The sequence below is a fragment of the Hypanus sabinus genome, chromosome 18, assembly GCF_030144855.1.
Source record: "Hypanus sabinus isolate sHypSab1 chromosome 18, sHypSab1.hap1, whole genome shotgun sequence".
NCBI classification, from domain to species: Eukaryota; Metazoa; Chordata; class Chondrichthyes; order Myliobatiformes; family Dasyatidae; genus Hypanus; species Hypanus sabinus.
The window spans coordinates 58,581,053-58,825,078 of record NC_082723.1 but is presented as its reverse complement, the minus strand read 5'-3'; the positions used below and the strand labels follow the sequence as shown (position 1 = coordinate 58,825,078).

General features: G+C 41.3%; 1 protein-coding gene and 2 long non-coding RNA genes across 8 annotated transcripts; 2 read left to right on the top strand and 1 right to left on the bottom strand.

The window, feature by feature from the left end:
• Positions 1-24,825: 24,825 nt before the first annotated feature.
• On the bottom strand, positions 24,826-194,932 carry exd3 (exonuclease 3'-5' domain containing 3). 5 transcript variants are annotated; one of them, XM_059994439.1, is made up of 21 exons: positions 193,570-194,932; positions 190,175-190,242; positions 175,036-175,100; positions 167,136-167,306; positions 154,922-155,089; positions 141,827-141,880; positions 140,195-140,334; positions 130,542-130,642; positions 122,990-123,063; positions 117,098-117,136; positions 104,997-105,163; positions 98,672-98,825; positions 97,983-98,196; positions 95,954-96,063; positions 92,704-92,914; positions 89,316-89,482; positions 85,959-86,126; positions 81,942-81,995; positions 81,336-81,467; positions 26,269-26,362; positions 24,826-25,579 (listed from the first exon to the last, which is right to left on the bottom strand). In XM_059994439.1, the coding sequence occupies exons 2-21, from the start codon at positions 190,206-190,208 to the stop codon at positions 25,245-25,247; spliced, it is 2,652 nt and encodes an 883-aa protein (XP_059850422.1). In that variant the 5' UTR covers positions 190,209-190,242; positions 193,570-194,932; the 3' UTR covers positions 24,826-25,244. The 5 variants fall into 5 exon arrangements, with proteins under 5 accessions (XP_059850422.1, XP_059850423.1, XP_059850424.1 ...); XM_059994440.1 differs by having other exon boundaries at positions 193,539-193,603; XM_059994441.1 differs by lacking the exon at positions 81,336-81,467.
• Positions 54,601-122,146, top strand: LOC132407647 (uncharacterized). Of its 2 annotated transcripts, none has more exons than XR_009516545.1 (3): positions 54,601-54,883; positions 89,893-90,012; positions 121,882-122,146. It is a non-coding gene; the product is annotated as an uncharacterized LOC132407647 (long non-coding RNA). The 2 variants fall into 2 exon arrangements; XR_009516546.1 differs by lacking the exon at positions 121,882-122,146 and adding an exon at positions 99,449-104,083.
• LOC132407648 (uncharacterized) lies at positions 135,099-154,616 on the top strand. The gene is made up of 3 exons (XR_009516548.1): positions 135,099-135,239; positions 141,130-141,194; positions 154,461-154,616. It is a non-coding gene; the product is annotated as an uncharacterized LOC132407648 (long non-coding RNA).
• Positions 194,933-244,026: the final 49,094 nt, after the last annotated feature.

Sequence of the window (244,026 nt, the reverse complement as noted above, 5' to 3'; positions counted from 1 at the left end):
GTGTCCCAAAGATAGGTGGATTGGTTAGCCTCCAATTCTGCACAGTGACAAATGATAATGTCTATCACACCATTTAGAAATCTTGTTACTATTATGAAGACATTGTTTTATCATACAGCACAAAAGCAGCCCAATTTTTCCATGCTGACCAAATTTCCATCCAGTATAGTCCCATCTGTCCACATTGGACCATACCCACTTAAACTTTCCTATCCATATACCTGCCCAAGTACCATTTAAATGTAATTAATGTATCTGCCTTGACCACCTCCTCTGGTAGCTCATTCCATGTAGTGATTGCTCCCTGGGTGAAAAAGTTGTCCTTTAGGTTCTTACTAAATCTCTCTCTTAAATCTGTGTCCTCTAGTTCTTGATTCCCCAACTCACAGCAAGATGGTGTGCTTTCACCCTTCATAATTTTATTCATCTCTGAAAGATCATCCATCAAACCTACACTTCAATGAAAAGAAAATCCCAATTTAGAGTCATAGTCATAGAACATTACAGCACTGAAATAGGCCCGATCATTTGTGCCTAGTCCTATCAACCTGCACCTGGACCAAAACCCCCCACACCCCCTCCCATCCATGTACCCATCCAAATTTATCTTAAATGTTGAAATTGACCCCACATCCACCACTTGAGCTGGCAGCTCGTTCCATACTCACCACCCTCTGAGTAAAGAAGTTTCCCCTTCATGTTCCCCTTAACTCATGACCTCTAGTTCTAGTCTTGCTCAACCTCAATGGAAAAAGCTTGCTTGCATTTACCCTATCGAACTTTGTATACCTCTATTAAATCCTCCCTCAATCTTCTACATTCCAGGGAATAAAGTCCCAACCTATTCAACCTTTCCCTATAACTCAGGTCCTTAAGTCCCAGCAACATTCTTAAATGTTTTCTTTGTACTCTTTCAACCTTACTTACATTTTTCCTGTAGGTAGGTGACCAAAACTGGACACGATATTCCAAATTAGGCCTCATTAAAGTCTTATACAATTTCAACATATCATATCCTGTACTCAATACATTGATTTATGAAGGCCAATGAGCCAAAAGCTTATTTTACAAAAGCTATCTACCTGTCACACCACTTTCAGGGGATTATGGATCTGTATTCCCAGATCCCTCTGTTCTACAACATTACTCAGTGCCTTACCATTCATTGTGTAAAACCCACCTGGTTGGTCCTCTCAAAGTCACGCTTATCTGCATTCAGTTTTATCTGCCATTTTTAAGACCATTTCATTGGCTGGTCCAGATACAGCTATAAGCTTTGATTGTGTACCTCACAATCCGCTACACCCCCAATCTTGGTGTCATTTGCTGATCTGGTTTACCACATTATCATCCAGATCGTTGATATAGATGACAAACAACAACTGACCCAGCACTGATCCCTGCCATTAGTCACAGGCCTCCAGTCAGAGAGGCAACATCCTACAACCACTCTCTAGCCTCCTCCACAAAGCCAATGTCTAATCCAAGTTACTACCTCATCTTGAATGCCAAGCGACTAAACTTTCTTTATCAACTTCCCATGCAGGACCTTGACAAAGGCTTTAGCTAAAGTCCATTCAGACAACATCCATTGTCTTGCTTTCATCAACATTCTTGGAAATTTACTAGAAAAACTCTATAAGATTGGTTAGATACGACCTAGATGCAAAGAGCCATGCATGATAGCCATTTGGATAGTCCCTGTCTATCCAAATTCTTACATATCTGGTCCCTGAGAAAACCCTCCAATAACTCTCCCACTACTGATGTCAGGCTTATTGGCCTATAATTTCCTGCTTAGTATTAGAGCCTTTCTTAAACAATGGAACAACATTAGCTATTCTCCAATCTTCTGGCACCTTACCCATGGCAAAGGATGTTACAAGTCTCCGCGAGGGCATCTGCAATTTCTGCATGAGTTCCCCCCAGGATCCTTGGAAACACATTGTCAGTTGTTAGGGATCTATGAACCCTAATTTGCCTCAAGACGGCAGCAGACTCCTCCTCTGTAATCTGTATAGGGTCCATGACCTCACTGTTGCCTTGCCTGACGTTTATAGATTCTATGTCTATCCCCTGAGTAAATACAGATGCAAAAAACCTATTTAAGATCTCTTCCATCTCTTTCAGCTCCACACGTAACTAGTGCTCTGATCTTCCTTAGGACCAATTTTGTCCCTTGCTATGCTTTTGCTCTTAATCTACAGAAACCCTTAGATCCTCCTTCACCTTGTCTGCTAGAGCAACTTCATTTCTTCTTTTAACCCTCCTGAATCCTTCTTAAATGTTCTCTTGCATTTCAACTCAAGTTTATTGTCATTTAACTATATACATGTATATAACCATACAGTATATATAGAAATGACACAACATTTCTCCAAACCAGTGTGTAAAGCACAGTAGTACACATGACACACATAACACATGATAACTTATGAAGATAAGGATAACATCCACAGATGAACCACACATAAATAACAAACTAAAGTGCATTAATATTAAACATTGTAAGATCCGGAACAGACCCATCAGTGACACTTCAAATATGATGCAGCGGGGAGTTCAGAAGCCTAATGGCTTGGGAGAAGAAACTGTTTCTCATTCTAACCACTCTTGTTTTTATGCATCGTAGTCTCCTGCCTGAAGGTGGGAAGTCAAAGAGGATGTTGGATTGGTGCACGGGATCCTTAATTGTACTAAGGGCCTGTGTATGCAGTGCTCCTGATAAGTGCTCTGTTTAGATGGTAGGGAAACTCCTACGATCCTCTCAGCTGTTCTCATAGTCCTTTGTAGGGACTTCAGGTCCGATGCTTGGCTGCTCCCATCCCAGATGGAGTTGCAACTTGTCAGGATGCTCTCAAAGGTGCTCATGTAAAACACAGTTAAGATGGTTGGGAGGAGCTTGCTTGCCTCAATCCTCTTAGGATGAGGAGACACTGCTGTGTCTTCTTGTTCAGGCAGGTGATATTAAGGGATCAGATGAGGTCATCCATGACGTGAACTCCCAGGAACTTGATGCACTTCACTCTCTCTATGGAGAGAGACTCAAGTACCTCATTTGTTCATGCCTGCCTACACCTCCTTCATTTTCTTAACCAGGGTCTTAATATCTCTGAAAATCCAAGGTTCCCTAAACCTGTTCTCCTTGCCTTTTATTCTGACAGGAAATATAAACTCTGTACTCTCAAAATTTCACTTTAGAAGGCTTCCCACTTACGAAGTACACATTTGCCAGAAAAAATACTGCCTCTGTCCACACTTGCCAGATACTTCCTGTTACCATCAAAACTGGCCTTTCTCCAATTTAGAATATCAACCCACAGACCAAACCTATCCTTTCCCGCAAGTACTTTGAAACTAATGGCATTTTGATCACTAGACGCAAAGTGTTCCCCATACACAAACTTCTGTCATCTGCCCTGTCTCATTCCTGAATAGGAAATCTAGCATCACACTCCGTCTAGTTGAGACTTCTATATAGGTACTGATTAAGGAAACTTTCCTGAACACATTTGACAAAACCTTTCCCGTCAAGCCCTTTTACAGTATGGGAGTCCCAGTCAATATGCGGAAAGTTAAAATCACCGACTAACATAACCTCAAACAAGAGAAAATCTGCAGATGCTGGAAATCCAAGCTGAAGGATCTCGGCCCGAAATGTTGATTGTACTCTTCCATAGATGCTGCCTGTCCTGTTGAGTTCCTCCAGCACTTTGTGTACCATCACAACCTTATGTTTCTTGCAATAATCTGTGATTTCTCTACATATTTACTCCTCTAAATCCTGCGGACTATTGGGTAATCTGTAATATATATCCTACTAGTGTGGTCATACCCTTCTTATTCCTCAGTTCTACCCATAATGCATCACTAGACAAGCTCTCCTGTCGGTCCTGACTGAGCACTGCTGTAACATTTTCCCTGAATAGTAATGCCAGTGCTGCCCCTTTAATCCTTCCCCCTCTATCATGTCTAAAACAACAGAACCCCAGAACTCTGAGCTGCCAGTCCAATCCCTCCTCCAACCAAGTCTCTCTAATGGCTACAACGTCATAATTCCATGTGCTGATCCATGCCCTAAGCTCATCTGCCTTTCCTACAATAGTCCTTGCATTGAAACATAAGCAGCTCAAAACATTAGTCCCATTGTGCTCGACCTTTCAACTCCTGACTTGTACGTAGGCTTAACAACAACTTCCTCCACAACTACTCCACTATCTGTATTGGCAGTCTGGTTCCCAGCTCCTTGCAGCTAGTTTAAACCTCCTGTGCAGCACTTGAAAACCTTCCCGCTAGGATATTAGTTGCTCTCCAGTTTAGGCGCAAACCTTCCCTTCTGTACAGGTCCCACCTTACATGGAAAACAGCCCAATGATCCAAAAAGCTGAAGCCCTACCTTCTGGACCAGCTCCTTAGCCACACGTTAAACTGTATGGTTTTCCCAATTTCTGGTCTCCCTAGCACATAGCAATCCTAAGATCACAACCCTGGAGGTCCTATCCTTAAACTTAGCACCTAACACACTGAACTTACTTTGCAGGACTTTGTCAACTTTCCCACCCACATCATGGACCATGACATCTGGCTGCTCACCGTCCTAAGAATGCTATGGACTCAATCGGAGCTGTCCCTGACCCGAGCACCCAGGAGGCAAAACAACATCTGGGAATCTCATTCTTTTCCACAGAACCTCCTTTCTGTTCCCCTGACCATCAGATCACCCATCACTATAGCTTGTCTCTTCTCCTCCCTTCCCTCTGACTCGCAGAGCCAGACAGTGCCAGAGACCTGACCACAGTGGCTTTCCTCTGCTAGGTCATTTCCCCCAGCCCCCAATAGCATCCAAAGTGGTATACTGGTTATTGAGGGGAACGACAACAGGGGTACACTGCACAGTCTGCCTATCCCCTTTCCCCCTCCTGACAGTCACCTAGTTACATGTATCTTGCACCATGGGTGTAACTACCAATCTGTATGTCCTGTGTATCAAACCCTCAGCCTCCTGAATGATTCAGAGTTCATCCAATTCCAGCTCCAACTCCTAAATGCAATCTGTTTAGAAGCTACAGCTAGATGCACTTCTTGCAGGTATAGTCATCGGGGACTCCCAGCCTTCCCACATCCCGCAAGAAGTGCATTCCAATATCCTGTCTGGCATCCCCGCTGATCTAAATGTGCTATAAGAAAGAAATAAAGAATAAATAATAAAAAAATCTACCTACCACCTATGCATCTCCTCATCAAAGCCTCTATGAGCTAAATACTCTAACACTACCTCCCTCACAAAATGGCCGCTCTACTTAAACCTATCTTTTTTTAAATTATTGGTCCTTGCCAAATGTCTGACTATGCATGATCCAATGTCTTCTCAGGACTGTGGCACACAAGCAGTGCCAATTGTTCCTACTCATTTCTTATAAACTCCTTCAAGCAGTCTGGTGTCTCCTTGGGACTGTGATGTGCAAAATGAGCTGACTGACCCCACTGATTTCTTATGAACTCTCCCTTCCTCCGAGCAATCAGGTGTCTTGTCCGGACTGTGGTGTGAAAAAATTTCTCCACCCCTTCCCATAACTCAGTTCCAACAGTATCTTGATAAATATCCTCTGTTGTCTTCCCAGTTGAATGGCATCATTCCAAGAACAATCTGGCCAAAACTGAACATTATATACTAAATACGGCCTCACCATTGCCTTGTACAACTCAAGATTTGAACTTTCATACTGAATGTCCTGAACGATACAGGCCAGCATGATTAAAGTCTTCTTCACAACCCTGCTTACCTATGATTCCCTTTTAGGAAACTATGTACTTGTTGTCCTACATAGGTCGCTCTGTTCTACAATACTGCCAAGGCCCTGTCATTCAATGTGGAAGACCCACTCTCATTTGACCTCGTACTTATCCAAATTACACTTCAGTGCCATTCCTCAGCCCACTTATCCAAAATTCTAGAGACAAGTTCTAGGGCTTCAATGTCTCTTTAATATTAGTAATTTTACATGAGACTGTATCACTTGAGAAATGAATATAAATTTTCTTGGCAACTTATCCTCCAAGACTGAATGACAGCCCACTGCCATTGAAGACATATTTGAAGACCTCCCTTATTGTGAATGCAGATTTGCATTTGGCAATGAAATGGACCAAGAGGTACCACACTACTGGCATACCTTCATCTGTTGCTGTTTATGCAGCAGCTTTTATAGTGGCATCACTCCATTGACCTGTCTTTAAAGTTTCTGGACAAATCTTTTTGTAAGGTTTCATAACATTGCTGTGAAGAATCACACCACACATTATTCAGTGAGCTTCAGGGCATTCCATTTCTCTGTTTATAATAAAACTATACTTAACACACATATTCTGTTGGAGACCCAACAGCAGATGCCATGTCACTTAGCCCTGGAACACCTGGACAATGAAGGATGTTCTTCATTGACTATGGTTTGGCATTCAACGCTATCATCCCCTCAGAACTCATCACTCAGCTCCAAGACCTGGGCCTCAGTACCTCCTTGAGAAACTGCATCCTTGATTTCCTTACTGGCAGAGTACAGTTTGGTAACAACATCTAGACGGTCACCATCAACACAGGTGCACCACAGGGCTGTGTGCTTAGCCCTCTGCTTTACTCACTTTATACTTATGATTCTGTGGTTAAGCCCAAATGATACAGTTAAGTTTGCTAATGACACCACTGTTGTTGGCTGAATAAAAGGTGCTGACGAATCAGCATACAGGAGGCAGACTGAAAATTTGGTTGAGTGTTGCCTCTCACTCAATGTCAGCAAAACCAGAGAGATGACTATTGCTTACAGGAGGAAGAAGCTGGAGGTGCATGACTAGTCCTCAAAAGGGGATCAGAGGTGGAGAGGATCAGTAACTTTAAATTCAGTGTCAATATATCAGAGGATCTGTTCTGGGACAAGCATCATCTCAGAAAAGGCACTACAGCACCTCTACTTTCTCAGGAGTTTACGCTGATTTGGCATTTCACAAAAAATTGTGACAAACTTCTATAGATGTACAATGGAGAGTGTCTAACTGGTTGTATCATGGCCTGGTGTGGAACACCATTGCCCAGGAAAGGCTCCAGAAAGTCATGGATACAGCCCTCCCCAACAATGAGTATATTTACTTTGTGTGCTGCATCTATCATAAAAGACCCCCAACTTCCAGGTTCTGTCCTCTTCTCACTAGTACCATTAGGAAGGGGGTATAGAAGCCTTGGGTCCCACACCACCAGGTTCAGGAATAATTATTCCCCTCAACCATCTGAACTGGCATGGATAACTTCACTCATCACTGCTCTGTACTAATTCTCTGACCTCCAGGCTCACTTTCAAGGATCTTTAAACTCATGTTCTCAATATCATTTCTACTTTCGCAGTTTGTCTTCTTTTGCACATTTTTTTGTCTGCCTTTGTCTGTTTATACAATTTTTTTGTAACATTCTATTGTATTTTCTTTTTCCATAAATGTCTGCACAAAAATGAATCTCAAGGTAGTCTATTGTAATGTACACACACTTCGATAATAAATTTACTTTGACCTTTGAACTTGTATTGAACTTTTCTTTCATTATATTGAATACCACCTCTTTCATGAAGTGATCCAGTTTTACCTGCCCTGACTTAATTCCCCATGAAAACTGTGAACAAAATAATTGTCAGTGAAATAACTGCAGCTGAATGTGCATTCTTTGGATTTTGAAAAATCCACTCTCATAAGAAACTGAAGAATTCTGTCTCATTCTTTCTTTCACTAGAATGTAATATATGTTCACTGATTTTGCTGTCTAATCTCTCATGGACAAGTAAGGACCCTCCTGTTGAGAAATCCTGGATTATACCTCTTTATCTTAATACAAATCATGGCTTTTTGTAGTAAATTGCAATTCTTATATAACATAGAAAACCTATGGCACAGTGCAGGCCTTTTGGCCCACAAAGCTGAACATGTCCTTACCTTGGAAATTACCTAGGGTTATCTATAGCCCTCTATTTTTCTAAGCTTCTATTTTCCTATCCAGGAGTCTCTTAAAAGACCCTGTCATATCCACCTCCACCACTGTCACCGGCAGCCCGTTCCACGCACTCACCACTCTCTGCATAAAAAACTTACCCCTGACATCTCCTCTGTACCTACTTCCAGGCACCTTAAAACTGTGCCCTCTCATCCTAGCCATTTCAGCCCTAGAAAAAAGCCTCTGACTATCCACACGATCAATGCCTCTCATCATCTTGTACACCTCTATCTGGTCACCTCTCATCCTCTGTCGCTCCAAGGAAAAAAGGCCAATTTCACTCAACCTATTCTCATAAGGCATGCTCCCCAATCCAGGCAAAATCCTGTAAATCTCCTCTGCACCCTTTCTATGGTTTCCACATCCTTCCTGTAGTGAGGTGACCAGAACTGAGAGTACTCCAAGTAGGGTCTGACTAGGGTCCCATATAGCTGCAACATTACCTCTCAGCTCTTAAACTCAATCACACGACTGATGAAGGCCAATACACCATACGTCATTATATGACGAGGTCTAAAGGAGGCTAAACCAAGAGCAAAGTCCATTCTGAACAAGCAAAGAAGTTTCCACCAAAGTAAAAGATTCGTTGAAAGAAAAATTTAAACAAGCTTCTCATCAAGTGAAGAGCAACACAGCTTTACTTAGGACAACTTATTTCAAATTAAACTTAGCACTGTGAAGACACAAGAGACTGCAATTCTGGAATCTGGACTAACATGCAATCAGTTGGAAAAACATAGCAAGTGGAGCAGAATCTGTGACCGGAAAGGAATTGCCGATGTTTGGTCAAAACCCTGCAAGAGTTCATTCAGCAGTTTGTTTAAGGCTAAACTAACTTTAGTTCCTTACAAATTTACTATGAAGCACACTATGAGGTCATGGGAGAACATGCCATCTTCAGCAAAACTATTCTCAATGTATGAATTAATTCTCCTCAAGTAAATTGGTTTACTATTAGAAGATATCTATTTCTCCTCGCATGAAGAGCAGAACAATAATGATTAGCAGACTTTACTATTATATAAAACAGTACATTGCAAATTGAGTGTGAAACATTTTATTTGATTTAGTTGGGACTAAGGGAGACCATGCTACAGACATCATGGATTACAGGGAATGTAGACAGGCTTGCCCCAGGCAACATTAATGGGACTGCAGTTGTGAAGATGAGTAGTTTCAAGTTCCTCGGTATTCACAACACGAAAAATCTCACCTAGACTGTACACACCGGCTGTGTGGCAAAAAAGCACAGCAGCATCTCTTCCACCTCAGGTGACTGAAGAAGTTCAACATGAGACCCCAAATCCTCAGTCCTGCTACAGGGGCACCATAGAGAGCATCCTGACTGGCTGTATCACCACGTGATACAGGAACCGCACCAACCTTGATTGCTGGGCACTGCAGCAAGTGATACGGACAGCCCAGAACATCTGTGAATGTTATCTTCCCTCCATTGAGAACATTTACAGCAGCTGATGCAGAAAGAAGGCCTGGAAGATCATCGGGGACACCAGTCACCCCAACCATAAACTGGTTCAGCTACTTCCGTCTGGCAGATGGTACCTCAGCAATAAAGCCAGGACCAACAGGCTACTGGACAGCTTCTTTCTACAAGCCATTAGATTTATAAATTCACATGTCTGTAATTTGTGACTGAGCCATAATGCAAAGATTTTTACTCCCTTGCATTGTAGGACGGATGTAAGATTTAAATAAATAAATTCAAAATAAATTCAATAAAATCAGGGAAGTTTCAATGGAATTTTACAGAGATTAGATCTGGATTACAGCAACACACAAAGGAGCTGGAAGTACTCAACAGAGGGGTCTCAACCAGAAGAATGATCATCTTTCCCACTCCATAGATCCTGTCAGTACTTCCAGCTACTTCATGTGTTGCTTCATATTTTTAGCATCTGGAGTCTTGTGTCTGGAGTGCTACGTATAGCTTTGCTTTCCATATGTTTAGGAGATGGTGACTATATCATTAGGCTAGCTTTCGGAAAGGAGGAAAAACCATCCAGAGTGAAAATAGTTAACAGCAGTAAGGCCAATTTCATTAGAATGAGAGTGGAACTAAAAGCTTGCAGGCATAACTATTGCAAAATGGTGGGCTGTCTGTAGTTAATGAGGGGGTAAAGGAAAATTCAGAGCTCCCTGGATGATGAAAGAGATGTGGAGGAAGATGAGGCAATGAAAGACTCTGTGTGACAAGTGTTGGTTTGTTAACAACAGTGAGGACCAGGCTTGATTACAAAAGAATAAGAGGGTGTGTGAAAACTAAAAGAAAGACAGTGAGAGTGTATGATGAAAGATTACTTACCAACAAAAATAGACATTCAAAAGTGTTCTAAAGGCATATAAGAAAGAAAATGATAGCACATAGAGACATCACTCCCTTGTTCAGAAATGGGAGTGTGGTTAAGGCCAGTAAACTCTTCAAAGGCATTAATCTAGCACGGGAATAATAATCCCTATCTAGGAAAATGGCTTAATTAAGGTAAACTAGCACAATTTATTTAAAAGACAAGTTGTGTTTAAGCAACAAGAATCTTTTGTGAAATAAATACTGAGCTGATGAGGGTATTGAGCTTCCAGAAAGCTTTTGATAAGGTGCCACACAACAGCCTTATGCAAGAAGGTCTGAAGGTTATGGCATAAAAGGCATGAAGGCCTTTTATTTCTTGAAACTATATAAATAACCTGCATTTAGAGGTGCAAACTATCATGACAGAAAACTATACATTATAGTGAACTGTGAAGAAGATAGTGATTGACTGTGGCAAGATATAAACAGACTGGCAGAATGGGCAAACACGTGGCAGGTGGAGTTTAACACAGAGAAACATACAGTGATTAATTTTGAAAAGAAGAATGAAAGGGAAAAGAGAATAAAGAATTATTTGAAAATAGAGACACAAGAGAGACTGCAGATGCTGCAAATCTGGGGAAACACACAAATTGCTAGAGAAACTCAGTAGGTCAGGCAGCATCTATGGGTGGAAATGAGCAGTCAATGTTTTGGACTGAAAATGGATGCAGGAGCAGAAAAGCCTAGGGGGAAGTGTGCACAAGTCATTGAAGCAACGGGGCAGATTGAGAAAGTAGAGAGGATCTAGGGAAAATACTGCTGCTTGATATTGGGCAGCAGAACATGTCAGAAACATCCATTAGGTCAGGCGGCATTTATGCAAGGAGAAACAGTAAATATTTGAGGTCCCAAAGTTCTGACAAAGGGTGTGAAGAAGGGTATAGGACCTCAAACATTAACTCTGTTTCTCTTCTAGATGATTCTTGGCTTGGAATAGAAACACAGAGTAGGGAAGTCATGTGAAAGATATATAAAACACTAGTCCTGCCACAGCTCGAGTATCACGTTCAATTCTGGTCACCTCATTACAGAAAAGATGTGAAAGCACTGCAGAGGGTCCAGACAAGATTTCTGAGGATGGTTCCTGGAATGAGGAACTAATATTACGATGACAGATTGGAGAGGCTGGAACTGTTTACTTTAGAGAAGGCTGAGGGTAAATTTGATAATAGAATATATAAAATGATGAATAGTCTAGACTGAGTGGATAGTGGGAGACTGTTCTCGGTGGAGAGGTCAAAGTTAGAGGTCACAGATGTAAGATAAAGGGCATGAGAATTAACAGCAGCATTCTATGGACGTGTGGTTGGAATGTGGAATGCACTGCCTGCACATGTGCTGGAGGCAGGTTCTACTGTGGCCTTCAGGAGAAAATGAATACATACACATGGTGAGGAATGCTTCAAGGAAGAGGCAGAGAGGTAGAACAAGAGAGTTGCTCTGGTCAAGGGCAGGCATGGATACAATTAGCTGTGGCCTTCCTCTGTAGTCCAACCACTCTGTAATAGTTAAGAAAGGATATATAGTGGATTCTGGTTAATTGGACCATTGGTTAATCAGGGCAGCCATTTGTTTGGGCCAACTCTTAAAAACAAAAACTAAATCGAGAAAATAGCCAAGATTCCCTTTGTTTATTTGGGATACTGTGGCACTTAACTAAGGCAGGACACTGTTGACAAACAGTTTCTAACAAACATCAATTGTATGTACTTGCATGGCCTTTAGACACTTAGAGCAATCAGTTTTAAAATAACATGTGTTTGTTTTCAGAAAGCAGTGATTTTTGTCACTGATAGTTAGTGAGAAATTAGCAGTAAGACAATTCAGAATTGTTTTGCTCACTGTAGTTTCAAGCATTCAGGCTTGGAGATGCCAGAAAAGGCTGGGAGTGAAAATGATATGATTTCACAATTTCAACAAATTAGGAATTATGAAGGTATTGACAATCATCTTGAATGTTATTATTGTAACCCTCAGGTTCGGCCAGTATCCGTTTGTCTAGGGAAGACAGCATCTGGCCCAGCCAAACTGAGAAATCTTGTTTGTGTGGATGCTGCGTGATGTGTTGCCTGGTTACAAATCTGAACCATAAAATATCAGACAGTACATCATATGAAATTAAACAACTGAACTTTATAATTCTTAATCTGACTATAGGGTTAATAAAGAAAATAAAAAGAAAAAAGGCCCATTTTAATGAAACAGTTAATGTGCACAACAGAGCTCACAGCTGTCCGTCTATTCACTCCACATCGATCTCCTCCAAGTGCTGTCGACGTATGGACCCTCGCTCCAAGTCTACTCCGTCCTATGGTCAACCGACTCCCTCCACTCGTGTCTTCTCTCTTCATCTCTCGCTGACTTTAGACTGCAAATACCTCTCTCAGACACACAAGAAAGAAACAACACTCCTGTCATTGGATGGCGCACATTCCAAAGACCCCGTTATCTCTAATCATAACCCAAACATTGGTGCTACAGAGAGACCATTACATTAGCAGTGAAACCTTATAGAATGTTACACAATGAAAATGAAAATTTGGAGGATGCAATTGTCTGAAGCATTTTATGAAGGAAGTCCATTATCCTCACAATATGTCTGCGCAGATTTTGTTCATTTACAGTCAATGAAAAGAACACAGCAGACAAATTCCTCCATCAATAACTATTAGGAATTAATAGTTTTGTTGTACTGTAGAGGTATTAGTAGTCTTCTAATTTTTTCTATTTCATTTAAATACATAATTTGCTACTCAATTAAGCAGTAGTTTGTCATTTTTTAAATACCTTTCAACAATTTCCATAAAACTTCAGCTAATAGGGGCAGCCATTAACTGGGCCAAAATATATTGGTCTCAGTGTGTCCCAGTCCACTGTACTTGCATTGCAGTCAGATAATTGGTTAATTCCTGGGGCGAAAGAGTTAATGAATGAACAGTGGCTGAGTAGGTTGGGTCTATAAATGGAGTTCAGAGAAATGGGATCTGCTCTTACTGGAACACTCTGAGGGGATTGACAGAGTAGAGAGTGAAAGGGTCCATTCCCAGTGGGGGTATCTAGAACTCGGGGCATAGATTCAGAACCAGAGATCACCCATTTAAAGTGGCAATGAGGAGATATTTCTTTTCTCAGAGGGTCATGAGTCTTTGGAATTCTCTACCCCAGAGAGCTGTGGAGGCCGAGCCACTGAATACATTCAGAGGTATTTGATCTACTGGGGCATCCAGGGGTATGAGGAGAGCGTGAGAGAGTTGTGTAGAGGTCAAGAATGCATCAGTCGTGACCTTTGGGAAAGGCAAAGCAGGTTCAGGTTCCGAATGGCCTCCGCCTGCTATTGTTTGTGTACATTGGTTTGAACACTTTACCTCAGCGTAGGACACGCCAAATCTAGTAAGAAGCAGAATATCCAATTTACTTGGGAAAAAATGTAAACCACCATCTAAAAAATTCTATCTCAACTATGAATACATTTTCAAGTTAATCATAAGGGACAAAATCTGTATATGGAGCATTCTGCACTTGCCAAAACAGTTGCTCTAATTAATACACTGCTCTGTTTATATTACATTAAATTTAGATTTTCTTGCTGCTGGAGACTATTCCACTGTCAGCAAAGCTCATTCTCAGAATATGAAATAACTTCAATTAAGTGATCTAGTCTACTGTTCTTCAAGTAAAATTCAATTCAATTTGATTTGAATGCTTAATCTCAATGGAAAGCCTGGCTCTGCGTAGTTCACTGCTATGCCAATATGAATGACTCCATCTAATTACCTGGGTTGTACAGTATACTATCACCAGAAAAGCTCAGTTGAAATGTATAAAATAGATTCCTTCAAGTAAATTCACTTGCCATAAACAGCTTTCTTCTATTTGGAGCAATTCTATGTATGGCAAAACAGTTCAGAAGTACAATCAGAATCAGGTTTAATATCACCGGCAGATGGCGTGAAATTCGTTAACTTTACGGCAGCAACAAAATGAAATACATGACAAATAAATATAAAGAAAAAAAACCCTGAATTACACTAAATATATATGTGTCTATAAAATAGTTAAAATAACAAAAAAAAAGTAATGAGGTAGGTTCAAGTCCATTCAGAAATTGGATGGCAGAGGGGAAGAAGCTGTTCCTGAATCGCTGAGTATGTCTTCAGGCTTCTGTACCACCTTCCCGAAGGGTTATCCGAATGTCATGTTCACCTCTCTTCAATGTGTTACAAATCTAGTATGAGGTGTTCTGCTTACGGGCAATAGACTACAACATACCGGACAGATTACTGGCCATGTATTAAGTAATTTCAACAACTGATTCACAATAACACTTATATTCTAATTGTTACTAACAAAAGAGCAATACTGTACTGATTAGAAAAGTTCATAAAAAACGTAAAATGTGACCCTGTTCAGTTTATTGCAAACCTTATGGTTAGCAACCTATCTGATTTGGCTGGTTTTTAAGTGGAATACACCAACATCAGCAACGGCCTTTCTCTATATGTGAAGTCATTTCTATCAGGTTTAGTGATTTGTGATAAGAAGGCCTGGCAGAGATGGAGTATAATGTGGGAAAATTTGAAGTGGTCCATACTGCCATGAAAAATAACAAAAGATGTCAAAGATTTCAGAGCTCTGAGATACTGAAGGATCTGGGCATCATTGTTTTGATTCGCAAGAGGCTAATATGCAGGTATTGCAAGCTGTTAGGAAAGCTATCAGAATGTTATTGTTTATTGCTAGGGGAACCGAAACACAAAAATAGGAAGTTCAACACGATGCTTATTTAGGGTACTGGTTACATCATGTCTGGTGTACTATGTACAGTATTGGTCTCTTTGTCTGGGGAAGTAGATTACTGCTTTGAGGGAGGGTGTGTGTGTGCATGTGTGTGCGTTGTTCAGAGGAAAACTTGTGCAGGATGGATATAGAGAGGATGCTTCCTCTTGCGGGAGAATCTGGAACAAGGGGTCACTTTCTAAAATGAGCCTCCATTTAAAACAGCGATGAGCTAAAAGTTGGGAACATACAAAACTAAAGTGCTTTATCCTCAATTATTTTGAAGCGTGTACAACACATTGCCAAAGTGTATAGTTAAAATTATTCCATACACTGTGATGTAGCCAGTACAGACATCTGGTTGAACGAGGGACAGGAATGGGTGCTTAATGTCCCAGGGCTTTTATTATCAAAATACATACATGTCAGCATACACAACCCTGAGATTCATTTTCTTGCTGGCATACTCAATAAATCCAATACCCGTAATAGAATCAATGAAAGACTACACCAATGGGTTGGACAACCAGTGTGCAAAAGACAACAAACTGTGCGAATACAAAGAGAAACAAAAGTAGCAATAAAAAAAATAAATAAGCAATAACTATCAAGAACATGAGATGAAGAGTCCTTGAAAGTGAGTCCATTGGCTGTGGGAATAGCTCATTGATGGGCCGAGTGAAGTTATCCCCAGTGGTTCAAGAGCTTGATTTGTGAAATAACTGTTCCTGAACCTAGTGGTGTGAGTCCTGAGGCTCCTGTACTTTCTTCCTGATACGAACATCAAGAAAGGTGCATGATATGGGTGGTGGGGGGTCCTGATGATGAATGCTGCTTTCCTATAACAACGCTCCATCTAGATGTGCTCACTGGCGGAGAGGGTTTTACCCATGATGGACTGGGCCATCATTACTTTTTGTAGGATTTTCTGTTCAAAGGCATTGGTGTTACCATACCATGCAGTGATATGTCTGTTTTAGATTTTATTCTGAAGCTTTGTAGAGAGACATAATGGAAGGCTTGTCCACTGATTCTGTATGGGCAGAACTCAAAAATATGAAAGGTACAATCCCTCTGATAGGATTGTACTCCAGACCCCCCAATAGCAACTGGGACATTGAGGAACAGATATGCTTGCAGATTAAGAAAAGGTGTTAAAACAAGGGTGGTGAGGTAGAGATATGCTTCTACCAAAGAAGTTGTAAGATGCTCCTGCCCTCCACTAGACTGCAGGTCACCCTTGGGCAATGTGTAGCACCTACTTAGCCCCTGATCAGGGTCACATGAAGCCATGGGAGCAGCTAGTGCATATCACAAATCTGGTTATGCTACTGTTGACACCAGGCAGACAATCTTTGAAGAGTATTGATAGTGGCTGGGGTCACTCATCTTGCAAAGACACTGCCCAGAAGAAGATAATGGCAAACCACTTCTGTAGAAAAAATTGCCAAGAATAATCCTGGTCATTGAAAGATCATGATCACCTACATCATATAACATAACACATAGTGAACAAACGAATGTAACAATAGGGTTGTTCTCATATGGGCTGCAACTTCCCTAATGTAAATGGGTATCTTAGTGCCAGAGGTTTGCCTTTTAGGTGGATCCAGAAGGGTTTCTTAAATCAATATGTAGATAGTCCAACAAGAGGGGCTGTACTGGATATGGTGTTGGGCAATGAGCCTTGCCTGGTGACTGACCTTTCAGTGGGTGGGCAATTAGGGAACAGTGGCCACAAGTTTTAAGATAACTATGGATAAGTATGGACCTAGGGAGTTAATGAATGAATGAATGAATGAATGAATGAATGAATGAATGAATGAATGAATGAATGAATGATCTTTATTGTCATTATATATAGATACAATGAAACTCTGTTTGGCTTCCTCTCAGGCAATTAAATAAAGTGGTAGATAAAAACAAGACAGTAATAGAAAAACAGTATTAAATAGATAAGTAGCAGAAAATAAGTTGCAGCAGCACCAGAATATCACAGTAATGCACAAAGTGCCGTTAGTCAAGTATTTAAGTCCTTGTATGTGCATATGTGTGCTCACAATTTCAGTCATTGTTCTGTGGGAGTGGTGTGATGGAGGCCACAGCTCTGGGATAGAAGCTGTTCCTCAGTCTATTTGTTCTGGCTTTTAGTGTCCTGAACCTTTTGCTGGATGGCAGTGGGTCAAACAGGGAGTGGCCGGGGTGTGTTGTGTCTCTGGTGGAGGCTGTTTAAAGTCCAACTGCACAGAGTATGTTCCAGTTAGAAGGACAAGGACAGCAAAGTAAAAGAACCTTGGGTGTCAAGAGGTAATGAATTCAGTCAAGAATTAATGGAATAGTTTGAAAAGTTTAGAAAGCTAGAATAAATAACTCTTGAGGATTATAAAGAAGCCAAACTCAAGAAAGGAATTAGGGAAGCCAGGAGGGGTCATGAAAAATGCTTGGTAGGTTGGCTTAAAAAGAATCCCGAGGCATTGTATACATACATCAGGAGCAAGAGGATAACTAGGGAGAGGGTAGGACCATTCAAGGATAAAGGGTGGAACATTTGCTTGGGTGCGAAGTCCTTAATAAGTACTTTACATCAGATTTATCAAGAAGGACATGGATGATAAGGAGACCAGTGCTCGAAGTAGTAATATGCTAGGGGATTTTGAAGTAAAGAGGGAGATAGTGTTGGGTCTCTTAAACAGCATTAAGGTAGATAATACTCCAGTACCTGATGCACCCCAGGTTATTGAGAAAGGCAAGTGAAGAGATTGCTGGGGTCTTCACCAATATCTTTGTGTCCTCTCTGGCCACAGAGAAGGTCCTAGATGACTGGTGAGAAGCTAATGTTCCATTAACAAGAAAGCAACCAGGGATACCCTGAAACTATAGACTAGCAAGTCGCACATCAGTGATAGGGAGGTTACTGGAGAGAATTCTTAAGGATAGGATTTATCAGCATTTGGTAAACTATAGCCTAATTAGGGTAAGCCAGCATAGCTTCATGCTGGGCAAGTTGTGTCTTACTAACTTGATTTTTTTTTGACAAGCTGTTAAGGGTAACTGATGAAGGTAGAGCTGTGGATGTTTGGTAAGATGCTTAACAAGGGAGGGTCATCCAGAAGATTACAATACATGAGATCAGTGGTGAATTGGCTGTTTGATTTCAGAACTGGCTTGCCTAAAGAAGGCAGAGGGTGGTGGTCAAAGGAACTTATTCTAGCTGTAGGTCTGTGATTAATAGTTTTCCGCAGGGATCAGTACTGGGATCTCTATTTGTGATGTATATAAATGACCTGGATGAAAATGTAGTAGATGGGTGGGTTAGTAAGTTTGCAGATGATACGAAGACTGCTGGTGCTGTGGATAATTGGTAAGTAATAGAGCTGGATATAGATCAGTTGCAGATAAGGGATGAGAAATGGCGGATGAAGTTCAACTTAGCCAAATGTGAGGTATTGCACCTTGGTAGGTCAAATGTAAAGAAATAGTACATTGTTAAGGGAAAGACCCTAAACAGTGTTAATGAGCAGAGGTAACTTAGGGCCCAAGTTCATAGATCCTTGAAAGTAGCTACACAGGTTGATAAGATGTTTAAGAAGGCATATAGAGTACCTGCCTTTATTAGTCGAGGCATTGAGTTCAAAAGTCAGAAAGTTATGTTGCACCTTTATAAAACTCTAGTTGGACTGCATCTGGAGTATTGCATATAGCACTGGTTGCTCCATTATATGAAGGATGCTGAGGCTCTGGAGAGGGTGCAGAAGAGGTTTACCAGGTTGCTGCCTGGATTAGAAGGCATGTGCTATAATGAGAGGTTGGACAATCTTCAGATGTTTTCTCTGGAATTGCAGAGGATGAAGGGAGATCTGAGAGAAGTTTATAAGATTATGAGGGGCTTAGATAAGTAGATAGACAGTATCTTTTTCTACAGGGTTGAAATATCTATACCAGAGGGCATGCATTTAAAGTGAGAGGGGGTAATTTTAAGGGAGATGCGAGGGGCAAGTTTTTTTACACAGAGTGGTGCGTGCCTGAAATGCACTGCCTGGTGTAGTGGTAGAGGCAGATAAATTAGAGACTTAGATAAGCACATGAATGTGAGGAAATTGGACAGATATGCATATTGTGTAGGCGTAAGGGATCGTTTTAGTTGGCTATTTGATTACCAAGTTACTGGTTCAGCACAGCTTTGTGTACCATAGTGCCTGTTTCTGTGCTGTACTGTTCTATGTTCAATTTTGAATGAAACCAGAGCTAGCTTTGGTTGGTAGAAGGGAGACCAGACCAGCACTTGCAATGCTCATTCTCAATGTAAAAAGTAATTCCCACAAGTGAATAATTTTGTGATAAGAAGGCCCCTAATCTGATTACGCACAGAGCAACATTGCACTTCTGAAAATTTACCTCAATCCAAAATGCAGTTCTGTTCAGGATGATAACTCGACAGAGACAAATGAACCATGAACATTTTGGATGGCCAGAATGTCACAACCCAATGGCACAGGAGGTCTGAGAGGCTGAGGGGCCAACTCCCACACCACGAGCTGATGTGGCACCTGAATGTGGTAACCCGCCTCAGTGACTATCGTCCAGAAGCACTTACATCCACTATGAAGAAGTGGTTTGAGAGGTTGGTCATGAAACAAATCAATTCTTGCCTAGAAGCAACTTGGATCTGTCCCAATTTGCCTACTGCCACAACACGTCCACAGCAGATGACATTTCATTGGCTCTTTATTCAACTCTGGAAGATCTGCACGCTTGACATTCAATACTATAATCCCCTCAAAACTTATCAATAAGCTTCAAGACCTTGGCCTCAATACCTCTTTGTGCAACTGGATCCTCTACTTCCTCATTTGCAGACCCCAGTCAATTTGGATTGGCAAAAGTATCTTCTCCACAATCCCCATCACACAGGTGCACCACAAGGTTGCTTGCTTCACCTCCTGTTCTCCTCATTTTACACTTATGACTGTGAGGCCAAGCACAGCTCCAATGCCATATTTAAGTTTGCAGATGACACCACTGTCATTAGCCCAATCAGCATGTAAGTGCCTTTATGAAGAAAGCACAACAGCACCTCTACTTCCTTTGAAGTTTGTTAATATTCAGCATGACATCTAAAGCTTTGACAAACTTCTATAGATATGTGGTGGAGAGTATATTGACTGATTGCAACTCAGTTTGGTATGGAAACACCAATGCCCTTCAATGAAAAATCCTTCAATAGTATAGAATACAGCCCGGTCCATCACGGGTAAGGTCCTCCCCAGGAACCACACCACCTGATTCAGGAACAGTTATTACCCCACAACCATCAGGCTTTGGAATAGGAGGGGGTAACTTCACTCACCCTATCATTGAATTGTTCCCACAACCGATGGACTCACTTTCAAGGACTCTTCATCACATGTTCTCAATATTTATTGCTTATTTATTATTATTATTATTTCTTCTTTTCTTTTGTATTTGCACAGTCAATGTTGTCTATTGCACAATGATTGTCCGTCCATCCTGTTGGGTGCAATCTCTCATTGTTTGCATTGTTTCTTGGATTTTTTGTGCACAACACAAGAAAACAAACCTCAGGGTTGTAAATGGTGACATATATGTACTTTGATAATAAATTTACTTTGAACTTTTGACCTTTATCAAATGCCTTCTAGATGTCAAAGGCTATCCACTGATTCCCCTTTATGCATGCATACATTATTCGTATTTTTTATAGGTTCTTTATGAGATAGGAGGGCATTTGGCCCACTGAGCCTTTGCTGGCTGTCAGAGCATTCCCATCGAGCTCATCCCCCACAACACATTTTAATTCCACGTCCCGTTCCCATTCTGATATGTCTATCCATGGCCTCATTTACTGTCAAAATGAATCCAAACTCAGGTTGGAGGAACAACACCTTATATACCGGCTGGGTTGTCTCCAACCTGATGGCATGAACATTGACTTCTCTAACTTCCGTTAATGCCCCTCCCCTTCTTACCTCATCCCTGACATACTTAGTTGTTTGCCTGTTCTCCATCTCCCTCTGGTGCTTCTCCCCCCCCTTTCTTTCTCCTGAGGCCTCCCGTCCCATGATCCTTTCCCATCTCCAGCTCTGTATCACTTTCACCGATCACCTTTCCAGCTCTTAGCTTCATCCCACCCCCTCCGGTCTTCTCCTATCATTTCACATTTCCCCCTCCCCCCACTACTTTCAAATCTCTTACTACTTTTCCTTTCAGTTAGTCCTGACGAAGGGTCTCGGCCCGAAACGTCTACAGTGCTTTTCCTTATAGATGCTGCCTGGCCTGCTGTGTTCCAGCAGCATTTTGTGTGTGTTGTTTGAACTTCCAGCATCTGCAGATTTCCTCGTTTTTGCTCTTATAGTACACTGTATTTGCATTTGACCTTTATTTTAGGTTTTACAGTGCCTATAAAAATATTCACCCTCCCTGGAATTTTTCATGTTTTATTGTTTTACAGCATTGAATCACTGTGGATTTAATTTGGCTTTTCTGACACTGATCAACAGAAACAGATTCTTTAGTCTCAAAGTGAAAACAGCTCTCTACGGAGTGATCTAAATTAATTACAAATATAAAAACTTTCAAGGGGGGTGAATACTTTTTATAGGCACTGTATGTAACGTATAAAAACAATCAGCATTGTAGACTTGTTCTGGTGCTAGATTTTCGTGATCAACAGACACTTTAAAATTTAATGCCGTGTTTTTTCTTAAAATTCTGCAACCAGTTTACTAAATATTCACAATTGTCATCATGAATGACCTTGGCTTGTTTCATGATCAGCATACCATTAAGTGGCATATGTTCACTCCGATGCTGACGAACATATTCTTTCAATACACGATTAATATCTTCAGTTTTTTGCTTTATGTAATGTTTTTCTATTTTTCCACTGACGTCTGTTCATTATATATGTGAAGTTACTTCTCAGAATTGTCTGTGGTGTACAGAGACCTGCGCATCACCTGGGAACCTTCTCAGAGCCTTGTGAAATTTTCCATTTGTGACGTCATGTCAAAGATCAATTCGGATTTTGGATAAGGGGTACTCAACCTGTGTACGCAGGCTCACAATCAATGAGACCCACATGTACAGTTAGATGCTCCAAGACATTAAGATGCAGTTAGGTAACCTGATACTCATGCATATTCAAATACCTTAAAGTAATCAGAAATAGACTGATAAAGATAGGAAAATCAGACACTGTCAGGCATTCAGATACACACTGATATACTCACAGATAATCAGATACACGTGGCTGTTCAGATGCTTCCTAAGTGTGTTCTCATGGTTATAAATATATATTCAGAAATGTGAAAATAAACAATGCATTACATGAATGTATCCAGATATGTGCATCCCCACAGATATTCAGACATTGCAAAAAGGCAATACACACAAAATGCTGGAGGAACTCAGCAGGTCAGGCAGCTTCTATGGAAATGAATAGAGAGTCGATATTTTGAGCCGAGACCCTTTTTCATGATTGCAAAAATCTGATATTTATATAGTTATTCACTTGTCTACAATGACCAGAAATAGGCTGATTGTCACAACCTTACAGGAAAGATCTTGAATGGCATTGCAGTCTTGAGGGACCAAGTGATCTGCTCTTCTTCCTACCTTCTATTCATGATATTCAGATCACACAATAAAATACACAGAGGTTTTCACACTATCAAAGATAATAAATACACAGATAAAGAAATGCCCTACATTAATCAGAAAAATCTAATAATTATGTATGCATTATCAGCTTCAAATATTCAGAAAAACACTGCCATTCAGAAAATCAGGTGCCCACAAATAATCTGATTGGCACAATACCCAGACATTTATTCACATGTCCAGGTACAACACAATAATCAAAAATAGGCTGATAATCAAATACTCAAGCAATACAAAGTCATCTCATATATTCAGAAACAGAGGCTTTCAGATAATGTTACAGACACAGCTGGATACCCCTGACCAATGAGACGTACACGGTATTCAAAGCTGATAAACATGTTCAAATATCCTAAAGTAATCAAAAACAGACTGAGGAGTCATCAACAAAATCTTTCAAAATTTATTTATTCATTTTTGGGTGTCATTGGGAAGATAAAACCATGTATGGCTCACTTCTAATTACCTTCGAACTAGGAGTGCCAGTCACCCATTTCCTCAGTCACTGTAGTCCTTCTATTAAGGCATGCTCACAGTGCAGCTGGACAGGAGGGTTAGACCCAGTGACAATGAAGACCAATAACGTATTTCCAAATGAGTGTGGTGTGGAGGGGCACCTGCAGGTGGAGGTGTTCAAGGGTTTGTGAAGGCTGTTGGTGTAGCCTGGGTGATTAACTGCAGTACATTTATAGATAGCAAACATTGCAGCCATTGGGTCTGGGTGCAAATAAACATTTAGGATTATTGATGGCGATGTCAATGAAGTGGGCTGCTTTGCCTTGGATGTACCTGAAGATCTTCACAGTTGAATCTTCAATCATTCAATGGAGAGTATTCTGACTCATTCCATATAGATAGTGCAAAACTTATGAGGTGTCAGGAGGTGAATTATTCATGGCTGATACCAAGTCTCTAACCTTTTATTATGACCAGTTGATTGATGTGGGTAATTTAGCCGAATTTCTGGTTAATGGTGACTCAGAGGATAGCAATGAATAGAGACTTGGTAATATCATTGCACAGTGGTTCAACTCTTGTTGGAGATGTTCATTGCCTGGGACACATGGGGTGCAAACATTATTTGGTACTTGTCAGTCCACCCCTGAATGTCATCTTGGTATTACTGCATACAGAATTCATTTGTTGAGGAGATGTAAGATGAAATCAATATTGTGTATTCATTGGTGACCATCACCATTTATTTTTTCTATAAACAGAAGAGGTTCTGCAGAATTTTCCAGTGTCCAACTACTTTAATTTTAATCCCCATTCCTATTCCGACACGTGGGTTCATGACCTCCTCTTCTGCCACCATGAGGCCACTCTCAGGTTGGAGGAACAACACCTCACATTCTGCCTGGGTAGCCTCCAACCTGATGGCATGAATATCGATTTCTCCAGCTTCCAGCAATTTTTCCCATTCCCCCTTCCCTCTTCTTCAATTCCCAACTCTGACCCCCCTCTTACCTCTTTTCTCCATACCCACCTATCATCTCCCCTGGTGCCTCTCCTCATTTCCTTTCTCCCATGGTCCACTCTCCTCTCCTATCAGATTCCTTCTTCTCTAGCTCTTTACCTTTTCCACCGATCACCTCCCTGCTTCTTACTTCACTCCCCTCCTCCACCCACCTGGTTTCACCTATCACCATCTAAATTGTACTCCTTCCCCTCCCACCCACTTTCTTATTCTGGTTTCTTCCCCCTTCTGTCCAGCCCAGATGAAGGGTCTTGCTCTGAAACATCCATAGATGCTGAAATTCTGCAGATGCAGGAAATCCACAGCAAAATTCTGGAGGAACTCAGTAGATCAGACAGCATTGATGCGGAGTCAATGTTTCAGGCTCAGATCCTGCTGCAGGACTGGAAAGGAAGGGGGAAGAAGCCAGAATAAGGTGGAGGGGGAGAAGAAGGGGTAAAAGCTGGAAGGTGATAAAGGTAAAAGGCTAAAAGAAGAAGGAACCTGATAGGAGGAGGAAAGTGGACCATGGAAGAAAGGGAAGGAGGGGGGCACCAGGGGGAGGTGATAGGCAGGTGAGGAGAACAGGAGGGATAAGAGGGAATTCAGAATAGAGAATTGAAAATGAGAGAAGAAGAGCGGTGGAAAAATTACCAGAAGTTAGAGAAGTTAGTGGGACAGTTGGAAGGCAGAGCAAGATCGGAGACCTATAGGAAGGTGTGAAGCATGGAAGCTCTGAATGGATGCACCAAGGGAATGAGAAGGAATGTGGATGGTTCTGGAGCTATGATTCTAACCAGAATAATGTAGAAGATGCATCTTTTGTGAGAGTGGCAAGCCCAGGTGGGTACAGAAACACCAAAATTGAGCTCTGACAAGGTCCATTTTAAAGATGAGCTGAAAATAAACATTTAGAACAACACGAAGAAAGATTAAACTTGTAAATGGGTTGATTCGTTTGTGATGTGCAGCACCTCCTGGAATTGAGATAGCACGCGGTGAAAGTGGGAACCTTCCCAGAACACTTTGCCACAGGTAGTGCAGCAGTAGAACCAGGGGACCTTGTCCAATATACCAGGTGGAATGGCCCTCACCTGCAAAATGGCACCACCTGCAAACATCAGTGTCTTCATGTTTAACCTTGACTTCTCTGCCCAATGACAATTGGGAGAATAAGAAGAGATGCCAAGACAACCAGGATCTGTCCGTGGACGCACCCTGTGTTTACTCCGACTGGGCGATTTAATACTCTCAGTGGATGGAATATCTGGAAAATAAAGAAAAGGAAATGAGAAGTATTTGGGAGCTGATAAACTTAAGTCTTTCAATCACTCAACATGAGAGTTCTGGGACTCTCAGTCAACTATTTCTGCACCAATAAAGGGACATCAGCATCTGCACTATTTTAACAAAAGAGCTAACAGGACTGCACCTTTCAAAGCAAATGTATCACCATGCCTCAGTTTAGTTCATATGCTATAACATGCTTCAGGTCACCTAGAAGACCTTGCTTCCCTGAGAAAATTTATCTTGTCTCTGTACACATCACCTTGTCTTACTGCCTGTAAGAAGCAGCATTTCCAAGGGGACTACATGGTGCAGCTGCCGCCTTCCTCCAGGTAACAGCATGCAACTGGACTGGCAGTGATGAGGCCCTCTCTTCCCTGCAAAGTTTCTCAATCCTTGCAAAGTCCTAAAGTACATCTTTCCACAAGGATCCTCTTTCTCTGAGATTCCTCTTCTGCAAGGCCCATTCCAGGGATGTGGTCCCACTCTCTATGGATCTCACTCTCCTGGAATCTTACCTACTTCCTCATCATTTGGAAACCAATGGCTTCTTCTTCGAGAACTCAACCCCAAACAGATCTTCAACTACTCTAAGACACCCAAGCTCCCTCTAAACCGACCCCAAATTATTCTCAAGAATCCACATCAAACCAATTCCACTCTGGTTACCTGAACACTCTGCCTTTTCTGAGGCAGTGCTTATCTTCATGGCTTGGATCATATCTTCAGCCGGCAGCTTCAGGTATTCGGACCCATTGCAGATCTGCAGAGAGAGGAAGGACTACTTAGTTCCATGGCCTGGTGAAGGTCCACCTGATTACTGGACAATCAGCCACTGAAGTGAGTGACAGGGAGGCTAGAAGTGAAACATCATTGCAACTCCACCAATAAAACTAGAAACACAGCAACGGCATTAACAAGGAAATGCAGGCTGGTGGAGCTCCACAAGCTTCAGTCAGGCCATAATCTGTGACGGCATGGGTGGTGAATTGGGGTGTGTCCTGTAGGTAAATGGATCAGTTATGGCGAATAACACTGGTGAGCTGCATGCAGAAATAGCCAGCTGGGATTATGGTATTGCAAAAATTACTTTTAAAAATACAGGACTAATTAATAATGAAGCACTCCAGCAAGGATTGGGGAAGACCAAAATGGAAGTGAGGCATAAATGTTAAGGAAGACATTATATAGAGCGAGAGAGAGAGAGAGAGAAGAGTGAGACAGCGAGAGAGAGAGAGAGAGAGAGAATGGCCCTGAAAGATCAAATGCTAGCTTGCAGCATTAAGACAGATACTATGCTACTGTGGGTAAATCTGCAGGCCCACAAATAGTGAAGTGATGGAGGAGCAACTCTCTGGAGAAACTACAGAAATGTGCAAGAACTATCAGGAGATTTCAATTACCCCTCTATATTAGAATTAGAGACACAGCTGGGAAGGACCTTGGGAACCTCCTTGATCACTGTTTTCCAGCCCAAATGAAGCATTGCTGATTAAGTTCTGGGAAATTTTGTACAGAACCTGGGCAAAGTGCCAATGGGTGAACTATTGTGAAGCAAGAATCATGTTCAGGTTAATTGAGAAGGACAAGGAGAAATCAAAATTGGAGTTGGACCAGATTCAATAAGATGAGAAGGGAATTGGGCAGTAAAGTGGAATCAAATAGGTAAAACTATAGAGAAACAATGAGTGAACTTAGAGGGTGTTTCCCGGAGGGTTGAGCATAGGTGCATTCTCACAAGGGAAAGGAAAGGGAGGCAAAGCCAGGGCTTCCTGAATGACAGGAGTAAATAATAAAAAAGTAAATCAGGTAAATAACTCCAGTGAGCACTTAACTGAATCTCATAAACTGACTGCAAAAAATTAAAATAAAGAGTATGAGAAGAGCTGTTAATGAAAAGGCAACTCAAAAATCTTCTAAACTTTAAATCTAAAGGGATGTCAGTAGTAAATGGGTTATGAAAGGAGGGGTAGAGACAAATAAAGATAAAGAGTGTGATCTGTGCACAGAAGCAGGAGACTGAACTGGAATTTTAAATGTGTGTTTTGCTAAGGATGAAGTTGTCTTCTCAGGAGAAACCTAAGTTACGTACTGGAGAAAGTGGATCAAGAGGGGTTATGAACATGCTTGGCAATATCAAAACAAATGGCTTAATCTTGACGAAGGAGAAGATTCCAGAAACAATAAAAAGGAAAAAGTGAAAACCAACTTGGAAAAGTTTGAGTAGATTTTAAGCCAACACAGATATGTTTAAGGCATATCTCATCTACTCACCTGACCAAATGCTATTGTTGAAATAACCTAAAAAGATGGAACTACTAGTTCATTCAGTGCCCCCCCCCCCCCCCCCACACTACCTCTGCCAGTCGATCAAGATCTTGGTAGATCTTTTACTTTAGTACCACTTCGCCAGTCTTGTCCTCTTGTATCCTCCATGGATTCCACTCACAGCTTAGATTTCAGCCAGTTTTGTATGAGCATCAGATTTCTTGCTCTCACTGATACAGGTATGAACATGTGAGGCCCCAGCACTCAGCCTAGTCACACCCACTAATTTTAATTGTTTCTTTATTTTTGGCGAGTATTCATTGCCCCTCAGATTTTTGCCCCATAGCATGTTTAACCAATCATCAATCTGCACATCCTCCAATCTCAAGTGCTGTAATTATTATTTAATAACTTCTTGTTTGGCATTAGATCAAATACAATCTGAAACTTCACATTCACTGATGGTCTGTTCTGCTACCTATAACCTCAAATGACACCAACAAATTTGTCAAATAGGACTCCCCTTTCATATATCCCTGTTGAGTCTGCCCAAGCCTATTATTTCCTAAGTGGCCTGTTAGCACTTGCTTAATAATTAATTTTAGCAGGTTCTTGACAATTGAGGTCAAGCTAATTCCTTGTTTTCTCTCACTCTCCTTTAAAATAATGGGGCTACATTAATTATCTTTTGGTCTCTGGGAATCATTCTAGCACAGGGGTGGGCAAACTTTTTGACTTGTGGGCCACAAAGGGTTCGAAAATTTGAGAGGGGGGCCGGACCAGGAGCAGATGGACGGAGTGTTTTGGTAATACACCTCATAAGAGAAAATAAAATATCATGGGATATGTAGAAAACATGTGCTTTAATTTCAATTGAAAATGAACAAATGCATTACAACAAAATATCTGTCTTTGAAGTCCCATGGTATTTAGCTATTTATTGAAATGACTTTTAAAACACTGAAAATTAAATGAATAAAATACAGCTTTTTTTAATAGTAACAGTTATTATTTTAAAGCACTGAAAATTCTGTTATCCTTCAAGATATTATCATTATCACTCTCCTCCTGACTGTCTTTATTTCAAAAACGGTAGGAGATGCAGGTCTACTTGTCCTGCTCCTTCTTATTCAATTGTCCCCTGTGCCAAAACTCAACAACGACCAGCACAAAGACAGAACACTGACAGCACGCCAGTATTCGGAGCGCGTTATTTGATCTGGAGCGCATTTTTTATTTTGAGAACGTACATGCACCTGTGTACTACTCATGTCCATCACTTAACAGAAATGACATGTAACATGCAAGGCTTATTGAAAAAAATATTTTCAAATGCATTTTTTACATAACACAACGAAGAAACTTATTTTTAATTTCAGTGGGAACAGTGTTGTTGGTCTCCCTTTTTAGCCAGCGCATCAAAGTCTGGATTTAGTTTTGTTGTGGCGAATCTCAGGATGGATCTGAGGTGTTGGTCAGTTAACTTGGATCTGTGGCTGGCTTTGTTGATGTTCATGACGCTGAACACCTGTTCACACAAATAGGTCGAGCCGAACAAAGAGTAAAGCGCAAATGTGGAGTAATACGCTGCACCTCAACAAAGGTCAATGTGTAGCGGTGTGCTATATGCAGCACTAAAATTACGACACGGAGTCGGTAACAGCAGTCGAAGAAAATAACTTTATTCGAAATCCCCAGCCTCACTTTTAAGCCTCCCTCAACCTGCCCCCCGTGGCGCAGAGGCTCCAAAGCTCTGTGCTCGCAAGCCCCTGCAGGCTATCTCCCTTAGCCGGAACGCTGGCTAATTGTGAGCTGGTTCGGATGTGCCAGGAAATGGGTCACCACAAATGTATATAGAGTGCGTCATCTATTGGGAAAATGCCAGAATTGTGGGGAAAAAACGTTAACAAGGTTTATTAATATAATTTCATCAAGTTCTGCGGGCCGGATTAAAAAGCTTAACGGGCCGCATATGGCCCGCGGGCCGTAGTTTGCTCATGCCTGTTCTAGCAGTTAATGGAATTATGGACGATGACAACCAGCAAATCAACTCAATAACCATCTCCATAGAAACTTTGAGATACAGGTTATCAGTTTTACTGACTTTTAGTTTAATTCATTTCTACACTTTTAACTAATGCTAATTACTTTCAGATCCTCCCTTTATCTAGAGCTATTGTTTTCCACTGTTTCATAGAACATAGAACATTTCCAGAGGGTTTTTTTTTTGTTTCCAGAAAAGACAACCAAACAATATTCATTTAATCTCTCTATTTTCTTGCTTACCAATATAATTTATTCTACATCAGCCTATATGAGAACTGGCAAAGGGTGCACTAGATCCTTAAATATTAGCTATGCTTGTTTACTGACACACCTTTTCAAATGTACTTTCCCAATTAACCACAGCCAATTCATGCCAGTATCTTTGTTGTTTAGATTTTGGACTCTGGTTTTGGGTTGATTGATCTATATTACTTCCAATTGTAACTCCAAGGCCCCTTTATAAGGTTAATAATTAACAGTGCTATATTAGTACAGTTAATGTAACCTGGGTTTGTAATAGACTTTGGTTGCTAAAAGGATCTAGTTTTTTCCCAGCATATATGACAAATAAACTCTACTCGGGCTTCCAGCCAGGTACAAATATCAATGATAACCAATGTTTCTCAAACTCTGCTATCTTCTTAAGAAGATGGCATAGTTTGAAACAAAACGTCGGTAATCATCGATACCTGTTCCCGGCTGTCTCCCTGAGAAGAGCTTATTTGACTTTGGGTGCTGTTTCTGACGTGCTTGCATGTTCCCCTTGTGACCATGTGGATTTCCCCCAGGTGTTCAAGTTGTTCCCTGTCCTAAACCAAATGCATTTTTGCACATCCACTGCCAATACTTCTCTTTCACTCCAGGGACAGCATGTTGATAGGAAAAAAGGGGTAAGAGTGGACCCATGAATGGTTCACAGTTTGATTCTTATGCTACATCTGAACGCTGAAGGGTGAAACCAGGTGAATGTATACTCACCCACCAGAACAATGGTGGAGAGCAATTAAAATAGAAAGGAATGGTCACTGTGCTGAAAAGAATGATGAAAGTTTATCATAATCTCTTCAACATCTTTATGCTCAGACAGAAAATAAATCGTGGATCAGAAACAAGAACCTTAATGATTTTCTGATTGCTTCTTGCTAACATTATTACCACTCCCCTACCAGTTGCAGTAAAGAGCCCAGTTTGACATTTGGCTCTCAAAGTCAAAGCGGTTTAGCCTTCTATGCTTTAGTGATTCAAATGCACAGCAAGATTCAGTAAAATGCTGAGAAAACACCAGGACTATTGCAGTACCAGACTGGCAGATACTTTTCCCCTATAAAAATCCCAATACAATTCACAGGATCCCAGTGAGTTTTAAGGGAATGTGGGGAACATTGAACCATTGCTATTTCCAAATGATTGGACTGAGAATTATTGGAACTTCATTGTACTTCTCCATTGTTTTGAGAAACCTGCCTCAACCAGCCATAGAGGCAATGTGTTGCACATTCCAAACACAATCTGGGTGAAAAAAGTCTTCCTCACAACTCCTATAAACCTCTTAGCCCTTAATCTAAACATACACCTCTGGGGAAAGTTTCCAATTTATAATCATTATCTATGCCTCTTGAACTCTGTATACTTTCATCAGGCTCCCCCCTTGGCCTTCTCTACTCCAAGGAAACAAATCCAGCCTTAATCAAATCCAGGATTAATCTATCTCTCCTATAACTGAAACAATTCCATCACCGGCAAAATCCCAATAAAACTCTTTTCCACCACCTCCAGTGCAATCACATCCTTCCTTTCATGTGGTGACAAGAACTGTACATAGCTATGGCCTAATTAACATTTTAAAATCTTGAAACATAACCTCAATGCTCTTATATTCCATGTCCTAGGGCAAACACTTTGTATGCCTTCTTCAACACCTTATCTACCTGTGTTGCGACTTTCAGGATTCTTGGACGTTGAAATCCCTCTATTCCTCAGCATTCCTTTGGGCTCTGCTTTTCACTGTATATGCCTTATTAGTCTTCCCAAAGTGAATCACTTTATACTTATCAGGATTAAATTCTACCTGCCAATGCCTTGCCCATTTTACCAATTGATCAACTTGTACCCTTGAGTATCTTCAATATCAACAACACTGGCATTTTTACGTCATCTTCCATCTTACCAAACACACCCATATTACTGAAGTATACAACAAACAGTTAGTGACCTAGCACCAATGACTGTAGTACACTATGAATTATAGGCTTCCCATCACAAAAAATATCATCTTCATCCAGCTGCCTCCTATCATCAAGCAAATTTTGGATCCAGTTCGCCAACATTATCAGGATCCTATGTGCTTTAACCTTTTGGACCAGTCTCACATGTGGGTCTTGTCAAAAGCCTAATTGAAGTGCACGTAGCCCATGTCAACTACACTGACTTCATCAACAAATTTTGATACCTCTTCAAAAAATTCAATCAAATTGGTCAGACAGGCCCTCCCCCTAACAAAGCCAGGCTGACAACCTCTGATTAATGCTTGTGTTTCCAAGTGTGGATTAATCCTGTCTCCCGATATCTTTTTCCAGCAACTTCCCTATCACTGATAATGAATTGGCTTATCCTTGCTGCTCTTCATGAATAATGATACTGTGTTTGGTTTTCTCTGATCATCTGGCTCATCACCAATACTCAAGAGATTTAAAAATCTCTGTCAGGACACCTGCAGTCTCTTGCCTGGAATTCACCTCATCAGACCATGGGGATTGTCTACCTTTATGCTCACTATGACATCTAATAATTCTTCCTTTTTAATATTAATACATTCCAAAATTTCACTATCCTCCATCCTGAATTCTCCAATTATGATATCCTTCAACTTAAAGTCGACCTCTGGCTCCACATAAAGACTGCTACTTTGGTCCCTAAATAGGCCCCACATTTTCTATGTTTATCCCTTTGCCCATAATATATCTAAGCAGTGTTTGGGGTTTCAGTTAATTTTGTCTGCCAGTGATATTTTGTGCTCTCTCTCTGTCTTCCTTCCTAATTCCTTTTTGAAATACCTTTCTATACTTGTAAAAGGCCTCCCGTTATCAGTTCTCTGTACCTGCCATATTTTATTATTTATTTACAGATACAGCACAGAACAGGCTTTTCTGACCCAACGAGCCACACCACCCAGCAACCTGCCTATTTAGCCCGAACCTAATCACAGGACCAATTTACAATGACCAATTAACCTACTAACTGGTACACCATGGCATGTGGGGGGGGAGTCCAGACCTCTCAGAGGAAACCCATGTACTCACAGCAAGGCTTCTTTATTTTGCTTTACCCAGTTCTCAATACCCCTTCATATACAGAGGTTGGCTGATTTTCCCTTTTTTGGGAATTACTTTGTGTAATAAAGATATTTTTACATTCCTCTAATATATTAATGCCATTACTATAATACTGTGAGACCTAGTTCTTGACCAATTTGCTTATGGGACCATCTTTTTGTCCATATACATTACCTATATTCTAGGTGGCTAACACCCTAACATATTACATATTTGCTCTTTTTTTTTTGCAAGAGCACCCATAACGTTTCCAGGTGAAATTTCTTCTGCGCAAATGTCTTCTGTATCCACAATAGGATATGTTCTTCCTGAAGTTCACTGGCTGCAATACTCCAGTTGCAGTCACACCATAAGAAATAGGAGCTGGAGTAGATCATCTGGCCTGTTGAGCCTGCTCAGCCATTCAATAAGATCATGGCCGATCTGGCCATGAACTCATCTCTACTTACCTGCCTTTCCCCCATAACCCTTAATTCCTCTAATATGCAAAAATCTATCCAAACTTGTCTTAAATATATTTACTGTGGTAACGTCCACTGCTTCATTGGGCAGAGAATTCCACAGACCACCACCTACTGGGAAAAGCAGTTCCACCTCATCTCCATCCTAAATCTACTCCCCTGAAACTTGAGGCTTTGTCCAGGGTTGGTAAAGTACAACATGACTTCCCTGTTTTTGTCAAATATGTTTCAAGATATGCTCTACAAACTGGTCAATTTACACATATGTATGCTTGGGTTTTCTTTTGCATTCATTTGTCCTGTATGAATCTGGGCATTGGTGATAAGGCTAGCATTAATTGCTAACTGTCCCTGAGAAGATCATGGAGAGGAGTCTGTTTCATCTGTTAATGACCTTCTGGTGAAGATAACCCCACACAGTGTTGTTGGGGATGGAATTCAAGGATTTATATCCAGTAACAATGAAAATAATGAAGGTCAAGGTGCTGTGTAACTTGCACCTCCTGTAGATGGTGGTATTCCAATGAGCCTGAAGCCTTTAGTGGTAGTGGCGATGGATCTGGGAGGTAGCATTAGCAAGTAATTGAAGTGCATTTTGTAGACTGTACACAGTGCAGCCATTGTGCACTGGTGTGGAGGAAATGGATGTTCAGGGTGATGGATGGAGCACAATCAAATGGGATTCTTTGTCCTGGATGGTGCAAAGCTCCTTAAATGCTGTTGTAGCTGTACTCGTAAGGACAAAGGTACTAACAGCAGGGGTGAGTCATTTGGCCCTTTGAGCTTGCGCCACCATTGATCAAGATCACGACCGACCTACCAGAGTGTAATTCTCCAGCACCGTTCGCATATCTCATGAATGCTTTAATGACAGGAAATCTCCATCTCTGTTTTGAATGAACTCAGTGACTAAATCTGTGAGGTTGAAAATTCCAAAGGTTCATTCCTCTAGGTGAAGAAATTTCTTCACATCACCCTCCTAAATGCCTTACTCATTTTTCTGAAGCTCTGGCCTTCAGTTCTAAACTCTTCCTTCAAGGGAAACATCCTCTCAGCATCAGTCCGCTGAACTGTGTAAGTAATAAGTCTGTTCATCTCGATGAGATCTTCAGTCATTCATAACTCTAGGGAACTCTGCTGAAAACTTTTGAAGTAAGATCGGCAATAAGAGGAGAGATAAGTAGATCAAGTGGTCTGTTTATGCTCTCCTCTGAATGTAAACATACCATCCCTGGAACCACACCTTAACTCAAATGACTCCTGAAAATCCATATGGACGACATCATCCTCATTCACTTTAATCAGCCTTTAATACTGCTTGCTTCAATCACTAGTATCGCTTTATCATTTTTTCGCTCTGATTACAATTTTGAAAGGCTTCTTCATCAGCAAAGTTTAAACTGTTGTTGCATGGCATGCACTTGGACCCATTTTTGAACAGATATACCACATTTGAAATACTAGCGCCCAATTCAAGAGAACTATAATATGTCTTATGATCATATTTAGCATATTCCAGAGAGCATATCCTCACCTAGAGAGGATTAGAAGATTGTGGCAAACTCTTCTGCAAATCCCACCTTCCCAGGCAATCAAGAATACACCCCTATCACAGCAAGTGACCAGCTTATTTTAGGAACCTCTCTATTAACGTTCAACCCTGCCACCTCTAGTAGCTCTACTTCAGCAGTCCACGAACCAATAAACACTGCTTGTTATTCTTTTTTTTGCACATTATTGATGAATTTTTTTGAAATGTATAGATTTTTATGTTTCGCTGTGTTGCTGTTGCAATACAAAAAAAGAAGCACATCACGTGTCAGTGATAATAAATCTGATTAAAATTCTGATTCTGCTTAGATTTTGGCAGCACCCTGTCCCTTGGTAAAGACCAACACAAAGTGGTCATTTGTGGGAATGTACCTCGCCCTGGATTTTCAAAGATCTCTTTAAAGGACCCATCACCCTGTTACAATCTGACAATCTAAAGTTTGGTTCAACTTTACCCAGCCTGATCCTCGCTCATCCATGTGAAGTCAGCCTTTCTTCAACTAAGATTTCCTCTGATTGCTTCTTACTCTTCTACATTATTAATTCCAATGTTGCGACCAGTGATCACTGTTCCCCAGTTGTGTTCTTGTTGGGCCGATTCAGCCCTCTCATTACAAACAGACTCGGGAGAAGTATTGTTTAGGAGATCCTTATGAACATGGCTCAGAAATTCCTCCCTTTCCACCATCACTGTCATCACCTCCACAATCACCATCAGCATAGACGCATCACAAGGCTGCATGCTTAGCCCTTGCTCTACTTGCTTCATACCTATGACTGTGTGGCTAAGTACAATTCTAATGCCATGTTTAAGTTTGCTGACAACACTACTGTTGTTGCGTGAATCAAAGGTGGTGACAAATCGGCATACAGCAGGGCAATCTGGTTGAATGATGCCACAACAACCTCTCATTCAACATCAGCAAAACTAAAGAACTGATTATAGAAGAGAGGTAGAAGCCTGAGCACCATGAAACACACACAAAATGCTGGTGGAACTCAGCAGGCCAGGCAACAGCTATGTAAGGAAGTACAGTTCACGTTTTGTACCAAGACCTTTTGGCAGGACTGGAGAAAAAAAGATGGGGAGTAGATTTCAAAGGTGGGGGGAGGGGAAAGAGAAACAGAAGGTGATAGGTGAAACTAGAAAGGGGAGGGATGAAGTGAAGGGCTGGGATGTTGATTGATGAAAGAGATACATGGCTGGAGAAGGGGGAATCTGATAGGAGAGGACAGAAGGCCATTCCACATTCCCTTTTCCCTTGCTCACATCTCCTACCCATTACCAGCCACAGGTGCTCCTTCCCCTTTTCTTTCTTCCACAGCCTTCTGTCCTCTTCTATCAGATTTTCCCTTGTTGATGATTCCTCTACTTTCTTATAAGTTTGCGCAGATTTTGCATGTTATCTAAAACTCTGACATACTTCTATAGATGCATAGTGGAGAGTATTCTGACTGGTTGCATCATGGCCCGGTATGGATACACCAATGCCCAAGAATGGAAAAGTCTACAGATGGTGGTGGAGACAGCTCAGTCCATCGCAGGAAAAGCCCTCCCCACAACTGAGCACAAGAAGCACTGTCACATGGAAGCAGCGACATTATCAAGGCCACCCACCATCAAACCATATCTCTTCTCAGTGATGCTATCGGAGAGGAATTAAAGGACCTCTGGCCTCACACCACCACTATTGAGGCCATGCTCTTTTCTTGGTACTACCATTGGACAGGAGGTACAGAAGCCTTAGGTTCCACACCACCAGGTAGAGGAACTGTTATAATCCTACAACCATTAGGCTCCTGAACCAGCATGGATAACTCCACTGAGCTCAGTTCTGAACTGATTCCACAAACGAAGGACTCACTGGTAAGGACTCTTCAATTCATGTTCTCAGCATTATTTATTTATTTTTATCTTCAAGGTTTGTCTTCTTTTGCACATTGCTTGTTTGTTAATCTGTTTTTTAGTTTTTAATTGATTGCATTACATTTGTTTTCTTGTGAATGCCTGCAAGAAGATAAGAACATAAGAAATAGGAACAGGAGTAGGCCATCCAGCCCATTGAGCTTGTCCCACCATTCAATAAGATCACAGTTGATCTGTCAATAAACTCAACTCCATCTACCTGCCTCTTCCCCATAATACTTAATTCCCCTTCTCTAACTGTATCTTAAATATACTTAGTGAAGAAGCCCCAACTGTTTCCCTGGGCAGAGAATTCCACAGATTCACCATTCTCTGGGAAAAACAGTTTCTCCTCATCTCTGTCCTAAATCTTCTCCCCTGAATCTTGAGGCAATGTCCCCTTGTTCTAGACTCACCTACCAATGCAAACAACTTTCCTACTTCTATTTTATCTATCCTTTTCAAAATTTTGTATGTTTCTATAAGATCCCCTCTCATTCTTCTGAATTCCAGAGAGTATAGTCCCAGGTGACTCAATCTCTCCTCATAGGTTAACCCCTGGAATTAACCTGGTGAACCTCCTCTGCACTGCCTCCAAAGCCAGTATATCCTTTCTCAAGTATGGAGACCAGAACTGCACACAGTTCTCCAGGTGCAGCCTCACCAGTACCCTGTATAGTTGCAGCATGACCTCCCTGCTCTTGAATTCCAAGGGACCTATATTGACTTTAGCCATCCTCTTCTGCTTTATATATTTATAAAAAACTTCTGCTATGCATCTGTTTTTATATTTTGTGCTAATTTACTTTCATACTCTATCTTCCCTTTCCTTATTTCTTGTTCAGCTGTTCTTTGTTGCTTTTTAAATTTTTCCCAATCCTCCAACCATCCAGTACTCTTTGCGACTTTGTACAGAAGAGCTTTTAATTTGATACTATCTTTTATTTCCTTAGTTATCCAAGGCTGGTTCTCCCCACATTTACTGTCCTTCCTTTTGACTGGAATATACTTTTGTTGAGAAAATTAATCTCGAGGTAGTATATAGTAACATATACCTACTTTGATAATACATTTACTCTGAACTCTAAATTTTCCTTTGCCTCTTATTCTCACATCATCCCAATAGAGGAATAATTGGGCCTCTCCAGTGATACCCTTCTACACCTCTGTAATATACTTGCACAAATACTCCTTCAAATTTTTCTCAAAGATTTGTTGATCTATAGAACAGCCACACTACTGTAACAATGCTCTTCCTGCACAGGTCCTTCCCCAGGACCCTTGCACCTTAGATTCTTCCAGAATGCAGCAATTTGAAGAATTGGTCTCATCTGTTCAAGTAGGATGTAATCTACTTATACTTCTTCTCTACTCTCTTTTCAAATATGCTTACTATAAAACCTGTTACCCCCTTGTTCCAGTTTTACATTTCCCCATATCTTCCCAGTATAAGCTATAGGTTTGAGTATTGGAGTGTCCCTTTTAATGCAGTTCTTTATACTTAACTCTGACCTGATTCAGAAATACATACATCAGTTACACCTGACCAGCAAAATTTCACATCAATGCTGGTGATAATAAACCTGATTCTGACTATTTCTGAACCTCAAAGAGCTTTCTCCTGTTCTTTGAAAAAGACCTTCTGCTTTTAATAGGGTCACCTGGTGACAGCCTCTCCCTCTTCTACTGCAGTGTAAATGTGACCATTTAAAAATTAAGCATTTTCTGGTTTCATTTATATACAGAGTTTCATTGCTTTTCTAGACTGCTACTTTAGGTGCCAAGGAATAAAACCCAGCACCAAAATTTGAACAAATAAAGGGATTTTAATCTGCTTAAATAAATTCCTTTGGCCCATACTTTTAAAATGTACCAAGATTTACCTCATGTTATCATCTTCATCTTATTTGTAAAAGACTTTTTTGTAACTGTAGGGCTCATGAGAGTCACACATATTCCCAGCTCATCTCAGACCATACACTTAAGAACAGAGACAAAAAAATCTGTCAACTTAATTACTATTTATTTTCACTTTGAAACATGTTATGGAATTTGATATCGTATAAGACGACAAGGTCTCTGTTTTCACTCGTACCTTGGTCTTACAAAGAGACATAAAATCCACAGCCACCAACCATTATTGGAATACAGTTTGACTCTCACTAGATACCATCTCACACTAACCCTCACTGGGTACAGTCTCACACACACTAATCCTCACTAGGTACAGTATCTCACACACACTAATCCTCATTAGATACAGTCTCACACACACTCATTTTCACTAGGTAGTCTCACACACACTAACCCTCACTGGGTACAGTCTCACACACACTAACTCTCACTGGGTACAGTCCCACACACACACAAATCCTCACTAGGGTACAGTCCCACACACACTAACCCTCACTGGGTACAATCTCACACATTAATCCTCACTGGGTACAATCTCACAGACACTAACCCTCACTGGGTACAGTCTCACACACACTAATTAATCCTCACTAGGTACAGTCTCACAGACACTAACCCTCACTGGGTACAGTCTCACACACACTTTCACTGGGGTACAAATCTCTCTCTCTTTCTCTCTCTAACACACATACGCGCACACAAACTAACCATCACTGTGATACAGTTCCAAACACACACTGACCATCATTGGGGTACAGTTCTCCCATACACGGACTTTAACTGGGGTACAGAAATAAAAGGTTTGTTTCTGCCTTGGAAACCAGTGACCAATGGGATTCTGCAGTGAATGATGCTGGGACTCCATTGTTATTTATAATCTAATTCAGTGAGTTGGAGGAGTGGATAATATATATTATATCCAAGCTCATCTAAAGCTCTTTGAAAGCACAGAGAACAGCGAAGTTTTAGGATATAGACAGTGTTAATGGAAGGGTAAGGTCATGAAAGATGGAATTTGATGCATATTTAAGCCACTGTGTGTTGGTGGTAAAGACAGCCAATATTTAGAGTGGTTGATGCGATGCTAATCAAATACTCTGTCCGTTTCTCAGAACTGTGGTTTTGAACTCATTCAGGGAAATGGAGAGCATTTCATCTTTCTCCTGATTTGTGCCTTGCACTTGGTTCATAGGCCCTGGGGTATCAGGAGGTGAGTCACCTTTGGAAGACTGGTTTTTGTATCCACAGAATTAGTATGACTGGTCCAGTAAAATTTCTAGTCAATGGCACTCCTCAGGATGTGAATGGTTCAAAATTTAGTAATGATAGGACACACTGAATGTCAAGAGTAGGTAGTTGGAATATTTCTTGTTGGAGATGGTCATTGACTGGCACCTCTGTAGTGTAAGTATTACTTAGAACTTAGCTACCAATGCCCAGAAGTGTTTTGGTCTTTCCAGCATGAACAGTTTCATTTGCTGAAATGCTGCAAAATGAATTGAATGCCATGTAATCGTCAGCAAACATCTCCACTTCTGACCATATGATGGAAATAAGATCCTCGATGCTTAAGGTGGTTGAGCCAAGAACACTGCCCTGAGCAACGTCTACAGTGATATCTGAGTTGGAATGATTGACCTCCCACAACTTCTTCTTGAGTGCCAGATATAACTCTAATCATTGGAGTGTTTTCCTCTGATGCCCAATGATTCCAGTTTTACCAGGATATTTAATACTGTGTTTAGTCAGATGCTGCATTGATTGCAAATGCAGTCAATCTGACCTCACTTTCAGAAGTCAGGTCTTTAGTCCATGTTCACACACTAAGGCTATGATGAGGCCTGAGGCTGAGTCATCCTGGCAAAAAACAATCTGCGCATCATTGAGTAGGTTATTGGTAAGGAAGTGCTCCACTGAATCGTACAGTACCTCCATCACTGCTAATGATTTAGAGACAAACTGATCAGCTCACTTGTATTTGTCCTGGTTTTTCATGAACATTACCATATAAAGAATAGTTGTTACTCTGTGATTTACACAGGCAATACAGTTCTCTATAAAGAGAAAAATGTTAACATTTAGAAATATGGTGAGGAGTCTTATCTCAATTCTACACACTGGGACTGTAATCTCTGTGGCACACAGAAAATGCTTTTTATTGCAATTGCTACAAGATCTGCTTTTTCAATGTTAATACCTAATTCTGATAGTTGTTATAATATTTGGAAGCCTGATTATCTCTAATTAAAATTGGGAATGCTATTTTTTCCTATGGTATATCAATTCTTTGATTCTTCAACATACATTGAGGTGCTAACTACAATACACACATGGAATGCTATCTTCTTAACAGTTACAGGTATTGCTGTTCTCACAGGGCTGCAATTCTATAACAAATATATAATAAATACACACACACATACATATATATATTTATGTATTTAGATATAGATATGTTTATTATTATATATCTGGCCCTTCAAGCAGACTCGATGGGCAAGATGGCCTAATTCTGTTCCTGTGTGTTATGATTTAAATGCATAATAAATCTTCTTAATTTGCAAATTAGGTGCTATTGTCATAAGTATACAAGGAAGCTGCTATAATCTATAATAAACAAAAGATCTGCTGGCCTCTATAATACAAGAACAGCTTTTCTTTATAATTTCAACTGGGTTTACAAATTTGTTGTTCTCTACATTATACATGGACCACCGAGCTTCATAAAATACATAAAGCTGCTATTTTGGAATAAAATGACAACAGTTGGTAAGATACATATTATGCACAGAAACATAAACTGCTTCTACACAACTGCTAATGCTAATAGTACACACAGAGGTTGCTATTCAATCTAATACACATTGTGGGCCCCCAACTCTTATTAAAGAGTAACTAACATTCTTTTCAAAAAACACAAGAGGTGCTAATTTCAAAATGCAATGGAACTTGTGAAGTAAAATTAACTTAACTGATCTTCTGAAACATGCAGATGCTAAACTAAATACATATAGGCTGTGATATTCACAAGAGTCGGGGGTAATAATTTAGTCTGTTGTCTTTTATAATCCAGACAACTGGCATCGTTTTCCAGAAAATTCAGAGAGTTGGTCCTCCTCTGAAACATACTCAAGACATAAATATTTCTCTGATAAATAGATGGACTGTTGTTCTTTATCAGACAGAAAGGGGCTGCTGGTCACCATACTACATACTGTATTACTCAGGGTGTCTGCTGATCTCTTTGGCATTCAAAGCTGTTACTGTTTACAAAACTGCTTTGCAACCTTTGCCGACCCAAAGCACACATATATGAATAATTTTTCCGTGCAGCACAGAATTGCTACAACTACCATTTCATTTGTTTATCTCTCTGATCTAAATGTATATTTTTCCAGAATCCTTCACCACACCATTTCCCTGTCGCTGTTATCAATGCAACCCTCACCTGCATCTCCTCTATTTCCCATGTCTGCCCTCAACCCATTCTCTCACTGGCAATGGGGTAGAGCTCCCTGATATCACCCAACAAATCTGCATATCCAACACATCATTACCTGCAACTTCCACCATCTATCCCTTGCCAGCTCTTGCTCCAACCTCTTCCCCAACCCTTAAGTACTGCTTTCTCTCCTTTTTTTCCAGTCCTGATGAAGCGTCTCAACACAAACTGTCATCTGTTCTTTTCCCTCCATAGATGCTGCATGATTGCTGAGTTCCTCCAGCATTTTGTGTGCTTTGCTTCAGATTTCCAGTCTCTCAGGGCACCTATTCATTTCTGCAAGCACACTCGTGTTCAGGCACACCAATTAACAAAACAATTTCTAAAACAAGGAACTCATTCAAATCCAACAGCAGGCTCCCATGGATGTCACCACTCTCAGCAGATTTGATAGACGTATTTAGAGCCAGTTCAAGCTTAGTGAGGGCGAATAATAACACAACAATAAAGAGCAAGAATTGGCCACGTGACCACGAGTCTTCTCCATTACTTGAGATCATGGCTGATAGTCTACTTCAATGACACTTACCAGTACTTCCCTAATTCCTCAATAGCTCTAAAATCCTGAATCCTGCCCATCTCTGTTCTGAATGAACTCAATGATAAGAGTTCCCTCAAGCCTCCAGGAATTCCAAAGTTTCAGCAACCTCAGAGAGAAGAAGTTTCTCATCTCAGTCCTAAAAGGCCTAACTGAAAGCTATGACCCTTGTCTAGACTCCTCATCCTGGACAGATATCCCCCCTGTATCCAGGATGTCAAGCTTTGTAAGAATTTTGCAAATTTCAATGAAATCATTCCTCATTTTCCTAAAATCTAGTGAACATACAGTAGGTGTATCTGCTTAATCTCTTGTCACAGAGCAAGCCTGCCACCTTAGGAACTGGTGAATCTTTGAGACACACAGACTGCAAATGCTTCATTTCCACCTAAAATGTCACCTGTCCTTTCCTTCCATAGATGCTGCCTGACCCTCCAGTTACTTTTTTTTTCTAGTGGGGAATCTTTGTTTTGGGTGGCGGAGTGGAGATACGTCTCTACCAAAGGAGGTGCAAATGTTCCTTTCCTAAATGAGCCTGCAAGTCACCCTTGGACAATGTAGCACTTGCATAACCTCCAATCAGGGTCACGAGAAGCCATGGGAGCAGACAGTGGTTGACTCGTATGAGCAGCTAGTGCATATCACAAGTCCCGGTTATGCGACCACTGACGCCAGGTAGATGATCTTTGAAGTGTATTGATAATGAGTGGGGTCACCCATCTGCCCAGAAGAAGGCAAAAGCAAACCACTTCTGTAGAAAATTTTGCCAAAAATAATCATGGTCATCACCAACATTATCACCAACACAACACATATTGATGAAGATGAATCTTCGTTGCACTCCCTCTACAGCCAGAGCATTCCTCTTTTAGGATCAGAGATCAAAGCCAAAAACAACATGCCAGGTGCAGACTCCAATGTTCAGAAACATACAGCTGTACAGCTGCAGCAAGACATTTATGTTATGAACTCAAATCCCCCTGTTATAAAGGCCAATATACCATTTACCTCCTACACTTTTGTAGCACTACACGTTAGCTTTCAGTGGCCTGAGTACAAGGCCACCCAGGTCCCTTTGAATATCAACACTTCAATTCTTAACGATTTAAAAGATACCCTGCCTTTTTGTTTGGTGCACCAAAGTTAACAAACTCATACTTTCTCACATTATTTTTTGTCTGCTCTCCCCCATCTTAGGATATGGCAGAACACAGGGGTGGGGGGGGGGGGCAGGGGAGGTGGTGGTGGACAATTCATAATGCCACAGGGAGAATGACTGGCATTTCTACTCAGGGAAAAAAAACACTGACAGCCCATTTATGCCTCTCAAAATCTTATAAACATCCATCAGGTCTCTCTTCAGCTTCTGACACTCAAGAGAAAACAACTGAAGTGCTTTCTCTTCTCTTCATTGCTCATACTCTCTATCCATGAAGCATACTGGTAAACTTCTTTTGCACCATTTTTGAAGCCTCAACATCCTTCCTGTGATGGGATGATCAGAACTATTCCCAATAATCCAAATACATCAAACCAAAGTTTTACACAGCCGTAACATGACCTTCACACTCATATACTCAATGTCTGACCAGCGAAGGCAAGTATACCTTCTTACCACTGTATCTACATATGCCACTTAGGAACACAGAAAACCTACAGCACAATACAGGCCCTTCGGCACACAAAGTTGTGCCGAACATGTCCCTAGCTTAGAAATTATTAGGCTTACCTATACCTCTTAATCTTATCAAGTTCCATGTACCTATCTAAAAGTCTCTTAGAAGACCCTATCATATCCACCTCCATCACCATTGCCGGCAGCCCATTCCACACGCTCACCACTCTCTGAGTAAAAAAACTTACCCCTGACATCTCCTCTGTACCTACTCCCCAGCACCTTAAACCTGTGTTCTCTTGTGGCAACCATTTCAGCCCTGGGAAAAAGCCTCTGACTATCTACACGATCAATGCCTCTCATCACCTTATACACCTCTATCAGGTCACCTCTCATCCTCCATCTCTCCAAGGAGAAAAGGCCGAGTTCACCCAACCTATTCTCATAAGGCATGCTCCCCAATCCAGGCAACATCCTTGTAAATCTCTTCTGCACCCTTTCTATGGCTTCCACATCCTTCCTGTAGTGAGGCGATCAGAAATGAGCACAATACTCCAGGTGGGGTCTTATATAGCTGCAACATTACCTCTCGGCTCCTAAATTCAATTCCACAATTGATGAAGACCAATATACTATACACCTTCTTAACCAGAGTCGACCTGAACAGGGGCTTTGAGTGTCCTATCGACTCAGACCCCAAGATCCTTCTGATCCTCCGCACTGCCAAGAGTCCTACCATTAACACCATATTCTGCCATCATATTTGACCTACCAAACTGAATCACTTCACACTTATCTGGGTTGAAATCCATCTGCCACTTCTCAACCCAATTTTGCATCCTATCAATGTCCCGCTGTAACCTCTGACAGCCCTCCACACTATCCACAACACCTCCAGCCTTTGTATCATCATTAAACTTACTAACCCATCCCTCCACTTCCTCATCCAGGTCATTTATAAAAATCACAAAGAGTAAGGGTCCCAGAACAAATCCCTGAGGCACCCCACTGATGACCGACCTCCATGCAGAATATGATCCATCTACAACCATTCTTTGCCTTCTGTGGGCAAACCAGTTCTGGATCCACAAAGCAATATCCCCTTGGAACCCATGCCTCTTTACTTTCTCAATAAGCCTTGCATGGGGTACCTTATCAAATGCCTTGCTGAAATCCATATACACTACATCTACTGCTCTTCCTTCATCAACGTGTTTAGTCACATCCTCAAAAAATTCAATTAGGCTCATAAGGCACAACAAAGTCATGCTGACTACTCCTAATCATAATATGGTAGGGTTCTTTCAGTGAACTATGGACCTGGACCCCAGGATCCTTCCATATATCAAGAACCCTACCATTCACTGTATAGTTTCCCTTTACATTAGACCTCACACTTACTTAGTTTAAACTCCAACATCAAATATGGGAATGTCTAATTTACTAATGTATGAAGTGATGTGTCCCTTTAAGTTCAGTTATTCATAAGTGCAATGCAAAATTATGATAAATTATGGTTTGTTCAAAGAATTAACTGAAGAAAATGAGGTCACAGGCCAGTGACACCAGGCCATGAGGTCTGAATGACCCTGGCACTGAAGAAGTTGGTGACTCTAGACATTGAGGATACAATTTGGAGACCCCGGGCACTGAAGTCACAGAGAAGTGACCGTGGGTTTTTGGGAACAAGCTAGTGAGACCACATAGTAAGGGTATATCAGTACCAGGCAAGAATGCTGGCGGTGTGATACCAGACACAGAAGTTAAGAACACGTTCCAACTTGCAAACAAATTATTTCATGAACAGAATTTGAGAAAATTATTTGTTTGTTTCTCAGGAAGGGAAAGCTGCAATTGGCAGTCTTCCCATTTGCCTGCTGCCCTTGTCCTTTTTTGGGGCTGATGTTGTGCATTTTGGAGGCCCTGTCAAAGTAGCCCGATTAAGTGTGTGTATATCTTGTAGATGCTGTACCCTGCAGCTGCTGTGTGCTAGTGGTGGAGGGAAGGAATGTTTAGGGAGGTTGACAGATTACAGAGCAAGTGGGATGCTTTCTCCTAGATAGTGTCGAACTTGTTGACAGTTGTTTTTGCTGCAATCATCGAGGCAAGTGGCAAACAGTCCAACTCCCCCAGTTGGTGAGTTGTAGGTAGTGGAACTCGGGGTGTAGGAAGATGAGATGGGTATCTAATCTCTGGCTAATCCCATTGTTTCAAGTTGATTCCAAAGATATTGACAATTAGAGACTTTGCATTGAATGCCGACAATGAATGGAGAGATTCTCACTGATATGTCTCTTTGTTTTCCCTATCTGTCTCATTAATTTATTAACTAGATGTAACCACTGGGATAACTTCAGCATACTTCCTTCACCCATGCAAAGGTATTTTCTTTGTCTCCTCCATACCTTCCCTGTCATCTCCAAAAATGTAAACCAATTTACTCTGTTGCATTCCCAGTTCAGAAAGCTTCCCTTTCCATAGGAGCTACCTGAGCTTCCAGCATTTTTCTTTTTATCAGAATCAGAATCAGGTTTATTATCACTGGCATGTGTTGTGAAATTTGTTAACAACAGTAGCAGTACAGTGCAATACATGGAAACTTAAAAAGAGAAAAAAATAAATCAATTACAGTAAGTATATAGTGTATATTAAATAGTTAGATTAAAATAGTGCAAAACAGGAATAGTATATTTTAAAAAAAGTGAGGTAGTCAACATAGGTTCAATGTCCATTTAGGAATTGGATGGCAGACGGGAAGAAGCTGTTCCTGAAATGCTGAGTATGTGCCTTCAGGTTTCTGTACCGCCTTCATGAGGGTAACAATGAGAAGAGTCCTGAGTGATGTGGGTCCTTAATGATGGACGCCGCCTGTCTCAGATACGTACTATGGTAGCTAGTACCCAAGATGGAGCTGACTAATTTTACAACTTACTGTAGCTTCTTTTGGTCCAGTCCTGAAGCCCTCCACCCAACCCATACCAGACAGTTATGCAGCCTAACAGAACACTCTCCACAGTACATCATAGAAGTTTGAGTGGTTTAGGTGAGAAACCAAATCTTTTCAAACTTCTAATTAAGTATAGCCATTATCTTGCCTTCATTATAGCTGCATCAATATGTTGGAAACAGGTTTGATACTCAGAGATCTTGACACCCACAAACTTGAAATTGCTCACTCTCTCCAGTTCTGATCCCTCTATGAGAATTGGTCATGTTCCCTTGTTTTACCTTTCCTGAAGTCACCAATCAGCTCTTTGAGTGCAAGGTTGTTGCTGTGACGCCACTCAAATAGCTGGTATATCTTGCTCCTGTATGCCCTTTCATCACCATCTGAGATCCTACCAACAATGGTTCTATCATCAGCAAGTTTATAGATGGCATTTGGAGTGTTGCATCTCCCTGAAACTAACATTTACATCACAGTAAGGATGCAGAAATTTCAAAGGAGAAATGAAGGAGCCAAATGTTGTGCTTCATGTTGGAACCACCAATATCACAGGAAATAGGGTTGTGGTCCAACTGAGTCAGAAGGCAGGGAGAAAGTTGAGAGATGATGTTTTGAATGTTGAGTCACTCCTAGGCCCACATTCTAGGCAGCTTTATTCATGTCAGAGGACATGATAAAGGAGAATGACTTCAAGGTCTTGGACCTCTTAGATCAGTTCTGGGGCAGAAGGACTCATTGAAAATGGACGTTGTACTTTAATAAAACAAGGGTCAACACACCTGGCTCACTGATATGACTAGGGAGTGATTAAACTAAATTAGCAAGCAAATGGTCAAGATCAAACAGAAGTTAAAAAGAAATTGGGTGCATAAAGTGTTAAACAGCAATAGAGAAGGAAGCAATGCAATAATTAAATGGAAGCAGATTAAGAGAGATTGCTGGGATTACAACAACAGGTTTAGAATGCACGTATTTAAACAAAAAGTTTCATAATGAAGCCAGTGATTTGCAAACACAAATAGCAGTGTGGGATTATAATGCATGGTGTTCACTGAAACATGACTCACAGAAAAGTGCACGATTAGTCACTTAATATTCCTGGATCCAAAGTGATGAGAAAACAACAGATCTCCTAAGTTTACAGATGAGGTGAAAATCAGTGTTCTGATTGATGGTGGGGAGAGTGGTCTTCAGATGCTAAGTGATATTGATGAGTTGGCAAAATGGGCACAGAAATAGCAGTTGGAATTTAATTCTGCAAATGTAAAGTGATCATTTTGGGAAGGCTGATAAAGTTAGGACAAGTACAGTTCAAAGTAAGTTTATTATCAAAGTGCCTACATATCACCATATACACCTTGAAATTCACTTTCTTGCGGGCATACTCATCAAATCCATGATAGAATAATAACCGTGACAGAATCAATGAAACACTGCACCAACTTGGGCATACAACCAATGTGCAGAAGACAACAAACTGCAAATAAAAAGATAAAGAAATAAAAATAATAAATAAATAAGCAACAAATATTGAGAACATGAGATGAAGCGTCCTTGAAAGTGAGTCTATTTCAATGATGGGGCAAAGTGAAGTTGAGTCAATGATAAGGTCCTGAAGATACTGGACGGAGGAAACAGTGTATTTATACAAAGGTCCCTTAAAGAAACAAGACAGAGAAACTTGATAGTGAAGAAGGCAAATGCAATACTTTGTTTCATCAGCTGAGGCACCAAATACAAGTGTGGGAAGGCTCTGTAGGACACTATAGGAAGGATCAGCTTGCACTGGAGAGAGAGCAGAGGATATTCACCACGAAGTTGCATGGGACAGAATACTTCATTTCTAAGGAGAGATTAGATAGGCTGGGTTTGTTTGCTTTGCAGTGAAAGAAACTGAGGTGGGGAAGAGATTAAAAGAGATCTAAGAAAGAACATTGTCACTTTAATTCTTTTATTGAAGTGTACAGCAAAGAAATAGCCCCTTCAGCCCATCATGTTCCATGCCAACCTTTGTGCCCGTCTACACTAATCCCATCTACCCATATTAGGACTGTATCCTTCTATGCTTTATGTCTGTCCAAATGTCTCTTAAATCTGGTCATTGTATCAGATTCCCCCTCTGGCAATGTGTCAAACACTCTATGTGTGAAAAAAAAATACCTGCTCCTCATATTCTCTTTAGAACTCCCTAACTCTCAACTTAAAACTATGGCCTCTTGTTTTTTTTTGATAACTTAACCATGCAAAAAGGGTTTTTATGATCCATTCTCTCTGAATCTTATATATTTCCGTCAGGTCACCTCTCAGCATCCTTTGCTCCAGGCAAAAAATTGCCTATACTATCCAATTTCTCTCATAACTAGAATCCTCCGATCCATGCAACATCCTGGTGAATCTCCTCTGCTCTTTCTCCAGAACAATACCATGGCATAAAGAACTACACACAAACTCCACGTGCAGCCTACCTGAAGTGGTTGGAATCTGCAACATACTGTTTGAGTGGATGGTCTCATAACTGAAATGAATTGAACTCATAATTGAAATGAGTATTTCAATTGCCAAGGCACAGAAGACCATGGATGAAGTCCTGGTAAATAGGATTAGTGCAGCTGGGGCAATTGATGGTAGGCATGGACATGGTAGGTCAAAGGATCTGTATCCATACTGTATAATTCACTTCCATTTTGGTTTAGAGGGAAATGATGCCAATGCTGGAATTGCTGAGACAGGATGGGGGCGATTGGTGGTAGACTGTGAGCTGATGTTGACTTTCAGCTAGTTAAACAGGGCTGCTGCGTGCTCCCAATGCATAGAGTTGAGATATCTTAATGTTCTTTCTGCATTCTGAGTAGCCCTGGGCTGGTAGCTTTCAGGAATCAGAGGAGATATTGCATTTTCTCAAGGAGGTTTTGAGAACATCCTTGAATCTTTCCGTCGATCCACCTGGTAATATCTTTCCATGACAGATTATAGAAGTCAATTTAATTTGATATTCTGGCATTGCATATATGGGCTATCTAACAGAGCCAAGTGAGTGTAACTTGAGCATCATAGCTAGGGATATTGACCAGGGTAGTACACTGACACTGGTTCATTTATTGTTCCAATGAATTTGAAGGATTTTGTTTACCAGCATTGATAAAATCTTTCAAATGTCTTCAGCTCTGCTCAAGATAGTTCATGTCTTTGATGTATTCAGGAGCACGGGATCACTGCCACATTGAAGTCCATGGGGTTCTGCAACATCTGAATTCCTAATCTTCAGATTCATTAATAGACTAGTAGTGGGTCAGTGCACTGAAGAAAAGATAATTTCATCACTGCCTTTGCTGAGAGACGATCCTTGGATTCACGAAGTTGTCCAGTCTGTCCAGGTCTAACCATGAAGTTTTATTGTTGCAGGGCAGTGTGGTGCGACAGGAGGTTGATCTTTTGCAAATGTAGTGTAAGGCCCATTCTCTGAAACACTTTCATTATGAGTAGATAATAGTTTAGTAATTTGGCTTCTGAGTGTGCACAAACCACAAGCATCACCTACAAGCTGCAGCTCGGCTGCTGAAACTGGCGTGACCTCAGTTTCAAATACAGTCAGTACAGGTTGAACATTTTTTTTTCATTTGTTCAGAAGGTTAGCTTCTCTCCTGAGAGAAATCTTTTGATGATGAATTGCAAAATTGCAGTGAGAAACATTAAAAAATGCACCAAGGGAATAAAGCAGCCTTTTTTGACACCTAATGTAACTGACATTCACTCTGTTGCAGACCTCCATTGGTTAGCATCATGGTTCATATGTTGATCTGGAAGCTAAAATGGACTGGTGACAATCTCTGTGGACAGCCAAATCTGAGAGCAGTATTGCAGTGTTCCTTCCCAGTTATTCCCTTCACTGTTGTTGCAAACAATATGGGGGGTGGGGGGGTGCAAATAAGGTTAATATTCAGATTAGAAGACAGCTCTGAAATTCTAAATGTGTACTTTGTATGGGTCTTTACCAAGGAACAGGATGCTGCCAAAACTTAAATAGAAGGGGAGGCAGTAGAAACAATGGATGGGGTGGAAATTGATAAGGAGGTACTAGAAAGGCAAACTATACTTCAATTAAGCAAAGCAGTTGGTATGTACTTTAGGTTGCTTAAGAGATATCAGAATGTTTTGTAACAATTTTTCAATCATCCTGAGATACAGGGGAGGTGTCACTACATTGAACAATGGCAAATGTCACACTTCAGATCAAAGAGTAGAGAAACATGATAAACAAGTACAGACCGATTAGTCAATTTAGCTTCAGAGGGATGGAAGGCTTAAGAAACATTAATGGCATTGCAAGGTAATTTTGCTTACAAAAAAGTGCCAGTTAAAGGCACATCACACTTGACAGATCGCAGTTTTTAATGAGGTAACAGAGAATAGTTAAGGAAATACAGTACATCTTGTCCAAGTGCACTTTCAGATGGTGTTTAGGAAGCACCACAAAAGATGTCTGAATGCAAAACTCAGTAAGATGGAACAAAAGTTCCTGTAGTAGCAGAGGTAAGAAGTTGTCTGAAAGGCAGAAGGCAGAGTAGTGGGAAATGAAATTAAAACAAAAACTGTTGGAAATAGTCTTCTCACTTATCCAGCTTTGATGACTGGCCCTTGACTTGACAGGTTTAACACAGCTGCTATCTCTGTACACACTAAGCAATCTGCTGACTGTCCCACCACTTGTTTCATTCAGGCGCATAGAGGTGTTATTATGTGATGCGGTACTGACACACTAACAATTAATTAAAACTTGCTTTACACTTCAAAAATCTTGGAATAAGGTACCAAGAGACTAACTTTCAACTAGTATTCAGGAAAGGAACAAAGTACACTCAGTACCCCACCAATCACCAGAGTGCTGGCCTCCAGTTATAAGAATGAAATCAGCAGCATTCTGATGACCTTAGAGCAGAACCAGACAGTCTAGCACACAAAGATTATCTGACATAAAACGATGACCTCAAACAGTTGAATTCGGTATTGAAACCTGAGAGCTATATCTTGCCTGGACAGAAGATGAAGTACGGTTTCTGGAACGGAGAGGTAAAATGGCAGTCAACTGGAAACTGAGTCTGGAGAACACTGAATGCAGTATACCAGAATGGGAGAAATGCAAGTGAAGCTCTGCTTCAACTGGGATTACTTAGGGTGACGGGAAAGGAAGGTGTCAAAGTGCAGCAATTATACCTCCTCCCTAATATTGGAGGAAACAAATCAAATGCTTCTCTCTCCACGGATGCTGTCCAACCCGCCAACTGTTTCTGGCACTTTCTGTTTTATTTGAGATATCCAGCATCTGCAACCTTTTTGTAATTCAAAAGTCGTCATTCTGCGGATAGGGTGAACACAGAGCTACCCTTGCCATTAGCAGCACCACGGGAAACATTCTGGAGAACAGCTTACAGGAGGTTGGTGAGGAAAATCATTGACACACAAACAGGTTAATTATGATCTGGAACTCATTGTCTACAGTAGTGGAGACACAATCAAGGTCTTCAAATGTGAATTGGATCAGATTAGATTTGATTGTCACTTGACAGAAAAGAATTTCCATTGCCACAGTGAAAGAGCAGGCATATGGAACTGATGAGGTGCTCAGTATGGACTTGATTTGCCGAACATCTCCCTTCTCTGATTAAAAGTAATGATTGTTCTCCATATACATAGCTTTTATATGCACAGGGAATATGCAAAACTACTTGATAGATCACATCTGGCACTCTATAATTTATAATTGCTCCTCTGACTGTTGTGAACTGAGGAGCTGCCTTTAGCCATTACAGAGAAAAACACTTCCTAGTACACTGGGCCTGCCAATTGCTGTTATTTACACAGGTATACATATCTTCATTGTAAACACTGACACTACATATCTTTTATATATACACAGGTGCTTCCTGTCTCTATGATATTCCCAGTGTCTGCCTATAAACACTAGTTCTGATGTAAACACAGGTGCAACTTCTCTCTCTTTATATACACAGGCTACTTATCACTATTATGCACTGCCTTTCTCCATATGTGACTGCTCAGAGTGAGCTTTGCTCACCAGCAAGGAGCCTTAATGACTGCCCTGGTAGGAACAGTGAACACCTTCTGACCCCTTGGCTCAATCTTATACAAAACCAACATGCCACAGACACCAGGGCATAACCCCAAACCTGGAAACCTTAAATGATGCCAGCGAAAACTGCTAATCACTCCCACCAAAACGCTGGCTCACATCCCAGTTGGAGACGGACTGGTACTTCTGAACAACTCAGCCCCAGGGTGGGGAGAGATAGAAGGCATGACCAGCAAAGATGTAGAAGACCAACTCCAAGGGGTCCTTCTCTTGAAGAACAAAGCTTGGAGCTCAGCCTTGTCAAAGCCCACACTCTCTCATTTGTCATGTACCTCATGGCAACATCCCAAATCCAAGCAGAGGCACTAAACCACTATACTGGCACATCCCATCTTCAGGGGCTGTCAAAAAAAATGTGGACACATGGGCTGCCTGTCAACTTATACATTGGGCCAGTCTGTCACAGAGAATGGTTTGCCAGTTCCAATTATTTCTCTCATCACAGTGAATGCAATTTCTCCCACTTTTTTTTATCACACAGAAGGAGGCCTGTTATCATTGACGTGGGTGGACGGGACAAAGTCAGACGGAGGTGGGAGGTCACTTGTTCCGATCAGGTAGCATCAGGTGGGAGCTGTCTCTGAGCGGCAGAGTTCACCCACAGCAGTGTGTGGCTATTGCGACGCCATCTCTTCACTGGATTTCTCCCGATGGAGATTCAGAGTCGGAGACAGCAGTTCTTGTGGTCTATGTGCCACAGCTCTTTGCAACACTCTTAAAAGCACTCCTGACTGTGAGCGTTGTTTGCGTGCCTCTGAATTTCCCGTGTTTGAAAGGACACGAACAGAGCAATGTGCTGGAGAGTGAAAGTAAAAACATGAAAGAGCAAAGACAGGCAGTTCACAGGCACAGAGAGAAACAGAGAGAGCACCGTGTCCTCTCTTTGGCCCCAGGGGAGGTGTGTGAGAAAGCCTGCTGACTTCTAACCACTGTGGGAAAGTGGGGGGATGGGGCCGAGCGGAGTCAGGTTTCACTCAGCTTTACACAGCAGTAAAGTCTGCATTCCGGAGAGAGGCCGCTGCTGGGGAGAAACAGGAAGATCACCTGAAACAAAAGGTAATTTCAGACCAGCGCCCACAACACTGATATGAACACCACTTTATGACTTTGAAAACTGACAAATTTAGCACGTCCAACGGGGAAGAGGACAAAATCTTCTCGCATTGAGCCGCCTTGAAAGTCCCAAACAAACGTGTGGAGGAAGTGCGAGGTGTGAAAGGACAGTGGGCTAGGTGGGGGGTGTGAAGTGTAAGAGAGAGAGAGTGAGAGAAGAGTGTGAGAGAGTGCGAGAGAGCGTGAGTAAGTGCGAGAGTGTGTGTGAGAGAGAGGGTGTGAGAGTGAGAAAGAGAGGAGGTTTGCATTAGTGGTGGTGGGGGAGACTGTGCATAGTGAGTATGGGGGGGGGGGGAAAGAGTGTGTTTGTTAGCTGTCACACACCACCCCCTCCTTGCAGCCTCATGTCCACAGACACACACTCACCAAACGCCCTGCACTGTCTTCCCCAGGTACACCTTCCTGACAATCCAGGCACAGCCACACACACACACAACAAACCTCCTACGCCATCTCCCCCCCCACACCTTTGCCTGGCATACCATCTGCACCCTCACACACAACAAACCTCTTACATCATCTGCCCAACACACCCTACCCTGACATGCCATCTACACCCTCACACACACTGAACCCCTGACCCAGTCTTTCCCCATGCACACCATCTTCCCTCCTCATACACAACTCCAGGGACATCCCACCCTCCTACATGTGCACTGTCCTTCCCACTCACCACCCCCCACCAAATGTCAGAGTGGGATGATATCAGGAAGTTTTACAACAGAGAAATAGGCTTTTCAGCTCACCATGACTATGTCAACCATTATAGTACAATCTATACTCAGCCCTTTCACTGGCACTTGGTGTGTAGCCATCTGTACCTTGCCAGTTCTAATGCTTGTCTGGGTATATCTTCCAACACTTACTCAGGCTGTTTTCAAACAATCACCCTCTGGGTGAACAACTTCTCCTTCAGGTCCCTGCTAAGCCTCTCATGCCCCGCTCTAAACCTCTGCCCTCTAGTTTTAGATGCTTCTGATAGGGCAACAAGTTTCTAACTATCTACCCTATGCATGCCTCTCATAACTTTGCGTACCTCCCTCCTGTCTGCCCATGCTCGAAGAAAAACGGAAGCCCTGACGACCTAGTTTCTCCTCATAATTAAACACTCCATCCCAGGCAAGATCAAGGTGAATTTCCCCTGCAAATACTCTTATTTCCTATGACCAGACCTGCAAACAGCACAAAATGTGGCCTGAACAATATTTTATAGAGTTTTACCATAATCTCCCTAATCTTGTATTCTATCCCCTAGCGAAGACAATCTTTTTCATCACCCTGGCCTGCTGTGCTGCAGTTAGAACTTCTCTGTTCCACTGTATTCCTTGGGGCTTTTCAATTGCAGATATTCCACCTTTATTAGTCCTTCCAAAATGCATTACCCCGGACATCAGCATCAAACTTAATCTTCTACTACCAACTAATCAATATCATCCAGTAGCCTATGATTATCCTACTCACTGTCAATAACACCATTGAATTTCAGGTCATTTGCAATTTTATTAATTGTACTGCCCAAATTCATTTCCAAATAGTAATGGTTGCAATCCCTCTCAATTCTAATCATGAAACCAACGCGCCACCATTGCCTTGTCTAAGGTTTGTAGGAGTGTCAGCAAAAATAGACACAAGTGTAATTACTTGTAACGTACACTTTATACCAATCACAAACAAATGGTGATGTTATATATGAAAAAACGCTACCCCCAAAATGTAATAACATACATTCCATGTAACATACATGGCAAACTTAACCCTTAACAGTCTGGGTGAATTTTACCTAATGAAATTTTGGAGTCCCTACAGGTTTTATTTAAGTCTATCACCCATAATGCCCCTTTCAAAAATTAACCCAAGCTGATGGACATATGATGAGAACTGTGGTGGAGGAATTCGTGAAAGAAATATTCCTTAATGACAGCAGGATATAGCAATGAAGTAACCTTAAAAAGGCATACTGGATCCTTTCCTTCATTCGTTAAAACAGAATATTATAACTGAGAGGTTTGTTTAAAATATAGACAACACCATTTAGACCACAGGCTGAGTATTGTGCACATTTTAGGTCAGGAAGAATGTGGTTCCTTTTTATGATTGCAAGACCCTGATGGACATTGAGAACTTAAAGTCTACCCCATCAGCGAGTTGCTCACTGGCAGAGTAATTGAAGGACCTGGACGGTGTGGATCATGCTGAAGCCTGCATCAGAGAGGTATCGGTGCACAAAGTTCACAAGGCGCATAGCTGAGTGGCAGGGAATGCCAGAGGTGGTTACAGAGCACGACCAAACAAGGATGCTTTAAAGAAAAATTGAACAGGAACTGAAGAATATGGTTAAGTAGCATTAACATCTGGTTCTAATGTGCTTATCAAGACTTAAGACATTTCTATGTAAAGCTCAAGAGTAAAGCTAGACAGTCTGAGCAATTGTGGCTATGCTCCAAATGACACTGATCTCTGAAACAGCAGTCCCTATCCCATGGCTTTCCAGCATCACATCAGATTGCAACCTTCAGAGTCAGAGACTGGATATTTCCCAGAGCTGGACCCACTTTATTATAATAAGTAAACTAACTCCTTCATTCATAAACTAACAACATCTGCAGTTTTTCCTCACTGCACGTTTCCAGGTCATGCCCAACCAACAAGTAGGTAAAAGGTTGTCACTAAAATTAAAGAGCTGTCTTTGAGAAACTTGGAGAATTTGGTGAGTTTTTCTTTCCTCTCTCAAACATATTCAGCTTGTAATAAGAAATTGTTATTGAGGCACAATCTGTGCAAACCAATGTCTTCAAAGGGTGATGAAATCCACACATTGACTTTCAAGTGAAACATGCTCAAGAGTTTTCACTGTTAGTTTGCACCACTCAGCCAAGGATGTTGAAATTAGAGCTTGGAAAAAAAATCCATACAACTTTTCTTTCTGTTCCTATGGAAATTTCCATCTTGCTTTGAGCTCCCATTCAACTCCTACCAGTTAAATCATACACGTTCCTCCTTTTCATCATAAAGTTGAGAATCCCATTGTTCTTCTTTTGGCCTGCTTTAGATAAAGGGCAGCACTCCTACATGTTCAGGAATCCAGTCCCAGATTTATGAAAGGACTGCCACATGCCTATAGGTGTTTGTCTGGTGAGATATTTATGAAAGCTCCCTCTGTCCATTTTGGGGGATGGGGTTAAAAAGTTGTCAACCTTTATGTTCCTTTAGCTGCTATCTCTCTCTCTCTTTGTAGGCTTCCCGCTTGTTTGATGTTAATACACTGGCTACACTTAGCTATAAAGCAACACTGTGTCTATCATGTCAAGACTAGGAAACTGCACAATTAGGTGTTTGTAGCACAAGGACTTACATATGGTTCAGAGCCCCTGCTTATTAAGGACAGTTGGACTTGGGAACAAACTGAATTCATCTTTGGGACTATACTCTGGAATCTTCCTCAGATTGGCACATATTCCATGTGATGAAAGGACCTATAGGCTCTAACCCTTGCACTAGCCTTCCACTTGTCAAGAGTTTCACTGAAGTTCAAGTAAACCACATCAATTGCAATGTCCTCAAAAACAAATTCTGTTAACTCTGAAAAATTAATCTATCAAACAGGATCTCCCATTAACATATCCGTGCTGACTATCCTGCATCTGACTTTCCTACTATTTTCTCTCTCACTGATGTGAGAACAGCACTGCTATCCCTATGGCACTTCTTAAATAGAGGTATCATGTGTATTGTATTCCAGTCATCTGGCACCTGTGGTCAGCAAAAAATTAAATACTTCCACCAGGGACTCAGCAATTTCCTCCCTTGCCTTCCATAGCAGCCTGGGATACAACTAATCAGGCCCTGGGGATTATTCTACCTTTATGCCCACTTAGATATCTAATACTTCCTCTTTTTTATCCTTAATGTGCTCTAGAATTTCACTGTCCGAACTGAAATCTTCAACTACAGTGTCTTTTTCCTAAGTGAATACAGATGAAAGGTTTCTCATTTAAGACCATGCCCAGGTTCTCTGGCTCCTCACAGATTGCCTTTTGGGCCATAATGGACACTGCTCTTTTTGTGGTTACCCTCTTGCACTTAATATACATATAAAAAGCCCAGAAATTCTCCTTGATCTTATGTGTCAGAGGTAATTCATGGCCCTCTTTGCTCACATAACTTCATTTTTAAGCACTAGGCTACTTTCTCTATACTCCTGAATGCTCTGTGCTATTTTTAATGCTCTAAATCTACCATATGCTTTCTTTATTTTCTTCATCAAACCCTCAATATTTCTTCACATCCAGGATTCCCTGAATTTGCTACCTTTAGCCTTCACTCTCGTAGGAACATGTTGGCCCTAAAACCTCTCTATTTCAAAAACACTCCCACTCCCAAATATCAAAACATTGAATAGTATATGAACCCAGGAACACTACCTATTTAACTTTTAGAAAGATTTCCACCAGAAATAGAGAAATGTCTCATGACCTTGTTATTCCTGTTCTGCAGTATTTTTTATTCTTTGTATGCTCTCAATTGTGCTCCTGTAGAAAGTCCATAGGATTTGGGGGCCCTCATCAAACTTCAATCGTCTGAGGTGAAAGAGGTGCTATTGTGCCTTTTTCACCACATAGCCAGTGTGTTCAGACCATGAGATTCTCGGTGATGTTTATGCCAAGGAACTTAAAGCTGTTCACCCTCTCAACCCCAGATCCATTGATGTCAATAGGGGTTAGCCTGTCTCCATTCCTCCTGAGTGATTCTGTTATGCTGAATGTATTGAATGATTTCAACTTGCTATGCATTTCACCTCTCTTGGGAAATCATGGCTGTAATGCTGAATGTGAGATAGTTAATTATGAGTGAAGGGCTAATGGATGATGCTTGGTGACCATCATTCAAGATGTGATACAACCTATCAAAAGGTTTGTGATTCAATACTCATACTCAATCCTTACCGTTTGCTTGAAATACGTTACACTGCACTGTAAGCCACTGTGACACAAGTGTGGAAGAGTATTTCATTAAACAGGTCTAACACTGCCACACTTCCCATCATTAGCATTTGCCCACATCTGCGGAAGTCACAGACCAGCAATAGCATTTGACAACTGATGCCTGAGGCTAATTGGTTGACTAGGTCATTTCAAAGTAAAGCTAGCCACTAACAGGTGGAAAAGCTCTGTGCTGCGCAGAGTCTCAAAGCGCAATATAAAATTGAGCCTGGTAAGAAACAGTGTGGTGTGAAGCCAAGCAACTTCTGAATTCGGGTGGTTTGCTGTTCATTGAAAGATCTTCCCCATCTATTATACTCAGTAAAATTCCAAAGATTCACAGATAAATTCCTCTCAACTGCTTCATATCTTATTCTGATACAATACAATCTTGGGGGGCTGGGTAATATTCACTGTTTCCACCCGGCAAACACTTTATGAGATCACCTCTTATCCTAAGCTCCAGACCACAGGCTGAGTCTGTCCTCATGTTAATCACCTGTCCCCAGACCCAGCTGAGTGAACCTCTACAGCAAGCGTGTCCTTCCTGTCCACAGTCTTTTACTCCTTACACAATCCTTTGGGATTAAGGATGACAGCAAAGAACTACAGACTCTTCTACAGATGGCTTATAGGGGTCTGATGGGCAGATACATTATGTGGTAATGTGCTCCCTCTGTTCTTTACATAGGGCTACTGTCTACTCCCAATGCATGGTCCCAAGATTCTCAACAACATCTTGAATGCTCCTTACTCCAGGAGTCAGTGGGAATGTTGTGATCTTTTTCCAAGGAAGTTTTGAATGCTTCCTTGAATATTTTCCTCTGTTGAGCTCTTCCTGAAACAGAGCTCAGAATAGTATTCTGGGAATCTGGTATCAGGCATGCAAACAAATATGGTCTGTTTAACAGAGCCAGTTGATCGTAACTAGGGTCTCTGCACTGGGGATGTTGGCTTGGGTGAGGCATATCCTTCTAGTGAATGACAGGATTCTGCAGAGGCAGCACAGGTGAAATCTCTCCGGTACCTTGAGATGTCTGTGTCGACAGTCCAGATCTCAGAAGCATGCTGGAGGGCAGGGATTACTGCTGTTCAATAGACCATGAGATTTTGCCAGATTTGAGGCCATATGCTCTTCTTCAATCAACCAAAAGCTATTCTAGTGCACCGAAGGTGGGAATTCTGCCCATAATGAGTGTTGGCCCACGGATGGGATCCACAATTTTCAGTGTCTCAGCAGGCTCGAAGGGGCCAAATGACCTAATTCTGCTCCGATATCTTATGGTCTTATATTGACCCTTTGTAATCAGAGCACAGTGTTGTGCAACAAAGGCAATTTGGCCTTTGTCTTGCAGATATGAAATGAGAGGTGCATCCTCTTGTATGTTTCAGTGAATGAGTCAACAGTAACTTAGAGCTCAGTCTTACAAACACAAGTTCTGCCTCAGTACTCCAGGTAGTCTCACCAAAGCTTGGTATGGAACTATGCTCCTGAAAAACTATATTCACTTAAAAGCTAGTGACATTCATATAATTATAGGCCACATAACTTAGGACACATACATCATGGCATATAATTGTGTGTGTGTGTGTGTGTGTGTGTGTGTGTGTGTGTGTGTGTGTGTGTGTGTGTGTGTGTGTGTGTGTGTGTGTGTGTGTGTAAATAAATAAAAAACAATAGGGTCACCATACTACAGATAGAGTATAATTGCACTTGACAGAATGTACATTCTGAGGATGTTGCCTTGATTGGAGCCAATGAGGTGAGATTGATTTAGTTTTCTATGGAGCAGAGGATGAGGATTTAATATAAAATTATCAAGGCACGAACAGTGCAGCTAGTATGAAACTTTTTTCCTCCCCCTATAACAGTGATGGCCAAAAACCAGAGGGGTAAGGTTTATCATAAGATGCACACAGAGGAAGATATTTTTTTAAACAGAGGCTGGTTGGAATCTGGAATGACCTGCCTGGGTACTATCAGAATATTTAGCAAGTGTGAGTGCTTGAATCAAAAGGCACAGAGAACTACAGACCAGGTATCAGTAAATGGGAGCAGTGTAGAAGAATACTTGCTGGTCAGTATGGAGCTAGTGGGCCAAAAGGCCTGATTTTTGCTGTATGACCACAAGACCCTAAATTTCCATGTACATTGTGAGAGGTACTGTGTGGTAATCCTGAATATAGGAAATACTATTCCATAAAATTGATTATTACAAAGTAGTACATTATAGGATACACTATCCTACCCATGTAATTTATCAGATAGTCAGCTTTGTGCACTTACAAAGCTCAGAAGATGTATCACTGTACATTACAGATCATACAGGCAGCAGAGTGGCACTACAAGTAGAACTGCTGTCCCATAGTGCTGGAGACCTGAGTTCAATCTGTACTCAAGGTACTGTTTTATGGGGTGGCACGGGACATAGCAGTTCGATCATTGTTTTACAGTGCTATCGACCTAGGTTCAATTCCCACCACTGACTGTAAGGTATTTGTATGTTCTTCCCGTGACTGCATGGATTTCCTCCAGATACTCTGGTTTCTTCCCAAGTTCCAAAGAGGTTAATTGGTCACATGGGTGTAATGGGGTGACATGGATATAGTACCTGAACAGCATAAAATATCATATATTATATGATTACATGAGATATATATATCATGTTACACACATGCCTATTAAATGTTGCACAGCCTAAAATATTTCAGGTTGTACACACTACATATTTTGTAAGATCAAGTGATCTATACATCAGTACATTAAAGGAAACACCAGCATGTACAACTGAGCATTCCAGTATATACTGCTGTACATGACAGGAAGAACTGCTTGTCACCGAGCAATGGATGTGTGCTATCAATTGTCCTGATACTGAGAAAAACTCTCCCAGGGGTACCTGACACTTAAAAGTATTAAAGCCTCTTGCAGAAATTGCATGTTTGTTGACAAAGTTTGTAAGCTCTTTCTGCCTCATCATCAGATACAACATCTCATTTGCCTTCCGTCTGCAGAAGATTTAGTTGCATTCTTAGATAGCTGCATTCTATCTAAGAATGCACTGAAGCACTATCACACTTACCCCACCAAAGCATTCCTTTCTTGGCCAAGTAGCAATACTGCTTACCAAACACATATGGAGTCTAACAAATGCACCTAGAAAGATATATTTCATCTTGGCAGACTGAGAGCAGAGTATTGAGACCGTTATGTCTAATTGACCCTCTTCTATGGGCTGTAGATGAAGATAAGTGGCATTCACGTTTTAGAATACGTACACAACGCTGGAAGAACTCAGCAGGTCAGGCAGCATCCGTGAGAAAAGAGTAGCCAATGTTTCAGTAGATAAGCTGTCTCCAGAGATGGAAACAGAGATCGAGAAAGGGAAGCGTGATGTTGGAAATGGATATCCAGCTCAATTTGGGTAAAAATGAATCACACTTGTAACTCTATGTCACACTTCAACAGTGCTTTTCAACCTTTTTAGTTGCCTAAACAAGTACAAATGGAAAAGTGGATTTCTCTAGAAATGCGAATAGTTCAATTTGCTTGGTTCCAAAAATAGGTACTGCTGGAAGTCAGCAATTTTGGCCAGTTTTCAGGCTGTTTAGCAGCCACTGGGATATTGAACTCCTCACTCTTCAGTGGGATTTCTAATTGCATCAGCATCTCCTTGATAAGAAAATGTGAACTGAGAATTGACAGAGCTACTTGGCCAATCCAGCTTGCTCCAGCATTTCATAAGATCATTGTAACTCAGCTCAGCATTTCCGTCCAGATAAAGAATCCTCTTGCTTATCAAATCTCTAGAGAATTTGATGCGGAAAAGCTGAGGTTATCCATTTTAAAATGAGAAAAATTGGAAAAGAACAAGTTCATACTTAAATAGAACTAGACTATTAAATGTTATGGTTCCTAGGATCTGCAATGTTAGTACACAAGAAGCACAAAGGGCTGCCATGCAGGTGAAGAAAATAATTAGGAAGGTTAATGGAATGTTAACTTTTATAGAAATAGTATGAACTTAAAAGCAGATAAGCTCTGATCAAACGTCACAGGGCACTGCTAACATTACACTTGGAGTACTGGGTAAAAAATTGGACTCCATATTTATGATAATACTTTTTTTTATATTCACTTTGAGGATTGGGACATCATTGGCAAGCCCAGTACCGATTGCCCATCTGTAATGGCTCTCAACAAGGTGGTGATGAGCCACATTCTTCAAATAGTGCAGATGCTCTGATAACGCTATTGGGCAGAGTTCCAGGGTTCAATTCCAGCAACAATGTAGACTGGTGATAGATTTCCAAACAGGATGCCCACAACGTGGAGGGAATCTCAAAGGTGCTGGTGTTCCCATTTGCCAGCTGCCTTTATCCTTGGTGAGAGATCACGTGTTTGAGAAGCACTATCAGAGCAATATGGGGCGAGTATCTGCTGTACACTTTGAGCTGGTATACACAGCAACTACTATGTGCCAGTGGCAGAGGTGCCAGATATAGGGTAGTAGATTGGATGCCAATCAATCGGGCTGCTTTGCCCTGAACGGTATGAAGCCTCTTCAGAGTTGCTGGGGTCAGCACTCACCAAGTATTACCCCACTCTCTTGACTTGGGCTTTGAGATAGTGGACATTTGGGAGAAAGGAGGCAAGTTATTGCTGCAAAATCCCCAGCTTCTGACCACAAAATTTCTGTAGCCACAAAATTTGTGTGGCTGGTCAAGTCAATAATGACCACACGGAGACTCGAGAAAGATGATGATAATAACTATCATTGGTAAATGGTCAGACATTCCCCCCACCCCCATTCGAGACAGTCTTTGCCTGGTGCTTTGATGTTTGCAAATGTTGTATGTCCCTCATCAGCTTGTACCTGCTTGAGTCTTGCTGCATGCATATGATTAGAATTGAGCAAAAGAAATAACAGCAGGAGCAGGTCATCTGGCCCAATGAGCCTGCTCCTCCTTTCAATAAGATGATGGCTGATATGGCCGTGGTCTCAGTCCACCTACTTGCCCATAAGCAAACATTCTCTTTAGCCAAGTGCTACACTATGCATTTGCTGAGTACTCGTTTGCAGACTAAATGCCACTGAAGTTCATTGAAGATGTCGTCTTAAACAAAAAGTAGGCTGATTGGGCAGTATTTCACCAGATTTGAGATGTGCTGCTTATTCTGAAAAAGGACTGTGCAATGGTTACTGCAACAAAGTTTGCAGTTACTGCAACAAAGGCTGAGGCACACATTGACAGCAGTGGGCACCACCATGTGAGTGATGGCAGTGTGTGTGGACCACGAGTGCGATGGCAGTGAACATGGACCACAACTGCGATGGCAGTGAGTGTGGACAATGGGTACGAAGGCAGTGAGCATGGACCACAACTGTAACAGTAGTGATCTTGGACCACGAGCACCACGGCAGTGAGCGTGGACAAAGGGTGCGATGGCAGTGTGCATGGATCACAAGTGCGATGGCTGTGAGCGCGGACCACGAGCGCGACGGCAGTGAATTAGTAGGTATATGTACTCCTTGTCCATTGGAGTTGGGTTCCCTCGAATGCTTGCAGCCAACTAAACTGAAAGAGTTATCAGAAGGTAGTCCAAGTACTGAGCTGAAGGAGTCAATATGAGGAAATGCCAACAACAGGAAAGAATTAATAAGATTATGGTTAGAATTAAGTGCTGAAGGATATAGAAGGCAATCCTTATCTGGAGCTCCAACTCCAAGGGCTGGATCTCGAATCGTCTATTTGCAAATGGATCCTTGATATCCTCACTTGCAGACCTCATTCAGTAGATTAGCACCAATATCTCCTCCACAATCATCATCAGCTGTGGTGCACTACAAGGCTGTGTGCTTAATCTCCTGCTCAACTTGCTTTACACCTGTGATTGTGTGGTTAAGTTTGTTGTCATTGGCCAAGTCAAAGGTGGTGACAAATCGGCATATAGGAGAGAGATTGAAAATCCGATTTAATTGTGCCACAACAACAACCTCTCACTCAATGTCAGCAAAATCAAACAGCTGATTATCAACTACAGGAGGACGAACCCTAACGTCCATGAGCCAGTCTTCTTTGGGGGATTAAAGGGGGAGAGGATCAGTAACTTTAAATTCCTTGGCATTATCACATCAGAAGACCTGTCCTGGGAGCAGCATTTAAGTGCCATTACAAAGAAGGCGTGATAGTGTCTGCGTAGATTCAGTATGTGACCTAAAATTTTGACAAGCTTCGATAGATGCACAGTGGAGTGTATCCTAACTGGTCGCATGACGGCCTGGTACGGAAACACCAATGTCCAGAAATGGAAAAGTCAACAGGAAGTGATGGATACAGTCCAGTCCATCACAGGCAAATACTTCTTCAACATTAGTATTAATAGTAAGACTCTTGGCAGTGTAGAGGATCTGAGAGACTTTGGGATCCGTGTCAATAGGACACTGAAGGCTCCTGCGCAGGTTGACAGTGTTGTTAAGGCCAAGAAGGGTCTCAGCCCAAAACACTGGCTACTCTTTTCTCACAGATGCTGCCTGGCCTGCTAAGTTCTTCCAGCGTTGTGTACGTATTCTTTGATCCACAGCATCTGCAGTTGTATTTTTGTGTTTTGATAATAAATTTATTTTGACTTTGAGATGTTGTGATGTCTTGGGGAATAGGACCATGATGTTAAATACTTGCAATTTATATCATTATATAGCAAAAGGCTGGGTATTCAAAACCTGGTACGAAACTTATTGCACACAGGACACAGAGTTTGCAAAGCAATATAAACAGCTATGTCAATGGGGTAAAGGCAATGCAGATGGATATTGTGTGGGGAAGTGTGAGGCTTCTGCTTTGGTACAATGGGTAGAAAAGCAAATAATGTAGAACTAGTGATGCAGCTATTTTGAGACATTTTGGTGTTCGGTCTGAAAAGGTGGTTGAGAGAGGTATATTCATCGTGTTTGAATGAGTACTGGAAAGACCGGTGAACTGCAGTGTTGTGGAGCAAACACTGACAACTGGTACAGGACTGAGAAAAGTCTCAGGCACATATATATAGGTAGGCTGCCTGAGAACTTTGCACAGTACTGTAGTACTTCTATGTACTGCTGCAAAAAAAAACATGACGTGTGAGTGACAACAAATCTGATTCTGATATGGGTCTCTATTGTGGACTGAGAGTGGGAAGAGGGTAGGGAGAGGGCAATCATGGCTGGGAAGAGGGGAAAGGAGAGGGAAGCACCAGAGAGACATTCTGTAATGATCAACAAACCAATTGTTTGGAATTAAATAACCTTGCCTGGTGTCTCAGGGCTGGGTATGTCTGCAGCCGTACCATCCCCTGCCTCTGGCGTTCCTTCTTTGCCACGTGTCCCACACCCCTCTTATGACACTCCACTCCTGCCATTCCCAACATCTTTTGCTCCTGCCAGCTTTACAAACTCACTCTCTGCTCCACATTGACAGTACTGTGAAAAAAAAATCAATCTTAGGCACCTTGGGCAACATCTTCCAGAAAGTCAATTATTTCAGTTTTTCTACAGCTTCTACTATTCTTTTTATCTTAATTTTGTTTTTGAAACTGTTGGTGACTGTAACTTACAGTCTGTAGTATGATTAAGTGCACTAGCGCTCTGCTGTCCCCAAGAAAACTCCAGAAGTGCGAGCACAAGCTACCTCGAGGAGGAGAAGATCAGAGATGAGGCATGGGGCCATGATCAACGACATTTCTCGCTGATTAAGGCATTGAGGAATGTTGAAACATTGAGGCAAGTGCAGAGGAGAGCAAGCAGTCGAGTGATTGCTCTCCTCAGAAGGACTGCCGGGTTCCAGTTGCTCCCCTCGGAGAGGCCACTGGGTTTGAGCGGTTGCTCTCCTCAATGTTCTTGGAGATGTTATTGAAATTCTTAGATTTATGGTTTGAACTGTAGTTCAAACCAACTGCAATTCATATTGGCCTCTTTCAGTTCTATGCTTAGTTTGTGTTCTCGCCCCTTCTTTCTTGTTGCTGAATGGTGGGCTTGGCGTTTGGGGTTTGATGTTCTTGTTGCAGTTTCTCCATGTGAGTGATATATTAAGATTTTTGTGTAAGGGAGGGGGTTGAGGATTTTGGGTCTGATCTTCTAGCTGCCATTTTTCAACTGGGCGATCTGTTAGTTATTGTGTGAGGGAGCGGTTGGGGGATTTGGGGTTTGTGAGTTTTTGGTTTTTTTTCTTTTAGTATAGGATGTCTTTTCTTTCACCCACCTCTATGGTTTTTCTGTATCTCATACTTCATCAAGTATATCTGATGAATCTCAGAGTTGTTTTCTGCAGACATACTTGATAATAAAATGAATGTTTGAACATTTGTAATATTCTATAAAGAAACAGTGGAAGTTAACATGGTGATACAATTAGGAAGAAAACTGAAACGTTGACAAAGAGCATGAAGGACAAAAACAGAGAAGATTTTTTTGAACTGTTGTACAGAGTTTTGAGACCACATGTGGAACAGTTTTGGTCTCTATATTTGAAGATGTACTTGTCTTGGAGATAGTGCAAAGGAGGTACAATACATAAATTAACTGCACAAGGATAAATAAGGAGGAGAAGCATCTTCTCTGGAGCCTTACTGAAGCATTTAAGATCTTGAATGTAGATACTCTGAGGTGTCTCCTCTCACAGGAATCTAGAACTAGGAGGCCTGAATTCCTGATAACAAGTTCACATTTAAGACAGAAATAAAGACAACAATCATCTGTCAGAGCATCTTGAGTCCTGAAGGTACTACAGGTAGGGTCAGTAAATATATCCAATACTATGATTGATGGCCTTTTGGTCTTTATGGGAGTCAAGGGGAATAGGAGGGGCTGGAGCAGAAGATCAACTGCTGACGTCCTGAATACAAAGCCAACCTTGGGACCTACTTACAGCCATTGTGTTCCTGAGCTAAAATAGTTAACAAGGTGACCTAAGACCTGAAACTATTGACTTAAATATAAGACACACAAAATTGAACTGAACTGGTTTGTGGGACCTAAGGTGAAGACAGTACAAGAAGGTATCCCACATCCTGACCTGAAAATATTACCGCGAAGAAACTCTGCCTCGATTGAAAATGTTAATATCTGTGCAGTCCATTTTATGCCAAAAGAGTAAGCAGGAACACAATATGATTTTCTGATCTAAGAGAGTTAAGAGGAAGCCATGTGTTACCTTGTAGTTTTAAAAGCAGGGCTGTCTGAATCCTGAGTTAAAGGATTGAAGGCATAATCTGATACCTGATCTGAAAGAGAATAGCCAAAGTGCTTAGTTGAAAGGCTAAAAGAGTAATCACGTGCCTGGATGAAAGCAGTTCATAGAGTCCTGAGCACAAGCAGTTAAAACAATGACTGTCCAAACCCTCTGCAGAAAGAATAAACAACCCAAATCTAGATCTGAAGACAAACTAAGTCTCTATACAATTCTGGAAGTGTTAAGGGAAAGATAGTTCAAGTCTGGAACTGAATATTAAACAGGTGTTCAAAGTTGAAAGAATGAAAAAGACAACCTGAATCCTTAAGTTAACAGGGTGATGATTTGACCTCTAAATTGAAGGATTATAAAGAAAGATAGTCTGTATCCTGAACCGAAAGAGTTAACATGATGATATTCAGATCCCAGAAAGTTGAAAGACATTGGAGCTGAAAAGCTGAAAAGCAACTAAAAGAGCTGACAACTAAAAGAGTTAATGGAGAGAAATCTCAGAATTGAGCTCATGCAGTCCAACTCAACAGAAAGGTTGATGAAAAGTCAAAGTATTTTAAAGTATGAAAAGGTGGCATGCTTCAGGTGAGAGATGTATGTTTTGTTTTGAGTCAAAAGCTAAATGGATTAAATAACTGAAGGAGCTAGGGGATGGACAGTTCAAGTCTGGAGCTGAAGAATCTGACAAGCAACATGAAAGACTTAATTAGAGTATGTGTCCTGAGCCAAATTCATTAATGTTTGGACAGGGTGATGCACGGTACTAAAGACTTAACAATCTAACCCCCAAAACGAAGTTAATGAAATGGTCCTAATCCAAGATGAAGGGTTCTCAGCTGAATAAATTACAGGGAGAATAGTTCAAGTTCTGAGCTGAATGATAACAGGAGGAATTCAAATTGAGAGATGTAACAGCAAGATAATCCAAGTTCAAAGCTGGAAGAATTGACCAAAGGAATTAACAGTATCATTTACTTGTTGAGGAATTAATAGAGGGATTGTCCAAATCCTGAGTGTGGACTAAAACTGGATGGCCTGTCCTAATTGTGCAATGTTATTTGTGATACACATTGTAATACAAAGTTGTGTATATACTTATCACCCAAACTATATATACTATAACTACTATAGCCACAGTAACTCATGGAAGTTAGAAGAAGCACAATGAGGACACACTTAAAGGAAACATTAAAAAGGGTGGCATAGGAACGAAAAACTGGAAGAAATTGGCCCAGAACAAGACCTTAGTAAAGATCAAGTTCTCTGAATTGGAGACAGAGAATTGGCAAACACAGGAGGAAAGGAAACAAGACCTAGACACTCTCCGTTGATCACTATCAGTGGTGTCTACTACACAGGATGTGGTTCAAAGACTGGTCTTTGCAGTTATCAAAAACTCACCTTCAAACCTCAACTCTGAAATTTACAAGGATAATCCAAGTGCTGAGCAGAAAGCATTACAGAATAATTCAGGCCTTGACCAACAGTTAATGGGTATATTAGCTTGTAGATGGACCAGGGTTTCATTTCCAGAGGGATAAAATTAATCTGTAGAACATTGTTAACGACGCAAGAGGATTAAGGATGACGCCAATGTGGTGTTCACGGAGCTGCAGGCTATAATGCAGGGAGGGATTGTGCTCACAGGGCTGAGGACTGTAACAAAAAAATTAGGCAATACTTCCAAAAGATATACTAAATAGCAACATGATACATGATCCCTAAGGTTGCTATAGCTGGGGTGGTACAGGAGATAAGCTCCCACTACCTATTAAGTACTCCCAATGGCGTGTGTCTCAAATAGTCTCTAACAACCAAGTCCAGCTCCTGGCTTTTATATGTGGTTTAGCTACTAAGCCTGGCAGAACTGTTTCTCCTTACAGGAGAAAGGGAAAAGGCACGTTACTGGCACTTTAAAACCAGTTGCTTCAGGCAGATGGGGTTCATCAGCTGTGGTTGGCAGCTCATCTAGAAGGAAAACTCTGATCTCAAATGTTCACTGCCTTGCGGCTATAGCCACTCATGGGAAGGCTTCAGGAGTAAAACCCGAGGAAAAATCCAGAGCTGGAGTCCCTAAAGCAGTCCGACATTGAATTCAACACTGACTGGCAACTCCTGTGATGCTGCTGGTGCCAAACTGTATCAGCTTCTGCTGTTCTTTTGGATTCATCAGCTGCATGGAGCCTGCTACATGGCTAACAGCCTGTTTTCATGTTGTACTTCTCTTGCTTACGTACTGGCTTCCATATCACTTAGACAGCTAGGACGCAACATCCATGATCTACCCCGACCAAAGTTCAGTCTGAGTCAAAACAGGATACGTGACCTAATCTTCCGTAACTCAAATGGGATGAAGCGAATCTCAGCAAATTATTTTAATGCAATGCTGTAATGTAAATTTGCTACACATTCTGGAGAGGGTGGGGGGAAGGGAAGGGAACTGTAGTTTATCACAGTCTTAACACTTAAATTAGCATTAATGCTTAATGCTAAATTCACAGTCCTAAATCCGGTCAGAGTTAAATAATCGCTTGTTAACACAATCATGGGCTGGATGAGCAGAGTGCATTAAAGGACAAGAAGCAAGAGAAGAGTGACAAAAAGTGATGAGGCTGAGGATGCAGTGAAGAGCATAGGTGAGGTAAGGTTGCTGTTCATTGACTTCAGCTCAGCGTTTCACATGAACATCCCTCAGAAACTGGCAGGTAAACTGTCCTAGTGGGACTCAACACCCACAACCCTCTCTGTAACTGGATCTTGGACTTCTTTGACAGAAAGACCCCAGTTAGTCCGAGTTCAAAGCAACATCTCAAGTTCCATCGCACTGAGCGCTGGTACTCCCCAGGTACCCCTCTGGGCTGTGCTCAGCCTGCTGCTGACTGACAAATGCACTGCCAGATCCAGCTCAAATCCCACCATCAAGTTCACTGATAATACAACAGTGGTTGGCCTGATCAGCAAAAATGATAATTCAGCATACAGTGAGGAGGTAGAGAGGCTTGCCAAATGGTGTAGGAAGAACAGCTCGAGTCTCAATATGGACAAGACAAAAGAGGTGATTATGGACTTCAGGAAGGCATAGGTCAAACACTCTACACTGCACATCAATGATTCTGCCATGGAGTGAATGAAGTGCTCAAAGTTTCTTGGTGTGCACATAACGGACTATCTAACCTGGACCTACAACACTTTGTCATTAGTCAAGAAGGCACAACTATACTTTCTGAGGCAATTGAGGCATGCAAGGCTCTCTGCCCTCTTTCTAACAACCATCAAATGTGTCCTGACTGGTGGCATCGTGGGGTACGGAAGATGCAAGGCACCAGACTTAAAGACCCTACAGAGGGTAGTAAAAACTGCTGAGAGGATCACCAGGGTCTCCCTCCCCCCTATTTGTGACATTTACTGTGAGTGTTGTACACAAAGGGCCCTAAACATTTTTGAGGAACCGTATCACCCAGCCCACATTCTCTTTGACTCATTACTGCCAAGGAGGTGGTACAGGAATATCAGGACTAGGACTGTCAGACTGGGTAACAGCTTCTTCCCTCAGGCAGTGAGACTAAAATTAATACCCCACCACCACTGAGGTCTTCTTGTACAGTTTATCTGTGCTGCACACTAAATGCATTTTGAATGATATTTTATTAACTTATTTGTTTATGCACTGTATGTGATATATGTGTTGTGGGTGCAGTGCACTGTGGTCCAGTGATTCTAGGCTCATTTCCTAAATTCTGGTTACCACTTCATGGTAAACAGTCACAGTTCCGAAAGCAGGAGAGCAAATTAGCAGCAGTAAGATATTACCCCGCACAATTTCTAACCATAAGCAATGACTGCAGATGCAATTGAAAATTTTTTTTTAAAACATGCAGACGCTGTAAACCTGAAGTAAAACTGATACAGCTGGAAACATTCAGCATGTCGGGCAGCATCTGTGGAAAGAGAAACAGAATTAATGTTTCAGGTTGGAGACTTTTCATCTGACCTGAAACATTAACTCTTGTTTCTCTTTCCACTGATGCTACCTGACCAGAGTGATTCCATTATTTTCTGATTTTATCATAGAGACAATTGCTGCAGCTAGTTTAGCCTGAACTCCGAACACTCTCACTCCAACACTGAACATGAATTCTAAACAAAAACATTTGCCCAGTTCTATTTGTTAATATCTTTCTTGAATGGGTTTGTGCTAAGAGCTGGATTTCAGCTCATATGTCATATTTCCAAGATACCAAGAGAGGCTATATGTAGTTGAAAGAAAAATCATCTTTAAAATCAAGGACAGGATTGTATACAAGGATCATGTCTTAGAATAAACAATTCAATACAGTGATTAATTTAAAAATAATATTTTTTAAATAAACATTTTTTGACTTCTGCTATTTTTTTCCCTCCCCCCTTCCTCTATTCTCAATTAGTTTATCTCTTCTCTTCATCTGCCTATCACCTTCCCCAGTACCCCTCCTCCTTCACTTTCTCCCATAGCCCACTCTCCTCTCCTATCAGATACCTTTTTTCCAGCCCTTTGCCATTTTCAACTATCAGCTCCCAGCTTCTTACTTCATCCACTCTTCACCACCACACACCAGGCATCACCTATCACCTAGTACAGGGGTCGGCAACCCGCGGCTCCGGAGCCGCATGCGGCTCTTTGATCTCTGTGCCGCAGCTCCCCGTGTTTTGTTAATTTTTGAAATGTAATTTGAAATTTGAAGATTATGGTGATCTTGTACAATCTAAAAACTTTGTGGAGACCCCATTTCCTGGCACATCCGAACCGGCTCACAATTAGCCACCGTTCCGGCTAAGGGAGATAGCCTACGGGGGTTTGTGAGTACGTGTCTTTTGGAGCATCCGCGCCCACGGGTTGAGGGAGGCTCTATATCAAGGCTGTTTAGTTCGAATAAAGTTACCTTTGACTGTAGTGTCTTTATTTTAGTGCTGCGTGTAGCGCTACACCGCTACAACGTGTTTTTTATCGCTATTAATATACATCACCACTGCCAATGCCTGACACCCGCCAGTGCGCGCTTTCTCTTAATTCTTCGATCCAAGGTAGGCTAACTATGGAGTAACCTTCAACCCAACATCTTTTTTTCGGAGTTCAAAATGTTTTTGTTGCATGCAGAAATGTAATTTCGTTTTCTCTGCAGGAGTTCATCAATTTCATAAATGTAAAACATTATAGTTTGTTTATACATAGCATAAAAGCAAAAAAAAACCGTTGTATGCAGTGTTATTTCATTTTAAATGTCAAACGGGTTTTGTGGCTCCCAGTGTTTTCTTTTCTGTGGGAAATGGGTCCATATTGGCTCTTTCAGTGGTAAACGTTGCCAACCCCTGACATAGTAGCTTGACTACCTTCCCCTCCCCCCACCTTCTTTATCTGACATCTTCCCCAATCCTTTTCAGTCCTGATGAAGGACCTTGGCACAAAATGTTGACTACTTATCATTTCCACAGATGCTGCCTGACCTGCTGAGCTCCTCCAGCAGTCTGTGTGTGTTGTTCTGGATTTCCAGCATCTGCAGACTTTACTGTATTTACAATTTGCTGCTCCACTGCAAAATTTATTCAAAGTATGCCTTCCCTGAAGTTGAAATCTTTTCCTCATCAGGACTACAGCAAGACTCCCCCTCATTGCTCCCCTCTGACTCTTCAGTCATGAGCTCACCCAGTGTCACTACAAAAGCCACATATCCTTCCTAGGAACATGTCTTCGCTGCCATATTGTTCCACATGGCTTCCAGCTCCGCTTCAGGCCTCCCATCTTAGACCCTCCCAAATACCTGTGTTCGATTGACTTTTTCTCCTGACACTCTCCCTCTGAATTCTATGCGTCAACCTCTTTGCTATATGGAGATACCTGCTCTGTCTCAGTCTCTGCCACAGCTCCAGGCCTCACTCTCCTCCGCCTGCCATGAACACTTCTGACATTTCATTTTCTGTCAGATCCACATCTTCAACTGCCAATTCTTCTCTTTCCTCATGTCCAGGAAGGAGCAGAAGATTGCTCATCTCCAGACTATGGCCCCAGTTGTCTCCCACTTGGGACAGTGGCTCAATTGGACGACTCGAGATCACGGATCTTGCCATCCCCAACTCTGGTTCTGATGGCCCTGAATGCCTCCAGACTGGTTCCGCCTGCTCAAACCTCAATTTGATCAGCGCTTCTAAACTATGGATTCTGCTGTCTGCAACTTCAGTTCCAACAGCTCTGGACGCATTCACACAGCCAATTATGTGGCCTCCAGTTCCAGCTCCAGCCCTGACCCCAGCCACCTCCACCTCCAAGCTGAGATGTTTCTCACTGCTGCTAGGTCCCTGAACTCCCCTTCCCCACCCTAGCTCCCTCATCACCTCTTGGGACCTCAGAGCCTCCATCTTCCTACATTCCCTAATCACCCCAATTCTCCATTCTCCTCTGATACCATATCAGATCCCAGCCCTAATACCTGCCACGTCTTCATCAGCCCCCTCCAACCCTTACCTCTATGAGGTGGAACGTTCTGTCCTCGGCAAGGACACTCGCTTTGTTCCTCTTCAGCAAGTTCTGCGCCCATCACGACACTGAGCTCTCCTTCCATCACCTCTGCCTCTGAGCCCACTTCTTTGGCAAGGATTCACCAGCCCACACTGCTGACCCATTCTCCCGTCTCCAACCCTCCTCCTCTTCTTGGAAACCCCACTCTGGTTCTCTGCTTGCTCAATATTTTTTCAACTCTAATTGCCGATGAGACTTCAACCAGCTCAACTTCAGCAGCCCTTCTGCCTCCTTGAACCTTACCCCCTCACAATGCATTGCCCTCCACTCTCACCGCACCAATCCCAGCCTTAGCATCAAACCCACAGATAAAGGAGGTGCTGTTATATTGTGGCAAACTGACCTCTACCTTGCTGAGGTCACCTGGCAACTCTCAGATACCTCACCTTACTCTACTTCTGACCATCGGGAAAAGGACCTGACTCTGGATCATCAAGTCATTGTCTCCCACACCATACCAATCTCATCTACTCTGGAGATCTTCCATCCACTGCCACCAACCTCACAGTTCCCTTACCCAGTGCTGCTTGTTTCTACCTCATAACCAAGATCCAACAAACCTGACTGTCCCGGTAGGTCCATTCTTTGCAAGCTCCTGCCACAATATATGCTGTTGATCTCCTAAATAACTTTTAACTCCCGGGCCCTGACCACCTTATTTTCACTATGGACATCCAGTTCCTAGTCCCCCATCAAGAAGACTATGAAGCTCTCTGCTTCTTTGACAGTCCCAACTAGTTCCCCTTCACCATCACCCTCCTATGTCTGGCCAAATTAATCTTCACCCTCGACAATTTCTCCTTTGGCTCCTTCCACTTTCTCCAACCTCAAGATGTAGCCATGAATACCCACATGGGCCCTATCTATGTCTGTCTTTTCGTTGGCTATGTGGAACCATCCATGTTGCAAGCCTTCCCTAGTAACATCGCTTTCTGTGCTATATTGATGACTACATTGGTGCTGCTTCATGCTGTGTCTCCAACTTCCATCCTGTCCTTAAATTCATTTGGTCCATTTCTGACACCTCTCTCCACTTTCTCAATCTGTCTCCATCTGTGGAGACAATCTGTCTACTGATGTCTTTGCTGATTTCCATTGCTATCTTGACTATACCTTCCTCCCCGCCACCCCCCTCTCCTGTAAAAATGCTACTCCCTTTTCTCAGTTTATTTGCCTTTGCCCATCTGTTCCCAGGTTGAGGCTTTCCATTTCAGAACATTTCCTTCAAAGAATGGTGTTTTCCTTCCTCCACCATTGACACTGTCCTCACCCACATCTCTTCCATTTTACAGACATCCTCATCTTTCCAACACATTAACAGGGATGGAGTTCCTCTTGTCCTCACATAGCACCCCATGTGCCTCTGCATCCAACACATCATTCTCTACAACTTCTGCCATCTTCAACAGGACCCAACCATCAGACACATCTTTACATACCCCTAACTCTCCGTTATCGACAGGTATCATTTCCTCTGTGATTCCCTTGTCCATTCGTCCCTTCCCACTAATCTTCCTCCTGGTACGTATCCCTACGAGCAACAGAAATGTCACCCCTGCTGATTCACCTCCTTCCTCCATTCAGGGCCCCAAACAGCCCTTACAGGTGAGGCAACACTTTGCCTGTGAAGCTGCTGGCATCATCTATTGTGTTTGGTGCTCCTGATGAGCCTCCACTGCACTGATGCAGGCCGATGTAGATTGGGGGACCGCTCTGTCAAGCACGTTGGTTCCATCCACAGAAAGCAGGATTTCAGGGTGCCAGCCATTTTAATTCTCATTCCCATTACCTTTCCAAAGTGACAGTCCATGGCCTTATCTTCTACCACGATGAGACCACTCTCAGGTTGCAGGAGGAACACCTTATATTTTGTCTGGGCAGCTTTCAACCTGATGGAATGAACATTGATTTTTCCAACTTCCGGTATTTTTCCCCTCACTTTTCCCTCTTCTTCTATTCCTCACTCTGGCTTCTTACCTCTTCTCCTCACCTGCTTTTCACCTCCCCTTAGTGCCTCTCCTCCTTCCCTTTCCTCCATGGTTCACTCTCCTCTCCTATCAGATTCCTTCTTCTTTAGCCCTTTGCCTTTTCCACCTAACACCTCCCAGCTCCTTACTTCATTCTCCCCCTCCCCATCACCTTCTAACTTGTCCTCCTTCCCCTCCCCCCACCTTCTTATTCTGGCATCCACTCCTGATGAAGCGCCTTGCCTGAAATGTTGCCTGTTATTTCGCTTCCATAGATGCTGCCTGATCTGCTGAATTCCTCCAGCAATTTTTTTTGTGTGTTCCTCTGAACCTCCAGCATCTGCATTATATCTTGTGTTTAAGTTTTAAGAAATGCCTTCTCTGCCCGTGAGACATGCCTTTCCTAACCATTGCTTCAGCAGAAATGCATACATTGTTCAGCGGTTGTGGCAAGCACTTAGGGCACGGCTTGATTTGAGCAAATTTAATCCTGAGCAAGGATAAAAGATCATGGAAAACATGAAGGCTACTGATTATTGCTTAACCCCCAGGGTAAAATTCTCTGATCTTTTGCATTGCCCCTGCCAACTTTACCCTGATTGCACTGATATGCATGTTGTAATCAAACACTACCCCTTTGTCTCAATGCTTGGGCTGGTCAGTAGGTCACTCAGAAAACTGGATAAACATCCTGGCATTTAGGGAAGGTTGTGCTATCCAGAAGGAATTCTACTGGAGAAAGATCATGAGAAGAGGGAGCACAGTAATGAAAAGTTTCCAACAACCAGCTGAAATGCTTAACTGAGATTCAATCGTGTCCCCTGACCCTGTGTCCACACGTTACACAATCTGGCACATTGTCATGCCTCCATCCAAGCCCTCACAGTACGACACCAGAGTTCCTTATAGAAATCAACACAGCCTGATATTTTTTCACTCAGTGACCTTCATGCACCAGTGGCTTTCTTAAGATACTAAATTCTTGGCAGGAAACTTGAAGAACTGTGGGAACTAGGTTGTGGTGCTTGGGTTCGCATGAAAACCATGGTAAGACTAGATGGGTTGCAGCCAAAGTGTGGAGTTCTGTTTTGTTCAAGCTATCAGAAGCCATTGCTTTGACTTTACCATTACACAACTCCCACAGACACTGTTATCCAGCATTATCTGATATCATTAATTTGGTTTCCATCTCTGTATAAATTACGTCCAAACCCTTGCTTTATTTGTATTTCAAAGAAACTTCAAACTGAACTTTTGAACATTGCACAGCTAGATAAAAATAACAATATAATTAATAATGAACAGAAGTAACATTTTGTTCATTTATTTAAAACATTTTGTGATCAGTTTCTGCTTCAACATTCAGCAAGAGCTTACTTAGGAGTTTGCTCCTTATTGTACCCAGGAGTTCACTCCTGACTTAATCAGGACAGAACAATTTATCCTCTCTATTGTGTGAATGTGTAGACTTATAAGATCACTACAATAGTCATCAATCCTGAGACTCACATCAGAACCAGAATCTTTACTTTTTTCCCCATTCGTTTATAAGGTGTAATCCCCATCTCCTACATTGTGCGCACAAAAATCTTCTTCTATCGTCTATAAATGCTGTGGTTTGTGGTTATAGCACCACTTACACTTGGTGAGAAAATTTCTTTTTAGTTACTCCACCTACACTCATTTATAATTTTGAAAACTTCTGTTAAATCATTTTCCCTTTCTGCTTAGGGAGACCAATCACAACTTTGGTCCATCATCCATTGTACATTCTGCAGTGAATTGGCTGTACTGTGTTGACACCAGCATCAGTCACTTTTCATTACCTGAAGTAAACAACTGTGATCCATGCAGTTTGAACTATTTAAGTAGTGAGAATACAAGCAGGAACAGATAGAACAACTGATAATAGACTGGAAAAAGTCCACAGTCTGTGCAAGGTCTCTTTCATTCTGAATCAGACATGAGAAAAATTCACACAATAAATACTTCAATTTAGGATCATTTAACGCTGGAAGGCTCTTACAGAAACCACCTACCAGAATAGGTGGTTGTCAGAAATGTTACTCCCTCAAGTAGGTACATATTCCAATCAAGAGGAAAAAATGTTTGCCATTTTAAATAAGCTGCAAAGAACAACTTCCACTGACCCTTGCCAAAGCTTTCCACAATAAAGAGCAAACTCCTAGGTATCCTCTTGCTGAGACAGATTACAAAAGATTTTAAATAAATGAGCAAAATGTCATGAACACGAGAAAATTTGCAGATGCTGGAAATCCAAAGCTACACACACAAAATGCTAAAGGAACTCCACAAGCCAGGCGGCATCTGTGGAAGGAGTAAACAATCGACGTTTTGGGCTGAGACGCTTCATCAGGACTGGAAAGGATGGGGAGAAATCAAAGTAAGAAGGTGGGGGGAGGTGAGAAAGAAGTACAAGGTGGCAGGTGTGAGGTGAAACTGGGAGAGGGGGAGGGGTGAAGCAAAGAGCTGGGAAGTTGATTGGTGAAAGAGATAAGGACTGGAGAAGGGGGAATCTGATAGGAAAGTTCAGAAGAACATGGAAGAAAGGGAAGAGGGAGGAACACCAGAGGGAGGTGATGGGCATGTAAAGAGATAAGGTGAGAGAAGGGAATGGGAATGGAGAATGTGGGGGGGGGGGGGGGTGCGGGACAATTACCAGAAGTTTGAGAAATCGATGTTTGCTCCATCAGGTTGAGGGCTACCCAGACGGAATATAAGGTGTTGCTCCTCCCACCTGAGTGTGGCCTCATCGTGGCAGTAGAGGAGGCCAAGGACTGACATGTCAAAATGGGAATGGGAAGTAGAATTGAAATGGGTGGCCACCAGGAGATCCCACTTTTTGTGGCAGAGGGAGCGAAGGTGGTTGATGAAATGGTTTCCCAATCTATGTCAGTTCTCACTGATATACAGGAGACGACACCAGGAGCACCGATACAGTAGATGAACCCAACAGACTCAGAAGTGTTGCCTCATCTAGGACTGTTTGGGGTCCTGAATGGTAGTGAGAATGGAGATGAAGGGGTAGGTGTGGAACTTGCTCTATTGCAAGGATAAGTACCAGGAAGGAAGGAGATCAGTGGGCATGGAGGAGTGGACAAGGGTGTTGTGAATGGAACAATATCTGAGGAAAGAGGGAAGTGGAGGGTGGGTTGGGAAAGATGTGCTTGCTGGTGGGATCATGTTGGAGATGGCAGCAGTAATCACTGTTCATTGTTAATTACATTGTTTTTTTTAAATCTTGCTATGTACCTTTCTAAAGTTCAGTTTGTTGTTCATTTGAAATAAGAACATCAAAAGAAGGCAAATTAAAGTTGCCTTCCACTGTGTTGGGACAGGTAGAGTCTCTTCTTGTAAATTATCAGCTCTGCTTGAATCAAAGGGAGCATCTATCAGTCATGTCTAATACCAACAGAACCAGCAAACTCATGTACAATCTTGTGGTTCTCTGATCATGGTAAAATCAATCTTTGCTGCTATTGTAACTAATGCAACACAACAGGGCTTTTCCCTTTCCTCACTCCCTCTCGCACACTTCAAGCCTCTATTAAAGAGAAGTCAGAGGCAACCAAAAAACATTGAAGAGTATAGGCTGATAGAAACATTCCAGTTCACCATTGGATCAGCCCTCAGCTATTCACCGAGGATGTCTCTCCTACCTGACAACGGCTGAAAATGTCACTGGGGGTAACTTGCACATTGAAGTGTCTCAGCACATTAATGGCCTGGTTCCTGGCTTTCTCTGAGCAATTCACGGACAGGCACCGGCCTTCCCCCACTTGGGATCGCAGCTGAAGAGAAAATGAGAATACTAATGATCAGTCCAGGTCAAGGAAGATTCAGTCCCATAGCTTCACTCACTTTCCTGCTTGCTTGGCAAACCACGCCTTGACAAAGCTGCTGAGATTCCTGACGAGGTGTAGAGAGCAGAAAATCATTCTCTTATCTGTTCAGAATTCTACATGAATGTGTACAGACAATAAAAAAATTCAAACTCAGCACAACTGAGCCAAGGTTCTACACCTGCTAGCATGATTTCCCTAAAAAAATCTTTTTCTTCAGCATTTGGGGAAGGCCTGACTTGTTACTGAAGGACAAAGTCCCATCCTGCCTTCATTCAAAGTGCTATTTCCCAACCCCACCTATAAGATGTTGGCACTCTAGATCGACATGTTATCTGCTGGTCACACAGAGAACTTTAAGCACAATGAACAATTCTGCACAACACTCTCTGGCTGTAGCTAGGTAATAAAATGGACACTCACCGTTTGATAAGGTAAACCACAGGTCAGGATAACTCTGTTTTCTTCACGAGCAATCTAAAATAAAGAATCACTCATTAATATTTCAGAATGTGGCAAGGTTATTGATTAAAGTGAAACAAAATCTTGTACTCACAATTCATATGTCACATTATCTTATTATAGAATGTGAACTGATTGGATTATATGTACGTAATAACTCCTATCACGCATCAGAATTGAATAAAAGTAAACATGTTTCAATATTGTGCACCCATTCCTCTCCTCGTGCACTTTAGTCTTTCCTTCTGTGCATTGACTTCTAAATAGTGCATCATCTATCAATCCCTCTCTGCAGTCTCAAATGGTCGATAAGAAAGAGGAGGCATTGGTTGAATAGCCGCTCAAGCTAACAAATAAGATCACAGCTCATCAGATAGTTTGTCTGAACTCCACCTTCCTACTTGATCCCCATATTCCAAAAATCTATGTCAGCATCTGTAATTCACAGTGGTAGAGAATTGCTAAAGTTCAGAATTAACTGAGGGAAGAAATTCCTCCTCAACTACATGAGCAACCCTTTATTTTGAGTCTATTATCTCAAATGTCTATCCTTTTATCTGGCACATACTCTGCTTTTCTCATCCCCAAGAAATGTTACCTGGTGCAATACCTATCTCTTCCCCACACTCCTGAAGTTCTCAGTGCAATACATTATCTGAGTCCCCCCTTTCTACGGCTCTCCATATGGTATATTCTCTACTCTTGCTCTCAGATTGTCTAGAGTGCAATGTCTTAGAGTGACTGAAAAATACAGAACTGAAACAGGCCTACTGAGTCCACACTGATCATCAACAATCTGTTTAATCTCATTTTTAATTCTCTTTGCATTTTTAACTCCACCACTTACCTATACTTCACCTACACAGTTGGATTAGAAAAAGTCAATGTAAATTTAGCAAAGGGAGCTTATTTTGGAAATGTGACTTGTGGACCAGATAAGGGAAAACCAGTGGATATGGTATATTTGGATTTTCAGAAGGCCTTTGATAAAGTTCCATGTAAGTATAACCCTCAGGTTCGGCCAGCACATGCTTGTCTAGGCAAAAACAGCCTCTGGCCCAGCCAAAATGAGAAATCTTGTTTGTGTGGATGCTGTGTGATGTGTTGCCTGGTTACAAATCTGAACCACAAAGTATCAGACATTACACCATATACAATTCAACAACTGAACTTTATATAAAAAAAAGAGGCCCATTTTAATGAAACAGTCTAATGTGCACATTGGAGATCATGAGTTCGTCCATTCATTCCCCATTGACCTCCTCCAAGCATCACTGACAGCCAGGTTGTAAACACTTTCACGTCTCTCACCTGGTCTGCAGCAGCAGGCAAGCCCGAGGCTTGAGGCCTAGTCCTCACTACAACCAAGGCTATACAGCTCACATGTCATGTGTCCCTCCACCAGACAAGGGTAACAGGTCTGCAGCAACTTACATTGTCATTGTCCAACAGAGTCTTGCAATCACAAGTGAAATGTCCGAGACAATCTCCCACAGTTATACTGCACCACTTCTGATGCTTCCGAGCAATGGGCAGCAACACAATCTGCAGCCAGGTCAACTCCTCTGAACCCGATCTGGCTCATCCGTCATCCCGTCAGGCTCCTCTGATACCTCAAGCGGCTCCTCCGATACCCCAAGCAGCTCCTCTGATACCTCAAGCGGCTCCTCCGATACCCCAAGCAGCTCCTCTGACACCTCAAGCGGCTCCTCCGATATCCCAAGCGGCTCCTCTGATATCCCAAGTGGCTACTCCGATACCCCAAGCGGCTCCTCTGATATCCCAAGTGGCTCCTCCGATACCCCAAGCGGCTCCTCTGATACCCCAACGGCTCTGCTGTCGACACTAGTCCAGCTACTCTGATCAACGGACAGCTCACAGATGGAGTCGCCCTGCAGTACTCGATGTTCGTGGAGTAGAATTGTCTTTGGATTGTAAAAAATGAATTTTCCAAAGAACAGATTTTTTGTAAATTGGTTGACAGAAAATAAGAGTGTTGGGAAAAAATACGTAGGTGATTTTCTGGATGGCAACTGATGACTAGTGGGGTACTGCAGCAATCAGTGCTTGGACTTCAGGTATTCACAATAAGTATCAAGGAATGGAATGAAAGAATCAACTGTAATAACTCTTAAGTTTAATAAAAGATGTAGAGTGAATGATTAAATGCATGGCATATACAATCTAACATGGATCAATGTGAAGTTATCCACTTTGGTAGGAAAAACAGAGAAGTATGGTATTAAGTGAGAGAGAGAGGGCTACAGAACTGGGTTATGAATACATGGTGAAAAACCTATCCCCTTATCAGAGGTATCTACAAGGGGGAACAGATTTAACATAAGGGATAGGTGATTCAGGTAAGTTCTGAACGTAGAAAAACAAGAGGAGACTACTTGGCTGATGAGGTGACCGTCTTGGACAGTGTTGGGCTTCTTGAGAAATAGTGGAGCTGCACTCATCCAGGCCAATGAGGAGCATTCACACATTTCCATATTCATATTTCCATTTATCTTTACAAAACAGAGGCCATTTTGGGCAATCAAGACCATGGAATCGCACTCAGCAATTCTATTCCCCATTAATTCTCCCTGTATCCCATTTCCCCCACATTTCCAGCCATCATCCACTAGGGGCATTTGACAGTGGCCAATTGATCTACCAACCCACATGACATTGGGATGTGGGAGGAAATCAGAGCACTCAGGGAAGACACAGATGGTAACAGCAGGAATATGAAAACTTCATAAATAATGTAACAGAGGTCAGAACTGAGCCCATAATGTGGAGCTTTAAGCAGTGACTCTACTAGGTATACCACCGGACTGCCCATTTCTGTTTTAAAAAAGATGGAAAGACTCTGGGGTATCAGAAGGCGAGTCATATACTACAGGATGTTGGCCTCTGATCTGTTATAGTAGTCATGGTATTTATATTGCTGATTCAGTTGACTCTCTGATCAGTGGTGATACAAATACAGTAGTGGGGTCTTGATAACGACAATCAACAGAATGTCAAGATAGGTGGGGAGACTTTCTCTTGTTGGAAATGGTCATTATCTGGCATTCTTGTATGCTCATCTTGTTTCATAAACCACCCATCTTACATGCACTGAGCCCCCCTCGAGGAGCACAGGAGCACCCTTGAATTTTTCACATTTCCTGGTTTTCCCAACTTGTCATACATTCTCTCACCCGCTTGCCTCCCCTCAGATGCTCATAGGCTTTCCTTCTCTTTCCACTTGCATGCTTTCCATTCCCTCCTTTTGCACGAAACCTGCTTTTCCCATTGGCATAGTCTTCCCACCGTAGCCTGCAAATTCTCCAATTCTCACCTCAACTCCTCTCCCTAATATCTTTCCATCTCTATTTCTTACATCCACTCACATAGTCTTTCCCTCTTGGATCTCTCCATCTACAGCTGAGAATTCCAAATGCTCCCCACCCTTACATTCACTCCCCATTTCCCTTGCACTATATATTCCTCTTGTATGCTCTTTCCCTCACCCCTTCACGTCAACTCATTCCTACCCCTTCTCTCTCTTTGCTCTCCTTTACCCTCTTGCAAGCTTTACCTCTCATTCTCTTCTACACACTTTGCCCCTTATTGCCTTTCACTTGTATTCTGTCCACAGCTGCACCTTCTCTCACACTTGGCCAATCTCTTATAAACCATACCTTCCCTGCACATGTTCCACAATCTCCAATGTTCTTTTCTCTCTCCATCATCCACTTTCTTCTTCTCCCCTTACATGTTCTCCTCTTCTCTTTTACCCCATGTGTGCTCCACTCAGCTCCTCTCGTCATTCAATTTTTCTCCCCCTTTTACTCCCCAACACTCCCCCCTATTCCACCTCACGGGTTTCCTGTTTTTCTCCTGCATTTCACCCCCTCCACATTGCTCTTTCCCTTGCTTTTTCTCTTCCCCTCTGTTCTCTCGCTTTCCCTTTCAATCCAGCTGCTGTTATCCCTGCATCACCTCAGCAGCCTTCCTGTGATCATCTTCATTTCCTAGAATCTTCACATCAACTCCCACACAACGAAGGTATCGTCCAAGGCCCTGCAACATGTTGTCACAGATGACTCTGAAATCGGCAGGTGACACTGGGGAGGACGGTGATGTCTCATCCTGGGCCAATTGAGTATCCTACGTAGATAACAGCATCAGAATTAGTAATCAGAATCTGGAGTACAGAAAAGCTTGCATTATCACTGAATCATATCAATAGCAGGTAATTGATGACTTTTGTGGGACCAGTCTCTCCAGCCTTCACACTGAACATACAGCAAACAGCATTCCAGTGTGCGCCAAAGCTAAACATCACACCCAGACATTTATTACAGCAATGAAGGCTCAGTGAGGACCTGAATGATGTAGTCACACTTTTGAAAAGCTTAGCTTGGGTAAAGAATCAGATGCTATTAATCCAAAATAAAAACAGAAAATGCTGGAAGTACTCAGAGGTCAGGCTGCTTTAGTTGGAAGTGAAACAGATTTAAAATTTCTTTAATGATAAACTCTTCCCCTTGGTACAGATACCGTCAACCCTCCTTATCCGTGGATTCCGCATGCGTGGATTCAACCAACCGTGGATCGGGAAAACCGGGAAGTTCCCTCTCCAGTGCTCGTTGCTTGAGCACGCACAGACTATTTTTTCTTGTCATTATTCCCTAAACAATACAGTATAACAACTATTTACATAGCATTTACATTGTATTAGGTATTATAAATAATCTAGAAATTACTTAAAAGTACAGGTAGTCCCCGGGTTACGAGTGAGTTCCATTCCTGACACTGTCTTTAAGTCAGATTTGAAGTTGGAAAAGGTACATCCGGTATTATTTAGCGTTAGTCAAACATTTTTCTTAGTATATAGTACATATTTTACCTTTCTATGCATATAAAACACTTAAGAAACATACATATTTCAATAATTTAACCACTTTGTTGCTTAGTAATAATTGTAGCTTTCATTGGGGCAGGACCTTTCACAATCTCCATTAAAATTGTTCCGATCGTTGACCGACTGTAGCCTAACGCTTTTCCAATGACCGATGGCGTTTCACCTCTTTCCGACCACTTTATTACTTCCACCTTATTTTCAATCATTATCGTGATTATTTTCATGAACAGAAACACTGCAGATTCAGAGCTGCACTAGGTCCTAATGTCCACCTCACGGAAACATTTTGAATAAAGTCTAGGGTTCCGCTGGGTCCTAAAGACCACCGCACTGAGCCATGTTAAATAAGGGACTTGAGCATCCGCTAATTTTGGTATCCACGGGGGGTCCTGGAACCAATCCTCCGCAGATAAGGAGAGCCTGGTTATCATGTCCTGTAATTGGACATAAAGTTATCAGGGAGGAGAGTTAGAGGGCACTTTTTTGACCAAGGCGATGTTTGGAATCTGGAAGGATGGTGGAAGTAGATGCTCTCACAGTGTTGAAGAACTCTTGGTGAGTTCTTGCAGTACATTCTGCAGATGGTATAAAATGTCACTACAATGAGTCAATAGTGAAGTGAGTGGTACATGAGTTATTTATTTATTTAATGATACTGTCCTGAGTAGGCCCACCAGCCATTCGAGCCATGCCACCCCAGCAACCCCTCAGCCCTGATTAATCCCAACCTAATCACAGCACAACTCACAATGACCAATTAACCACGCCAGTAAATTTTTGGACCGTGGAAGGAAACCAGAGCATCTGGGGAAAAAAACTTTTATTCGATGGGGAGGATGAACAGAATGGTGCCGGAGTTGAGCTCCAAACTCTGGAAATCCCCCTTACCCAAGCTGTAACAGTATCATGCTGACCACTATGTTCCCATCACACCTCTTGTGTGGACTGCTACATCCTAAATGGTGTTGAGTCTTTTTGAGGGTTATTGAAACTGCACTCATCCAGGCAAGTATTCCATCTTGAGCCTTACAGGTGGTGGACATGCTTTGGGGAGTTGGGAGGTGAGTTACTCACTGCAGGTTTCCTCTACCTTCTGACCTACTCCTTTAGCTACATCATATATATGGCCACTCCAGTTCAGTTTTTGATCAGTGATAAGCCCCTGGGAAATTGTTAAGTCCCAGGATATTGATAGTGGGAGATTCAGTAATGGAAATACTATCACATTACGTGCCACCTATTAGCCTCGGCCTTGATAGTTCAGATCTTGCAGCATTTAGATGCAGACTACTGTATTATCTGAGGAATCACGAATGGTGTAATCATCAGTGAACATCCCTACTTCTGACGTCACAGCTAAAGATTGTTGAGGGAGCAGCTGGAGAAGGTTGGGGCTGGGACACAATGAAGAGGAACTCCTGCAGTGATGTCTTATGGCTGAGATGATTACTCTCCAACTATTTTTTTTATGCTAGATATGATTTGACCAGTCAGGACCCGCCCCCCACCACCCAGATTCCTATTGATTCCAATTCAATCAGAACTCACATCAGATGCTGTCCTGACATCAGAGGCATTTACACTAACATCGCCTCTGGAATTCAGGTCTTTTGTCCATATATGGGCCAAGTCTGTCATGAGGTAGTGCTAAGAGACACTGATGGAACCCAAACTGAGTTCTGTGAACAGCTCACTGATAAACAAGTGCTGCTTGATAGCACAGTCGACTATCCTTTCTATCACTCTGCTGATAATCAGGAGTAGACTAATGGGTGTTAAGATGCTTCCTGTGGACAAATATATCGTGGTGCTAGAAAGTTTGTGAACCCTGTAGAATTTTCTCTGTTTCTGCATAAATATGACTTAAAATGTGATCAGATCTTCACGCAAGTCCCAAAACTATATAAAGAGAACCCAATTAAATAAACATAAAACATTATACTTATTCATTTATTTATTGAAAAATGATCTCCCCACCCCTGCACTGTTCTCCATTGCTGCCCTCCCCTCCCCACTGCTGCCCTCCTTTCCCTTCCCCCACTGCTCCTTATTGCTGCACTCCCTGCCCCCACTGCTCTCCAATGCAGTCCTCCTCAACCCACCCCCAGTTCCATTTCCTCCTCCCTGTCCTTTCCATTCCTGCCTCCCTCCTTCCCTGATCCTGCCTCTCCTCCTGTCCATACTCCCCACTCCTGTCCGTCAGTACCTTCTCCACCGTCTCCCCATCCCTTGACATACAATGCATTTAGCAAAAAGGAACAGCAGTGTCAAGGGGAAAAACAAAAATATACAGAATTACTGTAGTACCTTTATACTTTCTGAAGGCAGCTGCATCAACCTGAAGTGTTCACTGTTTGTCTCCCCAGTGGCTTGCTGAGTATTTCTTGCAAGTTGTGTTTTAGGTAATGATTTAGGAAAAACTGCACTCCTACCTGGACGAGAGTGGCAGCGGAGCTCTTGTCTTTCATTGGTTTATTTTCCTTTCTACTCTTCTCCACTTTCAACTTCAAGCAGTTTCTGAGGCTGTAGTTCAATCTGAAATGCTCCAAGTCCTGATACAAGGCATCATAAAGATCCAGCAGGCAGTATGCATCAGTTGCTGCAGACACAAAAATCACCTCTTTATTTACACTCCCTTTCAATTACATCTTCCTTCTGCAGCTCCAGAAGATGTTGCACCTCACTAGGCTGAGTTTCAAAAACTCTACAGTGTTTCATTGGTGTAGAATTCTATGAATATTGACTCCCATAGGGACACAGTCTACTAGCACCAACACCAAATGGATTCAGTTAAACCAACATCGTCTCTTTAGTAACTAAGCCACGTATATACTTTCTATGCATCAGTTTTCTGCATGGACAACCGTAGCCCAAACCCAGTCACCACAGATGAAAAGCTATGGGCTTTAGGACTGAATACAAAAAAATCAGATAATCAGCTTTTCCAGTTTGTGACAAAAACGCCTGCTGTTGCTGCAAGGTCATTAATCTGTTTTCCTCTCTCTGCAGATGTTGCCTGACCATCCAGCATTTCCTCTTTTAGTTTCTGATCTCTGAAGATGCAATTGTAGCAATGCCTTGACTCACACATGATGGTGAGAAACAGGAACACCATGATAGCTCAACTTGGTGAGTAATGAAACCTATAAGCTCAGAATCAGAATCAGGTTTAATAGCACAAGCATTTGTTGTGAAATGTGATGTTCTGTGGCAGTAATACATTACAATACATAACTTAAAAAACTAAAATTTACAGTTAAAATATGTGTTAAATTAGTAGTACAAAAAGAGAGCAAAAAAGAAAAATATGAGGTAGTCTACATGGGTTCATTGTTCATTCAGAAATCTTCTGATCAGAATAGCTCAGCAAAGTACTGATGCATTCGACAGATCAATGCCTGCATACTACTGACAAATCAATCTACTGTTGACTGAAATCAGGCCAATATGTATTACCTAAGGAAACACATAACTGCAAAGAACAGAGAACTGAAACATGGTGTCTAAACAAAGTCTGCACCTGATACTGATCCTAAAACAAATACTAAAAATAACCTGTATAGAGTGGTTAGCACTCAAACATGAGAAAATCCAAACAACACACACAAAATGCTGGAGGAACGCAATAGGCCAGGCAGCATCAATAGAAAAGAGTAAAAGGTCAGCTTTTCGAGCCAAGATCCTTCAGCAAGACCGGGACAAAAGATAAGAATCCAGAGTAAGAAGGTGGGGGGGAGGGAAGGAAGACGTCAAGGTGGTAGGTGAACCTGGAAGGGGGGATGTGAAGTAAAGAGCTGGGAAGTTGATGGGTAAAAGAGATAAAAGGCTGGATAAAGAGCAATCTGATAGGAGAGGGGAAGAAGACCATGGACAAAAGGGAAGGGGAGGAGCACCAGAGGGAGGTAATGGGCAAGTAAGGAGATATGGTGAGGGAGGGAAATGGGAATGGGGGAATGGTGAAGAGGGGGGTTGCAATTACCAGATGTTCAAGAAGTTGATGTTCATGCTATCAGGTTGGAGGCTACCCAGATGGAATTTCAGATGTTGCTCCTCCAACCTGAGTGTGACCTCATCGTGGCAGTAGAGGAGGCTATGAACTGACATGTCAGAATGGGAATGAGAAGCAGAATTGAAATGGGTGGCCACTGGGAAATCCTCCTTTTTGTGGTGGATGGAGGGAAGGTGGCGGTCTCCCAATCTTTGTCGCATCTCACCTATGCAGGAGGACAAACCAGGAGCACTGGATACAGTAGATGATCAAAACAGACTCATAGGTAAAGTGTCGCCTCACCTGAAAGGACAGTTTGGGGCCTGAATGGAGGAGGTGTAAGGACAGATGTGGCACTTGTTCCACTTGTAAAGATAAGTACCGGGGGGAGATCAGTGGGGAAGGACGAATGGAGAAGGGAGTCGTGTAAGGAGTGATCCCTGCAGTGAGGGGTGGGGGAAGAGGAAAAGATTTATTTGGTAGTGGGACCCCTTAGAGATGATGCAAGTTGCGGAGATTTATGTGCTGGATGCGGAGGCTGGTGGGGTGATAGGCGAGGGCAAGAGGAACCCTATCCCTAGTGGGAGGATGGGGGTGAAGGCAGATGTGCACGAAATGGAAGAGGTGCAGGCAGGGCAGTGTTGGTGGGTGGAAGGAAAGCCTATTTCTTTGAAGAAGGGGGACATCTGGAATAAAAGCCTCATTCTGAGAGTACATGCGGTAGATAAGGAGGAACTGAGAGAAGGGGATGTCATTTGTACAAGTGATATGGTGGGAAGAAGTGATATGGTCACTGTGAGAATCAGTGGGTTTTTAAAAGATATCAGTAAATAAGCTGTCTCCAGAGAGATCGAGAAAGGGGAGGAGGTGTCTCAAATTGTTACTTGTTTGTCCAACCAAACTGTGGTGGGGTGGGTAGTCATAAAATGTTTAATATCTTGTCTGAAAAGATTGCATCTCTGATGGTTCAGTAATCAGTCACTGTAGAAGTGGCGTGTGAGGATAGGTTTGTGCTGGAGTCTAGCATGTGGGACTCGAATTCATGAAAGTTCGGCTCTGACACAACATATGACAACTGTGCCAAAACTGACACCACAGTGGCTGTTTATCACAACTTCAGACACAGTACTCCACTCAACTACTCAATAGCTTTCACATTCAAAATGCAACCAGATAAACGAAAGCCCAGAAAATGAAACTTGCAGTCCAGTGGTGGGGGGGAGGGGGTGGGAGCTAGCAGATCTGCAGTAGCACAGCTTCAGCAATCCCATTCTAATCCTGTATGGTGCTTGAACAATCTCCCTGTGAATATGTGGGTTTCCTTCCACATCCTAAAGACATGCAGGTTAATCAGCCACTGTAATTTGGGTAGGTATTTTGTAGGTGAGTGATATAATGTAGGGGGGGTGATGATAAGAATTGTGGAAAATGAGATACTGTTTTGTGTAAATCATTGACGATTTACATGGACACAAGCGTTTCTGCAGATGCTGGAAATCTTGAGCATCAAGACCGATGAAGGGTCTTGGCCCAAAACATTAACTGTTTGTTCTCCTCCATAGGTGCTGCCTGACTTGCTAAGTTCTTCCATTATTTTGTATGTGATGGCTTATGTGGACAGTGGGCTTAAGAAACCAATTCCATGCTGTATGGCTCTGATTCTAGAACTACATCTGCTTTGAACCATTAAAGATTGCAGTTCACTTATGCTTCTTTTACCAGATTAAAGCAGCTCAGTCAATGAAGAGAAGCAGGGACTTTCGGGCACTCAGACCTCTCAGTGTGTTCTGTCACATAACACTGTGCCACCGAAGCTAGCACTAGCTACTCACCTGCGTAAATAATCTGCTGGCGCGAGAGAGGCCGTTTCTCCCAGTTGGATAACTGCTGCGTTTTATCTAGTGGTTTTCCCAAAACGTACTGCACAAGTAGACTGAGACCCTTCTGTTGCTGTCCACAGTCAGAGTCCAATCTGTTCTTGACTGATGCAAGCATGTTCTCTGCTCCCTTGCAATCCTTTCTGTGAAATGGAACTCTCTGCAGCTGAACACAAAATATTTCAATCAATCAGTGAGACTGTTCTTTGTGAATACTTTGTCTCCCAGAAGAAAGGATGATAATATTGTCATGAGAGAGTGAGAGTGCATAAAGTAATATTATGGAGTCCCCATGATCTGGCCATTGGCATCAATTTTATCTTGATCACCAAATGCAAAGTGCTGAACACTGTAACATGTCTGTGATCTCAGTTTATGGCACCCATAGTCAGAAAAGTACAAAAGATCCTATGAAGCTGCCCAAGAGTCGATGAATAGTTAATATATACAGCACGTCAGAAGGAAATTAGGGTGTAGGTGCTGATTGGTTCACATTCTGCACATTTGGAGAGGAGAATTCTACCAATTAGGTTAATGTTTCTTTCTCCTTATCAACGATTTTATTCCAGAAATTGATATTCTTTCCAGCTCTGACACAAAGTTGCCAAACAGAATACATTTCCCATCCTCTTTGAAATACCAGAAAAGAATTAACCAAGAGTGAATGAAATTTCTTCTTGATATTATCGTCTGTTTGACGAGTTGGAGTCTACACTGGCAAATGGATGACAGCTCCTACCAAGTTGAAGTGGAGAGTCTTCAGGGTTTTAATGATTCCAGTGAGGTGGGCTTGAATTTATTCTCGGTGGCAAACCAACTCTTTGAAGTTGATACTCTTTTTCCTGGTTCCCTTTCCAAAAGATACAGTCGGTCCTCCTTATCCGCGGATTCCGTTTGCGCGAATTCAACCAACCGCGGATCAGGAAAACCCAGAAGTTCCCTCTCCAGCACTCGTTGCTTGAGCATGTACAGACTATTTTTTCTTGTCATTATTCCCTAAACAATACAGTATAACAACTATTTACATAGCATTTACATTGTATTAGGTATTATAAGTAATCTAGAAATGACTTAAAAGTACAGGCAGTCCACAGGTTATGTATGAATGAGTTCCATTCCCGAGTCCATCTTTAAGTCGGATTTGAAGTCGGAACAGGTACATCCAGTGTTATTTAGCGTCAGTTAGTCAAACAGTTTTCTTTGTTTATAGTACATATTTTATCTTTCTATGCACATAAAACACTTAGGAAACATATGTATTTCAATAACTTAACCACCAAATTGCTTGGTAATAATTGTAGCTTTCATTGGGGCAGGGCCTTTCACATTCTCCATTAAGATTGTTCCGATTGTTGGCCGACTGCAGCCTAACGCTTTTCCAATGACTGATGGCGTTTCACTGCTTTCCAATTGCTTTGTTACTTCCACCTTATTTTCAATCGTTATCATGATTATTTTCGTGACAGAAACACTGCGGATTCAGAGCTGTACCGCCAGGTCCTAATGTCCACCGCTCTGAGACATGTTAAATAAAGTCCGGGGTTCTGCTGGATCCTAAAGACCACTGCACTGATTCATGTTAAATAAGAGACTTGAGCATCCGCGAGTTTTGGTATCCGCGCTGGAACCAATCCCCTGTGGATAAGGAGGGCCGAATGTATAATCTTGTCTTCCTTGAGCTGCCTTTTTGCTGCTTGCAGGATCTTGCTTGGAACAGGGCATAAAATACTGCATTTTCTGAATTCTTGGGTCACAATTGCATCAGTCTCCTAACGAGCACTATAAGGGCCATAAAAACAGAAAATGCTGGAAACATTCAGGGAACGCAGCATTTGCTGAAGAGTGTACCTTGACTTCTTTGGAATGAAAGGCCAAGTCTTGTTTCAGCAGTTTTAAAATTTCAGAACCCCAGCATCTGCTCTATTAAGTTTGTTCATAGAGGTCCTAATGTTCCTAATTCCAAAGATGCATTTCTAACTTTGCTGATTTCAACCAGAGTAAAGGGATCCAAATGGACACGGTCATCTTATCAGGAAAATGTAAACAGGATATGGTCAGGTCACCTCTTCTAATTTCCTTTCCAACGAAGGGCCACTGCAGCAGATTTTACAGAGGGCTGCCCAGTTGCATTAACAGCTGTCAAGAAGTATTAAAAAACACAAAATGCTGGCAGAACTCAGCAGGCCAGACAGCATCTATGGGAGGAGGTAATAACGACGTTTCGGCTCGAAATGTCGATATTACCTCCTCCCATAGATGCTGTCTGGCCTGCTGAGTTCTGCCAGCATTTTGTGTTTCTTATTTATTTCCAGCATCTGCAGATTCACTCGTGTTGTCAAGAAGTATTACTGTCTGAACTAAAGTGCTATCTTTGTGGCAGTTCATGAACCAGACAGTTAGGAGCTCACAATTTTGGGAGAATCACAAACCAGGAAGCATAGTTCCAGAATAAATTTGAAAGGAATTTCTTCCCTTACCATGCAATCGATCTTCAGTATTCTCTGCCTGACAGTTGTAGATATCAGATCACTGAATATATTTAGCCCTAACTCAGGCCAAACTGTGGTGTATGCCGGTTATGGGAAACAGATGGGAAGTGTAGCTGGGCACAGGATATGCCCTTTTCTTGTTGACTGATGAATCAGATTTGTAGGGACTAAGAGGTGCACTCCTACAATTTATGCTTTTTGAAGAATTGACAAATTTATCAGCTTTCTTAGGAGTTTCCTCAGTCATTTCTTGAGCAGAACTTGGGCCACCCCTATGACTTGATCATGACTTATTAAACCCCAGTGCCACACAGCCCCTCAGTTGAATGCTCTCTGTTAGCAAGTGACTAAGGTAACTGCTGACAACTGTATACATTAGTGGCAAGTTCAAGTGTTCTATTGTTGCACACCAGCATCCAATTGATTCTTAAAGGAAAGACCGAAGCCAAGATCAAGGACTGGGCTGCAATAAATTAACTGTACATTCATGAAATATCTGCACACTGTGTATTTATTCAATGAGTTGTGGAACTCAGCAACATGACTTCATGCCTCAGCACTCTCGCTGTGGTAGGCAATGGCTTTTGAATGACATTTTGTGGCAAGGAGCAGACGGCAAGATTCCTGGTCATGGACCACGTGAGCTGAAAGGAAAGAGATGACCAATGCTCATACTAGTTTAAAAAAAAGATTTAAGCTGAAGACTATTAACAAACCTCTTTATGCACATTTAGGAGGTCTAGAATGCCAACTGTAGTCTGTACCACATCCTTCAAAATAGGGTAAGATGTACACAAACCATGTAGATCTCCTGACAAAGCATAACCTGTAAAGACAAAATGACAAAGCCTCTTATATCGACTAGGAGGATCCAGCTATTGAGCAGGATGCCTTCTTTAAGTAGCATGGGCCATGTATGTAGCATGGGGCGTGACTATGGAAAACTTGTGTGCGTCTCTGGTATAAATTCAGTTCACCATCAAGACTGATACTGATACAATGCTTGAAAGTAAGTAAGTTAATGTAAACAAGATGGCTCAAATGCAATATTCTGGTACAGTACTCATGGATGCAGGTTGCTGCATCCAACGGCCCAAAACCAAACTGGGAACTGGGAACCCTGCTTAGAGTGCAAACAAAAGTTCTAGAGATGTGAGAACACACCGAGAACTGGAACTCCAGATGGGAGAATATTGGGAACTAAGACTCTAACCAGGTATATCCTGCAAGAAAGACCCCAGTCAGAAGTAAACTAGGATATGGTCCTGCAAAGTGAGAGCACAGATGACTGTTCATTAAGAGCAAGAACACCAGTTTGGAGTTTACTGAGACCATACTACCATCATTTTCTGTGCAACAGTCCTAAGGAATCACTGGATTGTACAGAGGGGGGGAGAGGGGGGGGGGAGAGAGAGGGGGGAGAGAGAGGGGGAGAGAGAGGGGGAGAGAGAGGGGGAGAGAGAGGGGGAGAGAGGGGGGAGAGAGGGGGGAGAGAGGGGGGAGAGAGGGGGAGAGAGAGAGGGGGAGAGAGAGAGGGGGAGAGAGAGAGAGAGGGGGAGAGAGAAGGGAGAGAGGGGAGAGAGGGGGGAGAGAGGGGGGAGAGAGGGGGGAGAGAGAGGGGGGAGAGAGAGGGGAGGGAGAGTTTAAAAGAAGCAAGCGAGGCAGTTGGCACATTTTGTGCACCACTATCACAAGGGGACAGATTAGACACTTGGCAAGGACCTGTAAAAAAAATAGTTAGGTTTAAGCGGACTGGACATTCTGTGAGTGGACCAGTGTATCTTCCAATAACTTTCCCACTATTGATGTCAGGCTCACCAGCCTATAATTTCCTGGTTTATTTTCAGAGCCTTTCTTCAATAACGGTACAACATTTGCTATCCTCAAATCCTCCAGCTCCTCACCCATGGCTAAGTACCTTTTAAATATCTGTGCTAGGGCCCCTGCAATTTCTGAACCAGCCTTCCACAGGGTCCAAGGGTCCTGAGTTTTTATCCACCTTGATTTGCCTCAAGAAAGCAAACACCTCCTCCTCTGTAATGGTACATGATCTATGACCTTGTTGCTGCATTGCCTTGCATCTACAGACTCTGTGGCTGTCTCCCAAGTAAATACAGATGCAAAAAATCAATTTAAGATCTCCCCCGTCTCTTTTAGCTCCAAGCATACATTACCACTCTGATCTTCCAAAGGACCAATTTTGTCCCTTACTATCCTTTTGCTCTTAATATATAGATTGAAATACTTAGGATTCTCCTTCACTTTATCTGCTACAGCAATCTCATGTCTTCTTTTAGCTGTCCTGTTTTCTTGCATTTCTTATACTCCCTGCTAGGAGCACAGTGATAACTGGATCACCAGCTGAGAGTGCACAGGAGGCAGGAAAGTAGCTGGACTACAGTGTAATCTTGGATTGCAGCTTAAAATGCATGGGATAATTATAACCCAGCAACATGAACATAGGAAACTGATTTTCCAGCAAAGAGTTTGTTGGGAGCCAGGGAACCTGTATGACACCACCACCACTTGGGACGCCAAAGGGAACTGGTGCACTGCTTTCTGGGTTCCCTGCTGGAAAAGGACCAGAACATGGGAACACAACTGCAAGGTGACTGGGAAGGCCAATGGGAAGTAGGTCAAGGCATAGAGAACAGCAAGAATAGAAATAGTAGGAGTAAAGGGAAAGCTTGAAAAATGAAACAAATACTGCACAAATTCTTGAAAAGCCATTCTTGTTCAAAATACCTAGCTTAGTTATAGTTCTACTACTGAATAAGGAATGTATGAACTGCTCTAATTCATGTTCCCGGCCCAGGGATTCTGACTCCTTCGCCAGCTGAGGCAGGTCCAGAAGGTAAACACAATTCTTCAAAGCAATCTGCAGGATCGACACCCGGGCTTTGGACCATGCTAGGAATGTGGGCCTCCACTCCATGTCAATGCCCACGACACCACCAGCCTGCAACAGAAACACAGATGTCGTTATCAAGGCAGATAGATTCAATAATAGTCAGGAAGCAACATTAACCCATGGAAAGGGGTAACTGGGAGGCAACATTCACAAAAGTATATGTAAAGCATCAGATGGATGTGGTAGAGAGCATCAGTAAAAGAAGTAGACAGAGTGCAGCAGAAAATGCTGAAGAAGTCAGGGGGTGGTGGTTGAAGAGAGTACAAGTTGGAAGAAGGCAGTGAGAGAGGAAGGCAGGAGTGGTGGCAGAAAGGGGGAAGAAAGAATAGGAGCAAAAGGGAGAGGGAAGAGGGCAGGGTGACAAAGGGGATGGGAGTGTGGGAGCAGGAATGGGAATAAAGCACGCAAGGGAAATGCGTAAGGGAGAAAAGAGAAACGGCTGGCATGAGGAAGAGAAGAATTGGATAGAGTAAAAGGAGACTGTCTAGTCACACTTGCTTTATAAGCATTCTGTGGCTCTGACCTGCAGTACCCGAGTTGTACAGCTCTGTAACTGATCCAAGTGCTCCACGATGTAAATACTCTCTGTGGGAACTGGTAGCTGGTAGAAGTTCTTCTTTTTTTCTTTCTCCAGGCTACTTTCCTCTTTGGAACTGTTCTTTACACCATCTCTAAAACTGTAAATTTAAAATTGAGGCACAGACAGAGGCTGGATGGGGGTGAGGGTAAGGGTAGGGTGGCCAGGTATGAGGGTCTTGGGGGCAGCCAAGGAGGGGAAGGGCCAAGGGATAGTGAGTGAGTTGGGAGGGGCGAGCAGGGTTGATGCAGAGGTTGGGAGGGAGCGATGGGTAGAGTGCAAGCCAGGGTGGGGGGGAGCAAGGGGGAAGGGTGAGGGGACACGGGGAGGTGAACAAATCAGAGATATGAAGCAGAGAAACAGATGCTGCAGTCTACTGTATCCATACAAACCATCAAGTTCCTAACTATACTAATCCCTTATACAAGCACTCCTTGCCACAGCTTTTCAAGAAGTCATCTAAAGACTGGAGGATTGGTATGGACATGATGGACTGCAGCATCTGTTTCTCAGCTTCATAACTCTGATTCTGTTCTCCACCCCCTTCACCTCCCTCTACTCCCCCCACCACTTCAGACAATACAAATATAGATTCCCTCTGGATGCAAAAGATGTCCTCTGAATCTCCTACACTGTGCTATAAGCCTATGCCCTCTGGTTAAAGATACCTCTGCTAAAAGGAAATGGTTACCTCAATACACTCTCTATTCTCTTCAATTCTAGATATGCCTATCAGGACCTGACTCATCCTTTTGAGCTTAAAGGAAAACAAACCCAGCCTATCAAGAAATTCTCCATCCCAGGGACATGCCTAAAACTAGAGTCCAATGAAATGCTGTAAAAGCTTGGAATATCAGTGAGTGATTGTGGAGAGGTTATAACTGAGTTAATATTAGAGGATAATCTCAGATAAGAACTGGGTAGATCAGATACAACTGATAAAGCAAGTTACCCCAATATTGAGTCTCAAAGGCTACAATGCACTGAGACAGAAGGTAAGGTGTCATTCCTCAAGCTTATGTTGGGCTTGTTGAAAGTGGTTTGAGTGGGAGTGGTAGGTGGGAGATGGAAACATGGACAGGGAGACACCAAAGGAATTGGTCTCTTCAGAGTACTGAAAAAGTGATGAAGGTTAAGAGAATCTGAATCTTGTTGAAGGTAACAGAAAATACCAAGGAGGTTGACCATTAAACTCAGATGGTGCTGGGGTGGAAGGTGGGAACCAGGGGAACTCAATCCTTGCTCTAGCCTGGAGGAGGGAAGTGAGTAGAAATGCAGGGAATAGATGAAAATTGGCTGAAGGCTGTCAACTATGGTAAATACCGAAAGACCCAAGTGGAAAGTGTCATCAGAACTATGTTACTGCGATGGAGGAACCAGAGTCCTTACAGAAAGCAGTGTGGGAAGATCTTTAGTAAAGGTACTATAGGTGACACAGTCTCTGACTCAATTCCTGAGCTTTTCCTTTCACTTTTGAATTTTCTTGTTTCCAACACAGTGGACATACGAGTAACCCTTAAGGGTAGCTATTTGGTAGAATCTGGAAGATGATAATACAAGAGAAAACCATGTTGTATTTAGAAAGCTGAAGAAATAAGAAAGGAACCAGTGAAAATGTATGAGAAAAGACAAGATATGTCCTGAGAAGAAAAACTGAAGTCTCTAGGTATAAAAATTGCAAACAAGCGGTAAGAGAATGGACGACATTTATGCACAATTCTCTGAAAGTGGTGCAACAGGTTGGGAAAAGCATATGGGATCTTGAGCTTTATAAATCTCTTTTCAAATGGCAATGAAAAACCTTCTGAGATGCCGAGTGGAGAAATGATTTGCTCTGCTGCAGTGGGTTAATGTGAAGTGCTCCATGCTTTGAAACTCATTGAAATTTTGGATCATGCAGTGTTTTCCAACCATGCAACGGAATTCTATTCAGGGTTCCCAACTTTCTGGAGGCCAAAACTGGAAACTTCTCCTACAAGATTACTGATGAGGCATTTTTTGCTTGCACTGGATGCATCCTGTCACTCATTCCCCCAGGATAATCAATTTGTTCCTGTGACACAGATGCCTGGTTTTCCCTGGAATTGCCAGAATATTTTAAAATTCTGTTGTGGTGATTTTTGCCATGACTTTCTGAACAGCGGGCTGGTGTTCATGTGTATTTTCCATCTTTGAAGTTCAAAGTAAATTTATTATCAAAGTACACATATGAAACCATATATAACCCTAAGATTCATTCTCTTGCGGGCATACTCAATAGACCCACAGAATAATAGCCATTACAGAATCAATGAAAGACTACACCAACTTGGGTGTTCTACCAGTGTGCAAAAGATAACAAACTGCAAATAATAAATAAGCAATATATATCAAGAACATGAGATGAAGAGTCCTTAAAAGTGAGTCCACAGGTTGTGGGAACATTTCTCTGTTGGCGAAAGTAAAGTCGAGTGAAATCATCTGCTTTGGTACAAGAGCCTGATGGTTGAGGGGCAATAACTGTTCCTGAACCTGGTAGTGTGAGTTCCGAGGCTCCTGTCCCTTCTTCCTAATGGCAGTAGTGTGAAGACAGCATGGCCTGGGTGGTGGGGGTCCCTGACAATGGATCTGCTTTCCTGTGACAGTGTTTCATGTAGAATTGCTCAATGGTGGGGGCTTTACCCACAATGGACTGGGCTGCCTCCACTTTTTGTAGGATTTTCTGCTCAAAGGTATAGTATTGGCATTCCCATACCAAGTTGTGATGCAGCCACTCAATATACTCTCCACAACACATCTATAGAAGTTTGTCAAAGTTTTAGATGTCATGTGGAATCTTTGTGAAGGAATCAGAAATGCTGTTCTGCTTTCTTCATAATTGCACTTATAAAGGAGGCCCAAGACAGGTTCTCCAAAATAATAACACTGAGGAACTTAAAGTTGCTGACGGTCTCCACTTCCGATGAGGACTGGCTTATGGACCTCTGGTTTCCTTCTCTTTAAGTAAATAATCACTTCCTTGGGCTTGCTGACATTGAATAAAAGGTTGTTGTTAGAGCCACCAGGCCAGATTTTCAATCTCCTTTTAGCGTGCTGATTCATCACGACCTTCTATTCTGCCTATGACAGTGGTGTCGTAGCAAACTTGAATATGACATTGGAGCTATACTTAGCCACACAGACACAAGTGTCAAATAAGTAGAGTAGGGGGTGGTGCCTTGTAGTGCACTTGTGCTGATGGAGACTGTACCAATCCAAGCTGACTGGGAATTGCAAGTGAGGAAATTGAGGAAACTGTACAATGAGGTCTTCAGGCCAATGGCTTGGAGCTTATTGATTAGTTTTGAGAGGATGGTGGAATTGAATGCTGAGCAGTAGTCAATAAAGAGCATCCTAATATATGCAGCTTTGCTGTCCAGATGTTCCAGGGTTGAATGATGAACCAATGAGATGGCATCTACTATGGACCTATTGCTCCATTAGGTAAATTGGAGCAGATCTAAGGTGATTCTCAGGCAGGAGATGACACGATTTATCACCAACCTCTCAAAGCATTTCATCACTGTGGATATATGCAAGTGCCACTGGACCGAAATCACAGTATCATAGGAAACTGTGAGAATTTGTGATGGTTCCTCCATGTTTTTATAGTCAAAGCAAGCACAGAAGCCATTAAGCTTGTCTGGAAGCAAAGCCCTGCTGTTGCCTATGTCACTTGATTTAACTTTATAAGAGATGATAGTATTCAAGCCTGCCACAATTGTTAAGTATCGTTCATTGCTTCAAGTTTAGCCCAGAACTGCCACTTCACATGTGAGATGCGTTCTGGAGATCATACCTGGATCTCTTGTAACTTTCTTGGTCACCAGACTTGAATGCTTCTTATCAGACGCTCAGCAGATGACAGATCTCATGGTTCATACATGGTTTCTGATTTGGACAGACAGAATAACTTGTCTACAACTATTTTAATAAGGTCCATAATGACCATGATGTTTTCATCTTGAGAAGGCATTGGCAGTAAGGTGATGTCACCTGCACTGCCAGCCACGCTTGGCTGGAATCGAATTAAGGATCCATGTCACCATCTTCAGGGTAGCACTCAACTGTGCATTTTGCACATTTCAAAGTTCAAAGTAAATTTTATTATCAAAGTACAAATATGTCACCATATACAACCCTGAGATTCATTTCTGACTTTACAAAAAGGAACAAAGAAGAACAGTTTGAAATTCTGCAAAACACCAAAGAACAAACCGGGTGCAACATCACAGAAAAGATATGAAGGCAAGGACGGTGCAGAAAAGATGCCCTGGAATAGATACAAGTACTTTGCAATCTTGATTCTGTTGAATGATAGTGTTATTTTTATTAGGGCAGAAAAGGCTGAGAAATTATTGGAAAATGTACAGCATTTAAAAATTTTAAGGGTCTAGATAAAATGAATACACAGATGCTCCTCCCATTAATGGAGGGGACAAGAAGTCATGTAAGGTGACTGGCAATAGATCAAAGGATGGATGTGGAAAATCTTTTCTATGATCTGTAATGTGCCACTTGAAATGTTGGTAGAAATAAATTCAACACAGAATTTCAAAAAAAAAGGACACTCAATGGTTTCCACAGTGGTATTGCTGGTGCAGTTATTGCCTCACAGCACCAACCAACCTGCTTTGATCCTGATCTCCAAGGCTGACCGTATGAGTCTGCACATTATAACCTAGGACCATCTGGGCTTCCTTCCATATTCCAAAGACATGCCGCCTGGTAGGTTAGTTGGTCAATCTAATTTGCATGTAAGTAGATGGTAGAATCTGAGGAGTTGATGGGAATAGGCTGGAAAAATTAATGAAGTATTGTTGAATACTTTTGAGTGCCAATGCACAAAATGGCCTCAATCTTTTGTCATAAAATATATGGAAAGAAAGCAGAGCGATAGGGGAAAAGCCAGGGACTGGACAGTTCTTACAAAAACTGAGATGGACTCTATAAGCCTCATGGTCCCCTTCTGTGCTGTAAGAATACTAAAATTCTATGATTAAATGAGTAATGAATCCAAGCAAGAAAAAGTTTGTGAAATACCTGGTTAATTACTCATAAAATGTGGTCTGATCTTCTAAATCACTGTATATTTCACAATATATTACCATGAGTCTCATCTCCTATCCTACCAATTGTTACCTCGAAATAATTGCCATCATGACTTTGAATACATTGTATTATAGATACTGGATTATTATTTTCTTATATAGTGAACTGTCCATATAACATTCTTATCAATTACCCCAGTGGTCATAATTACACTTTGAACTTGGAACATAGCTAGTTATCATGAACTCAACTACAAGAAACTCTCATAGATTGCAACTTAAAACTCTCTTTCCTTATGTCCACTGTACCATTAGTTCCTGGAATAAATACTTCAGGGATGATAAATGAATTTTGTGGTGAAGAGTTCCGTGAATGAAGAGACTTAAAAAGTCAAATGAATTCATAAATGGCTGAATTTACTCTCCATTTTAATAAAAATAATTCACCAATTATAAAATTTCATGCATCTATGCCAATTAATTGATAATAAGGATGATCTCTTTTATGGAATGCATAATGCATTATTTTATGCAAGTGTAGACTACCTTTAAGATCCAATTTGTATTGTTCTTACATATTGCTATATCCAAATCCTGCTGCTTACTTGACAGTAACAATCATCCTTTATTGAGAGCAGTAAAAGTTTTATTTATTTTAATTTAGTGATACAGTGCGGAACGCCTGACAGATTAGACAGACTAATCCCCAATTTAAATCACGGGAGAATTTACAATGACCAGCTACCCTATGTGGTATGTCTTTGGACTGTGGGAGGAAACCAGAGCACCCAGGGAAAACCCACACAATCCACAGGGAGGACGTATAGAGAGTCCTTAAAGACGGCACCAGAATTGAATTCCGAATTCTGACGCGCTGAGCTATAATAGCGTTGCACTAACTGCTACGTTACAGGAGTTCTCCCTTTGCAAGCAGCGACCAAAGAAACACAGGGGCTATAAATTGGTATTATTATTATTTGTGGAAATAAGAAACAAATGTGCAACTGTTAATTTCTGATCAGCCTTTATTTCTTCATAAAATGCCAGTAAATGGTGTAATCAATAATGGGACTGAGGGTAAGATAAAATACACTGTGGCAATGGTGAGTTCAGTGAAGAGTAACATCATAAGGATGACTGAAGGTATTACTTCAGGTAATGACGAATTACGGCGAAAACGTGAAAAATATTGAAAAACTTACTCTTTGTCTTTTTCCAGCCGCCTGAGCCATTCGGCAACGTGCTGTGGTAGTTTTTCTTGTGGTACATTTAGCCTCAGGGCCCAGTGAGCCACTGTATCAATGCCTGTGTACTTTGCCAGCAAGTTCAAAAACTGGCCCTGCAGCCAGGAATTCTGTCCAACTATATCCTGCAAGACAAATATTTACTTTGGATGGAATGCAGAACAGGTGGCAAAATCCAGAGTCTGGTCAGGGTGAAGCCCCAAGGGACAAAATGGAGTTGGAACAAAATCAGGCCAATAGCAGTTAACGGAATAGGTGAATTATGAGGAAAGGGACAAGAATTAGGCAGGAACATGGTGAAAGCTACAGTGGGTCAATGCCATGGAAAAATAGTGAAGCCTGGAGAAAGAAATGGAGCCGGAAGCAGAGAAGGACATATTGGAACTGACCGTGTAGATACCAACGTCTCAACCTATAACATGTTGTGTACTGTTGGGGGATGCCCTTTGAAGGAAAAATAGCAGCAATAATCTAATTCATTGCATGACAGAGGGCTTTGATGTACAAAAGAAGAGGAATAAGATTGGGAGAGTAATGTTGTTAGGGGTTCTACTGTAACAGGGACAGAGAGGCATTTCTGTGACCACAGGTCTCCAGGATGGTCTTCTGGTGGTAGAGTCAAGGATAGCTTGGTATGACTGCAGGACATTCTAATGAACAGCTAATGGTAGTGGTACATATTGGTACCAACAACATGGGTAGAAGAAGGGATGAGTCCTGCAACAGGAGTTAATTGGCCATTTTACAAGCAGAATCAGAATCAGGTTTATTATCGCTGGCATGTGAGGTGAAATTTGTTAACTTAGCAGCAGCTCAATGCAATACATAATCTAGTAGAGAAAGAAAAATGTTAATAATAAATAAAATAAAACATAATACTAAACAATCAAGTAAATCAATTACATATATTGAATAGATTTTTAAAAAGTGCAAAAGCAGAAATACTGTATATTAAAAAAAGTGAAGTAATGTCCATAGCTTCAATGTCCATTTAGGAATCGGATGGCAAAAGGGAAGAAGCTGTTCCTGTATCGCTGAGTGTGTGCCTTCAGGCCTCTGTATCCTGCCTGATGGTAACAGTGAGAAAAGATCATGCCCTGTGTTCTGGAGGTCCTTAATAATGGACGCTGCCTTTCTGAGACACCACTCCCTCAACATGTCCTGGGTACTTTGTAGGCTAGTGCCCGAGATGGAGCTGACCAGACTTACAACCTTCTGCAGCTTATTTCGGCCCTGTGCAGTAGCTGCGCCCCCCAACCCCCCAAACCAGGCAGTGATACAGCCTGTCAGAATGCTCTTTATAGAAGCTTCTGAATGCATTTGTTGACATGCCAAACCTCTTCAAACTCCTAATGAAGTATAGCCACTGTCTTGCCTTCTTTATAACTACATCAATATGTTGGGACCAGGTTAGATCCTCAGAGATCTTGACACTGAGGAACTTGAAGCTGCTCACTCTCTCCACTTCTGATCTTTCTATGAGGATTGGTATATGTTCTTTCGTCTTACCCTTCCTGAAGTCCACAATCAGCTCTTTCGTCTTACTGACGTTGAGTGCCAAGTTGTTGATGTGACACCACTCCACTAGTGGGCATATCTCACTCCTGTACGCCATCTCATCACCACCTGAGATTCTACCAATAATGGTTGTATCATTGGCAAATTTATAGATGGTATTTGAGCTATGGCTAGCCACACAGTCATGGGTGTAGAGAGTAAAGCAGTGGCTAAGCACACACCCCTGAGGTGTGCCAGTGTTGATCATCAGCAAGGAGGAATGTTATCACCAATCGGCACAGACTGTGGTCTTCCAGATAGGAAGTCGAGGATTCAATTGCAGAGGGAGGTACAGAGGCCCAGGTTCTGTAACTTCTCAACCAGGATTGTGGAAATGATTGTATTAATTGCTGAGCTGTAGTCGATGAACAGCATACTAACGTAGGTGTTTGTGTTGTCTAGGAGGAGGTCTAAAGCTGTGTGGAGAGCCATTGAGATTGTGTCTGCCGTTGACCTATTGTGGTGGTAGGCAAATTGCAACGTCCAGGTCCTTGCTAAGGCAGGAGTTCTGTCTAGTCATGACCAACCTCTCAAAGCATTTCATTGCTGACGATGTGAGTGCTACCAGGCGATAGTCATTAAGGCAGACCACATTATTCTTCTTAGGCAATTGTATAAATGTTGTCTTTTTGAAGCAAGGGGAACTTTTGCCTGTAGCAGTGAGAGGTTGAAAATGTCCTTGAATACGCCTGCTAGTTGATTGGCACAGGTTTTCAGAGCCTTACCAGGTACTCCATTGGGACCTTCTGCCATGTGAGGGTTCACTCTCTTTAAAGACAGTCTAACATCGGCCTCTGAGACAAAGATCACAGGGTCCTCAGGTGCAGCAGGGATCCTCACAGCTGTAGTTGTGTTCTCCCTTTCAAAGCGTGCATAGAACATTGAGTTCATCTGGTAGTGAAACATTGCTGCATTTATTATATTGGGTTTTGCTTTGTAGGAGGTAATGTCTTGCAAACCCTGCCAGTGTTGGCGCGCATCTGATATTGCCTCCAAGGTCATTTGAAATTCTCTCTTCACCCTTAAAATAGCCCTCTGCAAATCATACTTGGTTTTCTGATACAGACTTGGGTTGCCAGACTTGAATGCCACAGACCTAGCCTTCAGCAGGCGATATACCTCCTGGTTCATCCACGGCTTTTGGTTTGGGAATGTACAGTAAGTCTTTGTAGGCACACACTCATCCACACAGATTTTAATGAAGTCGGTAACAGCTGCAGCATACTCATCCAGATTCAAAGATGCATCCCTGAATACAGTCCAGTCCATCGATTCAAAGCAGTCCTGTAGGCGCTCCAGTGCTTCCCTTGTCCAAACCTTCTTGGTCCTCACTACTGGTGCTGCAGACTTCAGTCTCTACCTATACTCAGGGAGTAGAAGTACAGCCAGGTGATCAGACTTCACAAAGTGAGGGCATGGAATTCTTGATATGGTAGGCATTCTTGATGATGGTGTAGCAATGGTCCAGTGTGTTGCTTCCTCTGGTATGGCAAGTGATCTGTTGATGGTAATTGCTCAGTGATTTTTTTCAGACTGGCCTTGTTAAAATCTCCCAAAACGATAGTGAAGGCGTTAAGGTGTGCTGTTTTTTGCATGTTGATCCCATTGCTCAGATCATCTAAAGCCTGCTTGACATTGGCCTGAGGTGGAATGTAAAATGCTACCAGAATGACCCCAGAGAACTCCCATCGTAGGTAAAAAGGATGGCACTTTACTGCTAGATATTCCAGAATTGGGACAGCACTGATAAATTTGTGCACCAAGAAGAGTTGATCATGAGGCATACTCCTCTATGTATAGAAAGCCCGTTGATCTGAATTGCTGCATCCGGTATGAAAGGGGTTAACCAGGATTCCGTGAAACACATGCGGTCCTACTGTCCCTCTGATTCAGCACCCTGGCTCTGAGAACATCGATTTTATTCACCAGAGACTGCACTTTCTCCAGCAAAATAGTTGGTATACGGAATTTAAAACCCCGTTTGCTTAAGCATGCTTGTAATCCTGATTTATGTCCGCACTTCCTCCGAGGTGTCCTCTGTGGGCGCTTCCGACCACAGATGGTGTTGGTTCCAAAGGTTTTAAGCAGCGATAGTTTGTTTAAAAACATCAATACATCTTTGTTGACTTATTGACCTTGGCAGCAGTTGTGCTTTTTAGTTGTAACAGGCTGAAATGGGAATATAACAGGAACAGGCAGCTAGCATCTCAAAGGTTATGATCTCTGGACTGCTTCTGAGACATGAGCTTGTGAGTGGCAGAACAGAAGGATAGGTCAGAGGAATGCTTGTCTGAAGTGATGGTGCAGGGGGATAGGCTTTAGGCTCCTGTTTCTGGGGGAAGGTGGGACCTATTCAAGATAGATGGGTTGCACTAAACTAGAAAAGGAGCAATACCCTTATGGGACATTTGTGAGTACTATTGGGTTAAGTTTAAGTTGAGTTTGGTGGGACAATGGGACTCAGAATAGGTGTTCAGATTGGGAGGTACAAGACACCTAGAGAAGTAAAAAAGTATATCCGGTAGACAGAGCAGGCAAATAAATGCACATCAGAAGAAACAAAGCTAAAGTGGATTGATTATAATGCAAGCAGCTGAACAACTGTTAATTAACTAAATCTTTAATTAACTTAATTTATAGGGAAAGGTTAAATAGGTTTCAGCATTTATTCCCTGGAGTGTAGGAGATCGAAGGAGGCTTGATAGGGGTATACAAAATTATGTGGGACATACATAAGATAAATGCGAGAAGGCTTTTTTCCCACTGAAATCAGGTGAGACTAGAACTACAGGTCACAGGTTAAGGGTGAAAGGTGAAAAGGTAAAAGGAGAACCCGAGGGGGAGCAATTTCACTCAGAGGATGGTGAGAGTGTGGAACAAGCTGCCAGCTAAAATGGTGGATGCAGGATCGATTTCAAAATGTAATAGAAATTTGGATAAGTATATGGATGGGGGGGGGGGGAATATGGAGAGTTACTTTCTAAGTGTGGATTGATGGAACTGGGAGAATAATAGCTTGGCACCAGCTAGCTAGGCCAAAAGGCATGTTTCTGTGCTGTAGTACTCAATGATTATGGTATTGCTGCCAACACAGAGACATGGTTGAATGATAGGCAGGATTTGCTATTCAATATCCCAAGGTACAGAATTTTCAGCTGCAGCAAGGGTAGTTGTAAAAGAAGAGGTGGTATTGCACTGTTAGTCAAGGAACACATTTCCTTAGTGTCAAAACAGAATATCCTATAGAGCTCCTCAAACAAAGCCATGTGGGTTACAAAGAACCAGGGTATTATCTCTTTGTTGGGGGTATATTACAGATTTTCTGACAGTAAACAGGAGATAGGAGAACACATAAGTAGGCAAATAGGAGAAAGATGTAATAAACATCTTTTAAGTAAAAGGGGATTTCAATTTATCTGGGATTGCCTTAATGTAACAGGCTCAGAATGGGGGAATTTTTCTGGAGTGTCCTGGACTGCTTCATAACACAATACATAGTATGAATAAACTAACAAAGGAAGGAGTATACTTATCTTATGAAATGTAGTCAGTCAATTGGAGGGAGTGTCACTGGGGATCATTCTGGAGTTAGTGACCATGAATGTATTTTGAAGTGGTTATGGAAAAAGATAGGGATGGGCCACATATAAATGTTTTAGACTGGAGGAAGACAAATTTATTTAAAATGAGACAGGACATGGCAAAAGCAGACTGGGGCATAACCACGTACTCAATTCTACAGGTCTACATTTACACAGTGGGAGGCGTTCAAAGGAAATATAGTGCAAGTTCAGAGCCAATATGCTGCTGTAAGGATGAAAACCAGGTATAACAAGTACACAAAACCTGGACAGCAAAATATATTGAGGGTCAGATAAAGAAAATAAAGGAAGCAAAGGGCAAGTACAAAGAACTAAAGACTGGGGAGGTTGGTCAAGTATAATTGGCAAAAGTATAGGGAGGCACTTAGGAGAAGGTGAAGAAGAATCACAAAGTACCACTAGCAGTCAAGACTAGCACATTAAGCTAAATTTGAAGTTGGTTTGTTAATAGACTAAAGATAAAAGAAGGGACAATGAGGCAGTCTATTCATTGAGCCTGAAGATGTAGGTGAAGTCTGAAATAATTATTTTTCATAGAGCCATAGTGATAAACAGCATGGAAATTCAGACCAACCCTTACATGCCTACCTTGTCAATCCCATTCATCTGCATTTTACTTACATCCCTACAAACCATTTGTGCCCAAATATTTTAATTGTTGTAACTGTACCTGCCTTCACCACTTCCTCTGGTAGTTTGTTTCATATACTCACCACGGTCTAATGTGTGAAAACTTTGCCCCTCTTTTCCTTTTCATTTTAAACCTAAACCCAAATCCTCTACTGATTAACCACCCTATTTCTCGTGATTTTATAAATCTTTTAGATCACACCTCAGCTTCCTTCACTCCAGGGAAAACTGTCTTAGCCTGGCAAAGTATCTTCTTATAACTCAAGCCATCCTGTCTTAATTTTTTCTGTACCCTTCCGAACTTAATCACATTCTTCTTATAGCTTGTCAATCAGAACTGAACAATACTCCAAGTGCAGTCTCATCAATATCTTGCAAAGTGGAGACTATAAAATGACACACTCAAATCGTTGACCAATGAAGGCATATGCTGTCTTCAGTACCCTGTCTATCCATGTCAGTAACCTAAGGGAACTCTGTACTTGTACTCCAATGTCCATGTTCTAACACTCCTGAACCACATTCACTATGCACGCCCTGGATCTGACAGCCCAATTCCAATGATGCTAAGTGAAATTACTGCATTGGTTGTGGCCTTCCAAAATTTCCCAAATTTGTAAAGGTCCTAGCTGAAGGAAGATACCTTTACAAGAAAGAGAAAATACTGAGATTCATTAAGGATGCAGTGGCAGAATGTTTAGAAAGGCATAACACAATCAAGTAAATGCAACATGATTTTATGAAAGGGAAATCGTGTTTGACAAATTTACTAGATGTAATGAGTAGAAAAGCCTACTCATGGTGTATTTGGATTTCCAAAGGCATTCGATCAAGTACCTAATAAAGTGCTCATGAATGACATCAGGGCAAAATGTTGACTCAGATAAATGACTGGCTAGCTAACAGGAAACATAATCAGGAAAAATGTATCACTGACATGTTGGATAGCAATAATTAGCAGGGATCAATGCTGGGCCCCTCAACTGGAAACTAAGCCGAAGGAACTGACTGCATTCTTGCTAAACTTACTAACGATAAAAAGAGAAGTGGGCACATAAGTTATGAGAATGATGCAAAGATTCTGCAAACATATAATGTAAAAGAGTGGGCAATGGAATCTATAGTTTGGTATGAATAAAAGGATAAAACAGAGTAATCCAATGATTCGAACATCCAAGAGATTCAGCATAATTCATAAGGTAGTGTTCACCTTGATTCTTTCCCATCACACTGAGCCCAATTCCTGTACAGTTTACATTCAACAGGGTCCCGGTTTCATCCTCTTTCCACATTCACTGGAGCTCCAGTATGCATTGCTTTATTATTGCATTACACTAAGTGGGGCCTGAGTTCCCACACTCCATTAAGATCTACCGGACTCACAGATAAATGTATTGCCCTGCAAGGTAACGAAAACCCAACTTATGTACAGCCTGTACATACAAACAGGCAGTTGGGACACCAGTGGGGTGGATTTGCTGACTGCAGTGGAGCTACAGGCATCTTCTGCCACCAGGGAACTATATAGTGAACATTGCTCCGACTTGCAAACTGCTAAGGTAATGAAGAGTTCACAAGAACAACGCTCTTCTGAACCAGGGAAGAATCTGCCTAACTCTGTAACATCTTAAACAAAACATTAATAGGACCATAGGATATAGGAGTAGAATTAAGCCATTTCAACATGGCTGATCCATTTTCCCTCTCAGCCTAAATCTCCTGCCTTCTCCCCGTATCCATGCCCTGACTAATCAAGAATCCAGAAACTTCTGCCTGAAATATACCCAATGACTTGGCCTCCTCAGCCACCTATGCCAACAAATTCCACAGATTCATCACTCTCTGGCTAAAGAAATTACTTTTCGCCTCTGTTCTGAAAGAATGCCTCTCTATTCGGAGTCTGTGTCCTCTGGTCTTAAGACTCCTCCATTACAGGAAATATCCTCTCCACAATCACTCTATCGAGACCTTTTAACATGTACAAAATGCTGGTGGAACGCAGCAGGCCAGGCAGCATCTACAGGAAGAAGTACAGTCGACATTTCGGGCCGAGACCCTTCGTCAGGACTAACTGAAAGAAAAGATAGTAAGAGATTTGAAAGTGGGAGGGGGAGGGGAGATCCAAAATGATAGAAGACAGGAGGAGGAGGGATGAAGCTAAGAGCTCTAAAGGTGATTGGCAAAAGGGATACACAGCTGGAGAAGGGAAAGGATCATGGGATGGGAGACCTAGGGAGAAAGAAAGGGGGAGGGGAGCACCAGAGGGAGATGGAGAGCAGGCAAGGAATGATTGTGAGAGGGGCAGAGAGAGAAAAAAGGGGGGAAAATAGATAAATAAGGAATGGGGTTAGAAGAGGAGGAGAGGCATTAACAGAAGTTAGAAAAATCAATGTTCATGCCATCAGGTTGGAGGCTATCCAGACGGAATATAAGGTGTTGCTCCAACCTGAGTGTGGCTTCACCTTCACAGTAGAGGAGGCCATGGATAGACATACCAGAATGGGAATGGGACGAGGAATTAAAATGTGTGGCCACTGGGAGATCCTGCTTTCTTTGGCGGACAGAGCGTAGGTGTTCAGCGAAACAGTCTTCCAGTCTGTGTCGGGTCTCACCAATATATAAAAGGCCACACTGGGAACACTGGATGCAGTATATCAGTCGGAAGGGATGGGGGAGGACAAATGGACAAGGGAGTTGCATAGGGAGCGATCCCTGCGGAAAGCAGAAAGATGGAGGGAGGGAAAGATGTGCTTGGTAATGGGATCCCATTGGAGTTGGCGGAAGTTACGGAGAATTATATGTTGGACCTGGAGGCTGGTGGGGTGATAGGTGAGGACAAGGGGAACCCTATCCCAAATGTGGTGGCGGGCGGACTGGGTGAGAGCAGATGTTCTTTTAACATGGGATAGGTTTCAATGGGGTCACCCCTTATTCTTCTGAATTCCAGAGAGTAGAGGCCCAGAGCCATCAAATGTTCCTCATATGACAAGCCTTTCAGTCCTGGAATCATTTTCATGAACCTTCCTTGAACCCTCTCTAATGTCAGTACATCCTTTTGAAGAGAAGGGGCCCAAAACTGCTTGCAATATTCCAAGTGTGTCCTCACCAGTGCTTTATAAAGTCTCAACGTTATATTCTTGCTTTTATATTCTGGTCCTCTCGAAATAAAAGCTAACTACATTAGCCTTTCTCACCACTAATTCAACCTACAAATTAACTGTTAGGGAATTCTGCACAAGGGCTCCCAAGCCCCCTTACACCTCAGAGTTTTGAATTTTCTCTTCACTTGGAAAATAGTCTACACTTTTATTTCTTCTACCAAAGTGTATACCATACACTTCCTGACATTGTACTCCATCTGCCATTTCTTTGCCCATTCTCCTAAACTGTTTCAGCCCTCTGCAGCCTCTTTATTTCCTCAAAAGTACCTGCCCCTCCATCCTAAGTTTGCATCATCTGCAAACTTGGCCACAAAGTCATCAATTCCTTCATCCAAATCATTGACATATAACATAAAAAGAAGTTGTCCTAACACAGACTCCTATGGAACACCACTAGTACCGACACCCAACCAGAAAAAGCTCCCTTTAATACCACTCTTTGCCTCCTGCTAATCAGCCAATGCTTTATCCATGCTAGTATCTTTCCTATAATACAATGGGCTGTTTAGTTGTTAAGCAGCCTCATGTGTGTCACCTTGTCAAAGGCCTTCTGAAAATCCAAATACACATCAACCGATTCTCCTTTGTTTATCCAGCTTGTTATTTCTTCAAAGAATTCCAACTGATTTGTCAAGCAAAATTGAACAGGTTAGGACTTTAGTCCTTGGAGCATAGAAAAATGAAGGGAGATTTGATAGAGGTTTACAAAATTATGAGGTGTATAGACAAAGTAAATGCGAGTAGGCTCTTTCCACTTAGATTAGGAGAGATTTCTAAGAGAGGACATGGCTTTAGGATGAAAGGGGAAAAATATAGGGGGATCTTCTTCACTCAAAGAGTGGTGGGAGTGTGGAACGAGCTGCCAGCTGACGTGGTAAATGCAGGCTCACTCTTTAAGAATAAATTGGTTAGATACATCGATGGGAGAGGTCTGGAGGGTTATGGACAGGGTGCAGGTCAATGGGACTAGCGGAATAAAGTTTTGGCACAGACTAGAAGGGACGAATGGCCTATTTTCTGTGCTGTAGTGTTCTATGGTTTCTAAGATTTTCCTTTGAGGAAACCATGCTGACTACAGCCTATTTTATCATGTGTCTCCAAGTACCTCAAAACCACATCCTTAACAATCAACTCCAATATCTTCCCAACCACTAAGTCACTTATAATTTCCTTTCTTTTGCCTCTCTTCTTTCTTGAAGAGTGGAGTGCCATTTGAAATTTTTTATTCCTCCGGAAACATGCCCGAATCAATTGATTCTTGAAAGATTATTAATGCCCCCACAATCTCTGCAGCCACTTCTTTTGGAACTCTGGGGTGTACACCATCTGGTCCAAGCAACTTATCTACCTTCAGACCTTTCAGTTTCCCTAGAACCTTCACCCTAGAAGTGGGAACTTCACACACATCTGCTGCCTGACACTCTCAAACTTCTGACACACTGCTAGTGTCTTCCACAGTGAAGACTGATGCAAAATACTTATTCATTTTTTCTCCATGTCTTTGTTCCCCCATTACTACCTCTCCAGCATCATTTTTCAGTGGTTCAATATCTACTCTTGCCTCTCTTACATTTTATGCATCAGAAGAAATTTTTGGTATCCTCTTTAATGTTATTGGCTAGGTTATTTTTTAATGGCCTTTTATTGTTTTGTTAAAAAGTTTCCCAATTCTCCAACTCCTCACTATTTTTGCTTCATTATATGACCCCTCTTTGGCTTATATGATGGCTTTGACTTCTCCTGTCAGCCACAGTTGTGTCATCCTGTCTTTAGAATACTTCTTCCTCTTTGGGATGCGCATATCCTGCACTTTCCAAACTGCTGCCAGAAATTCCAGCCATTGCTGTTCTGCCTTCATTCCTGCCAGTATCTTCCAATCAATTTTATCAAGCTCTTCTCTCATGCCTCTGTAGTTCACTTTACTCTACTGTAATAGTAATACATCTGACTTCAGCTCTCCTTCTCAAATTGCATGGCACATTCTATCACATTATGAACACTGGCCCCAATGGGTTCCTTTACCTTAAGCTCTTTAATTAATTCTAATTCATTGCACAACACCCAATTCAGAATAGCTGATCCCCTAGAGGACTCAACCACGAGTTGCTCTAAAAAGCTATCTTGTAGAAAATCCCCCTCTTGAGATCCAGGCTGATTTTCCCAATCTACCTGCATACTAAAATCCCCCAGATTATTGTAATATTGCCCTTTGGCATGCATTTTCTACCTCCTTTGTACTTTGTAGACCATATCTTTACCACTATTTGGGGGTCTGCATTTAACTCCCATCAGGGTGTTTTACCCGTGCAGCTCCTTACCTCTATCCACAACAATTCAACACCTTCCAGTCCTCTTTCTAATGATTTGACTTGATTTTTTACCAAAAGAATCCGACATCCCTCTCCCCCAAACTGCCCATCCTTTTAATACAATGTGTATCCTTGGACATTAAGCTCCCAGCTAAAATCTTTCAGTCATGATTTAGTAACGCCCACAACATCATATATGTCAATCTGTAACTGTGCTGTAAATTTATCCACCTTATTCCATGTACTGCGCACATTCAAATATAACACCTTCAGTCCTTTTTAACATTGTCTGCCTTTTACATTGCAGCTCAACTAGTTGACCCTGTCATCAGCTCCTCCTTGCTAGCCCTCTTACTACATACTGCATCAGCTGTTTGTAAACCAACTACCTCATCCTCAGCACTATCAAATGTGTTGAAGTAGTAATAATTATATTCAATAGTCCAAAAAATCTGCTTGTCTGGCATTGCCAAAGTTCTGAAAGCATGCTGGATCATCAGAGTTCTAGATGGATAAAGACATAAGAATGCTGATGTAAACCCTTGCAAATGACCACTAAGTAAACCTGTAGGAAAAGCAAATAATTAGAAAGTCAAATAAAACATTGTCTTTTATTGCAAAAGGAAGTAGTTTAAGGTGAAGAATCCACTATATTACCACATGAAAGACATTCTTTAAATACGTGTCATTGTTGTTGCATCAATAAACTCCATCAAATCCTGTATCAACACTAAAAGATTGAAAGGTTCTACAACACCTTTTTGGAAAGTGTGAAATTCATTGAAGCCATGAAAACTCACCTCAATGTGTTCAGACCAAATCTCTTCAGCCATACCCTTCTGTAAGGAGAAAAAGCATTGTGTTAAAAAGGCAAAAACTAAGTGACTTGCTACCTCCAGCAACACCAACAATCCACAACTGATAACACTCACTGTAACTCATTGTCAAAACTGTCAGTGAACAGGGGACAATAGAATGTTATCTAGCAGTCCGGTTGTAAATGAATCACCACAAAGGTTAATGTTCACCTGATGTGTGTCTGAGTTAAAACTGATAGAAAGCTCAAAATGCTGTAGTCAACTCAGAGCGGGGACTAAGCGAAGGGATACCAGACTTTAAGGGCATAGAAGGGAGAGAAGCACTCGTGGAAATGAAGAGTCAGAGAGACTTAAAAGGAAACACATTCTGCTGGAGAAATTTAGTGGGCCAAGCAGTATCCCCGGGAAGAAAGAAAATGTCTATATTTTGGTATGAAACCCTTTATTAGTGTCCTGATGGTGTGCTGAGTTCCTCCAGCAGATCGCCCATTGCTTTATATTCCAGCACCTGCAGTCTCTTGTGTTTCCAGATGAAAAGTAACAGGGGAGAAGGAGATACAGGAGACAGGAGAAAGCCTACGACCAAAGAGAGAGGTAGGAAAAAGAAGGCATCAGTAAAAGAGGGCAGACAACAAGAGTAAGAAGTGAGTTCAAGTTCAATTGTTATTCAACCATACACAAATACCAATGATGAGGACATATAGGAGCGAGATATACCAGCTAGTTGAGTGGTATCTCAGCAACAACCTTGCTCTCAACACCATTAAGACCAAAGAACGGATTGTGGACTTCAGGAAGGGTAAGATCACAGAACATAAACCAATCCTCATAGAGGGATCAGAAGTGGAGAGAGTGAACAATTTCAAGTTCCTGAATGTCAAGATCTCTGACAATCTAACCTGGTTATTGATCCAGCTATAAAGAAGGCAAGACAGTGGCTATACTTTATTAGGAGTTTGAGGAGATCTGGTTTTGACCTAAAATGCTCGAAAACTGTGTACCTGATTCTGATTTTAATTCTGAATACAGTCAAACAAAACACCGTTACTCTGGGGCCAAGGTACAAAACAGTATTTACAGTCATACATAGAAAAAGACACATACAGCACATAAGACAGCAGTACAATACAGTCACACACAAAAAATATATATGTAGTCCAAATCCCTGAGTCCATGAATGTTGCAGCAGTCTGCAGCTGAACACAATAAAGCTTGTCTTCTGCCGAGCAAACACTGGAGGCAGCATCAATTCCAACTTGGACACTGTGCTATAGTGCCTCCGACACTCCAGTGGAGTGCCCAACCTCAACGCCTCCCCCAGAGCCCCTGTAAACAGCCAACAACATGGCTTGAGTCCAAGTCCTCTCTACGAACAACAGTACACCTCCCGCCCCCACTGTTCAACAACAAACTGTTTACTTCCAGCATTCCACACCAACAGAATCTTGCGATCACAAGAAAAGCAACTAAAATGATTACTGCTGTTAGACAGTAAGCCTCCTTCATGCACTGACACCTCTCTGTCACAGACAGCATCACAGCTTGCACCAAATCCAGTTCCTTCAGTTTGTCAGCCTACTCACTGATGGGGTCAACCTGAAGAACTTTAAGTTCTTAATATCCAGCAGGACTGTGAACATAAACAAAGCTTAAAAATGACAATAGCACCTTTGTACTATTGTACAGAGTACACCTGTGGATGTTCCTCTCAATAAGTATATAACTTTAGATACTACTGGGGGGGGGGGGGTGACCTATTATGGGAGAGCCACAGTGACTGGCTCTCTGGCACCAAGTCTAGTACTGTGGTTCAGATGAGCAGAGAAGCAAAGAGGACTACAGTTCTGATAGGAGATTCCTCAGTCAAAACGGGTACACAGTTCTGTGGGCACGATATAAACTCCCTGATGGTGTGTTGCCTCCCCAGAGCCAGGATCAGGGATGTTTCAGATTGTGTCCTTGGCATTCTCAAGGGCAAGGGTGAGCAGCCAGAAGCCTTGGTACATATTGACACTAATAACATAGGTAGACAAGGAGAGTAAGTCCTGAACAGAGATTTTCAGGAGCCAGGTAGAAAGCTCAGAAACAGGACCTCCAGGGCAGTAATCTCTGGAATGCTGCCTGTGCCATGAGCCAGTGAGGGTAAGAATAGGGTGATTTGGCAGATGGATACATGGCTGAGGAACTGGTGCAGGGGCAGAGGTTCAGGTTTATGGATCATTGGTATTTCTTCTGGGGAAGAAATGACTAGTACAAATGAGATGGGTTCCACCTGAACCTGAGGGGGTCCAATATCATCGCAGACAGGTGTGCTAGAGTTGTTCAGATGGGATGACAGCAGAGCAGCAATGACTGGAATTTCTGGAAGCAATTCGAAGGGCACAGGATATATACATCCTAAAGAAGAAGAAGTAGTATTTTAAAGCCAAGGTAACACAACCATGGCTAACAAGGGAAGTCAAAGTCAATAAAAAAGCTAAACGGAGGTCATATAATAGAGCAAAAATTAGTGAGAAGTTAGAGGATTGGGAAGCTTTTAAATACCAAAAGAAGTCAACTAAAAAAGTCATTAAGAAGATAAAGATGTAATACAAAAACAAGCTAGCAAATAATTTAAAAGAGGGTACCAAGTTTCTTCAGATACATAAAGTGTAAAAGAGAGGCAAGAATGAATATCAGACCACTGGAAAACAATGCTGGAAAGGTAGTAATGGCGGATGAACTGACAGTATTTTGTATAAGCCTTCACTGCGGAAGACACGAGCAGTATGGTAGAAGTCCCAGGTGTCAGGGGTCTTGAAGTTTGTTAAGTTATCATTACTAGAGAGAAGGTTCTTGGGTTGTAGGAAAACTGAAAGGTCTGAAGGTAGATAAGTCATCCAGATCAGATGGTGTATATCCCAGAGTTCTGAAAGAGGTGGCTGAAGGAGATTGTAGAGACATTAGTAATGCCCTTTCAAGAATCACTAGATTCCGGAATGTTTCCGGAAGATTGGAAAATTGCAAATGTCACTCCACTCTCCAAGATGGGAGAGAGGCAGAAGAAAGGAAACTATAGGCCAGTTAGTTTGACCTCAGTGGTTGGGAAGATACTGGAATCAATTGTTAAGGATGTGGTTTCAGGGTACTTAGAGGCACTTGATAAAATAGACAGTAGTCAGCATGGTTTCCTCAAGGGAAAATCTTGCCTGTCAAATCAGTTAGAATTCTTTGAAGAAATAACAAGTTGGATAGACAAAGAAGAATCGGTTGATATTGTGTACTTGGATTTTTAGAAGGCCTTTGACAAAGTGTCATACATGAGGCTGTGTAACAAGCTATGGGCCCATGGTATTACAGGAAAGATTCTGGCAAGGATAAAGTAGTGGCTGATTGGTAGGAGGCAAAGAGTGGGAATAAAGGGAGCCTTTTCTGGTTGGCTCTCAGTGACTAGTGGGGTTCTACAGGGGACTGTGTTGTGACCTATTCTTTTTATGTTATATGCAAGTAATTTGGATGATTGAATATTGTGTGCATATTGGAGTACTGTCTACATCTTAGAAAGGATGTGCTAAAACTGGGGAGGGTTCAAAGAAGGTTTATAAAAATGATTCCAGTATTAAACAGCTTGTTATATGAAGAGCATTTGATGTCTCTGGGCCTGTATTCACTGGAATTTAGGAGAATGAGGGATGACCTAATTGAAACCTATTGAAAGGTGAAAGGCCTCGATAGAGTGGATGTGGAAAGGATGTTTCCTATGGTGGCAGTGTCTAAGACCAGAGCGCACAGCCTCAAAGTAGAGGAGCATCGTTTTAGAGCAGAGATGAAGAGGAATTTCTTCAGCCGGAGAGTGGTGAATCTGTGGAATTCATTTCCACAGGCAGCTGTGGAGGCCAAGTCTTTATGTAAATTTAAGGCAGAGGTTGATAGATTCTTGCTTGGTCAGGGCATGAAGAGATATGGGGGAAGGCAGGAGATTGGGTCTGAGAGGAAAAATTAATCAGCCATGATGAAATGGTGGAGTACACTTAATGGGCCAAATGGTCTTAACCCCGTAAAAGCCACTGTGTCTGAGCACGCCATCATCTTACTGAAAAGAATTAGGTGACTTCCTTCCTTATTATGATGTTGGAGTTTTCAGCACCCAATATATGGATGCAGGCACAACCTCCATTGCATGCTGTCACAAAATGACCCAGGTCCATAAGGAGGAATTAACTCTCACCTTTGGCGTTACTCATCTTAACAAATTCCTATTAAACATCAGAACACAGATTCCAATTCCACATTACAGCTGTGGAATTTAAATTAAATTCAATAATCTGAGATTTTAAAATTGTCATTATTAATGACCACATAATTACTGTAAAATTCTTGTAAAAAACCCTCTGCTTCTCATATTTTTTGGGTAGGAAATCTGTATCATTACACAGTGTAAGCAATATTCAATTGCAATCCCACCACTTTGGTTGACTATTAAATAGCGTCTGAAGTGGCCAAGCAAGTTACCCGTTTGTACCATTACCGTGACGCTGACATTTAAAAAAAAAACAGCCGCCTAGTATTGACCTAGGAATAGAATTTTGACACAATAATATCCCTCCTAGCTCAATCAACTTTGCAAAGTCTTCCTTGCAAACATCTGGGCACTAATACCCAAATTGGAAAAGCCCCCATATACTAATAAGGCAACAAGATGACAGCCATCCTCATGGAATCATACTTTATAAACAAATTGGTGGACTCTCTCATCACAATTCTTCAATACATTTTTGTCCCACCAGGACAGACCCACTGAACACTGTGGGGCACATTGGCATTCAAGTGGATGGCAACAGCTTTGTGAGACCCCAACATCGACTCCAGAACCTATGGAATCTCAAGGAGTCAGATCAAACATGGCCTACTACAGTATTTATTTCTTTCCAAATACCGTCCTCCATCACTTGTTAGATAAGTGTTCTGCCATGATGAGCAAATAAGCAGAAGAAATAGGACTGTATTCTGTGTGGGGTCTTCAAGGTACATCACCATGAATAATGTATTTGTAAAATCACTGACCAAGTTGGCACATAGCTGTCATCTTGGGTTTGTAGCAGATAGTGATCAAATCAATATGAATGATTAAAGGCAACCTGAAATCCATCCATGTGTAACAGGTACATCTGTCCATCCCAACTCTGATATAAGAGGTCATTGTACAATCCTTGTAAAGAAAGAATTCCACTCATCGTGCTTATGTAACCTTATAATCATGCTAAATAGATCTGTCAATTCAAAACTGGCTCTATACCTCATCACAACTTTGGTTCAACTAATAACCAAAGAGCTAAGTTTCAGAAATGAAACAAGCTTTGACCTGAAGGCATTTGACAATATGCCATCGACGAACTCTGGTAAAACTGAAGTCAACAGGCATCAAGGGGAAAACATTCCACTGGCTCCTAAACTAGAAAGAAAGACAAGGGCAACAGGAACTCAGGAACATCACTACTAATACTCAGTAGTTTGACAACAGCTCATTACCAACGCTACTTCAAGGGCAAGTGAAGGTGACCTTGCCAGCAAATAATAGATCCTGAAAAACAAACAAGTTTAAAATAGCTTAAAAGAGAGATAACATCGATACATAGAGAAGATAAAATACACTGTGGATGTTGGAATCTGGAACAAATACAACACTGGGACAAGAAACATCTGCAAAGGCAAAATGTGTTTGGTTTACAATCTTGACCAGAAACATCAATTTATTCTTTTTGCCTCTATAGCTAACCTGCTGAGATCTTCCAGCCCTATATTTTTAGATAGTGAGATATTGGATCATTGAGAATAAAAGCTAGCATCCAGGTCAATTCAAATGTTTGCTCAAACCGCCCACAACCTTGGACTTACCTCCACAAAGTATTTATACAGAAAGTATTTGAGAGAATCCAAACAATGCCAGTTCACCATATTTGGGCACAGTTCTGTGGACAGCAAGAACAGAATATCTTTTTAATATTTTAACTCAAATTTTCACCCACTATTCCCTCTCATGAGTAGCGCCTCTTGAAAGGTAGTTATTCATTTTGTTTTTAGCAACTGGGTGTAGATGATACCAGCCTGAAAGCTCTTTGGTGAGAGCAGGATTGAGTATAAACTTGCTATGACTTCTCCACAGCCAAATATCCCATCAAATCTACTTACTAAGCAGTGTATTCACTTTGGCCATGAAACTGACAGTAAATGGTGATGGAGACATAAAACTGGAATGAATCCTCTAACTGGATTTGCCACTGGATCATTGACTTAGCCATCAGTAGATCACAATCAATACAGATCAGAAATGGCATCTCTGATAAACAATACAGGCTCACCTCAAATATGCATGCTTAGCCCACTGCTCCACACTCTCCACACTCATGACTGTGTGGCGAGGCACAACTCAAATGCCATCCATAAATCTACCAAAGACATCACTGTTGTCAGCAGAATCTCAGATGGTGACAAGGAGGTCTATAGGAGTGAGGTAGATTGGCTGGTTGAGTAATGTTGCCACAACCTTGCAATTAACATCAGCAAGTCCAAATAATTGATTGTGGACTTCAGGAAGGGAAAGTTGGGAGAATATACACCAATCACCTTTGAGGGGTCAGTGGTGGAAAGAGTGAGCAGCTTCAAGTTCCTGAGCATCAACATCTCAGAAGAACTACCCTGGGCCCAACGCAATGATGCAATCATGAAGGTGTCACACAAGAAGCTTTACCTCATTAGGAGTTTGAGGAGATTTGGTATGTTATCAAAGACTCTTGTAACCTTCTACAGATGTACAGAGCATTCTGTCTGGTTGCAACACAAGCTGTATGGATGCAACATACAGAATTGAAAGAGGATGCTGAAATTGTAGATTCAGCCAACTCAATCGCAGGCACAATCCTCCCCTCCAACATGAATATCCTCAAAAGGCAGTGTCTCAATAAGGCAGCATTCATCATTAAGGGCGCTTGCCATCTGGGACATGTCCTCTTCTCATTACTACCATTGGGAAGTACAGGAGTTTAAAGACCCATACTCAACACTTTCAGAACAGCTCCTTCAGAATCAGATTTAATATCACTGGCATATGTTGTGAAACTTGCTGTTACGTAGCAGCAGTACTTTGCAGTAACTTCTCCTCTGCCATGAGATTTCTGAATGGCCCATGAACACTACCTTGCTACTCCTTTTTTGCACTATTTTGTAATTGTTATAGTAATTCTTTCATCTTGCACTGTACTGCTGCAGCAAATCAACAAATTTCACATCAACAAACCTCCTTCTGAGAACCAACCCTTTCCACTGCATGTAAGGTAGGTGTACCTTCTCACAATGGCATAGGTTTCTTCTGGGTGCTCCAGTTTCCTCCCACAATCCGAAAGCATATCAGCTGGTAAGTTAATTGGTCAATGTAAGTAATCCCGTGATTAGCCTAGGATTAGATCTGGGGACTGCTGGGTGGTATGCTTCAAAGTGGTGGAAGAGTCTATTCCTGTATGGATGGGTGAAGAGACAGATCAATAGACGCATTCCCTCAATTATCCACCAACTCTTTGTGTAATGTTACCACGCACTCTGGCCTATTTCTTTCGCTCTTCTCCCTCAACTGCCTATTCTTTATGTCAACTACCCCACTTTTGAGTGGACAAATTTAAATTATCTATCTCACTTCACTCTGAAATCCCAATCATTCCCAATGCTCAGACGCTGCCTTGATCTGACATCTCATCTTTCTTCTGGGACCCTGTAATTCATTATTTTACACTCAAATTTCCATTTCTGTAACCAATATTCTACATGCTTATAACGGATAAACCCAAAGGTGGAATTTATCCAAGATTATATACTTTATTTTAGTGTAATCAATTTACATAGGGACAGATCTGTCAGGCAAGCACTGCAGCAGCTGAGCATTTTGATCAGCAGTCATGAAGATGCCTCGCTGATGCCTTCCCTATCATTACATGAGATTTCAAGTAGGCTAGCTTGAAGCTACCCTGAACAACTAGCACGAATGCATTAACTGTAGAACCAGAGGAGCCAACACATTTGACCTGTTATACCAGCAGCAAAAACACTTAGCATGCCACACTAGGAAAGTCTGATCTCCTGGTTGTACTCCCACACACAGGCAGGAACTAAAGACCACAGCAACAGAGGAGTGAGGATCAAGAAGGTATGGTCAAAGGAGGGAGGCAGAAGAGCACTTACAGGACTGCTTTGAGTCACTGGACTGGACAATAGTCAGGGATTCATCTTTGAATCTGTATTTATACGTTACAGTTGTCACAGACTTCAAGACTTGTGTGGATGAGTTTGTGCCTTCGAGAACATACCAAGCATACCCAAACCAAAAGCTGGGGATGAACCAGGAAATTCGTAGTCTGCTGAAGGCTAGATCTGTGACATTCAAGACCTGTGATCCAGGACTAAACAAGTTGAGGTACAGCCTACAGAAAGCTATTTTGAGAGTGAAAAGAACAATTAATTGAAGTTGGAGACAAAATCAGATACATGTCAACTCTGGCAGTTTTTGCAGGCTATTTCTCCCTACAAGGCAAAGCCTACCATCATGAATAACTGTGATACCTCACTCCCAGATGAGCTCAATGCCTTTTCTGCAGGCTTTGAAAGCGAGAACAAAACTATACCTGTGCAAATTCTTGCTGCATCTGGTGACTGATCTCTGTCTCAGATGCCAACATTAGAACATCTTTCATGAGGGTGAACCCCTGCAAGGCATCAGGCCCCAATAGTGTACCTGGTAGGGCACTGAGAACTTCTGCCAACTATATGGTGGGAGTGTTCAAGGGACATCTTCAATTCCTCACTTCTGTAGTTGAAGGTTCCCACCTGCTTCAAAAGGATGACAAAACTGCCCTAGAAAAGCAGGGTGAGCTGCCTCAACAATTATTACCTAGTTGCATTCACATCTACTATCATGAAATGTTTTGAGAGATTGGCCATGGCCAGAACGAACTCCTGCCTAAACAAGGACCTGAGCCTGCTGCAATTTGCCTATCATCACAAGAGGTCTACAGTGAATGCAATCTCACTGGCTCTCCACTCAGCCATGGATCTCCTGGTCATAGCAATACCTGTGCCAGACTGCTGTTTATTGATTATAACTCAGCATTCAACACCATCATACCCTCAGTACTTATCAACAAGCTCCAAAATCTGGACCTTGGTACCTCCCACTGCAACTGAATCCTTGACTTCCTTGTCATGAGGTCAGTCTCTGTAGATCAGAAATAATATCTCCCCCTCGCTGACAATTAACACTGGCACACCTCAATGACGTGTACTTAGCCCACTGCTCTATTCTCTCTACACTCACGATTGTATGGCCAGGCACGTACCAATGCTATCTATAAATTTTGCAATGGCACAACTATTATCTGCAAAATTTCAGATCGTTATGAGGTGGTGTACAGGGATGAGATAGGTCAGCTGGTTGAATGCTATCGCAACAACGGCATTGCACTCAACATCAGTAAGACCAAGGAACTGATTGTGGACTTCAGGAAGGAAAAGTCAAGGGTTCAGCAGTGGAAAAGTTCAGCAGTTTCAAGTGTCTGGGTGCAAACGTGTTGATGTAATTACAAAGACAGCAGCTATATTTCATTATGAGTTTCAGGAGACTTGGTATATCACCAAAGACTCTTACAAATGTCTACAGATGAACCATAGAGAGCATTCTAACTGGCTGCATCACTATCTGGTACAGAGTGGCCCAGGATCAGAAATAGCTGCAGAAAGTTGTAAACTTAGATAGCTCTGAGTATCATGGACATCTTCAAAAGATGATGCCTTAAAAAGGTGGTAGCTATCAGTAAGGACCCCAATCACACAGGACATGCCCTCTTTTGAGTCCTGCCGAAGGGTTTCAGCCCAAAACGTCGACTGTACTTTTTTTCCATAGATGTGGCCTGGCCTGCTGAGTTCCTCCAAAATAGTGTGTATGCTCAGATTTCCAGCACTTGCAGATTTGCTCTTGTTTGTGACTTGCCCTTTTCTCACTGATACCATAGAGGATGTGGTACAGAAGCCTGAAGACACAGTGTCAGCTTCTTAGAAACAGTTTTTTCACCTCTGCTATCAGATTTCTGAATGGACAATGAACCCATATGCACTACCACACATTTTTTGGGTTTTTTTTTTGCTTTTTGCATTACTTATGTAACTTAATTTTTATATACATTTCTTATTGCAATTTATACTTAAGTTATGTATTGCACTGTACTGCTGCCCCAAAACAACATTTCGCAACATATGCCAGCAATATTAAACTTAACTCTGATTCTTAAATAATACTCTTATGGCTATGGTATTGTAGGTAAATTCATCTGTTAGTCTTAAATCTTCTCAATATGCATAATTTGGGAGGTGCAAAGATCATGACCAATTTGGAAGTGCAGATTCTTTCCACAGATTTGATTGCTAAATTAGCTGATCGCAGCAAAGGCCAAGTCAAAGTTCCTGCATTTTAAGAACTAACTGTGATCACATCAGTTGGCTAGTTTGAGACTTGTGATTCAATTGACTGACTCGGTAAAGTTCAGTAACAGGACCTGGTAGCTCAGATTGCCCTGGGCCGCAGCTTCAGAGAAGACACACTGCCATCTAGCTGTATTACAAAGCATGAGCAGCAAAGATTGGGATTTTAAATGAACCAAAATTGCACAGACAAATATCCAGGGAAGATTTAGCTCCAAAAATGATTCTGCTAATATTATACAGTATTAGCATATACTTCAATTACATTGTATTCCAATATTATCTTCAAACATTTTGTACCCTCTGCATTGATGAAAGATGCTAGCAATAAAAATTCTATTTCTCTGCACATACTGTGCACTGTGACCACTGAGACAATAAATTACAAACAGTTATCAAGACAGACTAGAGTGTACAGTACAACTTTGTTAAAGTCATGTCTTTCCCCAGCTGCTTCAAAGAAATGCACAGTGCAGGAAGAGGCCATTGATCATTGCTGAATGTATTAAAGACAGGTTTTTTGAATGGCGGAGCTGGTGCAGGTGATCAAATAGTCTTTTCCTGCTTCTATTTCTGATGCATGATATGTTTTTATTACCCACTTAGTGCATACACTAGACATCATGGTTTCCTATTATGTTAATTATCATTCCCTCTGCCAATTTTCCTTTCACATATTTTCAATGCAAGATGGTAAATACTGTCTACGTGAACTTTTTGTAAGACTTTTAAGCCCTCATGGTAGGCTGACCAAGGCAAGCTGGCTAACTGGATCCAAAATTGACTTTTGGAGTTGGAGGGGCAGTGCGAGATGGATACTTTTCAAATTAGAAGTGGCACTCCTCATGGTTAAGACCTTTGTTGTTTGCAATTAAATACTGATGGCTTGGGTGTGAATGTGGGAGGTTTGACTCTGATACTATGGAAATAGGTAATAGATAATATGGAAAAAATACTTTGGAATGTAGAAGGTTGAGGGGGGACTTGATAGAGGTATTTAAAATTATGAGGGGGATAGATAGAGTTGATGTGGATAGACTTTTTCCATTGAGAGTAGGGGAGATTCAAACAAGAGGACATGAGTTGAGAGTTAGGGGGCAAAGGTTAAGGGTAACACGAGGGGGAATTTCTTTACTCAGAGTGGGTGGTAGCTGTGTGGAACAAGCTTCCAGTAGAAGTGGTAGAGGCAGGTTTGGTATTGTAATTTAAAGTAAAATTAGATAGGTATATGGTTAGGAAAGGAATAGAGGGTTATGGGCTGAGTGCGGGCCAGTGGGACTAGGTGAAAGTAAGCGTTTGGCACGGACTAGAAGGGCATGATTGATTATTCAGCATGGGGCATGCAATATTACACCCAAACTTTTATTTTCCCACTTTAATGAATACTGATCAAGCCATTGTTCAAGTACTGTGTGCAGTCTCGTCACCATGCCATAAGGAGGGCATAAAAGCTGTACAGAAAATTCACCAGGATGCTGCGTATCTTTAAATGACTTTGACTGTGAAGGGAGATTAAAACAGGCTGGTCTTCTCTTTATTGAAGCAAAGGAGGCCAAGAGGGTAGCCTTAGATGTGTATAAAATTCTGAGAGGTATAGACAGGGTAAATAGTCAGAATATTTTTCCCCATGGTGGGAGAAACAAAAAGGCATTGGCTTAAAGTGATTTAAAAGGGAACTACAGGGAAAGCTTTACCATATAGAGTGCCTGACATCTGGAATGTGTTGCCAAGGGAGGTGGTGGAGGCAAATACAATCACTGTATTTCAGAGGTATTTAGATAGGCATTGGAAGGATATAGATATAACGCAGGCAAATCGGATAAGTGTGGATGGGCATGGATGAGATGGGCTGAAGGGTCTGCTTTCATGCCATAACTTTATAATGATTAAGATACTATGGTCGCCCCTTCAATTTTCACATGAATTATTTAACCAACATGTTTCATGCACTTTTTTGTTGTTTCATCATATTCTGCATTTCCTTTATCATCCAGGAAGCTCTGGCTTTTACTTTTCCTAACTTTCCCACTTGTTAGGTATCTAGTCCCAACAGATTCTCTCAATGACAGTTTTGACTGATTACTGGTCATTAAGAATATAGCAAAAGAAATATGAGCAGGAGTATGCCCTTGAGCCTGTGTTGGATTCAGCAAAATTAGAGCTGATCTGTTTTTGGGCCTCAGTACCATTTTTTATAGTCTATTTCCTAAGGTCTGAGAGTTTGCCTGTTTCAGCTTTGAATATTCTTAATTCAGTCTCCTCAACCTTTCAAACATAGAGAATTCCAAAGATTCAAGGTCTTTTGAGAAAAATCTTCTTAGTATAAAGTGGTGACCCTATATCCTGACGAAATGTCCCCTTGTTTCATGTTGCCCAAGAATATAAAACATTCTCTGATCGTGTACTCTGTTAAATTGCTTGCAGTCTCAATAAGTTCAAATCCCATTCTTCTAAATCCCAGAGGGATTCAGTGTACCCGTGTTTCCTTATAAAATCATCCCACAAATAATTTTGATGAGTGTATTGGCTCCAAGGTAAGTACATCACCATTTAAACACTGGGTACAAAGTTGTACACAGTGATCTAGCAAAACCTCTCTACCTGAGCACTTCATATCCTTTTCGAAACAATTAGTCAAAACAACCCAACACATTCCTAATTTCTGCAAATTTTCTATATCAGTGCCATCTAAGGGATTTTTGTGAAGTATAGCAGTGTAAAATTCTAAATCTCTTAAATTCAGTCTCATAGTTCCAGATTCTGTTACTCCAAATGCAATTTGTACTTCGTGAGGGATACTTGGGTAATGAGCTAATGGCATAAATTTAAATCAAACAGGAAACCACTGCTGTAACATGTAATGCTGAATGGCTTGTTCCTAATAAACAAAGTAGTGAAAATTTACATCTTGTCTTCACCTCATACATACCTGTGCCAAGGTCGTAAAGTTTCATTAGCCTGAACACCAGTTTACTCACAACCTTATAACTTATTTTGTCACATCTCAAACGTGATAGTTTTCCATCATGCCTGCCAGAAAAAAAAATAGGATTACAACATCATAATATTAACACAAGCTCGAAGACCCAATCTCATCCTATCTCTGTAAAATAAGCTTTGCAGTCCCTATTACTGTAAATTACTCACTTTGAAAAAAGTCACTAATTTATTTAGACTGGGAAATGAACAAAAACCGCATAAATATAGTACCACTAGGACAGTACAATGTTCCAAAGTGGATCACAGAGGCTATGTAAAACAAAATGCCAGTTAGAAGCATACTAAAGATCAGAATAGTTCTGATCTTGGCCTCAGTTCCATTTTTCTACCTGGTCATAAAAAAAGATGTCAATGTATGTAAAATGGATTAAACCCTGGGGATTGATGAGATATCTTCCAATTTGGAAATACAGTGGGAAGATTGCTGAAGCTCTAAATATTCACTGGCTTTAAGTGAGGAACCAGATAACTGGAGGATATAAAACTGTACCTTTACTCATGAAGGCAATAGGGGTAAGCCATGTAAGCCATCTTAATCCAACATTAATGGTAGGGATGCTATTAGGAAAAGTTCTGACAGACACAATTAATTTAGTCTTGGAAAGGCAAGCCTTGACCAAGGGGATAGTCTGCAGAGATTTCTAGTAGGAGATCCTGAAAAGGTAACTAAATACATTGATGAGGGCAGCACAGCTGACATGGTTACCAGAGACTTCATACAGGCTTTTGGCAAGGTCCCACATGGAAAGTTGGTCTAAAGGATAGAACCCACTGGATTCACAGCAAATTAGCTTTGTAGTAGAAGGGTGATAGTGCATGTTTGCAATACAAGTTTGTGACAGCAGGACCCTTGCTGTTTGTAAATACACACTGATAACTTAGATGTGCATGTAGGGGCTTCATTAGTAAGATTGCAGATGACATGACAATTTGCGGTGTTACAAATAGTGAGAAAAGTAGTCAGGCTACACAATGATACCAATCAGTTGGCATATTGGGCAGAGCAATGGTAGGTGGAATTTAATCCTGATAAGTATAAAGTGACGCATTTGGAAAATATAACAAGTATAAGACACATACTACATACCGTATACATGCTTATATACATATTCTGATCTGATGAAGGGTTTCTGTCCTGAAGCATTGACTTCCTTTCCCTTCCTACCAATGCTGCCTGACCAATTGTATATTCCCAGCATGTTCTATTCTTGTTTTAGATTTCCAGCATCTACAGTTTTTGCTTACATTATCAATTAGTAGGAAACTTGACTACATGGTAGAGACCAGAAGGCTTAAATTTAAAGTGAAGCCTAATAGAATTAGAGGGGATATGAGGAAAAAAAAAATCACTTGGGATAGTTGAAGTCTGGAATCCCATCAATCTAATAGTTTGAGAGGTAATGGAGGCAGATATTCTCAACATTTCAGAGGCAACTAACTTAGCATTTCAATCACTGGGGCAAGTTAGGCTACAGACATTTATGTAAATATAAGTAATGTAGATATGTCAGCATGGACATGATGAGTCAAAAGGCTTAATTCTGTGTTTCATGGCTCTACAACGCTATGATTACATAAAAAGTCAGATGACCATAGCTAGATTAAAGTGGTAGGGTTTTAACAAATAAATCTTAGACTATAAGACATAGGAGCAGCATTAGGTCCATTGGGTCTGTTCTGCACAGGATGCACAGCAAGAGGTTTAACTACAGAATGTCATATTCTATGAAAAGGAATAGCAAAATTAAATGTTGATTCTTAAGATGTTTAGATAGGAGAAATTCAAATGGAGAGAGCACTGTAAAAATATTTGTATTACTTTCACTGTAGAAGACACAATAATTGCAGCAGAAATGGGAGTACTAAGGGTCGAATGACAATGATTATCTATCAGTACTACAAGAAAGTACTAAAGAAATCAATGACACAGAAAACCAATAAATCAAATGGACTGAACAGCCAATAGCTCAGGGCTTGAAATAGTTGTGTAATGACCTGGGAAAGGTTTTCCTGCTAATGTAATGGTTTCTCTGTAGCACAGTGCTTGGGTTATGACTAGAGATAACGGGGGCTTTGGAAGGTGCACTGGCTAATGAAGGGAGATGTTTTTCTTTCTTGTGTGCCTGAGCAAAGGTTTCACGGTCTTTTGTTCGGCGGAAGATGGAGAGAGTGATGCCTGAACAGAAAAGTCATAGACTGCAGGATGGAGTGGACTTGGAATGGGATTGGGAGTTGATGGCGCCAGGGAAATTGATGGAGAATGAACAGACGGGATAACCATAAGCTCTGATGCTGTGCATTAGATTGTCTCATGAGAATGGGCCCTTTTTCTTTTTTGTTTTCTTTACTAATCCCATAGTCAAATTAAGAATTATAAAGCTCAATCGATCATGGTACGGATTTGCAACAGGGGAACACATCACGCAGCATCCATCCAAATGAGATTTCTTAACTTTGGTCGGGCTGGAGGCTGTCTCTCCTTTGATTAAGCCGCTAGCCAAACGTGAGGGTTACAGTTGAATGAAGACGCAATGAAGGCATTTGAAAACAGTAGATTGTCAAATGTAAAACAGCCAAGAAAGGGAGCAGAAACAAAATAGGGAGCATGGATCAGTTCACTTAACATAAGTTGCAAATTCTTGGAATGCACAAAAAGATGCAAAGAGAAACGTAATATGATTAGGCATAGTTAACATGGAAATTGTGTTTGACAGATTTAATGGTGTTTGTAATTCATAGGTGGAAATGGCAAACAGATGAAATACAAGTGGATTTTCAAAATACATTTGGAATACATGAAGAGAGCACATAGGTTAGGGTAACAGCACGCTGAAAAGATTGATGCAAAGCTAGCAAATAAAGAATAGAAATAACTATGACTTGTTCTAGTTGACAGGCTATTACAACTATGGATCCAGAGGGAATGGTGCTGGGCCCTCAGTTATTTGCAAAAGCTTTTTATGGCTCATCTAAAAATGCAGCAAAGTACATCTAAATTTGTTGATGATGTAAAGCCAGTGGGAAAGTCAACAATGAAAAGAAAGCAAAGTGCCTGCAGAATAATCAAAACAGGTTAATTAAATAAATAATTAGATGGTAGATACAGCTTAGTGTGGATAAACACAAGATTCTTCAATTTTGCAGAATGATGAGAAAAACAGAATGCTTTTAAATTACTGACAAAATAGCAGATGCTTTTAGAATATAGGCTTATCACACAGGAAGAAAATACACAGATGCTGTTTGCCTTTACTGCAAGGAGGTTGGGGAACTGTGCTAAGTTTTGGGGATACAAGCTGGAATAACATGTTCAGTCCTGCTTTCTGTGCCTAAAAAAGTATTAACTTGCCATAGCTGCAGAATAGGTCCTTTGTTCCCCCTCCAATATCCTTGGTACCATAAAGTACTTATCTATCCTAATCCCATGTACTAGTACTTGCTCCACAGCCTACTGGGTGGTTCATGTACTTGTCGACATACTCAATTATGACAGTACCAACATCCATCCACTCTAGTGATATAATTGTAATTACCTACTTGGTGAAAAATTTCTTCTTCAAACCTATTAACTCTCTCACCCATCACATTTTTTTTACCATCAGGATATCCTATCTAAGCCTCTCTCAGCCTCTTCTGCTCCCAGGAAAACCAACTCATTCTATCCAGTCTCTCTTTATAACGCAACTATAATCCCATGCCAGGCACCACTTCAACCTTGGAAGCAGCTGAGAGATTGATCCATGACCTATAGTCCCTGTTTAATGAGGATCAACTGTACAGGAGTGCCCTACCTTCACCAAATTCCAGAAGAATGAGAGGTGATTTCACTGAGACATTGTAAGGTGGATGCCGAGAAGCTGCTTTCTTGGGGAAACAGAATTTGAGGATAGGGTCTCAGGAAAAGAGGTTGGTTATTGAACCCCAAGATGTTGGTCTGAGATACAGCATAATTAAAGCATCAAAGGATATGTAAATTGGAAGGGAAAGTAAATCTAAGTGAGAAAATCAGTCACTGTCTGATTAAATGGTGGAAGGTCTTAAGGGCTGTAAACCTACTTTTATATCCATTTCTTATATTTTATTATAGTACAACATCACATCCCTCCACAGTAAATAATATCTTGCATTCTCCAGCTTTCTTTTGAATGTATATATTCCATATGGCACAAGTGTCTAATCAGGCCCTGTCCCTGTTCTGCACACCACAGTTCCAGTGGAGAGGTTAGATTGTGCATAATTTGGTACTTGACAAAGGTCAATGAAAAGAAGTTAAGCTTAAGGGGAGAGGACATTGTGGGAGTGGACCAGCGTTAGAGTGGGAAGCTCAGCCTTTGGCAAGAAGTCTGTAGGTGAGGTTTTTTCATTTAATTTTTCCTTCTTCCTTTCTTAATGCAGAGTTAGAGCACTGGGGACGTCAAGCAGTAAAGTGGAATATTCCTCTTGCGGAATATGGGAAGGCAGGGACCTCCAGTGCCCCTGACAACTACACCTGCAAAAAAAGTGCATCCTGCCGCAGCTTCTTTCAGACTGTGTTAAGGAATTGGAGCTGGAACTGGATGAACTCTGGATCATTTGGAAGCATGAGAAGTTGATCAACAGGACATACAGGGAGGAAGTTACTCCCAAGGTACAGGACAGGTAACTGGGTGGCCGCAGGTTGGGGGGGCTGGAGAAAAGGATAAGCAGCCAGTGCAGAGTATCCTTATGGCCATTTCCCTCAACAACAGGTATACCACTTTGGATGCTGTTGGGAGGGAACGGTGAATGACCTAGCAAGGGGAAATCAATAACGGTCTGGTCTTTGGCACAGTCTGGCTCTACGGCTCAGAATAGGAGGGGGCAGAAGGGAAGTGCAGTAGTGATAGGGAATTCCATACTTAGAGAAGCAGACAACAGATTCAGTGGACGTGTCAGAGACACCTGAATGGTATGCCCAGAGCCAGAGACAGGGAGGTCTCGGACTGAATCCACAGCATTCTAGAGGGGAAGAACGAGCAGCTGGGAGTCGTGGTACATATTGATAATAACAACACAAGTAGGAAAAGCGAGGAGGCACAGAAGAGGGGATTTAGTGAGTTAGGAAGAAAGCTGAAAAACATAGTAATCTCTGGATTGAGGCTTGTACCATGTGCCAGTGTGGGTAAGAACAGGAGTGTTTGGCAGATGAATGTGTGGCTGAGTAATTGATGAAGGGGGCAGGGTTTCAGATTTCTGGATCATTGGGTTCTCTTTTGGAGAAAGTATAAAGGGGACATGTTACACCTAAATATTAAAGGGACCAACATCCCCGCGGATAAGTTTGCTACAGCTCTTGGGGGAGGGTTTAAACTAACTTGGCAGGGGGATGGGAGTGAAAGCACTAAAGATGGGGCAGCTGGTTTAAGTTCCTCAGGCAGTTGAAGAAGTTTTGCATGAGTCCCCAAATCCTAAGGACTTTCTACAGGAGCACAATTAAGAGCATCCTGACTGGCTGCATCACTGCCTGGTATGGGAACTATACTTCCCTTCATCACAGGACTCTGCAGAGGGTGGTATGGACAACCCAACGCATCTGTAGATGTGAATTTCCCACTATTCAGGGTATCTACATAAACAGGTGTGCAAAGAGGGCCTGAAGAATCATTGGGGACCCAAATCACTCCAACCGCAATCTGTTCCAGCTGTTACCATCAGGGAAATGGTACCGCAGCATAAAAGTCAGCACCACAGGCTCTGGGACATATTCTTCCATTAGGCTACCAAACTGATTAATTCACGCTGATACAATTGTATTTCTACGCTAATGCTGACTGCCCTGTTGTACATACTATCTATTGCAAATTACAAACCCCATTTCCAGAAAAGTTGGGATATTTTCCAAAATGCAATAAAAACAAAAATCTGTGATATGTTAATTCAAGTGAACCTTTATTTAACTGACAAAAGTACAATGAAAAGATTTTCAATAGTTTTCCTGACCAACTTAATTGTATTTTGTAAATATACAAATTTAGAATTTGATGGCTGCAACACATTCAACAAAAGTTGGGACAGAGTTAAAATAAAATTGAAAAGTGCACAGAATATTCAAGTAACACCGGTTTGGAAGACTCCACATTAAGCAGGCTAATTGGTAGCAGGTGAGGTATCATGACTGGGTAAAAAAGTAGCATCCATCAAAGGCTCAGTCTTTGCAAGCAAGGATGGATCGTGGCTCACCCCTTTGTGCCAAAGTTTGAGAGAGAATTGTTAGTCAGTACAAAAGGAACATTTCCCAATGCAAGATTGCAGAGAATTTAGGTCTTTCAACATCTACAGTACATAATATTGTGAAAAGATTTAGAGAATTCAGAGACATCTCAGTGCGTAAAGGGCAAGGTCGGAAACCACTGTTGAATGCATGTGATCTTCGAGCTCTCAGGCGGCACTGCCTAAGAAACCGTCATGCTACTGTGACAATTATAGCCACCTGGGCTCGGGAATACTTCGGAAAACCATTGTCACTTAACACAGTCCGTCGCTGCATCCAGAAATGCAACTTGAAACTGTATTATGCAAGGAGGAAGCCATACATCAACTCCATGCAGAAACACCGGCGAGTTCTCTGGGCCCAAGCTCATCTCAGATGGACCGAAAGACTGTGGAACCTGCTGTGGTCAGATGAGTCCACATTTCAGCTAGTTTTCAGAAAAAACGGGCGTCGAGTTCTCCGTGCCAAAGATGAAAATGACCATCCTGATTGTTATCAGCGAAAGATGCAAAAGCCAGCATCTGTGATGGTATGGGGGTGCATCAGTGCCCACGGTATGGGTGAGTTGCATGTATGTGAAGGTACCATTGACTCTGAGGCGTATATTAGGATTTTAGAGAGACATATGTTGCCATCAAGGCGACGTCTCTTCCCGGGACGCCCATGCTTATTTCAGCAGGACAATGCCAGACCACATTCTGCACGGGCTACAACAGCGTCGCTTTGTAGACACAGAGTGTGTGTACTTGACTGGCCTGCTGCCAGTCCAGATCTATCTCCTATTGAAAATGTATGGCGCATCATGAAGAGGAGAATCAGACAATGGAGACCACGGACTGTTGAGCAGCTGAAGTTTTATATCAAGCAAGAATGGACAAAATTTCCAATTGCAAATCTACTACAATTAGTATCCTCAGTTCCAAAACGATTAAAAAGTGTTATTAAAAGGAAAGGTGATGTAACACAATGGTAAACATGCCTCTGTCCCAACTTTTGTTGAATGTGTTGCAGCCATCAAATTCTAAATTTGAGTATATTTACAAAATACAATTAAGTTGGTCAGTAAAACTATTGAAAATCTTTTCTTTGTACTTTTGTCAGTTAAAGAAAGGTTCACGTGAATTAACATATCACAGAGTTTTGTTTTTATTGCATTTTGGAAAACATCCCAACTTTTCTGGAAATGAAGTTTGTACTATAAATTGCACATTGCGCATTTAGATGGAGACGTAAATGAAAAGATTTTTACTCCTCATGTATGTGAAGGATGTAAGAAATAAAGTCAATTCAGTTCAATTTACAAGCTGAGGTGGTGTGGAATGAGATGGTGAGAAAGGACAGGCAGATGATAGGGTAAAATTGCAGTCAGTAAAATAAGTTGAAGTGTAACGTGGGAGCAAAATTGAAAAGGGTGATGAATACAGGACTGAAGGTGTTAGATTTGAATGTATGTAGTATGTAGAATAATGTAGGCAATTTTGCAATACAGTATAGAGTTTGGCAGGAATGATGTGGGTATCACTGAGTTGCGGCTGAAAGAAGATCACAGTTAGGAGCTGAACATCCAAGGATCCAAGCTTTTGTTTCGAAAAGACAGGTAAGTAGGAGGAGGGGGTGGGGTGACTGTTGGTAAAAAATGAAATCAAATCCTTAGAAAGAGGTGACATAGGATTAGACGACGTAGAATCCTTGTGCGTAGAATTAAGAAACTGCTAGGGTAAAAAGACCCTGATGGGAGTTATATACAGGTCTCTGAACAGTAGCCAGGATGTGGGGTGAAAATTACAACAGGAGAAAAAAAGGCATATAAAAAGGGCAATGTTACAATAGTCATGGGAATTCCAATGTACAAATAGATTGGTTGGTGCAGGATCTCAAGAGATGGAATTTGTAGAATGCCAAGGAGATGGCTTTTTAGAGCAGCTTGTAGTTGAGCCCACTGGGGAAAAGGCAATTCTAGGTTGGGTGTTGTGTAATGAACTGGATTAGATCAGGGAGCTTAAGATTGTTTCTGTTGAGTGCCGTTGAGTCACTTTCTGACTCATGGCGACCCTGTGGTCGTTTATAGGGTTTTTGTGGCAAAATATGGAAGTAGATTGCCAGGCCTTTCATCTGCAGAGCTGCAAGTAAAGAAACCCTTAAGACGCAGCAACCATAATATGCAGATTGAGAGGGAGAAGCTAAAGTCAGATGTATCAGTATTACAGTGGAGTAAAGGGAATTAAATAGGTATGAGAGAAGAACTGGCCAAACTTGATTGAAAGAGATCACTAGCAGGGATGATGATAGAACAGCAGGGATGACTGGAGTTTCTGGGGAGTGCAATTTGAAGGCACATCCCAAAGATGAAGTAGTATTCTAAACACAACCATGGCTGACAAAGAAAGTCAAAGATAGCATAAAAGCAAGAGAGAGCATATAATTTTGCAGAAAAAAAATCAATGGGAAGTTGAAGTATTGCGAGGCTTTTAAAAACCAACAGAAAGCAACTAAAAATGCGGTAAGGAGAAAAAAGATGCAATATTGAAGGTAAGCAGGCCAATACTATAAAAAAGGATACCCAAATTTTTTCAGAGATAACAAAGAGAGGGGAGAGTAAATATTTGACATGGAAAATGACACTGGAGAGGTAATAATGAGGGACAAAGAAATGGCGGATGAACTGAAGTAGTATTTTGTGTCGGCCTTCACCGTGGAAGACACTAGCCAATGTTTTCTAACAGCTTTCCCCTCCTCTCCACAAACACATCCCCTCTGCTGCCACTCTTTGCACTTCCCTCCTCTCCGCCTCCACTGTCCCCCTCCTATCAGCTGCCATTCTCTGCACCTTCTCCTCACCTCCCTTCTCTCCGCCACCACTCTCTGCGCCCCTCTGCCATTTGTCACTCTGTGCCCCTTCCTCTCCATTGCCTCCCACCATGACCCTTTCCTCACCTTCCTCCTCTCTGTTGCCACTCTCTGCCCTCCCTCCCCCAAACCCAGACCCTGTTCCATTCTCTACCATCTGCAATCAAGATGAAATTCACTAGTATCTTGCTCTGCTGCCTGTTTCTATGTCTTTGTGCAAGAAGCACAGTATTTAAATATAGAGGCAATGCAGTCATCAGCTGTAGTTCATGCAAGTGCAGGTTGTAAGCATGCTCACTTCTCAAAGAACTTGCTGATAAAAGGGAATGACCCTATCTGAAGCCACCATTTATACTACAGAAACACTCTTTAGTCACGCGTCCTTGTGCCATTCTGCCTGAGAAATGCACCCATAGCATAACCTACTGCCTGTCCAACTACATTCTCCCACTCAGCCAAGCCGTACAGTTGTTGAATATGTTTCGGTGATGACTCCGGAGGAGTACCTTCGTATGTTTTCTGTGCTATCGGACGAGCGACACAACGAATCCAGCACTTGTAGCAAACGCTTCTGTAGCTCTGGATAGTTGTCAACATATGCCTCCACCAGGCTCATATCATCCTGAAGGAGCAGGGGAATACACATCTGTACCAGACAAAACAACTCAAATTGAGAATACGTTCACAGATTGAGTAACAATTGAAATATTAGAGAACTATAAATTTATTTAGGCACAAGGAGCTAACATGAACTGGGAAGGAAAGAATTAAGTATTTATTACACTCTCTAGGCAGAACCACCTGGCCACAAAGTACAAAATCTGCTGGAATTCATTGGAATGAGAGAAGGGATTTTAGGTGTAGAAGAAGTAATGAAGAAAAGGATGCTGGAGGGACAGCAACAAAGTCAATAACTTCAGAATTGTGATTTTCTCTGTGTCAGTATACTGACAAAGAGAAAATCACAATTCTGAAGTTATTGACCTGCATCTCAGTTTCTCCTAGTCATACAGTCATCAAAAGTTGCAACAGAAAAATTGGCTACTGATTTCAGTAACAAGCAAGTGTTTTTACACTAGCTCTACTCTAATCTCTTTTATTTTCCCTACATTCCAATCTATTACACCAAGATTCCACCACTCACCTATACATTAGAGGCAGCTTACCACAATGTTCAATAAACCTACCAACCCCTATGTTTTTGGGATGTGGGATGAAACCAGAATACTCAGGGGAAACTCATATGGTTACAGGAATTTATGCAAACTCCACATAGATTGCAATGGAGTTCAGGATGGAACCTAGGTCTCTGGAGCTGTAAGACAGCAGTTCCATTGCCTGCACCATTATGTCACCTTCACCACAGATGCTACCACTTTTGCACATGTCAAGTACTGTGTTTTATTGTACATTTTACCATCATCAGCTTTTTGATTCTCAGGAAGAGAAGCATGGGAGGACAGAAGAAAGACACAGTGACAGAACTGTAGACAATAGAAACTGAAGGTAAGACGGGAGAGCAAGAAGAGGGTGGAAGTGATAATAGAAGAGCAAAGACAGAATAACAGGACCACAGTGTAATGGCTAACTCTAGCTTCTGGCTTTAAATCATTTGAACTCTCTTTCCCACTCCACCTGTTTGTCCTCACTCTCAACTTTGCTACCGAGAGGCCAAACACCTCTTGGAAAGCTTACAACCCAATGATATGAATACTGAATTTTCCAGTTTCAGCTAACCATCTGGTTCCTGCTATTACCTAATAACTCTATACCACACCCATTTATTTCTACTACATACAGGCAATCTTTCCTCTTCCCTCCTTAGCCTGATGCAGGGCCTTGATCTGAAACATCAAATAACAAGTTTTACCTCTACAGATGAAAAGGCATTAAACTGGAAACATACCAAATGGCAATTAAAGCAAGAACAAGCAACATTTCTTATCTCCTCTATAAATGCAATTCTTTCTGCACTGGACTGAAGTCATAAACACAACAGTGCACAAGTGGAAATGCTCTTTTCTTCCTACAAGTCTTCAAGACCAGATGAATCAATAGTTATATGAATCTGCAAAGGAGTTACATTGTTTTCCTACTAACTCCTCCATTTCCCAATGTGACTCCAGAGACCTACTTACCTCCTCTATGTCCAACTGCAACTGCAGATTCAGCTTTATGCTCAGTAATACAGCCTGTGGATCAAGTAAATAGGCATATTCAGTATCTCAGGATATTGCTATCAATAACATGACGATAAACTGGTTTTTTTAAAATGCCCTTTGTTTAAGGCAAAGAACCCTAGGATTTTCACTGAGAAAAATATAGACTGCCTCAACAATGGTGTCCATGCCATGGAGATATCTGCTTGAATTGAATAGACTTTATTACTTACATCCTTCGCATACATGAGTAGTAACAATCTTTATGTCTGCATGTCCAATGTGCAATTTATTGTAATTTATAATAAATAGTATGTAAAACAGGACAGTCAATATAACATAGAAATACAATTGTATCAACATGAGTTGGTCCTGGCTTTTATGGTGCTGTACTGTTTCCCGGATGGTAGCAACTGGAACAATTTGTGGTTGGGGTGACTCGGGTCCCCAATGATCCTTCGAGCCCTTTTTATACACCTGTCTTTGTAAGAGAGGTGGTAATCTCCTTAAACTCACCTAGCAGAAGGCAAAGTCAAACCACTGCTATAACCTGCCAAGTACATGATTTCCCAATATGTCAGTCTCAATAAAGGATCAAAACAACGACAGTAACGGCAAGTGTCGGACAGAGTGGTGTGGAGGGAAATCGTTCGCCAACTGGAAATTCCAGATGCGACCTAATGATGATGATGTCTTTGTAAATGTCCTGAATAGTGGGAAGTTCACATCTACAGATGCACTGGGCTGTCCGCAGCACTCTCTGTAGAGTCCTGCGATTGAGGGAAGTACAGTTCTCATACCAGGCAGTGATGCAGCCAGTCAGGATGCTCTCAAATGTGCCCCTGTAAAATGTTCTTTGGATTTGGGGGCCCATACCAAACTTCTTCAACCATCCGAGGTGAAAGAGGTGCTGTTGTGCTTTTTTCACCACACAGCCGGTATGTACAGACCACGTGAGATCCTCGGTGATGTTTATGCCAAGGAACTTAAAGCTGTTCACCCTCTCAACCCCAGATCCATTGATGTCAAAAGGGCAGTCAATCCCATTCACTGAACTACCTACCCTAGGAGCTCAATGAAGTGATATAGTCCATAAGCTGAGGAAGGGGAGAATACAATGATTGATTTGAATGATTTGAAAATGAACAGTGCAATAACTTTTATTACAATAACTAGAGGGATATCAAGCCACGTGCAGACAGATTTATTCCTATTTCTCAACGGCAAGTATGAACTTACCGTTCATACGCCAGTGTTATGGCAACCCAAGGCAGACAATCCCACCAAAGTCAAAGGCAAAGTCAAGTTTATTGTTATAGGCACATGTACATGTATGCACAGGTGCAATGAAAAACTTAGTTGCAGCAGCATTACATGCACATAACACCATAAAAACAACATTTACAAGAAAAAGCAATTTTAAACATAAACAGAATGATTACATAGAACACAAATGTAGCAAAAAAAGCATAGACCACTTCATTGCAAAATGATCAAAATGGTCATAGTGTTGCTAAACTGTAATGATGTGTGTTTTTGACAAGTTCAAGGAAAGCAGCAGTTCTTGAAACAGCTAGTGTGGGGCTTCAGGTTTCAGTACCTCATGTCCAGTGATAGCTGTGAAAAGTTCTTCCCAGGGCAGCACCTCCTGTACATACGATCAATGGTGGGAAGAGATGTGTCCATGATGTATTGGGCAGAGTTCACTACTCTCTGCAGCTTCTTAAGTACCTGTGAATTTGAATTCTACACCATAATATACTACACTTCTCCATTAAACTTCCCTTAATGAGAGTATGCAGGTTACTACAGGTAGTTGCCGAGTTACGAACGTCTGAATTACAGACAACTCATACTTATGAACCGGGGAAGGAGAACATCGTCTGCCATTTTCAGTCAGATTGCGATGCCGTATGCCATTTTAAGTCGGATCGCGACGCCGCCCGCCATTTTAAGTCGTTGCCGTTGACACTGTGTTGAGCATTTAACTTTGTATTTGGCTTAAATTTTTCTTAGTAAGATTCACTCTGACCCCACCCCCTCTGTTCCGTCCGGTCAGCTGGTGGCGCCGTGGGATCAGCGCCGGGCTGGAGAACGGAGGTTTCCGAGTTCAAACCAGTGACAGACCGCTCCTGTGCTGGGCTGATGTCGATCCAGTGACTCCCGTACCATCCCTGCTGGGTTGATGTCGAGCTTGCAACTTGACCTCGTAAAAAACACTGCCACCTCCAGTTTAAATTCCCACGTGGATTATTGTGGAGGATCAAATACCCAAACCCAGCACAGCCCCCACTTGTCCCATTTAACCTGTCTCAGTGTGGTGCAGTTTAGCACCCAGGGAATTCAGTGCTGTTGTTCTTAGGACCCAGCGGACCTCGGGAGCCGGCGCTGCTCAGGACCCGCTGCCTGCAGTGTTTCTGTTCCTTTGACGGGAAGCAATCGCGATTGAAAATAATTAAGCATTTGGAAAGAGGTGAAACGCCATTGGTCATTGGAAAAGCGTTAGGCTACAGTCGGTCAACAATCCGAACAATTTTAAAGGATAATGGATAAAGTGAGAATAACGGACCTTGTGAAAGGCGCTGCCCCGATGAAAGCTACAATTATTATTAAGCAACGCAGTGGTTTAATTATTGGAATACATACGTTTCTTAAGTGTTTTATACGCATAGAAAGGTGAAATATATACTAAGGCAAACGTTTGACTAACTGATGCTAAATAATACTGGATGTACTTGTTCTTACTTACATACAAATCTGATTTAAAGATGGACTCAGGAACAGAACTTGTACGTAACCTGGGGACTGCCTGTACTCCCCAGCACAGATACTGTGTTGAAGCAGCCTGATCAACCCCAGAACACATTCAGGGGATTACTTTGCTCATTTATTAGAACTTGTTGTCAACTAACCAAACACAAACAGATGCATCCAATTTAAAGGTCAGGCCTCTCTCATGCCTTCTGTTGCTGCAGGGAGTATCTTTTTTCAGGAGTAATAATTACTGCTGAGACTAGATGTTTGTTAGCCTGTGGGCCTGGTTCTCATGCAGCCTCACAAGTAGCAGCAAAGCCACCTATGTAACTACTTGATCACGAAGAACATCAGGTCACAGTGTTTGAACTCGTCAAAGGCAGGGGTGGTCCATGTGAACGTGAATGTACTGTGCAAGTAAAAGGTGTCTTATGTCCAGGAATCCATAAACATTATAGATGTCAGAAATCATGAACTATCCCCCTCTCTGCAGTTCCAGCTGTGCCCTCACCCATTTTCCTGCCAGGTTCATCTGGAGTTAATTCCACCTCTACTCATTTGAGCTGTTAAATAGTTAGTAACCCAAAATGCTCTTCCTCTGGCTTAGAGGAGACCCACCTCATGTTTTGGTACTCACGTTGCCTCCTGTTGTTGTGCGGAACTTTTTGCACATCACCTCTAGCTGAGACGGAATGGTATGCTAACTCCTCAGGATGTCTGCAGAAAGTTCATACGCCAGTGAAATATCACAGGCTAGCATCAAACTTACAGTAAATCCTCCTGGGTCACGGGTTTTCTGAAAAACCACCCCTCATAGACCAGAGGCAAACTGATCCTTGGGGGGGGGGCATCATAGAGAAATTTCCCAAGATTACTGGAGCTCTGCAGATGCTTCACTGAGGTGCTGTTATTCATAAGATTTCCTCTTCCTCTTGGTGTTGTCAGTAAAACCTGAAAGGGTTCTGCAGTGAGAATGGGTTCTCACTAACTTCTGTAAGACAGAGCCAGCCATATAATGGTACAATTGTATTTCTGAGAAGTAAGAATAGCTGAAGATAGTGAGGAATATATTTACATTTTTGCATCTGCAGTAGTATTTGTCACCAACCACTATTCAAAACACTTCAGACAAGAACCACAGTCTTCCTTTGTTCTTTCACATTGTGGTACTTGCTCACAGAGGACAGTATTTCATTCAGCTACGGCTCTAGGATTAGCCCAGTCCTCCTTAGCTGGTTGTGTGGAATCAAAACTTCCATTCCAGTTTTGAGAAGTCTGAAGCATCTAATAAGGCCAGTGTGAGAAATGTAGACTCTTCCACAGATAGGACATAGGGTGTCTCAAAGAGAAAGTGATGGAGGTGGGGTGGACAGTTTGTGAGGTGGTGCACTTCTTCCATCACTAACACTATATGGCCAATGAAAGAACTCAGGAGTCTCTACACCATTCCAAATGCTTTTGTTCCACTTTCAGCAGTCATGGGCCAAAGATTTCCAGGACAATGGGACTTCATCAATAAACCTTTGAGAACATTTTGAAACCTATTTTTCTTTGGAGATCTCTCCCATGAAACAGAGCTAGGAAGAGTGTTTCAGAAGACTGGTGCCAAATATGTAAGGATGTGGCTTGTCTAATGTAACTAAGATTAATCAGGGCTCAACATTGTACATATTGGCCTGAGAGAGGGCAATGAATTTGTTTCACTTATCCTTTCAATAAATTTGACTCTATTCATCCTGACACAGTTTGGTTTGCTCAGATTTAAATCAGTTAGTTACTTATAATACAAAAATGGAAGGCCATTTAGCCCATCAGGTCTATGTTAACTCCCAGGAGCATTCACCTTATTTCCCTGTAGCTCTGTAACTAGGAACAGACCAGTGAGAAAACCACCTCCACCTTCTTTTCATGTTCGTAAAGGAACTGCTCACAGCACCTTGTCCATTCCTCTATCACCCCTTTCCTATCAGTTCCTATGTTCTTCTAACAATATCACCCTGCGAAACATGCACAACATCTTTCCTCTTACCCCACCATACTGAAACCCAAACAAAGTTTTCAGGTGAAGCATTGCTTTCATTCTAATTTTACTATTTACAATATCACTGCCTCTACATTTGGGAGTCCAAATGCAGAATGACCTCTTAATCACTTTGTAAGTATACAGGTTTTGCTGGCAGAGTTATCATATATTCTCCTTCTCTATTAGTCATTGAGAAGGTAGTGATGAGCATCCTCCTTGAACCCCTGCGTTCTGTTTACTGTGAGATTGACTGCTCCAGTATTTAGCCCCGACTGCATGAATGTTAGACATGTAGATGCTACCCAACAATAAGACGAACTTATTAACTTTTTATCTCTTTCATCTGCTAATGAACCCTTTAAGTAAATTGTTGTATTATTCTTTAGTTGAGACCAGAATTAAAATATGACACATCACATCTTATCTATTCTATCCTATCCCATTCCAGAGAGTATTTCAATTATTTTGCCTGCAAATTTTATCCTTTTCAAAAATGTATCTAATTTCCTTTTGAACCTCTGAACCTACTTCCACAAACCTTTCTGACATGTTCAAAGTAAATTATCAAAATAAGTACGTTACCGTGTGCTACCCAGAATTTCATTTTCTTGCAGGCATTTACTGGAAAAACAAAGAAATATATACCTACACTACATGAGAAACTATATGTAAACAAAGACTCACAAACAACCAATATGCAAAAGACAAAATACACTAATAAAAAAAAACACGGAGAACATGAGTTGTAAAGAGTTCTTGAAAGCGAGTTTGGAGGTCATAGAATCAGTTTAGAGTTGTTCTGCTGATGGCGGTAACATAATATCTGTTCCTAACCTGATTATGTGGGACCTAAGGCTTCTGTACTTCCTGGCTAATGGCAGTAGAGAGAAGATGTCCTGTATGGTGGGGTCTTCGATGATGGATGCAACTTTTTGTGGCAGTGCTCCAGGTAAATGTACTCATTGGTGGCGAGGGCTTTCCTGTGATGAACCGTGTTGTATCCACCACCTTCCGTAGTTTTTTCCATTCCTAGGCATTGGTGTTTCCATACCAGGCCATAATGCAACCAGTTAGGATACACCTCACTGTGCACCTACAGAAGTTTGTCAAACTTTTTGGTGACATGCCAAATCTACACAAACTTCTAGGAAAGTAGATACACAGTTGTGCCTTGTGATGGCACTTACATGTTGGTCCCAGGCGATATCTTGGCATTAATATATCAGATCCTCTGATATGCTATCACTAGGGAATTTACTGTAAAGCTGCTGCTCCTCTCTTCCCCTGATCCTCTAATCCTATCCACATTTATCCAATGCAAAAACTATTTCTCACCTTCTCAAGAATTCTTTTGCAATTATAACAAAACTTCTGGATATAATTTCTCTTCATCAAAGCACCTCATGATTTTGTCACTAACACTTTTGTCACTTATCTTGTAAAACTGCACAAAAATTGGAAAATGCAAGTGGCAATGAATATCTCCCCCCCCCCAAAAAAAACACAGTAAAACTTTTCATAGCAGTAGATAAATGGGCAGGGGTTGTGACATAGAGTATATGCCCAGGTGACTAACTGGACAAAAACAGCTAGCAGTTTAAACCATGCAAATTACTGACAGTGAGCCTGTGGCGACTCATTTCCTAGCGTATCCGAACCGACTCACAATTAGATAGCCTACGGGGGTTTGCGACCACAGAGCTTTGGAGCCTCTGCGCCATGGGGGGCCGGTTGACAGAGGCTTAAAAGTGAGGCTGAAGTTTTCGAATAAAGTTTTTTCCTTCGACTGCAGTTACCGACTCCATGTCGTAATTTTAGCGCTGCGTGTAGCATACCGCTACAAGCCTTCAATACAATCTCATTAACCTGTCCTATTGATATATTTGCATACAGACTTCCTTGGATATATGAAAAATTCTACAAAAATTGCCTGTTGCTCAAATTATGCTTTTTTGCTCAGTAGTTCAAACGTAAGGCAAGAGCGGGGACATGAGAATGGTTTTGAATTTTCCTTCCCCGTGAGTTCAGTAGGTCAGAAGATACAGCATTGATAAATGATTCCCGTCATAACATACAATGCTGAGTTGCAACCCTAGTGGGAATTTTCTGCTTCTGGCCATAAAAATATCACTGCTAATGGCATTGTGATATCTCAAATCAAAAGTGACACATTCTGATTGGGAGTTTGCAGCAGACCAGTAATATCACAGGGCATGAACTATGCCAAGTTGCCCTCCACGTGAGACAACAGACCAGTTACACAAATTTATTTTCTTCTCAAAGGAATGCGTAGAAAGTGCTGAAAAGTCTCATTAATTTGCAACCAGACACCCTCTCAGTCCTTGAAGGGGAACAGATGACCACATTACACAAGCTGTCCTGTCAATCATTCCCGCTCCTCAACATAGCACAGCTTGCTCTGCTCAGATATTTGACTTTTATTATTATAAATCAGAAGACGATTCAGACCATCTTGTCCATACTTGCTCCTGGTTGAGCAATCTCAACTGTGTTATTCTACTTATAAACCTGTTGCCCTACAACCTATTCTCTCTCTCATATGTCCATCAAATACCCTGTGATTCTTTTGTCATTTACCAACATTGGGGATAATTTACAGTAGCCAGTTAACCTCCTGGCACACCTTTGGTACATGGGAGAAACTACAGCACTGTGACCTCAGTTATGCTCCATTTTGTAACATCCATCTCAGAACAAGGTTTTTAAATAATCTACACGCAGCTGAGATATCTCCAAAATTTAAAGTGTAAAGGGCTAAAAACTTAAGCAACAAAATGCCAGTGTCATGGCACCAAAGGGATTGGTGAGCTAGAACTGCACAGTTCTTTAGCCTGTGACATCTGTGCCAAACATGCTGAATTAACCTGCTTCTCTTCTGCCTGCATATAACACATTTCTCTCCATTTGCTGTTTACTCATGAGTCATTGGATGTTGTGTACTTGGATTTTCAGAAAGCCTTTGACAGGTGTCACACACAAGGCTGCTTAACGAGCCAAGAGCCCATGGTGTTACAGGAAAAATACTAGCATGGATAGAAGACTGGCTGACTAGCAGGAGGCAAATAGTGGAAGTAAAGGGCGCCTATTCTAGTTGGTTGCCTATTCTAGTGTTGTTCTGTAGAGGTCAGTATTGGGACCACTTCTTTTCACTTTATACAGTATGTCAATGATTTGAGTGACAGAATTGATGTCTTTGTGGACAAGTCTGCAGACAATACAAAGATATGTGAGGGGCAAATGGTGTCACAGAAGCATGAAGTCTGCAGAAAGACTTGGGACAGAGAACTGGCAAAGAAGTGGCAGATGGAATACAGTGTCGTAAGTGTATAGGCATGCACTTTGAAGGAACAAAGGTTTTGGCTATTTTCTAAGTGGGTAGAAAATTCAAAAATCCAAGGTGTACAGAGACTTTGGAGTCCTTGTACAGGCTTCCCTAAAGATTAACTTGCAGGTTGAGTCAGTGGCAAGGAAGGCAAATGTAATGTTAGTATTCATTTTGAGAGGACTAGAATATAAAGTAAGAATGTAATGCTGAAGCTTTCCAACACATTTGTCTGACCATATTTGGAGAATTGAGAATAGTTTTTGGATTTCTTAATTAAGAAAAGATGTGCTGGCATTAGAAAGAGTCCAAAGGAGGTTCACAAGAATGATTCCAAGAATGAAAGGGTTAATGCAAGAGGAAAGTTTGATGGCTTGGCCTGTACTCGATGGAGTTCAGAAGAATGGGGGGGGAGGGGGTCGCAGCAGAATCTCATTGAATCCTATCAAATATTGCAAGGTCTAGATAGAGTGGATGTGAAGAGGATGTTTTCTATAGTGGGTGAGTCTAGGACTAGAAGACACAGCCTCAGAAGAGAGGGACGTCCATTTAGAACAGAGATGAGGAGGAACTTTTTAGCTCGAGGCTGGTGAATCTGCAGTATTCATTGCCATGGATGGCTATGGAGACAAAGTCATTGAGTATATTCAAAGTAGAGGTTGATATTTTTTCGATTAGTCAGGATGTCAAAGGTTGCAGGGAGAAGGTAGGAGAATGGGGTTGAAAGGGATAGTAGTCAGCCATGATGGAATGGCCGAACAGGATTCGATGAGCCAAATGGCTTAATTGTGCTCATATGTCCTATGGTCTTATCTAAAAGCCTCTTAAATGCCATTATTTTATCTGCTCTCCCCACTACCCCTACCCCTGGCTGCTTGTTGTAGACACCTAACACACCCTTTGTAAAAAAACTCTATTATATACATTTCCCTTATTTTCCCTTCTCTCGCCTTAAATGCATGTCTTTAGTATTGACATTTCTACTCTGGGGAGAAGATTCCTACTGCCTACCCAATCTATGGTTCTCATAATTTTATACACTTCTGTCAGATCTCCCCTTAGCCCCCAACGTTCCAGAGAAAACAGCTCAAGTTTTCCAACTTCTCCTCATAACACAAACTCTCTAATCCAGGCAGCATGCTGATTAACCCCTTGTATGTCCTTCCCAAAGCTTGCACATCCTCGCTGTAATGGAGGCAACCAGAATTGAACATAATACTTCAAGTGCAGCCAGACCAAAGTTTTATCTAGTTCAGCACAACTTCCTGACTTTTATACTCAATGCTTTGACTAATGAAGTTATACATTACACCTTGTATACCACTCTGTCTACTTGCATTGCCACTTTCAAGGAGCTATAGGCTTAGATCCCAAGATTGCACTGTATATCAAATGATTTAGGATCTTGCTATTAACGACATACCTTTCACTTACATATGACTTTCCAACGTGCAATATCTCACGCTTGGCCAGATTAAACTTCATCTGCCATTTTTCTGTCCTTGACTGTAACTGATCAATATTCTGTAGCATCCATTGAGAAACTCCACTATCCACAACCCCACCAATTGTTTTGTCATCTGCAATCTTACTAACTCACCCATCTACATTTTCACCCACCATTCACATACATCACTAACAACAGAGGTCCCAATACTGATCCTTGCAGAACATCACTGGTCACAGAACTCACACCATAATAACATCCTTAGGCACTACCCTTTGTCTTCTTTGAGTAAGCCAATTCTGATTCCAAACTACTAAGTTACCATGGATCAAATACATCTTAATCTCCCAGATAAACCTACCATGAGGACCTTGTAAAATGCCTTACCTAAGTCCATGTAGATAACATCCATTACCCTACCCTCATCGATCATCTTTGTCATCTACTCAAAAAACTCAATCAAGTTTGTTAGACATCAGCTAACCTGCACAAGCCATCCTGGCTGTCCCTAATTGGGTCATGCCTTTCTATGTGCTTGTAAGTTCTATCCTTAAGAATCCTCTCCAACAGCTACCCTACCAATGAAGTAAGGATTATTGCCTGTAAGTTCCAGGACTAACTTTATGTTTGTTTCTTGAAGAAAGGAACAGCATTGGCTACTCTTCTGTCATCCAGGACTTAGCCTGATATGAGGATATAAAGATCTTTGTCAATGCCCCAGCAATCTCCTCTCTTGCCTCTTTTAGAAACCTGGAATATATCATGTCAAACCCAGTGTTTTATCCACCTTATGCTGTTCAAATGATCCAGCACAACTACCTTCATGATCATAAGATGCCCTTGCCTAGGCATGGCAAACCTCTGGCATGGGTGCCCAAGATGGCACTTGTAAAAAATTTGGGGCACATGGTATGCAGTTTCTTTTTGATTCTTTAAACCTCACCCATAAAGATAATCCTTACTGCCAAATAAAACAGCAAATGATTTTTTTTTACACAACCCAGAGCTGAGAGACAAGAAATGTCTCAAGCCAGCTAGATGGTTGCGAGAACACAACGTTGGATGCTACATTTTGAAATCCTTGCAGACCTGGTTTTCAAAAATGTTTAATTTATTTAAATCTGTCTCTGTTATACAGTCAGCCCTCCTTATCCGTGGATTCCGCATGCGCAGATTCAACCAACCGCAGATTGGGAAAACTCAGACGTTCTCTCTCTAGCACTCGCTGTTTGAGCATGTACAGACTATTTTTTTCTTGTCATTATTCCCTAAACAATACAGTATAACAACTATTTACATTGTATTAGGTATTATAAGTAATCTAGAACTGACTTAAAAGTACAGGCAGTCCCCAGGTTATGAATGAGTTCCAGTCCTGAGTCCATCTTTAAGTCAGATTTGAAGTCGGAACAGGTACATCCGGTATTATTTAGCATCAGTTAGTCAAACGTTTTTCTTAGTATATTGTACATATTTTACCTTTCTATGCATATGAAACACTTAAGAAACATATGTATTTCAATAATTAAACCACTGCGTTGCTTAGTAATAATAGTAACTTACATCAGGGCCTTTCACATGCTCCAATAAAATTGTTCCAATCGTTGACCGACTGTAGCCTAACGCTTTTCCAATGACCGATGGCGTTTCACCTCTTTCCGATCGCTTTATTATTTCCACCTTATTTTCAATTGTGATCATTTTTGTGAACAGACTGTGGATTCAGAGCTGCAACGGCGGGTCCTAATGTCCACCACACCGAACATGTTAAATAAAGTCCGGGGTTCCACTGGGTCCTAAAGACCACCGCTCTGTTACTGGTTAAATAAATTGAACATCTGCATTTTTTGGTATCCGTGGGGGGTCTCAGAACCAATCCCCCGCGGATAAGGAGGGCTGATTGTACATTAATTTATAGTATAACAATGAATACATTTAAATAAGCAATAGGATTCACCCTCTTTTAAGTCCATAATTGTTATTACTAATTCATTAATCCATGATAATCTCTACTCAAAATTACCAAAACACATGAGAGTTTTAAAAGGTTTATCACCAACTTGGGAACACACTATCAAAAGGATTTGCCAACCCCTATCCTAGCACATTAGTATGCCCCAGAATGCTTGACATATGCTGGAAGAGAATATACAGCACAGTCTCAAAGCAGCTATTATTGAATTGGGCAAAGATTACAACAATTCGGGCAGTGACTGAAAGGATTGATGGTTATACATCATTATGCAGTATTCCTCGATAATACATCAATGCAAGCAAGTGTCCTGATGCAATCACTACAACTTGGAGCTGAGTGCCCTCAAAACTGTGGAGATACATTTGGGCTTCAAGAGAAATGTATCTGCTCTCCACTCACTCATCATCAACAACTCTACGGTTAGCACTATTTCAACATTCAGCTTCCTGGACATCACTGTTTCGCAGGATCTCATGTGGGAGAATCATATCTCCTTCAACAAAAAGGCGCGACAGGAAATGTACTTCTTGTGGCAGCTGGTAAAATAACATCTTCTTCAGAATATACTGGTGCAATTATACATACAGAGCATCCTCACATCAGCCATTACTGTCTGGTTTGGTGCAGCCTCCTCCCACAATATACAAAAACTACAGCAATCAGGTCAGCAGAAAAGGTCACTGGCTGCAGTCTACCATTACTGCAGGACTTGTATTTGTCTAGGACAAAGAAGCAGGCAGGAAAATCATTGTTGCCACTACCACTCAGCAAATTTCCTTTTCCCTTCTGGAAGCACTATAGGGTTGCTAAAACAAAAACTTCACTCAACTTTAAGGTTTCTTATCCCACGCAGTTAATCTGAACAATTTTTTTCATTAAACCCTCCCACCTCCTCTACCTTTAACTTCAGTTCACTGTAAACTTTTATAATTCTGTTTACATTGTAAATACTTGCTGGTATTTATGCACATTTTATTCCATACCTGTACTTTAACCCCTAACTTATTTTTATTTAATTCTTTATAATGATTCAACTTTTTTTTTGTTGCATGTTGCACCATCACACCACAGCAAATTCCTAATACATGTAAATGTATGTGGCAAATAAAGCTGACCCTTGATCTAAAGGTCAAAGTTGCTCTGAACTGCAAAACGGTTAAATCCTCCGGGAAAAGCGGAGACTGGAACTGAAGAATCAAGAAATCACACAATTAATGAAGAATTGAAAACGAAACACATTGCCAAAGAGGATGATAATAGATTGGGATCACCTATAAATTGTGGGACAAGAACCAGGTAGGTATGTAATTTATCTTGTTCTGCAGTAGAGTACTTCTAAATGTTATTCAAATGTTTATCAAGCTGCTAGATTTTGTTTTAGCCCCTTTCAAGTTTTGCTCAGTTAATAACCAAAAGATACTGGCATCTGGCTGGAAAGCACCTCTCACAAATGAAACAGAACAACAGAAGTGAGGTAGGAAGTTATTAATACCTGAGGAAGTGTTTTCATACAACAGTACAATAAACCTCACCTCCTTATACTTCCTCTTGATACACAGATCCTTGATCAGACCGAGCAGAGAGGTTGAGTCTGCTTTGTCCACTTCAAACAGAGAAATCAGCTGGTCAAACAAGCTGGTTGGCACCACGGTGAACAAAGAGAAGACTCTTGTCTGCAGCATGTTTCGCTTCTGGCATGGCTTTAGCAGAAGTAAATGGTGTGGACAGGAAAAACAATAGGAAGAAGCATTAAGTTTTATTCCCAAACCACTGATAAAACTTACTCATCAGTCTCACACAAATTATCAGCAATAATCATTATTCATACACAATTACCACTTTACACACACACTGATGACATGCACACGTAACTATCAATTTTCTTTAATTAGCAATATTTGCACACAGTCAATAATCATCCATCAGTACTAATTATACAGGATGACATAATTATTAATGATCAGCCAATACACAATCAATTATTGTCTACTACAACCACCAAGGCTACATGATGGCTTATTAAACAGCTCCACCTTAGAACTTATCACACTCAGAACTTTGATGGTGCCAGACTGCTACATTTTCCAGGCTGTTGAAGGTTATTTCATTAATACCACAATATGCATTTAATTCACAGTATTTTAATACATTTTCTGCTATGAGTCAATGGATTGGACCATGTTCAGGGATTCATCTTTGGATCTGAATGAATTTGCCATAGCCATCGCTGGCTTCAAGATCTCTGTGGATGAGTATGTACCTTCAAGAACACAAATTTTCCCAAACCAGAAGCCCTAGAGATTTGTAGTCTGCTGAGGGATAAATTTGTAGCATTCAAGACTGAATTTGTAGCTTTTTTTTGGCTGACCAATCAAATTGAAAGAGGAGGCTACACATAGGCCAGGATGAGAGATTAAAAAATGAGCGTTTGTGGGCTTTTGCCTTTTTCAGCAGCCCAATCGAATCCTGACTCATTAGCAAAGGCAAATAATAAGGTAGTGACAAGCAGAGCACCAATTATGTGAGTGGACCAGTGTCAGAGTGGGAAGGCTTTGGTGAAACAGGCTTTGGCATGTTCCATTAAGTTTCTTCTTCATTCTTCATCTGTTAGTGTATAGTTAGTGCAGTGAGAATGGCTGTAGGGGAAATCTGGGAGTCCTCCAGCCTCCAGGATATGCAGGTGCACTGAGCTGCAGCTCCCCAGAGATCGTGTAAAGGAACTGGAGCTGCAGATCGATAACCTTCGGCTCGTAAACAAAACTTAAGAAACGCTAGATAGGAGCTACAGGGAGGGAGTCACCCCCAATTTGGTAAGATGGGAACTGGAGTGATAGGGCTGAGGATGGGGCAGTTGGAATACAGGGCTGAAGGTGTATTTCGAATGCACACAGTTTAGGGAGTAAGGTACATGATCTTGTAGTGCATTTAGAGATTGGTAGAGATGTTGTTATGGCCATCACTGAGTTGTGGCTCAAAGAAAATAGGTGGGAACTTAACAGCCAAGGATACACATCATATCAAAAGAATAGGCAGGTAGGCATAGGGGATAGGGTGGCTCTGTCGGTTAAAAAATTAAAACAAATCCTTGGAAAGAGGTAACAGAGGACTGCAGAGTTATGAAACTGCAAGGGCATAAAGACCCTGATGGGAGTTATACACAGGGCTCTGAATAGCAGCCAGTATGTGGGTTACAAATTACAGCGGGATATAGAAAACGCACGTCAAAAAGGCAATGTTACGATAGTCATGTGAATATCAGGCTGATGCTAGATCTCAAGAGAGAGAATTTGTAGAATACCTACGAGATGGCTTTTTAGAGCAGCTTGTGGTTGAGCCACTAGGGGAAAATCAATTCTGAATTGGGTAGTATGTGGTGAACTGGATTTGATTAGGAAGTGCAAGATAAAGAAACCATTAGGAGGCAGTAATCACAATATGACAGGTTTCACCCTGCAATTTGAGAGAGAGAAGCTGAAGTCAGATGTATCAGTATTAAAGTGACGTAAAGGGAATTGGGGAGGCATGAAAGATGAGCCAGACAAAGTTGATTGGAAGGGGACACTAGCAGAACAGCAATGGCTGGAGTTTCTGGGAGCATTCTGAAGGAGCAGGATAAATACATCCCAAAAAAGTACTATTTTAAAGGCAGGTCTACACAACTGTGGCTGACAAGAGACATCAAAGACAAAATTAAAGCAAAATAGGGCATAAAATAGAGCAAAAATTAGTGGGAAGTCACAGGATTGGGAAGCTTTTAAAAACCAACAAAAGGTAACTAAAATGTCATAAAGAGGGAAAAGGTTAAATACGAAGGAAAGCTAGCCAATAATATCAAAGAGGATATACCAAAAGTATTTTTCAGATATATAAAGAGTTGAAAAGACATGACAGTAAATATCAGACCAATGGTAAATGACACTGGAATAAGGGAATAAGGAAATGGCGCACAAACTAAATATTTTAGTTCCATCTTCACTGTGGAAGACACCAGCAGAATGTATCAGAGGGCAGAAGCAAGTGTAATTGCTATCACTAAGAAGAATTTGTCTGTGAAGTTGAAAGGTTTTAAGGTGGATAGGTCACCTGGACCAGATGGACGATACTGCAAGGTTCTAAAAGAGGTGGCTGGGGAGATTATGGAGTCATTGGTAATGATCATTAGATTCTGGAATAGTTCCAGAAAACTGAAAAATAGCAAACATCTCTGCACTCTTCAAGAAGGCAGGAAGGTAGAAAAATATCTATTATAGGCGAGTGGCAAAGAGTGAGAATACAGGGGGCCTTTTCTGGTTGGCTGCCGATAACTAGCAGAGTTCCAGAGGGGTCAGTTTAAGTTGTATGTGAATGATTTGGATGACAGAATTGATGGTTGTGGCCAAGTTGTGGATGATACGAAGACAGATGGAGGGGCAGGTACTGTTGAAGAAGCAGAGAGGCTGAGAAGGACTTGGACCAATTAGGCGAATGGGCAAAGAAGTGGTCAGTGGAATACACTGCTGGGTAGTGAATGGTCATGCTCTTTGGTTGAAGGAACAAAAATTTAGACTACTTTCCAAAAGGAGAGAAAGTTTGAAAGGCTGAGATAGAGTGGATATGAAGTGGATGTTTCCTGTAGTGGGGGGGAGTAGAGGACCAGAGGGCACATCCTCATAATAGGTGTTCCCAACCTTTGATATGCCATGGACCAATGCCATTAAGCAAGGGGTCTGTGGACCCCAGGTTGGGAACCCCTGGAAAAGAAGGACGTCCACATAGAATGGAGATGAGGAGGAATTTCTTTAGCCAGAGGCTGGTGAATCTGTGGAAATCTGATCCACAGGCAACTGTGGAGGACAGATCATTGGGTGTATTGAAGACAGAGGTTGATATTCTTGATTAGTCAGAGTGTGAAAGGTTACAGGGAGAAGGCAGGAGAATGGGGTTGATAGGCAAAATGGATTAGCCATGATGAATTGGCGGATGGTCTGTCGATGGTCTGAATGGCCTAATTCTGCTCCTTTTGGTCTTTTGGACTGGTGATGGTTATCAAAGGGGATCGTCATCAACTTCAGGAGAACTCACACCACACTTCACATAGCAGTGAAAACTGCGAGCAGTTTCAAACTCCTGGGAGTACACGTCACACAGCCTCTCACGATCCCAGAACACATTCAACACAATCAAGGAAACTCACTAATGCCTCTACATTTTGCGACTGAAGGGAGCTGGACTGTGTACATCAGTACACAAAACCTTTTACGGATGCGCAGTACAGAGCACCCTAATGTACTGCATCATTGCATAGTACATAAACTGCACAGCAGCAGACAGGAAGGCTCTACGACGGGTAGTCAAAGTTGCCCAATGCACACTGGCACTAGCCTATCCACCATCAAGAAAATATATACAGAAAAGTGCTGGGAAAAGGCCAACAATACCATGAAGGATCTTACTCATTCTGCTCATGGACTGTTTGTCAACTCCTATCAGGGAGGAGGCTATGTAGCATCCACACTACAACCACCAGACTCAAAAACAGTTAGCTTCCCTAAGCAGTAAGGCTGATCAATTCCTCTACCTACTAACCCTTCCCACCACACCCTGCAGCCACCACTTTCCTGTCAGAGTCACCTTATGTACCACTCCTGTACCTTGCATCACTTTATGTACGTATAAGTAATCTGTGAACATCGACCATTTTAAGTATTTATTCTTATTCTATTTGTTAATATTGTGTTCTTTAACTTGGTGTGTGTTTTTATATATTGCATTGGATCTGGAGTAACAATTATCTTGTTCTCTTTTACACTTGTGTACTGGAAATGACAATAAACAATTTTGAATCTTGGTGATCCAGAGCCATTGTAAGGAGACACCTAACTGTATGAATGGCACTGATGCTTCACTCCATAATGAGCTTAATAGCTTCTATCCACACTTTGAAGGGTAACAGGCTGCAGCTGCATCCTGTGCTACATCAAGGTCAATTATGTGTGCTACACTCATCAAATGAATGAGTTCCAACATCTAGACTTGGGAATCTGTGCAGCAGCTAACATCTTACACCTCATCTGAAAGATTGGGTGTATGTAGATAGCACATCCCAGCATTTGGTCACCCCAAAATGTAAGCATTCATTTGTAGAAACAATGAGTGACCACTAGAAAAACAGGAAGCCCAGGGAGGAGGAATGGGAGTTGCCCAAGTGCATCATGTTCATCACTTACCAACACTGCAGAAAGCACTGGAGTGTAACGAGTGCAAGCCCGTGATTTGCTGTCTCAGCTGTACAAGGTAGAGATACCTGTACAATGCAGCAGATGGGCATAAATGCAATTAAATGGCTGGAGAAGAGATTTTAGAATGATGTGTTGTCTTTTTAACATCATGATTAAGGATGTCATTGCATGATTGTAGAGCATTCGTAAGGGTCTGACTGATGGCCACAGTTCATATCCACAGACATAAGTGTTGGGAGCTGGGAAAGAGATTAAACACTTCAAGTGAAGTGCTTTTCAGATATAATTGGTGTCACAAACCAGTGAACAAAGAATTGAGAATAGGGCAACTGAGCATGCTATCAAGAGCAAAGTCAATGGGGACACAAGAGGAAACTGGAATTAATATAGATAGTGCTTAACAGTAGGTATGGGTGTGTTGGGCCAAAGGGCCTGTTTCCACATTGTATGACTCTTGATAATCAATGATCATTCTCATTCACATACAATCAGAGATTAGGGCCTCTCAGAGAAGACTAGTCTCTTGGTAATCTCAGTAATACTGACGTGCATTCAATTATTGCACCATTCTCTCACAATTAATACTGATTAATAAAATCAATTATCATTGATCAGTAATATTCATATGCACAACCAATTATAATTGATTTGATACCCCCAAGTGCAGTTATCAGTCATGTTAAAAATAACAGTGACAGCATTATTGACACATCCATCATTGATTGCTGCTCACACAAGAACAATTTCACTGGACAACCTTTAGGTGTATCTTGTGAAATTTGGACTACTGATCATGAAAATCACCATGAAATTTCCCTATCACGCACCATTTTTTAAAATAAATTTATGTTTATTATTTCAAGTCAATTAAAATGTTGCCTACAATGTAAGCTGGAAAGTTTCCTATCTCATCCAGCATGCGTGGCTGCTGCATGGCAGGACAGGTTTCAGTAATAATTATTGGGTTCAGGAATGTAAAGATGGAATTTGCTATCACCAGGCACGAACATTTTCTATGAAGGATTTTGATATTTGAGACAGATGCTTCCCAGAATAACTGATGCCAAGATTAGGGAAAGCATTTTTGTTGGTCCACAAATCAGACAGGTCATCAATGATAGGCAATTTTTTTTCTGATGAACTAATCTTTTTATTTTACTTACTTCAATCACTGTACTTTAGCTTTGGTCATTTTTATTAATCGCTCGAAGGTGAATTTTTTTTACAAAGATGGCGGTTTCTTCTCTAAAATATATTTGGCTTTTTTTTTGATTTCGCCAGAAGATTCTTGCTACTTTCTTGGACTTATCTTTAAGAGTTTATTGTGAATTTTGAAGAAATGAATACAGAAATGGCTCTTAGATCTAAAGGGCGAGAACCTGGGAAAGATCCTAACGGGAACGGGAAGAAGGAAAAGACCGATCCTAAGTGCACTGAATTGACCTATGAAATATTATTGGAGGTTTTAAATGAAAAATTTGAAGAACGACGACAAATTTTCAAACAAGATATAAAGGCTTTTCAAGATTATACTGATAAGACGGAGTCAGTAGTTAACCAGCAGCAAGTTCTAATCACAACTTTGCAAGAGGACGCTCGGAAGCGAGACTTGATAATTGAAAAACTGGAGCAGAAATTACTTTCGACGACTAAACAGGTGGAAACACTTAAAGCCAAGAGTGTCAACTTTGAGAATCGGTCCAGAAGACAGAACTTACGCATACCTGGTCTCCCGGAAGGTATTGAACAAGGGGACCTCTCGAAGTACTTTGCTCAACTTTTAAAGCATGCATTCCCTTCTGTATTCCCAGACAGTCCTCCGTTACTTGATCGCGCACACAGAATTATGCGTCAATCACCAAGAGCTTCAGCTAAACCACTGGTTGTAATTGTCCGATTTCATTATGTGCATGTTAAAGAGCAACTTATTCATGTGGGGATGGTCAAATTTCAAGAATTCAATTTTCGATTAGTGGAAGATTTTAGTCCAGAAGTAATGAAGGCAAGGCTTCTTTTTAAAACTCTGATGTCCGAATGTTATGAGAAAAATCTAAAACCTGCGCTCTTATACCCTGCGAAGCTCAGAATCTCGCCTCCCAATGCATCTCAGCGTGTTTTCTTTTCTACATCTGAAGCGAGAAGCTTTTTGAATGAGAACTTCCCTACTGCTACGGATTCTCATCTCTAATAAATGAGCGATTTTGATCGTTGCAAGATGGTTTTTGTTTCCAAAACCAGATTTTGTTTCTGGCTATTGGTGTAGGTTTACTCTATATTTTATACTCTAGTTAAAATTTTTTTCTGATGAACTAATCTTTTTATTTTACTTACTTCAATCACTGTACTTTAGCTTTGGTCATTTTTATTAATCGCTCGAAGGTGAATTTTTTTTACAAAGATGGCGGTTTCTTCTCTAAAATATATTTGGCTTTTTTTTTTGATTTCGCCATTTTTTTTTCTCTCTTGTCTTCTTCCTATAATGCATTTCTTATCACAGTTTAAATTTTTTTTTGGTTTGTTTGGGTCTTAACCCAATTTATAAGTTACTAGTGATTATATTCTTTTTGGTTTTTTTACTACCAATTATATTAAGAAGTTTGGTTTTAGTATAGTGATTATTATTTCTTCAGAGTTTGGGTGGATCTTTTTTAACCTTTATATACGGAGTTGCCTTCTGCTGATATGGGGGTAGATTTAGTTTCATCTCTCCTTTTTCCCAGCCTTTTCCTGGCTCGGGATGTCTTTTCTCCTTTTGGGTGGGGGGTGGGGGGTGTTTTTCTAAATATGTTCTTTACATCAGTTTTTTTTTAGTTTCTTCATTTGGGCTGATTTTAAACTACTAAAATGTCCGTGATGTTGTCACTTCCGGGTCCGCCCTTTATTTTTGTTCCTCTTCCGGGTGTATGAGTTCATAATTTGGTTAACCCTTTATATACCAAAGGGTTGATTTCAGAAATATGGCTCAGACCATAAATTTTGTCTCTTGGAATACTAATGGCTTAAACCATCCGATTAAACGGAAAAAGATTTTCAAAGTATTCCAAAGACTTAATGCACATATTATTTTTGTACAAGAAACTCATGTGAGGAAAGAGGACAATTATCGCTTTTTTAGGTTTTGGAGGGGTCAACAGTACCATTCTAATTCGAATGCTAAAGTAAAAGGAGTTTCAATTTTTATGGACTCCTCTATTGCATTTGTCCAGCACGATATCTTTTCGGATCTGAATGGTAGATTTTTGTTAATTACTGGCTTACTTTTTAACAAAAAGGTTGCTATGGTTAACGTTTATGCTCCAAATGTCGATTATCCCGATTTTTTAAAGTCCTTATTTACTTCTCTACCTAATCTAAATGAATATAAGTTAATAATGGGTGGTGACTTTAATTGTTGTTTAAATCCTTTGTTGGACAAATCTATATCTACTCAGACTTTACCTAATAAGTCGGCCACTTATATTAACTCTTTTTTGACTGATAATGGAATTTTTGATATTTGGAGATTTCGGCATTCTAAGGACAAAGAGTTTTCATTTTTCTCACATGTTTATCATTCCTACTCGAGAATTGATTATTTTTTTATTGACTCTTGTTTTATTCCATCAGTAATTGGTTGTAATTATGATATTATAGCCATCTCTGACCATGCTCCATTAAAACTTTCTATTAAATTTACGGATACAGCTTCTAGTGCTAGACAATGGCTATTTGATTCTACCTTACTGCACGATCCAGATTTTATTAAATTTATGAAGGAACAGATCAATTTCTTCTTTTCAACTAATTCCACGGATGATATTTCTTGCGGAACACTTTGGGACACTTTTAAAGCATATATATGTGGACAGATTATCTCCTACTCCGCTGGTCTGAGAAAATGCATTTTATTGGTTGATAAAATTAAAGAGATTGACAAGTAATTTTCGACCACTGTTAGTAAGGAGCTTTACAAACAAAGGGTTGAACTTCAAATGGAACATAGTTTATTACTTACATCTTCGATTGAAAATCAATTAATGAAAACCAGATCTGATTTTTATATACATAGTGATAAATCGGATAAACTGTTAGCTAGACAATTGAAGAATGCTTTGGTTAAACGTCAAATTACTAAGATTCGTCAGCAGAATGGGGATCGGACAGTTAACCATGATGAGATAAACAAATCTTTTCAAGATTTTTATACCTCCCAGTATCATTCTGAATTCCCTCATGATTATAATATCATGTGTGATTTTCTTGGGAAATTGAATTTTCCAAAATTATCATCAGATGATCTTTCAATATTAGAAACTCCTATTACGGATGCAGAAATTAAAGGGGTTATTTCCTCTATGAATTCTGGGAAAGCACCAGGTCCAGATGGGTATACAGTAGAATTTTTAAAATGTTTTTCCGCTACTCTTACTCCTTGGTTATGCAGGGTTTTTGAAGAAGCAATTAGATTGGGTAATCTGCCACAATCTTTTTAGAGAGCTTCCATTTCTTTAATATTGAAGAAAGATAAAGACCCTACTGACTGCGCATCCTATAGACCAATATCTTTATTGAATGTAGATTCCAAGATCTTTTCTGAGCTACTGGCATCCAGGTTGGAGAAGGTATTACCCCAAATTATTTCGGAAGATCAAACTGGTTTTATTAAAAATCGCTATTCTTTTTTCAATGTTAGGAGATTATTGAATATTGTTTATACTCCTTCACATAGCACTTCAGAATGTGTCATTTCACTAGATGCGGAGAAAGCATTTGATAGAGTTGAATGACCATACTTATTTACTGTGCTTGAGAAGTTTAATTTCAGTCCGACATTCATTTCCTGGATTAAACTGATATATCATTCTCCAGTAGCCTCGGTGCTTACTAACAATCAAAGATCTCCCTTTTCTCGTTTATTTCGGGGTACTAGACAAGGCCGTCCTCTTAGTCCATTATTATTTGATATTGCTTTAGAACCCTTGGCAATTGCTATCAGAGAATCACATAACATTTTTGGCATTAATCGTGGGACAGATATACATAAGCTATCATTATATGCAGATGATTTACTATTATTTATTTCTGATCCTGAGAAATCCATTCCTGCAGTTATATCATTGTTGGCTCAATTTAGTAATTTTTCCGGGTATAAATTAAATCTTAATAAGAGTGAATTGTTTCCTTTAAATAGACAGGTTCCAATTTATGGAAATTTACCTTTTAAATTAATGACTCTTTTATTTACAGGGATTAACATCATAAAAAACTATAAGGATTTATTTAAGGTTAATTTTTTACCCCTAATCGATCAGATTAAATGTTTAAATGGTCACCAGTATCTTTATCTCTGATAGGTCGGATTAATGCTATTAAGATGGTTATTTTACCCAAATTTTTATATATATTTCAAGCGGGACCAATTTTTATTCTGAAATCTTTTTTTGCTAATGCTGATTCAAAAATTTTCTCATATATCTGGCAGAATAAAAATCCTAGATTAGGTAAAAAATATTTACAGAAGGCAAGGAAGGAAGGTGGATTGGCATTGCCTAATTTTAGATTTTATTATTGGGCAGTTAATATCCGATATTTGTTATGTTGGTTAAAGGATTGGGATTTATCTTTTAGCCCTCATTGGGTGAACCTGGAAATTAAATCTGTACAAGGATTTTCATTGGGTTCTATTTTAGGGTCTTCTCTTCCCTTTGCTCTTTCTAAATCGCCGAAATGAACTGACAATCTGATAGTTAAACATACTTTATGTATATGGTTTCAATTTCAGAAATTTTTTGAATTGACTGAGTTTGTTTTAAATATTCCTATTGTATCCAATTGCTTTTTTTAATCCTTCTATTATAGACCAAGCTTATTCAGCCTGGAAGACTAAAGGATTACTACGATTTTCCGATTTATTTTTGGATAATTGTTTTATGTCTTTTGAGCAATTATCTAATAAATATAATTTGCCTATATTTCATTTTTTTAGATATTTATAGATTAGGAATCTCTTAAATACTGTACTTCCTACTTTTCCAAATTTTGTGTCTTCAGGTATTTTGGAGAATTTGTTTGAACTAAATCCTTCTCAGAGAGGGCTAATATCAAAACTTTACAATATAATTATGAAGATACGTTCAGAGCCCTTCTATAAGATTAAAAATGATTGGGAAAGGGAACTTAACCTTACTATCCCTATTGAGAATTGGGATAAAATTCTTCAATTAGTTAATATATCATCTATATGTGCTAAACATTCATTAATACAGTTTAAGGTTGTGCATAGGGCTCATATGTCCAAGAATAAATTGGCTCATTTTTATCCCTATATAAATCCATTTTTATCCCTATATAAATCCATTCTGAGATAGCGTCTTTAACTCATATGTTCTGGTCGTGTCCACTTTTGAAAAAATATTGGAAAGACATTTTTGATATTATTTCTACGGTATTGAACACTGATTTACAACCTCATCCTATTACTGCAATTTTTGGTTTACCAATGATGGACTCACTCCATTTATCCTCTTCTGCTTGTCGAATGATTGCATTTCTTACATTAATGGCTAGAAGATCTATTTTGTTGAATTGGAAAGAAATTAATCCTCCTACTGTATTTCATTGGTTTTCTCAAACTATGTTATGTCTAAATTTAGAAAAAATTAGAAGTGTTGTATTTGATACTTCTATTAAATTTGAAAAGATATGGAGACCATTTATTCAATATTTTCATATGATGTAATATGACCCTGTTCCAAGCCCATTTGTTTTTCCAGTTTCGATTTTATATATGTTGAGAGGAACAGAGTTGACGACACCGATGATTTTGTATTTTTGTGAGATATTATAAACAACCCTTTTCCCATTTGTTCTTTTTCTCTTTTTTTGTTTTTTTCCTTATTAGTTATTAATTAGATTAGTTTTTATTGCATTAATTTTTTTTCTTTTTCCTTTTTCTGTTTTTTTTTAATATATATTATGATATACCGAGGTTTGCCTTGTTTATTTGTTACTTGTATCGTCCATGATTTGGGAATACTCATTTATACTATAACTATTGCTTATGTATTCTTTCATGTTCAGTTGTAATGTGTATGTTTGTAATCCCATTATCGATGTATCAATTTTATTTTCTTGATATTAATAATAATAAAAAGATTGAAAAAGAAAGAAAGACTAAAGGAGGACACTTACTTAAATATTCAGAGGAACCTTTGTACCAACTGACTTTACCCTTATATATATTTGGATTCATGTATAGTCAACACCCAGGCAGGCAGAAACATACACAATGACGCACAAGTTTCATAACGTATTTTTAAAAATTGCAAATACGTTCATATTAGACCAAGAGGACAGAAAAACAAGAAACCACCACATTTTGTCCACAGGTTACTGCTTTCTGTTCCAGTCTATGGTGCTTTTTTTGCAATAATAGTGACTATGCACCCACCACCCCAGTTCTGATCACCCCACCTTCAATCCTAACTAACCCTGTGATACAGCACCAAATACAATCACAATGAGCAGAATTAGTTGCTCCTTTGCCAACCTGATGAGATCTTGCATTCTCTTTTATCCAAATATTAAACTGGCCAATAACGAAATGTGCCAGGGACTGTTTTTTTCCCCTTTTCCAGTCATTGCAGTTCTCCAGCATCACCAGGAGACCCTCCACTGGATCAGTGAGGGAGGAAAATCCTCGCCTTGCTTCTTCCGGGAGCTGCGGAGACAAAGAGAGGGTGAACAAAACAAAAGGAAAGCCCTTGATCTAAACATCACAAAAAGAGCCTACTAATTTATTCAGCGAGGTAACTGTTACTCCCTGTCCCCCATCCCACTTGCTGTGACAGTGCAAGGCAATTCAGATTCCTTAACACTTCATTTCATTTCAACATCAGCCTGTGCAAAGGCAATTGTCTGCACTAATTAACCCGTAAACATGCACAGTGCCACAATGTCCTGCACCATTTCAGACAAAAGGTGCTTTCAACGCCTGGCAGTCACAGGGCAGACAGACGCTTTATAGGGAGCTGCTTCATAGATCAAATTCCTTCAAACCCTTGGTTGGAGGAAACGAAGAATGACGACATGAAACTAGCTGGAAGAACAAATGCGCTGACTGTTCTGTCTATCTCACTCAAGCCTAGCCTCCAACAATAAATGTTCACAGCAAAACCCTGGTAAACACAGACCACATCTCATAATCAGTTCAAAATATCAATTTAAATCAGTTAAAATAGATAGCAATGATAAAATTCACCACCCCTTTTAAAGAATTAACATAAATGCAGAAAAGAATGACTGAAGATCATCAAGACGTCAAATTTGACACAAAAACTCATTGTTACTAGGTACATCATGGTTTGGTAGAGCAATTCAAAATACAAAGTAAATGTACTATCAAAGTACATATATGTCACCATATAAAAGTCTGAGATTAATTTTCCTGCAGGCATTCTCAATAAATCCAATAACCATAATAGAATCAGTGAAAGACTGCACCAACAGGACAGAATACCAGTGTGCAAAAGACAAACTGTGTAAATACAAAAAGAAGAAAAAAATAATTATAATAATAATTAAACAATAAATATCATAAACACGAGATTAAGAGTCCTTGAAAGTGGGTCCACAGGTTATGGGAAGAGTTCAGTGATGGGGCAAGTGAAGTTGAGTGAAGTTATTTCCTCTGATTCAGGAGCCTGATGGTTGTGGGGTAATAACTGTTCCTCAACCTGGTGGTGCGAGCCTTAGGACTCCTGTACCCTCTTTCTGATGGCAGCAGTGAAAAGAGAGCATAACCTGGGTGGTGGGGGTCCCTGATGATGGATGCTGCTTTCCTGAGATAATGCTCTGTGTAAGAGAAGACCAAAGGACATAGGAGCAGAATTAGGCCATTCAGCCCATCGAGTCCACTCCGCTATTCCATCATGGCTGATCCCAGATCCCATTCAACCTACCTTCTCACTACATCCTTTGATGCCCTGACCAATCAGGAAATGATCAACTTCCACCTTAAATATACCCATGGACTTGGCCTCCACCACAGTCTGTGACAGAGCATTCCACAGATTCACTACTCTCTGGCTAAAAGAATTCCTCCTTACCTCTGTTCTGAAGGGTGGCCCCTTAATTTTGAGGCTGTACCTTCTAGTTTAGGACACCTCCACCATAGGAAACATCCTCTAGTCCTTTCAACGTTCGGTAGGTTTCAATGACATCGTGCCACATTCTTCTAAATTCCAGTGAGTACAGCATATATTAACCCCTTCATTTCCAGAATCATCCTCCCGAACATCCTCTGGACTTTCTCCCATGACAACACATCCTTTCCGAGACATGGGGTGCAAAACTGTTGACAATACTCCAAGTGCAGCCTGCCTAGTGTTTTATAAAGCCTCAGCATTATCTACTCACTTTTACATTCTATTCCTCTTGAAATAAATGCCAACATTGCACTTGCCTTCTTTACCACAGTCTCAACCTGTAAATTAACCTTCTGGGAGTTTTGCACAAGGACTCCTATGTCCCTCTGCGCCTTTAATGTTTGAACCTTCTCTCTGCTTAGATAATAGTACACACTATTGTTCCTTTTACTAAAATGCATTATTATACATTTCCCAACACTACATTCCATATGCTACTTTTTTGCCCATTATTCCAATTTGTCTAAGTCCTGCTGCAATTGCATTGCTTCCTCAGCACTACCTACCCCTCCACCTATCTTCATACTATCTGCAAACTTTGCCACAATTCCAATATCTAAATCACTGACAATGTGAAAAGTAGTGTTCCCAATACTGACCCCTAAGGAACATCACTAGTCACCAGCAGCCAACTAGAAAAGGCCCCTTTTAGTCCCACTTCCTGCCTTCTGTCTGCCAGCCATTCCTCTGTCCATGCCAGTATCTTTCCTGTAATGCCATAGGATTTTAACTTGTTAAGCAGCCTCATGTGTGGCATCTTATCAAATGCCTTGTATTTTCTAATTGTATTCTTTTTTGTAAAAATAGTGTATAATTTTTTTTGTCTTGTGAATGCTATTTGTGATTTTGCAGCAGGAAACATGACTTCCACAATCTCAGGAGTACTGGGGCCTATGGATACATCCTCTCCTCACGGTTGGGGTGATAATGACTCTGCATCTAGATCAATGAGATCATTTATTTCTTACAATATCTGTGTACAGTTGCAAGAAAAAGTTTGTGAACCCTGTGCAGTTACCAGGTTTTCTGCATTAATTACTCATAAGATGTCTGATCTTCAGCTAAGTCACAATAATAGACAAATGCAATCTGCCTTAACACACAAACAATTGTACTTCTTCTTATCAATACCGAGTACATCATTTAAACGATCCCAGTCTAGGTTCAAAAAAAGTATGTGGGCCTCTGGGGTAATGCCTTCTATAAAAGCTATTTGGAGTCAGGCTTTTCTGTCAATGACATAAAATTGGAGGAGTGGGCTGTACAGGTGCTCTCCACTATAAAAAAGACACACACATTCAAATTACTGAGAGAGCCTGCTCTTCTCAAGGTAGATCTGTTTATGTGCACCATGCCTCGATCAAAACAACTTTCAGAGGACCTTGGAAGAAGAACTGTAGAACTGCATGAAGTTGGAAAAGGCTACAAAAGCATTTCTAAAGACATGAATGTCCATCCATCCACAGTAAGAGAAATTGCCTACAAATGGAGGAAATTCAGTACTGTTGCTATTCTCCTGAAAAGTGGACATCCTGCAAAGATCACACCAAAAGCACAATGTGCAATGCTGAAGGAGGTGAAAAAGAACCCAAGGGTAACAGCCAGAAACCTCTCAGAACTTGCTAAAATCTCTGTTCACATGTCCACTACATAAAAAACACTGAAAAAGAATGGCATTCATGGAAGGACACCACAGAGGAAACCATTGCTCTCCAGAAAAACATTGCTGCATGTCTCAAGTTTGCAAAAGACCACCTGGATGTTCCACGATGCTTCTGGAACAATGTTCTGTGGACAGATGAGACAAAAAGTTGAACTTTTTGGTAGAAATGCACACCAATATGCTTGGAGGTAAAGACCAAAACTGCATCCCAACTGTGAAGCATGGTGGAAAGAGCATCATGGTTTGGGTCTGCTTTGCTGCCTCAGGACCTTGACAGCTTGAAATAATTGAGGAAACAATGAATTCAAAATTGTCTCAAGACATTTTACAGGAAAATGTCAGGGTGGCAATCCACAACCTGTAGCTTGGATGATGGATGATGCAACAAGACAATGATCTGAAACACATGAGTAAATCAACAACAGAATAGTTTAAAAAGAAGTAAATTTGTGTTTTGGAATGGCCAGGTCAGAATCCAGACCTCGAGATGCTGTGACATGACCTGAAGAGGGCTGTTCATGCAAGATGTCCCAGAAATATTAATGAAATATTAATGAATAATTATTTGGAGGAATGGTCTAAAATTCCTCCTTGCTATTGTGCAAGTCCAATCAGCAGCTACAGGAAACATTTGGTGGAGGTTATTGCTGCTAAAGAAGGTTCTACCAGTTATTAAACATAAAGGTTCACATATTTTTTCCAGCCTGGACTGTGAATGGTTAAACAATATGTTCAATAAAGACCTGAAAAGTGCAATCATTTGTGTGTTATTAGTTTAGACAGATTGTGTTTGTATATCACATGACTTAGATGAAGATCAGACTACATTTTATGAGTAATTAATGCAGAAAACCAGGCAATTGCAAAGGGTTCACAAACGTTTTCTTGGGTATATGGGCAGGAGATGAACCAATACTGCATAGAATCAGTCACATTTATTTTATTTAGAGACAGTGTGGAATAGGCCCTTTCAGCTCTTCGAGCAGTGTTGCCCGGCAACCCCCAATTTAATTCAGACCTAATCACAGGACAACTTACAATGACCAATTAACCTACCTTTGGAATGCGGGAGGAAACCGGAGCATCTGGAGGAAACTCACACGGTCACAGGAATATACAAACTCCTTACAGGCAGTGATGGGAATTGAACCCGAGTCGCCGGTACTGCAAGGTGCTGTGCTAATCACTGCGCTACCATGCCGCCCCATGGAACATTGAGGTCTATGGGAATAGTGTTATTGTGGGCGCTCACACTCAGGGTTGTGTTATTGACATTTACTATGGAGATGCAAACTTCCTAGAGTTTTTTCTCTCTAGTATTAAGCATGTTTATTAATGATGTACACATTTTGTAAAGAAAGTGTGGATTAATGCTAAAAATGGGTGCTATGGTAGCATAGTGGTTAGTGCAGGGGTCGGCAACCCGCGGCTCCGGAGCCGCATGCGGCTCTTTGATCTCTGTGCCGCAGCTCCCCGTGTTTTGTTAATTTTTGAAATGTAATTTGAAATTTGAAGATTATGGTGATCTTGTACAATCTAAAAACTTTGTGGAGACCCCATTTCCTGGCACATCCGAACCGGCTCACAATTAGCCACCGTTCCGGCTAAGGGAGATAGCCTACGGGGGTTTGTGAGTACATGTCTTTTGGAGCATCCGCGCCCACGGGGACGGGTTGAGGGAGGCTCTAAATCAAGGCTGTTTAGTTCGAATAAAGTTACCTTTGACTGTAGTGTCTTTATTTTAGCGCTGCGTGTAGCGCTACACCGCTACAACGTGTTTTTTATCGCTATTAATATACATCACCACTGCCAATGCCTGACACCCGCCAGTGCGCGCTTTCTTTTAATTCTTCGATCCAAGGTAGGCTAACTATGGAGTAACCTTCAACCCAACATCTTTTTTTCGGAGTTCAAAATGTTTTTGTTGCATGCAGAAATGTAATTTCGTTTTCTCTGCAGGAGTTCATCAACTTCATAAATGTAAAACATTATAGTTTGTTTATACATAGCATAAAGGCAAAAAAAAACCGTTGTATGCAGTGTTATTTCATTTTAAATGTCAAATGGGTTTTGTGGCTCCCAGTGTTTTCTTTTCTGTGGGAAATGGGTCCATTTTGGCTCTTTCAGTGGTAAACGTTGCCGACCCCTGGGTTAGTGTGATGCTATTACAGTGTGATTAAATCAGGGGATTGCTGGGCGGTGTGGCTCAAAGGGCCTATTTCGTGCTGCATCTCCATAAATAAATTTTTAAAACATAATACAACATCAATACACACAAAATGCTGGCGGTCATTGGAAAAGCTCTATGGAAAAGAGTAAACAGTCGACATTTTGGGCCGAGACCCTTCTTTAGGACTCCATCAACATCACACAATAAGATGTACAATAATACAACCACATTAGCAGAACCCCTATAACACAAACATTTCAAATATCACAGAATAAAACCTGGTGACACAAAATCCTAAAGAGTGAGATCCCTGATAACACACATAACACAGAGTGAGACTTCAATAATGTACATTTCCACAGAGGCTCCCAATTACATAAAACCCCACAGAATGAGATCTTTAATAACATAACTCCAACAGACTGATTGCACAAACTCTTTTAAAGTATGACCTTCATGATGCACGTTCCCACTAAGTGAAAGAAAAACAATCACTTCTTTAACTAAACTCCAGATTTTATTGTTTTAATGCAGAGCCAAACTCTGAAATCTTCAGAAAAGGACTGCTTTTACAGAGAACTAAATGCAGGGATTTGTTGAGAACTAAGTTCTTTATGCAATACACTCAGGAATTTGTGATGTAGGACAGTTGCTCTTTTTAACTAAACTCCAGAATTTGTTTGTTTCTGTAGAGAACTAAATTTAGATATCTAGTGAGTGTGGGATTCTGATGCTCAGAGAAAAGGGATTCCTTTTTTTAAAAAAAAGAGCAGTCTTGGGAAACTGGGAAATCTGGGGATTTGGGAGGAGGAGTAATAGAGTGAAAGATGTTGAGATGCTACATCACTGAACTGGTTGTTGCCAGCACAAGGCAAGTGGCCAGTTTGAGGTTTGTTGCTGAGTGGTTTTCTTTTTAAGCTCCGTATACTTCTAGCACGTGAATTAATCCAACCAATGGGGGTATATTCAGCCATGTCAACCACATGGAATGCACAACTGTGCCATGTGGGAACTCCAAGACGTTTCACACATCCTGATCAACCTCAGGTATGGGAAACACCGACAACTAAAGAAGTTTGAGCTCCTGGTTTTGGAGCTGACATCAGGGCAGACTAAAGACAAAGGACTGTTACATGAATTGCACATTTTAGGAAATTGTCATCCCACAACTCAAGAGAGTGTAGGCCACAGCCAAGACCACTGCAATGTAGTCTGGCTGTACAGGACACACCTCTTCACTTTTGTATGTACAGGACACATTTCTTCACTTTTCTTATCTATATCACCTTGCTGCCTCTTTGCATATTGGGGACTCAATTGTTAGGACATCCGATTGGCAGTGTTGTATCAGTTGTAATCTAGTTTGGTATATGCCTCCCTGGTATGAATATCAAGGATATCATTGGTGATAGCAGAACATTCATCCAAAAACACAGGGAAGTGCAGTACATAGCAGATGAGTTTAAAGCAGAGAAAAACAAATGATATTTTTGCTATTACTAAAATGTAGCTTGCAAAGAGAAAAATTATCACTTGGCCAGATCACTTTCTGATGCGATAGAGGGGTGAGAGGTGCAGATTGTGGTGACACCAAGTGGGTGAGAGAGAGAGGGGAGTGGGGAGAGAAGTGGGGGGGGGGGGTCGAGAAACAAGGGCAAGAAAAGCAGGAAAAGGAAGTAATAGGAGTGGGGAAAAGAGACAATGACTGTAACGGCAAGAGGAATGGACAGGAAAGAAGAACAGGCAGGGAGGCCGAAAAGAGTGCAACTGTGGGTGCTGAAAGGAGTGGTGCCAGCAGGGCAGTAAGGGAGAGGGAGAGGAGAGAAGGGAGGGGTGAGAGGGTAATGTAGCTCATATGTATTTCACATGCATAAGAACAGGAATCGACAGTCTTCATACTGACTAGCCCTCACTGAAGGGCTAGTAAATCCCTGCTTCAACTGTTAAAATGTCTGAGTCACAAATATTGGGATAAGATGATGAATGGGGAGATAAATGAACAGGTGTCATGTCTGTATGGCAGGTGTAACAACCATAAAGCAGGCTGTCTACATTCCTACATATTCACCTGAAGAGTCTGTCCTTCCTCTGGAAACCAAAATGATCAGTTCAAAGCATACAAGATCACTCAAATCAGTTCCGAAAACTCAATGCGATTTGAGTTAGGGAAAGAAACTGAGCCACTAAATCAAAATGGTTAGTGATTTTCATAGTTTTGCATCATTGCTCCTTTTCTGAAGTTTTCTCCCGTTCCTAACTCCACCCTCTGCCTAAATTACAATTTCCAGTGCAAACCTACTTCATACAATCAACACAAACTTACATGAATAATGCTCCCCCATGTTTTGCTGCAGACACACACTGCATAAATCCAAGGCCTATTGTAAGGTTCTATCAATAGGGGGCTTACCTCATGAATCTCCCTCTTTGTCCAGTGTGCTTGCAGGATGCGAAGCAAGTGAAGAGGCTCCAGGCCTGGGGAGAAATAGATTAATTGCTTGTGACAGGATGCACTTGAGACATTGTAGGATTGTTACTAAGCATAGAATGGGCACTTTGTGTCACCTTGAAAACTGCTAACTTTCAAGCTGTCACTCAAGATTAGTGGCCAAATCCCGTTCACAATCTAAACAAACCTCCAACAAACATCACGTTTGGATGATTTTATTAATCCTTGTTGGGACTGCAGGACTGTCACTGCTCAGTAATGCTAGAGGTGCACTGTCTAACACTATTAAACAAACTGCCACACTACACAGCAGATCTGTGTGTTAAGTACAGCAACGAAAAGACAAAGAGAGCTTACATTTCTGAAGAGGGGCCAGTCTGTGCAGTAGGAGAGGAGGCAACTTATTTAGTCAGTTTCTTATTTAACATTATTTCTCATCCATGCTGCCAGTTAACTTTCACCTTGCCCCCTACTCGTCATCACTCACTTCCTGCTGGAGAGTGATGTCATTTGAATGGTTTCAGTCGTAGACTCGTAGGATCGTGGAGCACAGGGCAGGCTCTGCAGCCTGACTCCACCACGATCGAGTTGCAGACCTACTCTAGTCTCACTTCCCTGCATTTGGCCCATATCTTTCTATTCTTTCCCATCCTGTGGGAGCCGGAACGTGTGTTTATACTCAGGAGTGTTAGGTGTTATCACTTCAATGTGCATGGGATATATAAACCTGAATCTGAATCTAACTATCCATCCAAATGCTTTGTGAACACTGTAACTGTATCCATCCCTACCACACTACCACTTCATATACCCACTATCCTCTGTGTGGGAAAAAAAATTATCCCTCACACTGCCCTTAAATATTTCTCCTCTCACCTAAACTGAATGCCATGGATGACAAGAGACACAGAACATTCAATCAAGAGGAAGGAAGCACATTCAAGGTTTAGGAAGCAAGGATCAGACAGGAGTCTAGGGAATTGTAAGGCAGTCAGGAAGGAGTTTAAAAAAGGACTTAAGAAAGTGAGAAGGGAAATGAGAAGGCTTTGGTGAACATCATTAAGGAAAAATCCCAAAGGCATACTGCAAGTATGCGATGAACAGGAAAATGACTAGAGTGAGGGTAGGACTGAACAGAGATGAAAGAAGACATGCCTATTGTCAGAGAAGGTGAATGAACTACATATACCTGTCTGGACCCTCCCCCCCCCCCGGCTGACTTCTCCTGTGGCTCCTCCCACAGACCCCGGTATAAAGGCGATTGGGGCCTGAGCCCGGCCCTCAGTCTCCAGGATGTAGCATGGTGGTCAATTACTGCTTGTTCTTTCTTCCAGTGAATAAAAGCCGATATCTCGCCTCCCGTCTCAGAGAGTTATTGATGGTGCATCAAGGTCCTTAAAAAATACTTTGCTTCTGTATTCACCAGTGACAAGAGTGGATTCTTCAACAGGATTTACGAGCATTTGGAGAGTAAAATCTGATTTGAGAGCCGCAAGCTCATGCCTCACAAGCTTGATTGAACCAATCACAAAGGTCCCAGTGTCATTCCCTGCAATACACCACTGTTTACATACTTCTAGTCAGAGAAAAAAAACCCTCCATCACTTTCCTCTGTGTCCTATCAACCAGCCAATCTGGACCCAGTTACCAAAACACCTGATATCCAATGGCCCCCAAGTTTCTAGATCACCCTAGCATACAGCTCCTTGCTATAGTCCGTGTATCCCACGCCTACATTCTTCTTGTCATCAAGTTTCTTAGTAACCTTAAAAACACAGGCAGGGTTCCTGAGGCAGGATTTCTTAAGCATAGTGAACAGAACCTCTTGTGTTAGCGTCTTTCTCTGAGAAGTTTCTTCCTGCCCAACACACTTCTTCCCTCTTCTCTATATTTATCTTTACCCTCACAACATCTTCCAACCCTTCCGCCCTTCACACCTTCCTTTTTCAGCTCATCCACTTCTTGCCAAACCATCCTACCGTCCTATGTTTTCTGAACCTACCCCTCCAGTGCAGTTTCACCACTTTCACCAACCTTCTTCCTTCACCCCATTCTTTCTTTCTCCCCTCATTCATTTTCCCTGTCATTCTCTTTCATTCATCTCCACCTCCTGCTTTATTAAACCAAACAAAAGAGTGCAACTCCTATCCAGAGAACTAAAATTCTTTAATATAAAAAAATCTAAAAAGCAATATTCCAGAACAATGGTAATGAAGCTATCAGATCATCATGGATACCCACGTTCGTCACAAACATTTGTCTGTGGACCTACGGATTATGTGTCTCCAGACTCAGAGAAAGATGGTTGGTTATTCAGTGCTCTCTGACATGGCCCTCCAAATCACTTGTTAAGGCAATTATGAACTGACAAAATATAGTAATAAAAAAATAAAAAGATTTACCAGAACAACACCCAGAAAGAAGGGCCTTACTTATCTGCAACCATGCAAACACTGGAGTTGTTTTCTTCTTTAAACAGGGCAGGTGAAGCTGAAGTTGCTCAAAATTATGAGCGGCTTTAACAGAGTTAACAGGAAGAACTTTTTAGTTGCAGAGGGTAGGTAATCAACAGACACATTTGAAATGATTAATAAAAACAATAGGTACTAAGTTTTTCTTTATGCTCAGCATGCAAAAATATAGAATGTTACCAGAAAGAATGGTGCAAACAGCTTTAATGGCAATTTACAAACTAAAACAGAAAAAGCATTTTAGTTCAAGATGATAAGCAACTGCCTTCTCAAAATAAATTAGTGATGATTAATAACTGCTGGCCTTGTTTAACAATGGTCACACTTGCAAAATGAATAAATAAGTAAAACAGGACAGTTGCCAAGCTCTGGGAATGGATCGGGGGAGATGAACAGCTCTTTCATAGAGTGGACTTGTAGTGTTGAATGGCCTGTAGTGCCCCCCGAGCCTGCTGCACCATTCAATAAGCAAGAGAAACTGACTGCTACCTCAACTCTGGATTCCCAACTACCCACAATGATCTTTCCTCCCTTCTTTTCAACCACTTATCTGATCCTGTCTTAAACATGTTCACTGTCATTTGAAGAAATTGGTTTTCACACTCGCGTCTGAAAAAAATTATGCCTCGATTCTCTTTTAAATGGGTGATGGCACCACTATATTGTGCTGAGAAAGGAAACAAGAATAGAAATTGAAAGATGCTTTGAATAAATAAGCAGTGTTTTACAGTGACGCTTTAAACGAGCAGTATTTGCCTTTACTGTAGTACTTGACTGCCCTCAGCTGGTAGTGACAGGATATAGACTATTTCTGTATAAATCGTCTGGCCCAGGGGTCAGCAACCTTTACCACTGAAAGAGCCACTTGGACCCGTTTCCCACAGAAAAGAAAACACTGGGAGCCGCAAAACCTGTTTGACATTTAAAATGAAATAACACTGCATACAACGTTTTGTTTTGCCTTTATGCTATGTATAAACAAACTATAATGTGTTGCATTTATGAAATTGATGAACTCCTGCAGAGAAAACGAAATTACATTTCTGCATGCAACAGAAACATTTTGAACTCCAAAAAAAAGACGTTAGGTTAAAGGTTACTTTTAAGTAAAATACTCAACGTCTATTTGAGTCCTTCTTGTATTTATGAAAAACGCCAAACTTAAATTTGCCGCCAGCAGCAAATCAAAAATAACATCAGCCAGCTGTCAGCCTGAAAAATAAAAGGACTATTTCACTGAACAATGAAAACATATGAATATACGTAAAATAATAGGCAATTAAAATATTTATCATACTTGTTCAGGTTGACTCACACCTGACAATGCAGTCGTATTCAGTAGGGATGGATCGATGCTTAGGGGAGTGACCGGGAAGGATAATGTGTTTTTTTCCTCTCTGAACTCACAGAAGCGTTTCCCAAACGATGTTTGCATTGCGATGATTGCAGAATGTAAATACTCCGAATTTATCATGTCGTGACATTGTTTGAACTCTCTCAAATTGGGCAAGTGAGACAATGTGCCTTTCTGTAAATCTCTGGCAAGCAACGTCAACTTGCGCTCGAATGCCAAAACATCCTCCAACATGTGCAGGGCTGTACGTCCTTACCCCTGAAGAGCTGTGTTCAGCGTGTTCAGGTGCGCTGTCATGTCTACCATGAAGTGTAGCTTTTCCAGCCACTCTGGCTGTTCCAGCTCAGGAAAGTTGAGCCCTTTGCTGCCCAGGAAAGTTTTCACTTCTTCCAGACACGCGACAAAGCGTTTCAGCACCTCCCCTCTGGACAGCCAGCGATAAAAACACATAGCGGTTGCTACACGCAGTCAGTAAACTGCAGTCAAAGATAGCTTTATTCGAACTAAACAGCCTTGCTTTTAAGCCTCCCTCAACCCGCCCCCCACTGTTGAACCACTGAACGGATGCTGCAAAAGACACGTACTCACAAACCCCCGTAGGCTATCTCCCTTAGCCTGAACGCTGGCTAATTGTGAGCCGGTTCGGATGTGTCAGGAAATGGGTCGCCACAACATCTTATTTAGATTGTACAAGATCACCATAATCTTCAAATTTAGATTTACATTTCAAAAACTAACAAACTAACATAAAATACATTTTAATTAAATACTGACCATGTAGCGGTGAGCTACGCGCAGCGCTAAAATTACGACACGGAGTCGGTAACTGCAGTTGAAGGAAAAAACCTTATTCGAAATCTTCAGCCTCACTTTTAAGCCTCCCTCAACCTGCCCCCCATGGCGCAGAGGCTCCAAAGCTCTGTGCTCGCAAACCCCCGTAGGCTATCTAATTGTGAGTCGGTTCGGATGTGCCAGGAAAAGGGTAGCCACAACCAATTATTTCCCAAAGTAACAGGGAGCCGCAGCACAGACGTAAAAGAGCCACATGTGGCTCCGGAGCCGCGGGTTGCCGACCCCCGGTCTGGCCCATCGGGCAGAGGGCAATCACCATGTACTGTTCTGTGAACAGCTGCAGGATACCTACAACACATACCACCGGGATGAGTCTGGAACCTTTATCATTTTTCGTATTCACATGTGACTTGGATGAGAATTTAGGTGTTACAAATAGCAAGTCTGCTGATGATACAAAAACAGATGGAATTGTAAATAGTGAAAACAGCTCTCTAAGGAAACAACGGGAATAGATCAACTGTAAAGTTGGGCAGCATGACGGAAGAAAGAAATTTATTATTATGTATTTATTTAGAGATATATTTTGGTAACAGGCCATTCTGGTCAAATGAGCCAAATAGTCGATATCCTGTCACTACCAGCTGAGGGCAGCCAAGTACTACAGCAAAGGCAAATACTGTAAAGCGTCACTGTAAAACATTGCTTATTTATTCAAAGCATCTTTCAATTTCTATTTGTTTCCTTTCTCAGCACAATACAGTGGTGTCATCACCCAAGTACACACAAAACAAATTAACCTACTCCCCCTACATCTTTGAAATGTGGGAAGAAACTGGAGCAACTGGAACAAACCCATGCAGTCATGGGGAGAACATAAAAATTTCTTAGAGACAGCAGAAACATTGAACCTGGGTCACTGGCACCACACTAACTACTATGCTACTGTGTCACCCAAAATAAAAGAATTTAATCCTAACAAGAGTGAGGTAGTGCAGTTTGGGAAGACAAATTCTCATAGGACACGTAGAGTAAATGGCAAAGACCTCAGGTGTGTTGATGTACAGAGAGATTTCAGGGTGTGAGCTAGATCTCCCTGAAAGTAGCAACATCAACTGGATATGGAACAAAAAAAAAATCCAATATGCTTGCCTTCATAAGCTGAGACAACAAGCATAACAGTTGAAATGTCACGTTACGGTTGTACAAAATATTAGAGTACTGTGAGCAGTTCTGGTTGCCACACTACAGGAAGGATGTGATAGCAATCGAGACTGTAGCAGGGATTTATCAGGATATTGCTTGGAATGGCTATGGTTATGAGGAGATTGGATAGACTACCGTAAGTTTATTCTCACTGGAATTTTATTTTAATTTTCATCCCTGAAACCAATACAGAACCAACTAAAACCGGGAGACTTCCCTTCAGCTGCTGACAGAATCTGCAGCAAGTTTATAAAAAAATTGTTACCAGGACTGAAAGATTTCACTTGAAAAAAGAATGAAAAGGTTGGGTTTTTTGTTGAGATAGAGGCTGAAGAGTACCTTAACCGAAGTGTATAAAATTATAAGAACTTTAATAGGGAGGACCTATCTCCTTTAGCAGAGAAATCATAAACCAGGGAGAGGACAGATTTAAAGTAATCCTTTTCATTTGGAGAATGGTAGGTTACTAGTACTTATTGTGTGAAAGGATTTGGTAGAAACAGAAGTACTCATCATGTTTAAACAGTACCTGAAAGGTTATGACCTGCTAAATAACAGAACCAGGCTGGTTGGTGGGATTGGACTGTCATTTTTTTTTACCAAACTGTGTCATCATTTTATGATTATTTGACAACACTCAAATGACTGTGACAGTAGTTTTCATTCTATAGAAATGCCACTCAACCTAAATTCTTGCAAGAGGCTGTCCAAGCTTTAAATAGAAACTATCAATCTTCTGGTCGAACTCTGGTGGTCATCTGGCAGTGTCAACATAGAGGTAATCAACTGCTAAAGAACAGGGCAAGTGCTCAGAACAGACTCATGGACACAGTGGAAAGGACTCTGACTCATTTCAAGTCATGTGTGGTGCTTAGATTGTGGCTCGTGCTATGATTTAGTCCCCAATGGTTTATTTAGCAACATCTGAATTTTATCCTTGCTACATTTAGTATTAGTATTAAGAGTTTAGCATTCCAAACAGAAGGAAAAGTCAGAGAGCATGCTACATGAATATGCAAAAAAAGCCAATATTAAAGTGAGCCAGAAGCCATAGATGCACTAGTAGAGAATGCAAATGCTGGGAAGACAACAACATGATATATTTGCAGTTTGATGTCCTTTGTCACATTAGGTGTGGAGCTTAGGATACAATGTCCCCTAACGACGACTCCTTTGCTTGCATTTTCAGAAACAGCTCTATAGTATCCCTGCAACACACACAAAATGCTGGTGGAACACAGCAGGCCAGGCAGCATCTATAGGAAGAAGTACTGTTGACGTCTCAGGCCGAGATGCTTCGTCAGGACGGGTCTTGGCCTGAAACGTCGACAGTGCTTCTTCCTATAGATCAGCGGTGTCAAACTCAAATAGACAGTGGGCCAAAATTTAAAAATCGGTACAAGTCGAGGGCCGGACTGGTTCAGCGTTTATTGCAAAACTTATTTAAATGAATTTATTACACATATTAACCTGGAACTAACAAAGCTTAGGTTATTGCCTACAAAAACAACATTGAACATTAAATAAATAAAAAAATCAGTTGCATTGATTTCTTATGGCTTTATCTGCAGCTTTTCCAGAGTAATTTCTAATGAAAACATTTTTCCACAGGCCAACACTCTGTGATTCACACTAGTCTAAGCCAGATACTTGGCATCTTATCTTGGATGCAAGTTCATCAATGTTTGGAGTCAGGCTCTGAGCTGAGGAAATCCTCAGAATTGAGTGAAGGTGTTCATCAGAAAGACGACTCCTGTGTGATGTTTTGTTTATCTTCATCAAAGAGAACAGTTGTTCACACAGATATGTGCTGCCAAACATAGAGAGCATTTGAGCAGCTTGGGTACACAGCTGGGGCATTGTGTCGGGAATGAAACGTAGAAACTGTGCAGCGCCCACCGAGTCATACTTTGCCTTGAGTGTGTCACTACATTGGAGTTCAATCAGCTCCATTTGTATGTTGGTTGATGCGCTTTCCACGTCAGCTGCAAATGGATTACTGAGCAGTTCAAACCTGCTTTTTTGGGCTTCAAAGTCGGCAAATCGCCGTGTGAAGTCGGCACCAAGTATGCTAAGTTTTTCAGCAAACTTTGCACGTGGGAACACTGCAGTAGAAACCTGCTCTTTCATAGTTTGGCAACACGGAAAATGGCTCAAGTTTTCTTGCTGCATCTGCGTCTCTCACAGGCACAGCTTGGTTTTAAAAGCCCTCACTGCAGCGTACATGTCTGTGATCACACGACCCCGCCCCTGAAGCTGCAGGTTGAGCGCATTGAGATTGCTCGTGATGCCACACAGCAACACCATTTCACAAAGCAACTTTTTATCCCAGAGCTCTGTTGTGTCTTTCCCTTTGCTTTCCATGAACTGACAGATCTCCTCATGCAACTCAAAACATCTTTTCAGCACTTTTCCTTGGCTTAACCATCGCACCTCTGTGTGATAGGACAAATCATTATATTCTGAACCCAACTCCTCCAGAAACGACTTGAACTTGCGGTGGTTTAAACCTTTGGCTCTTATGAAGTTAACTGCTCGTGTTATGGTGCTCATTATATGTTCCATTTTCAAGGCTTTGCCACACAACGATTCCTGGTGTATGATGCAGTGATAAGCTGTCAGCTCACCTGCGCAGTTTTCCTCCCGCATCTTCTCCCGGATCCTGCCCACCAATCCACTCTTTTGACCACACATCGCAGGCTTCTGTTTCTTGTCCAGATGCTTGTATTTGTCGTGGTGTTTCGTTTCATAGTGTCGTCTTACGTTATATTCTTTAATTACAGCCACACCGTCTCCGCACACAAGACAAACAGGTTTGCCCTTTATATCTGCGAACATATACTCTGCCTCCCACCTGCCTTGAAAACCCCTGTTTTCAAAGTCCACCTTTCGTTCAGCCATTTTTGGGGTGAGGGATAGCTGAAAGTTGACCACACGTGACTAGCGCCATAAGGATGCTGATGAGAGAGTAAGGCAAGCGCGAGCAATGCACTGGCAGTGCATTGTGGGATTTGTAGTATTAGTGGTGCATGCAATATACCGGTGGGCCAGCTCTAATAGAAAAAAAGTTTATTCATTAATGATATTCAGGAAATAAACCAGGGAAACCGAATAAACACTGAAAACCTGGTACCTGAATAAACTCAGCATTAGCCATATCATACGCCATAGGCGCTTCGATTACTGGAGCCAGCTTTAATAGCAATTAGATATTATCTCGCGGGCCAAAGATAATTCCACCGCGGGCCTTGAGTTTGACATATATGCTATAGATGCTGCCTGGCCTGCTGTGTTCCACCAGCATTTTGTGTGTGTTGCCTGAACTTCCAGCACCTGCATATTTCTTCATGTTTGCTATAATATCTCTATTTTTTCTTTCAGGGTTCTTTTGAAGACCCTGACCTGGAGTTACACACTGACTTCGGTTCTTTGCAGGAAAAGGACCTGCTCTTGGGGTGTCACAACTGGCTGTTATTTGATATACCAAGGACATTTAGCTGACCTTCGGAGTTTCAGGATTTTGTGGCTCTCGAGGCAGGTGGCTCAAGGTTAGTGCCTCTGCAGGAAATCGGTGTGTTGTAGGAGATGTTAGATCTCTGGCTGTGTGCCCAGAGACCCGAGTTCTTTGGGCACAGAGCTCAGAACAAGCAATCCAATGGACTTTTAACATCATAAATCAGTGAGTTGTTTGTTATGTCTCCCCTCTCATTGTGAAACGGAGACACCTCTTTTTCCGTTATTAGGGAGGGAGAGAGGGGGACTGACTGACTGACTGCGGTATGTCGAATTACCGAGTTCATTCATTCATAGCTTGTTACACCAGACAGTCAGCCATTCTTGTCTGGCGTGTAGTGTCAGGATTTGGTCTCCTTTTGGATTAACCAGGTCACGGTATGAATTGCTGGGTGAACAAGTAGACTTTGGGGTACTGCATGTCTGTGTCTTTACTGATGCTTTGCTGCATGCTTGAGTACTCGGTGGAGGGTGCCGATGCTTTATTTGCTGGTAGGAGAGAGGGGATCATTGGTTTGCTGCTGCTTATGCATGGGGGAAGGAAGCTGGGGAGGCTTTGGGGTTTAACTGTCATTCATTCTTTGGGGCACTCCTCAGTTTTTGTGGATGGTTGTAAGAAAAAAAAATGCAGGATGTATATTTTATACACTTCTCTGACACTAAATGTACCTTTGAAACCTTAATTAATGCCCAATGTTTTTTGGAACAGACTAATGAATGGTCTTTCATTAATCCTGTTATGGTTATTATTCTATTATGGATTTATTGAGTATGCCTGCAAGAAAATGAATATCAGAGTTGTATATAGTGACATATATGTACTTTGATAATAAATTTACTTTGAACTTTGATATTGAAGACTAAAATAGCTGATACTGCATCTTCGGCTGTGAGGCTGTTCAACAGAGAGATGTAAGAAAGTCTGGATGTTGAACTACATCATCCAGAGACTTTGAGGGAAAAAAACGAGTCATTTGAAGAGTACAACGAAGAATGCAAAGAAAAACAGGTTTTAGCAATTCATGATATTAAAGCAAATGCTGAAAAAAACAAACAACCATACAAACTCAATCAATTTAATTAAATGGGGAATTAAATGCAGCATCTCCAAGTATGCGGATGACACGAAGCTGGGTGGAGGTGCTAGCTGTGAGGAGGATGCTAAGAAGATGCAGGGTGACTTGGATAGGTTAGGTGAGTGGGCAAATTCATGGCAGATGCAATTTAATGTGGATAACTGTGAAGTTATCCACTTTGGTTGCAAGAACAGGAAAACAGATTATTATCTGAATGGAGGCCAATTAGGAAAAGGGGAGGTGCAACGAGACCTGGGTGTCATTGTACACCAGTCATTGAAGGTGGGCATGCAGGTACAGCAGGCAGTGAAAAAGGCAAATGGTATGTTGGCATTCATAGCAAAAGGATTTGAGTACAGGAGCAGGGAGGTTCTACTGCAGTTGTACAAGGCCTTGGTGAGACTGCACCTAGAGTATTATGTGCAGTTTTGCTCCCCTAATCTGAGGAAAGACATTCTTGCCATAGAGGGAGTACAAAGAAGGTTCACCAGATTGATTCCTGGGATGGCAGGACTTTCATATGAAGAAAGACTGGATCGACTAGGCTTATACTCGCTGGAATTTAGAAGATTGAGGGGGGATCTTATTGAAACGTATAAAATTCTAAAGGGATTGGACAGGCTAGATGCAGGAAGATTGTTTCCAATGTTGGGGAAGTCCAGAATGAGGGGTCACAGTTTAAGGATAAAGGGGAAGCCTTTTAGGACTGAGATGAGGAAAAACTTCTTCACACAGAGAGTGGTGAATCTGTGGAATTCTCTGCCACAGGAAACAGTTGAGGCTGGTTCATTGGCTATATTTAAGAGGAAGTTAGATATGGCCTTTGTGGCTAAAGGGATCAGTGGGTATGGAGAGAAAGCAGATACAGGGTTCTGAGTTGGATGATCAGCCATGATCATATTGAATGGCGGTGCAGGCTCAAAGGGCCAAATGGCCTACTCCTGCACCTATTTTCTATGTTTCTATGTTTAACTGGTCATTGTTCAGAATATAAGTTTAGTTAAAACTGAAAAAAGACTAATTAATCCAACAAAATAGTGCAGCTACCCCATAACTTTGCTACCAAACCCCAGCACCTGCCAAAGGTAATACCATATATTCAACACCCTCTGTCAGAGCCTCCCTGCAAAATAGAATCTGTATTAAGGTGTTACATCTTAGAATCTTTACGAGCTAGATCCTACCACTGTAGAATCTGCATCAACAGGTGCCTGTAAATATAGAACATCTTGTCAAATATTTGTTTAGAAGCTACACGCAGTCCAGAACATACACCAGAGTTTTATTGTGACAAGGAATCCACAGCAGTTCTCACATCCCAGAATGTGCAACAGAGAATCTCTGTATGAAAGAATCCAGGTCAAAGCATTCTCAATTCCCAGCATTTGTATCTGTCTCTGACACCCAGTCACTGACTGGAGTGTTCATTCATATCTTTAACCTCTCACCTTGGCAGTCTGAGGTACACTCCTGCTCAAACAAGCTTCAATTATACCAGTGCCCAAGAAAAATGTTGTAACCTGCCTCACTGACTGTTGTCCAGTAGCACTTATATCCATAGTGAAGAAGTGCTTTGAGAGATTGGTAATGAAGCACATCAACTCCTGCCTGAGAAGCGATTTGGACCCGCTCCAACTTGCAACAGATCACAGCAGGTCAACAGTAGTTGCCATTTCATTGACTCTTCACTCAACCCTGGAACATCTGGACATTGAAGATCTATGCACCAGGGTGTTTTTCATTGATTACAGCTCAGTTCTCATCAGGAGATCAGAGGTGGAGAGAGACATCAACTTTAAATTCCTCAGCATTATCACTTCAGAGGATGAGTAGGATAAGTGATGAGGTTCTGCATAGGGAGTTCAGGGAGTTAGCTGCTAAGTTAAAGGGCAGGAACTCCAGGGTTGTGATCTCAGGATTGCTACCTGTGGCACATGCTAGTGAGGCCAGAACTAGGAAGATTATACAGTTTAATATATGGCTAAGGAGTTGGTGTAGGAGGGAGGGCATAAAATGTTTGTATCATTGGACACTCTTCCAGGGAAGGTGGGACCTGTACAAACAGTACGATTTGCACCTGAACTGGAGGGGAAATTAAAATCCTTGTGCAAAGGCCTATTAATGCTGCACGGTGTAGTTTAACTAGAGTTGCAGGGGAATGAGGACCAGAGTGCCAGAACAGTTAGCAGAGGGGTTATGGAGGCAGACGTTAGTAAGACTTCAGACAAACCTAGGAATCAAAAGGTTGAACATGGTGTGATTAGTGTCCTGAGCTGTGTATATTTCAATGCAAGGAGCATTGTAGGAAAAAGGCAGATGATAGTGGCTGAAGATGAGGTAGCTAGTTTACAATCAGAGGGAACATGCAGTGAGGAGAGGCTGTTGATAGGGCAAAATTGCATTCAGCAGGATGAATTACAATGTAAAAGGCAGACAAAATTGAAAAGGGCGCATACAGGACTGAAAGTGTATCTGAATGTGTGCAGTATAAGGAATAAGACAGATGAACTAGTAGCACAGTTGCAGATTGGCATGTACGATGTTGTAGGCATCAATGAATCATGGCTGAAAGAAAATTATAGCTGGGAGCTTAATGTCCAAGGATACACATTGTATCAAAAGGGCAGGCAAGAAGGCAGAGGTGTCAGGGTTGCTCTGCTGGTAAAAATATGAAATCAAACCATGAAAAAGAGGTGACAAGGGGTCGAAATGAGTGGAATCACAGTGAACTGAGCTAAGGAGCTGCAAGAGTAAAAAGATCCTGATGGGAGTTGTATACGGATCCCCAAACAGTAGTAAGGATTTGGCCTACAAATTACAAAGGGAGATAGAAAATGCATGCTAAAAGGGCAAAGTTACAATTGTCATGTGGGATTTCAATGTGCAGGTAGATTGGGAAAGCCAGGTTGGTGCTGTATTCCAGGAGGTGGAATTTTCTAGAGTGCCTATAAGATGGCTTTTTAGGGTAGCTTGTGGTTGAGTCAAATAGGGATCAGCTATTCTGAAATGGACGTTGTGCAATGAACTAGAATTGATTAGAGAGCTTAAAGTAAAAGAACTCTTTGGGGTAAGTGATCATAATGCGATCAAATTCATCCTGAAATTTGAGAAGGCGAAGCTAAAGTCAGATGCATCAGTATTCCAGTGGAGTAAAGGGAATTACAGAGAAATGAGAGAGGAGCTGGCCAGAATTGATTAGAAAAGAATACTGGCAGGGATTATGGCAGAGCAGCAATGGTTAGAAATTCTGGAAGCAATTCAAAAGGCACAGGATATATACATCCCAAAGAGGAAGAAGTATTCTAAAAGAAAAATGACACAATCGTGCTAAAAAAAAATCAAAGTCAACATAAAAGCCAAAGAGAGGGCATATAATAGAGCAAAAATTACTGAGAAGTTAGAGGATTGGGAAGCTTTTAAAAAACAACAGAAGGCAATTAAAAACATCATTAAGAAGGTAATGGTGGAATTCAAAAGTAAACTAGATAGTAATAATAAAGAGGATACCAAAAGTTTCTTCAGATGCACAAAGTATAAACAGAGGCGAGAGTGAATATTAGACCGCAGGAATATGATACTGGAGAGGTAGTACTGGGGGGGGGGGGAACAAAATGGTGGAAGTTCTAGGTGTCAGGGGTTATGAAGTATGTGAAATTACCATAACTAGGGAGAAGGTTCTTCGGAAACTGAAAGGTCTGAAGGTAGATAAGTCACCTGGACCAGATTGTGTATACTCCAAAGGTCTGAAAGAGGCTGCAGAAGAGATTGAGGAGGCATTAGTAATGATCTTTCATGAATCACTACATTCTGGAATGGTACCGTAAGACTGGAAAATTGCAAATGAAACTCCACTCTTCAAAAAAGGAAAGAGGCAGGAGAAAGGAAACCATAGGCCAGTTTGTCTGACCTCAGTAGTTAGGAAGATGTTGGAGACTATTAATAAGGATAAGGTCTCAGGGTATTTGGAGAAACATGATAAAACAGGCCGCTATCTGTATAGTTTCCTCAAGGAAAAATCTTGCCTGACAAATCTGTTGGAATTCTTTGAAGAAATAACAAGCAGGATAGACAAAGGAGAATTGGTAGGTGTCGTGTATTTGGATTTTCAGAAGACTTATGACAGGATGTCACACATGAGGCTCCTTAACAAGCTATGAGCCCATGGTATTGCAGGAAAGATTCTAGCATGGATAAAGCAGTAGCTCATTGGTAGGAAGCAAAGCATTGGAATAAAGGGAGCCTTTTCTAATTAGCTGCCATTACCTGTGGTGTTCTACAGGAGTCTGTGTTGGGGCCGAGTCTCGTTATGTTATATGTCAATCATTTGGGGGGGGGGTGAGAGGGATGGGGAGGTGGGAGAGAGGAGAGTGTGTGGGGGGACAGGGTGAGAGGGGTGGAGAAGACTAAATTATAGGATACACAGAAATCTAAAAAGGAAAAGGACTGATGGTATTACTCTGTTGGAAGCTGGCATGAAACTGATGGGCCAAATGGCACCTTTCTGTGTGGCCTCAAGTAATGAGCAAAAGTTACTCATAACCCACAGTATAAAAACCAGACTGAAAAGAGAGGTATAAACAGGGAAATTTGAACAACGTTAGGGGGGAGGACACTTAACTACATGTAGTCAATTGCAATAGATCCTTCCCACCACTGACATACCGCATACACGCCATCACATAGAGTACCTGCACAAGTTCCGGCACACTTGTCGTTCATCATCGGGCTGAAGCTTCAAATCCAGGTCAACAAAATCCTGCAACAAAACAGCACATGCCACAAATCAGCAGACAAAAATAAAGCTAGAGTCACAGTTCTGCGCTATTTTTGATTGATGGACCCCCCCTCTCATATTTCCTCCACTTTGCCTTCCTATCTTAACCCCCCCCCCTCCCCCAACAGCTGTTCATCATCCTCTCTTATGTGGTTCCACTTATCACCTCCTGTGGTGAACTACATATACCTGTCTGGACACGCCCCCCCCCCCCCCCCCCCCCGCTGACTGTTCCTGTGGCTCCTCCCACAGACCCCGGTATAAAGGCGATTGAGGCCTGAGCCCAGCCCTCAGTCTCCAGGATGTAGTGTGGTGGTCAATTACTGCTTTTTCTTTCTTCCAGTCAATAAAAGCCTCACATCTCGGAGAGTTATTGATGGTGCATCACCTCCTCACTAATCAAGTGTGCAGCATTCATACTAATTGTGCCCCCAGAATCAAAATTATATTTATCATCACTGACATATTGTTATAAAAAGTGTTGTTTTGCAACAGCAGTAAAATAACAAGACATAAACATTGTTATAAGTTGGAGTCAATCAATAAATGAGCAAGCAAACAAAAGAGGAATAGAAATGTAGTGTTTATGGACCGTTCATCAGTCTGACGGCGGAGGGGAAGCAACAGTTGCTTAAACGTTGAGTGGTGGTTTTTAGGCTCCTGTACTTCCTCCTTGATGACAGTAATGAGGTGAGGCATTTGCTGGATGCCTTCCTGAGGCATGACCTCTTGAAGAGGTCCTCAAAGGTGAAGAGGCTCATGTCCATGATGGTGCTGGCTGAGTCTACAACTAACCTGGAGCCTCCCATACCAGGCAATGATGAAACCAGTCAGAATGCTCTCTGCTGTACATCTGTAAACATTTGCCGATATACCAAAGGCAAGTGAAGTTATTCTCCTTTGGTTCAGTAGCCTGATGGTTGAGGGGGTAGTCATTTTTTCTGAACCTGGTGGTGTGAGTCCTAAGGCTCCTGTACCTTCTTTCTGACGGCAGCAGTGAGAAGAAAACATGACCAGGGTGGTGATTGATGCTGCTTTCCTACGACAACACTCAGTGTAGATGTACTCAAAGGTGAGCTGTTTCAGAAGATTCAAGCAAAGGAGTTGCCGTTCGGTGCCATTAACTGTCCTAAGCTCCACCTTCAAAGTCTGGATGGTATTTTGGCTCCTCTAGTTCTACAGGTGACATGTTGGTGGTAGTTGTCAGACATTTCTTCAAGCTACCCTGGTTGAAGTCTCTGTGATGATCAGGAAGGAATCAGGGTGCTGATCATAGTGCTCAGATCCTCCAGTGCAAGCTTGATGTCTGCCAGGGGTGAAATGTACACTGCTACCAGGATGGGAGTGAGATCCCTGGGCAGAGAGACAGATGACATTTGACAAGCAGATGTTCCAGGTCAAGGGAGCAGGACTGAGAGGGAACTGCCACTTATCCAGTCTTCATTCATAAGAAAATCCTTTAGTCAGTCCAAAGAAAATCCAACAAATATCGAATTTTAGGGCATGTGGACTGAATGACAGTGAGAGAGTATTTTTGTGGCTGCGATCATAACTAAAGGAGAATAAAACAGTAAAGTTTTTAAATTGGAATAAGGCAAAATTCATAATGAAGCTATTTGCATCTGGTACTCCCTACAATGAATCAAGCATTAAAAACACAAGAGATTTCTAAATTTCGTACTAATTATCCTAGCCTTATCAGCGAACTAGAGTGAACAGGGTTGGATCCTCAGACCCTAGTTCTGAACCAGATTCAGGTCTGCCAGACAAGGCCTGGTTACTTAATTTAAACAAGAACACTGGTTCCCTGTATTCACTCTGCGTAAAACAGGCCATATAATGAGGGAAGTGAAAACTATCTGCAAATCCTGTAGAGCTTTCCCATTACAATCAAACTTACTTTGCTAAAACTATTCTCAAGTATTATTCCTAAAACAAGAAAACCCAGATTAATACAGAGAATAGAGGGATGTCCTGAAAAGGAAATCAGAGAGGAAGAAACAGTGAAAATGGTTTTAACGCCTAATAAAAAAGGAAATTCAAAATTCTGTAACAAACATAAATGGCTGATGGCGTGGCTAAAGGAAGGTTGGAGATAGCTCGTGACCAAATGGAAGGTGTTGGAGATACCAGAGCATGGCTGAGTTGTGGAATGAGTAATTTGCATGTGTAAAAAACAATATGTCTATAAAGGAGACATTAAAGAACTGGGTAAGAAAAAAAATCAGATTAAGAATAGGTACATAGTTGAAAGGTTGTGAGCTCAATGTACAAAAGTCACTGAGCTCAGATCAGGTACACTTGGGTTGCTAGTGTGTGAAGATAGAGGTGTTCTGTCAGCTCTTCCAAACCTTTTTAAAAATAGGGACAGTGCCAGGAACCTTGAAGGTTGCAACTGCTACTGCAAATTCAATAAAGGAGCTAAGAACCCAGAAACAAAAAGTGAACCAGTCTCGCACTGTGCAACCTAAAACAATGTGGGGGGGGGGGGAATGGTCACTCGGCAGTTACAGCAATCATTAAAAGAGAACAGAGAGAAAAAAAAACATATGAAAAACTTGATTTTACTCTTTCACAAAGTAAAAGAGAATTTGATGAGAACAGCATTACTACTGTTAAAATTGATTTCGAGAAGCAACACGGTCCCATATATTAGCAAAACCATTCTGAGAAAGGTGCAGTAACAATCGGGTATCTGTAGGTGGCCAAGAGACAAGCAGCAGAGCCAAATAGCTGATTTGCAGACAGTAAGAGTTTACTCTTCTCAGAAGGTTAATGTCAGTAATTCTTTTCTTTAAGTATTCATTAATGACTTCAACATGAGAAGATGAAATAACTGTTGTAATAACTGATGAGGCTGGTAATACACTCCAACAAACACGACAACCTCTTATACCATTATTATTTCAAAAATGAAAAGATGCACGACCACTATTTTGAACAAAGGGAGAAATTGGACAGAGGATATAACATCTTTGAATGCTAAACTTGCTGGCTCAGGGCACCCACTAATGATTCGCAGCCCATACGGACTGATAACTTGAAGGGGCAAAAAGACGGTGAGTAGTCTGGGGTATCGAGAGTTACATGTGCGAGCCGGCTCACAGAGGCTGTGGGAAGAACCGGGGGTGGGGGCCTCAGAGCCGGCTCGCAGACAAAACGTGGGAAGAGCCCGTGGTCTCTCGTAGATTGGCCGCACAGCTCGTCAGGAGGACCCAACACGGCCTCAGCTCGCAAACCATCATTAACTGGGCTGCTTCTGACCACAGGTTTCCCACCTCGCCTTCTGCCAGGGGACATTCCTCTCACCTAACCGCCGCCACCGCTGTTCCCCCAGGTTGTCAACCGTAGAATCACTTCCGGGCAGGGTGAACCGCTGACTTCACATCCGGTTCAGACGGTTCTCCCGCCGGATGGCGTCCGGCCGTGCGGTGGGGGTAAGGTCACTGGCGGCTGGGGTACCTCTCACCCCGGTCCCAGGTCACAAACTTCTACCTGTTATCTTTTACAACTGCAGAAACTAATGGGAAAAATCCTCAGGTGTCCCGATGAAGCGTCTCGTCCGGAAACGTCAGCTGCTTATTTTCAATGGATGCTGCTTGGCCTGCTCAGATCCCCCAGCATTTTGTGTGTGTTAGTTGGGATAGTTGTCTACTTAGTCTTTATTTTCTAGTGAAGCGCTTACATTGACGATGTGGCTTAAATGAAGTATGGCATTCACTTTCTTCTAACATAATGCATTTTGTAAACAAAGAATGGCTAATCAAATATTGCAGAAATATTGAATGCACTATATCACCCTACAACTCACTGACCCCCCCCCACTGACATTTCACAACGCACAAAGCCAATTCAATTCATTCACCGAATTGACTCCACCCCTCACCTGTAACACCCACTCACCCCACCAACATTGACTTCCCGATTTACCATTACCTAGTTAATTCATTGTGTGGCGTGTAGCCAAGTGGTTGAGGTGTTGGACTAGCAATCAGAAGGTCATGAGTTCGAGCCCCAGCAGAGGCGGTGTGTTGTGTCCTTGAGCAAGGCACCTAACCATACATTGCTTCAGTCCACCCAGCTGAAAATGGGTACTGGCAAAATGCTGGGGGTTAACTTTGTGATAGACTGCTGTTCTCTCTGGGGGGCGGGGGGAGTCCTGTACTCTCAGTTGCTTCACGCCACAGAAGTCGGCATAAGCACTGGCCTGATGAGCCTATAAGGCTCGGGTCAGACTTCAACTTTAACTTTTAATTAATTCATTGCCCTACAAATTCACCCAGTCCTCCCCAAAATTCCTCACCCCTAAAGAGAAAATCTCCCAAAGCCTTCTTCCAGCCTGTTACACACTGAACATCCACAACCCCTCCCATTTATGTTTCCACTCCCAGAATGTACCATCCCCCCACTCTGAATGTGCTCTGTGCCAACACACTGAAAAACTTCTATGACTCCATCTCTCTCCCTCACTCTCACACACTCATACCCAATGAAACAAAACCTAAACTCCAAACTTCACACCTTCCAGTCTACAAGTTGTGATGTCCAGCCCTACAGTCAAAACAAGCCCTATATCACCTTTGTCACCTGTGTGTTCCCCCGCGGGGTGATACACTATTTTAATATTTGAGCATCTTCGCCAGTTGACTCTGCCCTTCCAGGTACTGTAGCGGAAGGATCTTGGACTGTGGTACTTCCCCACAGAGCCTTTGCTTTGGCCACATCTCAACTTCAGTGCATCTCTGAGTACGACCTGGAATGTGCCATTCGGCAGCACTCTGCTATGGACGTCCTGCTTAATCAAGGTTTTTTAAAATGAGAGAAAGTCAACATGACTTAAGAGGAATATGCATATTTCAAAATCAAAGGATAAGAACAAATGTAAAAAATCATTGTATTTCAGTCCGGATGAATCTATGGAACAATTGTAAGAATTTAAAAACATGCACTACACTTAACAAGTTAAAAAAATTATTTAATGAATGAATATAAAATACATGATTTAAAATGAATGGGAGTAATGTAAATAAATGATATTTGGAGTTGGATTTTGCATTAAAAGATTATGAAATTTTTTTTGTTTTTGATGTGATGATTGATGCCAAATACGTTGTATAAGTAAGAGGGGTAGGCGTAATAAGCTGTAGCTTCAGCCTACACCCTTTTGGTCTGTTTTAAAGAATATCTATGTTTTTTGTTGTAATTTTGTCCTAAGAAATCATTGTTGTAAATTATGTCTTTTGTTATGTTTGTACTGACTGAAATAAATTAATTTCATTCATTTCATCCACTCATTCATTGATTTGCTGGAAGACCAACAAGTTTCAGGCAGAATAAAGGGCATCTTTCATTGAGTTGATGGTCTTCCAGCAGCACTTGATATCTTTCCTGGGAATGGCCCATAGATCAGAAGGTCCTCTCTATCTCAGCTGCTGGGGTTGAACTGGGACATGGACCCTTGAACCCTTCTCCACAGCCTCTCCACAAAGTGGGAAGGAAGAGGACCAGCAGGAAGAGGTGAGAGGATGAGGAAGTAAGAGGGGAACCAGAGTAGGGAATCAAAGAAGAGGGAAAGGAGACCAGAAGTTAGAGAAATTGATGTTCATGTCATCATGTTGGTGGCTTCCCAGACAGAATATGAGGTGTTGCTCCTATTCACATGGACAGTAACAATACAGACAGGCTCTCATTGTTACCAGAGTAATATGTCTCACCACCGCTGTTTGAAAATAGGCAGGAGATCACACATATAGAGGGATACAGTTACAGTGGGAGTGGAGGATGAATTTTCATTTGAGGATTGTAGTGTTTGTGTAGAAATTCAGGGTGGAGTGTGGCAGATGTCTTTTACAGGATGGGCAATGGCCTACAGTTATGGTTACTATAGTGACACCGGCTTGTTTTAATTTCCTGTCCGAACAGTACTCTACAAAATCACCAGCCAGCATCAGTGCATCCAAGCTAATGACTCACTCAATCTCGATGTCTCCTGAAGCTGCCCCTTCCAATCCAGGGTGAAGGGCTTCCACTCTGAATGTGGGTGTGGTAAACTATGTATACCTGTCTGGACATGCCCCTCTGCTGACTGCTCCTGTGTCTCCTCCCACAGACCCCTGTATAAAGGTGATTGGGGCACTGCTCCTCCCTCAGTCTTCAACATGGTTGTGCTCCCTTCTCACTGTCAATAAAAGCCTATCATTCACTTCCAGTCTCCAAGAGTTATTGATGGTGCATCAATGAGAGTAGAATTTACATTACCACCCCCCCCCCAACTTTACACCCTTATTGTAGGGGTGCAAGATAGACCACTAACTATTACCAGAGAGTTATTAACCAAACATACAGTTAAGATACCCACTCTTAACTCATTATAATGGGCACTCTCTATTAACAGTGATTATTGACACAGTAATTGTCGGAATCTGTTGGTTTTTATGCTCTTAGTAAGCTATTGGTTGAATTAGTGCAAAATTGAAATTGTAGCTTTCACTAATACACAATATGTAGTTTTTTAAACTTGTATATTTTCACAATATGCGTGTTTCTCTCCATCTACTAGAAGAAAAGTGGTATAGCAGTTATGTAATGGTTTGTCATCTTTTCAGTTTTCATTAGTAACGTGTTAGCACATGACACACGTGCTGTGACACTATAGTTTTGAATTGGTCTTTCCTTATCTTGGGAATTTGCCATAGTCAAGTGTAAAAGTGCCAGCCTCTGGAAAATCACCTTCTTGTTCCTTGCTCTTTGTTCTTGTTTCTTTGTCTCCTCTTATTTTCATATGTTCTATACCTGTTCCTTTGTTTAAACTTTAAAATGACCTATTGTGAAACAACAAATTTTCACTCAGTCGTAGATTCCTAAAAGAACCTGGAGATCAAAAAATCACCAGATCCCACAATTTTTTGTATAGTCGGCATAGGATGGTTATGAAAAGACAGAGTTTGAAAATTCCTGACAAAGAAGGAAATTTTAGTGCACACCTAACAGAAGGTAAGAACTTCCTCCATTCCTGACTTGTGGAAGAAGTCGTCTGATTCTGCTTCAGTACACCATGTAAGGAAGTTTAAGAGTGAGTAGAAAGCTATATTTTACTTTGTTATTTGTGGCAAACACATGCTAAATATTTTGGGTTGCAACTCTGTAATTTTGGGGCTGATAAGACTCAGTTGGCTCTAAGCTCTATTTTTTTAAAAAGAAGGGTTGTAAGCTCTATTTGGGTTATAACTCTATAATTCTGTTGTTTATTAACTATGATTGACACCTAAAGTGAAGAGTACTCCTTAAGATTGAACTTAAAACAATGGCCAAAGTTGAGAGTCAAACTGTTGAATCTCCGAGTGTGAGAGAACAGATAACTGGATTTAAATGCTTATTTGAGTACAGTGTATAAACTTGATACGATTAATGAAAACATCCACTGGAAATATACTATTGATACCATCTGGTGAGAATTGGCTTATGAGTGATGTTGAAAAGATATGGAATAAGATTCAGAAAATGTGGTCAGGAGATAAGAAAAGTGGCTAGATGCTAGCAGTATTACCAGAGCGAGGAAAACACGAACATGCTGAGCTGCAGGACCAGAGAGATGCTGAACGTGCTGAATTAGAAACTCAAGTATGTGAACTAAAGCAAGCAATTCATTTAATGACTCAGCAAGTAAACAATTTAACTAACCAATTTGGGGAAAAGGAAAAAAAAAGATGTAAGATGCAGTATGACAGGAAAAAAAATCTAAAGAACAAATCTCTGTGTTAACTGAGCAAGTGAAAGAACAGCATGAGAAGTACACCCACAGCAAGAAGCACGATTCAGAATTGCAGAGTAATATGAAGCAAATACACAGCAATGATCTTTGGTGGGTAGTTCTGCCAATCCAGTGCTCTGTGTTAACAATGATGTCACTTATGTTGGAATGCAGCCAGCAATGAATGGTCCCAAAAACAGCAGTGCCTGCACCTTACCTGGATGTCATGACAGTTTCTAATATCAGACTTCAAATGTTTGATGTCTGCATTCAGTGCATAATTTATTGACCCTGTAGTGACAGCTACTCCGTGGTCCAAGTAGTCGACTGTTCCTGCTTCTAATGTCATCATTCAATCAGCAAGTCCAATGAACCCAGCTACACTGTTGTTAATGGACATGGAAGACTATGATGACCATGACTGTGCAAGATCAATAACATGCCAAGAAGATGCAACTTACCATAAAGAAGTGCCTTTGATGAACCAAAATCTGATTCTGTACACTGATGGCTCCTCAAACGTTTAGGGAGAAATTTCAATGGCTGCGTGGGCCATTGTCACAGGAAAATGAAGTGATGGTCTCAGGAAGCATAGCTTCCAATACCTCTGCACAACAGGCAGAACTGAAAGCTTTGATTGAAGCCTGTAAGCTAGCAGAAGGAAGATCAGCTAACATCTACACTGACTGTCAGTTGCTTTCAGAGCCATTCACGACTTGAGAAAATTGTGGAGACAAAGAGAATGTTTTACAGCTATGGGAACTCCAATCAAGAATGGCCAACTAGAAAGAGAACTTATGGAAGCAATACAATGACCAACAGAAGTTTGTGTACTGAAACGTAAAAGGTCACTCCAAGACGATCACAATGGAAAGCCATGGAAGCACATTCACAGATGAAATGCAGAAAGGCAGAAAAGGAAGGAATACAGAAATAGAAATAGAAGAGAACCTGATAACTGAAACTATGGAAACCAGGCTGAGTTGTATCACAGACTACATACAAGATATTTGAGAAATGCTCAGACCAAGAGAAGTGGTCCTGGATGGAAAATGGTAGGTTGTTAAACAATGATAGAGTATGAAGATAATGGAGACATTTATGTGAATGTGATTAACATGTGAAATGACACACCTGACCCTATCTGTATTATAGTCCCAGACATAACTACCTTCACTGACCACATTCGTAAAGAAGTTGCTAAACTAATCAAACTGATAGATGGGATTTCTTTAATTGCATTCATTTCAGTCCTGGAAGCTGGGGTTACTCGATATTAAAAGTCATAATATTCATATTAATATGCATGACCATAATATGCATTTTTCTGTTTGTTTAAAGGCGATCATCACCAGAATAATCCAAATTCATCGAAGTGTTCCTGATGTCTCCAAAAATGACATAATGCTATAAGTGTTTTTAGGAACATGTATACTCTTTAATATTATACAACTGAAATAGTTCTTGATTCATCTCTAACGTATCTCTGCCTCTGAATTTTCAGATGTAATAATTCTAAATGTGTGATTTAGAACCAAAAAGGGATTGTTGGAATCGGTTGATTTATATGCTTTTAATAGGATAACAACTGAATTAATAAAAGACTAAAATCAGAATTTTTATTGATACATATTAGTATTTTTAACAAACAAATATATTTTGTTGCTGCACAGGTGAAAGGTCAACTGAGGAAGATCTGTACCAGCAAGGCGGCTGGACCAGATGGAGTATCCCCACGATTACTGAGGGCCTGTGCATCTGAGCTGGGAGAACCCCTACAGCGCATCTTCACCATGAGCCTGGAGCAGAGAAGGGTACCCAGACAGTGGAAAACATCCTGTATTGTCCCGGTACCAAAGAAACCACAACCAAGGGAGATGAATGACTTCAGACCTGTTGCTTTGACATCGCACGTGATGAAGACCATGGAGCGGCTGATAATACAGAATCTGAGGCCACAAACCAGGCACGCCCGGGATCCTCTTCAGTTTGCGTATCAGGAGAAGGTGGGAGTGGAGGATGCTATCACGTACTTGCTGCACAAATCCCTCTCTCACCTGGACAGGGTCAGTGGTGCTGTGAGGATTACATTCCTAGACTTCTCTAGTATCTTTAACACCATCCAGCCCAGGATCTTAAGGCACAAACTAACAGAGATGGGAGTAGACTCACACATGGTGGCTTGGATAACAGACTACTTGACAGGCAGACCTCAGTATGTGCGGTTGGGAGACTGTAGGTCCAACACGGTGGTAAGCAGCACAGGAGTGCCGCAGAGGACCGTGCTCTCTCCGGTCCTGTTCACCCTGTACGCATCAGACTTCCAATATAACTCGGAGTCCTGCCATGTGCAGAAGTTCGCTGATGACACGGCCATAGTGGGGTGTGTCAGGAATGGTCAGGAGGAAGAGTATAGGAAACTGATACAGGACTTTGTGATATGGTGCAACTCAAACTACCTGTGTCTCAATATCACCAAGACCAAGGAGATGGTGGTGGACTTTAAGAGACCTAGGCCTCATGTGGAGCCAGTGATCATTAATGGAGATCGTGTGGAGCAGGTTAAGACCTACAAGTATCTGGGAGTGCAGTTAGACGAGAAGCTAGACTGGACTGCCAACACAGATGCCCTGTGCAGGAAAGCACAGAGTCGACTGTACTTCCTCAGAAGGCTGGCATCATTCAATGTTTGTAGTGAGATGCTGAAGATGTTCTATCGGTCAGTTGTGGAGAGCGCCCTCTTCTTTGTGGTGGTGTGCTGGGGAGGCAGCATTAAGAAGAGGGACGCCTCACGTCTTAATAAGCTGGTAAGGAAGGCGGGCTCTGTCATGGGCACAGAACTGGAGAGTATGACATCGGTGGCAGAGCGGAGGGCGCTGAGTAGGCTTGGAAAACCCTGAACATCCTCTGCACAGCACCATCCAGAGACAGAGAAGCAGCTTCAGCGGCAGGTTGCTGTCAATGCAATGCTCCTCAGACAGGATGAAGAGATCATTACTCCCCAACGCCATTCGGCTCTACAATTCAACCACCAGGGGCAAGACATGTTAAAGTGCCGGGGTTAGGACTGAGTTTAAGTTACCACTCAATGCACTTTAGTAAACTATTTAAGAACTTCTTTAAAAGCTATTTATTGATGCTTTTTGGGAGGGTGATTTTAGATGCATATCATATTTATACTGAGTTAAATACTGTATGTAATTAGTTTTGCTACAATAAGTGTATGGGACACTGGAAAAATGTTGAATTTCCCCTTGGGGATGAATAAAGTATCTATCTAGCTATCTATTTTTCACAATATGTGGTGATTGTCTCCACCTACTGGCAGGCAAGCAGTGTAGCAGTTAAATAATGGTTTGCCACCTTTACATTTTTCATTGGCTGTGTTAGCATATTACACATGTGCCATGACTGCGTAGCTTTTTATAGGTTCCCTCTTATCTCAGGAATTTGCCTTATGTGAAATATAAAGATGCCAAGCACATCAAAAGTGCCAGCTTTGTTTCTTTTTCTCTTTGTTCTTTTGTCTCCTCTAGTTCTTTGTTTAAACTTTAAAATAAAGAACCATGAAGCAATAAGTTCCTAAATAAATCTGGGGATTAGAGATAGCACAAGATCCTGTGGTTATTACCTGTGACCATAATAAAGCACTTCAGTTCCCAGTGTGTAATGTGGTGGTTCTTCGGGAACCGTGAGTGACGCTGGTGAACTGGGAGCATGCGCTAAGGTGTGGAGCTAGAAGCCATGACTTAATACATGTGTTTGCATTTAAACCAGTGTTTCCCAATCTTCGTTAGCCCAATGCTCCCTTAAAGCACTTTCATACTTGCCAATGCCCCTCTTAGACACAATATACTTTCCAGTGCCCCCATTGTGTAAAAACATGTCTACCATGTGCTAACATGAGAAAAATGAGTCTGCTTTAAATTTTTATTTGTCTTTAAACCTAGCTTACACAGTGCCTGTGTGCTGTACAGCAGCTTCGATACCAATGTGATCCTTGAGCTTGATGGTTTTTAACAAGAGTTGAAATATCTGGTTCAAGTTGTGACAGCAAAAGCCTCAAGTCCCCATGTTTAACAATGTCCAAGCAGTATCTGTTTTTTGTGAGTATGTAGTTCACTGCACTGAAGCCTCTTTCAACAAGGTAGGAGGATGGAAATACAATGAAGAGCAGTTTGGCTCCTCTCAAAAGACCAGGAACCTTCGTATGACAGTGTAGCCACATAAAGCTCAAAGTTCAAAGTACACTTTATTATCAAAGTATGTACTCATTATACAGCCTTGAGATGCATCCCCTAACAGGCAGCGAGAAAACAAAGAAACCCAAAAACAAACCCCGTATACATGAAGAAAGATTGCCTAACACCCAACATGCAGAGAATTAAAAAAAAACATCATATTCATAAGAAAATAAGAGAATAAAATAACCCATAAAAAGACCGTTGGACACCCAACATACAATGAAAAAAACATCATGCAAACAGTAAGCAAGCAAATAGTGTTTCTGAACTGAAGTCCACAAGAGAGTCACCGAGTTCCGTGTAGAGCAAGCACCACGGGCAATGATCTTAATCAGCCCATACCTCACCTCAGGCCCCGACACCCTGATCTTTTTGACATCTTAACCTCTTCAATCTATCCCAGTTCAATCCAAGCATCAGGTTCTGCTGCTTCAAGCAGTAATCTGAGCTGCCCATACCTCACCTCAGGCTTCAACACCTGATCTTTTAAATCTGGCCTGCGCTTAACTCTCCATCTGAACAACAGGTTCTGCCGCTTCGATATGCCGGACTCTGCTGCTTTGAGTCAGCCAGTAAATCTCTGCCTGTGCATTGTGCTCAGTTGGAACCCCCGCAGTTCCAACTCGACCTGTGCCTGGTTTTCCATGCTCTTCTACGTTCTCAGTGATGGGCCAGCCACCTCGCCTTGCCTGGGTTCTGCCACATCAAATTGCCTCCAAGTCCAAAGGGAAATTACAGACTATTACTTGCAATCATAGTTTGCCAGAAAAAGTGTGGTTAACAACATATTTAGATGCTATCCTTGTTTTGTCAGCCACCAGCCAGGAGTCACTGAGGTTCACCAGCACCTTCTTAACTGGAGGAAAAGCCACAAAAGCTGACTTCTTTGGAAAGCATTTTTGCTTCTTTTTCATTCTGAATTTCAATTTCTTCTTAGCAGCTCTCTTCCTGTTCTTCCACCTTGCAAAGAAATTACCCAGTCCAGAACTTCCAGATTGTTCAAATCCTTGAATCGATTCTGAAAATCCTTCTTCAGTGACTGCAAGTGTAAGCAGTACTCTTGCAAATCGCTGTCTGTGAAAGAGAATGCCATGCTTTCTATGCAGGGAAGCTATGAGAAGATTCTTCTAATGTTTTGCTTCTATATTTCCAATTTTCTGATAAAAGTAGACACTGCACTTTTTGCCTGGATTAAATTGAAATTTTTATCCTTCAGTTTCATATTTAGAATGTTAATTTTGTCATACAGATTGGCTAGGAATGCCACATCTCCATTTTGAGCTCATTGTACATTGATTCTCTGTTGAAATTTCTTTTTAACTTTTTACAAAAGGGAATCTTTTCACAAGCTTTTCCATTTTTGATAAACTGTACATGTGCCATTAGCAATGCCTCACTGTCTCGCACAGTTGACTCATCCAGTTGAATCCCAAATTCTGTTTTTTGTAGTTCTGTGCATAGTTGATACTCAGTGTCTTCACTCATTTCATCAATATGATGAGTCATAGAGTTATTATTCAGAAGAATTGATTTTAAAATATTGGTATTTATTTTGAGAACAGTGGTGAACACTTACGATACAGCAGGCATTATTCTTTTACCAATCGTATGAGATTTTTCACACTTTGCTATAATTTTGGAAATATTATAAAAGCAATGAGACCATTATCAAGGTAATTTTTAGTTTCTTGGCAAACGACTCAGGTGTGCAACATGTTTCAAATGCTTCTTTCATCTTCCAGAATTGAGTAATACCATAAGTAGCCTTTACAGCGTGTATTTTGCTGAAGTGTTCCTGAAATCTTAATGATTCATGGCTTCATTAGACAGTACAGTATAACAAATAAGACACATGATGTGTTGCTGATCTGACAGGAATGGAATAAAACCATACTCCAGGTACGTAACGTCGTATTAATGCACTTTCTGCAGTTTCTATTCCTTAGCAGGATTAGAATTCAAGGTTTCACAGCCTTCAGACTCATAGAGATAGTGCCTTATGTATTCATCCATCATTAAAAGTAAAATAAAAAATTAACACAACCTGGGAATCCCTATTGGATGTAGACAACAGCAGTGGGTTGACACAGATGGAATAATAGTAGCGGCACACAAAGGAAGGGCGAGGCGAAGATGAAGATGATCACAACACCAAAAATTACATTGACAAGATTTAGATTGGAATCTGAATGTTAGTCAGGATAGAGCTGGTGTTCGGCAAGCTGCCTTTATACCACTCCAGTTAGCATGATTGACTAATCACATAATATCTCATAATCCCCAAAGTTGGTTCTGGACCACACACATGAATTTGTTTCGAACACCTCAAAAGGAATCCTCAGGGTCAGCAGGTTCACTGATTGGCTCAGTTTCACCAGTTGGTTCCAGTCAATCATGTGCAATCTGTTTTCTGTTGATCTGTGGAGAAAGTTGAGAGGGTGTACTTGACTTAACCAACTGTTAAATTGCTTGAACTCATTCCCTGCCATATGTAAAGGGAGAACTGTTGTTCACCCTGGTTGCTAATTTATGCATCCCCAATAGTATCTGTTTGGCTGGTAAGGTTGGATGAGATTGCTGAGTTTCAGACGCGTTGTGACGACGAATGCTCACCGCCTGCAGAGCTGTGGTTCTTCCATGTGTTCCAGTGCCTCATCCTTTGATTTGGAAGTGTCTGCTATACTAATGGTTGGTCAGGTCTTGTGCCTCAAGTTAGGGTGCCACTTACTACCCACCCCAAGAATCTTGAATGCCTTATATTTCCCCTAATGCCCCCTTAGGACATGTAATCACCCCTGTTGGAACTCACTAGTTTAAACCCATACAAGGTTTGTCTTTTATCAAGAATGAACATAACATAGTGTCAGAAGATGAAGTTAAGTCTAAATATGAAGCGTAACTGGATACTACAAGTAATTAAGTACAGGTTAAGAACATGAGGAAAAAAAGACTGCATGATAATGGAAGCTGCCGGCAGCAAGTTGGTCGAGGAGGTGGTAGAACACATTTTTCCAGAAGATCACCCAGGGACTAAGGTGAGAGATGCTGAAATTCCCCATATGGATAACCCAAGAGCCCCAGCACCATTGCAGTTTATCAGCAAATGAACTGATAACTGGAAATGTTTCAAAGGATGATTCAATGTTTACTTAGCAGCAAGCAGAGCCAGAGACATAAAGGAAAAACTTAAAGCATCTATCTTTCTACACATAATTGGCAAAGATGCTTTGGACATCTACTGTAATGTTCTCCTTCGCGTGTCACGAACGCCGAATTTAACGTCGAGATAAACCACAGTTAATAAGAACCAGATCGCAGCAAGATTAACCATTTACTGTTCACTCTTCACATTAACATATGGTGAAAACTGTTGATAAAACAATACAAGATTGATACAGTATTTGTTCCTTCCTTAATATCACATTTCAAGTGTAAATACTTGCAAAGGTGACTATAACCACATTACACTAAGGTGCAGTATACAGGGAGAGTTTACCTGCTCCATTGACTACTTTAAATACACTTCCATGCAAACTATCCGCGACTCTTTAACTAACGAAAGCATAAACATTATCTACCGTCGTTACTTCTAACAGGATCGGCATTAACATCTTAGTTCAATATATCGATTATCTATTAACTTACAGCGTTGCTCTCACTGTGATTTCTAATGCCTGCAAAACAACTTCTGCTCAGGTGTGCCTCGTGGTGAGCCCCCACCCTCGCGCTAATTTCAAACCGGTATTTTCCCACGAGACGCGACGAAACCGGATGTGACGTCATCGCATGCCGATATATTTTACATGCAATGAATATACTTTAAACACTTCTAATTCTAACTAGAAAATACTATTGAATGAATTACTAAGCGAAAATATTATAAACTAAATAACTGTCGTAAAGACAGCACATCTACAATAGCTTTTAAATTGATGAGACAGCATTTACATTGGACACTCTGATGACATAATTTGAGGAGTATTTTGTCCCAAGTAAAAACATCACATTTGAGAGAGACAAGTTCTTCTCCCGTGACCAGAAACAAGGTGATAGTTTTGATTATTACTTACTTGACCTTCTCACACTGAGTAAGTCCTTTGAGTTTGGAGATTTGAGAGACTCACAGACAAAATAGTTTGTGGAAGTTTAGAGAAAGCTTGTACCATGAGAAAGATTTAATGCTAGAAAAGGCTATGAATATATGTAGAGCAGTGGAGACCACATGAGCACAAGCTAAGGAGCTGCACAGAGCAGAAGCAACAGTGCATGCAGTGAAAACAGAGGGGCAGAGCACAAGGTGTTTCCCAAAGCAACAGTACAGCAAAGCTGTAGGATCAAACAGTAAATGCAACAATCGTGGAGGGAGGCACACTCCACATGTCCTGCATATGGAAAGTCCTGTAATAATCGAGGGAAGAGGAATCATTTTGCAGAGTGCTGCAAAGCTGGAGCTACCAAGAGAAAGATGTACTTTGTTGCTGAGGAAATGAAGGAAGTGTTTGTAGATTCCCTGTAGATGCTAGTGCTGGTAAATAGAATGGATTGTTCCAGTGACTGAATAAGACAGTAATTCCATTCACACTTGACACGGGAGCTCAAGTAAGTCTTTTATCTGTGGATGATTACAAGATTCTCAAAGTAAAGAGTAATCTTTACCAGTGAAGTTAAAAGTGACTGGCTGTACTGGATAGAACATTACAATAAAAGGAGACTATACAGTGACCTTCATGCACAAGGGACATCACCTAAAGGCAAGCTACTGGTTATAGTAAAGAGAGTCTGAGTGCATGTGAGAAGCTTAACCTGTTGAAAAGAGCTTTTGTAGTGGCCTCACAGACAAAAGGTGATCTTTCACAATCAGTAAAGAGAATGCAGATGTCTTTGAGGGACTCTGACTCTTACCTGAGGTAACTCAAAAAACCTCATAAGAGCATCTTTGAGAGCTCCAGAGAGGCTATGCAAGAGAAGCACAAGAACTTCATCTTCCTTAGACATCTGTACCATCTACACCAGCATGACAGTCAGGAAGCCAGTGCTGAACAGTGTGGTCATGCTGAAGAATTCGCCAGTCTTGCTTTCAAATCATGCAGATTTGGTTCAAAATTCCTCTCTCATCAACTTCCAGCTAAAGACTGGAAAACAAAAGTATCTCCTTGATCCTCTCCGAGGTTGGAGGGGGAAAATAAAAAGGAAAATAGGGTGACCACGCAGACCCCAAGGTCAGAAAAACAGCACCAATTCAACACCAACTAACAGGAGGAGCTCCTATCTATGATTTGCAGCCAACAGAAGGAGCTCTGTGAATTGAGATGGAATCATTTGCAACTTGTGCAAAGACTTGCTGATCATATGGATGTAGTCCAGGGCTCCATTATGAGGCATGTGGAGTGAATTATGGTCACGCAGCAAGAACAAGAACAGAGACAAGCAAAGTGGATCTTGGCAGAAGGATGTGAAAGAAATGAACACATAGATTAGAGTTCTCAAAAGGGCAGTAGCATTAACACAGCAAGTGAAAGCAAGATATCTGTGGAAACAAATAGCAGTCAAAGAGGGATCATTAAGCCACCACGGAGACAGATTGAGGGTGGATGAGTGAATGTGAGATTGTATTTGGTCATTACAATTGAATTTAATTTATTATCTTTGTTGGAAAACATTATTGTTTACAAAGTTTAAAGAATTCCTTGGACAGAGAAGGAAGTTTCAATACACCATCACAAGAGGCAAGAACTTACTCCATTCTTGAATTACAGAGAAATCATCTAATTCTGGTTCAGTACACCATGTAAAGGAAGTTTAAGAGTGAGAAGAAAACTATATTCTACTTTGCAATTTGTGGAGGATCCATACTAATTATTTTGGGCTCATAACCTCTATTGACTATTTTCGGCAGTCTCTAATGTTTCCACGTGCAGCTGGTCTGTAAGCTGCATTTGTGTTATAACTCCATAATTCTATTGTCTAATAACTGTGATTAGCTTCTAAATGTTAAAATCAAGCTTAAAACAACGGCCTGTTCAGAAACTATGGAGTAAAATTCATAAAATACTGTCAAGAAATAAAAAGACTATCTGGAAACCAGCAGTCATATCAAAACTAAGCAAAATTAAACATACTTAGCTACAATGTTCAACAAACGAATTTAACTGTAAAGGTGCTGAATTTGAAAATCAGTGTGAATTAACTTACGGCGAGCCAAGCACTGAGCACAACCTAACTAATCAAAAGGAAGACATATACTGAAGGAACAGTATGAAGCAACAAAAGGAAGTGATTTACCTGGGACAGAAAATTTCCCAAGGCAAACGTGAAATCACTGAAGGTCGTGCAAAGGCTGTTAAGTCAGCAAAACCACTTACAAAAGTCCAGCAATTTTGATCATTTCTGGATTTGTGCAACTACAACAGCGCACGAGTCAATTCATATGCTGAAACTGCACAACTCCTCACTAGTCTTCTGAAAGGCAGCAAGCTTTCTGAAGACCAGATGACTCTTAATGAAGAACAGATGAAAGCTTTCCAAACTTTAAAGGTGATATTAAGTATGCACCTACAATAGGAATTCCTGACAATGGAAGACCATTTACCCTCTATATCAATGAGAAGAATGGCTACATGACAACAGTTTAACTCAAGAACATGGAGATAACACGTCCTGTTGATTATTGCTCTGTCTAATTGGACAATGTAGCATTAGGATGGGGTTCGAGTCTACAAGCGGTGCAGACAATTTTCCTTCTGACATCACATTGGATCCTGCTTCTAACATTGTGTTGGATCAGACTTTAAATATCGAGTTCCACTTTAAGTGCATTCTTGACTATCTACAGGGCCTCTCAAGTGACAGCTGCTTAGTGGTCCAGGTGTTCTTGAGGCACCTAATATCACCAATCAACAAGCAATTCCGATGAATCCAATAACACTGTTGCTGCCGGACATAGAAGACCACGATGATCATGTCCGTGCAAGAACAATAACATGTCAAGAAGATGAAAGTTACCATAAAGAGATGTCTTACTGAATCCAAATCTGATTCCGTGCACTGATGGCTCCTCAGCCACTGAGGGAATAATTCAAATGTCTGGTTGGCAGCTGTCACAGAAAATGAAGTGATGGTCTCAGGAAGCATGACCCTTCGTACCTCTGCACAACCGGCAGAACTGAAAGCTTTGATTTAAGCCTGTAAGCAAGCAAAACGAACATCAACTGACACCTACAATGGTTCTCGAGTGCTTATGGAGTCGTTCACGATTTTGGAAAATTATGGAGACAAAGAGGATTTCCTACAGCCACAGGAGCTCCAGTGAAGAACAGCCAGCCAGAACGAGAAAGTGAAACAACTACCATCAGAAGTTGTTTATTGAACAGTAAAGGTCTCTCCAAAATGACCACAATGGAAAGCCATGGAAACACACTTGCAGATGAAACTGCAAAAAGGGCAGGAAGCGAAGGTATAGAAGAAAACCTGATAACTGAAGCTATAGAAACCAAGTTGAACTCTGTATCCCAGACTAAAAGACAAGATATTTGAGAAATGCTGAGACCAAGAGAAGTGGTCCTGGATGGAAAATGGTGGGTTTTTAAAAGACGATAGAGGATGGAGGTATAGCATTTGTCATAGACTAGTGGCCTTAACTGTACTGCTTCCTTATCTGGCTCAGCAGATTCATTCTCTAGGACACATTGGAGTGATTCCCAATGGTGGTGGAATCCAAAGCTCAGTATGCAAGCTCAGCAAACAGTTGAAAGATGTATGACGTGCCTGAAAGCAAACCCTGGAACAATGGAAAAACTACCTCAACTAAGTTGTCCTGCCCCAGCTGGCCCATTTTTACATCTACAAGTAGGATATTGAGATGTTCTAGTAAGAGCAGACCAATTTTCAAGATGGGTGGTAGCCATCCCAGGAAGAAAGGCTACAGCCACACACACACCCAAAATTCTAATTAAGGGATATATTCCTAGATAAGAGTTGCCATGCAACATTGACTGTGACCAAAGAACACACGTCACTGAAAATGTTTGTCAAGAATTATGTTGACTGATAAACATTGAACGGTCTTCTCATTGCCCATATCGTACAGATTCATCAGGGCAAGCTGGAAGAATGAATGGCAGCATCAAACAATGGCTGACCAAGTATCACGAGGAAGGAGTACCATGGCCTACAGCTCCTCCTCGGTTCTATACAGCATCAGAGCAGCCCCAAACGAGAAATCGAAACGGAGTCCTTTGAAGTGGTAACGGGGTAACCTCTGCCTTTACTGGGAACTCTTGATCTCAGAGAGGTTGCTATACACATTATGGAAGATGGTTTAGTTGATTATTGTGTGAAACTAACCCAAGCCGTTCAGTCTGCTTCCCAACAGGATTTTGCTGCTTGGAGTGTTTTATCAGGAGGATACACCCTGATTCCTACCAAGTGAGTCCTGGTCAAGAAACCACATAAGGAACCACTGGGAGCTTGGTGAGAAGGTCCTTACCAAGTACTGTTAAGGTGGAAGGGAAAAGTAGGTGGATACCTGCCAACCACAGAAAGTGAGTGAAAGCAACATCTGATTAAGGCAAGTGCTGTGGGAAGGCTTCAAGCACCAATATAATTATTGAACATTAAGCATTTTATTTTGATGTTTGCTGTAGTTATATGTTTACCTACTTTCCCTGCTCATGATGTGCTGGTTGAAGTAACTCATAATGTATGCTCATCAGTATCACATGAACATGCAGGTGCTGTTAATGATTCAAATAGTTGGGAATGTCAATACATACCACGTACTTCAAAGTACTCACCAATGTTAGGGACACCTGCAGATCCAGCACGAGCACATAGTTCCCTTTTCATTAAACATTCCAGTGATGGCGACGTAGGTACTGTACCTGTGGTTCTGACAAGCAATATGAGCACACAATGGCAATAACCCCCACATATCATCTGAAACTGAGTCACTTATGTGAATACAATCAACATGATTTTTGAAATGACTCATCTGACCTTCTGTATTATAGTCCCAGCCATAACTTTTTTGACTGACCACATTGGTAAAGAAGTTACTAAACTACACCAAATGGACAGATGGGATTTCTTTAACTGGATTCATTTCAGTTTTGGAAGCTGGGGTTACTCAATATTAAAAAGTCATTAATACCCATATTAATATACATCATCGCAAAATACATTTTTTATCTGTTTAAAGGCGATCATCACCAGAATAATGCAAACTTGTCTAAATGTTCCTGATGTATCCAATAATGACATAATGCTATAAATGCTTTTAAGAACGTGTATATCCTTTTATATTATACAACTGAAGTAGTTATTGATTACTCTGTGATAGATAGTTTAAATTTTCTGCCTCTTGAATTTTCAGAAGTAATAATTCTAAATGTGTGATTTAGAACCAAAGGGAACGGGCAGTTGTTGGAATCAGTTGTTTCATGTTTTAATAAGATATTAGTTGAATTAATGCAAGACTAAAATCGTAGTTTTTACTGATACACAATTTATATTTTATCAAACGCCTATTTTTCCACAATATATGGTGTATGTCTCCACCTGCTGGCAGAAAATGGTTATAGCATATACAGAACAGGTTGTTAACTTTTTATTTTTCGTGACTAAGAGTCAGCAGATTACACACGTGCTATGACTATGCAACTCTTTATTGTTTCCTTCTTATCTCATGAACTTGTCTTTTCTGAAGCATAAAGAAGCCAATGCTACAAAAGCCCATTCTTTGTTTCTTTTTTTGTTTTTTCTTGTTTCTCTCTTCCTTTGTCTTCTCCGATTCATATGCTTTTTTTCTGTTTCTTTGTTTAAACTTTAAAATAAACGATCATGAAGGAACAATTTTACACCCATTCTTGGACTACCAAAGGAACCTGGGCATCAGAAAAATCACCACACTCTCTTCTGATTCAGTATCGGTTCTGATAAATGATCTTTGGCGTTCTCTCTCCACAGAAGCTGCCTGATGCTGAGTGGCATTACATCCTTGCTAATCCTCTTGAACTGAATGCTAACATCACATTTGATTTACTCACCACCTGCTCAACCTGCAAACTAACCTTTAAGGAATCCTGTACAAGGACTCCCAAGTCCCATTGCACCTCAAATTTTTGAATTTTCTCTCCATTTAGAAACGAATCTATGCTTTTATTTCTTCCATACACTTCCCAACATTGTATTCTATCTGCCACTTCTCCTAATCTGCCAATGTCTTTCTGTAGCCTCATCAACACAATCTGCCCCTCCACCTATCTTTGTATCATCTGCAAACTTGGCCTCAAAGCTATCAATTCCATCATCTAAATCATTGACATGTAACTTAAAAAGAAGCAGCCCCAACATAGACCCCTTTGAAACACGACCAGTCACTGGCAGCCAACCAGAAAAAGCTCTGTTTATTCCCACACTTTGCCTTCTTCTATTCCGTCAATGCTCCATCCATACCATGTCTTTCCTGTACTACCATGGGCTCCTAACTTGTTAAGCAGCCTCATGTGTGTCAGCTTATCAAAGGCCTTCTGAAAATCTAAGTACACAATACCTACCAATTCTCTTTATCTATCATACTTTTTATTTGAATAGATTTGTCAGGCAATATTTTCCTTTCAGGAATCCATGAAAGCCTATTTGATCATGTGTCTCCAAGTACCCTGAAAGCACATCCTTAACAATCGACTCCAACATACTCTTAACCACTGAGGTCAGGCTAACTGGCCTATAATTTCTCTGCTTCTGCCTCTCTTCCCCCCTTGAAGTGGACTGACATTTGCAATTTTCCAGTTCTCCAGAATCATGCCAGAATCCCTTGATTCTTGAAAGATCATTACTTTGCCTCCAGAATCTCTTCAGTCTTCAGCCCCCTCTTTCGGAATCCTGCTATGTAGATCAGCTGGTCCAGGTGACTTCGGACTTTTCAGATTCACAAACACCTTTTCTCTCGTAATAGCAGCTCCACACACTTCAGCCCCCGGTACTCTTGAACATCGTGCATACAGCTGGCATCTTCCACAGTGAAAACTCAGGCAAAATACAGAAAATATGAAGTAATTTATTAAATGCAAACAAAAGCCTAAATAAAAAGAGGAGAGAATGCAAGACTGATTGTGGTTTGGATGTTCAAAGCAAAAATAAAACGGCATGATAGGAAGGTGGAGGAAAAGATGAAGAGAATCTGACGGGGTATTTTTTTAAAGGGAAAGGGTCATGGAAAGAGAAGCAAGAATACCTGGATATGAATCAGGCAACACCTTTAAATTCCACCCTGTACCTTCTTTAATCAGAGATGGTAAACCACACTATCGTGGAATGGAGGGGGGAGAATGAGTGGGATTGCGTGGACCAGGAGAAGATGCGGCTGGAGGATTAAAAACAAAAAGAATGCAATTGTGGAAGGGAACTAGCAGCAGAATCAGAATTGGGAAAGAGAGGGGCAGCAAAGGGATGGAATTTTGTTCCAAACATCAGACTTGATTGGGACATCATTTGCTTCAAGCACAGTAGGGACAGTAGTTTAAGCACAAACCCGAGGCCAAACAGACATTGATCTGCAGGTAATGGAACAAGTGATGTCACCGGCTGCTACATGTAGCCTTCAGAAAACAAGTGGAGCGAAATATCGAAGACCGAATACAGACAAGCCAACTGTCCACACCTGCTAACCAACAGACCAAGTGGAACTGGAATTCTCAGCAATATGATAATTTACTAGTTGGAGTTAAAAATAATGGACTTTATTTGCTCAATTATCTATCTGGCTTTGATGGGATACCAAGCAAATTCTGACAAAGCAAATTGCAACAAGAGGACAGAAAAATTCCCCTGGCAAACAAGAAATCACTGAAGATCGTACAAAGACCATTATGTCAGCAAAACAACTATAACGGTCCAGTAATATTGATCATTTCTGACGTTGTGCCACCACATCTGGCATGGGTCAATTCGTATGCTGAAATTGCTCAGACCCCCCTCCCCCCCCACTAGTCTGCTGAAGGGCAACAAGAACTTCAGCGACCCTGTGATTCTTAATCAAGAAGAGCAGAAAGCTTTTCAAACTCTAAAGGTGACATTAAGTACAGGATGACCAATTACCCTGTATGTTGGCGAGAAGTGCGGCTACATGATGGCAGTTCTAACTCAAGAAAATGGTGAGAAACTATGTCCCTTTGGCTTCTTTTTCTCTCCCAAATTGGATAATGTGGAATTAGGATGGAGTTCTGGTCTACGAGTAGTGCAGTCAACCTACCTGGCAATCATTATTGTTTCTAACATCATGTTAGATATTTAAATAAACTTTAAATATTTGGTGTCAGCATTTAGTGCATACTTTACTGAATATGAACAGGGCCCGTCAAGTGACAGCTGCTTTGTGGTCCAAGTGGTCTACTGTTCTCGAGGCACCTATTATCATCATTCAGCAAGCAAATCCAGCTGTTGCCAGTGGACATGGGAGACCATGATGATCATGACTGTGCACGAACAATAACATGACAACAAGATGCAAATTACTATAAGGTGGTGCCTTTTATGAACACTGTTCTGATTCTGTACACTGATGGCTCCTCAACCATTGAGGGAGGAATTCAATTGGCCAGTTTGGCTGCTGTCGGAGAAAATGAAGTGATGGTCTCAAGAAGCATGGCCCCTGGTACCTCTGCACAAAGGGCAGAACTGAAAGCTTTGATTGAAGCCTGTAGCTAACAGAAGGAAGATCAACTGAGATCTACACTGATTCAGAGACATTCATGACTTTAGAAACTTATAGAGACACAGAGGATTTCTGAAAGTCATGGGAACTCCAATCAAGAACAGGCAACTAGTACGAGAGCTTATGGAAGTGATACAGCTACCAACTACAAAAAGGGCAGCAATGGAAGTAAGAACGAAACTAGAAGAAATAGAAGAAACCCTGATAACTGAAACCATGGATGCAACATGAATTCAGCAAAGGTAGCTCCCGTTTGACAAATTTATTGGAGTTCTTTGAAGATCTAACAAGCGCAGTGGATAGAGGGAAACAGATGGATTTTATTTACTTAGATTTCCAGAAGGCATTCGATAAGGTGCCACATAAAAGACTTACCTATGAAATAAGGATACATAGATTTGGGGTGATGTATGAGCACAAATAGAGGATTGGCTAACCAATAGAAAGCAGAGAGTTGGGATACATGGGTGTTTCTCTGGTTGGCGATCAGTGGTGAGCGGTGTGCCACAGGGTTCGATGCTGCGACTGCAACTGTTCATGATGTACATTAATGATCTGGAAGAGGGGACTGGGTATAGTGTATCTAAATTTGCTGATGACACTAAATTGAGTGGAAAAGCAAATTGTGCCAAGGATACAGAGACTGCAGAGAGATATACACTGGTTAAGTGTGTGGGCAAGGGAGATGGAGTACAACGTTGGCAAATGTGAGGTCATCCACTTTGGAAGGAAAAATGGAAGATCAGATTATTATTTAAATGCTGCTGTACAGAAGGACTTGGGGTGCTTGTGCATGAATCGCAAAAGGTTGGTTTGCAGGTGCCACAGACTATCAAGAAAGCAAATGGCATTCATTGCTAGAGGGATTCAATTTAAGAGCAGGGAGGTTATGCTGCAACTGTATTGGGTACTGGTGTGGCTGCACCCGGAGTTCTGGTCTCCTTACTTGAGGAAGGATGTACTGTCTTTGGAGGTGGTTCAGAGGAGGTTCACCAGGTTGATTCCAGACATGAGGGGTTTTGACTATGAGAAGAGATTGAGTCACCTTGGACTGTAGTCGCTGGAATTCAGAAGGATGAGAGGAGATCTTATAGAAACATATAAAATTATGAAAGGGGTAGATAAGATAGAGGCAGGGAAGTTGTTTTCACTAAGGGACATAGCCTCAAGATTTGGAGGGAGTAAATTTAGGGCGGAGGAACTGCTTTTCCCAAAGCGTGGCGAATCTGTGCCCAATGAAGCAGCAGTACTGATTCCTTGGTAAATATATTTAAGATGAGGCTGAATAGATTTTTACATTGTAGGGGAATTAAGGGTTGTGGGGAAAAGGCCAGTAGGTGGAGATGAGTCCATGACCACATCAGCCAAGATCATACTGAATGGCGGAGCAGGTTCGATGGGCCAGATGGCCTACTCCTGCTCCTATTTCTTATGTTCTTATGGAAACCAAGTTTAACTCTGTATCACCGATGAATTAGAAAATGGAAAATTAATGTTGAGACCAAGCGAAGTGCCCTGGATGGAAAATAGTGGGTTGTTAAATGATGATGGAGTATGGAGATATGGCACTAGTCATATACTAGTGGCCCCAACTGAACTGGTTCCTTATCCAGCTCAGCAAATACACTTTCTGGGACACATTGGAGTGCAAAACATGATAGACAGAGTCTTCCCATGGTCGTGAAGTCCGAGGTTAAGAATTCACAAAGTGCTGAGAGATGTACGACATGCCAGAAAACAAACTCAGAATCAATGGGAAAAACTACCTCAATTAACTCTTGCCCCACTTGGTTCATCTTCACATCTACAAGTGAACTAATTTATTTTACCAAAGTGCCAAGAATATTCAGATGTCCTAGTAATAATGGACCAATTTTTAAGATATGTGGAAGCTATCACAGCAAGAAAAGCAATGGCCTGACACACAGCCAGAACTCTCATTATGGACTGTAGTTCTAGATGGGGATTACCATGCCACATTGACTCTGACCAAGGAACACGTGTCACCAGAAATGTTTGCCAAGAATTATGTCGACTAATAAACATTAAATATACTTTTCATTGTCCATATCATACAGAGTCATCAGGACATGTTGAAAGAATGAATGGGATAATTAAACAACAGCTGACTAAGTATCACAAGGAAGGAGTACCATGGCGTACAGCTCTTCCTTTGGTTTTATGCAGCCTAAAAGCAACCCCAAATAAGAAAACAAAACTGATTATTTTGTTGGTCAGAAACAATTACAGTCTACAAATCAGTGAATTTGAATGAATCAAGGTCAGTGGAAGTAGAAAAGTGAATTACTTTGCTCTTGCCATGTGCTTCAAGGAATGGAGGCTGCAATTTTGTGAAGCTGCTCTGTAACCTCCACCTTGTGAACTACTTGAGAACTGATTCTTGCTCGGAGATCATCTAATCAGTGCAGTTGAAAGTGGGCACAAGGAGTTACCGCTATTAACCTGTTAAATGTGAGATCATTCTCAGATGAGATATGTATTTTGTACAACGACAGGTTCACAGAATTAATCTCATTATCTTAGCCCAGTGTCCAATGACCTGGTTCGACTGGTATGAACTAGAGTCGAAGAGAACAAAAGAAGTCACCTAAGGCATGAAGTTGTGCAGCCTTTGCACTACATTTGGAAAAGGAAGGCTCAGAATTGGAGCGAGAGTGAGGTGGGAGCCATTTTGATTTTTTCTTCTTCTCATCGGAATTAAGAGAGGCGGGACCGAATAGGCGTGTGACGTCGGGCAGTGAAGAGTAGAAGATTTAAAAGGAACACAGCCTTATACAGCGGGCAGTGGAGTGAGCTGGGAGTAAAGTCTTAAGGGCTTTGGCTCAACGGGCTTAGGCGGAAACAGGTGAGGCAAGGTAGGTTGAGGTTTCAGGTTTTGCTGTTATTTGAGGAAAGGGGGAAGTATGAGTGTGAGGGCAGCTTGTTGTTCTCGGTGTCGGATGTGGGAGGTCCTGGAGTCTCCTAGCCTCCTGGACATCCACATCTGCACAAGGTGCGCCGAGCTGCGGCTCCTAAGGGACCGTGTCGGGGAACTGGAGCTGCAGCTCGATGACCCTCGTCTGGTCAGGGAGAGTGAGGAGTTGATAGAGAGGAGTTACAGGCAGGTGGTCACACCAGGCCACGGGAGGCAGACAAGTGGGTCATGGTTAGGAGAGGGAAGGGCAAGAGTCTGGTACTAGAGAGTACCCCAGTGGCTGTACCCCTTGACAGTAAGTACTCCTGTTTGAGTACTGTTGGAGGGGTGGGGGGAGGGACTGCCTACCTGGGGGAAGCAACGGTGGCCATGCCTCTGACACAGAGTCCAGCCTTGTAGCCCAGCAATGTAGGGAAAGGAAGAGGAAGGCAGTAGTAATAGGGGACTCGATAGTTGGGGGGTCAGACAGGTGATTCTGTGCACGCAGTCAGGAGACCCGGATGGTGGTTTGCCTCCCTGGTGCTGGGGTCTGGGATGTTTCTGATCATGTCCAAGATATCCTGAAGTGGGAGGGTGAGGAGCCAGAGGTCGTAGTACATATAGGTACCAATGACATAGGTAGGAAAAGGGAAGAGGTCCTGAAAGGAGAATATGGGGAGTTAGGGCAGGAGTTGAAAAGAAGGACCACAAAGGTGGTAATCTCGGGATTACTGCATGTGCCACGCGACAGTGAGAATAGAAATGGAATGAGATGGAGGATGAGGGATTGGAGCAGCAGGCAGGGATTCAAGTTTCTGGATCATTGGGACCTCTTTTGGGGCAGGTGTGACCTGTACAAAAAGGACAGGTTGCACTTGAATCCTAGGGGGACCAATATCCTCGCAGGGAGATTTGCTAAGGCTACTGGGGACACTTTAAACTAGAAGGGTGGGGGGATGGGAATCAAATTGAAGAGACTAGGAGAGAGAAGGTTAGTTCACAAATAGAAAGAGCTAGTAGACAGTGTGTGAGGAAGGATAGACAGGTGATAGAGAAGGGGAGCACTCAGACCGAAGATCTAGGGAAGAAGGAAGAAAAAGATAATAAAGTTGTTTGCACTGTTAGAGATAAACAGAGAGTAAGAGGTGGAGAGTTTCTTAAATGCATCTATTTTAATGCTAGGAGCATTGTAAGAAAGGTGGGTGAGCTTAGAGCATTGGTTGATACCTGGAAATATGATTTTGTAGCTATTAGTGAAACATGGTTGCAGGAGGGGTGTGATTGGCAACTAAATATTTCTGGATTTCATTGCTTCAGGTGTGATAGAATCGGAGGGGCAAGACGGGGAGATGTTGCATTGCTTGTCAGAGAAAACATTACAGCGGTGCTCTGGCAGGATAGATTAGAGGGATCGTCCAGGGAGGTTACTTGGGTGGAATTAAGGAATGGGAATGGTGTAGTAATACTTACAGGGGTGTATTATAGACTACCTAATGAGGAGCGAGAATTGGGGAGCAAATCTTTAGGGAGATAGCAGATATCTGTAGTAAGCAAAAGGTTGTGATTGTGAGAGATTTTAATTTTCCACACATAGACTGTGAAGCCCAGTCTGTAAAAGGGCTGGATGGTTTGGAGTTTGTAAATGTGTACAGGATAGTGTTATACAGCAATACATAGAGGTACCAACTAGAGAAGGGGCAGTGTTGGATCTCCTGTTAGGGAATGAGATAGGTCAGGTGATGGAGGTATGTGTTGGGGAGCACTTCGGGTCCAGTGATCACAATGCCGTTAGTTTCAATAATTATGTAGAAGGATAGGACTGGACCCAGGGCTGAGATTCACAGGTTGAAACTGGACCAGACTCATGTCTGGCACCTTCTGAAAGTACGAGTATACAACATCCACTTATTTTCCTTTGCCTATCCTGCTTACTAATTCTTCAAAGACTTTAACATACTTTTTGCCAGGCAAGATTTTCCCTTAAGAAACCCATACTGACTGCGGCATATTTTATCATCTGTGTCCAAATACCCTGAAACCACATCCTTATCAATCGACTCCAATGACTTCCAAATGGCTGAGGTCGGATTAACTTGTCTATAATTTCCCTTCTCTGCCTCAATACCTCTTTGAAGAGTGGAGTGAAATTTGTTCCATACATCACACTTGACTGGTTTATCATATAGTCCAAGCACAGCAGGGAGAGTCTTTTAAGCACAAAACCAAGTTCAAACATATTGATCTGCAGGAATGAAAAAAAAATGATGAACTAGTTGTTACATGTTTCATTGAGAAATCAAATGATTCCAGACAACTTGCAGGGAGGAGTCCTCATCGATCCACGTGCAGTTACAGAGAAATAGGAAATTTTGCATCACCTTCATACTATTGAATCGTGCTTCATCACAGGTAAAGTTAAATCCAGTTAACTTGTATTTGGCTGAAAACATTTACAAGATTAATTGGACCTCTGCTAAAAGTCCCAAAGATTTCATTATATAGTTGACTTCGGCCCCGCAGTCCAGCGCTGATGCCACTACGCCACCAGCTGGGTCATGTATTATAAAGTTGATTTCATTGAGGATAGTTCAACAGCTCTGGGAAATTACTCCGGGTTTGCTGTGAGAATTACTTGCAATGGGTAACCATATTATCAGGTTAACTGCTGTATATTGAATACAAGTAGGCTTTCTGACACAGGCATCATGCCCAGGTTATAAAACGTAATTCTGAAGCATCTTTCAAAAGACAAAATATAACTATGAATAGAAAAAAATACTAACATCATGTATTATTATGTAAAAAGAAAAGGTTCGTCACTTCCAGAATATTTCCTATTAGCCAACAACTTCCTCCCACCCCGCTGTGACATAGTGGGAAATCATGTATGAAACAAGTTACAGCAGTGGTCTGCCAGGTGAGTTTTTCAAAGAGTTAACCAACTCTTAACCCAGTACGGATGAAAAGCATGCAGGGGAGCCGGCTGGATTCGAACTCGGGACCTCCGCCCCGCAATCCAGAGCTGATGCCACTACGCTACCGGCCGGGTCATGTATTATAAAAGATTATGATAAGAGTGTAAACAACAGGAAAAAAGAACGAGTGTAAAGGAGGTACAGCAACCTGAAGGCACACACTCAACAATCCAGGAACAGCTTCTTTCCATCTGCCGTACGATCTCTGAATGCGCATTGAACCCAGAAACACCACCTCACTACATTTTTATTTCTCTTTTATTTAACTATTTAATATATATTTCCATACAGTAATTCATAGTTGTTCTCTATTATTATGTACTGTATTGTACTGCTGCCGCAAAACTAATACATGTCATGACATGTTGTGCTGATATTAATCCTGATTTTGATTCTGCTTCTGAAATATGAATAAATAATTTTAAAAGGAGCACTTTCATGTATAAAATTAAACCGACTTTATTAACTTCTAAATTCTTTTTCTCATCACCATTTCGAGAACCCATTTTCATAACCCACTGGTTACACAGCATACAAGTTGCAAATTAGTGAACACGTTGAACTGCTCCACAAGAGAAAAACAAGTCATAAATGCCTGACAAACTTCCTAACACAAGCCCAACCCACCGTAAACACACAGCGTCTCAAGGCTGAGTTCATTGTCATATCACAAGCACATTATCTGCAGAGGTGCAATCAAAAAAAATGATCAGATCAGTGTACATTTTCCCTGTCACTAAAGGTCTGAATGCTCCACAATTGTTTTTGCAACTGGTCTTTCAAATATATGCAAAGTTGGAGGATCTTTTGGACCCAGGCGTTAGTCAGTATTACATACCTCCAGTTGCTCCAGATGCAAATACTGGTGCAGTAATCCTAGGGATGGGCTGACTCACCACCGATACACTAGGGAATTTAAACCAGATGAAGCAAATGTCTTGAAAGTGTAACAAGCTGGGAAACATTACTTTGGAAAGAGTTTGGTTGGACAAGGAGTAAGGTCTACGTGTGGGAAGCGTGGCTGCTGCGGCTAGTTAAAGAGTTGTGGAGAAGGGTAGTTAAGGAAGAGAGGGTAGCCGTCAGCCCCAGCTTACCTCGGAGTAGTTGAAGGCCAAGGACATGATGCCGGCCATGCAACAGCCGACATACATTGCCATGGCAACAGGGCATTGGTACTGAGGATGCCCATCCGATGAAACTGACACCCGGGAGTGGGATGGAGAGACCTCGGGAGCCGATCACACTAACCCGCCTCCACCCTTCCCTACCATCACCTGCAGGCCACTAGTTTCCAATTAACCTGTCATGTTCTTTATTAATGTCAAACTTTAGAGTACATTTATTATCACAGCAGGGACAGAGGTTTTAAGACAAGCACAAGGTCAAATTGATCTTCATATGCAGTGAATCTGCAGAAAGATTATTAAGGGATTGGACATGCTAGAGGCAGGAAACATGTTCCCGATGTTGGGGGAGTCCAGAACCAGAGGCCACAGTTTAAGAATAATGGGTAGGCCATTTAGAACGGCGATCAGGAAAAACTTTTTCACCCAGAGAGTTGTGGATCTATGGAATGTTGTGCCTCAGAGGGCAGTGGAGGCCAATTCTCTGGATGCTTTCAAGAAAAGAGTTAGATAGAGCTCAAAGATAGCGAGGTCAAGGGATATGGGGAGAAGGCAGGAATGGGGTACTGATTGTGGATGATCAGCCATGATCACAGCTTCTTCCCGTCACCCATCCGATTACTGAACAGATATCGAACCGAAGAACACCAGCTGACTGCATTTTTATGTCGGATTTTATTTTTGCACTACATATTGTATTTAATTCTTTATCTTCTGCATCTAAAATATGAATAAATGATTTAAAAACCTCTACTTTCATGCATAAAATAAAACCGACTTAACATCCAAATTATTTCTCTGATCGCGATCCAGAGAACACATTTTCATAACCCACTAGTTACCCAGCGTACAAATTGCAAATTAGTGAACACGTTGTCCTGCTCCACAAGAGAAACAAGTCTATAACTCCTTGCAAACTTCCTAACACAACCTTCACTCCACGTAAACAGACTGCGATTCAATGCCGAGTCTATTGTCCTACCACAAGCACATATTTTGTATGGGTACAATGAAAAAGAAAGCAGTAAATTATGCCGTGTCACTAAAGATTTGCAGAATGCGCAATCTTTGTAGCATCAGGTCTTTGAAATGTATGCAAGCTTGTGAAATCCTTTCGGAACAGGGGTTAATCAGCATTACGTGTCCTAGTCGCAAACGCTGGCACAGTACTCCGAGAGCTGACCTGGCTTACCGATGAAAACGTTAAAGAATTAAAGCCAGATCGAGCAAATGTCTATGAAGTGTAACGAGCTGGGCAGCATTCTTTCGGAAAGAGATGGAGTGTGAGAGGGAGTGGAGTCTGCGTGTGTGAGATGTCATGGCGACAGGTTGGGCGGGAGTGAGTGGGGTAAGGAAGGAAGGATGCTCGTCATATCCCCTGCCTGTCTCGGAAAAAGGAACAAATGATGATACCAGTTGCTACATGTAGCGCTGAGAAAAGAAATAATTCCAGGCTACCAGCAGGTTCGAGTCCTCATCACCCACCTGCAATGAGAGGAAATTGGGAAATAATGCACCACTTTTAAAGTACGAGAATGTGTTTCATCACATGTAAAGTTTAATTCAGAGTCCTACTCTGGTGTCAGTCTGAAGAACTTGTATTTGCCAGGCTAAACACATTTAAAAGATTAATAAAACTTAATTCTGAAGAATTTCCATCTGGCGAATAATCAATTGAGCATGGTCCTGGAGAAATAAAATCTGTATGTATATATTAATAGGTTATCATGTGCATTTAAAAAACATAAAACAAGAACTTGTGTAAAATATGAATAAATAATTTTCAGCAGCTACTTTTCTACATAAAGTTAAATCAACTTTACTAATTTCCTTATTATTTCTCACATCACAATTGCCCGAGCCCACTTCCCTAACGCACTGGTCACAGAACAGGTATCTTGCAACTTACTGCTCACATTGACCTGCTCAACGACGAAAGGGAATCTCTAAATCATTAAAATCTTCCTAAAACAAGCCTTACCCACTGTAAACAGCGATTCAACGTCCAATTTATATCACAAGCTAATTTTTGAAGAGATGCAATGAAAAAGCCAGTAAATTATGTCCTGTAAATTAAAGTTTAAAGAATATAATGGCAGAATATAGCGTTAAGGTTAAGACTCTTGGCAGTGTGGAGGATCAGAGGGATCTTGGCGTTCGAGTCCATAGGACACTCAATGCTGCTACCCAGCTTGACTCTGAAGTTAAGAAGGCATACGGTGCATTGGCCTCCATCAATCATGAGATTGAGTCTAAGAGCCAAGAGGTAATGTTGCAGCTATATAACCCACTTGGAGTACTGTGCTCAATTCTGATCGGCTCACTACATGAAGGACGTGGAAACCAAATGAAAGGGTGCAGAGGAGATTTACAAGGATGTTGCCTGGATTGGGGAGAATGCCTTATGAAAATACATTGAGTGAATTCGGCCTTTTCTCCTTGGAGCAACGGAGGATGAGAGGTGACCTGACAGAGGTGTACAAGATAACGAGAAGCATTGATCGTGTGGATAGTTAGAGGGTTTTTCCCAGGAATGAAATGGCTAGCACGAGAGGTCATAGTTTTAAGGTGTTTGGAAGTAGGTACGGAGGAGATGTCAGGGTAAGTATTTTACGCAGAGAGTGGTGCGTGCGCGGAATGGGTTGTCGGTGGCGGCGGTGGAGACGGAAATGATAGGGTCTTTTAAGACACTCCTGGATTGATACGTGGAGCTTAGAAAATTGAATGTTATGGGTAAGCCTGGGTCGTTCTAATGTACGGACATGTTCGGCGCAGCTTTGTGGGCCGAAGGGCCTGATTTGTGCTGTAGATTTTCTATGTTTCTAATCCAGACTCATCCTGAAACAGGGATTTGAAATCTATGAGAACTTGCAAGGTTCCTTCAGACACGGGGGCGAGTCAGGATTATGTGCCTCATTTCTACCTGATGCTAACTATGGCACATTACACCGAGGGATAGGTTGGCTTAGCGCTGACTGCAGAATTGACACCAAATGTCTTCAAATGGTAATGAGGTGCGTCACATGCTTTTGGAAAGAAATAGCTCGGAGAAGGGGTAAGATCTGTGTGTGGGGGATGCCGCAGGTTGAGGATGTAGGTGCGGGTGGGGGATGTGGTTGGGGGTAAGAACGATAGGATGCCAATTAATTCCAGCTTACCTCGGGAAACCCTGGGGCCAAGGGGACGGTGCCTGCCACCGACCAGCCGACCAGCATGATCAGGGAGAGCAGAACGATAGTGCTGAGGTTGTCCATGCTACCAAGCCGACACCGGGGATTGGAATGAAGCGACCTTGGGAGCCAATCAAAACAAACCCAACTCCATCCTTCCCCTCCGTCACCTTCCGGTTAACCCGTCATTGCTTTATTGTGTTCAAAGTTTAAAGTAAATTTGTTATCAAAGTACATATATATAATTTTCTTGTGCACAATCCCAGTAAATACAACAAAGGCAATAGAATCATTGAAAGACCGCCTTCACCAGGACGGACAACAACCAAGATGCGAAAATAAAACAGCAAACTGAGCAAATAGAAAAAGAAAAAAAGAAACAAATGATAATCAAATATTAAAAATTGTGATGACGAGACCTTGACAGTGAATCCATAGGTTGTGCAGAATGTTCTGAATCGGGTGAGTGAAGTTGGGTTAGGTTATCGGCTCTGGTTCAAGTTGAGGGGTGATAACTGTTCCTGAACAAGTGGGTATGGGTCCTGAGGTTCCTGCACCTTCTTCCCATGGTAGCAACGAGACATGAGCATGACCTGTACGATGGATTCTGATTTCATGCGACATCGTTCTGTGCTCAACGGTGGGAGGGCTTTGACTGTGATGGACTGGGTTCAATCTGGCATTTCTTATTGGCTTTTTCGTACAAAGGCATCATTGTTCTCATACCTGGCAGTCATGAAGCCAATCAATATACTCACTATTGCACGTCGATAGAATCACTAAAAGTTTGAGATGACATGCCAAATCCTTGCAAATTTCTGAGAAAGTAGAGGCGCTGTCTTGCTTTATTTGTAGTCGTACCTGTGCGCGGGACCCAGGGCAGATCCCCTGAAATGATAATACTGTTATCCTGTTTGTGGTTGTTTTCAGAGGATTCCTCTTCTGATTTAGTATCAGTTCTGACAATAGATCTTTGGCATTCTCTCTCCACAGAGGCTGCCTGACCTGGTGAGTTACATCACATCCTTGCTTTTATATTCTAATCCTCTCGAAATGAATGCTAACATCGCATTTGCCTTCCTCTTCACATACACGCAACCTGCAAATTCAATTTTAAGAAATCCTGAAAAAGAACTCCTAAGCCCTTTCACACCTCAGATTCTTCTATTTTCTTTCCACTTTGACAACAGTTTATGCTGCATTTCATCAGACTCTTCTTTCCCCATTCTTCTAATTTGTCTAGATCCTTCTATAGCCTCTCTGTCTCATCAGCATGACCTACCCCTCCACCTATCTTTGTATCATCTGCAAACTTGGCCAAAAAGCCATCAAATCCATCATCAAAATCACAATGAACGATTAAAAAGAAGCGGGCCCAACGTACACCACTGCAGAACACCAGAGGCCACATGCAGCCAATCAGAAAAGGCTCCCTTCATTCCCATCTTTGCCTTCTGCCAATTAGCCATTGATCTATCCATTCTGGGGTCTTTCCTGTAATACCATGGCTCTTATGTTTGAGCAGCCTCATGTGTGGACCATGTCAAAAGCTTTCAGAAAATCCAAGTACTCAACATTCACGGATTTTCCTTTGTCTATCCTGCTTACTATTTCTTTTCAGAACTTCAATAGATTTGCCATGCATGATTTTCCCTCAGGGACCCATGCTGACTACAGCTTATTTTTTGATGTACTTTCAAATACCACAAAACCGGATCCTTTACAATTAACCAATATCTTCCAACAACTGAGGTCAGGCTAACTGGCACATAATTTCCCTTCTGCTGCCTATCACCCTCCTTGAAGAGTGGAGGGTAATTTGCAATATTCCTGAGTAGACTACCTGACATAGGCATCATACTGAGGTAATAAAACTTAATTCTGAAGCATATCTCAATGGATAACTATCAATAGAACTTGCTGCAGGAGAAATGCTAACAGTATGTACATGTTAATAGGTTATCATGTTTACACATTAAATCAGATCCAGTATAAAGAAGGTGCAGAACCCTGAAGGCACACGCTCAATGATTCATGAACAGCTTCTTTCCCTCTGCCATCCGATTAGGAATGGACATTGAAGCCATGGACACACCTGTCACAACTACGGATTCAGACGCGCAGCAGATTCGGCAATTGCGCTCTTGAATATGCACGTGTCAGCTAATTATTATTTCATTGCGATGGTATTTAACTCCATTCATTCCATTGTAGTATTTTTTGAGACTTGGACACAGTAACGCATCGCTGCCTGCATTCCGCCTTGCCTGAGAAATTGGACTGTCGTGTCTCCTGACTCTGAAGACTAACAATATTCGTTTAATATTTAGTTGCTCTTTTCATATCCTCCTTAATTTTTATATATAAAGGCTAATAATTATATTCTGATAATTTTGCCAAATGTTTTGGCATAATGATGCCCGAATATTTGAAAGACCCTGTTTGCCATGCCCAGGGATATTAACTTTCAATTTCTCTTGGTGGGCTATAGTTATATGAAAGTAATTGCATTTTATCTATGTTGATCTTGCATCCTGATAATTGACCATATTGTTCAAAGGATTGCATCAATTTAGGTAAAGAGTATGTTGGTTGCCCTAGCTAGATCAAAATGTCATCTGCGTAACAAGCCAATTTATGCTCTGTACCTCTTAATAGTAATTCCCCTGATATCTTCATTTTGTGAGATGCATTGAGCTAATGGTTCCAGATATAATGCGAAGAGTAGCGGTGCACAACCCTGTCTTGTGCCCCTTTCTAGGATAAGACTATTTGATAAATATCCATTGAATTTAATCCTAGCAGTAGGGTTTGCATATAGTGTCTGTATCATTTTAATAATTGTCTTGGAAACCAAATCTATGTAAAACTGTAAAGAAAATTCCAATTAACTGAATCAAATGCCTTTTCAATATCCACGCTTATCACTATTGCTTCGATTTTATTTTTTTGTATATGATCCATAACATGAAGTGTCCTTTGTATATTGTCTTGTGTTTGGCATTGTCATATAAACCCTGTCTGATCGTTATGTATCAGTGTGGGTAGAAGCTCCTCTAATCATTTGGCCATGATGAAGGTAAATAACCTATAATCTACATTAAGAACAGATATTGGTCTAAATGACCCGCATTTCATTTTATCCTTTGTTCTTTTGGTATAGCTGAGATTATCGCTTCCTTCCAAGTGGATGGCATTTGTGCGTTTTTTAGAGCCCAGTTCAGTGTGGGGAGTAAAACAGGAATTAACTAATTTTTAAATTCTTTGTACTACTCTGCCGATATACCCATCTGATCCTGGTGCCTTGCTTAATTTACGCCTACTAATTGCAGCTTTTAATTCAACTTCAGTTATGTCAGCAGTCTTCATTCTATTTTGTTCTTTGCTTAAAGTGGGTAACTCTAGAGAATTCAGGAAGGTGTCAATTTGGGTTATGCTTGTCCCTGGGACTTTGGAATATAGAGTTTTGTAGAACACTTCAAAAGCTTCTTGAATTTCACTTAGCTTATCTTTTTTATCATTTTTGTTCTTGGATCCCTAATTCCATGAATTGTATTTTCTTCTATCTTTTTGTTCAGTTTCCATGCCAATATTTTCATAGACTTAGATCCACTTTCATAATGTCTTTTTCAGAAAGATTAAAATTTTCTTAATTTCTTGCATAGCCAAACTATTAACTTCATTCCTAATTTTAAAAATTTCCTCTAATGTATCCTGTGCCAAATTCAATTTGTGTTTTTTCTCTATTTCCTTCAGCCTATTTTGTAATTCCTCTAATGTTTTATTCCTTACTTTTTCTAATATGAATATATCGCTAGAATTTTCCTTCTTAAGACAGCCTTCAGAGTATCCCATAAAATGGGAGGTGAAACCTCTCCATTATCATTAAATTCTAAGTAGAGATCAATTTATTTTTTAATTTGTTCCTTAAAGTACGGATCATTGAGTAGACTTGAATTTAGTTTCCAAATAGTATTCTTTGATTGTAGGTCAAAATCAACAGATAAATATATAGATGCATGGTCACTTACATCTATTGTCCCAATTCCACAGGTGTATATTTTGTCTTTTCCAGATGTTATCAAATAGTCTATTCTTGTTTTTTACAGAATGTGGAGCAGAATAATGAATGTAATCCCTTCTGTCGGGGAAAAGGTCCCTCCATATATCAATTAAACCAACAAAAGTGTATTAACTTTTTCATCTAATGATTTTGTTTCATAGGTTTTTCTATTGGAAGATTCTAACTTTGGTTGTAATTGTAAATTTAAGTCTCCCCCGCATATCAGGAGACCTTCTGTTTCCGCTAACATATTATCAGCAATTTTCTGAAAGAAACCAATATCACTTCCTGGGAGTGCGTCTATATTCAATAGAGTAACTGAATTTCCATCTATATTTCCCCTTACCAGAATATATCTGCCCTCTTTATCTCCCATTTTGAATACTTTTCAAAATTTAGCTTACTTGAGATAAGAATAGCAACTCCTCTCCTATGTCCTGATTTATATGAGGAGAAAAACAAATTAGTGAAGCCCATTCTCTTTAGTTTTCTATGCTCATTATCACTTAAGTGAGTTTCTTGTAAATATACTACATGGGCTTGTTTTTTTTTCCATTTTGGATAAAATTCTATTACGTTTGATTGGATTTAATAGCCCATTGACATTAAAAGAAATGAATTTTACTTTGTCCTCAGCCATCTGTATTTATCTGTCAATGTATCATTGAAATTAACAGATTAAAACAATCGATCTACTCCCTGAACAAATAAGAACCAAGAAATGCAAATAATAACATAAATGGCAATGAAGGTGTGATTCCAAGGCCGAGGTCTCTAGTAGATGACCCTGGGTTGAACTCATATATATATTCTCATTTTGGTGGGGTAAAGGAGTAAGTGAGCGAATAAAGAATAACAACTAAGTACTATAAAATCCACATTATATAAAGTATTTCTCGAGATAGGTATATCACCATCTACATTTGCTTCCGTTTAGCTTCTCAACATTTTTAAGGTTAGCCAAACCTTATGGCTCTTCTGGAGGGGGTGAGGACTGTCTTTGGAAAACTCCCGGTCTCTTTCTGATATACTTCTCTGGGCCTCCTCCCGTCTCCAGCTTTCTGGATTCTCGCACTATCTCCCAAGCAGAGTGGGATAATTCCTCTACCAAGTTTTCCCTCGGTTTGATCACGCTGACGAGCAACCCTCTGGCCTTCTTGTCTGTAGTCGCCTCTTCCACTGTCCGATACAGTTGGATCCCATCTTGATAAAACACTCTAAGTTTAGCAGGGTACGGAGTTTGAAATCTAATCCTTTCTTGCTTTAGTATTCTCTTTACTTCAGAGTATTCTTTACGTTTCAGCAGGACCGCGGGTTGGGGGGGGGGGTAATCTTGATTGAAATATATTAATTTATCGTCTAAAAACACCCTCTTCTTACCCCAGGGCCTTCGCCTTCTCCGCCTTGGTACTGTATCGAAGGAATTTAATTGTTATTAAGCGCGGCTTATCTTCTCCGCCGCGGGACTATCGCGCGATGCGCCCTCTCAGTTTCCAGCTCTATAATCGAGGGAAGCTCCAGCACGTCCCGCAGCAACTTTCCGACAAACTCCGTCATAGACGAGCCCTCCGCTCCTTCGGGAACGTTGTAGATTCTGATATTTTTCCGCCGTGATCTTCCCTCCAGGTCAAGCAGTTTACTTTCTTGTTGATTTAACATTTTTATCGTCTTATCATCTGTTCCACGTTCTGCACGCGATCTTCCACCTTCTCAATTCGAGTCTCAGCCACCGCTGTTTTTTGATTGACCTTGGCGAGCTCTGACTTAATATCATGAAGCTGCTGTTTTATATCCTTTTGGAACTCCCGTATCCCTTTCAGAATTTTGATCATCTTTGCCGCTTCGCCTGGACGAGGCCCCTCGTCAGCCTCGCTAGAACGCGGTCGCTGCACCACTCTCGTCCTCAGGCTCCGCAGTGTCGCTTTTTAAATTTCCATTCCTTTTCCCCATTCTTGCCCCTCTTATCAGTTCAAATACTTTCGAGAAACCCTATATTTGATGGGCTAACGGGGCAAAATATGCGTTTTCCAGGAGGAGCTATTGACTCAAGCTGACATTCTCGACGATGACGTCACCAGAATCCCCGTCATGCCATTCGTTTCAAAATAAAAATGTAAAATTATAGGATTGAGATTATAAGTTGGAGACAGGTAAATTTTCATGGCAGCATAAAGGATCTGCAAAGTGTGGATTGGGATGGGCTGTTTTCTGGCAAAGGTGCACCTGGAAATTGAGAGGCCTTCTAAACTGAAACTTTGAGAATACAAAGCTTGTGTATGCCTGTCAGAATAAAGGGTAAAGTTAACAGGTGTAGGGAGCTTTGCTTTTCCAGAGATATTGAAGCCCTGGTGAAGAAAAAACAAAGTTGCGTAGCAGGTAGGAACAAGTGAGGTACTTATGGAGTACGAGAAATGCAGGACAACATTTAAGACAGAGATCAGGAGGGCTATAAGACATGCGGTAGCCTTCGCTGATAAGATGAAGGAGAATCTTAAGGGTCTCTACAGATATGTTAAGATCGAAGGTATTGCAAGGTGAAAAAATTGATCCTCTTTAAGATCAGAGTGGCAATCTACACGTGGAGTCAAAAGAGATAGTGGAGAGTTTAAGTGATTATTGTTTGCTTTTTTTATTTAGTCAGCAGTCGGACATTGATTCTATGGAAGATATGTCACCAGTAGCGGATAGGGCCAAGGTGCGGAGTTAGAGACACGGAAGCGGGTCGATAGTTTAGGTTTTAACGCGAACAATGAAAAAGAAAACAGTAAACGCCAGGGCAAGAAGAGCCGCTGACTAAAACAGCCAAATGGAAAATGAAGCCGACACTGCGGCTGAAAAGAACAACTAAGAATAAAACGAATACCGCTGGCCTTCAGTCAGTGGACTCGACAGTCCAATTTCTCAGGCAAGGCGGAATGTAGGTGTCCACAGCGTAGATACGTCCAATTCTCGACAACTGCTACGAATAAATGAATGGAATTACACACTATCACAATGAAATGATAATTAGCTGACACGTGCGTATTCACGAGCGCAATTGCCGAATCTGATACGCTGCCGAGTCCGTGGTTGTGACGAAGCGGCATAAAGTCACGCACCCGATGGAGATTACAGAGGAGGCTGCCGGTTGGCTGATTGGGTGGTGCATGTGTGAATGTGGTTTGCAACTTGTTGAGGAGTGGGGAAGGAGCGGGAATTGCTGGGAGGGGGTTGCCTGGGTCTGGTAATGGCAGATAAGGCGAGAGGAGGGGCTGAGGGAAAGAGAGTGGACAAGGAGCGGGATAGGGATTTGGGATCAGAGGTAGGTAGCTGGGGAGAAATGGATTATTGTGAAGGGAGAAATAAAGGGAATAAGGAGATAGTGAGGGGATGGATGAATGAAAACCAAGACAAAGTGAATAAAAGTATAAGAAATAACAGTGGTGAGAGTTCTGAAAGTGAGGAAGATGAACAAGTTCAGAGAGGAGGTGTTGTCATAATTAGGTTTAATAAGCAGGCGCAAGGGCACATGAAGAAAATTAACCCGTTTGTGCTAACAATAACTCTGGCAAACAAGATAGGGGAAATAGTATTTGCAAAAGTCCTTAATGATGGCAATCTATTGGTAAGATGTGCGAATGAGGGACAACTTGAGAAAGCACTTAAGCTAAAAGAGATAGGAAAATGCAAGGTGGAATATACAGGGAGGGTGGGAGCACGAAATGGTGGTTGTAAAGGAGTGATCACGGGTGTACCAATGAGTATCAACATGGAGGAGTTGAAGAGGAATATCAAAGGGTGTAAAGTAATTAATGTTCTAAGACTGAAAACAACAAAGGAGGGAATGAAAAAGGAAAGTGAAACAGTATTGATTGAATTTGAAGAAGAAAGAGTGCCAAGGGAAGTGTTCCCGGGTTTCATGAGTTACCCAGTAAGGGTATATGAGCCAAAGCCACTCTGATTGGATCAGAATTATCAAAACAGTACATATTGGGAAATGGCACACCTCAGGGTAGTGTGATTAGCCCGTTACTTTTCATCATTTTGATCAGTGATGTCTTCACAAAGGTACCAGTGAAGATAGGTAGATCACTGTTTGCGGATGATGGGGCCTTGTGGAAAAGAGGCAGGAACATGGAGCATATAATCAGGAAACTACAAGGAGCAATTGATGAAGTGGTAGAGTGGGGTTATGATTGGGATTCAGATTTTCAGTGGAAAAAAACTCAAACTGTATTTTTCACCAGGAAAAGAATTGAAGTAGGGAAGAAGTTAAGGATGTATGGGATTGAATTAGAAAGGGTTGGATCATTTAAATTTCTGGGAGTTAAATTTGATTCACGGTTAACATGGGCAGACCATATCAGGAAAGTTGAGGAGAAATGTAAAAAAGTAATAAATGTGATGAGATGTTTGACTGGTAGGGAATGGGGAGCAAGTTGTTCAGCATTGAAGAGAATGTATGTGGCTTTAGTAAGATCTGTGTTGGATTATGGAAGTGTAGCATATGGATCAGCAGCCAGGTCTCTTATAATGAAACTGGATGTGATTCAGGCTCAGGTTTTGAGAGTGTGCAGTGGGGCTTTTAAAACATCACCAGTATCAGCCCTGCAGGTAGAAATGGGAATAATGCCTTTGGAATTAAGAAGGATGCAGTTGATGGCAAACTACTGGGTTAATTTGCAGGCACACAATGATTCTCACCCTGCTAAAGGAGTGTTGCAGGAGTCCTGGGAAAATGGGAGGTTTCAGAGGGAAAACGTTAGTCGGGTAGGGAATGATATTGCTAGATCATGTGGAGTGTTTGGTCTAAGGATAAGTCCTTCAGTAGTTTATCCGGTTGTAGCTCCATGGAAGCTGGTATGGCCTGACGTAGACTGGCACTTGTTAGAGGTAAAAAGGAAAGGGAAGTATAAAACTGATTTGGTAAGTGCATTTAACTGTTATGTGATGGAAAAGTATAGTGATTATACTCGGATCTATACAGATGGTGCTAAGGAACCTGAGACAGGAGTGACAGGGTTTGGGGTGGCTATACCAGCAAAAGCAATTGCAATCAGCAGAAGAACATCTGATAAGTTAGCGGTGTATACAGTGGAGCTGATGGCAGTGTTGGTTGCGTTGCGTTGGGTGGAGAAAACTAAACCAGTCAAAGCGTTGAAATGCTCAGATTCATCTTTGGTACTAGCAAGTTTAAGGTCTTCTCACTCAAACGGCCGGCAAGATGTACTTCATGAAGTCCTTCAGTCAGTCACAAGAGTTGCAAATCAGGGAGGTCAGGTTAAATTTCTATGTGTTCCAGCTCATGTAGGGGTGAAGGGCAATGAAAGGGTGGATGAGTTGGAAAAGAGGGCAATGAAGAAAAAATATAGAAATGCACATTAGTATCAGTAAAGCAGAGGTTACGTGTGTAATCTGGGAAAAAATTAACGAAATGTGGCAAGAAAGATGGGACAGGGAGGGGAAAAGGAGGCATTTATATCAAATACAAAAAAGTGTTGCAGGTACTAGGGAAGGAAAAAGATACAAAAGAGAGGAAATTGTGTGGACTAGGTTAAGGCTGGGGCATTGTGCACTAAACCAAACATTGAAATTGATAGGGAAACACCAGACTGGACTGTGTGAGGAATGTCAGGAAGAGGAGTCAGTAGAGCATGTAGTTCTGAGTTGCAGGAAGTATGGGATACAGAGAGAGATGATGAGAATTAATCTAAGGGAATTGGTGGGTGCAAGAATTCACATTAAAAGGGTTGCTGGGCATGGGTGAGAACACAAGTCAGGGTATTTTTAGCTTTCTTAAGGGGTACAGGGTTTTTTTATAGGATATGATGGATAAACAGAAATAGGGTACTAGGATGGGGAGGATAAAGTGTAGGTTAGGGTATGTGTATGTGTGCGATTGGGTGAAGGGATTTAGAATGTGAGTCCATCGCATACTCTGGAGCAGAAGGTGGGGGTAATGCACCATTAAGCTGGGTGCCAACCGCCGTAAAACAAGATGGAGAGAGGGAGTGAGAGATTACAGAGGAGGATGTGTTTGTTGTCTTGAGGCTAATCAGGCTGAGTGAATCCCCAGGGGCTGACAAGTTGTTCCTTCGTACCCAGTAGAAGGCAAGTGCAGAATATTCCAGGGGCCCTAGCAGAGATATTTAAATCATCCTCAGCGACAAGTGAGGTACTGGGGGATTGGAAGATAGCCAATGATTCCCGCTCTTTAACAAAGGCTCTGAATTAAAACAGGAAATTACAGGCCGGTGAGCTTGAGTAGTGGGAAGGTTATTATAACGTAACCTAACGGAACGGTTTTATGATTACATATATAGAGAGACATGCACTGTTAGAGATAATCAGCATAGCTTCGTGCGTGGTTGGACATGTCTAACCAAATCTCTAGAGTTTTTCGAGGAAGGCGTCAGGAAAGCCGATGACGGCAAGGCATTGGATATTGTGGGCATGATCTTTAGGAAGGCATTTGACAAGGCCCCACACGGGAGGTTGGTCAGGAAGGACGAGTCACTTGGCATCCAAGATTATGTAGTAAATTGGATTAGGCATTGGCTTTGCGGGAGAAGCCAGAGATTGGTCATGAATGGAAGTCTGTGACTGGTGGAGAGCCGCGGGGATCGTTGATGTTTGTCATCTATATCAACGATCCGGATGATAATGTGCTTAACTGGACCAGCACATTAGCAGATGACACCAAGACTGGGGATGTAGTGGACAGCAGGGAAGACCATCAGTGCTTGCAGCAGGACCTGGACCATCCAGAGAAAAGGGCTTTCGAATGGCGGGGGGAGATAATGCCGACAAGTGCGAGGTGTTCAACTTCAGCTGGACCAACCAGGGTGGGTCTTACACAGTGACCGGTGGGGCACTGAAGACTGCGGTAGAACAAAGGGATCTGGGAATACAGGTCCATAATTAATCGAAAGTGGTGACACAGTGTCGTTACGAAACTTTTGACACACTGGTGTGCATAATTCAAAGTATTGAGTGCAAGAGATGGGGTGTTGTGTTGAAGTTGTATGAGACATTGGTGAGGCCTGATTTGGTGTATAATGTACAGATTTGGTCACCTACCAACAGGAAAGATGTAAGTACGGTTGAAGGAATACAGAAAAACTGTACAAAGATGCTGCCGGCTCTGGAGGAACTGAGTTATAAAGAATGATTGAATAGATTAGGACTTTATTCCTTGGAATGTAGAAGACTGGGGGGTGATTTAGTTGAGGAATACATAATAATGAGGCGTATTGATCTGGTAAATGCGAGCAGCTTAATGTATATGGAAACGAGACAATGTTGCTTCGAACCGGAGTTTAAAGAACAGTAATTCACGAAACACGTATAACAGACAATAACTTATAAAGGTAAAGATAAAATCTACACATAAATCGCACTTAAATACCAAACTAAAGTGCATTTATATTGAATATTGCAAGGTACGGAACAGATTAACCAGTGACACTTGGAATACAATGCTGCCGGGGGTTCAAAAGCCCAATGGCCTTGGAGAAGAAATTGTTTCTCATTGGAGCCGTTCTTGTTTTTATGCATCGTAGTCTCATGCCTGATGGCAGAAAGTCAAAGAGGATGCTGGATGGATGGGTGGGATCGCTAGTAACACTAAAGGCCCGTGTATGCAGCGCTCCTGAGAAATGTCGCGATAGATGGAATGATTCCCCTACCGTGTGAGTAGGCAGTTTAAATGGTTCAGCACAGACTAGATGGGCCAAAAGGCCTTTTCCTGTGCTATGCAGTCCCATTCACCGTCCGCAACATTCATCCCACCGACAACCCGTGCACAGCGGCTGCAGTGTGTATCAGCTACAAATGCATTGCAATTGCTCGCCCAGTCTACTCCGAGAGCCCCGTCCAACCCTGTCCCTACATCCCCGTAGCGAGATAAGGGCAACAGGACACCACCGCTTTATCACCACTGAGTGTAGATTCCAGAACCCTCCCCAACCACACTGAGAGATCACTGTCACCAGAAGGACACCAACGGCTCAAGGGAGGTGAGGGGTCGGGGAATGGTTTCAACAGCCCGGATATTTTTGGATAAGTTTGCAAGAGAGGTGTCTGGAGTATGCAGAATAAAGCATAGAAAGCATAAAAAAGGATTTTTAAAAATCAGGCAAAATGTAAAAAATTTCAGAAGCAGGGTGGTGTTAGATTCGAATGCCACACTGTACAAAATACGGTAGATGAACGTTTAGTGCAGTTAGAAATTGGCAAGAAGGACTTTGTAGGCATCACAGAGTCGTGGTGGAAGGAAGGTCACAGCTGGGAACCAAACATTCCTCTGCTAAAGACAGACAGGTGAATCATGGAAGTACAGTATATCTGTAATCCTGAAAACTTAATGAATTTTTAACTTGTGACAAAGTTAAAACTGAGATCCCAAGGTGCTTTGTTGGTCTGCATGGGAAAACTTACAAGTTTGTGTGTTTTATGGGAAGAAGCCGTTTTGTTATGACAGGCGATTTGTTCTATGGCCGGAGGGGGTAGGGGGTGGGGGGGTATTTTGACACCAGAGGTGGACGTGATAGAGATTCTTAAAAGAGTGAAAACGAGCTAAGGATAACGAAAACGGAGAATCGTAATGTTTTGAAATGAAGCAAAGTCATTACTGTTCTCTTGTAAAAAGAATATAAAAGTGTTTTTGGTTGAAACAAAAGGTCGAAGTTACTTTTTTCCAGACGATAGTTGTCTGGAAATATACCTTCCCTTGCAAGTAAAATAACAAATCTGTTAATAATGTGATCTACTCTAAATTTGTTGAAGTTTGTTTCTTAAAATTGGAAGACGGTACTCAACAAAATTTGGAGGTTCCGCCGAAGTTCACTTGTGTAGGTGCGAGAGCGACACGGAAAATTCCGAGGACTGAACTGCCTACGGGGAAACTCCTCGGCTGTACAGGACACGAAAGGAAACGTACGTCTGTTTCTATTCCACTTCGGTTGTGTCTCGCTTTCGCCCTGCACCCTGCAATCAATCCGGTGTGGATCAGATTCTCACGTCATGATTCCGACGCATTCGGCGTGACTTTAGAAACTTTGAGTAAGAAAAGAGGTGAGCACTTTAGGTCGGCCTAGCGTCTGAGACGCGTGGAAGTGATGTGCTCAAATGGTTTTAGTGCTGGCGGCACTTGGACAGGTCGATCTAGCGTCGGGGATGTATGAACATTTTCTGACGTAATATGAGAAAGGAAATTAATATACCGTCCAATAACAGGGCTGTCAGGGACAGCGGACGCTGGAAATAAATACGGAAATTTATTAAACCCTGCAGGACGCTGGAGTGAAAACTGGGAAGTTGATAGTATATTGGCAAACACAAACGGAACAAAGTAAGTACAAGAGTGCGTCTTTCCCTGGTCTAAAAACAGAGATCAGCTTATGATAAAGAAAAAGTAACACTGGAAATCGCACAAGATTTTTAAAGCAGATGCGGCAGCTGCAGGGAGGACATGCTGCACGAAGAGGTGTAATAATGCGCTTGTAACATACACTGCCCCGTCCGGGGTACAACAGCAGAGGGATGTTGTTAAGGGTATCGGGACATATATGCCCGGGAGTGATTCTAGAGAGTTGTTCCAAGTAATTAATTACCAGAGAGGAATACGCAATCTAGGTGATAAACGAGGATATGGGATTGGATATAATGCGGTTACATTGGAGCATATCCTCCGCTTTGTCAAAAGCGCAGCGACATGCTAGGGGAACAATTAAATAATGTTATTGGTGGCCCTGACTGTTATGGGTGATAACAACGGGGTCCCAATAGATGAGTTACATAAATGTTACCGGAGGAAAGGAGAATACTCCGCGGCATTTGCCTCCCGTTTGTGGAATATTTTTGTACAAGAAACTCATGTGAGGAAAGAGGTCAATTATCTCTTTTTTTGGTTTTGGAAGGCTCAATAGTTTCCTTCGAATTCGAGTGCCAAAGTAAAGGGAGTTTCAATTTTTATTGACTCTTCTATTGCATTTGTCCAACATGATATCTTTTCGGATCTGAATGGTACATTTTTGTTAATTACTGGCTTACTTTTTAACAAAGAGATTGCTATGGTTAATGTTTATGCTCCAAATGTGGATTGACCTGATTTTTTAAGTCCTTATTTACTTCTCTACCTAATCTAAATGAATATAAGTTAATAGTGGGTGGTGTCTTTAATTGTTATTTAAATCCTTTGATGGACAAATCTATATCTACTCAGACTTTACCCAATAAGTCGGCCACTTGTATTAACTCTTTTTTGACTGATAATGGAATTTTTGATATTTGGAGATTTCGGCATTCCAAGAACAAAGAGCTTTCATTTTTCTCACATCTTTATCATTCCTACTCGAGAATTGATTATTTTTTAATTGACTGTTGTTTTATTCCATCAGTAATTAGTTGTAATTATGATATTATGGCCATCTCTGACCATGCTCCATTAAAACTTTCTATTAAATTTACGGATACAGCTTCTAAAGCTAGACAATGGTGATTTGATTCTACCTTACTGCATGATCCGGATTTTATTAAATTTATGAAGGAACAGATCGATTTCTTCTTTTCATCTAATTCCATGGATGATATTTCTTGCGGAACACTTTGGGACACTTTTAAAGCATATATACGTGGACAGATTATCTCTTACTCTGTTGGTCTGAGAAAACGCATTGAGAAGGAAACTCTTTTATTGGTTGATAAAATCAAAGAGATTGACAAGAAATATTCGATCACTCCTAGTAAGGAGCTTTACAAACAAAGGGTTGAACTTCAAACGGAACATAGTTTATTACTTACATCTTCGATTGAAAATCAATTAATGAAAACCAGATTTGATTTTTATATACATAGTGATAAATCGGGTAAACTGTTAGCTAGTCAATTGAAGAATGCTTCGGTTAAACGTCAAATTACTAAGATCCGTCAGCAGAATGGGGATTTGACAGTTAACCATGATGAGATAAATAAATCATTTCAAGATTTTTATACCTCCCTGTATCATTGTGAATTCCCTCATGATCGTAATATCATGTGTGATTTTCTTGGGAAATTGAATTTTCAAAAATTATCATCAGATAATCTTTCAATATTAGAAACTCCTATTACGGATGCAGAAATTAAAGGAGTTATTTCCTCTATGAATTCTGGGAAAGCACCAGGTCCAGATGGGTATACAGTAGACTTTTTAAAATGTTTTTCAGCTACTCTTTCTCCTTGGTTATGCCGGGTTTTTGAAGAAGCAATTAGATTGGGCAATTTGCCACAATCTTTTTATAGAGCTTCCATTTCTTTAATATTGAAGAAAGATAAAGACCCTACTGACTGCGCATCCTATAGACCAATATCTTTATTGAATGTAGATTCCAAGCTACTGGCATTCAATTTGGAGAATGTATTACTCCAAATTATTTCGGAAGATCAAACCGGTTTTATTAAAAATTGCTATTCTTTTTTCAATGTTAGGAGATTATTGCAGATTGTTTATACTCCTTCACATAGAACTTCAGAATGTGTTATTTCATTAGATGCGGAGAAAGCTTTTGATAGAGTTGAATGGCCATACTTATTTAATGTGATGGAGAAGTTTAATTTCAGTCCGACATTCATTTCCTGGATTAAACTGATATATCATACTCCAGTACCCTCGGTGCTTACTAACAATCAAAGATCTCCCTTTTTTCGTTTATTTCAGGGCACTAGACAAGGCTGTCCTCTTAGTCCATTATTATTTGATATTGCTTTAGAACCCTTGGCAATTGCTATGAGAGAATCACAGAATATTTTTGGCATTAATTGTGGGACAGATATACATAAGTTATCATTATATGCAGATGATTTATTATTATTTATTTCTGATCCTGAGAAATCCATTCCTGTAGTTTTATCATTGTTGGCACAATTTAGTGATTTTTTCGGGTATAAATTAAATCTTAATAAGAGTGAATTGTTTCCTTTAAATAGACAGGTTCCAATTTATGGAAATTTACCTTTTAAATTAGTTAATGACTCTTTTATTTACTTAGGGATTAAAATCACAAAAAAACTATAAAGACTTATTTAAGGTTAATTTTTTACCCTTAATCGATCAGATTAAACGTTTGTTCACTAAGTGGTCACCACTATCTTTATCTCTGATAGGTCGGATTGATGCTATTAAGATGGTTATTTTTCCGAAGTTTAAAAAAATATTTTATATATTATATATATACATTTTTTTATTTATTAAGTTTATATTTCAAGCGGTACCAATTTTTATTCCGAAATCTTTTTTTGCTAATGTTGATTCAAAAATTTCCTCATATATATGGCAGAATAAAAACCTAGGTTAGGCAAAATTTATTTACAGAAGGCAGGGAAGGAAGGTGGATTGGCATTGCCTAATTTTAGATTTTATTATTGGGCAGTTAATATCCGATATTTGATATGCTGGTTAAAGGGTTGGGATATATCTTTTAGCCCTCATTGGGTGAATTTGGAAAGTAAATCTGTTCAAGCATTTGCATTGGGTTCTATTTTAGGGACTTCTCTTCCCTTTGCTCTTTCTAAATTGCCGAAACGAATTGACAACCCGATCGTTGAACATACTTTATGTATATGGTTTCAATTTCGGAAATTTTTTGGGTTGACTCAGTTTGTTTTAAATATTCCTATTGTACCCAATTGCTTTTTTTATCCTTCTATTATAGTCCAAGCTTATTCAGCTTGGAAGACTAAAGGATTACTACGATTTTCCGATTTATTTTTGGATAATTGTTTTATGTCTTTTGAGCAATTATCTAATAAATATAATTTGCCTAGATTTAATTTTTTTAGATATTTACAGATTAGGAATTTCTTAAATACTGTACTTCCTACTTTTCCAAATTTTGTGTCCTCAGGTATTTTGGAGAATTTGTTTGAGCTAAAGCCTTTTCAGAAAGGGCTAATATCAAAACTTTACAATATAATTATGAAGATACATTCAGAGCCCTTTAATAAGACTAAAAATGATTGGGAAAGAGAATTTAACCTCATTAACCCTATTGAGAATTGGGATAAAATTCTTCATTTAGTTAATACATCATCTATATGTGCTAAACATTCATTAATACACTTTAAAGTTGTGCACAGGGCTCATATGTCCAAAGATAAATAGGCTCATTTTTATTCCTACAAAAATCCTATTTGTGACAGATGTCATAGCGTCTTTAACTCATATATTCTGGTCGAGTCCGCTTTTGAAAAAATATTGGAAAGATATTTTTGATATTATCTCTGTGGTATTGAACATTGATTTACAACCTCATCCTGTTACTGCAATTTTTGTTTTACCAATGATGGACTCAATCTATTTATCATCTTCTGCTTGTCGAATGATTGCATTTCTTACACTAATGGCTGGAAGATCTATTTTGTTGATTTCGAAAGAAATTAATCCTCCTACTGTATTTCATTGGTTTTCTCAAACTATGTTATGTCTAAATTTAGAAAAAATTAGATGTGCTGTATTAGATACTTCTATTAAATTCTATTAAATATAGAGACCATTTATTCAATATTTTCATATGATGTAATATGACCCTGTTCCAAGCCTATTTGATTTTCCGGTTTCGATTTTATATATGTTGAGAGGAGCGGAGTTGACGACACTGATGATTTTGTATTTTTGTGAGATATTATAAACAGCCCTTTTTTTTCTTTTTCTCTTTTTTCTTTTTTCCTTTTTTTCCTTATTAGTTACTAGATTATTAGATTCGTTTTTTGCTTATTTTTTTTCTTTTTCTTTTTTCTGTTTTTTTAATTATATATTATGATATACCTAGGTTTGCCTTGTTTATTTGTTACTTGTATCGTCCATGATTTGGGAATACTCATTTATACTGTAATCATTGCTTATGTATTCTTTCATGTTCAGTTGAAATGTGTATGTTTGTAATCCCATTATCGATGTATCAATTTTATTTTCTTGATATTAATAACAAAAATAAAAAGATTGAAAAAGAAAGAAAGAAAAGAATGTATAATCAAACAATATATTTATAATATTACACAAATATTACAGATATATTGGATGCATACCAAACAGCTCACTAACCCCTCCCCCCCCCACATCTCACAATGCACAAAACCAGCTCAGCCCCAACAGCAACATCCACCATTCATCCACCCTTTTGCACCCATCCCCATCTCTAACCCCCTACTAACCCCATCAACGTGGACTTGCTAATTTACCAGTACCTAATGAACCCACTGCCCTGCAAATTCACCATCTCCAGAACACAGTAATCACTATCCACTCTAAATAACCCTCCCCCAAACTCCTCACACTTAAGGACACCATCTCCTAAAGCCTTCTTCCAATCTGTTATACACTGAGAATCCACAGCCCCTCCCCCAATTAAACCCTCCCCATTTATGTTTCCACCCGCTGCATGTTCCATCCCTCACTCAGAATGTGTTCTGTGCCTGAACATGTTGAAAAATATTTCTCTCCGTCTCTCTCCCTCACTCTCACACACAGACACAGACACACCCAATGACACAAAACCTAAACTACAGATTTCACACATTCCAGACTACAAGTTACAGTGGCCAGCCCTACAAGCAAAATAAACCCCATCTCACCAACTATATACCCCCACCCAACCTTCTGAACACTCCCACCCACAAACTGCACAAGCAACCTCAATAAGATACACAGAGCTCACACAACAACATGGGCAAACTGCAAAACCTCCCCTAGAAACTACACACACACATGACAACACTACAACATCCACGTACTTCACCCCACAATCTCACCATAACTCGCCCTTTAAACTGCATACACACAACACCACAAACCACACA

Coding starts and splice junctions, on each gene's coding strand:
- exd3 (XM_059994439.1), bottom strand. CDS start 190,208: ATGATGAACGACAAGTGTGCCGGAACTTGTGCAG. Junction 89,483..92,703: donor CCAGCAGATTATTTACGCAG/GTGAGTAGCTAG, acceptor TTGTGTCTGCAG/CAACTGATGCATACTGCCTG. Junction 86,127..89,315: donor CCGCTGCCACTCTCGTCCAG/GTAGGAGTGCAG, acceptor TTATCTACGTAG/GATACTCAATTGGCCCAGGA.